This window comes from Melopsittacus undulatus, chromosome 5, assembly GCF_012275295.1.
Source record: "Melopsittacus undulatus isolate bMelUnd1 chromosome 5, bMelUnd1.mat.Z, whole genome shotgun sequence".
Lineage (NCBI taxonomy): Eukaryota > Metazoa > Chordata > Aves > Psittaciformes > Psittaculidae > Melopsittacus > Melopsittacus undulatus.
In genome coordinates, this window is record NC_047531.1 from 45,690,350 (window position 1) to 45,967,874 (window position 277,525).

At 48.6% G+C, this 277,525-nt stretch overlaps 14 protein-coding genes across 26 annotated transcripts; 10 read left to right on the forward strand and 4 right to left on the reverse strand.

The window, feature by feature from the left end:
- Nucleotides 1–24,524: 24,524 nt before the first annotated feature.
- PDGFB (platelet derived growth factor subunit B) lies at nucleotides 24,525–40,184 on the forward strand. Of its 2 annotated transcripts, none has more exons than XM_031050155.2 (7): nucleotides 24,525–25,461; nucleotides 31,668–31,764; nucleotides 34,899–34,982; nucleotides 35,440–35,645; nucleotides 37,337–37,478; nucleotides 37,879–38,046; nucleotides 39,283–40,184. In XM_031050155.2, exons 1-6 carry the CDS (start codon nucleotides 25,372–25,374, stop codon nucleotides 38,013–38,015), a joined length of 756 nt encoding a protein of 251 aa, XP_030906015.1. In that variant the 5' UTR covers nucleotides 24,525–25,371; the 3' UTR covers nucleotides 38,016–38,046; nucleotides 39,283–40,184. The 2 variants fall into 2 exon arrangements, with proteins under 2 accessions (XP_030906015.1, XP_005150400.1); XM_005150343.3 differs by having other exon boundaries at nucleotides 37,879–38,050; nucleotides 39,283–39,481.
- Nucleotides 40,185–63,507: 23,323 nt separating this feature from the next.
- CBX7 (chromobox 7) lies at nucleotides 63,508–74,392 on the forward strand. 2 transcript variants are annotated; one of them, XM_005150344.3, is made up of 6 exons: nucleotides 63,508–63,713; nucleotides 65,044–65,087; nucleotides 68,975–69,040; nucleotides 69,523–69,589; nucleotides 70,196–70,535; nucleotides 72,577–74,392. In XM_005150344.3, the coding sequence occupies exons 1-6, from the start codon at nucleotides 63,645–63,647 to the stop codon at nucleotides 72,723–72,725; spliced, it is 735 nt and encodes a 244-aa protein (XP_005150401.1). In that variant the 5' UTR covers nucleotides 63,508–63,644; the 3' UTR covers nucleotides 72,726–74,392. The 2 variants fall into 2 exon arrangements, with proteins under 2 accessions (XP_005150401.1, XP_030905922.1); XM_031050062.2 differs by having other exon boundaries at nucleotides 72,580–74,392.
- A 10,081-nt stretch (nucleotides 74,393–84,473) lies between these two features.
- On the forward strand, nucleotides 84,474–101,985 carry CBX6 (chromobox 6). Of its 2 annotated transcripts, none has more exons than XM_034062716.1 (5): nucleotides 84,474–84,584; nucleotides 84,766–84,809; nucleotides 85,001–85,066; nucleotides 85,267–85,333; nucleotides 93,307–101,985. In XM_034062716.1, exons 1-5 carry the CDS (start codon nucleotides 84,516–84,518, stop codon nucleotides 94,276–94,278), a joined length of 1,218 nt encoding a protein of 405 aa, XP_033918607.1. In that variant the 5' UTR covers nucleotides 84,474–84,515; the 3' UTR covers nucleotides 94,279–101,985. The 2 variants fall into 2 exon arrangements, with proteins under 2 accessions (XP_033918607.1, XP_033918608.1); XM_034062717.1 differs by having other exon boundaries at nucleotides 93,361–101,985.
- Nucleotides 101,986–106,921: 4,936 nt separating this feature from the next.
- On the forward strand, nucleotides 106,922–116,786 carry NPTXR (neuronal pentraxin receptor). Its single transcript, XM_034062718.1, has 5 exons — nucleotides 106,922–107,701; nucleotides 114,068–114,290; nucleotides 114,441–114,685; nucleotides 114,993–115,172; nucleotides 115,560–116,786. The coding sequence occupies exons 1-5, from the start codon at nucleotides 107,120–107,122 to the stop codon at nucleotides 115,782–115,784; spliced, it is 1,455 nt and encodes a 484-aa protein (XP_033918609.1). The 5' UTR covers nucleotides 106,922–107,119; the 3' UTR covers nucleotides 115,785–116,786.
- A 6,190-nt stretch (nucleotides 116,787–122,976) lies between these two features.
- Nucleotides 122,977–127,816, forward strand: DNAL4 (dynein axonemal light chain 4). Of its 2 annotated transcripts, none has more exons than XM_005150345.3 (4): nucleotides 122,977–123,031; nucleotides 124,399–124,619; nucleotides 125,440–125,523; nucleotides 126,661–127,816. In XM_005150345.3, exons 2-4 carry the CDS (start codon nucleotides 124,548–124,550, stop codon nucleotides 126,823–126,825), a joined length of 321 nt encoding a protein of 106 aa, XP_005150402.1. In that variant the 5' UTR covers nucleotides 122,977–123,031; nucleotides 124,399–124,547; the 3' UTR covers nucleotides 126,826–127,816. The 2 variants fall into 2 exon arrangements, with proteins under 2 accessions (XP_005150402.1, XP_030905913.1); XM_031050053.2 differs by having other exon boundaries at nucleotides 122,986–123,031; nucleotides 124,396–124,619.
- A 4,470-nt stretch (nucleotides 127,817–132,286) lies between these two features.
- Nucleotides 132,287–137,483, forward strand: LOC101871520 (extracellular serine/threonine protein kinase FAM20C-like). The gene is made up of 10 exons (XM_034063121.1): nucleotides 132,287–132,750; nucleotides 134,192–134,367; nucleotides 134,454–134,532; nucleotides 134,996–135,088; nucleotides 135,270–135,385; nucleotides 135,685–135,865; nucleotides 136,191–136,300; nucleotides 136,884–136,965; nucleotides 137,102–137,161; nucleotides 137,249–137,483. The coding sequence occupies exons 1-10, from the start codon at nucleotides 132,287–132,289 to the stop codon at nucleotides 137,481–137,483; spliced, it is 1,596 nt and encodes a 531-aa protein (XP_033919012.1).
- Nucleotides 137,484–138,791: 1,308 nt separating this feature from the next.
- Nucleotides 138,792–148,478, forward strand: SUN2 (Sad1 and UNC84 domain containing 2). Of its 3 annotated transcripts, none has more exons than XM_034063103.1 (18): nucleotides 138,792–138,884; nucleotides 140,313–140,474; nucleotides 140,985–141,157; nucleotides 141,311–141,445; nucleotides 141,645–141,740; nucleotides 141,914–142,007; nucleotides 142,219–142,289; nucleotides 142,487–142,611; nucleotides 142,923–143,144; nucleotides 143,225–143,302; nucleotides 143,390–143,433; nucleotides 143,897–144,062; nucleotides 144,145–144,366; nucleotides 145,393–145,477; nucleotides 145,571–145,686; nucleotides 145,845–146,012; nucleotides 146,431–146,523; nucleotides 146,638–148,478. In XM_034063103.1, exons 2-18 carry the CDS (start codon nucleotides 140,347–140,349, stop codon nucleotides 146,749–146,751), a joined length of 2,130 nt encoding a protein of 709 aa, XP_033918994.1. In that variant the 5' UTR covers nucleotides 138,792–138,884; nucleotides 140,313–140,346; the 3' UTR covers nucleotides 146,752–148,478. The 3 variants fall into 3 exon arrangements, with proteins under 3 accessions (XP_033918994.1, XP_033918993.1, XP_033918995.1); XM_034063102.1 differs by lacking the exon at nucleotides 138,792–138,884 and adding an exon at nucleotides 139,836–139,902; XM_034063104.1 differs by lacking the exon at nucleotides 138,792–138,884 and adding an exon at nucleotides 139,836–139,902 and having other exon boundaries at nucleotides 142,953–143,144.
- Nucleotides 148,479–151,269: 2,791 nt separating this feature from the next.
- GTPBP1 (GTP binding protein 1) lies at nucleotides 151,270–170,777 on the reverse strand. Of its 3 annotated transcripts, none has more exons than XM_031050052.2 (14): nucleotides 170,558–170,687; nucleotides 169,141–169,305; nucleotides 167,683–168,021; nucleotides 165,123–165,234; nucleotides 162,451–162,631; nucleotides 161,065–161,413; nucleotides 160,495–160,618; nucleotides 158,421–158,535; nucleotides 157,825–157,969; nucleotides 157,502–157,684; nucleotides 156,576–156,711; nucleotides 155,824–156,002; nucleotides 155,076–155,270; nucleotides 151,270–153,522 (listed from the first exon to the last, which is right to left on the reverse strand). In XM_031050052.2, exons 4-14 carry the CDS (start codon nucleotides 165,226–165,228, stop codon nucleotides 153,430–153,432), a joined length of 1,806 nt encoding a protein of 601 aa, XP_030905912.1. In that variant the 5' UTR covers nucleotides 165,229–165,234; nucleotides 167,683–168,021; nucleotides 169,141–169,305; nucleotides 170,558–170,687; the 3' UTR covers nucleotides 151,270–153,429. The 3 variants fall into 3 exon arrangements, with proteins under 3 accessions (XP_030905912.1, XP_030905911.1, XP_030905909.2); XM_031050051.2 differs by having other exon boundaries at nucleotides 167,592–168,021; XM_031050049.2 differs by lacking the exons at nucleotides 167,683–168,021; nucleotides 169,141–169,305 and having other exon boundaries at nucleotides 170,558–170,777.
- A 455-nt stretch (nucleotides 170,778–171,232) lies between these two features.
- JOSD1 (Josephin domain containing 1) lies at nucleotides 171,233–181,634 on the forward strand. Of its 3 annotated transcripts, XM_031050091.2 has the most exons (6): nucleotides 171,233–171,538; nucleotides 171,743–171,904; nucleotides 172,277–173,077; nucleotides 177,172–177,300; nucleotides 177,413–177,607; nucleotides 179,165–181,634. In XM_031050091.2, the coding sequence occupies exons 3-6, from the start codon at nucleotides 172,893–172,895 to the stop codon at nucleotides 179,262–179,264; spliced, it is 609 nt and encodes a 202-aa protein (XP_030905951.1). In that variant the 5' UTR covers nucleotides 171,233–171,538; nucleotides 171,743–171,904; nucleotides 172,277–172,892; the 3' UTR covers nucleotides 179,265–181,634. The 3 variants fall into 3 exon arrangements, with proteins under 3 accessions (XP_030905951.1, XP_005150403.1, XP_030905950.1); XM_005150346.3 differs by having other exon boundaries at nucleotides 171,233–171,904; XM_031050090.2 differs by lacking the exon at nucleotides 171,743–171,904.
- A 374-nt stretch (nucleotides 181,635–182,008) lies between these two features.
- TOMM22 (translocase of outer mitochondrial membrane 22) lies at nucleotides 182,009–183,921 on the reverse strand. The gene is made up of 4 exons (XM_034063395.1): nucleotides 183,767–183,921; nucleotides 183,545–183,663; nucleotides 183,198–183,315; nucleotides 182,009–182,759 (listed from the first exon to the last, which is right to left on the reverse strand). Exons 1-4 carry the CDS (start codon nucleotides 183,872–183,874, stop codon nucleotides 182,685–182,687), a joined length of 420 nt encoding a protein of 139 aa, XP_033919286.1. The 5' UTR covers nucleotides 183,875–183,921; the 3' UTR covers nucleotides 182,009–182,684.
- Nucleotides 183,922–184,013: 92 nt separating this feature from the next.
- CBY1 (chibby 1, beta catenin antagonist) lies at nucleotides 184,014–187,170 on the reverse strand. Of its 2 annotated transcripts, XM_031050106.2 has the most exons (5): nucleotides 187,062–187,170; nucleotides 186,548–186,770; nucleotides 185,946–186,051; nucleotides 185,294–185,409; nucleotides 184,014–184,466 (listed from the first exon to the last, which is right to left on the reverse strand). In XM_031050106.2, the coding sequence occupies exons 2-5, from the start codon at nucleotides 186,623–186,625 to the stop codon at nucleotides 184,386–184,388; spliced, it is 381 nt and encodes a 126-aa protein (XP_030905966.1). In that variant the 5' UTR covers nucleotides 186,626–186,770; nucleotides 187,062–187,170; the 3' UTR covers nucleotides 184,014–184,385. The 2 variants fall into 2 exon arrangements, with proteins under 2 accessions (XP_030905966.1, XP_005150404.1); XM_005150347.3 differs by lacking the exon at nucleotides 187,062–187,170 and having other exon boundaries at nucleotides 186,548–186,968.
- A 24,798-nt stretch (nucleotides 187,171–211,968) lies between these two features.
- On the forward strand, nucleotides 211,969–230,844 carry DMC1 (DNA meiotic recombinase 1). Of its 2 annotated transcripts, XM_005150348.2 has the most exons (13): nucleotides 211,969–212,052; nucleotides 212,675–212,719; nucleotides 215,586–215,732; nucleotides 216,022–216,104; nucleotides 216,683–216,735; nucleotides 225,013–225,054; nucleotides 226,317–226,389; nucleotides 227,012–227,103; nucleotides 228,240–228,313; nucleotides 228,411–228,525; nucleotides 229,370–229,430; nucleotides 229,951–230,067; nucleotides 230,775–230,844. In XM_005150348.2, the coding sequence occupies exons 1-13, from the start codon at nucleotides 211,993–211,995 to the stop codon at nucleotides 230,842–230,844; spliced, it is 1,032 nt and encodes a 343-aa protein (XP_005150405.1). In that variant the 5' UTR covers nucleotides 211,969–211,992. The 2 variants fall into 2 exon arrangements, with proteins under 2 accessions (XP_005150405.1, XP_005150406.1); XM_005150349.1 differs by lacking the exons at nucleotides 226,317–226,389; nucleotides 227,012–227,103 and having other exon boundaries at nucleotides 211,996–212,052.
- A 2,356-nt stretch (nucleotides 230,845–233,200) lies between these two features.
- Nucleotides 233,201–253,588, forward strand: DDX17 (DEAD-box helicase 17). The gene is made up of 13 exons (XM_005150350.3): nucleotides 233,201–233,727; nucleotides 237,779–237,929; nucleotides 239,982–240,081; nucleotides 240,208–240,341; nucleotides 241,045–241,110; nucleotides 241,755–241,896; nucleotides 243,128–243,288; nucleotides 243,384–243,556; nucleotides 244,083–244,193; nucleotides 244,683–244,744; nucleotides 245,136–245,195; nucleotides 249,315–249,551; nucleotides 250,400–253,588. The coding sequence occupies exons 1-13, from the start codon at nucleotides 233,684–233,686 to the stop codon at nucleotides 250,921–250,923; spliced, it is 1,965 nt and encodes a 654-aa protein (XP_005150407.2). The 5' UTR covers nucleotides 233,201–233,683; the 3' UTR covers nucleotides 250,924–253,588.
- KDELR3 (KDEL endoplasmic reticulum protein retention receptor 3) lies at nucleotides 253,589–267,369 on the reverse strand. The gene is made up of 5 exons (XM_034062832.1): nucleotides 266,871–267,369; nucleotides 258,989–259,089; nucleotides 258,030–258,188; nucleotides 257,450–257,702; nucleotides 253,589–254,427 (listed from the first exon to the last, which is right to left on the reverse strand). Exons 1-5 carry the CDS (start codon nucleotides 266,959–266,961, stop codon nucleotides 254,387–254,389), a joined length of 645 nt encoding a protein of 214 aa, XP_033918723.1. The 5' UTR covers nucleotides 266,962–267,369; the 3' UTR covers nucleotides 253,589–254,386.
- Nucleotides 267,370–277,525: the final 10,156 nt, after the last annotated feature.

Here is a 277,525-nt window from a genome sequence, read left to right on the forward strand (position 1 = left end):
ACGCCACTGAGGGGAACAAAGACAGAGATTCAGAAGGGTTTATACACGAGTTTGTGCTGGAGACTGCCCAGACAGATCGTCTCAACCCCAATCCACAGCACACCTACCTCCAGTCCCGCACGTCTCCCCCAGCCCAATCCCCCTGCACTGAGCTCTGGGCTGCAGGGAGACCTTTGTGCGGGGACACACAGGGGCAGCTGTGAGCCAACACTGATGGTTTTGGCATGGAGAAGCCCTGCAGAGGGTGCCCGGGGGGATGTCCTCTGTCTTGGCCCCAGATGCTGTGAGAACTTTGGCATGGTGGAGCGAGGGTGGCCGTGGGAACAGAGCAGTGCACGGTGGTGGCGTGGGCACCAGCCTCTCCGCTGTCTCAGAGCTGTCCCCACCACCACCCCAAGATGCCAGGGGGGCTGTCCCCATGCCCTACACACACAACGGGCCCTCTGTCCCACAGGCACAGATGGAAATTGTGAGTTAAAAGGCCAGAGGGCCTGGCCACCAGCCTTACCCAGGCTTGGAGGAGCTTGGAAGCCTCTGCCTTGCCGAGGTGTGAACTGCCCCTGTCCACATCGCCATCTGTGGCACATCCTGGGTCCCAAGGAAAGCCCTGCATGCTTCCTCTCCTGAGGGTGCAGATCATCAGTGCCACATCCTAAGTGCCAAGGGCTCTTCTGCATGGCTCTAGGGCAGGAGAAACACTCTTCCAGCATGGGGCAAAGCCCTTGGGTCTCTCAGCTCCTGGCCCTGCAGGATGCAGGTGTCACAGTCGGACTGGTCCAGGGAGCTTGCGAAGCCCTGGGCTCATGTACAGCAATAGAAAGCAGTGACAGCAGTTGTAGCCTTCTCCTTGACACAGTTGGGCGAAGGAAATTCCCCCCACCCAGTCTCTAATTCCAAGAAAAGGATGTGTACCACAGCTGCTTGCAATGAAGACACTCCTTTTCAGTGTTACAAGGGGCAGCATTCACACCTCAGGCCCTTCTATGACTGAGGAGCAAAATCTTGTTCCAGCCCAAACAGATGTAGGAACCCCCTGTCCATAACCCCATCCCCATGGCATGGTCATTGCCAGCTCCAGAGCCAGGGTAAGGATCTCCCATCAGGAACACCCTGTGACGGTCAGTGATGCTGTGGGGCACTGCTGATGCCTGGGACAGCAGCAAGGACCACAGAGCCACACAGGGTGGCACTTCTGTGGGGAAGCTCACAGCACTCCTGCCCTGCTGCCTGCAGCAAGGGCAGCACAGCCAGGATGCTACTGCTAGCAGGAGTGCTGCTATTCCCAGGGTCTGCCTTCGTGAGCAGTTTTTGTGGCTGGAACATTTGCACCAAAATGTCATCAGTCCCTTATCTGCAACATATCTGGGTCCTTTTGGTACCCACTCAGCCTCCAAAAATAGCCTCAGCAGAGGGAAAGAATACATCCCTAAAATAGCACTGGCCACTTGGGCTCACTGGCACTGGAGCTGACACCTGGTCAAGTGCCCATCGCGGATTTGCAGGGAGATTGCAGGTCTATTCTTCAGTGCTTTCCCAGCCTAAAATAGCAGCCGCAACCTCTCTGCACTGCGAGATCAGCAGGTGCTAGGCAACCTTTGCCCAAGGCTGTGCCCAGGCTGCTGCCTGGCCCCTCCGTGCCACCCCAGGGCACCACCAGCTATTGCCCTGCAGGGCCTGCAGTAGGGCAGGGAGGTTTGAAGCTGTGGAGCACAGTGAGGGCCAGGTGAGTGACCCTGAGGGATGCAGAGGAGTGGTCTGGCTGGCTGCCTCTCCTGAAAAGGAGAGCTGCTGAGGAGGAGGAAGCTGGGAGGAAGGAAAGCCTTGTTTGTCTGTTCCCAGAGTGGTGCAGGAACTGCTATATGAGGAGTCACCTGACCTCACATCTCCAGATGCTCTTCATCAGTTTCACCCCCCTTCTTTGTTTGAGCCTCTCCCCAGCTCCTTCATTTTACTCTTCACTGTGCTGATGTCTCTCCTCTGAGCTACCCCAGCACTGGCAGCTGGTTTCTGCCAGGTTGTGAGTCCTCTTCCACCTCCTTATGCTCCAAATCCATCCACACCTGCTCTTCCTCCTGGATGGACCATATTCATTCCCTGTACATGGATCCAGGAGTCTGGCTCTGCCTGGCAGGCAGGGCATGGCCATAGGTCTCTGCTGACCCAGGAAGGCAGGGAAAGCTGTGGCAGATGGGATGGGATGTGAGCTTTCAGTTACAGGGAACACACTGCAGGCTTGTGGGGTGCTCTATGGGACACAGCTGGGAAACTGGGGATCAGAAAGAAGGAAATTTGGGCTCAGCATCTATTACTAACACATGGTGGCATTTTGCATCACATTCAGACCCCACATATCTCAGTTTGCTCCCCTTCTGCAGCCCCCTGCCTCATGCAGTGTTGCACAGCCGGACTTCTCAGCATCCGTGAAGGACAAGTGGGTAAGACCATGACGCAAAGGTTTCATGCTCTTTGTAGACTATTGCTTCCTCTCTTGCCTGGCCCTTTAGAAGATCTGTGTAAAGATGTTTATGCAGAATACAAAAGGTTTAAGGATGTGTATTGGATACAGAGGGATGAAGCCCGGCATGGGATAAATGAGGATCTGGAAGCAGGATCCACTGCTGCTGCTCTTCGTATTGAACTGTGTTTCCTGGGGCAAGCAGAGGAGGGGGATGTGGCTGCCAAGGACAGGAGGTCTGGGAATCACAAAGCCAAGGTGCTCCCAGGGAGTAGGATACAGACAAAGGCTGAAGCCAGAGAGGGAGGCACATTTTGCTGCAGAACAGGGCTGGGCTGTCACATGTGGCCAGGAGCAGGACTTAGAAAGGAAATGGGGAAGGGCAGGCAGGAAAGGGGGAGACTGCGAATGGCCTGGGCTGAATGGAGGTTAGAGCAGTGATGGTTTTGGATCAGGGGAGGCTCTTTCAGGAGCGATGCTGGGAAGAGAGTAGGTGCTCAGGGTGTCTCCAGGGATTGAAGGCAATAGAAATGGATTGCTGAGGTATGCCAGGGAGAGCTGAAAAGGCAGGGAGTGACAAACCCTCCACACTCTGTGTAAAGCTTTGTTTTCCTCCAGGGAGGCCCTGTTCACCTGGAGACCCTCTAGTTCTTTTCAGTCTCATAGCATCCCATCAACCCATGGTTAAATTAGGGGCTGAGATCCTTCCAGGCTGGGGTGGGAGGAGGAAGGGGATATATGAGTAAAACAGTAAACATAGCAGTCTTGATGAGGCTAACTTCAAGATTGGGAAGGGTTTTCCGAAACAACAAGGTTATTTCTAGACTTAGGAAATGAACCAAGTAGCCCACTGGCCCAGAAGGGCCATGGGGAGGACTCCTATCTCTCAATTCAACAACCCATTGAACAAGCTGAGGTCATCACTCATTGCAGAGGACAGGAACTCAGGGAAAGGAAGAGGGGACCGGATGCTCGGCCAAAATACCTTAAGAAGTAATGTGAAGGATATCCCCTCTCCTCCAGAGCCAAGATGTGACGGTGCCTTCATGGGGCTCCATGGAGAGCAATGGTGAGGGGCTCACTTGCAGCTGGTGTTCCCAGGAAGAGCTGTCCCACACCTTTTCCCACCTCCACTGTTCCTCCTAACCTTCCTTTGACTACAGTGCTTGATCTTCCCCACCCCTGTGTTTCATTTTGACATGATGACCATTGATTGAAATTTTCCAAGCCCTGGCAAATAGGATACACATGGGTTAAGACTGAGCAGGAGTGGTGTAGAGGCAGAGGGACAAGACTTTTGACCCAGCAGACACCATGGGCTTTGGGAGGTTTGGAAGAGCAAACGGATTGGTGTTGTGGCAGCAGGAGAAGAAAGAGGCCAGCCTGAACACCTTTCTCCTCTTTGAGGGACCTTAGAAGAACATTACCCCATCCAATTCTACTGCCCACCTGAGCAGGTGTTTGACATTGCTCAAGTCAGCTGTGAACCCCAGTGGTGCTTTCCGAGGGAGGTGCAGGGAAGCCCTCCCAGCATGGAGATCGGAATTCCTGAGGGCCATGCCCATGCTTCTTGGCCCTGCCTTTGTCTGGCAGACAAGTGATGGCTGAAGGACTCAGGTCACATCATGCAGGGAAGGTGGTACAGCCCCTCACGGTCCCTCCGGTTCCCCAACAGACAAATGTGGCTGTCTGAGCTTTACAGTCCTCAGTACAGTCCTGTGCACTGCTGATGGTTATTCAGAGACTGGGGGATGTGGTCATGAGTGAGGACGTGGCAGAACACAAGGAGAGGTGCACAGCTTTGCTGGTTCCTGGGAAAGGAAGCCACCATCTGTTAACAGAAAGAGGAATACCAACGGAAGAGCAATTTAATTAGATAATATATCTAATTAAGACAGGTGACAGGCTGCAAATTTCCCTCCTGGAGAGACCTTTGGAAAGCTCTCAAGCAAGGATGCTCCATACCTTGTCCTTTCAGCCAAGGCCACGTGCCAGAGCAAGAAGAAGGGCTGCAGGTTCCCAGAACCCTCTTTGCTGCTTCCCAGTGCTTGACTCCACTGCCACCATCCCATCTACAGGGGCCAGATGAGACATGGTCGTGAGCATGGCTGTAGCTCTGCAGGAGCTGAGCACTTCTGGGTGCCGAAGGCCCTTGCTCCCTCCAAGTGCCCTCTCCTCCACATCACTCGGATTCCTCGCCTTTCCCTCTGCCAGGATGAAGCCATGGTATTTGCAGGCCAAGATGTGGATTGCAGCCCTCTGTGGCCAGGCAGAACACCTTTGCAGGATGGCCATCAGCACTCGGGGACTGAGGGGGACCAGGAGCCAGACCACATCCTTGAAGCAAAGCAGCCCATATTTAGGACTTGGGGATCCCACAGCAACAGGCTGGGCTATGTGCAAACCTGCTTTCCTTTGCAAGCCAGCATCTGCTGAAGGCCTGGCTTGCTGAGGCTGCACTGAATCCTGGTGCTGCGTCAGTCTTCCCCTCTCCCCACCCCCTCTTTCCCCTGAAGAGATTTCTAAGAGATTTTTTTTTGTCATTGGCATTGTCTGTTTGATCCCCAGGTCCTAACCAGGCAAAATAACACATGCATCTTACTGGAGACAGGATAGAGGGCTCTTGGAGTTAATCGTTTTCTCCATTGTCTTTCAAATGTGTGCTGAGATGTCCGAAGCTGGGGACCCATTGTGCTGCCTTCCTGCTTGTTTTTCCAACAGTCTCCAGTGAATAAAAGCAATGCAGGGCTTGTAATACACTTTCCATGACCTCTAATCTTGCTGTATGATCTATCTCAATTGCCAGGTCAAAGACAGTATTCCTTAGCAACAGTTACACTTCCATCTCACCTACCCCAAAACCCAGCCCAAGCTTTCCCTGGCTGGCTCCAGCTTTCCTTGTCTGCACCAACATCCCCACTGCCTTCATCCATACCTTCTTCCCCCTTCTCCCTTCTTGCTGCTCTCCCAAGAGGTCTGTCTTCACACTTTCCTCTGAGCTTTTTGTCTCTGGAGGTGTTGGCACTGAGGTGTGCTGTGGCACGAGGTGATTGATGCCATTGAAGGCATGCTTGCTGAAGACGATCCTACCTCCTCATCCCACCACAAGTGGGTCGGGCTGATGCCACACATCAACTCAGCTACCACCATCAGCAGCACAAGTAGCCAAAGCAAGGGCTGCAGGGGATTTCAGGGCGGACAAAGTCTGTGGATTTGCCTTCCCACCCTGGCTCTGAGCTCACTCTGCTGCACAGGCTTGATGAGATTCCCAGATGAGGAGGTACACAATGCAGGAGGGAAACCCTTGTGGAGTTATTCCACACAGCTTCTCTGGAAATGTTTGCCCTTCCTACTGCTTTCCTGCTATGATGGAAGCTCTCAGGTGTCCAGTGCTAGGACAGCCACCTGGGCTTTGAGGATGAGTCACCCCCTCTTCCTGTGGTCTCCTCAGCCTTCCCTTTGGCAAGGACTGGCAGCAAACAGCAAGAATGAATCAGAAGCAGGGATGACTGAAGGACCAGCAGCCCATTCCCAAGCACCCTGGCATGCATATGCCAGCTGCAGCACCACAGGGGACTGGGAATTGCCCATCACTGACTGACACGGACTGGTGACCGCAGGGAACAGAGAAATCTCCACATCATCTCACTGGAAGCTGTGGTCAAGAGTCCCTTCCTAAAAGGACTGAGTACCAGCTGTGATCTTTTCCAGCACCAATGGGACATTCCTGGAGGTTCCTCTGACAGAGCAAAGATCCCTCTCCTGCTCAAAGGGCTTGTGCCCAGGCCAAGGATAAAACACCAGCTTCATGCTTTGGCGTTCTTGTTCCATCATCCAGTCTTTTCTCCTTGTTTTTTCTTTCATTTTCCTCTTTACACCAATGGGTAGACCCTGACTTGGGTGTCTGTAGCCACCTTGAAAAGTCAACAGGTTACTCCTCTTGAACTGCCAATGCAAACGGCCCATCTCCCTGCTATTGGCAAGGGGATACATACAGGCAGGAAGGTGTGGAGCTGGGGCACCATCACAGCCCAAATCTCCAGCCAAGCCCTTCGTCAGTCGCATCTGCTGAGGAGGCAACCAGCAAGCCCAGTCATGCTCTGAGATTCCCGAGTGCTGTGCAGTTGAGCCTCTCTTGAGAAAAATGGCAATAGGCTGAGTGAGCCTCACTGGGTCACACCACTTGCAGTTTCTTCCCATTCCCCAGAGAGCCCATAACATGCTTCTTCCTCTCTGTGCCACATGGCCAGGGTAGGTCACTGGAGGCATCACAGCCACAGTGATGTGGGAAAAGGTTTGGCAAGCAAGGTCTTCTGGACTGTGTCATGCAGGGCAGGAGAAATAGAGATTGGAGTGTTCGTTCAGAGTGGTCATCTTCAGATCTAGAAAAGGCAGCGAGAAATCAGCCTCTCCTCCTGGAGATGGTTTAGGCAATTACAGAAGGGACACTTGGTTTGGTAGGACTGCTCCTCTGGGCCCTTCTTCACAGAGGTCTGATCATTTCAAACCCTCCACATCTGTGGATGCAGGAGATAGACTCAGGGCCTCTGAGAATTAAGAACGTGGCCTTGCTAGGCAGAGCCTGCAGAGGGCTGTGCTGGGGTTCTCCAGCTGGCCACTGTCAGAGGTACCAGTCCTTTCCTGCTCTCTTTAGCCTGTGCACACTGACAGGTTTGGGTACTCTGAGTTGCTCCAGGTACTCTGCAACCTGGCTTTGGTGCATGTTCATGGTCGGTACCATGAATGTGAAAACGGCCCATCACCATTAAAGGCAGCCATTAAAGCTTTGCAGTGACCCAGCAGCAGGCTGTGAGAGCTGGATGGGTCAGGAGAGGGAGGGCAGTGGTAATTAGAAATATGTTGAAGGGCTCAAAGACTTTGAGGGCCAAGAGGGACCGACCCTCCTGACAGTGTGCACAGCCCAGGCTGGAGGCAGTGTGCTGTTCAGATGCTCCCCACTCCCTCCCAGATAGGTAGTACTGCAATGAAATGCTATCCAAACATTCTGCCACCTTTATCGGCCTTGGCTTTACCGCCCATAATCTCACTCCCCTTTTCCGAGTTGCTCCTCAGGTTACAGCTCCTGGTGGTAATCGATGGGATGGCATGCAAGGGTACCCGAGGACACGGGTCAGATCGGGGGGAAGCAGAGGGGGCCATGGCCAGGCTGCTCCAGTGGCCCACCAGATGGAGGTGCATGCCCATGGGCACAGACACAAAGGTGGCTGTGGCCATTCCTTCTTGTGCTGGCAGCTCGGCATCCCGGTAAGCTGCCTGAGACTCATGTTATCTCTGATGAAAGGCAAACAGAAAGGGGAAAGTGAGAAGGAATTCCTCATCTGAGAGAGCTCTTATCACCTTTCCGCTTCCCTCGCCCTGGAGAGATATGACAGCTCAATGCTCTGTTGTTCCTCAGGGGGCCTCTCCTCCCCTACTGCCAGCAGCATGTGGGTGCCATGGGGGCTCCTGGCCACAGCGCTCCCTGCCCCACAGCTCAACAGGCACCTCTAAGACCACATTCCCCCCTCATCTGCCCCTCTGCCCTCATCTGAGCACCCACCACAGCGCCTTTGGGTTTTGCAGCCCTCACCAAACACACCAGAGATCTCCCAGGGACTAGAGAGCCATTTGCCTTGCATTGGGGCACCACGATCTTGTGCCAATCCCAGCACACACTGAGCTGGGTAGTCAGCACAGGCAGTGCATGGTGGCCCCAATCACGTGACGGTGATAGAACTCCCCACAACCTTGATCAGTCATGTAACTGAGGCCAAGAAATAAAGCTGAGGCTCTTATGAGCCCTGCAGTGAGTCGCAGCACACTTACACAGTGATCAAAGCCAATTACATCTCTGGCAGAAGCAGAACAGGTCAAGCTCACTGGCTGAGGACAGCCAGCCACTGGCTGTTAGATGCCCCTGTAGCAGCGAGGTCCTTAAGGGAGGCAAGAAAAGCTGAAATAGTCTATGACACTGCATATGAGAGAGGCAGAGATGGCGGAGACCCGTGTTCCATTCTTGTGGCAGCAGGAATAAACTCCTGGTCAAAATGTTTGTGAAATCTGAAGGCTCCTTTCACCCATCCATGTAAGCAAGCACTTGGGAAAGAGTCTGTGCAGTACACCAGCTGCCAGCAATGGTGAAGCTATTGATCATCAGGTTACAGAGCTACGGCATAAAATCACATGAATCCAAAGAGTGAACAGATGGCCAGCCTGAGCGGGGATGAAATTATTTTGTTGCAGAAGTGACAAGCAGCTCAATTCAGCTCTAGTGCAGGAACTGGATTGGATTTGGCAGAGAAGACAGGGTGCTTGTAGGGCTTGGTAGTGCCATGTTTACTCAGCTCTTGGATTTTTGTTCATCATGAGGTTGTCTCATTCAGGTTGGGGACCCACCTGCAACTCAGCCGTGGCTTGATGCAGTTGCCCAAATACTGGTATCCAGTTTCATTTTAGATGCACTAGTGTATCCTGCCTGGCCTCCAGATGCTGCTCCAGACGAGTCTTGGTCTCCAGTAAGTGCCGTGGCAGGTCTGCCAGTCCGCTTCCTGTGTCTCAGATGCCCTAAGACATCTCAGATGGCTATGGCTCTAAACAACTCCATTTTGGCAACAGGGTCCCAGGATTCTGGACATACTGAAGAAAATACTTCATGGTGCTTAATTTCTGTCCTTTTCTCATAGCACCTTGGGGATTTTAGGGACACAGACGAACCTCTGAGGGACTGGTCATTAAGCAGCCAAAATAAAAGTGTTTGCTCAGCACAGGGATGGGAAACAAAAGCTTTGTGGAGCCGAAGTCAAAGAAAGCACGAATATTCCTCACGTTGGAGGTTGCAAGGACCCTTCTCTGAGTAACAGAGGTCTCTTACAGAAGCCTGTCTCTGAGGGGATGGAGAAATCAGAAATGCCTGCAGCTGCTGTGCTGATCTGGAATTAAATTGACCAGGAATAATGACTGGAGTCTGAAGAAGCAATTGGACAAAGAGAGGAACTCCGACCCTAGTAACAGCCACCACAACTCCTTGCAGAGACAAGCCTGGTGAAGGCAGAGGGGTGTTTGGAGCTGTGAACAGTCCATTCTTGGAACCGCTTCATTTCAGTACCGCTAAAGGAGGATGCTTGGGAAAGTCCCCTTATTTTTTTGTTGCAGAGGAGCCTGTGCCAATGCACAGAAGCCTGGCAGAGCGCAAGGGCAGGTTCAAGCAGGCTCGGGAAGTTGGGCTCCGGAGGCTTTACCAGCTCTGTGCAAGCAGCACTGCACACCCTCCTTTCCTGGGGTCTCCTGCTGGCCATGTGCTTTGGTGGACCTCCTTTTGCAGGCAGGCTTTGGAACAGTAGCTTTGCCTTCCCCCCTCTTGGTCTCCTGACTTGCATAAGAAGGACAGGGAGAAGGCTGGGAGGTGAAAGTTTAGGAAGAATGATCCCAAAATGGAGGATCCTCCTGGAGATCTGCAGACATATCCAGGGGCACAGCGAAGTTCCACAGGGTCTGGGGCAAAACCCAGGTCTGTGATCTTTCCTAAATGAGGATGTCTCATGAAGTAATGAGCCAGGCCTCTCTCAACAGGTACCTGGGGGCAAACTGCTCCTGCTTTTCTTTCTCCCCTGCTGCCCTGCCCACCCTCCAGCTCATCCTGGGCATGTTAAATGAATTAAAGTTAAATGCATCTCTAATTTATCTCCATTCCGTTCTCCCTGGAGAATGATTGTCCCAGGGTGATCCCTCCGATAATGAGAACTGCTTTGGAAAATAAAGGACTACTTGTTATAGAAACCCCAAAACCAAATGCCTTGAGACTAAAGAGGAGGCTAAAAACCCCAGTGAATGTAAATCTGCAGAGATTAGCAGCTGTTCAAATGCAAGATGATCACCCAATGGCATATGCTTCCAGAGCATTGACTAAAGACCTGCAGAACTATGAATAGATTAGGAAAAAATGCTGGCAATTGCTTTGACTTTCTGAGTGGTTTCATGGATATCTTTGCAGGCAGGATTGGTGGAGGCAGACGCCCACCGTGGGATGGTAGAAGCTGTGCTAGAGAAACTGGGTTGGGACTCATGACCCAGACATCTGATCATGAAATTGGAGGAATATTTGTTACTAAAATTCCACTGTGTTTTCCAGAGAGAAGAGATGAGGGGAAAAGAAATGACTGCCAGAATGGCTCCAGCCCCACTTCTTTGCAGTGCTTCAGTAGAAGCACAAAAATGACCCAATGCTAATAGGCTGGGAGTCTCACTGAACAGGCACAAAACTCCTCAGCAATGCAAACATAGCACCTTGTCAGGACAATGAAGGAGATGGGATCCCGTGCAAAGGACATTCCTTCATTATGTTGCCCAGGGCTAGGCCAGACATACTAAATCACAGCACTTGTCTGGGGACCAAGACGTGTAAAGGGAGACTAGGTGATGTCGGCTGTAGGTGTGGTGCTAAAGCCATTAAAGCCCTGCAAGCGCTGCTTTCAAGACGGGAAGAAAAGTGCAGCCAGTTATGGGAAAAGCAGATTGCCTGGGAAAGCCTCGAGCTTTCTGGTGTCAGATGTTTCCCAACAAGGGTCCAGGTGCTGCCCACACAAATGCAAGTTGTTAAGACCTATGGAAATCAGCCTATTCCTCACTATGTACAGACCCTAAACCTTCTCCAAGAAGGCAACTCAAACCTCCTCCAACAGCCTTGCCCCTTCCATCCCCTTGGTCCCCTCTGCCCTCTGCCCCCACTTCCCTTCCTCGTACTCAGATGTTCCAGCAGCAGCCTCCATGCTCACTGATGTCTGCATGCCTGGCTTGAGTGACCTTTCCCTGGAACAATGGCTGCTATTGAATCCAGGCAGGCATAGCCAGCGACGACATGGAGCTGCAGACGCAACGTCCCATCACTGCAAAGAGGGTCCTGCTCAGCACAGCTGGGAGCGGGGGAGGCTGCCCTGGGAAAAAGGCTTCATCCATGAGCCTGCCTTTCATTGCACTCGGTGGCTCATGCGTCACACGGGTGGCTCCATGGTTAGATACGCTTCTTAGCTGATTTAGTCCCACTGTGAGGTGCCAGAGCCTCAGCACTGAACATTAAAGCCCGTAACAGGACTTTCAGGATCTTATGGTGGTGGTAAATACCTTCCCATGTGCCCACACACCATAACAGCTTTGCTGGGGAAAATATAATCTCAAATAGTTTCAGAGAGGTGGTTACTTTGATTCATGAGTCCTTTGTGGCTGGGGTACCATGACAGGGTAGTCATCTTTCAGTAGACACTTACCATGCAGAGTCTTGTGGGCATGGAAATAGAAGTCAGGGACCAATTTATTGACTAAAGCCCACTACTGCTCCTCTGTGCAGGGCTTAGGATGCCTGGTTCCCCACATCTGCCATGGGCTAACAATTCCTCCCTGTCTCACCAGGGAAAATAAATGAGTCACTGCACACACAGAAATTGCAAGATGGAAATTGATATCTGAATACTGTGGTGATGATGAATATTACTATTGTTGCTTTTATTGCTAGTGCCAGGCAGGACTAAAGGATCTGTTCTGTATAACTCACACTCCATCCCCCAGCCCTTTCCAGCTTGCCCACTGAAACACCAGTCTGGGTTTGCCATTTCTTCCCAGCACCACCTCCCAGCAAAAATTGCAGGTCTTTATGATTCAGAACCCATATCCCTGCCTGGAGCTACAGCAGGACCAGAGAACACCTTGCTGCCACTGGCTTCCAATGAGCCCAGCCTCTCAGCAGAAGGAGGTCAGCATCACTCCATACCTGGGATGCAGTAAAGGTGTAAATGAGGAGGAAGCCTGCTCCTTTAGTGTGCCAGTTTGAACATGATAGGCAGAGGGAAAGATTCTTCTAGTCCCACCATGAGCTAAGCTGAAACCCCTCAATCCAGAAGAGGCAGGAAAGCAAATGAATACACAGTATTAATAAACTTAAATCTTTAGACTGGTAATTTTTGGAAACATGTGGAGTCAGGCAGGAACCTCAGGGCAAACCTTGAATGAGGAAAGGCACTGCATTAGAAAAATACACTGATTAGTCCATCATCATCAGGTCTTAAAAGATGCTCACCACCCATGGCTAAGCCAGTAGTCTGAGTGACTCTGTTCCTAGGTGGAAAGGCACTCAAAGGAAGGGAGCAGCCTCTCTCCAAACCCAATAATTTCTCCTAAGCCACACAGCCAGGTCACACTCCAGCAGATCAGAGAACCAGCCTGGGACCAGCAAACACCTTGCTAAAGAAATGCCTGAGAGCTCTCACACCTTTACCAGCCACTGGCCTGGTGGTGCCCTGTGGGGTTGCTGTCTGTAGGGTGAGACAATTCCCAATTACACAACCCAGCTCTCCCTCCCACTGTTCCTACCATCCTCAGTGAGGGTGGGAAGTGTCCCTGCACAAACACATGCGGGGGGGTTTAAAGGTCTGTATCAACCAGCCCTCAATGCACAGGTCACTCCAGCTGGAGTTCCCACACATGTCCTTGGGAATGCGCGTCCCTCAGAGCAAAGAACAGATAGCCAGGATTTGCTTTGCCCACTGGGACTGTTTCCCTGGAGAGGGGGGAGGAAAGGCGGGTTAATTCAGGGTTTCATTAACCCAACAGTTGATTGCAACAGAAACTTGTCTTACATAGGAATTGTGTCAGGAAACAGCCTGAGAAGGAGGGGGGGAAGACAGCAACCCTGCTGCTTCTTCCAGCCTCACTTCTCTTAGCTGAGGCCCGAAGAACAGAGCAGCTCATGTGGGTTTGGCTCCCAGCTCCAGGTTCATCAAACTCCATGTGAGCAAGTTAAAAAACGCAAAGCTGTGCCATGGTGCATGGCTGCCTCACATAAGAAACATGGATGATCCCACAGGCACAGATAGGGACGCACACATGAGCCTATAGAGAATATCTGGATCATTTCCATCTAAGAAATTACATGGCAAAAATCTCCCTATGCACACTTCTGTGATCTGCTGGAGATGTGTGGAGCATCCCTTGCATAGAGGCAGGGCCATAGATACATACATCCTGCATAGCCATAGGGATACTCCCCAGCATAAAGAGAGAGGGATTCAGAACGGGTGTTTCAGGACTGGTTTCCACTGGTCTAAGCTTCCGATGCCAGCAAAAAGGGCTGGTGCCTCCATCATGGCCATGCCTTTTAAAGCTTCCATGAGCAAACAGGTGGCAGGGTGGCAAGCTGGAGCTGATCCGGCTGAAAATGATCCCAGCAAAATGCACAAACCGGGAAAAAAGGAAAGCAGGAATGCACAGCTGGAGGGAGAGGGGAGAAGGCAGGGGAGACACTTTCTCCAGAAACTTTTCCAAGCGGATCGCACCAGTTTTGAAACCACACCCTCAGTCACAGACAGAGATGTAAATATGTCTGTTCCCAAGCAGAGCTGCATCACAGGGATACCCCTCCCCTCCAAAAGCACCCGCCTGGCTGCCCTGCACAGTAAGGGCCAGCCAGGTTGGAGGAGGAGAGTGGGAGGGGGGCTCCTGCTCAGGACCTTCTGGAAAGCCCTGGGAGCAGATCTGGGAACGTGTGAGAGCTGCAGAGGTGGAAAGAGGAATGGAGGAAGGAAGGAAGGAGCTATTGTCACGGGAGAGGGCTTTGTGTGACCGGCATTGCTGAGATTCCCGCAGCCACAGCAGCTCCACAGAGGGTCCAACTGGGAGCAAGTGGCAGTGGACAGGGGTGGAAAGCAAAAGAGAGGCCAAACAGGTTGACAAGAGGGGACACACCATTCCCGGAGCTGTGTTTTCTCGAGATAAGTCTGACCTATTCGCAGTCACTCCGGAGCAGTGGCAGGGGCTGGCCTTTACGTCTGATTTGACCTTCTATTGTGGCTCAGACACTGCAGAAGATTAAGGCAATAATCAAACAACTCCCAAACCCTGAGGCATACCCGGCATGGGGTCCTGGCAATGCACAGAAGCCCAGGCTTGCCAACAACAGCCAGGTCCAAAACAGCCAGTCTGGCATATCGTGTCTTGGACCTCTACCAAGCAGATTGACTTGGTCTAGAGGGGTCTAACTCACAGCATATGCATCCAGTGACTGTTCGTTCCAAAATCCTGCAGGACATCTCTCAAAGAATGAGCCAACCACCTAGATTGATGGCTTGGAAACATGTCCAAGTTGTTGTGGCACACAAGCATGCCAGAAGCATCCACCATGCTATTATTTTCTGCTTAGTTAAGATAAGACAAGAGTCAGGCTATAAATAATTGGGAAGAGTGGGGGGAGAATGAGAAGGATGACAGAAAGATTGAGATGTGGCAAAGGTACCAAAATCCATGTTTCAAATATGGTTGGCCACTTCAGTGGAAAGGACAAGGTCTTGTTGCATCTCGGAGCACGTGCTTCTCCTCAAACCAGGGAGCAGTGGTTGTAGAGAGTGTGCATGTGATGAGCCCTGTCTCCTTCTGTGCACACAAACAGCTTGTCAGGTTGGCGAGGTGGGGATAAAAAAGGAGATGTGTTCTCCTTCATCACTCCTGGATCCTAGGCATCAAGGCAGTCAGCCCAGCACCCTTCCTCAAAAAAGGGGACAGAAGCAACATAATGCCTTTGGGGAATCCCTTCAGGGGCACTATGAAGCAAACTAAGTGTTTTATATGTTTTAAATAGAGGTGTCAACAGGAGACTGTGTCCCCTCATCATGCCTCAGGCTGATGAATGCACACACTGTGTTAGACAACCCCAATGTGGTGGTGATGGTCCTCTGCCAGCAATGGCAGTACGACCTGCAGTGCAGTGTGTTTGAGAGGTGCAGGCAGCCCTGTCCGGGCAGTGCAAGGCTGTGAGGAGCTCCCAGATCCTTCAAGAGGTCCCTGAGGTGCCTTATGGCCAATGCATGGGGAAGGGCCTGTGTCTGGGTGCAGGAGGTGCAGACCTGAAGGTGCTTGACTTCAAGAACCTGAGGCAACTGATATTTAGAAGAAAAATAGGGTTGGGGTTTTGCAACAGCAGGAAAGCATCCTTGGATCCCAGCTGGATCTAAGGGCCTGCGAGACGTGAGGGTATATCTGTACCATGCTCCCCTGCTTTATCGGGACTTTTCCGTCCTCTGAGGTATCTCAACCCTCCCTCTGCCCAAGATAATGGAGAGGCAGTCAAAATGGCATTTTAAACTCTTGGCTCCCTCTACCAACAATTGGACAAAGCAAAGAGGCAGGATGGGAGAAACTGGCTTTCTGGAAACTTCTGCTCGATGGAGAGGGGTCACACCCCCTTCAATAGAGATTGGAGTCGGGGGTCATTTTACATCTGCCTTTAATGAAGAATGGTGGGAAGGGAAATTTAGCGATGAGCTATTTAAATATATATATAATTTCCACTCTGTTAGCAAGGAAAAACAAAAAAACACTTGGAGCAGCTGCTAGGTCATTGTTTGTGAATTTAAAAATAAAAGTTTCTTGGCATGGATTTCAGAGATGGAGGCAGTATCTTGCACTGTCATTCCAGAGGGAAAGGGAGAGCGAGCAGAAGGAGGATGAGGCCAGAAAATGATAGTTCAGCTTGACGTGTTGCTCAGGTATGTCTTGGCTTTTGAGCCTCTTTTCCCTCTGGCTGGTTTAGGTAATCAACATCCTGCCTGGATGGTGAGCCTCAACAGGGACAGATTTACAGCTCCCGCTCCCTAAAATGCTGGGAATGCCCTACCATGGGGTTAGCTGAGGCTTGGCAGTGCCCTGAGTGCATCAGTGGGGCTTAATGTCCCCAGCCAGGCTTACCTGGGAACACAACCCTTCTGCCCATGGGCTCTAGTTCATCTCAGGTCCAGATACCTGCTTCTGGCCTGAGCTATGTTGTAGGTGTACCTGTGCCTGCCCTTGTGCCCAGCTGTCCCAATCTCCTGACTGGTTGTCCTAGATAGACTCCAGACCTTAGCTGGTGGTATCCTTGTCTCCAGGATGCAACTTGGACCTACTCCGCAGCTTTGTCTCCAGCCCTGTCTTGTGTTGCACCTAACCAGACACTGCCTTGTCTAGAGCTGTGACTAGAATATGTCCTATTGCCCCTTGCTGGTGCTGATCACCTGTGGGACTGTGTTGGATGCATGCTTGGCACTGGGCTGGTGCCCTGTGTGGGGTAGCACAGCTGCTGCTGCTTGCTGGCTAAGAACTGAGATCCCAAGCTGTGCACAAAGGAGCCAGGTCCTTGGGCTGTGCAGGACCTGGCTTCACACTTCCTCCTTGGGTGAAGGCCATGGGCCTTGCACCCCACTGCTTCCCCAGGGCACTTCTGCATCCCTTTTTCTGTTTCTGTGTCTCCTCAGTGCTGGCTTTCTCACACCATCTATCAAGATGTCTTCTCTTATGGAGTAAGCCCTGTTCTTGCTGTTCCCTCACACTGGTGACAATCCAGGCCATGGTATATGGCCTCATCTCCAGTGGCCTTGATGCTGGTTTTTCCCTTCCCACCCTGCTGTATGCTGTAGCCTGATGCTTTCTGGCAGGAACTGCACATGGAACAGGAGACCTGAACTTTTCCATTCCCCAGTCTTCAGCACTGCCAATCCCTCCAAGCTGGGAACGGGCATTGAACTCACTCTCCACCAACAAAAGGCTCCTGCTCTCCCTTTCGCTTCTTGAGCTTTATGTGACATGCATGCTGGCTAAGAGGGAAGAAAGGACTGGGGGCATTCCTCTCTGCCCCAGTGGGTCCAGCATTGCTCAGTTTCTCTGCCTGCTCACACAACTGTGGCACCTTTCCTTCTCACTGTGAGCACCTGGTGCTGCTCCATCCCTGTCCTGTCCCACCCGTGGCTCTGGCACACTTGGCATGCTGTCCTCGGCACACACGAGAGTAATTCCAAAGACCCTGCCCCCAAACTCCTGGAAAAATGGAGATTAATAGTAATAATAGTAATAAAAATGCTCATAGTCCCCCCCTCCCTGCCAAATCATGGAGCCAGGGAAAGAGAGTGCAGCGTGGGAGAGCCTGGCTAGCTGGAAAGCTCCACCTGCTCACCAGCTTGGCCACCAACATGGGGAAAGTCGGAGGAGGCTCTTAGGAGACGCTGTTCAAGGCTGAAGGAGGGCGGGAGGAGTTTTCCTTGCTTTTGAGGCACTCCCTCAGCCCATCTGCCTGGATTCCGCTGTTGGAAAGGACCTCTGCACCTCCAGACACCCCACAGACATGCTGGCAAGCTTGAGTCAGCTCCTGGTGTCTATCTTTGAGCAGAAAATACTACTGGTCCATACTCCCCTTTCCACTGACACTGAGCAGTGTGGTCAGTATCCACAGTCATGGCTCTTTTTCCTCTCCAGGAGCAAGAAACGCTTCCCACATGTGCACTTAAGACAAGCCTGTTCGTCAAGAGGTGTTGGCTCCCTCCTCAATGTGGTTATGGGAAGGCTTTTTTTGTTTAAAAAGGAAAACAAATGAATAGATTCCCTTGACACCCAGCCTTATCAGGCACGAACCCAAGGGAGTCCCTTGTTTAAACGTCAGGAGTACATTGCTGGATAACAGCCCTCTTCTCCCTCCCCTCTTGGACTTTTTTTTCAGTTGGGACAGGATTGTTTCTGCCTCTGTTTGCTCTTTCTGAGCTGCTTGCTTCTTGCCAGACGTGCTCCAGGAAAGTGGGAGGACACTGAGGGTCCTACAAGCCAGAGCTTCTGGGCTGGAACAGTGAGGATGCTACTAGCAGGTGGAAACATATGAATAGAATGTCTGGGACAGGTCAGGGCCAGGACATGAGGAGACAAAGAGTGAGAGAGAAGTTTCCTCCCTCTTGACCTTCGGTTTGCCTCTCATCGCTGCACATCTATGTGTGTGAGGCAAAAAGCGGTGTGTTCTCCTCCTCCCTGCCCCGCAAAAACAGAGACCAGAGTCAAACTTGGAATTCCCCTCTGTCTCATCACTGAGGAGACAGGGTCTCGGTGGTGATCTCACCCCATCAGAAATCTTTCTGTGGACAAGGCTAGCGAGCAATGAAAAGAGAGGCCGTGGAAGAGGAGGGGAGTCATGGCAGGAAACCAAGAACACATCAGACACTCTAAATTTAGATCTTTTTATTCAGCTCGGACAATATTCCTTGATTTCTCATTGTTTGGGAGAGGGCAGAGGGCAGGGGATCTATTGAATGGCTTTGTCCTGAGAGATGCCACTTTGTCTGGGTATATGGGGGGTGGAGGAGTCGCAGATTGGGTTGGTCTGGCATGGGTGAGAGGTGTGTGTCCCACTGCTCCAAATGGCCTTGGGGTGTGGTGGTCGGGTCTCTGACCAGCCCTGGTACCTGCTGCCCTCCACCGTCCATGGCCAAGGCAAGGATAAGGACTGGCATGAGGGCCCCATGGTGAGCACCCATGACCAGTGAGCTGTACCTTTGCTGTATGGGGCAGGTCCCCATGCCAGTGGGGTGTCAGATACAGGGTGTGTAGGATAAATACACACCCGCTCTATATGTCTCACTGCCTTTCCGGCAGCACAGCTCAAAGTCTATTTTTAAACTCCCTCCTTTATTACACAGCCCAGCAGATAGCAACGGCCTGCCTCCCTCCATGCTCCCCCTGGGGAGCAGGATGTCCTCCATACCACCCTCCTGGGGATGGGGACAGGACACAGTGTGGACTATGGGCATGAACCCACTCATCTCCCCCACTACAGGCTCAGGCCATGGATGGTGCAGGCAAACCAGGGTGCCCAGCTGCATTAGTGCTGCTGCAACCCAGCTGCTGGCTGCACAGGCGTATGGGTGGCACAGGGTGTTGTGTTCTTCTGTATCAGTGGGAGGCCAGTTTTGCTCAGGGCTCATGGCTTACAGGAGGTAAGTAAGCAGAGGGTTGGGCGCAGCGTCACCAAATCCACCTGCTGCTGGTGTCAGTGTGACCGAATGGGTGCAGGTGGGAGGACCAGCTCTTGCGGGAAACGCACACGGGGCTTTCCACCTCTGACCCTCGCTGAGCAGTATTTAGAGTGGGTTTTGTTCTGCGATGGGAGCAGCAATAGCAGGTGTGAGGGGAGGAGAGCTGCTTGCTTTTGGTTTTCGACCCTCATCTTCATTTCACATCATGAGTCATGTTACGTTCTGAGCTGAGTAACTGCTGGGGCTATTTTTACTCCAGCTCAGCAAGCTTCCTTCTCGCTGCTGCCACCGCCACCGCCGCTTGCTGCGGACCCAGGGGCAAAGGATGGGGAGACGGTGAGTGGCAGAGGCCGAGGGCAGGGGAAGTGGTGTTTGGGGTGGTGTCAGTGGAAAGGGGGACCGCTGCCCACCTGATCAATTTGGAAACAAAAATAGTATATGGCTCTTGAAAAACAACAGATGACCTGCAGCGTGTGGTGTGTTCACTCACACACACACACACACACACGTATATATTTGTTATACTGAGAGAGGGGAAGGGGGGAGGGAGAGAAATTCCTTTTGAGTGCTATTCACCAGTCTGGAAAAATAAAGAAGGAAAGCAGAACATTTTTTCCTTTCATCAAAACAGGAAAGAGAGGGGGAATGGGGTGGGGAGCAGATCCATAGACATAATGGATGGTTGCCAGAGTAAGGAAATTGTTCCCTTTCACCCTAAACTTGGGAATTGTGGGGGCAGAGCTATATGGTGGTGTGAGCAGGGAAGGCTGCATCCCCTTCTCCCCACCTGGCATAGGAAAATGCATGGACATGGGAAAGCACTAGGAAATCGGTCTCCTCAGCTTTATGCTCTTTCTGAATCCTGCACATCCACAGAGATGTGAAATGCTTCAACCCAAAGCATGGGGCAGTGAGCTGCGGAGGGCACAAGCCCTCCCCCTCTTTGCTGTTGTCAGGGGCTGTGCCCTGCCCTCTGCATGCATCTCATTCCTCTTCCCCATCCTCTCCTTTCTGCCAGGTTTCTGCCAGGAATGGGTGAGATGAAGGAGGTGGTGAGGGGCTGGGGGAATCCCTCCACCAGGGAAAGACAGGCAGAAGAGGGAGGAAGCCTGGCAAGTTGCCACTGAGCGCCTGCTCGCAGGGTGACACCTTCCCTTTCCCTGGAGCCAGTTGCTCTGTGAGGGCTTTACTAACCCTTGGAAAGCATTCTCCCTGTCAGTGCCAGGGGCAAGAAGGTGAATTATGCAAGCCCTGGGTACCCAGAGGCTCTGCCTTTCTTCAGCACCAAATATAAACACCAGGCTCCTTGACTGTCTCTGTCTCCTTCCTTTGGTCTCTCTTCTCTTTCCTCCTTTCTTCCTCTTTTAGACCGAACTCAGTTGTTAGGGCAGCTTCCGTGGCAGCCGCCTCTGCGGCAAATGGTGCAAACTGCCGCGTAAGCTGCATACGATGACTCTGTTCTGATCGCTCGAGTCAGGATAAACCTCATACAAACAGGAGATGTGGCATAAAAACGATGCGCCCACAGAACAGGCCTCCTGGTGTAAACTAAGCATACAACTTACTCTAGGTTCTTCATTCCGGTGTCGTGGCTGCTCCCCTCCATTGACGGCTGCGGCAGCCCCGCGGAGTAGGCGTTAGGGATTGCTCATTGTTCTCGTGAATGTAGAGACCGGAGCGGGAGCAACACCTAAGTTAGGTACCTTGAGTGGGCGGTCTGACTACACGCTGGCTGTCAACACCTCCTAATTTCTTTCCATTGATTGTTTTTCAAACTAGGACTCATCATGGAGAGGCTGAGATATCTCAGCTGGTTAGACTGAGTCTTGCTTTCCATTGCCAGCTCTGTTTGCTTCCTGCTGTTTCACAATTCCCTCCACTCGCTAAAATAGGTAAAAAGAGATATCACCCCTCACATCGTACCGCTGTGGATGGTGGCCCGTAGATCATTTTTTCCACTGACATGAGGTGAGGGGAGAGCAGACTTGCATCAAGAAACTGCCTATTGTCCTCGGACATGTGCTGCTCTCCTCCCTAGTGATAAGAAAATAACTGAGGAGATGAGTTCAGCTGTTTGCAGGTTAGAAAGCAGTAGCGGTGATGAAAGTGTTTTAATAAGAAACCCTGCTGCAGGCTCTTATGAAATATCTGCTTTTGTTGTGGTTTGTCTCTGGGGCCACTGCCAGCTAGCACAGTTGTGACTGGACCTCATCAAGTCTCAGTGCTGTAACGGGATATAGTTATGGTCCCGCCAATTCATGTAGCCTTGAAATACCTTCCCACCACATGCAGTGGTGGTTTCAGACTCTTGTCCTGTGACATCTGGGACACTGATAGCCCCCACTGGCCTCCACAGCCACCCCGCAGGCCAGTAAGGGGAAGGTAAGAGTTGGCCCATTGGATTTGGGAATTCATAGGATAAATGGCAAGATCGTTTCATGACAGCAAGATAATCCAAGGAGCACCCAACCAGCTCAAGGTACAGCAGTTTGAAGTGCACATGCCCCTGTTGAACTCAATGCCAATGAGATTGGCCCAGCCTTTAGTCAGCCTAAAGACCTCCCTAAAGAAAAAAATCTCTCCCTCTCTAAAAAGCAGAGAGAGTAATGAAAAGCGACTGAAGCCTGAGTGGCTTGAATATCACTTTGCTCTGTTTCCAGGCAGGATCATAGGTAGCTGATTTGTCAAATTCCAAACATCCTCTTCCTTGCTGTCTGGAGGGACTCGCTTTTTGTTTCTGATGTCAAGCTTCTAAAAACTTCCAAGCATCATCCACATGAAAATAAATAATTCTATTTCTGTCTCATTTTGCATGTAATGTATACGGATATTTAAAAAATATAAACCCACACATAGAATCCCCAAAACCAGGCCCTGCAGCAGCTCATGTTGCTACTGAGCAAGAAATCTGCAGCAGTCCTGCTAGCTTACTGCTGACTCCTTCTCTCTGGTGGTGATATCAATCCCTGCTGAAGAGTTTGATCAACCTCCCCACACACAGGTTGTTCTGTCCTGGCCAGGGAGCCACTGTGGTGTGGGGGACACAGCTTGAACAAGGTGGCATGGAAGTGGTAGATCCATGCCAGGTTATTCAAGGGCAGAGATCCTCAAAGGGCACATGAGCCTCCATCTAGCTGTTACGAACTTTGAACACGTAATGGTGTCATGGACATTCAGTACCTTGCTGCCCTCAACTCCATCTACTCAAACAGAAGACTTCCAGAAGCTGGTTTGGCCATTCCAAATCCTCAGCTTTCCCCCCACTGATTGCAGAGAGCCCAGGACTACGTCATTCCTTTGGTTGGTGCCATATGGAGCAAGCTGAGATGGACCCAGGCCCTTTTATAACTTTTTGGAACCTTCCACCGATTCAGAAGCAGTATTCAGCACCCAGGTAGACATAAGGGTAGTCAGGGTTTGGAGCCAGATTGTCATCATGTGAAATGGCTGGTACGCTGCTGGCGGGCCAGGATGGAGAATGAGGGGAATTCTAAACACCTTGAGGAATCTGGGGTGGGACAGGGCTAGTATGGCTGGAGCATCTAAGATAAAGTCCTGTTAAGGTCTCTGAAGGTGGAAAAGAGCAAAGGTATGTGTTGCATTTCCACTTCTTCTCACTTGAGCTCTAAAACTGGGACAGAGCCTGACTTCATACTCAGTGTGAGGGACTCCCAGGACATTCTTTATCTCTGCACTCATGCACCTCAGATGGCCCAGGCTTTGGAGCTAGCATAACTCTGGCAAACTTTCCACCTGTGGGGAAATCTGGGCTCTCTTATTCTTGGCCAGGGTGAACTATAGTGATCCCTTGCAGCCCAAGAGCACCTTGACATGCTTCCCTACCCTTCATTTTGTGTTTGAGTTACCTGTGTCTGTGATAGGAGGAGCAGAGGAGCAATGCTATTCTAAGAAAGCTGTGGAGGACACCCAGACCTCTTTGTGTCCCTGTGCCTTCTGACCAACATCCACATCCATGAGACTGAAGTCAGGCTCAGCTGTGTAGCTAGACTGGGAGGTGTTGTCAGATGCCTACTGCAGAAGAGCATTTGGTGCAATGCCTGCTGCTCAGTTCTTGTAGCTGGTCCTCATACCTGGACACTTTGGACAGTGCACACACGAGCACTGGTGCGAGACTGTGTGCTTTAGAGAGGGTTGGCTGCATGAGGCTCACAGGCACCTAGATAGTCTAAAGGGAGCATGTGTGATGCTGTGAGATGAGGCCACTGGTATGCCAGTGGGTGTATGTATGTGAGAAGGGAAGAGAGAGGGGGAGAGTGAAGGAGAACACATGGATGCCCAGGGACGTGTGAATGAGACAAAATTTGCACATAGCTGTGTATGCGAGCAGCTCGACTAGAAGCATGTGCGTAGCATAGAAAAAGCAGGGAAGATGCTTGGGATTCAGAGCAAACGCCTGCTGAGTGCCTGTGGTGCATGACAGTGCAGGAATGTATTGGTGGATACGAGCCTGCACAAAGATGGTGCAGAAACCCCTCCTGGTTGTGCCGAGAGTATGCTTTGCAAGCATGCAACTCCATGCCAAGAGGTCACCCATATGTATATGACAGGGTGTGTGCACAGGTGTTTTTTCCATCAGATATGACTCTTTCTTGAACTCACCTGTTAGCAGCCTTCCTCTCCCCATCTTTCTCCCCCCACTCTCCGGCAGATATCTGCTTGCTTAATTTCCCTTCAGACATTTATTATATCGTGGAGATAATCACGCTAAAAAATACCTCCCAGTGCCATGAGCAACACCAGATTGTCTTGGAGCAACATTTAAATTTCTCTGCCCTTTCTTTTCTTTCCCCCTGCACACAAACACATGTTAAGGTATTAAAGCCGTCTCTCTCCCTGGAGGTAGTGGTGCAGCAGGGCAGGGAAGAAAGCGAGTGGAGCTGAGAGAAATGCTCCACTCGCCTTGCAACAGTGAGAACCCAAGGCCAAAAAAAATAACAAACTACCATGCCGGGAACTCCTCTCTTCTTATCTCTTCCTAAGGAGGAAGGAATTTCTGTCCCCATTCCTCACGCGATGTTAAAGCCACATTACACGGGTTATTGCCACATTAGTCATTTTTAATTAATTTATCATTTAAATTAACACGCTTTTTATTTTGTCAGCAATGGGCTGCTACTCCCTCACTAGATTTTCGCCTTGATACCCAGCCAAGAGGAGGATGGCAAGTTATGCTCCACCCATCTCCTCTCCTTATAAAAGCAGCAGCCCCGAGTGCCAGCTTAGTCTCTCTTGCAGCTCGCAGACTAAAATAAAGACCCATAGGCTCGCTCGCCTCCCCGTCAATTTTACCTTTTCTGCTTCTTTTCCTTCTTTATTGTCTTTCCTTGTTGCAACAGAGCGCGGGAGGCAGCAGCAGCTCCGCTCTGAGGCTTGTCAAGGCTCAGCGCCTGCACATACACACACACGCAACCCAGGGAGAAAACATTTGCTCTCACCTGTCTCCAAGCCCATAGCAAACCTCACGTCCAAGTGAACGGCCAGCACTTCGAACGAGAAGGCACCCAAGACAGCATCTTAATATAAGGAGAAGAAATTCAATGTATGCTAGCAAGTGTGCACAAGGAAGAAAAGGAGCATTTTAAGAGAAGGACACCTTAAGGAAGACTTTTTTTTTTTTGGATTTCGCACTAAACTTTGGAAAGTTTTTATTTTTCTTTTTCTTAAATTATTATTTTGTGCATTTTTTTTCTAAGAACATTGAGCCATTGTTGTCTGCATGTAAAATCTTTTACCTACATACATTTTAAAAAGCAAGACAACCAAGAGGAAAACCAGCATGTGGACCACCTAGCAGAAGGCAATACCGAAGCATCCCTTGAGGGAAGGGGGACACGGACTCTGGATGCGGATCATTTCGAGGGACTCCATTTCTCTTCCTCCGGGCTTATGAGATAGCACCGAGGCAGGCGAGTCACCGAGAATCACTTCTGCCTCCCCCCTCCATCACAGCCACCTCCTCTTCCAAGGGCGCCCGCAACTCTTCCACCAGCAGCAGCCCGGCTCGGAGGGGAGATGGGAACACGCGGCGCCCTCGATGCCTGAGGCCGGGCGGCTCTGCGGGAAGCGCTTCCCTCCCGGAGCTCGCCGTCCATGTGCCCGCAGCCGGCGGGGCCTGAAGCCGGCATGAATCTCGGCGTGGTCTTCGCGTTCATCCTCTCCCTGCCCCTGGCCCGCCTGGAGGTGAGTTTGCACCGCGGGCAGCGGGCGGTGCTGCCGAGCTGCCAGCGCCGGAGCCGGCCGGGGGGAGACCGGCGGCGGCGGCGCCTCCCGCCCCGCAGGTGCGGCGGGTGAAGCCCCGGCGGGGAGCGGAGCTGCGCGGCCGGGGCTCGGAGGCCGGGCGGGCGGCGGCTGCCTGCCCCGCGCTGAGGGCAGGGCTGCTGAGGGGCGCGGGCGCGCTAATGGCGGGCAGAGCCGGGCCTGAGGGGAGCGACCGCTGGGCCGGCTTCCAGCCCCGCGGCGGGGCTGCCCCGTAGAGAGGAGAGGTGTCCCCTCAGGGGGAGCGGTGTCCCCTCGGGAGGAGCGGTGTCCCCTCGGGACGTGGAAATACGCCCATCCCCTGGGGCTCCCCCACAGTGGAGGGGAAGGGGAGGCCGGGTCCCCGGGTGCTGCCGGAGCCTCCTGCCCCTCAAGCGGCTTCCCCCAGGGCTGTCGCTCCGGGGCATGGTGCCCGCCGGTGGCTCCGCTGCCATCGCACCTCTCACCTCCTCCGGTTGTTTGGTGAGGCAGGAACCGAGTCCCAGTTATCACAATGTGAAACCCAACGTGGCATTGCCGAGGGGCTGATGGAGAAAGAGGCGAGGTAGGGACGGGGTGGCTATAGACAGCTGACTCGCGGGTGGCATGGTTACGCAGTAAGGTGTGTGTCAAGCTGGGGCCATGGGAAGAGGCAGGAGATGGGTGTCTCTGCTGCCTGTGCTTGCACAGTCACGCCAGCATCTTGTCCTGCAGTCCTCCTGCATGCTCTGCTCAGCAGGGAGCTGGGCACAGGGTGGGGACCAGGCAGTGGATTTGGCTGATGGATGTGCACCCCAACCCTCTTTGGTCTCCCAGTGTGGAAATCAAAGCCTCACCCTGAGCCACGGTTAAGGAAAAGCAGCCACAAGACCCCCAGTCCTGTGCTGCCACATTTCATTGCCTGATTGCATGCAGATTGAAGGGATCAGAAAGCCCCGATCATCCAGCTCTACCCAAGGTGGTGAAACCATGGGTTAGATCTGCGGCTTGGGGGTTGTCAAGGGCAGGAAAATACCTTTCCACTAAAACTTTCCTCCCTTTGCATCATTTCTTTCTCTTCCTTCCTCATTTTCAGGCAGGGTGGGTGGGTGCAGCCTTCTGTGAGGTGGCGGGGAAGGGGTTGGGTGTGAAGCATCACATCACCTCCTTATGGGCCCATTTTGCCCTTGCCCAAGCCGCAAAGGGAAGCAGTTAGAGCTGTGGGCTGCCCAGTTGTTGTTTGTTTTGGGCAGTGGATGGTATTTCCTCTGTGGGTGGCTCAGATCTCTTTCTCCCATGCAGCATGAAACATCAGCTGTGGTTGGTACTGGGGAAAGGTGAAGATGGAAGTGCCTGATCCTAGGGGGCTGCTTGGGTAGATGCTTCTGCCTGCAGTCAGTCCCCGTATCTACTCTGAGGGTAATGCATTACATCCTCCATACCAGATGCATACATGACTTCTACTGGCAGGCTGACCCATAGGCATCCTCTGCATAGGGCTTGCACCTACTCTGGTGCCGTGCTGGAGAAGGTGCATGGGGAACAGTAGCTCCCCCTAATCAGCAGCGGCCTGAGCCAAGAGATGAAGCCTCCTGAGTCCCTCTCCCTCTCCGATCACACCCATTGGAGTTGCAGGGCCCTGGAGCTCTTCCAGCCGGAGGGAGTACAAGCCTCAGCGGGAAGGTATTTGCCAGTTGGGAAGCGAGGATGCTAAACCAATTTACATTTTCCCCACGGGCTCTAATAGTTGCCTTGCAACATTTACAGAGCTGGGCTGAGCCCAGTGTGGTTGTGCTGGGGTGAAGCCCCACTGGCAGGGCTTTCTGGAATTCCCGAGGAATGGGGTGCGGCTGGGCGCTTGCTTATAACCTCAGCCCAGCTCCCCATCACGTCTTCCCGGTGCAACGCTCTGGGACACTTCCCAATTCTTCCTAGCATGAGGCTGTGACAAGGACAAAGCAGTGTAAGCCCGGGTGGATGACACGTGTGGGGTGAGCTCCTGGAAGGAGCCGGGCGAGTCCTCTCTGCCTCCCTCTCACTGTCAGCTGATGCGAAGCAGCAGGAGGGAATGACAGTGGTTTCTGCCCTGTCTCCAGTGCTGCTGGTAGACAACAGGGGCCCTGGGGGTGGAAATGCCTCCAGCCCTCACAGGGGAGGTGCTGGGGGTGTGTGGAGGAGCAGGGTAGAGCAGCGGAGCCCCCTTTGAAATGGGAAAAGGGTGGGTAGGCCTGGCTGTGTTTGAGCAACATGGGCAAGATCAAACAGTAAGTTTGATTCTTCTAAGGGAGGAAGACGTATGCCACCGTCCCATGTGGAAGGGGCTCATGCAAGGAGGGTTATGCCTCTATCAGGTAGATGTTGGAGTGCCCCTGTAGCTAGGAGTGATGATAGAAGGATGTAAGCCCTGTGCCAGGGGAGCAAGAGCCTCTGGGCTTCAGCAGGCTGATGGCAGGTACTGCCAGTCCTGCAATGGAATGCAGTGGAGTCTCTCCTCGGGGTCCTCACATCAGCTTCAGAGGGAATTAAAAAATGCTGTTTGTTTGGGTTGGGGTTTTTTGCCTGGCTGATCACCCTGCGGCCAAGATCCCTTACCACAGTCAGTGTGGAGGTGCTTGGGAAAGTCCTTCTCTGCTGGGCAGAGGAGACTGGTGCTGCTGCTACCCTTCTGTCCTTCCGAGTGCAGTCAGAGGTGGGTGTGTTAGACACATCACTTCCAAAAAGTGGCCAGAGGAGTCCACACCTTGGGAGTATCCTTGGCTGGTTTCTTTGAGCCCTGAGGGTCTACCTTCCCTGCCAGTTGCACAGTCTTTGCTCCCTCCTCCTTTGTGTCTGCTTGTGCAAGACTCTGCAACCCTTGCCTGTGAGTAGTTGGAGGGAGGACACAAGCACAGCCCTGCTTACTCCCTGTGCCACCTTCGCAGCAGCTCATTGCTGCTGCACCATCCCTGGTTCTCAACAGCTTGTGTTGGCAGAAAGCTTCAGAGGCACAGGGGTGGTGGGGTAAAGGAGGAGGCTGATTTGGGGAGAACGTGTGTGTGCCTCTGGTTTGCTGGGCATTGATTCACGTGCATTGCTTTACTGCTGATATCTGGGAGGAGGGAAGCAAAGCCAATGAACCGAGAGGCCCCGGTGTCCCAGCTATAATGCGGCACAGGGAGGGCCCCTGCAGCCTTGTGGCTATGGGTCTCACCCCCCAAGCACCAGCAGCTGGGAGAAGGGATGGGGACATCCCTGCCAGGGGACTGGCAGAATGCGGGGTGACCCCTGGTCTGGTGCAGAGCCAGGCATTGGGCAGAGGGAGGGAGGAAGGGAGAGAGGGAAGAACAAACTTACTTTCTTATAGGAATTCAGGGCCTCACGGGACTACGAGGCCAGGCCTTGGGGCACTTGACAGCCAGCCAGGAGTCCATTGAGACAAAAGTCTTCTTTGATGTGCCGGGCAGTAAAAAAAGAGAGATTGTTAACCTGTGTTAGACAAATAACTCCAGAGGAGCTGCTAAGCAGGAAAGGCACCAGCTGCTTGGGCTGGTCTGTTGGGGATCCCACCTCCTGCAATGCTCCTCCACCTTCTCACCCTGTGGGATCAGGTAGGGGTGGCTGAGGGACCTCTGCGTCCCTGTGTGCCATCCCCACAAAGAGCCCCAAGCTTGGGTGTGTGCAGTGCCCACAATCTCAGAGCCTGCCGGTCATAGGGCTAGGCTGGGGGGCCAGTGGCACTGCTGTTCCCATCACAGACCCCAAAGGGCACAAGGACAAGCCATGCAGCTCAGGTCTGTACAGCTCCTCTTAGGCCAGCCTTGGGCACGGTTCTGCGGCACAAGAGGAAAGGAAGGAGCCTCACAGACTTGTGGTTGTCACTGGCAGAGCTGCCTCGCAAAGCCTGGGGATGATGAGCTGTGTGGGCTGGTGATACACCACAGCCATGCTGGTAGTATCTGCAACAAGGAAAAATTGGCACCTAAAGCTGCTACTGTGAGCAGGGAGTGGAGCTTATTCCTACAGGCAGCTTCCAGCAATCCGGCTCTTGAGGGCCTGCATTTGCAATCCCTGATTCCTATCTGTTCCCCCTGTTCTGTGAGCAAGGTGACACCTCCCAGCTCGCCTCCAAAGTCACTGAGTCTCGTAGCACCTGCCCACAGTCTCCCCCAGCGAATGCCGGAGTTCAAAATAAAGTTCCATTTCCTACACGGATTGAGTGTCAGGAAGGACCAGGGGCATCCGTGCACAGCAGCATTCGCACACAAATGCATTTGGCTGACAGGTGCAAGCGTTAAAAACCCTGAGCTCTGGCTGCAAGTCCTGGGAATTGCAAATGATTCCTTTTCTAGTAAATGTGTGTGGCACAAGGCAGGGAAGTGCTGCAGAGCCTCGCTGGCACTGGGCTGTTGGTCCCACTCTTCCTCACGCAGCAGGAGTTGTCAGAAGGCATCTTCATTTCGCAGCTATTCAGTGATCCCTGAATTATACAAGTCTCTCTCTCACTGTGCATTCATCACTGATGCCGCTCCCTTCTCCCTCGGAGACTGAGGAAGTGATGCCTGGGGATGTAAAATCTGCTTTTTGCTGCAGGCGGACAGCCAGATCTGTGGCAAGATGTGACAGTGACAGGGACAGAGCAGGGCAGAGAAGCTTGCTCTGACTCGAGCTCTGGTGGATCTGGCTGCGGAGGTTTAAGATGCTAGTGCTGTCTGCTCTGTGGCTATCCCAGCAGGTGTCTGCCCCGTGACTGAGGCTACAGCAGCCTTCCAGGCACCATGTCCTAGTTTAAGTCATAGTATCAGTGGGTGGGCTACAGGACACTCCTATTGCCCTGTTAATAGAGGCGAAGGGCGGGTGGCCAAGAGACAGGCACGTGTGGGAGGGTGCCAGGCTCAAGCAACCATGCAAAAGTGGCTGCAGGTTTAGGCTAAAGCCCTCTGGGTTTTAAAGCCAGTGTTTAACCACCTGCCTGGGGGTTTTCCTCAGCTCTAAGTGAAGGGAAATGTTCTGCAGTGAACGCAGGCAGGGAGGGAGCAGTGATACACTAGAAGGACCACACACATGCCACCTACTGCCCATAAAAACCCACATGAAAATCCCTGCGTTTCACAAGCACACGAGCCAAGTTCTCCTCTCAGTTACAGGGGCATGTGTAGGGCTGCAGCTCAGACGGCATCCAGCACCCGGCTGAAAGAGCAGCTTTTCTGCATGAGTAGCCCTGAATGAAGAGAGCGAGGAGCTAAGCAAACACTTTGGCCAGTACTTTCCTCCATCTCTTTTTCTAGCCTTTCGGAAGTGTGTTTTAGTCAGTGCTTGCTTTCCCACACCACTCCTTTGTAGTCTTGAGAAGTGCTGTCACTAGGGCCCATTCAAGCCTGGTGCCAGAGTCAAATTCCCAAGAGATTGATGGCGTTGCACCTGCCTGCACAAACCCTGGATTTGTCCCATCGTCCGATGTCTGAAAACCTGCTTACTTCAGGGTTTTTTTGGCACTGGCATGCAATGACATCCTGACTCCCATGTGTTTCTTCATCCAAATGAGCTCCTCAGCTCACCACCTCAAAGAGCCTTTCATGTCCTCCCTGCAGCCTTGGTGGTTTCACACAGGCTCACGCCGGAGCAGCCTCAGCTGCTAAGGTCTGGCTTCTCCTCCAACCCCAATCTGGTTTTATTCTTTTCTGAAGAGTATGCAAATCGTGTATATTATTGGGCCACTGTGGTTTGAAAACACACGCGCACGCACACGCACATACACCCCATATCTGACAAAGCCTGTTAGGGAGTTTCATAACGGAGGGAAATATTGGGAAGCTTTTATCAGATAGCGTAAGGGAAGTCTGTTAAAACGCCTTTACTGCAGGCAGCAGGAATGAGAGGCCACCTGGAGAATTCATACAGCACCGAAGAAGGAAGCCTTGCTGGCTGCTTGCAGAGCATTTGGGGCTCTGCTGCACAACCTGGGCATTTCTGGGCTTTGTCAGTCTCCCAAACACTTTGTGGGAGTCAGTGAGAAGGGCTTTTGCTTTTGCTCAGGTTTCAGACTCATGCCTTCATGTGGGCATGTCTTTGGTTCTGTCATGCCTCCCCCATGCTCCTTCGGCTCCCCCAGCTCCTGCTCCATGATGCAGGCAGTATTTGCAGGTTGCCTGTCTAATGCTTGTTTCTCACCTTCTTTCCTCTTTGTCACCTGGCAGGGGGACCCTATACCCGAAGACATTTATGAGATTTTGGGTGACAGCTCATTGCGCTCCATCAGCGACCTCCAGCGCGCCCTGCGGATAGACTCCGTAGGTAAATCTCCTCTTCACCAAACACTCCTCTATTTTTTCTTAACTCTTTGGTGGGGAGGGAGGGGGTAGTCTATTTTCAACAGACATCACTATAAATATAGGAACCATTCAGGAGCCTGGCTGTTTACACACCCAAAACCCCCAACAACCTGTGGGAGTTAGGCAACTAGGAGCTGTTCCAGATCTCCTAACTGCTTGGCCCACTGAGGGACACTGGCTTCCAAAAGTGGTAGGAGATGGGCAAGGTGAGTGCCAAGAACTGAAGTCAGCACTTTTCACCCTGGGAGATGCACTAGCCTCAGAGCTCGAATAGGCCAAGCATCAGTTTAGGAGGTGGAGAAATGGGAGGTAGAAATAGGGTGATAGAGGAGTAAAGGGCTGAGTGGGTGTCCAGGTTTAGCATCCACAAAAGGCCATAGGCTCTTAGGAGGAGCGTGTCAGAGCACGTGTCCATGGGTGAGATATGGCACAAGGGGCTAAGTCAGGGTAGCATCACTCCCCTTCTGCCCATAGATAAGAGCTGTGGGGTCTGCAGTGCCTCTGGGTCACATGGGCAGGGCTGAGCACAGGAAGTGGCAGGAGCAGTGGAGCGCGGAGGGGTCGGCACGTGTGGGAATTGGAGCACACGCTGTGGCGGCTGGGCTGGCCCAGGAATTTATTTATAAACGGTCTCTTCAGAGCAAATTCCTTTCTATTCTAACCCTGCTCCCGCCCGTCGGCCCCCGGCCCCCCCCCCCAGCTCTCCTTCTCTCTCGTGTTTTGTCTGTTTGGAGCTTTGTAATCCTTGCCGAGACACTATCTACGGGGGAACAGAATTTCCTGCTTTTGTTTCCTATGCCAGTCCAACCACTGGCGCAGTCTCAAAAGCATTCCCGCTGCCTTTCAAAACGGCCCTGGAGGGGCAGGGGGGGAAAAGCGAGGGGGAGGGCACCAGCTGCATTCAGCTATTGTTTGCCTTAGAAAGAGGCGACGAGGCTCCCCACCACCGCCACGGCCGCTCCCTGCCCTCACCAGTTCCCTCCTCCTCATCCATGAGCCACACAATGGGGCAACTTCCAAAATTAGCTGTGCTGGATTGTCCCAGGCTGGTCCCCTCCACCCCAGCTATCTTCAGCGCTGACCTGGGGTGTAGTAGAAGGACAACCTGGGAGAGGGAGGGAGGGACTTGGTTTTCAATAGGAGATTTGTTTCAAGTCAACAGTTGTTGCTGTTTTCCCCCCTCTCCCTCCTCTCACCAACTCAACTTGTGCACAAAAGGCAGCCCCCACCCTCGTTTGATGAAATGCCAGGCAGGGTGGGGAAGGAGCGGCTGAGAAGATGCGTGCAGTCTGTCATGTCGCGGTGTCTAAGGAACAGATACATCTCTATTGCGGTTACCAACCACCCTCAGAATGAAGAAATAAAATGGGCTTCTCTTGGATTGGGAGAAGGCTGCAGAGCTTTGAGCCACTGGTTTCACTTCAGGTCCCAGATGGGAAAGGCTGGTCAGGGAAACAGAAAATAAATGATGCTGTGAAGCTGTCTCTTTGTTGCACCTTTTGGCTTTCATCCTCTCCCAGGTAGCGACCAAGGCACATCACCATTTGCTTGCCCTGTGTGCAGTTAGTGTCTTAGCAAAACAATCCCAAAGTGGCTGGTATTTTTCACTGTGCTGTCGATACACCCTGTGTGTGTCATAGCTGCTGTGTTCCACTGCCTGCACGGGGAGCCAGGATTAGGCAGCTCCAGAAGGCAGATGAGCTCTTCTGACCTTAGACACTACTGTAGACCTGTCAACAGAGGGATGTAGAGTGAGGCTCATCACCCTTAACTGTGGCTGCCCTAGAAGCACACATGTTCATCTAAGCCAGTTGTCCAGACAGCCTCTGTACCCCCTAGAGAACTATTGCCCTTCTAGTGTATGATCCATCAGATCTCATTTTGGGTGTCTGCCTCAGGGCAAGATGAATGGTGTCCTAGAACTCATTGTACCTCTCCAGCTGCTTTAAAGGGTGTGTGTCCACCTCATGTGTAGATGTGCTCATGCACATGATTTCTGCCTTGTGAATATAGCCTCACTGCACTCATCCCAAATCCTTCAGCAATTGCTTCAGTGCTGAGTGGAGAGCAAAGTCTCTGCTCCCCCTTAAAAGAAGCTGCACTAGGGCAGGGTTAAGGAAGAGGAATGGGACACGATAGGTATGGGAAATCTGCTCCAGCACATATCTGATAAACAGAGATCTTCTACTGGCCCCAAATTCCCTTTAAGAAAATTGCTCCCTTGATGCTGACGTCCATTCAGCTTCCTTCAGCTGCTAAAGCAGGTCAGAGAAGGAAAGAGCTGTGGCTGGGTGGGAGCTATCTCTGAGTGCAGCCATTGTCCGGAGCTCAGGAGGGGCTGGCGTGTTGGAGTGCTCCATGGGGATTATGGGCATTTCTCTATTCACCGCTTCCTATGGGAAAAAGCAGTGGGGTGGGAGGGAACTGCTCAGGACTGGCCTGAATGCTATCAGTCTTCCTCTCCCATCACTGACTGAACTACCTACAGATCGTGTAGCTTACCTTAGAGTGGTAGGGGGGGAAAGTAATGTTAACTTTATTTTTCAGTTCTTCTCTCCTAAAAGTGACTCTGACCTAGAGCAGCTGCGGTGGGTTGGGAGAGGACAATCAAGTGCCTCACCTCTCACCCGTCATCCCTTCACCTGCCCTTCTACCCCTCAACTCTCCCAGTCCCAAGCCATGCCTGCAAGGCACTTCAGTGTCACACACCACCCTTTCAGCTGGTCCCATCTAATCCTTGATCCTGGTCTCAGCCAGCTGATCTGAATCCCTCTGCTACTCCTCTCTGACACCAGAAGGCCCTGCCATAGACCTTGGCATACTTGGGCTGGAGTTTTCCTCTCCCAGACCAGACTGGGATCCCTCTTTCATGATAGGCTTCTTGCTTTGAGCTATACAGTCTGAGCCAAGTGCAAACCGAGAGTGTCCGTGCCCAGCGCAGCTGTGACCTTGCTGGTGGATTTACACCTAGCATGATGTCCTGGGGCTGTGGCTTATCTAACTTCTCTACATATTGTCTGATGAGCAGAGCACAAGTGCCTGCTCTCTTCTCCTGCCTCTATCCCGTGTTACTAAGTCGTGTTTTTCCCTTTGCAGAGCAAGATAGCTCAAGCCTGAACCTGAGTACAACTCAGCCTGGTCAAAACCCAATGGTCCTGTCTCGAGAGCGACGAAGCATAGGTGAGTTGGGGTGCACCTTGTGGTTTTTTGGGCATTCGCCTGAGCAGCTGTAGGTGGATGCAGATGCATGTCTTGAGATACACTGTGGTGTTTGATGTTACAGTGTGCTTGGATGTGTAGACAGACAAGAAGGAGGGTCTGGGCCTCATGCAGGCGCTCGGTGTCACACCCCAGGAGGGCAGGAGAGGGAGTCTGGAGCTCTGTAAGCTGTTCTGCTTTAAATCCTGCTGGTGCTGATTTTATCTACAGAAGAGTCATCTCCTGCCGAGCTACCGGGGCCTCCTTCACAAGGTGTGGCTCTGTCCAGGGAGGGAACTGGAGGAGTGGGAGAAAGAGAGAATATGTGTGCGTGTAAGAGCCATGTGTGGGTTTTCTCTTCTAGTAGAGGTGGCTGCAGCAGGCTGGTAACAGCCCAAAGCCTGTTTCATTCCCCCCTTCTTCTCCCGCCCCCCGGCAGATGCTCTGGCAGCAGCAGAACCGGCTGTCCTTGCAGAGTGCAAGACACGGACCGTGGTTTTCGAGATCTCCCGCAACATGGTGGACAGCACCAATGCCAACTTCGTGGTGTGGCCACCCTGCGTGGAGGTGCAGCGCTGCTCCGGGTGTTGCAACAACCGCAACGTGCAGTGTCGTCCCATGCAGATTCGTGTGCGGCATGTCCAGGTAAGGGAGACACTTCCTGCTGCTCCCTCCTCTTGCAGCTTACCTCCATCCTTATCCCCCCAAACCCAAACCAGTGCAGGTCTCAGGCTCACATATCTGTTCCCTTGCACCCACTCTGTGGTCACACCTCCTGCATTAGCCACAGAGTGCTGCAGCCTCTGGTGTGGGGTGACATCCCTCCATGCCAGCCACTGGGAGGGCTGGTGCTGTCCAGCAGCTGGGGACTGTCACCAGATGCAGCTCCACGCTGTGGCTATTTCTAGGGCTCGAGGCAGCCTTGTCTGCTGTGTTAGAGCAGAAGAAACAGGACACTTTCACTGCAGGAATTGGTTTTGATGCAGAAAGAGGAGGGCTTTGCAGTTCAGTTTCCATCCCCCTGCTGCTGCTGCAGCTTCTTCCCAAGACACACACTGGAGCAACTCCTCCTCTTTCTCAGCCCCACGACTGCCTCCTGACCCACTCCAGCACTAAGCAGACACCTGATAGTTAACCTCTTGCTCTGATCCTTCCCTCCTCACAGCTACCAGTGACCTTCTCACAGCTTCCTCCCAGACAGCTGGTTTAAAAATAATATTCATCCCATCCTAATCCTCTGCCTTAGCCGTAAGAGACTCCCCCAGGCAGGCAGGCAGCAGAGGTTGGCTGAGAGAGGTTGTATTCACACAGCCCTTTTCATCAGGAAATTCCTTTCTCAGAAAAGCCAGGCCGATTGAGGGAAAAATGTGTGGGGGAGCAGGAGTTGTTTTTGTGGAAAAAACAAGTGAGAGGTCAAAAGGCAGCTTGAAAAAGTGACCTGGAAATGGTTTCTTTGAGGACAGAGGTCTCTCTATTGTTTGGCTGGAAGTGTTTGTCTAGCGAGCAGCGTGTGGTCTGGAACGTGCAGAGTGGGCTTTCAAGGAAAGATAAACAGGCCTGGCTGCTTCTGCACTGGCTGAGGGATGCTGCTGGGGGCAATGGGTTTAGAGGAATTCCATCCTACAGTGAGTATTTATAGCTCATGGAGCACTTCAGGGACCACAGTCTCACCAGATAAGCTGAGTGGGGTCAGCTCCGGCTGCTGCTGCAGTGGGAGGGACCCCCGTAAAGCTTGTTCCCTGTGGTGGGATGTGGAGCAGTGAAGTCTGTCCTCTGAGTCAGCACTGGTGGAGAGTCCGAGGGAATTTCCAGAGCACCGCCTTTCCTGTGAAACACGGAGCTGAGGGCTTCAGCCCTGCGAGTTATTAAAGAGTGTGAGACAAATTCAGACAGGCCTCAGCAGAGCTGGTGAAGCGCTTGCTTGCATCGGACCTGAGTTTTTCTCCTTTTGCCCTTCCTGTAGGATCTGGTGGGAGTTAATTCTGGTTGCCCCCAGGCCCCCACCATCACATCTGTCAGAAACAGGCTGGTGTGTTCTGCACATCCCATGTCTGTCTGGTTACCCACCAGTCATCCAGCGTAGGCAGCAGCGATAGTTAGGAACAGGGGAAAACAACCAGTCACATCCGAACTTGTCTGGTCTAGGTCTGCTCTACGCTGGTGTGTGCAGAATTAGCTCCCATACACACCACCCCTGAATCTGAACCGTGCTCTGTAAACTGCCTTCTGACCCTCTCGGAAGAAAGCCAGTAGTGAAGTGCACTGACACTGATTATTTTACCAGAGTGGGAGCTGCAGCTCTATTAATCTCTTGCTTGCTTCTCTCTCCCACGTAGGTGAACAAGATTGAATTTGTCCAAAGGAAGCCAAATTTCAGGAAAGTCGTTGTGCCTTTGGAGGACCATGTGCAGTGTCGGTGTGAAGCTGTGTCCCGTCCGCCCCCAAGGAGCAGCCGGCCAGTGCCACGGGAACAGAGACGTAAGGATCCTGGCATGGGTAGAGTGGAGTGGAGGGAGGCATGAGAAGAGAGGCTGGGGGGAGAGGAAAGAGCCCTCCGCTGGTTTCAGTCTGCTAAGCTCCAGTGAGTCCCATGGGCTGGTTTATACCAGCTGAGGGACCTTTCCCAGGATGTGTGCCTGCCAGCAAGGGGCTGAAACTGAGGGAAATGAATGAGGGGAAGGTGAGGGGTGACGGGAAGGGCATCGTGGGAAAAGCAAGAAGAAGAGACTGTGGAGAACAGAGGACAAGGGGCAGAAGAACAGAAGGAGGCCTTGTGGCCCTCCTGTTGCAGAGCTCTTTGTTGATAGTGTGTGGAGAAAGATATTTCAACATGAGCCCAGCCCCTCTCTGTACAGACATTCTCCCCTTGTCTTGGCAGGCTTGTCACCGTCGTTCACCACAGCCACTGTCTCACAGAGGCAGCGAGTACGCCGGCCGCCAGCGCAGAAGAGGAAACATAAGAAGTACAAGCATGTCAATGCTAAGAAAGTGCTGAAAGAAATCCTCATAGCATAGAAGTGCTGGCAGGGGAGAGAGAGAGCACAAGGCAGGTAACAGCAAGCTGCTTTTCCAGTCAGGGGAGATGTTCTCCTGGGACACGGTTCTGCCCAGGCATCTTAAAGCCTTCCTGCAGCACTATCTGCTTTCAGTGTGGGGCTACTTCAGGGCCTGGGCATGATAAAACCCAGCTTGAAGGAGGGAGGAGGATTAGGCTGGGATCCAACATGTGCATCCTATTTATGGCTTTATGGCTCTTTGCAAAGAGGAGAGGTGGAAGCATCATGCTGCAATCACACTTGCTCTCAGGCCCTGCCCTCTCCTTCGCCTGCCTCCCTTACAGGCAACTTGTAAGGCTGACTTCTCTCTACACCTAAATGCCCTTGGGGGCTGTGTAATTCATCTCTTCTGTGGAGCAACTCCTGTTCTCCTTTCTCTATTGATTCTCTGTTGAAAGCAGACAATTAATGTTGCTCTGGGGATCCCTTTTCCTTTTATTTCATTAGTTGTGTTGGCAGAAAGACTGGAAAGCAGCAACACTTCTGGTTCCTCTCTCTCCTAGCGGGAAGGCTGTGTGCATAAGAAAGGTCATACCAGGGAAAGGAGAACTGGAATCTCTGGCAAGAGATCTGTACTTTGTCCATCCAGGGTCTGATTCTTCTCTCCATGACTTGTTTAAACAGGAGTAATTCCTTCGTCACTAGAAGAATGTCACTGGTACATGGGAAAGGAGAATAATCCCTGGTTCCCTATGAGAGAGGGAAAGGGGCAGAAAAGAGGAGTAGAGGAGCCAGACCACAGCCGTAGGGAGGAGGCTGAATTTAGAGTGAGGCAGCACAGCCTAACAGGGAATGCTCTAGCCCATGACTCAGCAGTTCCAGCTCTGCCACAGACCCTTGTATGAGCTTGGGCCACTTGTTTCGCATTCACTTCCCCTTGCCTCCTTGGGAGGGGAGATGAAGGGGCTTCCATGTGTGGCATTTCAGGAGCTGGCGATGAGAGGTGCCAGGCACTGCCTTAGGATTGGTATTCCCACACTTAGCACTACGAGGCTCTGATTATCCCAGAATCCTCCTGGCAGCCCAAAGTTCCCATGTTACAAATCCCTGCAAATCTCAGCTGTGGCTCAAGCTGTCAGGAGTTAAAATAGAGATGCTTAAAAGCACTCTTGGGCTTCTAATCTGATGCTTCGACAGAATCATATCCAGAGGAGAAAGCTGGAGAGAAGGGGAGATGGAGGGGAGAGGGTTCCATGTTCTAACACGTGTTTCTGTTTCATTTTCAGGTTTATTTAATATATTTGCTGTATTGCCCCCATGGGGTCCTTGGAGTGATTACTTTTCCTCTTTGTCCGTCTGCCTCGACGTCTGATTCAGACGGCAATTGGTGCTTCCCTTTCCAGCAGTGGACCTTCTCCCACCAAAGCCTCTCCCTTCTTTCATTTATTAGCATAATTTTAAAGTTTTACACACACACACAAACAAGGACAAACAAGATCTATCTATCTATCTATATATATATGAGAAAAGAACAAAGTACAGATAAACCCGTGAACCCCGACAGCCACAACATGCAATGAGGACAGCACAATGCCTTCCCCGCTCCAGAGGACAGGATAGAAAATGAGAAAAGGAAAGTGGGTCCAATTTCTTCAAAGGGAAGAAGAAAAACACATGGACAGAGGGCAGAAGGGGAATGTTCTCCTTTTCCCTCGTGTTTCTGGTAAGGCTGGGGGGCCTGGCTGAGATCAAAGCTTGCCCTGGACCTTCATTTTGGAAACAGACATATCTCAGATGGCGATGATGGAAAATGCACTAAGGACTTTATCGCCCTACGTGGACAGATCTATATATTTTTAACGTGCGTGTGTATATTTTATTTTAAGAAAAGGAAAACCAAAACCACTAAGATATACAACATCTCGGGGAACATAACACAAAAAGAACCACAAAGCAAAACAAAAGAAGCCAAAAGCATTCCCCCCCTTCCCTTTCCCCTCCGGCTCCTGGTGCTGACTGGAAGGTGTTTGGATCATGGGGAAGGAGCGGACAGCAGCAGGGCCCTTTCAAAAGGGGACCCATCTTTGCACATGCTGGTGGAGAATTCAAATTTCCAGGCTCGGACTTAAAAGTATTTTTTAAATTCACTCTGTATGTGTGCGTGCGTATATGTGTGTGTGTGTATATATATATATACGTGTGCGTGCGTGTGTGTGTGTATGTGTATTTATACATACATATATAAATATATATATATATATATGTTCTTAAGCGGATTTCATTCCCTGCAGCAGGAAGCTCAGAGGCACGTGCAGCGGCTTGGCTGGGCTGGCAGGGAAGCCCGCTGTTACTGCAGTGTGCCTGCGAGGGCTGGGAGGGGACAGGCAGAAGCATCATCTGATCTCCCTCTCATTGCCCTTTTCTCTCCCTCTGCACCAACCCCCCCTCTCCCCGACACAAGTTCCTTGCAGGAGGCAAAGTGGCATCACAACGAGACCAACAACAGCCAAACTTAGAAGCATGACTTAATCTCAGTGAGCTGTCCTTGCCTGCTCTGTGGTCCTGAGAGCAGCATCATGTCATTCCCCCAAGGTTTTTAACCCCTTCACGGGTGTCCTGCACACCATGCCTCCCCTGCTCTCCCCCTTACCAGTGTCCCTGTATCTCCCACCGTTTTCCTCCCATCTTCCTCTCAAATTCCTTCTGGATTTTTGCCTGTTCGATGTTCCCACCTAGCTTGGAAGTTTGTCCAAGATGTGGGCAGCTCTGTGCAGGTATTGAGAAACAAATGAGGATGGTCTTTGCAGTTGGCACAGCCATCTGAGAGAGAAATGAGCTCTTCTAAGTGAGGAGGACTCTGGAGAACAGCAGGAGGGTCAGTTGTAGAGTCCCTCCTGTGCCACTGCCTGCTCCAGAGGAGGGAGGAGGACACTGGGGACAAGGGCTATTTCTGCACACCTGATAGTCACTGTTAGCAGATACGTTACGTGGGATGGGCATTTCCAGCACTACCGCACAAACCTGGTCTCAGATTGTGCTGTGCTGGGCGCTGCAGTTAGACATGAAGAATTGCCTGCCCACAGCTCCAGCGGCAGGCCCTGCCCCTCCTGCCCCAGCCACTTCTCCCGTGCACACAGGCAAAGCCCCGGGCAAGGAGGAGAAGCCACAACCTGGGAGCTGTTACAGGTCATGGAGGGACCCAGCCCTTGCCTCCTGCAAGGCCAGAGCACTTCTTGTACCATTGCCGATGCGGCACGTTGCTCTCTTCCTCCATCCGCAAGCCCTGAAGTCTTAAGACACTTTGTTTTCCTGTTCCAAAATCTGTTTCTTTTGGTTTATAAAGATGTTGAGGTTTTATTTTATTTCGATTTTCCCCCTTTTTTTAATGTAAGATTAATTTATACTCAGTGCTGTATTTAAAGTTGTAAAAAAAAGAAAAAAAAAGGAAGAAAAAAAAAGGAAACCACCTCTCAGATGACATTCTCTCTTTCTTTTGTGTGCTGAATGAAATGCAGAGGCCAAACCAGCTCCCCATGGCACAGAGGGGGTTTGCTAGGGCCTCCAGTTTCATTTTCAGGATGCTTTTTGCAGAGATGGCATAGAGAAGCAGCCAAAGCTGGGAAAGCCCTGGAGCCCACAGCCAGCGGTGTTGTGCTCCTCCTTCCTGCCCATCACCCAGCTCTCAGGCTGGTTTGAAACAACTCAGGCGCTGGGGGCTTTGTCTTGAATTGGACCCCTTCTCCTTCGCTGCTCTGTTCAGACACCGGGACAGAATCTCCCTGTGCTTTCATCCCATCTCCAGATTCCTCTGCTTTGAAGGGCTTGAGACAGTCGGCAGTGTTTACACTCCCCAAAGCTGTACAAACAGTCAGCCCCTTCCCTCCTTAGTCACATAGTCTAGACAATGGCGCTCCTTCCCTCGCTCGGAAAGGCTGTTGTTTCCCTTTCCTCCCAGCACTTAGGGTACCGCACATCTGGCATTGGGCATGGGCTGTGGGGAGTGAAGGCAGCTGTTTCCCTGTGCCTCAATTCTGGGGTTGCCTCAGCACGCACACATTATCCCCATTACATGGCTCAACTCTGAGGAGTGTAGACCCAGGTGGGGACTTGTGCTGGAATGGTGAACCCGGGGAGCTCAGGGTCTGGATGTGCTCCAGGCTGTCCTCACAGGACAAGCCTGGCACTCCCAGGTGTGTGCTTTGCTCCAGATGGCCCATTTTAGGGTAAGCACATGTTTTCCTTGATCCTCCAAAGGAAGCTGGTGCAGGGGTGAGCTCTATCCACCCCCAAGAACGGAACACACAGGCAAAATCACAGTGAGGATAATAATCACATCCCTGCTCTGATTTTCTTAGGATAATCTAGCGAAAAGCAAGATTTGTTTGACTTGAGACTTCTTTGGCTTGATGGCCTGTCAGCAGGGAGTCTGTGAAGCAACGTGTGCAAAGAGGGATACAAGCCACGGGAAGCATCAGCTTGGACCAAGGGCGGGAGGAAGGGCTTGGCATCCCAGGGGACCAGCACACCGCCCAGCCGTGGCGGTCCCAGGGGAAGCATGCAACCCCATCCACAGGATTTCAACAGCTTGAAATGAAGAGGTGCTGAAAGGGAGTTCACACCTCCAGAGCGCCTGGCGTCCGGGGCGTGCTTGAACGCCGCTTGCTTGCAGCCCCAGCGCGCGCTCAGCACAGGTCAGTGCGGGGAGCAGGGAGGCGGGAGCAGGTGGTTTTGACATCAACCCCACAAAGCCAAGCATGGGAAATAAACCCCCACTTAAGCCCCGGGAGGGCTGCAGCATCTCCTCCATGCAGGTGTGCCAGCTTGGCTCAGCCAGGGCTACAGGTGATCTTGGAGGCACCAGGGAGCTTTGGCAACTGTCCCTGGTTTAATTGCGTGGCTGCAGCTTTACCTGCAGGCCCAGCCTCGGGATGTGTCATTCAACAGGAGGTTCATCTTCCGATGGAGGAAACGCATCCAGCCTCCCAGACAGTGGAGACAGGATTCGGAGAGGGGTCCTACTGCTTCCGAAAGTGGCAGGCAGATGGGAGAGTGGATTCATGAGCTATCCAGGTGCAAAAAGAAAATCCTTGGTTGTTCAAACCAGGCCTTGGGCTGTTCAGCATTGTCGGTTTGCAGTGCTGAAGCTCTTGCATTGCTAAATGAAGTGAAAAATCATTTTGTAAGAGTTCCCTTGCAGGCCAGGGAAAACCCTTGACTGTTGGCTTATTTTATTGGCACTCAGGAATACAAAGGGCTTAAGCTCACCCCACACTTGGCCGTGTGGAAGGAAGAGCCTTCTTCAGCCTAGCCATGTGGCTTGAAGGCTGTGAAGGCATTCTTCTCTGGGTGCTCAGCTTGTGCCTCCCTGCCGTAAGCCATGCCCTGTCCTGCTGCCCAACCTGCCTCTGCTCCAGACACAGCTGGAGAGGGCTCAGTGGAAGCATCACCATCCTGCTGGATCCCAGTCCCGGTGGCCCCATCTCACTGTCCATGCACCAGTGCCTGGGGATGGAAAAGCCGGCTCTGCCAAGGGAAAATCAGGGTACAAAGAAGGAGGAAAATAGGAAGAATTAAAAGCTACTTAGGAAGAAACCCAACAAATGTCCCTTGCCTGTGCATGCAGCTGTTCCCCCCTCGCCTTCACACAGCCTGTGACCAAATGGTGTGGCCCCCCCCAAGGGCCTTGATCCGCCCGTGACCAAATGAACTTGTTGCAGGCTTGGGAATTTCCCATCTTAAAAGACGTTATGAAGAAGCCAGGCAGCCTTGGTTAGTTCTGGCTTTCATTGCAGGGTTAAAGGAACAACAGAGCCCCCCTAGAATGAGCAGAGAGAGGGTGAGAACTGGAGGGAGCCCCAGATGTGAGGGCCTCCCTGCAGGTAGCACAGGCAATGGGAGAGCCCCAGTCACAGCAGTGAGCCTGTGGAGCTTTTGGCAGAGGAACCAGGAGGGAGAAGAGACCAAGCTACAGCATTCTGGCAGGGCTCACCTACCATTATTCCTCCCTAAGCCAGGCACATACCAAAGGGGACTCTGGCAGGATGGACTGCCTTGGTTCCACAGCTGGGAGGAGAGCAGACCCTAGGGGAACAACCCTAACTCAATAAAAGGAGCTGTTTGCAAATGATTAAGCAGCAACCCAAACACTGCGGGGAATGGCAGTGGAGAACTTCATGGCTTCACAGCCAAGGCTCATTTCGAAATGTTTGTTGGCTTGATTTTCTTTTTGCAGGCACTGCAAAAGCAAAGGAGAGATGGTGCAGAGATGCTGGGCAAAGCTCTGCTGCAGGTCTTCCCCCAGCAGCTCTGGAAACTCCCAAGTCCCAAATACCCTGACCTTCTGCCCTGGCCACCACTGGTTGGTGCAGTCAGCAGGGCAAGATCTACTCTGCCATGGTGTTTTCTGCATGAAGAGCAACTGTTGCTCAGCATAAATCTCAGCACAGACAGAGGGAAGAACAGAGGAGATGGTGTTAGCTGTTGCTGCTCCCTGCAGCACAGAGCCGACTGTGGGCAGGGACAGCAGACACAGAAGTAAATGAGATCAGCACAGGAAAAGGGTGATTGAGGTGCTGGAGCAGATCCAGAGAAGTGCAATGAAGCTGGTAAAGGGTCTGGAGCACAAATGTGATGGGGAACAGATGAAGGAACTGGGGGGGGGGTGGGGGGGTGGTAGTCTGGAGAGGAGGGGACCTTATCTCTCTCTACAGTTACCTGAAAGGAGGATGGAGTGAGGTGGGGTCGGTCTCTTCTCCCAAGTAACAAGTGATAGGACAAGAGACAATGGGCTCAAGCTGCGCCAGGGGAGGTTTAGATTGGATATTAGGAACGATTTCTTCCCCAAGAGGGTGTTCAGGCACTGGAACAGGCTGCCCAGGGCAGTGGTGTAATAACTGTCCCTGGAAGTGTTAGAAAACCCTGTAGATGAGACATGGTTTAGTGGTGGACTTGGCAGTTCTGGAGCAACAGTTGGACACTTAAAGGTCTTTTCCAACCTATTTGATTCTATGATTCTATGATTAATGAAGCAGGATGAGCTCCCAGAAAAATATACCCTATTCAGACATGCATGGAATCATGGAATGAGGGCTCTGGATGCCCTCGAGATGATCCTTTCCCGCAGTGATTTTGGATGTTGCCACATGCGCGTCCCAGCACATTGTCAGCCCCACGTACTCGCAAGAGGTCACACACAAGCCACACCATGCACCTGCATGAGGGCTCTGGCTGCACAAATGAGGCTGTTAGAAGGCACTCTGCAGTGTGCATGCCTGGCGGGTGTGCAGGAGGTCCTGGGGATGGCTGCCTCCATGGAGGGCATTGCATGGCTGCCGGCAGGTTGGTAGATCACTCACAGAGCTGACATTTGGGCATGCCGTAGTGTTAATGCTCCTGGAGGAGAGGGCAGGGACGTTTGTCATGAGCCTGCACACGCTGGAATGTCGTCTGCAAGGAAAAGCCCTGCGAAGTGCCTGCGATGCCCCAAGCCTTGTGCTGGCTGCATGTGTCTGGGTAAAGGAGGATGGAGAACAGACACCTGCTTCCTGCTCTGATGCGGCCCCGGGAGGGCATCTGTCATGCTGGGGGGCTATGCAAAGGGCCCTGTGCCTTTAAAGCCTGCAGAGGTGCTATTTAGGTGGAAAAAGTGTTTCACCATGACAATGGAAATTGTTTGTATTTCTCTAATTGAGCGAGGAGAGAGAAAGGGAGAGAGAGGGAAAAACCTTCCTTCCCTCTGACAGGTTCAGGAATTTTTTCCGCTAATCAAGAAGAAAAACAACATGCATGTGCTGGGGGGGGGGGGGGGGGATGGGAGGAAGAGGGGGTCTCCCTGGTGTCCCATAAACCTGGTGGCTGTGGACAAAACACCAGCATCACAGCACAGCCTTGCCCTGGAAAGTCTGAGGCAGTGCTGGCTGACAGAGCAAAGGGGAGCACAGCTCTTGCTCACAGGAGACCCCGCTTTGGAGCATCCCAGCATCTCCCTCCCAGAAAGATGCACAGCTCCAGGTGAGGCTCTCAGTTTGGGAAGGGCAGGACTGATGCCTGCTGTGGTGATGTGGATGGGCAGTGGTGCAGGTTTGTCCCCAGGGAGGGATGGGGATGTTCTACTCATCAGAGCTGGTTGTAAAAGGACTGAAATGGGTGACCTTTGCGTGCAGATTTGGCTGGGATGAGGCTCTACTGGCCCTGCTGAACAGCCCAGTAATCAAATAAAGCATTTTCCCAGGGCAGCTGCCTTCAAGTGCATTAAATGAAACAGAAAGGAGCAGGATTTGCAGTTTTTCCCTGTTATATGTATTTTCCCTTTTCCATGCGTCGTCCCACCGGGTACACTGTGACCTATTGTTGTACTTATTTATTTACTCAGGTTTTGTAAATGGTTTCAAAGCTCACGGCCAGGAAGGAGCAACCAGATGCTGCCACCAAGCAAGACAGAAAACCTATCCCCGTTTCCCACTAGACACACAGTTGTGGAGCCAGGTGCAACCCCCAAACCCAGTGCTGAACCCCATTCCCTTCCCTCCTGCTTTAACCCAGCCATCAGAAAATGGGATATGTTACAGCTAATTCATCATGTGTGTTTTATTCTAAGCAGGAGGTTAGCTGGTTGGAGTGGTTTGGGTTAAGGAGCTTTTCCTTCTGGAGAGAGAGATACATTGGGTGGATAAAAGCCCTGCAGAAAAGCCCTGGGATCTTGGAGGCTCCCCAGTGCATGGGGATGAAGAGCAGGGGCTGATAAACCACCAGTCCCTGAGAAAGGCCAGCCAGCAACAGAGGATATTTATTCTAGCTGGAATACAGGAATATTTATGAACCTGGATTAAAAGAATCCTCTAGGGAATCTGGGCACATGTGAACACCCATCTGAGAAGTGGGGGCCCTCAGGCAGCAAACTGTGGGAGGAGGCACAGTGCTGCATGGTGCAGATGGGAAAGTACATCATTGCTCGTGGCAGCATCCCATGGCCACAAAGCCAAAGTGTCACAAGCTTAACAGGCAGCCACCTTACACTGGGTCTCCTTCTTGGGCCACAACAATTGAGTGTGGCAGAAACAGCCATTTTCACAGAGTCATAGAATCATGGAATGGTTTGGGTTGGAAGGGACCTTAAAGCTTATCCAGTTCCAACCCCTTGCCATGGGCAGGGACACCTTCCACTAGGGCAGGTTGCTGAAGGCCCTATCCAGCCTGGCCTGCAGTGCTCCAATCTGGGAGAGCAGCAAGGTCCGCTGCTCCCCAGGCCCCCTGTGGTATGTGTCACTGGATGGGAGAGGTCACAAGGCCAGGGTTTGGCAGTATCAGAGGTGCTACAGGTATGGGCATCTGCATCTCAGGTCTCCACCTCTACTATGGGGTGCCAGTGTTTCCCAGACACAGATCTGAAAAAGGACAAGAGAGTCTGTGAGGAGCTGCAAGAAGCAGCTCCTGAGACACAGAGTGAACTTGTACAGGAGTAGGAGGGTGAATCTAAGCCCAGTAAAGGAAAGGCTAACTTTTGTGGATCTTTTTCTTCCACTCCTTTCTACCCCTCACCCAAAGCCCCTTCCTACATGCCAGGAAGCTTGGTTGGGGCAAGCACTTTGCCACCTGGCTTATACACGCACCAGCCAAGGAAACAATTCTGCAATTGAAAGAGGAAATCTCAGTCCCAGCTATTTCCAACCTCTATTGTTTGTTACTCAGCTCATGCATTACACAGGCCAGTAAGCAGGGCAGCAAGATTGCAACATTCTGCATGTGCTTTCAGACATTTAATTTTAGCATTGCAAGAAGGATTTGTGGTATCAAGAAAGCCCAGTTCCAAGGAAAGAGGAAACCTGTGATTCTGACACTTGATGTTGACCATAAAAGGAAGCAGATCATTTGAGTGACCTAACAGGTTTAGTCATCTAGGCTGTAATCGTCCGGGAGTCCAGCGGATCCCTGCTGGGGTTTTCCCATTCCCAAGGAGCTGGGTTGTTTGGGAGCCCTTGGGCAGGGCTGAAGTCCATGAACGACCGTAGCTTTGTGTCTCAGATTAAGCTCCTGATCTTTGGACAGCACGGGACTCACATATATATATATTCCCAAGTGCTCCCGGGCTGGGCTGGACTGGACTTTGCCAGCACAAGTCAGATCTGGACACTGTTTCTGCTACAGACCCAGGTGTGTTTATAAAGCACTTGTCAATGTGTTGTCCAAAATCTTCCCACATTTCCCCAATTCTAGGGCTCTCCTCAGTTGCAGGTGTAAAAGGCGGTTCGAAAAGAAGTTGAATTTAAGGAGTTTAGGAATAAATGGAGCTCCAGATGAAGCACCTGCATAGCAGTGGGGGCTGAGTTCAAAGTGCAGAAGCCAGCCCCCTTTGCCTTGTCCTGTACTGAGCGTTCTTCTGCAGTGTGGCTTAGTCCCTTTCCAGTGGGGGTAAAAGTGACCTCCACACTGTGAAGAGAACTGGGACTCGTGTGCAGCAGCTCCTTCTTGCAGAGACAAGCCCTGAGGCAGCGAGGACCTGCCTCCCTCCACACTGAGCAAAGGCAGTTTATGTGGTGTCCACTGTAATCCCACACATACCTTCTGTTGCAGGGATGCCCCCAGCAGAAGTACAGCACAGAAATACACAAATCTACCAAAATCACAGTGGGTTGGTGGTAAGTTCTGTCACCCCCCACCAACAGACAAGCACCAAGCAAACCTCAAACCTCTCCAGCTCCTCAGCCCACTGATACCAGGCACTGGGATGAGGCTGAGGTCCCTGTTGCACACTAAGTCACATGTGGAACCTACACCCAGCATGTCCCGGTATTCTCCCTGGTGTCTGCAGGTAGGGCTCTTACTGGGACTCCCTTGAGAGCCTCCACAAGCCAGCCAGGCCTCAAGCATACCTTGGGGCTATGGCTGCACTGGCCGCTTCCTAAAATTCAGAAGCACCCTTGGGTTTTTTGAGATCTTGCAGATATAATACACTTTCAATTCCCTAAAACCAGGGTTCTGCATGTGACCAGAGACACTGTCCTCTTTCCTGCTGGTCCCTTCCCCTTCCACCAACACATGTGTGCACAGCTGGTGATGGGAGCCAGGGAGTCTCCTTCTCCTTTTCAGCGGTCGGTGGGGTTACGACGTGTGCCTGTTTCATTGAGAAAGTTACCCAACCCCAGCAGGTTGTGAAAGGGGGAAGCAGGAAGCTCAGGAGGTGGAACAGTGTGTGAAGAAAGAAGGAAAGAAAGAAAGAAAGAAAGAAAGAAAGAAAGAAAGAAAGAAAGAAAGAAAGAAAGAAAGAAAGAAAGAAAGAAAGAAAGAAAGAAAGAAAGAAAGAAAGAAAGAAAGAAAGAAAGAAAGAAAGAAAGAAAGAAAGAAAGAAAGAAAGAAAGAAAGAAAGAAAGAAAGAAAGAAAGAAAGAAAGAAAGAAAGAAAGAAAGAAAGAAAGAAAGAAAGAAAGAAAGAAAGAAAAGAAAGAAAAAAGAAAGAAAAGAAAGAAAGAAAGAAAGAAAGAAAGAAAGAAAGAAAGAAAGAAAGAAAGAAAGAAAGAAAGAAAGAAAGAAAGAAAGAAAGAAAGAAAGAAAGAAAGAAAGAAAGAAAGATAGATTTCTTCTTTCCAAGTACCTGCTTGTGCAAGACATTGATTTCATGGTGAGACAAAACCATCGTGATGCAGCTCTGCGTGGGCTCGTTTGATTGGCTCTGCTTGGTTTGTGATGCCAAGGGAAAATAAAGAAAGAAAAGAGCTATTCTTGCTGCAGCTCTTGAAATACCTGGATTGCAGATCCTGGCTCACCTCTGCAAGGATGGAGGGACTGGGAGCAGGTCCAGGGGCACTCTTGAGCTCTGTGCTTTGGGAGTGAAGCAGGGCTGTGGATGCTTTCCTGCACCACCGAAAGCTGAAGCAGTGCCAGCAGAAGTAGGGTGTCCCATGGGCTCTTCCATCATTGTGCTGGTTCCTGATGGCAGCTTGGGAGCAGAGGCAGTGCCAAGCATCCTTCACTTGTCTGGACCAGGTGAGCAACCCAGACTATCTGATGGGTCAGGGAATACAACAGAAGGAGGAGGAGAAGAATCATGCTTATTGAGAGCTAAATTCAACTGTGCAGACCAGGGCACCTTCCATGCACAACATCCCAGTGGTGGAGAGAGCAGGCTTTTTCATCCAGTGAAACCGCAAACTGAGAGACCTAAATGTGAAGTACTTGCAGTATGTCTTTGCTGGTGGCTAGGGTGGCCAAGTGCAGGACATCCCTGGCAGTGTTCAAGGCCAGGTTGGACAGAGCCTTGGGTGATATGGTTTAGTGTGAGGTGTCCCTGCCCATGGCAGGGGGAGTGAAACTTGATGATCTTAAGGTCCTTTCCAACCCTGACTATTCTATGATTTTATGGGGACTCAATAAGGCCCCAGAACCTTTATCCTGCAGCTGGTGTACTGAACCCCTGGAGCAGTGGCCAGATTCGCTGGGAAGGCAGTGATGGAGGCAAAGCATGGGTGCACCGGTGGTGAGGGTGGCCACCCGTGGGTGCCCTGTCCTCCCTGCTGGGCTGTTTTGCAGTCACTGGACAAGGCAGGAATGCCAGGAATGTAAAATCCTGGCGCGCTGTCCCGCTGTCATTTCCCCCCCCCCCCCCCCCCCCCATTCCCCTCGGCTGTCCCCTGCTTCTCCAGCCGGTCGCAAGAACAGGATATTCACCCGAGCGATGTACACTCACACACGTCTTGTTATCAGGAAAAAACACTCAGTCAGCGTCTGGAATGGGCTCTGATTAACTCTGTGGCCCCCAGGGCTTCCTTGCGGAGCTGCAGGGAAAGCGCCCGCTTATGATGGGGTATGAGCAAGCAGGCAGCAGTGGGTCAGAGCTGCTGATGCCACCAGCGTGGTGAGGGCTGGAGGTGAGCATCAAGCCCCAGCCATTGCTCAGTGGTCCCTCACCCCCTGTCCTCCCTCTGCGCAGAGCTGCAGGGCGAGCCTCTACACAGGGAAGCACCCAGCTCCATGGTGGGAGTTGGACCCCTCCATGCTATGATGAATCCAGGACCCTCAGGCTGAGTGATGCCCCCAGCCCCATCTCCCCGTGCCAGCCGCCCTGAGTCATGTCAACACTGAATCCCCGCTTCCAGGACGGGCTCTGCAAAGACGTCCTGTCTCAGGTAAACAGGATCTAGCCGCGCTGCGTGACCTTGTTTACCTCCCCAAAAGAATTCAGCTGTAATTTTTTTTTATGACATTTTTTTTCTTCCTAAGGGCTGGTGAGTCACCCCGCAGCAATGTGCGCTGCCTTTCCACACTGACTCACCCACTGCCCCTGCTCCCGCCTCCCCCTCCTGCCCCCAACCACAGGTCATGCAAGAAGACCCCGCTCGCCCAAGGATGCAGCCCATGCACCCGCCGGTGCTGGTGCTGGCAGTGGTGGTGGTGGTGATGGTGGTAGTGTCTCTGCCACAGGAAGCGTGGCTGAGTGCTCAGGCAGCCCCTGTGCCAAAACACAGGAAGAGCGCTGAGAAATTACCCCGTGCATTGTCAACTCCAAAAACACCAAAGAAAACAAAACAAAGCAAAAAAACAACCAAAAAACTTGGCCTCACTAGAACAATTGCCCAGAAGAAAAGTAAAGAGAAAAAAAAGAGGCCAATGGATCTGGCCCAGTGCCAGGACCCTTGTTTTCCTTTCCCAACACAATGCATGTTAAATAATACTTCCTTCTCGCAACAAGGCCCTCCCGGGCTGGTTTATGTTTTTCTCCCCTGTGGTGTGGGGGTCAGTCAGCATGGATGGCTCCCGTCACAGTAGCACCAGTACCTGAGGGCTTCTGCTCATCCCTGCTGCCGTGGATCTCCTGCATTCCCAGCATCACCAAGGAGCAAGGCCCCTGCAGTTGGGCTACCTGTCACTCACTGGCTTCTTTCCTGCAGGGAGCTTCTTCCAACCTCTGCCACTCACAATCATGATCCAGGTTTAGCCACTTCACAGGATGGGATCTCTTCAAAGTAAGAAGGTATGCATTCCAAGCTACCCCCATGTAGCCATACCCAAGCTACAAAGACGTCCATGCAAGCTAATCACAGTGGTCATATCATATACGTTGCCACATTGCCAGGTTAAATAAAACAGAAAACCAAAACAATATACCTCATGCGTGGGATGAACGGTTTCATGTTATTCCTGGCCAGGCTTCCAAGCTGGGATGAGGGGAACCCCTGTTACATATACCTTGGCTTCTCAGTTCCCATTTGGCTTGCACTCAGCTTTCTTTTCTTCAGGATTTCTCTTCCCAGTGACACTGGCACCCAACCGGCTCTATTTAAATGTCTGTGTTGGGGGGGAATACAAGTAAAACTGTTTTTGTTTAATCCAACTTCTTTCCTGAGAAATTTAGTATCTGAAACACCATGCCTCTCAGTTTTTGGCGGTGTCAATCAACAGTCTTCAGGGGGCTGTTGATCAGATCCATATCGTTCTGAGGATTATTGGGATTTCTGATTAAATAGCAGGTGCAAGAAAGAAAGGAGTTATCCTTTTTTTAAATCAAAATGGGGGTCTTAGTACACAAAATGGCATTACTTCCACTGTATAATGGGTCTCCCCAGATTGCTATTTTCTCACATGAGGATACAGGCTTCTGGACAGGATAGACCCAGTTATTGGGTGCTCACAGACATGGCACATCTCTGTTACCACCATCTCTGTTACTGACAAGGCTCCATGCTTGCTTCACAGCATGCACAAGTGGCTAGCCTTATCCTGCCACAAGAAGAAATGACCTACAGATGGCAGGTCTAAGTAGGCATTTGACATACATGTCCGTGGACGCCCTAAGTTGAACAAAGTTATTTGCTCAAATCCTCAATTGTTCAAATCCTCATTTGTTTCAAGGATTGACTTTGCGTGCTGACATTCCTGAGGAAATCCAGAAAAGCCAGATCCAAAGTCCCACCTATCTGCATTGTCTGGGCTCAGACGTCAGGTCCTGCCTCTGGGTGATGCATTCGTATTCATATAAATGCCTTGTGAAGGTGACATCTTCTTGGCACTCTTTTGGTCTGTTCTCCTACCCAGAAGATAAACCTGCTCCCTGCACAGGGTGTATGTGGTCAGTCATGTCAGCAGCCAGGGGAACCTCTTGCTTAGTGAAAGCCAGGTTCTGAGCAAATGTTAGCCATGTCAAAGAGGTTTTGGAGATGGATCAGTGGGAGGTCATTAGGAAGGAAACTGGAGCAGAGCTGGGATGCAGCACACAGCCCCACAGAAGTCTACATGTTTGTCCTTCCCCTGTGCTTGCTGGGCTCTTCTTGCATACCCAGATTCATCTGTGTATTGTGGTAACTGACCACTCACTGAAGCAGGAGGTTCACCTTCCTGGCCAACAGTGAGATTCACCTTGCAGCAGATATTTCAGCATTTTCTCTGCAGTCTCGGCCAGCTGTTTCAGCTCCTTTGATAGTCAATAGGGTGAGATGGGCATATACAGAAAGCAACACAATTCCCTAGCTTAATTTGTTTAAGGTTGGGATGATTCCTGCTGTGGCAGTGCTCAACACTCTGCTTTGTCTAGAGAAGGAGACAAGGGCTGCTAGTGTTTGACTGCTTCATTTTCAGTCAGCTCAATTTAACGTGTTTAATTTTTAGCTGGCAAACACCAAGCACAGTGGATCCCACCTCAGGAGAACAATGTGCCAGTGTATGACAAGCAGCAGCAAGTCCAGAAACACAGCTCCTGTCTTGATTTATTTAACGTCTACAGTTGTGCTAAAATATGATCATGGGAACCACTGCCTCAGCAAAATCCAGCTTGCTCAACATGCAGAGCATGTGTCATCCTCCAACAGCGTTGTCAAAGAATATGTCCCTTGGGAACCTTAAAACATGTAGGAAAGAGTTGCTGGGGCTAGCAACTTGCTCCTGAGCATGAGGTTTCCCCTGGATCTGGCATAGCAATTGTTTTTATCAGCTGCCAAACTTTTGGCAATTCACCAGCTCCTGATAACGCAAGTCAAAACTTGGAATAGCCAAAACCAAACACTACGCCTGAATTACTGTGTACACATGTCCCCATGCCTGCTGGAAGCAGCCAGGTTGACCATATTTGCCTTTATGCCTGGGTGAGCCCTGTGAACAGGTCTCAGTGATGGAGAGCAGCACTGCTGGCAGATCTCCCTCCTGCTGGTGAGGACTTGGTGGAAACTTTTTACCCACAACACAGTGTTTGTTGCTGGGCCTCCTCTGCTAAGGGAGAAAGTACTGGAGGTTGTTTGGCTAGCTGATTAAACAAATCCCAGGGTTTCCTTCCAGGTCAGCTGAAGTCAAGCCTTCTCAGCTGCCTCATCCCTACGAGATCATTCAGCAGCACTCAGCAGCTCATTTACTGCTGAATATTCAGCTTTGAGGCAGCTTTGAGTGTCCTTCTGGCCCTAATGACATCCACAGCTTCAGCTTTGAAACAGCTCTTGGAAATGCTGCACAACTAGCATTTTCAATGGTCTTCAGGACTCAAGCTTGGAGGCTTGTGTAGATAAGTGGTGGGCTTGGCTTACTGTGGGACACCTCATGTGTGAGCCTGTTGAAAGCCATATCAGTGCCAACTCATCAGACTGAGGTATTTTAAGGTGACTATCAGAACAACCACTTCCCACAGCAACCTGGCACAAGACATAAGTGCTGTTTTGACTGGGAAAGTCCACCTCTAGCTCTATTAACCCCCCCCCCCCCCTTGCACCCCATTTGTGGCTGCTCTGCTAACTATAATGGCAAAGTCCAGCAAGATCCCATTGTGGTTATGGAGGCAGGTGCACATGTGGGATGTGTGAAGGAAACCCTCAGAACTGATCTGTAAGACAGAAAGTGGGAAGCAATGGTGGTGACATCAGCTATGGCTGACTGGTAAAAAGTCATGTGAACATTTTTAGAAGGAGATATAAGACACTGCCCTGTTTATTTGGTATCTCCCAGCTCTCGCCACTGAGGTATAAACGTCCTGCAGATGATCTAACCCTACATTGAAGGAAAGATTGCTAGTCCAATGATCTACCAATGTACGACACATTACTGCTCTCACCTTCTGTGAAAAGAGGTGCTACTGGAGGTACATTTTTATATTCCTCATGCAATATGTGGCCTTGCTTAGTGTTTCCATTACCATTTCTTCTGTATATCTTCCTTTAACAAACTACCCACTCCAGAACCACTGGCTGTGGTCATGCAGAGCTGCAGCAGGCTGCTTTGGCACAAAGCACATCCATAGTGACAACTTTACAGTGACACCTATCACACTGATTATCTATTTTTCCTCATGTTTAAATTTACATGGGTAGCCTACAAAACAGTTACACTGATTGGCCACTTTGTTTGCATGAGCTGCTAGGTGTTACGATGACTAGTGACTCTGCAGAGTCCTACATCTTCAGGGGGGTTCAATTACCCAAACTGTATCAAGAACCACCTCTCTGTTGGGTTTTGCAAGTAGACAATGCTGTATCTGTCAATAAGGCTGAATGAACAGATTTCCTCAGCAACAAATCTAACTACACTGCAATTTCAGTCTCTTCCTAAGAAAACTTTCTGAAATGCAGTATGAGCTTGCATATTTTCAGATGGGAAGCATAACTGCCTACCAAGAAAAACGGGAACATGCACTCCATTTTAAGCCCATTACAGAAAAGAATTACTTAGAGAGTCATGCGACGCAGAGCTAATGTCATCCTCTAGATAATAACTGCTGCATCTTGTACTGCTCAGCAATGTGCAGAAATAAAAGCAGACAGAAATCCACCCAGACAAAAGCCAAGACTTTTTTCCTGATGTCATTCGGGCCCCCAGACATGACTCCTGAGCTGTGAACACCCCCTTGGCCTGACCGTGTCCTGGTGGTCCCTCGTTGCCCCTGTTCTCTCAGACACCTGCAGTTTTCTTTGAAGCAGGGACAGAGTGAGTGTTTCCCAGAGACATGTCAGGACACAGAGGGAAAAAAAGAGAGATGGATTCTATCTGTCAACTCACAATGAAATACAGTGACACCACCCCACGCCCCCCAGCCCCAAAAGAAAGCTTAATTTTGTCTAGTTAAAAAAAAGTGTTTGGCTCAATCCCCAGACCAGCTGCTTCCTACATAAATAAGAAGCATGCGCGGTGTACAGAAAAGAATATTTGACATTCCTAATCAATTAGATAAGGGGAAAAAACAGTCCATTTTCCTGTTCAAAATAAAATTATCATGGTTACTTCAGATTTCAAGGGCATTTATCTTTCAGCTTCAGACAGAGGGGCACTGAGTAGGCTGCAGGTTACTGACCTGGTGCTGCCAGCTGGGATGGAGGAGCCCAGGCTCGGCTCTGGCAGAGCACTGGAACAGGAATAGCCTTGGCAATTGCCAGTCAAGTCAGGTGTGCCTTGGTAGAGCCAGGCTTTTGCCAGGACTGCGTCAGGCCAGGAATAACTGGCAGCATGGGGAAGGATTTAAAACACCTCAAACCAAATTGTTCAAGGGAAGCACTCCTGCATCTTTCCTGCACACTCCCTGTCTTTGAAAACTTGTATAAACATTTATCCGAGGAAATGCCAAGGAAATCAAGGTGAGGAAGAAGGTGGCTCGTAGGGCTGTAAGAGAACACAGGCACCTTCCCTACCCCAGTTCAGTTCAGCTCATTTCAGTGGAACAGGCACAACCTGAGATGTCTCATGCATGTTCTACTCAGAAGCACAGGAGACTCCACACCCTGGGGCAGTAGGCAGGCATTGTAGGAGGCACAGGCTCTGTGTCATGGTGCCCTTTTCTCAAAGACCACATGCCCCTGGAACCTCAGCAGCCTTTGAGGCCTCTCTGCTGGCAGTTAGAATCATAGAATCATATAACAGTTTGGGTTGGAGGGACCTTAAGATTATCTGGTTCCAAGCCCCCTGCCATAGGCAGGGACTCCTCACACTAGAGCATGTCACCCAAGGCTTTGTCCAACCTGGCCTTGAACACTGCCAGGGAACAGAACACAGTTAGAGGAAGGGATGAGGTTTTTGAGAGGACCGGCTCTGCTGTCTCCCAGTTGAGGGCAAAGCAGCAACCCCACAGCACTGCCCTTTGCATGGCCTTGGTGCAGCCATGGCAGGCAGGTGGACTGCAGGTCCTTTGAACTGATTTTACCCCAACCAAGCAGCTCCAGGCCATCCCGTGCAGTTCCTGGAGACTTCAGGCCCAGGCGTCTGTATCGGAAGTCTTGATTGCAGCTGCCTTGCTTTTGCAATACCAATTCTGTGTTCTTCCAGGGTTTGTCAGGACAGCGTGTTTCACCAGGAAAAATATATGCAAATAGGGCAAAGAAGCTCTGAGCCTACAAACCAGACCCAAAGGAGCCCTCTGGAGACGGCTCTCGCCAGTGAAATCCTGGGCCTGTAGTGCCACCTAATGAACAGCCGAACACCTAATGAGCAAGTTCGATGTCAGCACGCCTGCTGTTATGTGCGGGGAAATCAGGCAAAGGTGGGTTGCAAAGGCTTCCTCTCCAATGCCTTTCATCCCTCCCCCAGTGCTTCAAAAATTACTTATTTGATCCTTGCAAGCCAGCCATTAGGCAGCAGATAATACTAATCTTGCTCCGCGGAGAAGTCGCAGAGCTGCTTTCTGCCAAGCCCACATATACAAGACAAGTCAACAGTAGTTGAGTAACAAATTAGAGTAACTGCTTTCTCTGTGTCACTTCTAAGGTACAGGGCAGAGAAATGACAGGGCGCAACCTGCACTTTCCTCCTGGGACTCACCAGCTTTTTCCCTGTGTAGCCTCAGGACCCTCCTGTGTGACAAGCCACAAACTCCCACTTGTTTCAGGAGACAGAAGCTGAGCTCCATTTGGTTGGTGAGGACAGTGGTCAGGTGTGAGGATGAGGAATGGCTCTAAAGAGCCTAAAGAACATTCCTTTAGGAAGAAAACAGCTGATGTTTGGGTTTTACATAGGAAGTCATCAAAGAGAAGGAGAATGAATGCTCCACACAAAGTGCAAGCTTCGTGCTGGTCACAGTTGCCTTCTCAGTCCCAGAGAGCAAGACGCTGAGATGTTTCCCAGGACTGCATTTGAGTTCCTGGCCTCTGCTGATCTAAGGAGGCATAGAATCATATAAGGTGCTGTCACAGAGCGTGCCATAAGGGTAAATAGCACCTATACGGGCAGAGCCCTGTCCCAGAAAGTGGGGGGTCTGAGCTAAGTGCTCTCCTCAGCTGGGAGGAACTGTAAATGCATTCTTCCCACCAGCTTTGTCTGCTCTACCCCACATGGCGTGAGGTGGCAGGACACGGTTTAATATGGCATGCCTGTGATATGGATGAAGACCACCTCCAAGCTTCTGCATCCCAAGAGCATAATCCAGACATGTCCTGCTGTGAAAACTGGGTGCCTGCTTATGGCACCAGAGTATGAGATCTGAACTGAAAAGCCAATCACATCATGGACTGTGCAGGTGCTGAACCCTCAGCTTAAGTATGAAACAGATTCAGGCCCCATACCTGATTTTTAAACCTTTCAAAAATTTCAGAGTTTTGGGTGTGAAGAAAGTGAGCACTGCAACTCTGGCCCCTTCTTATTGGAAGGAACAGGGACTTGCATTGTCTCACGTGCAAATAGTCCTCTAAATAAACTGGATGGATGCTCTACAGACACGGGATGCCATAAGAGGATCATACATGAGAGTGGGAGTCTTTGGGAGTTTTAAGCAGTGAACAGCTGAAGAAGTTTCTCTAGAGAATGTGGAAGCCAAGGCTTTTCAAAGACATATCATATGTCCACAGGTGGGCAGACTTTCACTAAAACAACAAAACCCAAATTAACTGAAACAACAGAACTCAATTTTATTGAAACCACAGAAATGTTTTTTAAAAAAACAAAAAAAAAAACAAACCACAAAAGCACTTATTTTCTCTTGCCCACCCACACTTCAAGCCTAGGCTTCAGAGCACTGAAAATGCTGCTACAGCTCCCTGTAGGGGAATATATCTCAATTGTGTGCTTTGTATACCAAACCAGCACACTTCACTCTTGCTGTGACACAGAACTACTCACTAGTTAAAGTGGCCCAGAGAGAAGGAAAACTGTTCTCCAGATAAGTGTTTATCTTGGAAAGCAGAGATCAGTGTTTCAGCAATTTCAGTAGCACCCATCTAGATATTTCACATAAATTGGGCACTGGATAATATATAAACACAGTCAGGGACTGGGATCAAGAGAGAGATCTCCTATTCAGGAAAATTACCATGAGGGTGAGACATGTCACACACATTCCCTAGCCCAGTGAACCCTGAATTCATGTTACACCAAGTGAGACAAATTCAGTGGGTGAATGTGTAATCCCCTTGCTCTTGAGGTAGGTACTAAACAGCTGTCTGGGGCAGTCTCCCATAAGATAGGATTTCATAGCTCTGAAGACAAAGGAGGGACCTTACTTTGATAACCAGCACTGCTATAACTGTTGAACTGTGTGCTATAACTGTTGAACTATTGCTTAACAGGTAAGAAAACAAGTCCTCTTTCAGCGGCATTTTCAAAGGAAAATAGAAGCTGCTACTTTCTGCACTAAGCCTGCTCTTGGAAGTAGCTAAGCTCTTCAAGAAAGACTGGGAAGAAACATCTACCTCATGGTTCCCAGTTGCAGCTGGGTGTGAGCCAAGGTGCAGAGGTGCTGCCCACCAAATGGAGGTGATGTTAAGGGACAAGTGCTAGCTGTGCCATGTTCAGAGTATCACAGCCTGGGATTCAGCGCCTACCACGCCACCTAGATGATGCCTCAGATGTGTGCCCAAGACATATTCACAATGAAAGAGAAATGCTGCGTGCTCCGATCTAAAGAGGATGAAAGGCTGAAGCAGACAACTGTCAGGTATGCCTTCTAACAGGTAGGGAAACCCCACACTGGGCAAAAAGAAGTTAAGTATCAAGCGAAATTATATTGAACCCACAGAAGATATTCTTCATGACAGACCCTAACCAGAGCTCTCAAGGAACATAAGCTTGGACCAGATGATCTTTCCTCTAATCTCCAGGACTTTTAAGGCAATGGAGCTTCCATATTTGTTCTCCTTGTGTGTGTTGTATAACCCCACACAACAGACTTACCAAAGCACTACTTTGCACTGGAGCTGTGGCTCACTGACCATGCACTGTTGTGAAATCCCTGTGCCAAAAGCGGATCAATGCCAGGTGAGAGGCACACAGCAGAAGTGCAGCTTTAAACTGATCTTTCACTGGCTACTGTTTCAAGGGCTGCTGTTTCAAAACCTCCAGAGGAGTTGCCAACTGGCAGCAGCGGGTTGCTGCATTCTTTCCGTGGATTTTAACAAACTAACATTAAAAGCACTAACTGATGTGGGCATACCAGCAGGGCAGTTTTTCTGGTGCCCTTGGGCTTAACTGAGCTGATACCCCCTGTATCCCACATGCGCTTCCACGCTTCCAGCCAGCTCACGGGGCTGAGTGGGCTCCTCCCTGGGCCTGGGCAGCAATGACCATGCTTGTTTGCTGCCCTTTATTTCTGTGACATGTTATGAGAATGCCTGCCAAAACCATGATCTGTGTATAAAATGGACCTGCACTTGAAGAGCAGCATGATGAGTGCCATCTACTGAGGATTAAACATACAGCACTGCAGAGAGGCCAGTTCAACCACCAAGTCAGTGGTACATCGCAAACAGCATCGACAAAACTGCTCTTTGTGGCTGCCAGCCCTTGGAACATTACAGAGTCATGGCAGCACTGTTCTCGCAGGCTGCAGAGGCTTGCTCCTGCTGCAAGGTCATTTCTTGGAGCTTCATCAAGCAACATTTCTTCACGGATGTGGGGGGCTGTTCAGAAGCTGTGCTGAGCTTTGCTGCAGTCTTCTGGAGAGAGAAAAAAATATACAAAGAAAAAAACCTGTGGCAGGATTGGGCTTTGTAGAATACAAATGAATGTTAATAAATTTTTAGTGTTAATGTAACTGCTTGCATCAAGTGGAAGCTGAATCATTTAATCAGGCTAGTAGCAATTAAAATGGTAATTTTTTCTGTACAGATTCTGCTTGCAATTTTTACTCAAGTAAAACTCTTTGAAGTTAATTGGAATTTTGATTAAAGGCTCCTGGATCTGGGTCTCTGAATTTGTACCAAGGAAGGTTCAATATTTGCTTTGGTTTTCTGCACATTGAGTTCACTGTGTGAACAGTGTGACTGTACAATTACTTGTAACAACTCCAATAAAGATTTCTGTAATCTAGTTCTTGATATACTTTAGAAAAGGTCTTTTATCACAGAATGGCTTTTAAAGTACTGCTAAAACAGGCTGCAAAATCTGAAAAAAAGCTTGATTGCTTAAATTGTCTTAATTATTTCTAGTCCCTATGAATGGCTTAGTAACATTCACTTAACGGTAATTCAGAATTTGGGATTGAGTAGGAGGAAGGGAGATGTTCTCACTGTTCAACCTTAGGGTTCAGGTTTTGACTCTCAATGCAAAAAACCACCAGCCTACTCAGATTACATTAGAACCATTAGTAGAATGAACAGCAACAGTGGTGTAACAGCTTTAAAAAGTAACTTTTGTCAAAAATGTTAAAAAAAAAAAACAAATCCAAACCCAAACCAAAAAAACACAGACAAACAAACACTCTGAAAACAACCCTGACCAGACTGTGGTGAGACAGTAGCATTTTCTGAAAAGTAAAATGCAACACAAGCAGCCTGCTGTGGTGCTGAGGGCACTGGGGGAAGCAGTGGAGTTATGGGTCAGAGCAATTCTGACTCACATGGGTCACTATGGCTGGGACAACCACACCCGAGAATAAACCCCCTGTGATGAACGTGGACTTGCATGGAAACACCCCTCCTGCAAAGAAAGAATACGGTTTTTTTGTTATCTTGTGGGATTTGCCTGGAACTTTGCTGTGTGCTGGTATCATCTTGTGGGCAGATTTCATCACTCATCCTGCCAGGCAAAGGAGTGCTTCTTGGAAAGCTGCTACATAACTGATGCAAATATTGCTTAGACTTCACCTGGGTCAGTTGCTGACACGATAAAACAGAGAAGCAGGAAGAAATAAAGGACTAATTGTGCAGAAACTGTACTGATGATATTGAGCACACACGTTCTTGTTGTATTCCTCTGTTTGTAAAAAGAGAACTGCACTTGTGATCAAAACGCAGGTTGATTCATTTTGAGAACTTCAGTATTCATTAACAAAGTTTCTTTAATTTTAAAATATGTATATTCTTGACCTTAAAAAGACACATATTAAATAACATGTTGCAAAAATCCCCTGCTAAGAAGTGCAACAATTTATCACTAACAAATTCATCTGCAAGTTTGCTGGGACTCCGGGTTTTCTTTCTTTTATTTTATCCTAGGTGGTCATTGATACACAGTTTCTTCCATTTTCTGGTTCAGCACCACAGTAATTGGATTGAAGCGCAAGGAAAGGGATTACAAACAGGTTGTTGCGATTCGGAGAAATGTTCTGATCTTCTTCTGTCTCGGCTTTTTTATTCTGAAGGTCTTGATTTTGAGAAACAAAGTAAATCTTATTTTTCTCTATCCCCTCTACAACATAGAGGCATAATATAAAAAAGGATTAAAAATATAAAAGCTTTGTTTTCATTATTATTATTCTGCAACACAGCACAAAGAAAACCAACCAACCACCTTGGAACAGTCAATGTTATGCTGGTACAGAACCAAACCCATGTTATAAACCAGTAGCTCTGCTTAATGGTTAGCCCAGCAGCCATAATTCCCCAACAGTGAACTTTGAGTTCTTCAAAGGCTGCAGCACGAATAAGCACCCTGCCGGCTACTGCATCCGCAGGTACAGAGTGGGTATGTATGTTGTGTGGAAATGAACACTTTCAAACTAACATTAACTCGGTCTTACTGTAGGCTTCCCTTTGTTTAATGTTTGCCAGTTGTGATGTTCATCCCGTCCCATACTTTGCATACAAACAGCATCCCATGACAGCGGAGGAACAAACGAGCAGACTTGTGAGAGAAAAGGTAGTTACATATACAAGGAGTAAGTCCCTGCTCTGGTGAAAAAATGTCGTAGGGGACTTAATAACAATCGGTTGTTTAATGCAGTGGCTGGGAAGCACAAGCACGTTTCTGTGCGGCAGGCTAGTGCTCAGTGCAGACTGAACACGACATTCGGATTTTCTCGTACCTTACCCAGGAACACCTCGGCCACCCTGCAGAGGCGGCCTCAGCTCCTGCCCGTTTCGAGGTGTCACAGCGCTACGTGTGTGCCTTGTCCACAGAGCCCCTCAGCGCTTCGCAATGGGGCGCTTGAAGCGGGCCGGCGAGCTTCAGCGTGCCGCCCGCCTCTGCCGCCCCGACACTCGCTGTCACCCCACCCGCTGCCCAGGGCCGTTCCTGCGGGAAACGCTCATAAACACGACGGGAAGGAGACGGGATGGGGGACGGGATGGGGCTGAGACGGGGCGGCAGGAGCGTCCCCTCAGCCGCTTCCCGCCCAAGCTTCGCCCCGCCTCCTCCCCCCCCCGCCGATCCTCCCCCCTCGCGCGCGCGCCGGGGAAAACGTTGCGCAGGTTCTAAAGCGGGGCGGGGGGAGGGGAGGGGGCGCGGCCGCGCGCGAGGGGGCGTGTGAGGGGGAGCGGCGGGTAACGGCCGACAGCGGGCGAGGGCTGCCGCCACCGCCGCCGTGCGCCAGGGGCGTCCCGCAGCGCCGCATGGAGCTGTCGGCCATCGGGGAGCAGGTGTTTGCGGTGGAGAGCATCCGCAAGAAGCGCGTGCGGAAGGTGGGCTGCTGCCGCGGCGGGGCGGGCCCCGGCGGCAGGGAGGGGGGACGGGACGCTCACCGGGACACCTCCCCCGTGCCTCGCAGAAGCGCCCTGCCTTCCTTCCCCCCGCCGCCAGCGCGGAGTGACGGGGTTGCGGTGGCACCGGCCCCAGCCCCTGCACCCGGCCGGGGTCGGCGGGCGATGGGCGCGCGTGTGGTGGCGGTGGGAGGTGCCGGTGAGGTGGGTGGGTGCTCCGGGGCGCCTGTGGTGGGGCGCTGTGGGCATTAACCTGCAAGTACGCAGCGTGCTGTGGCCTCGGGTGGATAGTTCCTTGCAAGGCAGCGTCTCCAAACGTGGGGAAGGGGCTTTGAGCACTGGACAGGGCTTGAAGCAAGCTGCTCTAGTGGAAGGTGTCCCTGGCCGTGGCAGGCGGTTGGAACTGGATGAGCTTTAAGGTCCATTCCAACCCAAACCAGTCTGGGACTATGAAGCTGATGAACCCCCCACGAGGAAAGCAAAATCAGTTCTCTGGCTCAAGTACTGGGCTGGTGCTTCGCTTGCTATGCAGTCGTGTAGAGGTGTGTGCAGCTGCAATAGTGGCTCGGCAAGGTATGGTCGTCCTGCATGCATGGAGGCCTCTGCCGTGCTTTGGGAAGTGCTTGACAAGCCCCTCAGGATAATGTTAAAGGTTCTAATACTTGTATGCATTGCTCATGAAGGCCTTGAACATAGTTTCCAATCACTACACTTTTTTCCTTTTTAAATCTTGTACTTAGAGTGAACAAATAAATGGGTAGCTGAACTTCAGCTTTGAGCTGCTGTCTACTTGGGTCGAAAGGCTGAGTGGCTGTGATGGATGGAACAGTGTGTAAAGCGTTTAGCAACTGGAAGGGAACATGTCAAAGAGATGCTTCTTAGGGTCTGAAATACTGTATTTCTGCTCTCTGCTTAAAAAAGTAAATTCCTCTGACACTTGCTCCTGGCATACATCTCCCCCTCATCTTTCTGCATGCTGACTTCTTGTAGAGTTGCCTGTAAAAGTGGGAATGGTCATAATCTTGCTCTCTGGTTGGTTCTGGGGGTTCTGTCTGCAAGGCTTCTGCAAAGGTATGATCCTGAGCTGATTGTAATTCAAGCTTGCTCAAATCCCCCCGTGTGCCCATTTTCTGGGGAGAAAGGTATAGCAAGTGTAGGTAAATGAGGAAGTGGCTTTGTTTTGAAAACAGAGCAATGGGAAATGAGCTTTTCAGTCGCAGAGTTGAATCCTGGTGATCGATTGCATCTCTTGCTGTAGCCCATATCTGGTTGTGGAGTTCACCTGTTTTCTTCTTCCTTTTTCCACCCTTAGGGTAAAGTAGAATACCTGGTGAAATGGAAAGGATGGCCCCCCAAGTAAGTCCTGTTTTGCTTGTCTTTCACTCTTGTTTCTTTAATGCTCAATAATAGCTTACACCATACATTTGCAACTGAGCATCTTGGTCTTGTCCCTCATTACAGTGACAATAAACAAAACCAAAGGGCCACAAACCAAAACCAAATCTGTTTCCAGATGGGCAGCTGAGGAATACAAACTGTGTGCCTGTCTATTCTGACTGGGTTTTGCCACTACTGAAATGTTCCATTGAGATGCTTTCTAGATACAAATCCATTATGAGTTTGATAGAGAACCCTGGTTCTTCTGAATGTGGAATGGCTTCTGCTTTTCTGAGTCAGCACCAAGAGGACCCCACTTTATTTTTAGAGCTATATGTAGTCTTTTGAAATTGAAAACAAGTTGATGGTCTTGTCTTGTCTTACCATTTCCCCTCTGCAATTCACAGACAGAAAGGGGTAATGTTTCAGATTTACTGACTGTAGCCAAATGCAGGTGATATTTGTCCTTTGAAAATTACTGCCATGCCGCCTTGTCCAGACCCTTCTGTTATTTTGAGTGCCTCTTCTGCTTTTGCTTTGGTTGCTATGTTGCAAAAAGGAAACAAAAAAAAGTCTTTCTAAAGCATTGCTATGTACTGTTTACAGATACTTATTAAAATGCAGCTGCCTCTGAAGAAGAGTGATTGCTCTGTGCCTAAATAGTCTATAAAATGCTTTGAGATTAAAAGGATTAGGTGACTGGAGAATATTACTATGTTAGCTAGTAGAACAGCCTCCTGGCCAACCCATATGGGGCCCTGTCTTTGCTTTTCTATTTGTGACTCTGTGTGTGTACATACACAGTGTGTGTGGGTACTACTACATTACACACACAGTTGCACTGCAGAGAGGGCTGCTCTTATGGATTCATCCTCACAGCTGCAAAGTGGGGCCCACTAGGATAGTCCTTGCTGATTGTACCTGGTGTCCAGGAAGTTGAAATGCATTCCTGTGTGCCTAATCCTTGTGCCTAATCCTTAGGGTTTATAGCGCATGTGTGAATATAAGCAGCTTCCCCTCTCTGGTGATGGTGGGAAAGGGTAAATTTGTTCTTGACTGTTAAATTCTGCTGTCAAAGTGTAACATTGTGCACTCATTGACTGCCAGCTGCCATATAGAGTTCATCAGTTCTTGGACTGCTTCAGCCTTCTGAGTAGCCTTATTTAATCACTGGCAGAGGTTGGGAAATGTATTTATAGCCTGTCAGGCACCATCCTCTTTTGTGGTTTGTCCCATTCTCCTTTCAACAAATGCATTGAGGTCCTTCTCTTGTAAGGCCACTTGCCAAGAAGGTGGGCTGAGACATGGCATAATTTTTCCTTAGATAGAGCAGCCCTTATTTTTACTGCTGCCTTTCCCTGTGCTGTACCTTAGAACTCTGGGGTGCTTCCCTCTCCCCCCAGACTCTGAGGAGCACTGACTTTCTTTTTTTTTCCTCTTCTCTATCCCGCAGCTCCATTTTAACTGTTCACTCAGTGGTTTGAGTTGCTTTAAGCCAAGAGGCTTTGAGCACTGAAGTAACTTTCATCCTGCTAGCAGTCTCTGTTCCTTGTTGCTAAACATACACATGCCTGTGCTAGCATGCAGCACCACACGCTGCTTTGTATATTTGTCTTCCGACATATTCTGTTTCCTCATCCCATGTTGTGTTTCTCTTCATTCCCCTCCCCAACCTTGTTGCATTGCCTTTTCTAATCTCTGTACCAGTTATCCTACCATTCCCATTGAAGGCTTTATGGAAGGGAATGAGGATAGGTCTGTAGTTTGCTGCTTTCCCATGTAATTGATAGTTCACTTTTTTTTTCTTTTCTTTTTAATAAAAAATTCGTGTCAGTACCCTGCACCTCAGATTTCTGGATTGTGTTGCTGGAATCAGGGAATGGAGGAGTTACAATCTGATTCTAGCTACAAGCTTGTTTACAACTTGTGTTGGAGTTAAGAGGGGAGGGGGAAGAGGAGGAGTAGAAGGAGGGGGAAGGAAGATCATATGATCTGTTTTCCAGAGTGCATGTTCTCTGCAGTTCTGCTGCAGCCTCGGCTGTGTGTACCCGTATATACGGCTCTGAGTGCGCGCGCGCACGTGGCAGACTGAACCATGGGTTGGTTTTTTTTTTTTTTTATATGCAGTGTTTTGCCACTGCAGCGAAGCCAGAAACTGAACTGCAGAGAAAAAGGCAACACCCACCAGTTTGGCTGTTTTTCTAAAGCAGATACTTTTTTTTTTTTTGTTCTCCCATGAAAAGCAATCCAATGGCTTTTTCTTCCCCCTTCCTTGTGTTATTATTTTTCTTAAATTTGTAGAATGAGTGCCAGAATCCCTGCAGCTGGGAGGAAACCTTTCTCTGTTCAACAGCATCTTGGTGTTGACAGCTTACTGCCAGGTTGCTGCAGGAGGCTTCAGCAAAGGAGGGAGGGAAGGATCAGGTGATTATGAAGACATGTCTGTTCTTAACTCTCTGATATACAGTACACCTAGGGATACCTGAATTTCATAATTTTGTTTTTTCCTTTTACAAAAGAACTGTACTTTCATTTCTAGATCCATTCTCCAGGAATGCTCCTCTGATTCATACCTGTCTTCTACCTAGTGGAGAGATGAAAGGGAAAAGCATTCCTGAACCACCTCCCCTGTGTACATATGTGCATATGTTACATGTCCTCATGCACAGTCCGCACTTCATCCAGAAACATAAAAATCCTGAAGTGCTTCCTCCCATTTAAAGGCACTGATACAAATGCACCCTTACATACCTGAGTGTGGCTGCTTTCTGGTCCTCCTCCCCAGGGGCTGGGAGGGTCTTTGCTTCCAGGCCCTGGACCTCACATTCCAGGAAAATTAATGTTCTGAGGCATTCAGGGTTTCAGACTTGCTTTCTTGCCTGAAGAGTTTTTATGATAGGGACATGTCACCTTTCCTTTAGAAGCAAACATGCTACAAGGACCACCTTGTGATCCATTACACCTTCCACAGTGGGAGGTTTTGGCTGCGTCTCCCTGGTATTAAGTGCAGCTGCTTTTCTGGGGAACAGTTTTTGGTGTTGTCTTCTTGGTGCGTTCACTCCTTTCCTGAGCATCTGACTCCTGTCACAGCTCTCTGACAACTGAGGAGGGAGATGGGGCAGTGAGTGACACTATGCACAGGCTACTTCTAAAGCATCAAGCTTATTTTGAGTAGTTTTGGTAGCCCTGACTACAGGGCGGATGGGTTCCTCCTGTGCTGGTACAGAAACACCGATGACCTCTGCTAAATAGAAATAACCTGCAGGGGGAGTCGAGTAAGAGGAATAGTTGGAAAGGTGCCATCAACTTGCCTCAGGGCCCTGGTCTAAACATGTTTAGTTGAATGCCAACGGTGGAGAAAAATTAAACTCTTCTTAAATTAATACTTTCAGTTCCAGCGATTAGAGGTAATTAATAATGCAGGTGAGGAAGCGTACTTGCTCCTTGAGCACTCTAAATTAAGAGAGACCTATTTTTCAGAAAGCTGTATCAGATCATGTCTCATTGTTCCATGGGGGTTGAGGGAGTGCTTCAGATGAGACCTGTTTAGGATTGACTTAAAATCAGTTTAAGTGTCCGTACAGGCTTTGCAAACAGCGTGGAGGGGGCCCTGAGAAGGAAAGTCTTCCTTGTTCTCCTACAAAGATCTGCTTGAAGCTTGGCCCTTCATGTTCTGGGAAAGGGAGGTGGTGTCTGTGGGAAGTTGGGGAGGGAATGGCTGAGATTCCTCAGAGCTCTCACAATGTCGTGGCAGGCCCCCCAACCCTTGTGAAGACAGTATCCAGGGCCATAATGCACTGCAGGCCTGCAGAGAGAATACTTCATTAAAGTACTGTTTACTTTATATGTCTTGTGTTTATCTTCAGATACAGCACATGGGAGCCAGAGGATCATATCTTGGACCCTCGCCTGGTAGTGGCTTATGAAGAAAAGTAAGGGCGCATGTTCTTTCTCTCCCTGCACACAAGAAAAGGAAATAGTGTGTTTTTCACAGTGTGCATAAAGTGCTGTCCCTACTTCAAAGATGAGATCCTGCATGACCTCTGTACCCTGGTGTTGGCTTAGGTGGACAAAAAAGGGTTAAAGCAGCTTTGACTAGCACTGTTTAAGAAACAACGCCAAGAACAAGCAGCACTAAGCCAAACAGCAATCAGTTTTAGGTTTTAATCAGGTCCAGGGCTGGACTGGAGTGATGAGAGGTGATAAGTTTCTCTAAACACACCCTTGATCAGCTAAGCTAGAGAAATTCCCTTCTTGCAAGGCTTTCACTCCTACCAGAAGTGATTCTGGAATGTTTTCAAAGCCCAGTGGTCACCATTGTGTTTTAATGAAAGAAATGAAGGAGCTGTGCTGCAAAAGGTAGATGTCCTTGTGGTATTAAGTATTTGATGTGATTTGTATTCCTCTTTCGCAGGGAAGAGAGAGACCGTGCATCAGGGTACAGGAAAAGAGGCCCCAAACCAAAGCGTCTCCTACTGCAGGTAGCCTCTTGCTCTTCTGTGTATTTCTAACTCATTAGCTGCTCGCAGGGAGGTGGAAACTGTCCATTTGCTGTTGGATGGACAAAATGGGTGGTAACAAGCCAACACAACAACATGAAATCAGTTGGTAGGCAGGTAGATCTAACCTGTTAGCTGAAGAGCCAGCTAACTTGTCTTTAAAAACCAAAGCAACTCCTCCCCTCAAAAACCCCAACAAACTAACAACAGCTCTTTCCGTCTGTACTAGGGTTTTAGAAACTTTGGGCCTGGCTGGTTGCAGGTTACCTGGTTTTTGTGCTCTTTTACTTTCATGTTGGGCTTGGACTTCCCATCATGTTAAAGGTAGCCACTGGTTGAAAGCAGAGTTCCAGCATGCTTTTACTGTTGTCGAGCAAAACATCCAATCCTAGGAAGTCCCTATTAGGAAGAGCTTATGACAGCAATTGAAGAGGTGAGAAAAGCAGTGTGCTAGAAGCAGCACAACTTACCCTACTCATCTGTATGTTCAGGGACTGAACGAAAAATAGCTTCCTAGCTCCCAGGTGGGAGCCTTGACTGTATTATCAGATTTCTGCTCTCACCCTTGCTGCCCTGATGTCTTGGCAGCGGCTGTATGGCATGGACTTGAGGAGTGCCCACAAGGGAAAGGAGAAGCTCTGCTTCTCTCTTGCACGGAGGTTTGGAGGAGGAGACAGCAGCCTGCCAGGGGCCAAGCCAGGGCAGGCAGAGTTCTCAGAGAAGACTGGGGGAGTGGTCCTGCCATTCTCTCTCCGAAAGCAGCGCAAAAACCAGAAGTACCTGCGACTGTCAAGGAAGAAGTTCCCCCGCATCTCGAGCCTGGAGAGCCGAAACTGCAGGCGTGAGTTCTTCCTGAATGATGCAGTGGGCCTAGAGGCCAGGCAGGGCCCGGAGGACTGGGAGGCTATGCAGCACACCAGCAAAGAAGGTAAGGCTAGACACGCCTTGGCTGTGAAGTCTGGGGCCTAAGAAGGATGCTCTGCATGCTTCCTCCTTGCTTGCCTCATTGTGGGATTATGGTTTAGGTCAGATCAGAGCAGCTTTCACTAGCTCACACTGTGGCACTCTTGTCTGCAAGTTCCTTTCTTGTTTGGATAAATAGCACAGGTTAATCTGTTTTTTGGTGCTGCCTCTCCGTAGTGCCTCTCTGCCTCACTGACTTCTATCAGTGATGCCCCTCACAGGGTTGGAAAACGTGGAAGATACTGCAAGTTATTCCTCTGTGACAGTTTCCTTACAGCAGAGGTGACATGCAGGTGTGGTAGTATTGAACTCTGCCTCTGTCCATACATCCACATGTTTTCAGCTTGCTGCCCTCCTAAAAGGAGCTTGGCTGGCAGTGGACAAGCTTGGGCACCAGCACTCTTCTTACAGTGCTGCTCTCAGGAACATACAGGAATGTCGCTAGGAAGCTGTAGTGCATTCCTCTGACCCCTCCTTTCTTTCCCCTCCACACCCCATGTCCTCTAAAATTCCTTGCTGTAGAGCTACATGAGAGGGGATGAGAGAGATGAAGTGAGGATGGTAAATCTTGCTTGATCCCACTGAGTACACAGCACGAATGTCAGCATGGGAGATGTCCAAGCACATTTGGCATTTTGGGGAGGGATACCAGCATCTTGTTCAGGAGGGCTGTGGGATGCATGCGTAGTTCTGAGTTACCAGGGAAACTCTATCCCTGCATTATTAGAGCTTCTGAAGGCGTAGCTTTCCTGAGGAGTGGAAAACCAGGCTTGTGCTGGTTGTAGTAGCTAAAGGAATCCTGCTACACCTTGCTAGGAGTTGCTGGATTATGGAGGATTTTGGGAAGAAGGCATTGTTCTGGGAATCAGAACTATGGCCTCCCTTCTGAGAGGGACTTGACCAGTGTGCAAAATCCAGGAAGGCAGCAGTGAGGGTAGCACAGAGGAGCCCAGTGTTGCATCATCGCAATAAGCAAATGTGTGGGTCTGCTTCACCCTTAGAAGCACTGCGCTCTAAAGCACTTGGGGAATAGAAGAGTGGATGTCAGTACAGAAATGTTTTTGCTCTCCCCTTGACACACAGCCTGCATGGAAATCAGTTATTGTTAGGGGGGACTGGGCTCTTTCTGAAGTGAAAGTAGGCACCCCAGGTATTTGAGACAGAAACCAGGAAATACACCCTTAAGGGGCCCTCATTCCTTGCTCAGCTTGGGACAGCAAGGTATATAGTACAGGTATAGTGACAGGGAGAGGGGATGTTTTCCTTTCTCTATATTTTTGTGACTGCCTTTGGGGGTTGGGGAGAAGTGAGCCTTTGGGTGGGAGAGACTGATAATTATTCTTAGAGTGAGAAGGTGCAAGGATGCCTGGGTTTTTATGTGGAGATATCTGGGAGCAAAGGAGGGATGCAAGAAAGGGAGAGAGACCTCTCTGTGAAGCAGTATTGATGGAGTTTTGGGAGAATGGCATAGGCTGCATTGCAGGTGCAGTACAAGGAAGACCCTCCGTTTTGGATCCCTTTGACTCTGCATAGGAATATCTGAAGAGCATGTGTAAGAGTGTGTGATTTTTTTACTTTTCAGCAGGGAAGGGCATTTACAAGCAGGTGAGCTCACACCTGGATGAGTGTGCTTTGCTGACACAGAGCCAAATTATCTGGGAACTGTGCATGGTTAGATGAGCTGTGTGGTGTTACAGGGTCTTTTGACCTTTGTGTAGGTTGCTCCAATGCTCCTGTGTGTCTGGAAACCTTTGCTTCTCTTTCCTTTCCCATTATATCCTGCAGTGATCCTCCATTTTCCCTTAGCCTCTGAGTGGAGGGCTTGCCCATGTTCATTCTTGCCTTGTACATGCAGACCCAGTACTGGCTGATTTCACCAACTGTTTGTCAGAAAGGAGACCCCTTTTCAATCCTTCCCTTCTCTCTCTTCTTCCTCCTTCCTTTTCCATCACCCTCTCTCTCTCTCTCGCCCACTAACATGCTTTTATCTGCCTCTCCTTCTGCAGCAGATGTGGATGGCAGTCTCCCTTGGATTCCCACTGTGCCCCCCAGCGAAGTGACAGTGACAGACATCACAGCAAACTCCATTACCGTCACTTTCAGAGAAGCACAAGTGGCTGAGGGCTTCTTCCGAGACCGGAGCGCGCAGTTCTGAATCTCCATTTTCAGTGCTCCCCAAAACCAATGCTTTGAGGGTGGGGCTATAGGGAAGGGTTATTTTATCCCTTAAGAAAAAAACAAATCCAAAATATCTCCTCTTAAAATGTTTACACAGACCTTTTTTTTTCCCTCCCTTTTCCTTTTCTCCCTTTCAGATACGCAAAAAAAGGCAGTGTAGGGGGTGTGTTTGTCATTGGTTTGTCCAGCTGAAAACCTGACAGCCCTTTCCCTGGCAAAGACTACCCTCCTAGATGTAAAAGGAGCAAGCTGAGCAATTTGCCTTTTATCCTGTCAAGTGGCGGCAGCTGCATTTGTGGGGAGAGGGCATGTGGAGGTGGAAAGAGAGATCGGTCTCTGTCCTGTCATCTTGCTCTGCAATTGATAGCCCTTGGATAAAGATTCTTCTCTGTGCATTGCTCTTCCCACCTTCCTCCTCCCTCTCTTCCTGCAGCAGTGAGAGGCGATGGATCCTACCTGAGTAGATAACTCCAGCCTGTTAAGAGTTTCTCTCCTGTGGCCTGCTGTTAGGACTTCAGAACCATATTTACCTGCCTGTGGTAAGTCAGTCCTTGCAGCATGGGTCCATACAGACTGCAGAGGTGTCTCCCTTTGATTGTTGATCATGTGGAAAGACTGAAGTGCATCTCTGCAATCTAGATTGGTGATGTACGTTCAATTTGATCTCATTAAAGGCTCAGAAGCCCAGCGCAGTTGAGACGTACTGTTCTGGATATGCTAAACAGGATTTCCAGGCTCAGCTCTGCAGTGTGAGGAATGCGTTATGGAAAGTGGGGTGTTCTTACCTTCTGCCAAATCCAGTATTAATAACAAATGCTGCCCTGAATGTGTGGCAATAAGCTGGCTGAAAACTGACTCCTCTCCCCTGGGAGGAGGGGCTAATAGGACAACCAAAGCATTGCCTGGCACTGCAAAGATATATGAGATACTGGCACAGGCCCAGGACACAGGAGTTGGACAGGATTGAGCTAGAAATGGACCTTGATTAGAAGAAAATTCAGTTCTTGGGTCCCATTGAGAGATCCAAGGTAAACAACATGTGGGGAAGGCATGTATTAGATTTGAGGAGGAGAAAAAATTCTTAGCAATGAGAATTCTTGGATTGTACTGCCTGAGTAATATTCTTCCATGGTTCCTGTCTCCTCACAGTATCTGTAATCCTGTACTGCTTTACTGATAGGAACTTCTCCTTGGAAGGCTTAAAAATCTTTGCCAAGGAAAGTGGTCTGCATTTCAATAGGCCCTGCCTGATCTTGCACTTAAAAATGTCTTGTGCTGGACTGCCTGTGACACTTGGAGGTGTGTGAAGAATTGCTGTATTTTGAGTTGGTAGTTTAGCATAGCATCTGTTCTTGCACATGCATGTTCTCTTCAATTTTTTTGAAAGCAAATTTTATTTAAATAACTTAGATTTTTAAATATAGACCTTTTCCTATGGAAAGATAGAAAAGTAGGCTAGAATGTAAGATGGGAACTGCAGGACAGAGTGCTGAAAGGTAACATTGGCTGCCTTCATGATTAGTGTCCTTTAAATTCTTTGTTTTCTCTCCCTGCCCTTCCTGAAGCATCTCTTACCTGCTGTATTTATTCTAAATGAAGCTATGAGCCTTCTGAGCTCTGAAGTAAAGACACCCATGGAAATCCTCACTGTGTTCCTCTGAAGGGCTTGGCTATTGGCCTGCAGAATTTGGGAGCTCCAGGGCTTCCGGACCTCGAAACACCTGCTGTTTGCAAAGTGCTTGGACTGCCTCTGTGGTTTTTATTAAAAGTAGGTTTTACTTCAGACAGGGTATAGCGGCTCAGTGTAGACTCAGGATCTCCCCTTCCATCTCAAAGCTCTTTTGAGCAGGCCTGTCTTTCACTGTGTCACAGCAGTTTCAGGACCACTGGAAAGACCTTGACTTTCTGGATGAACCTTCTGTCTCTCAGAAGTGACACAGGAGTTTTATTATGGAGAAATCTGGAAGGGTGAGAAGTGGAAGCTGGCAGGGGGAGGAGTTATGTAGTGGGAGGAAGAGTGAGTGGGAAGGAAGCCTGCAAGAACTAGCAAGGGCAAATAGATGAGGTAAGCATATATAGGCTGTGGATGTTTGTTGAATGTGGGTGTCCAGCACGAGGCTTCTGTATCTGGTGTTGCACCCACTTTTGCAGGTTGTGGGGTCAGACAGTGTTGTCATCACTTCCCACAGCCCCCCTCTGCCCAGCACCTGCCAAATGCTCTGAATACCTGCATCTCATCCAGTGGGGACACCACACAGCTGAGCCCTATCTTGAGGGTTGTAGCAGGTCAGGCAGTTACTGCTGCAGAAGCAAAATATTTTAGCTTATTTTTAAAAAAAGTCTTGAACTCCAGCTCATCCTGCTAAATATTCATGGCTTTTATAGGATCTGGTTTTTTTTACTGTAATGCAGCTACTGCTGGTTTTGTCCTATCTTCATCTCAGTGTACAAATACAACAAAAAAGCTTCCTATTTACTAAGGTTCCTGGCTTCAGCTGATATGCGATCTCAATCCTGTGGTAAGGAAGAGCTTGTTCTAATAAGCTGGATATCACAGAGTCGTAGACTTATGTGGGTTGGAAGGGATCTTAAAGATTCCAGCCCCTTGCCACAGGCAGGGACCCCTTCCACTAGACCAGGTTGCTGCAAGCCCTGTCCAACCTGGCCTTGAACACTGCCAGGGATGGGGCAGCCACAGCTTCTCTGAGCAACCTGTGCCAGGGCCTCAGCACCCTCACAGGGAAGAATTTCTTCCTTTAATCTGAATCTCCCTTCTTTCAGTTTAAAGAATTTTTTCATCCTCTGCTTTTCTCTCTGCTCACCATCTGAGACTTCTCAACCTTTTGTTTTGGCATTTCTCTTTAAGCATCTTTTCATCCTCTTGCAGTGGAGTTTTCAAAGACCTGTGGTGGTCTTTCAAAGAGAATCCACCCACAGCTTCATATCTCCATCATTTTTTGGATCAGTTTAGCTTGTGTTCTGCTGGTGACTATCATCTCGCCACATGAAGTGTTGTACAAAGTACCTGGCTGCCACACTACTTTGTGTACAGGTCAGTGAGGAGTTAACCCTCATCAGATTAAGATGCAACAAGTTGCATGTGCGTGGGTTTGGTTTTTGAGTGTGAGGAGGAGTTTGTGGTAGGAAACTAAGCAGTTACTGTGTTGGGTTGGACTTTTTGTTTTTGCATTCTTGAATTCTTGCTTATCTTAAAGATCTGAGATTTTTCTCTTGATAGGTTTAAAATGTGGCTCTGTTCCATACTGTCTGGTGACATACTATCATAAACTTCCTTACTAGAGCTGGTCTTCAGGGACTTAAAAAAATACCTTTATTCCACTTCTGCAGGTGTAGAGATGTATGGGGGTTCTACTTGTGACAGCAAGAGAGGTTCTCTGGGTTTACTTGTTTCTTCTCTCCAATGCCATCCATCTGCCATTTCAACCCAATATCTGAAAATTGAGCTGGGAGCTCTTAGGCTAAGATGAAAATCAGATGCTGTGCTCAGAGCTTTGTTAAGCATTCTGTTTGATTAGAAGAGCCAGAATAGCATCCAGCTGAAGCTCAGTTTAATAATTCTATTTGAAGCACAAGCCAAGAATAGAAATGGGTTAACTCTCCCACACCTCGTGTGGCTCCATGGCTGTAAACCAGAAAATCAAACTTCAGCCAGTGGAAATGGCTGAACTGCATTCAAGAAACAAACTTCTTGATGAAGAACTGTCCTAATAGTCATACTTTGAACTATTTCCATGTGAGAATTTATCATCCATGTTTGGGGGACAGAAGATCTTCTTTCATAGATCTTCTCACAGTGAACTTGCTGTATATATATATGACAGAACTGAGGAGCTTGTGAGGCAGGAAAATCTTTATTGTTAAAACTGTGTTTAAAAACCAAAAATAGTGGAAAGGACTGCCTCTGTTCCTGGATGGTTGTAAACTAGATGCTAGTGCTTTGATATATGTGATGCTTTGGAACAGCAAGTTTTAACACATAGTGGCATTAAGTAGCCTTTAAGCTCCTGCATGCTTCTTACTGTCTTGCACTTGCTTGGGGGCCCTTCTGCTTGTGAAGTCAGACCAAGGTGGGGTTTTTTGGTTTGGTTTGGGGATTTTTGGTTTTTATTTTTTGGTTAGTGGGGTTTTTTTGGTTTTTTTGTTTTTTTTTTTCCTTTTTCAAGCAATGTCAGGATGTTACTGTGAGAACACCCAAAAGCAGTTCCATTTGCCAAAATAAGCTCAAATTTGTTAGTGAATTGACCCTTGTTTATGTCAGACCCTCAGACAGAAAGAAGCTTATTGATAAATGAATGGCTCTTTTTTTGTTATTAGTGTTGTGAAAGTGTCCAGAATTGTTCTTCTGGTGTTTTGTGACTGAATGTATAAAATTGTTTGTTCACCTCATGGGGGGCCCTTGGCCCCGGTACTGTTTCCTGCTGCATGCCAGTGCTATTTGATGGTTTCACTGGAACAGAGATGGGAAGCCTCACACAGGACAGAAAATAGGCAGGATAGCTCATGCAAAGACCCTTGGCGATAGCCACAACAGAGGCTGGGGTGTGGACGACAGCAGTGAGCACTGTCAGCCACATCCATGTATTTGAGCAAAGCTAAATCTACCACCACCTCCTCACCCCTTCCTCTTCTCTCAAGCTTTAAGTTTGTGCTTTCTGAAGTAGGGGAAGTGCAAACCCCTCCTTTTAAAAAAGCTAATAAGTATCTACCTGTCTTCTGTTCCCCCTTGCTTACCTCCAACCTCAGAAAAAGAGGGTAGTGGGCCTTTCTAGGAAAACAATAGGGGCAGCTGCTTGTCAAGGAAGGGAGGGAAGAAAGGAGTTGCCTCAGAGTTGCTCTTGCTGGGTGGTTGAGGACCAGCCTGTGGGTGGGCTGGCATGAGAGGGAAGGCATGTTAAAAGTGCAAAGACTTTATAGTGAAGCTGATCCCTTGCATCAGTAGGTGGATGCCTCTCGGAGTTCTGAGTTGGTCCTGTAGAGAGGAGGTGGTCAGTGCTGCATTTATATATCCATCTTTTACCATCTGGGAAAGCAAGGGAGATGTGTACATCTGCCTGTTAACAGCTCTCACAGGGAATGTACAGTGTTGGCACATACAGGTAAAGGGAACACGTTGTTTTTGCCATGCTTGTTGTAGAACAGTTTTCCCACAGGTGTGGTAAACTTGTTTTGAGACAATAGCTTTTAATCAAGAGACCATGCTGTCCTCTGCCTGCTGAGCTTATGGTCATTGCAGAGAAAGGTGAACCTTCTAGGTGTGGAACCACATGGTCAGACTCTTCAGATCCTCTCCTGTAACAGGCACTTCCTGGAGTGGTGACCCCTTTTTCTCTTCCATCTCTCATTCCCTTGCACCCTTAATTCCTTACAGTGCAGTGGCTTAGCAGGGAGGAGGTGGGTGATGATCCCCATCTGACTGGGAGCTGGAGGGAGAAGCACCATGGGAGCACATAATGGCTGGCAGGAGGAGATGGGTTGCCACTGAGCTGGGATGGGATACAAGTTTTGGTCCTGAGGTTGATTTAATTTGCTCTGCAAAGACACCAGGGGCTCTTGTCTGAGAGTACAGGTCAGATTTGGAATAGGAAAGCTCCCAAGACCGGTCAGAACCTCTACCAGTTTATCTCGTTACTGGGGCACTGGGAGGGGGATTTTGGAGGAGGAGGAAGAAGTGGAAAGCCTTTATTATTATTTTTTAACCAGAAATTGTAGTGTCAGCACGAAGAAGCTTTTTGCAAAGCTGTCAAATATTAAGCAGCTTTTTTAATTTTTGCTCTTGTTGCTTTTAAATCTGAAGTATGTTTTGAAGCACTTTGGAAATGTGCACTAGGAGTGCTAAGTACTCCTTATTGTCTGCCTAAAAGTGGCATTTGAAAAGCAGAAGATGTATTCGCTTCAGGCCGGTGCCTGCTCCTTATCATTCTTCCAGAGCTGCCACCCAGACCTTTGCCTCCCTCCTATGGCTGAAGGGGGAGCATGCTCCACTGGACCAAGGAAAGGCAGGCTTCCCAGCTGGGGAGAGAAGAGTGACCAAGTTCACCTTTGGGGTCCAGGTTGGCTTCTTCCCTCATGGCCTCCTTTGTCTGAAGAAGGGAAAAATGAAGTTGAGTTTCAGTTTGAGTGGTCCTAGTCTGGAACTATGACCATTTATGCCAGCTCTGGAGACATCTTTATAGAGTTTACTGTCTGAAAAATTGCACCTTATTAGCTTTGTTGTGGAACAGGGAGAGGAAGGGCGGGTGAAGCAGGAGCTGTCTTCAGTAGCTGCTGGATTTTTCTAGAGGCCATTTCCTCACCTTATCCCCAGCATAACAGCAACAAAAGAACTAAAATCATTTAGATGAAGCTTTTTGTTCTGTGTATCTTGAGAACCTTTTGAGCAGGCTAAGATGAGATAATCTGTTTTTCCTCACCTAGCCAGCTCTGCAGCCGTGGGAACCCCAGCTCTCCCCCGGGTTTCAGCACCAGCCTTTCCCCTCAGCATATGCACAACACCTGGACCCTTTTGCACACTGACTCATCCAATTTGGTACACTCCTTTTCAGCTGGGAGAAGGAGGAGTAGATGGGGGCTTGGGTTGGATAGAGGGGAGGGTCCTTGGTTATTTTTGTTCTTGTCCCTTCAGTTGTTGCTGTTGTTACACGCTAGAGTATCTGAGTCTTTGCACACGGAAAGCTTCCTTTTGCACAGAATGAGCTTCTAGCTTTTGTACAGACTAATTGAATGTATTTGGGGAGGGGGGAAAATAGGGAGTAAACCAATTCCAAGCAAACCAATCGGAGTATAATGCCTTTTCTGAGCGAGTATGTGCTGTAAAAGGAGATTGTAATAGCAAAGGGAGGGCAGGCTCAAGTATAATTTGACACAAAGCGTGGTTTTATTTTTGTACTGATACGGATAAGAGACTGTACAGCATCTATTTATTTAGATGATTTATGTGGTAAATGTTGCAAACAAAATTATGAAAATATTAAATATGAGAACTGACATTTACCTAATGGTCTGTGTGGTCATTTACTTCCTCTTGCTTTAATTCCACAGCCAAATTATTTTCCGCCAGTTGCTTCTGTTGGTATAAACATGCAGTGTGGCTGGAAAAAGAATGGAAAATATACGTGTGTGCGTGAGAAAGCCCAGTGAAAAGCGGATGAAGACCGGAGCCTGCAAAAGGCCATTTCTGACATTACTCAGTACTTTGATTTGAAGAGGTCAGGATCTTATTAATTTTTAACCCACAGGATAAGTCGGAGCTCTACCGAGGTGACCTGGGATGGGTGGTCCTTGATGGATGAGAACTCGAAGAGGAGCACGCTGATGGGAGGGAGGGTGGCTGCTCCTCTGGGCTTAGGGAGCTGTTGATGTCCTCACGCAAAGCTGTGGTGCCAGGACAGCTCTGCTGACAGCAGAGCTATGGTGTGCGCTGTATCCTGCATCTCCTGCAGGAATGGAGAAAATCCAAGATGAGGACTGGGTTGCCACATGGGTTGCCAGCAGGGAAGCATCTCTCCTCCTGCAGGGCTTCAAGAAGCTCCCCAGGAGCACCACAGCTCCTGGGTGGAGTGTGGGCCCCTGATTCACTGCAGGTGAGGAGCCTGAATCCTAGAAGTTCTGATACTCCACAGATACTGATACCCCATGGAGAGAATCTTAAATGTCCACTTTGGTTTCTGACTTGTTCCCTCAAGGCGTGCGCCTCTGCATCCGCAATGGGGCTTGAAGGCTAGCTGTTAATGGAGGCACCTCAGCAGGCAAATGGGGCTGTCTGAGACATCTCTGGTAGCTATAATGTGGAGCTAAGCATCCCAACCCAGCTATGATGTCAGTCACAAAGCACAAGCCACACAAGTGGTGGGGGGTGGGGTGTGTTTCCTGAGTTGCATGTGGCAGCATAGCTAGGTCTTGCCGGTGCTACCAAAGCACCCTTCGTGAGCATATCCTCAGCCAGGGATTGGAGTGATGGTATCAGAGCAGGACTCCAGCCAGCCACTTAGTTTCTGGCACCAGTGAGTGAGTCAGGTGAAGTTGTAAGGAACTGCAGTGCAGAGTTACGGGAAAGCCTGCTCTGGAAATTGTTTCTTCCTGCCTCTGCCAATGCTGCAGAGGCTGGCTGGCACCAGAAATTCATAACAGCTTGCATGTGTTGGTTGGATTGAAGGTTAATCTGGATAGTACTTCTTTTTTTCTTTAATAATCTGTTGCTATGCTGTGCCACTAATGCACACAGGACAGCCATCTTGCCTTGCACAGCTTTCCCCACAGGATCCCTTGAAACAAGGGCACCAGGCTGCGCCGCGGGAAGTGTCCCAGGCCCCTGCTATGGTAAGACAGCACCCAAAAAGGGAAACAGCATGGTCTGAGCTCCTCAGTGTTCCCCAAGAAGCAGTGTGGAACAGAATGTGCAGCCCCTGCGATGGCAAGCACTGTCAGGAAGCTGGCAGTCACCTCCTATCTGCTCAGTGCCACTCATCTCTCCTGCTCTTGATCCTTCTCTTCCCAGTATTTTGCTTGCAAAGCAACTGTTTTTTGATGCAAGGATGCAGGAAACAACGGAAATTTGTGCAATCATTGCGTAATGATCCTGATCCACTGGGAGCTGGGGCAGCTTGGGAATCTGTAGGCAGGGCCTGGGGATATTGTAGTACCCCAGCAGCATCGGCACTGCATGAACCCCGCTGGCCTTCTCCTCTCTCTGCTACATCAAAAAGTTAGCAGCTGAAGGGAAGGCTGTTCAGCTGCTGTTTGGGCCATGCTGAGCCACCCCGTACCTGCTGAACAGGGAGGTACATGGGCAGCTCTGTCTTTGCTTTTGCATGTTTCAGGTTTCAGCTGGGAAATCTCACATTTTGACATGGATTGACCACAGAATCACAGAATGATTTGGGTTGGAAGGGACCTTAAAGATCATTTTGCTCCAGTCTTCCTGCCATGGGCAGAGATGCCTCACACTAGATCAGGTTTCTCCAATTGTTTGCTTAGAAACGGATGCAGTGTTTGCTTGAGGGGCTGAGGTGTGAGCAGCTACACCAGCTCCCGCTGTAAGCAAGGGAGTAACAGCTTTTTTACAGCAGCCTGCCACTCCCGACAGCACCTCCCTGGAGCAAACAGCAACAGGGTCGGCTCATCAGCCTTTGGAGTTGTTCTAACAGAGAAAAGCGCTGATACTCCTGCCAGGTCTGCAAAAAACCGAGCCTGGAGGCAGCTCTTGGCTTTGAGCAGGTGAGTTTCCCGTTACCCAGTGCCATGTAAAATGTAAATGAAAATGCTGTTGCACCTGCTGCTCTTCCCCTGTGCTCCTATACCACTTGCTAGGTGGGAAAGGTCCTGTTTTCCCCCAAAGCTCATTGCTTCTGGGTATTAGCAACAAGTGCTGCAGGGTGTTCTATGGCACCAGGGTTGTGCAGGCAGCAAGGTGCCTCAAAAGTACTTTATTTCAGTGTCTGTAGTAAACAATAGATGTTCCGGGAGAGCCATCTTCCCAAGTTGATGTTGGTATTTTTAAGTGTTTTACTGGAAATGTGAATGAAACAAAGAAAAAGCCCAACAATGCTCTGAACAGCTGGATATTCTGCTGCTATTTAGCTTTGTCAAAGTGAAAGATGAAAGAGCCCAGGGCTGGGTAATGCCTGTACAATGACTGCTCACAGTAACTGGAGCAGTGGCTATGGCTGGAAAGAAGGTCCTGCTGATAGGTGAAAGGAGAAAGCACATGGAGCTTTCCAAAATGCCACTGCCCCTTCTGGTCCCTGGATTCAGGGTGCCTCATGCTTCTGCCCTGAGGTGAGGTGTAGTACTTGTTCCTGGGGACAAGGCCATCTGTCAGTCACAGCACGTGTGTTTGCATAGCTGTGCAAGGGTTTCTCCCTGCTTTATTTAGGACTGCGTGCTTTTTAGGGTGGCTGGTATTGGCAGTTGGTAGCTCAATTATTTGATGCTCAGCTACAAGTGCAAAAGCAGTTGTTCAAACAGAGTGAACACTAACAAATATGCTAATTTAATTGTGGATGGTGCTAATGAACACTTAATGTGCAAAGTTAAAAGCAGTTTAAAAAAGTGAAAAGCAAAATGCAATGGGTGTGATCGACTTGTTCTTTTGAAGTCGCCTTCAAGCCTATAAAGAATTGAGATCATTGTAAAAAGTGGTGTCTGGACAAACAGGTGGTTCAGAAGTATTTGTCTGTTCCAGGTGAGAGTCCCAAGTGATCTGTCTGAGGTTTGATCTTGGCTGGCCTGTGATGGTAAATACCTAAGGAAAGGACCTCTTGCAGCCTGTTCTCAAAGCCAGTGCTATGACCTAAAAGCAGATTATCAGTGCAGTACATTGTGGTTCAGTCCCTGACCACAGGAACACCTTCTTCTCTGAATTGTTCCCATCTCCTGAGCCAGCATCTGTGTGATTGTCTGTCTGCTGTCTCTGGCAACCTTCAAAGGAGGATGAGGCAGTGGGGAGCATGTCTCATCTTAGAGTCAGTCTTCCTCTGGTCAGAGAGCTGGTGGTGGCTGCAACATTTCAACTGCCAAGGTGAATAAGAACAAACCACTATGACAGAACTTGCCAGAACCACAAGCAGTGAGGAAACCCATTGTTTTCCTCCCTGCCTGGATCTTGGGACACCATCCCTGCTCCTACTGATAAAATACAGGGTATTTTCCAGAATACCATCCTTCTGGGTGGCACTTCGGAGCCAGAGGCGGAAAGAGAAGAGGGAGGTGGATGAAGAAAGGGTTAGCAAAGTCTGAGGAGGCGCAGCAATAGCAAACCGCCCTCACCACAGCTCCCCCTTTCTCCAGGGGATACCTTTCTGAAACACACACTCTCCTCACCCCCAAAACAGAGCTAAAGTAGAACATGCTGTTGTGCTGGGGCAGCTGGTACTTCCAGGTAGCCAGAGGACCATAAGCTCCATGTGAAGACAGTGACGAGACTGAGAGCTTCCATTTTGAATCACACAGCTTAGACTGAGGTTTGTTTCTTCCTGCCCTTTTAGCACCTGCAAGGGAGTGTAAAGCACACTGCAAATTAAACAGGGTTTTGCAGTGACACTTGGGGCAGGGAACTCCTCTAAGTGACTTAACGTTTTTCTATTTATCCTTTAAGGTTTATGTTGCATGCTTGGCCCATTTACTTCGCAGTACCTTATACTGGCTCAAAAATGAGAATACACACAAATGCCAGCCAAAAGGGAAACCAAAAAGGATCTAAATGCATTTACTGCTATTTTTGCCCTGGTACATTGCTTAGCTCTGTATCAGGCACTTTTAAGGTGGGTGACGGTGAATCTGCCTGTGGAGGAGGAGGCAGCCGCCATTGTTTTAAGTGAAAAAAAAAAAAAAGGACGTGTTTAGGCGGGAAGGGGCTGAGGCACCACAACCACCATGGCGAGGGTCTCCCCCCGCGGACTGCGCTGGGCTTCCCTTCCCCTCGCTTCCCTTCCCGGGGCCGGGGTACCGGTTAGCCCGTCACAGGGGTAATGGCGAACCCCCCTCCCTCACACCGCCCGCCGCCGCGCGGGCTCTTTAACGGCCGGCGCCTGCGCGCGACCCCCTTCCCTTCGCAACCGCCCCGCGGAGCGGGAGGGGAGGGGAGGGAGGAGGGTCACGCGCGGCCGCGGCGGGAGGGGGCGCGCGGGCGTGCGCGAGCCGGCGGCGGCACGAGGAGGGCGGGGCGGCAGGCAGGGGGCGGGGCGGCGCGGGCGGGCAGGCGGGATTATTATGGGCTGTGGGCGCCGCCGCCGCCGCTGAGAGGAGGAAGATGGAGCTGTCTGCAGTGGGGGAGCGCGTCTTCGCCGCCGAGTCCATCATCAAGCGGCGCATCCGAAAGGTGAGGGGCTCACCGGCCTCGGAGTGGGACGGGAGCGGCTGCGGGCCGTCCCCTGCTCCTCGCTGTAGGGCCTCGGCCGCGCCGCTCGCCCGCCTGCCGAGCCCCCTCCTCACCCCACACACACACCCCCCCAACCCCACACCCCCTTCCCTCATCTTCTCTGTGTGTGTGTGTGTTGCAGGGGCGGATCGAGTACCTGGTGAAATGGAAAGGATGGGCCATCAAGTGAGTGCATCCCGATGGGGGGGGGCCTCCCGCCCGCGCCGCCCTGTGGGGGCCGACCCCTGGGCGGCGGGGCCGGCTCGGGGAGGGATGAGGCATGGTGGGATGGGGATGGTGGGGGGCTGTGTGTGAAGGTTGGTGCACTAACCCCTTCACTTGTGTGTGTCCCTGCCCTGTCACCCGTGCCCCGGCAGGTACAGCACCTGGGAACCCGAGGAGAACATCCTGGATTCCCGGCTCATTGCTGCCTTCGAACAGAAGTGAGTGCTCATTCCCCCACCCCAGCTTGGGATTGCAGCAGCTTTGGTTTGGGTGGGAGTGGGAGAGGCTGTTCAGCCTCCTCTTTTTTTTTCCCTTTTTTTCTTTATTTTTGCTTTACTTTTTTTTGCCTTTTTAACTTGTCTGCGGTTTCTCCTTTTGAGAAAAGTTTTAACTTCTTGACAAATTTGACTCCCTCAAGGGAACGAGAGCGTGAGCTGTACGGGCCCAAGAAAAGAGGACCTAAGCCTAAAACTTTTCTGCTGAAGGTAACTCTTATTTAAGTAACTTAGGCCTAACTAAATGCCTCTCAAACCTCGCTAGTGCGTGCCCTTGGAAGAGCTAGACTTCCAAGTGCCTTGTGCCCACTGCCTGGCTCAGGGGACATGGGGACAACACGATGGGAAAGCGGGTGGAGGGGAAAGTGTGTGTGTGTGCGGTGAGTGCCCCAGCAGGAGGGTCTGCACATGCGGATGTGTATGGTGAGGCTGCGATCTCTTTTTCCAATATCCTCTCTCTCTTTATGGCCTTCTGCTGCCGCAGTGGAGAGCTAGCCAGCCTTGCTCCCTCTTCCCTTCAGCAGCCTCTTCCAGCCAGCTCATGCCCTGCAACTTAGCAGCATGCTGAGCAATTGGGCAGCTGTGGCGGGAATCCCGCTGCCACTTGTGCTCCTCTGGTTGTGTTTCAGGATGTAGATGCTCTGTGGGAGTTTCATGAGGGGTTCATGTTTTGATCTGTAAACTACAGGCTTGTTTTGTCTTTTTTCTGGGGGGTGGGAGGGTAGGGGTGTTGTGGGGGGAGGAGCGCATAGGAAAGTGGCTGAACTTTCCAGTTCCCCTCTGATAGACCCAGCACCTCTGCTTGCTGACAGTGAGGAATGAGGAAGATGGGCCTTAGTGTAGCCTCCCCCCCCGATTTTTTACTCGTTTTTTTTTTAATTAAGAAATGCGGTAGCTGCATGACTGCTGTGAGAGCTCTGTGAATTTATTAGCTTACAAACTCCTTTCTTTGCTCTCCTTGTCCTCTTTCGTTTCCAACTGCGTCAATATCAGATTTCAAATGAATGTAGAAACAACACACCTTTATATGATTAAGATGGATGAGCAAGTTCATAGCTCCGCTGATTCTGATCTGGTGTAAAGCCCTGGAATAGCTAGGGTGGACCCTGTGATAAGGCATCACTATCACTAATTCATCCTATGGCTTTGGGCAAGTCGTTTAGCCTTTGTGCATGTTTCCCCATCTGAGAAACAGGTTAATACTTTCTTTGCCTGGCAGTGATAGGAGCTTTACTCAAGTCAGTGCAGCACTTTAACTGTATGAGCACTGGAAAGAGTGGCAAGGGGTAGGGTGTCACCTCTCCTCTGCTTTAAGAGGACATAATGAAGCACGCAGAAGAAATGCAGGAACAGGGATATTCCCCTGATGGCCCAGGGGACTCTGATTATTCTCAGAGAGTCTTTCTGATGGAACTGTCCTTCTCCCTTATTGCCTGTTTTTCTGGTAACAGTTTTCTCTATGTGCAGACTGAGAGCTAGAAACATGACTGATACATGCTACCTCTTGCGTTTTATTCAGAGAAGCTAGACTAGTTTGGTTTTTGCTTTCTGGCAGTCATGCATTAAATGAAACCCTTGTGTTTAGGTTTCCAACAATGCAGAGGAATGCTTAAAGGGGAACCACCAGCTTAAAATGGTTCTCTGCTTGAATTAAAAAATACTGGTATTTGTAACACTTTACATGGTTCAGAGTGGTAGAGAAGTATTTATGCTGTACTTTTAACTTTACTGTGTGTAATCTGTTTCTTTTTTATTCTGAATGTGATATGGCAAAATCCATTGCCAGTTTTTCAGTCATTTAGAAACCCCAAACCAACCTCCAAACTCAAAAATAAAACCCACTCATTCCTCCTCTTCTCCTCTTGCCCTTTAAAAAAACACCCTAAACTTGGAACACGAATGATTCAACAGCATCCTTTGAATCACACCCCTGACATGTTTCTGTGGCACATCTTCCTTCTACCAGCTTCTCAAACACTGTTGAAAACCTGTAGGTTTGCAGTGCTGGCTTGGTACTTTATAGAAGATGGATCGCGACAGCGAGTGAGATGAGCTCTCCTGAAGGTTGGTGCCACATTGTGGGAAAGGCTGGCAGGGCAGCTCTGGGAGATGGAGCTGGTGAACCCATTTTTACTCTCTGACTTGCTGATTTTCTGTGACTTTGCATCCTACCCTAAAAATAACACCCCAGGCCAGCCAGCAAGAAGTAACTCTGTCTCAAGCTAGCCAGCGCTATCTGAACTTGTCCGAGCTCTGTTCAGGCAGGCCACTGGCAATGCAACTAGGGCCAGAAACAAGACGGAGACCAGCAGGATAGTTTGCATCATGTGCATCTCCCTGTCAGTTCTTCTGAGGTGCCAAAGATGCATGTTGGACCTCTGGTACCCTGCAGCACCAGTGCTGCTGAGAGAGAGTAGTGGGGTTTGATTCTGCCTCGCACATTGCTAATGATGCTTTCGGTTATTTTAACTGCAGATTCTCTTGCCAGTGAGAATTTCAGAAGCAGGGGATGAAATCTGATTCTTGCATCCCAGAGGGAGTCTTTGGAGTTGGCAGTTAGAACAATATTCTTTTTGATCTGTTAACTGAAGAGATTAGGCCTTGGTGCAGTGATGTTTAAGCAGGAGTCTGGCCTAGGACTGTTTTGGTAAACTAGTCTGCCCTCGACTCGGTGGCTTGCTAGGATTTTTCAGGTGTATCAGTGCTTAAACTTGGGCTTCTGAGCCACTAGTAAGGCATTGAAAGAAGTGCTCTGATACACTGCTCTGTCGCCTGGCTTGCGAGGGTGATTTAGTTTGCAGTGGGGGCTAGGTTTAGCCTAGGATTAGTTCTCAAAAGCTGTGGATAGGCACCCAGGGGAATTTTCAGAAAGCATTCCAGCAGGTTAGTGGCCCATGCCTTTGGAGAAGCTTTGAAAGGCTGCATCTTTGGCCACCTGCTGCCTTTGTAAGCCAGGCTCCTGTTGCTGAGAGCTGTCTAACATTTGCCCTTTCCATCAGACTGCAAAGGGAGATTACAGCCCAGGCTTTATAGTGTTGCTATCAAGATGGCCAGTGTTGAAAGTGACCCCTGCAAAGTTTTGGGCAAGAAATGGGTCTTTATCCTCTGCATACTGGGGCAGACTTTCCCACAGCTGAGATCAAGCTTGGCAGGATGTTGTAATTCTTGGGAAGTTGCTCGTATGTCATAAGCTTTGTGCTGAGCATATGGGAAGCAGAGTCCTTAGTCTGAAATGGGCAGCTCTGACTTAAGGCTCTTACCTTACGACTTAGGTGTCTGGCCGAAGTTGTCCTTGAGGACAGGCTCTTCAGCTGCAGGTCAGAGTGGAAGCTGGTGTGAGGTTAGGAAGAATCACAGCACATGCTCTAGTGATCTTCCTCTTTTCCCCAGCTCAGTTTGCTCTTTTTATGTTGCTTTTCCCTTGGCACTCTGCTGTGCAGAATGCAAAACTTGCCAACTAATCTAATAAAGTCTAGCGCTGTTAAGAGACAGACCGCTGCAAGCCCTGCGGGTGGCTAGCAAAGACCCCTGCTTGGGATGGGTGTAAATACTAAAGTGAAAAGACTGGAGAAGGTTAATGAGCAGGGAGAAGTAAGGGAGAGCCCTAGTGGGAGGAGGGGAAGAAGGGGCCAAGCATCATGGTGTTCTGTCACTTTGCCCTTCCCTGAACTCTAAAGTTGGAGTTGGGTTTCTTTTGATCTCCTCCTTGTTCGTAAATTATCCCCAAGCGGTTTGAAAACAGACCATTCCCCTTTATAGCATTTTGTTCCACATCCAGTAGGGAAACTTTAGTTTATGGCGGTGTTGCTTGGGAGAACCATGATATGAACTGGCTTGCTGTTGCCTTCTCACTTGGAAGACTGCAGAAGAAAGGGGGTGATAAAAAGGACGAATGGCAGCCAAAGAGGGGAAAGAAGAGCTTTTGCGAATGCTGTTTGGAACAAGGATTGTGGGAATGTAGGTAGAGAATAAAGGACAAAGCAGAACCAGTAATTTATGAGAGAGTAGTGCTACTGTGGTGCAGCAGCACTACTGGAAATGGCTTGATTTTGAAATAATTAATTAGAAGCCCATTGCCTTACAAGGATTTTTTTTGTCTTGTTTATTTCTCCTTCCAAACTGCAGAGATTTTGATACAATTCAGGTAGCAGAGGATTTTCTAAGCATGTGTTCATGTACGTGCTTGTGTGCCTCAGTGTGGTAAGGGAATGAATGAATGAACAAATATGCTTGCTTGGGCCTCAAGGGACACTTATTCAGAAATAGTATGGAACGGGGGAGATATACTAGTTCCCAGGGGCAATGAGGGAGAGCTGTACAGGCTAAATAAAGGTGATATGTATCCCAAAAGGGAAGAGGGGGAAGGGCAGCAATCCTAGCAATTGGCATGCTCATATAATGGAGCACTGCAGCAAGCCTCCAAAAGCTGCATCCTGATGTAGCCTGAGCCGTAAGCAGAGTGAATTACTTCGTATACATGCTGAGTACTTCTCCAGCAGTGAGCAAATCCTGCAGGTGAAAGCTGCAAACCACAGAGAGCTAGTTTCCATTTGGAAAACTTCTGAGTTAAGTAGCAAACTGTAGTGAAACAGCTGAAAGGATTAAACGGGTTTGTTTTTCAAAGGCCTTATGCACATATGTCTCATGAGTGTGACAATATAATGGATCTGTAGCAGGGAAAAGTGCGTTTCCAACAGATAAAACTGAATGCTGAGTCTCCTCCAAACCAGAGGTAGCAAGTTATTTAATGTGAAGTTGAAACTGGGAGAAGGAGAGCCCAGAAAATGTGCTGTCTTCATCAGGGAAAAGACCCGAGTTTGTATAGTTGATGCCTGAATAAACCTGATCCTGTGGTAGAAATACTGAGCTTCACAACTGAGAGGGCTCTGGGGGCTGGCTTTAGATAAGGCAACTGATAGTATTTTTCTTGAAACCTTACCTGGAAAAACAAGCTCAAGGTAAGCTGAATATTTGCATATTGCTCTTTGGAGCTTGCCCTAAAGCTGGTCACTGAGGGATAGCAGTGTTGCTCCAGGGGAGAGCTGTTGAGTGCCAGCTTACCCTCTCTCAGTAATCTGCACGTAGTCTATGTGGAGATTACTGAAACTGGAATTTAATAAACGCAGAGAGCTGAAATACGAGTTAGAAACAGCTTCAGCTTGAGAGAGTAACTGGAAGCACAGGCACATAGCAAGTAAGGGAGACCTAGTCATTCTGGCACTCTGGAAGAGCCTTAGCAGGGCTCCGTGCTAGCTGCTGTGTAAGCACAACACCCAAGACAGGTTTCTCTGTCAAAACAGGACAGGAGCTGATAAATGCGTGCAGGCTGGGGAAGGAAAAATCAGCAGGACTATGGAAGTGGCTGGGCAGTGACCATCCCAGCATTATCTGTTTTCATTTAATGTGGCTGATGGGAAGCTATGCTGAGGAATTTTGGGGTGTATAAGGCAACTGTGGGTGTCTGTTACTGCTTCCCCCAGTCTTGGGGGAGGCTGCCTCCTTTCTCACATAGGTGATGGAAGGCAGTGCTGTGGGCAAGGCAGCAATTAGACTCAACTTGGAGCAAAGTGGCACAGAGGGGGCAGAACTCCTCACTCCAGTGTGTCATTTGGGGAAGGGAGTTCATCAAGATGTGTGGTGTTGGTGGCAGGAAGGGCCCTGGAAGATGCCTGTGTCTACCTGCTGAGGCTGTGGACAAGGGGTTTTTTTACTGCCATATCTGTCCTTCAGTACCCTCTGCCTGAATTCTCTGTCTTGCATTTTGGGCTGGGACATTATGTTGCACTTCCTCTCAGCTGAGCAGTGGTGAACTGGCAAGAAGCCCAAAGCACAGGAGCAGCAATGCTAGGACTGGCTGTGATGGGCAAGGAGTGGAAAGGAAGAATGAAGTTGTTAGTCCAGGCTGTGCTGGTATGTAATGTCAGAAAGCAAACTGTAGCTTAGCCTGGTGTCTGCCATCTGCTTCAGAGGGACCTGTGAAGAGAGGAGCAAACACAGCCCTAGATGTGCACCTCTCTCTGCTGTGATTTCCTCATGTGATCTCTGGGGTCTCTTAAGTTGTGGAACATTGGGATAGGGATAGTTGATATGTGGTGCGGGGATTTTGTCTGGTGCTGCTGCTATGCTCCAGCATGTAGGACATCTGGGACAAGAACTGTGTCTAACTTTTCATTTTCTGAGCAGTTTTGGGTATGGAATAATGTACAAGGCTGAGCAAAGATACTATCTGAAAACTGGGATACTTCCTGCTATAGCAGGGCATGCTGGGTTTGTCTGCCCTGGGGACACTTCCCTCCAACTAGGTGAAACAGCACGCTGTACAACCTAGGGTTAATATGGAGGGCATCTGTGCCTGCCTTGGCGTTGTGTTACTCATCCCCGTTTCTTTGTCAGTCAGCTAATAAAAAGTCTAGAGCACCTGGTTCAAATGAGCCTTTAGCCTGCGTTTTCACGTACAGCTGGGGAAGGAAGCCTCATCTTTGCAGTCCTTTAAAGACAGGATACAAATAGTACTGAAGGGCATGACTGTCCAGCATTAGCCGGCGGGGGGGGGGGGGGGACGACGACACGACAACGACCAAAAGGTCTTCACTTTTGTTTTCTGCTTGCTCAGGGTCTTCTGTGGTTCCCATGGGGATTTCGGTGGGAGAAGAGGGACACTGGGTGACAGCAAAGCTGTGGGGGTGTCTGAGGCTTTGAGCTTATTGTGCAAGAGCTGGCCTGGGCCCCTCGCTTAGATGTGTTAGATCCCTGCTTTTACACGCACATTTTTTTCCCCAGGCGTTTCTCTGGTTTGAGGCACAGGCTGCAGGGTGACAAAGGAGATGGTGTTGGAGTGCTTAAGCTCTTAGCTGGCAAGAAGCCATCCCGATCTTGGCGTGTGCTAGGGGGCAACAGCATGGAAAAGTTGGGGAAGAAAAGCAGCTGTTGTCTATAGCATTGCAGTTCTTGTCGTGCCCACGAGGTGGGGGAAGCTGCTCACTACATGGGCGATTGGAGGGGCTTGCCTGTCCCCTCCAGGCCCGAATGGCTTCTCAGCAGTGGTCACACGCAGGAATTAAGGAAGGGGATGGTTTGGGCAAGGAGCAGGGTGCAGATGGGAGGCTAAGCAACTGTGCTCTGACAAGGTGTGATGTAAGGACATGCTCTGGGTTTCCATGCCCACAGGGTCTTCAGGTCATATTGCCTCAGCTTACCAATGAAACTGTTGTTTCTGCTGCCAGAAAACGTTCCCATCTGGTGCATGAATCAGGGCAGGTTTTGGCACTATCTCCAAGCACCAGAATTGCTTAAAAGTCTTGTTCCCTTGCCCTGGCTCTTTGGAAGGACAGGCACTGAGCAGTTGAACTGGTGCTGTTCCTGCTCTGTTTTATTAGTATGTTTTAAGTGAGTGTGGTGGTCAAAAGGACAAGGCAGTCTCTTTGGAGATGCAGTTAAACTTGACTGGAATTCTAGCTGCTTGGTTTTAAATACTGTCTGTACCTTGCTTCCACAGCAGAGTGAAGATAAATGCCTGCGTGTGGTCTCCAGTTGAAATTAAGCTCTGGATCTCTGCTTTTTATGTGTTTAGCTAAGACAGCTCTGTTGAACCACCCTCACCTGCCTCCATCTGTGCTTCTCAAGGCCCCTGTCTGCCATGCTTTGGAGAATAAATGAGTCTGGTTGTGGAAGGGAAAAAGCAAACTGGATGCATTACTCTTCCTCTTCCCCTTCTACTTATTTTGTAGAGGACTTGATACAGTCCCCTGTCTTGGGACTAGTATGTGATTTTGGATGTTAACACTAACAGTCCCAATGCTTAGGAGGGCACTTGGTTATTTGGCTGACAGTGGAGGGTTGTGCACATTGCCTGATGATGGTTGAGGAGGACCTTGGAAACCATTAACTGTAACCCTGAAATGCAGCTGGAGGGTGGCAGTTCCCTCTTGTGGAAAACACATGTCAAAGGGGGCACAGCCTAGGGAGAAATTAGCTACTCAGAAACGATATAGACAGTACTTCCTGCTTATATGGGACAGTGCCATAGCCATCAAGAGTCCAGAGGTGTGTACGTGGTTTTGTCATTAATGTGGGTATAAATGTGCCACGGCATTGCTGAGGTGAGAAATGCCTGATTTGAAACTTGGCTGCTCCTAGGCTGCCTCTCTGACCCTGTTTTGTTTTCTCTCTCCCCACCACCGCAGGCTCGGGCCCAAGCGGAGGCCCTCCACATTGGGGATGTACACTTTTCTGTCAAGCCTGGTTCTAGCACCTCCTCTCCCAAGCTCCACTCCAGCGCTGCGGTGCACCGGCTCAAGAAAGACATCCGGCGATGCCACCGCATGTCCCGGCGTCCCCTGCCACGTCCGGACCCCCAGAACAGCGGGAGCATGGCAGGGGGTGCTGGCATCCGTCCTCCTGTCTCGCCCTTCTCTGAGACCGTCCGCATCATCAACCGCAAGGTGAAACCTCGTGAGCCCAAGCGCAGCCGCATCATCCTCAACCTCAAAGTCATTGACAAAGGTGGGAAACCAGCCAACGGTGCCGGGGGCCTGGCTCGGCCCAAGATCCCCTCCCGAAACCGTGTCATTGGCAAGAGCAAAAAGTTCAGCGAGAGCGTTCTCCGCACTCAGATCCGCCACATGAAGTTTGGCTCCTTTTCACTCTACAATAAACCTTCCACTGCACCTGCCCCCTCTCTGGAGGGCAAAGGGGAGGCTGAAAGCTCCCAGGCAGCCTCCTGTGGGCTCATTATGGGTTCCACTCCCTATGATGCCCCCAGCTCCAGCTCCTCCGGCTGCCCATCGCCAGCCCCCCACTCCTCCTCTGACCCAGATGATTCCCCTCCGAAGCTGCTTCCTGAGACCCTCAGCCCAGCCATTCCTGACTGGCGTGAGTCAGAGGTCCTTGACCTCTCGATCCCACCCGAGTCAGCTGCCACCAGCAAGCGTTCTCCCCCAGGAGGCTGTGGTGGGGGGCAGACGCCCTCTTTATCCCTCTCTTCTTCCGACCCGGAGCAGGAAGCCGGCGACTGGCGTCCTGAGATGTCCCCTTGCTCTAACGTGGTGGTCACAGATGTCACCAGCAACCTCCTCACCGTCACCATCAAGGAATTCTGCAACGCAGAGGATTTTGAGAAGGTGGCGGCAGGTGGTGGTGGAGGAGGCAGCAAGTGAGCAGCCAGGTCCCCCCACTCCAGCCGCGTGGGGGGAGCTCTACTGCGAGAAGTCGTGGTGCAAATGGCTGTCCTCAGTTCTCTCCTTCTCCCCTTGGCTGTCTCTCTGCCCTCACTGCCGCCCTTTCTCCTCCTCTCCCCCTGCCCACTCCCTCTTGCTGGAGGCTGGAGCATGTCAGTGGCGAGGAGCTGGGGGCATCCACTGTTCTGGGGTGTCACTGCTGCTGGGAGGAAGCAGGGAGGGTCATGGTGGGGCTGTGGAGTGGTTGTTTGTCCTTGAATGTGGTGTTGTCCAACGGGTGGTGGAGCCTTTGGGGGTGCGGCATGGGTGAGCATGTGTCTTTGTGCCTGTGGGGGTGATGGGGAAAGTGCTCTACCTCCTCCTTCCCCTTCCATCACTGACAAAAACTGAAGAGGAGCTCCAGACCCTTGAGGAGGAGGATATAAGAGGATTGGAGCCTTTGCCCATGCCCCCCAAGCCTTCTCCCATAATGTGCATGCAGTCTCTTCCATTCCTATGTGTCCCCTTGCTATGACACCGGTCCTGCCATCTTTCCCCGCTTCTTGGTCTGCATCTGCCCTCTCCTCTGCTGTCTTCATGGCAGTTCCTGACCCAGATGCCCCTAGAGTGAGGGGAAGAGGGGCAGGTGAAGCATCATGCCTGAAAGGTGCTTGAGATGAAGCTGTGGTGATGGGGGTGCCCCATACAGCATAAACCCCATATCGGCTTCCCCTTTCCTGTGACTATTGGTGCTACCTTGGCAGTTGTATGGGCACTTTCAGATGCCCTGGTCCCTCCTCTTCTAACTTGCTCAGCTTTGCAGGGGGAAGGAAAGGAAAAGGGAGTATGATTCTGGCCCAGATCTTCCTCCTGGTGTTCATCACTTGCACTTACTTGGGGGAGAGAGCATGAAATGTCCTTCCCTAGCCTTTCCATGGTGGAAATGGGAGTGGGCCATGCATCCAACCTTCAGTTTGGGGGAAGATACACCAACAGTGTGATGCTGCCCCAGCTGAGAGAGACTGGTTTCCTTCCTTGCACATAAGCTTCCCCCCAGCTCCTTCGGAAGGAGGGAGGGATGGATGCTAAGATAGATTGCTTGCTTTTCCTGCTTCCTTTCCTCTCCTCTGCTCTCCCTTCCCTGTGGTGGATGGCCTGGAAGAGGGTTCCCCTCTGTTTCCAAGTATCTGAAACAGCCCTTACAACTGTCAACCAAAGGTGCTAATAAGAAATAACTCTCTCACAGTGTATGCATGTGCAATGGATCTCTTCCCCTGGAGCTGTAAACTGATCTAGAAATTCCTTCTCTTCCCCCCAGCAAGTAGGAGTGAGCAAGTTCATAGCTCACTCTCCCCCTGACTACCTTTGTTCACATCCAGAATAAGCTCTCTTTGCCTCCCATTTCTGACTTGTCCTGTTTCTGTGTGGGTCCTAAACTTCATGGCAAGATACCGTTTCCTTGCTCTCCCTTCTCCCCCTATTTGCACAGGACTCAGCCTGTAGGGGCAAGGGAAAGAGGTGCTGATCCATCGGTGGGAGAGCCTCACCCTCTCAGCCCTGTCCCTGGTATTCAGGAAGGGGCAGAGGGGTGTCACTTCTATATAACATGCTGCAGAGGTGAAAAGGGTGGAAAAACTTCCCCATGCCAGGGCTCACCTACTTAGACATCTGCCCTGGGTGGGTGAACATGAGTGGAATTAGCCCCTCTGGTGCTTCTACACAAGGATGTGCTTGTGGGCTGCTGGCTCTGAGGAGTGCTCTTGTGTGGAGTAGTGATTTTGTGGTTCCAGCGGTCTGAGGATAGAAGGGAGGCAGTCTGTGGGAGAGAGGTAATATATGTTTGCCCAAGAGGCAGTGTTGGGGTGGTAGAGGGACAGACCAGCTTCTGACCTTAATATAGGGCTTCTGTGCCCAGAGTTTGTCTTTCCCTGCCTCTGGTGCCTGTGTTGGTCTAATGCTGCCCTCCCCACAGGCTCCTCCTGCCTTGCTGCCAGTGGCATTCAAAGCCATGGGGCAGGGTGAATTTGCACCACTTGCAGTTTGGTGTCTGAGCAGAGAGTCTGAGGGGGATTCCAGGTGCTGTTAGCACCACCCTTTACATGCCTCTTTCTTTTTCTTTCCTTGGTTAAAGAGCTCAGTGGACTCTTGGGATGCAGTTGCATTCACAGTTGAAGCTAGGGGCAGGGAGAAAGACTTCTCTGATCCATTCATCAACCTAAGGCTTCCTATAACTTGTTGGACTTGTGTGTGTGTCTGTATTAATACCTGCCTGTATTTTTTGTGTCTTGATTTTGGGGGTTTTGCATCTTGTTCCTGGCACACCCGGGGATCCCTTATTTTAGCATAGCCTATCCATTTGACTGCAGCCTCAAAGATGAGCAGTTTGTAGGCATGGGAAAAGCTAGGAAAATAAAGCTAGGGAAATAGCAAGGAGATTCTTCTCTCTTTCCCCCCTTCCCCTTTCAACTAGAACTATTCTGCGGCTGTGAGATAAGAGGAGCTTCTTTGTGGGGTGGATGCAAACTGGCCAGTCACTTTAGGTTGTTGAGTTACTCTTTGGTGTGTATGTGGTGATGTGCTTTGTTTTGTGGTATTGAGGTTCTGGAAAAAAAAAAAGCATTTAAGTGGGAGATAAAAGGGAACTTTAATAGGAAACTCTTGATGTGTTTTGGCCAAGATGTGTTTGCTTGGCAGAATTCTTTTCCCCAGTGTCTCTTGTATGGTGTTCTTTGGGGGCAGGGGACAGGAATTGCTTAATCGAAGGGGTTTTGCCTTTCTTCAGAGTGATAAGCAAAGGGACTGTCTGAAGAACAAAACAGTGGGTCACTGTAGGGATACCCTGTGAGGACCCTCTTCCTGTGGTGAGGAGATGAGGGGACTTGTAGCAAAGGAACCTGTGCAGTAGATCCTCTTTGTGAAGGAAGAAAGGAGTATGATCCGGCTTGCAGATACAGCTCAACTGCTTGTGTGACAAATATCTCCCTGGGTGAGTCACCAGGTAGGGACCAAACCCTGAACCTTTGGATCCAAAATGAGGATCCCATGCTGGTTTGAGTTAGTTTGCTAACTTGAACACACAGCAGCCTTGAGTCCTCAGGTGGATCAGCCACTTGAGGCTGGCTAACCTACCTTCGTATTCACATGGGTTGCATTCCTCCTTCTGAATTTTTGCCATTGCTCCTTAATGGAGATGGGAAAGATCTATCCATGCATTTTCAAAAGGGCATGGCACTGAAGGTGGAGTTTATTTGAAAGTATCCCCTTCCCTTCCCCGTAACCCCTAGGAAAACAAAAAACAGGGAATTATTCTCTGTGTCTGTGCCATGTTTGTTCTCTTGTTGTCGTGTTTTTAGAGGAGATTTTATGATGGAGTGGGAAAAGTGAAATGATTAGTTTTGCATAAAAAACAAAAAAGAAAAGTTTAAAAAAAATTTCTACAGGGAGAGAGCGAGAGAGAGTTTAAAAATGATTAATAAATGCAGTGATTGCACAAACTGTAGTGGTAATAGAGATGGTCCTTAGAGAAAAGAGTATTTTGTAGTATCGAAGCATGTGTGTCTGGGATGGTGTTTGGCTTGCTTGAACTGGAGGGAAAGGCATTCTGGGACTAAGCAGCGATCTCTGAGCTGAAAAGGCAAGTTGCATGTTGGAGGAACCCTGTCTACCAACCCTTCCCGTCCTTGCCTCCCAAGTGTTGGAGTGAGTTCCCTTCCCTCCCATACCTCTCCTGTGAGCTAAGGTAAAGTCTCCAAGTGGTTTTCCGGCCGAGCGGCCCTCAGAAATGGCCGGTTGCGTTCTGGCAGAACGTGGATCGGGCCACCAACATGGAAACAGTTGACTTAACTTCGCATGCACAGCAAGCTGCTAAGATTTGGGGTTGTCATGTACCTTTCCTGCCAAGTCACTGTCTCTTTTCCCTTCCCCATATCCAAGCAAGATTAACCATGGTGGGCTTATCTCCTGGGAACCAGATGTGCCTCCCCTTCATAGGGTCTCTTAGCTTCTTCCAGCATCGGGTGGGGAGTGGCATTTTTCCATATAGGATTCACCACATTAGGACAGAGAACCAAGTCCCATCTGTTTGTAGTCCAGCATCCCATCTCTGAGAATGTTCACATCTTCAGAGGTAGATGAGAGAGCTGCCTTGTGTGCTCCGAAGGTGCTTCTGAGTGAGGCATGCCCTATTCTTCAGGCCAGCAACTGCTGGAGGCTTTGGGATGGGGAGAGGAGCACCTTGACAGGACTGTGTTTGAGTAAGGGCTGTTGTCTTCTACTCTGACTTCCTGCAGAGTGGCAGGGAAGAGTTGCCTGCACATTCATTTAGAGCTTCCCCATTCATGATATCTCTGCTGGGTGTTCATCTTGTGCATGGGAATGACTGCAGGGAGGAGGGAAGCTACCGGATGTTGCTGTCTGAACAGAGCATAGCAGGCAGGGGATGCTAGGACAGCTTTCCTTGTCTGAACTTCTCTGGTGCCCTCAGCTTTGCAGTGGCAGGTGATGGATATATTGATGCTTCCCACAGCCTGGGCTGCTCTTGGGAGCTTCCTCTCTGCCCATCGAGCTCTGTCAGTGCTTCCACAGCCTTCAGCTTAGAGCAGCAGCCTTCTGTCTGATGCTTTCTTCTCGTTGAGCAGAGTGGGACCGGAGAGTTGTGAAGCTAATGAGGTGCAAGCTCCTTTTGGGACGGAAAACAGAGAAATAGTGTGGTGAGCATACCCAGCTGTGGTGAGCCGCTACTTGATTTCTGTTTTCAAAAGAGAGAGGGAGCTTTTCTCTCCATCTCCTCTTACTGAAGTTCCCAGGGTAGTTTTATGATATAAAGAAAAAAACAACAAAAAAAAGAACCTCTTACAATCCTGCTTTTTATCAGGTAGGAGCTGTCTCTGAGCTGAGTCTTCCTAGGGATTTCACTCCCTTTCCCAGACCCTCTTTGTAGAAGAGGTTTTGGCAGCTCCCAGTGTTTGGAGATTGCTTTCCTAGGGACCTCCTGGCAGGAGGAGGTTGCCATGCTGAAGGATGGTGTCCTGAGACCTCACACTTATGCCCACCACAGGTTGTGGCATTAGCGGAGCTGTTCAGGAGCAGGTCCTTCTTGCCAGGGAGGTGTAACAAACCTGGAGTGCGTGTCTGGCTAAGTGCTTATTTCCCTCCTTGCCTCCTTCCCCACTTTCCAAGACCTCCTTGCCTGGTGCATCTTTTTACTCCAATGTCGCTTGCTTTTGCTGCATTTTTCAATTGCCCATAATCGTGCGAGAGCTGGGATCTTATTTACTTTTTATATAGAAATATAAAAGAAACCCTGCCCTCTTCCCTCCCCATCTCACCCACCACCCTGTGTGCAGCCTTCCCAATCTCTGCTCTGAAGAGGGTTAATTTGGGGCTGGGGATTTGGTGCCTCCTGGGTTCTGTTCCTTTGGTTGCCATGGCCTTTCTGCCAGCTGTGTCACTGCCCTGTGTCTCCATTTCCCTGGTGCAAAGGGGTGGAGGGGACCATCCTACTGAGGGTGCTGGCAGCCCGACTCCCATGGCATTGGCATGGAACTGGAGCAGTGCCGAGTATTGCTTCAGAAATCCCCCTCTCCCAGTCTGTGCTTCCTTCCCCATGTAACTCCAGGAAGTATCTTCACTTCATTGATGCTTTGGGGTTGAGCAAAAATGCGGCTTTATTTTCTTTTCTTTCTTGTATTTTCTAGGTCCCTCTCCAGAGTGCAGTGTGTATGGTTTCCTTTTGCAGGTGTAGATGGGAGGAGGTGTTGGAGTCTATCTCCGTCCCCACCTCTTCCTTTGCATCCTCTACTTCTCTCCCCTTTTGATGCTGCCCTGTGTCAGGCTGGTGGGGTTTGCACCCTTGTCTGTGTGGGGTCAGCAGCATTGGCACCAGCAGCTTCGTGTGTGGTGCATCTGAGGTGCCTTGTGTTGCACCGTGTTTGTAAGGATGTCACAGGGCCCCGAGTTCTTTCTCCCTTTAAATATCTCTGTCTGGGAGTGAAGGGAGGTGTAATTATTTTGCTCTCCCCATGGTGGTGGGCTGCCTCTGGCAGCTCTTCTTTCTCTTCCAGTTTCTCTGTGGTAGGAAACAATGTCTCCAGGACTGTCCAGAAGTGCAGTTCTTGGGGTGAGAATCCCCCTGCCTCAGGTTAGTGCTGTGCTTTGAGCCCTCTCCCTCCAAGCACCCACCTAAGCGTGCTGGCAGAGGCTGCACTGGGTGTGCGAGAGTGGGGATGCCCCCTGTGCTCCCAGGCTGAGTGGAGCAGGGAAATGGACAGAAAGCACCATGCTGCAGCATAGGGAATAAGTAAGGTGATGGAAGAGCTGCTGGATGATGCCAGCTTCAGCAGCAGTTCAGAAAACGTATCTGGCACGAGGGAAGGGGCATGGTGGGGCCAAGCAGCTGAAGTGTTAATTTCCATCGCAGGGCTCTGGTCCTTGACTTCCTTTCTTGTTCAGTTGAGCACTTTGAGCTCAGACTAAACTGCAGGAGCATGGCTGGGTGCATCAAAGCACTTTGTGGGGCTTCGGGGCCTTGTAGGGCTGCCAGGGTTCTAGCATGGTCCTGAGTAGCCCCCTGGCTGCACCCTGCATTCCAGGGGTGCTGAGGGTTTCCTTCTGGGCAGAGCAGCAGGTAGGTGCTCTTTAGCTGTCCTGAAGGGACGCTGCTGCTTCCAGCCCCCTAGCTGCAAAGGGGGACATCATCTTAGGTCAAGTTCTCAAACAGAGCAACCGCAAAAAAATAATACTCCTTAAGATGACTTTTTTCCCCTAGAAAAAGTCGTCGTGCCTGCGCCTCCCCTAAGCTAATCAACTTGGTGTGCTGTCCTCCCCTCTTCTCCTCTCCCTGCTGGTAAGCCTCGTGTGCTCCTTAAGAATAGAGGACTCTCTATTTTGGGATTATGTTTTTGTTCCCCTGTTTGTTTTCTTTTTGCATAGAAAGTTGTCCGCTGGTGGGGGAGGACAAGGGTCTGCCTAGTCTGTTCCTTCCTTTCACCTTCCCCAGTGCCAAGCTTAGGCTTAAATCCTGCAGGTTCCTGCAAATTCTGAACTTGAAGCAGGTGAGTTACCCCACTGAACTCTGTGGTACTTGGGTGCTTCAGGTTCTGCCTGCGCTTGAGTTTTGGTAGCATCACAGCCTTACCCTTTCTCTTAGAGAAGGTCAGACCTAACTCCTAGAGTTCATATGGTTCTGGTGCAACCCATTTGTCTGTATTTCCTCTCACTTTGGCATACAGAGTGAAGGTGGTAATTTCTTCTATTTTAATTTAAAATAAACCGAAATATGTATCTTGTAATTTTTTTTTTAATTTTAAAAAATGCATTTAAGGATTGTGCACGGATGAATTGTATATCTATATATATTTTTTTTGTCTTGAAATTTTCATTTTAAATATAGTGTTTGTTCAGGTTTCCGGTTTTGTTTTTTGTTGTTGTTTTTAATCCAGTTCCCAGCTGGCTAAACTCTGTCTAGAGCGGATGGGTGGGAGGCAAAGCCACTGTGGAGGGGTGATCGGATCACCCCTTCTCCTGGCGCTTCCCACAAGAAAATGGTTTGCTCCAGGTTTGGGGGTGGGGATTGTGCTAATTACTCTTGTATTCTTGTACATTTTGTTCTATCTGCTGCTCTTGAATATTGTATCAATGCCAGAAATGGAGAGATAAAAATTAAAAACAAAAAAAAAAATAACCCCCAATAAATTGTTACATTCCAAACCCTATGGTCTCCGCTTCCTTTGTAGGGCTGTGACCTGCTCTGCATGTAAGAAGTGGCCAGTGGAGCTGGTAGCTGAGATACTGAAACGCTTAATACCTTCTTGAGTGGTTTCACATCTAGCTGGAGACCGGTCACTAGCAGTGTCCCTCAGGGCTCGCTGTTAGGGCCAGTGAGGATCATTAATCTTAATCATTAGCGATGTGGATGAGGGGATTGGTGTCATCTGCAAATTTACCGAGGGTATGCTCAAGTAAGGTGGGAGTGTTGATCTGCTGAAGAGTAGGAAGGCTCTGCAGAGGGATCTGGACAGGCTGGGTTGATAGGCCAAGGCCTTCTGTGTATGAGGTTCAAATAGGGCCAAGAGGCATGTCCTGCACTTGAATCACAGCAACCCCATGCAGTGCTGAAGGCCTGGGGAAGAGTGGCTGGAAAGCAGCTTATGCAAAAGGACCTGGAGGTGCTGATTGATGGAGCTGAACATGAGCAGCTTGTGCCCAGGCAGCCGAGAAGGGCAACAGCATCCTGGCCTGTACCAGCAATAGTGTGGCAGCAGGGCCAGGGCAGTGATCATCCCCTGTACTGGGCACTGGTGAGGCTGCATCACGAATAAAGTGTTCAGTTCTGGGCCCTTCTCTGCAAGAGAGACATTGAGGTGCTGGAGCAGGTCCAGAGAAGGGTAACAGAGCTGGTGAAGGGTCTGGAGCACAAGTGTGATGGGGAATGGCTGCGGGAACTGGAGAAGAGAAGGCTCAGGGAAGACCTTATCGCTCTCTACAACAGCCTGAAAGGAGGATGGAGAGTGGTGGGTGTTGGTGTCTTCTCCCAAGTAACAAGCAATGAGACAAGAGCTAACAGCCTCAAGCTGCACCAGGGCACGTTTAGACTGGATATTAGGAACAATTTCTTCACTGAGAGGGTGCTCAGGCATTAGAACAGGCTGCCCAGGGCAGTGGTGGAATCACCATCCCTGGAAGTGTTCAAGAACCATATACAGTGACATGGTTTAGTGGGGGCCTTGGCAGTGCTGGGCTAAGGGTTTGTGATCCTAAAGGTCTTTTCCAACCTGGTTGATTTTGTCATTCTCAAGCACTGTGGGTCTGTTCTGATTTGGAATTTCAGGCCTTATTGCACACAGAGGAGGTCTGACAAAGCATGAGGGAGATTCCTGCAATGCTGGGGGAAGAAGGAGCTCTTTGGGAAGGCCAAGCTGTGGCAAGCAGAACCCAAACCAGCTCTTCCAAAGTGCTTTGGAGAACCTCCCATGTGTCTCATGCATCCTTTTCTTGTAAAAATGGATCTGAGCACAACCTAGCACTTGGTGGCTGAAAAATAGCCATAGGCTATTCCCAACTCCAAAATATGTGCCGAAGTGCACTTTATGGTGTACTAACCTAAGAAATATTAATGTGTGTAATTAAAGCCCCAGATTTGTTCTGTTAGTCTCCAGTCCATAGAAATTCCATAAAAAGTTTATAGCAAGATTTGTGGTGGGGGAGGGCTGTTGGTGTGAGATCTGATAGGGAAAGCAGAAGGGTTTGGGCTGAAGAGGTGCTCCTTGGGTGGGGGGAAGAGCACAAAGTCAGTACTCTGGGAGCTGGGACAGGGTAGTGCCTGGGCACAGCTGTGGGGTGTCACCAGCGAGCTGGCTGTGATCTGGGTCTCACCCGGAGGGGAGAGATTGGGCTGAAGTGGGGATGCTCAGGGGAGAGTTTCTGCTCTGTCAGGTGCCTGGAGCTGCCTCTGGTGTCTGAGGCTTGGAAAGCCACAGGAGAGCCCTCTCCCGTGGTGACATATCTTGGCTGGCTGGGAGAGCTGCACAGACACAGGGCTGAGCACAGCCACGGTGATGTGCTATTGATGTTGTGCCGTGAGGTTCACCTTGCCTTCGCTACATGCCAAAGCACTCTCTCGCTTGCCCCTGCACCCTGGTTTTGCTCAAGAGGCAAGTGGGCTTTTGGCTGGATCCAAGTACAGCAAAGGAAGCCTCAAAATGTTCCTGGAGCTGGAGGCAGGCTGGAGAGGCAGATACCAGCCATGACCGGACACATCCAGCAAGGTCCTGCACAAGCATACTGGTGGAGGCAGTGCCTAGTGCTGGAAGCTGCATCTGTAGGGCTGGGAGACCTGGAATGAAAGCAGCCTGTATTTCTGTGCTATGTGGAATCTGCAGATCCCCAAGTGAAATGGACTGGAATCTCCTCTTTAAGGAGAAAGTAAATTTGGGTCCATGGGGTGGCAGCTGCAGTGGAGCCCTTTTCCCTTTTTAGGGTGGCCCTGGGTGCACCCCAGAGCTGGGCAATAGCCCTGGGGTGTAAACCCCAACCCCAGAGGCTCCAGGTTACCCTCCCCTAGGAAAGTCTCTCCTCTTTCCTCAGCCCCACCACTCTACTGGCCTGAGCATCATGAATGGGCCAGGGTTTCCCTCTGGCTGGCAAGGGACTGCCCTACTCCCACAGAGAAGGCTGGACGGGAGGCAGCATGTCCACCTGGCTCAGAGGAGGGCTGTCCTTCCCCTCATGCCAGCAGCCATGCAAAATGTCCTTCTCGCCTGGTGGCTGCAGCAGGACAGCCCTTTGGCCTGCCTTGCCCTGGCTGCAGCCCCCCCCCTTGGAGATAGCTGCCAGCCCAAGATGCCATTTGTCTGTTAATTAGTTGGAAGAAAATTCCTTACTTGCTCCCTCATCTCTCTGGGATGAATCTGTGAGCGCTTGTTAAAACCAGCTTCTGTTGCCAAATCATGATCAAAACCAGGCTCCCCAGATTCCCCCTGCCACCTATTACCTCCCCTCATCCTGTTGCATACAGGAGGGCAGAGTTTCAGCATCACTGGCTGTCTACTGAGCATCTTTGGATGGTTATTGGCAGGACAGGGAGGCAGCTCTGGCTGCTGACCAGTCTGAGTCATCACCCCCTGTGAAAATCTATTTTTGCCACCTCTTTGTCTCCAGGAAGAAGTTGGGGTTCCTGCTGAGGGAGAGGGAGATGTTGGGATCCCGGGAGTTGTGAGCCCTGCCCTGCTGCAGCAATCAACTCTTCCACATCAGTACGGGCAAGTGGGCTGGAGCTGGTGTGGAGGGGTCACCAGTCCCACTCACTGCCACAGCAACATCAACCGGAGGCATGAACCTGTCCACCATGACCCTGCAGCCTCCTTTGGCAGGAGAATCTGTATGGCTGAGCCAGTGCAAAGCTGCCAGCTTCCGCCAGCCGGGGGCCTGGAAAGCCTTATAGAGCTGTATGGCATATTTTGGCAGACTTGCAGGTAAAGGACACCCCTGCCTCCCTGACCTGCCTGCTGTGGGGTCGGGTGGGCTAGTCCAGTGCCCACATGGGTTCATTTTGAACCTGCTTCTGCCTGACTGCTGACAGGAATGGGCACATTGCAGGCAGCAGTCACACAGGAGGCCAGTGTTCTCCCCTCATGCCACCAGGGCACTGGCTTCCATTCTCATAGAATCACTGAAACAGCCAGGTTGGAAAATACCTTTAAGATCACTGAGTCCAACCTTTACCCCAGGACTGTCAAGTCCACCACTAAACCATGCCTCATCTATACAGTTTTCGAACCTGCACCATCCGTGAACTCATCCCAGTGCACCAAGCACTCACGTACCCTGAGCACTCGCTGCCAGGGACAGATGCCCATCCCTGGGCTTTCTCCACATCCACCAGCTTGCTCAACTTCACTTTCCCTCCTCAAGATTTCCCTTCTTCCTTAAACGTATTCTTTTCATCTTTCCCTCTTCCATCCCATATGACTTCCTTCTATCCTCTCCTTCTCCCCACAGCCTTCCAGCACCTTGACCTGGTCAGGCCTCTTGCTGGCTCCAGCTTGAGGATTTTGGGAGACCGGGGTGCAACGCACTTGTGCAGAGAGGGTGACTGTGCTCCACTGGCAGCATCCCTCTGTCTGCTCACATGAAGCCAAATCTGAGGAGCCTCTGTAGCTGCAGCTCCCTTTCTATCCATTCAAATGTGCCTGTGGGGGAGAAGATGGAATCCTTACCAGTGTTTCATACCCAGCTCTGGAGCTGTTTTAAACACACATGCTGCTGCTTCCCTGATGGCTAGGAAGGATTTCCTGCCATTACTGAGCACAGTTTAAAATCGATTTTGTTTGCTTTCCCTCCACTGCTCCTCTTTGCTTGGCTGGGCTGTGTGTCCAAGGCCCTGGCATGCCCAGGAAAGGGAAGAGCAGACAACACAGCTTGTGGATGCGTGAGCACGCTGCCAGAGCAAGGAGAAGTGGGTGTCTGAAGTGTCTTCTTTAGGAGTGGTTTAGGATAGAGTGATGGTAGGGGAAGATGAGGTGTAGGTGGTTATTTCCTGAATGGATGGCAGGGTGTGCAGGGCAGCGGGTGTGAGGCATCCTGCTGCTTCTCCATGCAACAGTTGTGCGTGGGGTGGAAGAACAAGACAGCTGTCCCGCTGACCTCCCAGAGGAGGCATTCCCAAGAGCTGGAAGGTTGCTGGCTTAATGTGTAGGAGAAACACAAGGAAGGAAAGGCCCAATAGCAGCTTTAAAGACCTTCCTGGGGACACCTAACTGCGAGGTGTTTACCTTCAGGGTGAGAAGGGGACCTTTACTTCCAGCCCAAGCATCTCACAGGGGAAAACCCCTCCCTTGGGCTGTCCTGGAGGTGCATCCTCTCCCTGGATGCTCCCACCGGGCTGATTTCAGCGAGCCCCAGCCTCGGCTATCCGCGTCCCCGGGTGCCCCTGCGTGCCCCCCATCCGCACCCTCTCCTTCCGGCCGCCCCTAACCCGCTCCTCTCCCGCAGACCGTGCGTCTCGCATCTGCAGCCCGGTGAGGGATGCTCGGGACAGGGAGTCCCTAAATCGGGGCAGGACCGCCCGGGACCGCCCGGCCGAGCGGGATCGGGAGGAGGAGGGGCGGGGCGGGGCGGGCGGTGCCGCCCGGCAGATATAAGGGCAGCGCGGCGGGGCTCCGGCACTGGTGTTGTTACTGCCGGTACCGTCCCTCTCTCCGGCTCCCTCGGGCTGTCTGTCCGCCCGCTCCTCCATCCATCCTTCTATCCATCCCCGCCAGCTCCGTTTTCTCGCTGTCCGCGGGCTCGGGCCCCCCACGCCGCTGCCACCCTGAAGTTTCTGGCGGTGCTGCTGGCGGCGGGCATGCTGGCTTTCCTGGGGGCCATCATCTGCATCATCGCCAGCGTCCACCCGGCCGGCACCGCCGCGCCCGCAGCCGCCACTGCCGCCGACAATGACTCGGCCGCCGCCGCTCTCCTGCCCGCTGCCGACAAGGGGCTGGGAGCGCTGCACGGCCCCGCCGAGGCTCTGGCCAGCGCCGGGCCGCGCCTACCGGGGGGGCCGCCGCCGCCGCCGCTCTTCAGCCGCTTTGTCTGCACGCCGCTGAGCGCCGAGTGCCCAGCCACGGGCCCCGGCACCGGCCCCGGCCCCGAGGAGCTGCTGGCGCTGCGGAGCGCGGCGGCCCAGCTGCGCCGCACGGCGCTGGAGCAGAAGGAGCGGATCCGCATGGACCAGGAGACCATCCGGGAGCTCACCGGGAAGCTCAGCCGCTGCGAGGGAGGCCTGCGAGCACCCCCCGCAGGCGCCGCCGCCGTTCCCCCCGCCGCCGGGCTCCGCGCCGCCCCGCGCCCTGGCACCATGGGCCACCCCCCCGCTGAGCCACCCGCCGTACGGGAGCTGGAGGAGGCCGTCCGAGCCCTCCAGGACCGCATCGACCGGATAGAGGTGCGAGGGGTGCTCTCGGGGGGATACGCTAGGGGGAAGATGCTCCCGTGGGTCGGGAGTGGGGGGATGCTCCCACACAGGCTATTCCCCGTGCCTGCAGCCACACACCTCCTAAACCAGCTTGTCCCCCTCCTGAGGCTTCAGGAAGGTTGTCCTTGCTCCACTCATATCCAAGGTCTCTGTCCAACCCCTCGCCCTTAGCCCCACTCTCTACCCTCCATGCAGGGTGGTCCTAGGGCTGCCCCACTTCCCCCCTACTCTGTACTCATGTAGGGCACCTCTCTGGTCCTGTAACACCTGCCGAGGCCTCCACTGGAGCAGGTTGTCAGCTTGGGAACAGATCCTGTTCTTTAGCAGAAAGGTGAATCCCATCTGATGCCATAGCAGTTACAAATGGGACTTCTCCCAAAGTAAAGGGTGATGCCATGCACTGTGAGCCTGGCACCCCTTCCTCGCATGGCTCATAGGAGCTGCAGAGAGAAGGGGGCAGCTGGAGCACATTGTCGGGCTGTTGGAATTGGGATGCGCTCCTGGTCCCTATTCTGTAGCAGTATGTGTCCAGCAGGCTCATCTGTGACCCAGAAGCATCAAAGCTGATGGGGCCCATCACAGACTGCACGTGTGTCAACTTATTTGGGTTGATGTGGGCTCAGCAGCCACATGGACCTTGGCAGACTGTGCAGGATATGGCCAAGGGCAGTAGTTTGGGCATGGGAGAGCTGCTGGGGAGACTTGTCTGGTTTCCCGGGGGGGGTTCACTCCAAATGTCCCATCTTTTCTGGGGGCTGTGTTGTCCCCTGAGGTCTGCCAGGAACTGGAGCCACCTATGAAGGGCTTCCTGCAAGTCGTCAACCTCCTTATCTGCCCATTTGTCTCCCTGTTGCTGTCTCCACACTTCCCTGGAGCACAGAGCTGGGAGGGGGGGGTCAGGCAGCACCCCATGGGGTCCCTCTTTGCCCTTCTGCTCCCCTTCACCACACCACATGGGCACAGTAGCAATGGGCCATGGGTGGAAAATTCAAACCCGCTGAGGTTACAGGCTGAGAAATGAGACTGGGAGAGAAGGTGTTGCAATGGATGGGGATATGAATGGGGATAGAAAGACAGTGAAAAACAAGTAAACACATGCACAAGGGAGGGAAAAGAACTGGAGACTGAAGGAAGCACCTGTTGGTAATGCTCACACATGCATGAAGACAAACACAGAGGCATGCCAGGCACATGTGGGGAGATGGGGGCATGCAGCCTGGCTTATCATAATGCTAAGTAGCCAAAGGGAGAGACAGAACCACCCAAAAGAACCCTGCAGCCCCAAACAAACAGATTCCCACAAGCAGGGTAACAGACCCAGGCTAAGAAATGCATGTGCAGACGGCAGGCATGCCAATTCCGAAATAAAAGGGGGAAACCATGGCCCTGCACACACATACCTGCTGCCCTGGGCCCTCTCCTGGGGTTTCTGGTGGTGGTGGGAGGTTTGGGGTGATGAAGGGTGAAGCTCACAAGGGCTGGAGCAGACTCTCATGCACGCAGGGAGCAGGAAGTGATGCCGGGTCAAGTCTCACACACCCTCACTGATGAGGAAGCCAAGCAGCTGCTGAAAACATCCCTTCTACAGTGCTGGGGACCCGAGGATCCCCAGGGTGCTCTGCAGGGATACGCAGTGCCTTGTGGCCAGGCCAGGCCTGCCGGCTCAGGAAATAGGGCAGCGTGTCACAGGTGGGATGGACTTTGCCCTGGCTCTATCCTGCCGTGACACTGGAGCTGCTCAGGCTGGCCCGGTGACAGCTGAGCCCTGGGGTCACACCTCAGCCATGCAGGGATGGTTGCTTGTGGCCTCCCACCCCTGGATTGCCCTTGTCCCTCCCCGCATATGAGCAGACACCTAAAACTTGGTGGTAGGGTACCTGAGCCTCTCCATCCTGCATAGCTCCCTCTGTCAGCCCCAGGAGCCTTCCTGAGGTATTCTGTGTCATGTGGGGTACCCCCAGCAGCTCCCCTGAAGGGCAGTGGTGATCACCCCATAAGGTGACCTGGATGGGGATGGTCCCAGGGTGGCTGCCAGCATGCCAGAGGCTCTGTGAGACCCAGTGGAAGGGGAGAAGAGTAAACACTGTTGAAGCCGGGGGTGGCTTAGTCTCAAGAGAAGGATGACCCAAAATGTCACAGACCCCCTGGGAATACTGCATCCCTGGGCATCTTGCAGCAGGTTTGCCAGCAGGGATTACTCCTGGAGGTTCTGGAGCTGGGGTAGCAGGGAGTGGCCTGGATCTGGATTAGATCTGGATTAGATCGCTGGTCTAATCCAAGCACTCCCGGCCATGGCTGTAAGGCATAACAAGATTTATTGATGTGCTGAAAAACCTATTAAGTCATTTGATTCTTAATTCTGGCGGCACAGCAGCAGATCTTCCCAGGACAGATGCAGGGAGAGCCCTCACGGGCTCGCTCTTTGCCCCCTGCCACTTCGGTGAGGACAGGCGAGTGCTGGTGCAGCGTTCACATGGGGACATCTTCCTTCACCTCCTCCCAACCCTTCCCGAGGCATCACTCCTCTTTTCCTTGTGTGCAAGAGCCTGGCTGAGCTTTTTCCTCTTGCTTTTAAGGGGTCTCCTGCTGCTCTCTGCACATGCTTATGTTCACTCACTCGGGTGCATCCTGGCACAGAGAGCGGTGGCCCCAGATGATTCTTTCCCATGTTTTTAATTACCGTTGCCAGTGGAAACAGAGCAGTTTTGGAGTGGAGAGGGAATTGCCTTGGCTGCCTGGGCTGTGCAGGGGTCCAGATGCCCCCTTCCTCCCTGTCATCCCATTACTTGTAAGGGAGCAGAGTGGGAGCTGGGACAGCCTGATGGTGTCTGTAGGAAGCCTGGCCCTGGCAGAACTGTAACAGCCTCTTTACTCCTCAGCTGGTATGCAGTTGTGCCATTGTGGCTGGTGAGCTTGGTGTGTCCATCTCCGGCAGAGCAAGGATGGGAAACCCCAAACTCAGGGTCCCGAATGAGATTTGAAGAGGATGGGATCAGCGGTGAGCTCTCCTCTTATGAGGAGAAGGAGAGAAAGGCCCATGCAGCATCTCTGCTCATTCCCTACTGTGGGTGGTCCCTCCTAGAGTTTTATGACCCTCAAGCTCCTGCCTTGGTCTGAAAGGGTCCAGAAAGGTGGCAGGGTCTGAAAGCTCCCTGTGCAGCAAGTGTGTCATCCTGCAGCCGTGGCCATGGAGGACCTGTGAGCAGGCAGGGAGGATTTGTGAGCCTGGGGAGGGGACCAGGGCTGCTATGTGTGTGTGCCCAGCTCAGCATCCTGATTCCTGGGATGTGCTGGGACACCATCCCGCCGGCATCATCCTGGGGTCCTGCCTTGTCTTGGAGGCTAAGGTGGGATCTTGCATGCCATGGCCGAGGAGGAGCGGTGGGTCCCAGATTTGCCGGTGCATTAGTAAATGAGGCTCTGATCTCCTTACATAAATCAAAGTTGCATTTGCTGACCGAGGGCTACAGCCTGAGCGAGCGAGCCCCCTGCCCCCACCTCCTCCTTGGCACCCCCTGCCAGCCGCTGACATTTAATGTGATTAATGTTACCTGGCATCTTTCAATCTCCTTTGCCATCTCCAGTGGCCAAAAACCGTCCCCCGCACCCGCTGCCCACTCCCCTGCTGCCTGCGCCGTGGCAGATGGGAGCCGGGCGCCTGCCGAACAGCCGGGGAGAAGGCACTTCCCCCCATTCCCCTCCACAAAGGTCACTGCGAGATAATAGCTGCACATCGAGCATTAGTAATGCTGCAAATGATTTGATCTGGGAGAAGGATGCTTGAGCAGCAGCTTGGAGATGTGGAGAGTGGGTAGGGGATGCAGCCCAGCCCGGCACCGGGACAGTTCACTCAGCACATCCCAGCTGTGGGGAGAGCTGGTCTCCTGTCTGGAGGGATGAGGATGGCATCTGTTGGGATGATGGGGTGGCTCCCAAACTCTGCCAGATGAGGGTACCAGCTGTATCCCTTGCCAAGAGGAACATGAGGTCAGCAATGGTTTAGCCAACCACTTGTGTCTGGTTGTTGGTGCCCTGGCTGCCAGGCTGGAGAGGCCAGGAATAGCTGGAGAAGAGGGATGGAGAGAAAAACTCAGAAAGGGGGAGAGTATTGAATAAAAGGGGAAAGACAGCATGTGTGTGCGTGGAGGGGAGCATCAGGATGCCATGCTCCAAAGGCAGAGAACTGAAAAAGCCATAGGGAGAAAAGTTATCGAGGGAGGAAAATAGCAGCGGAGAGAAAAGAAGGAGGAAGGGAAGGAGAAAAAAAGCACTCCGTCATTACTGAATAATGTAGGGCAGGCTACTGGGGGCTAGCGAGCGCGACAAAAGCTCCCAGCTTTTTCTTTTTTCGTCATTAACAGATGGAGCCGTGCAGGAAAGCAGAGACGTAGGCTCCAAACCCGCAGCTCGAGCAATCAAAGCGTGCGGCAGACGGGAGCGTGCCAGCCCCCGCCGCAGCCGGGTGGCCCAAAGGGATGAGAGATGCTCCTGGAGCCTGTGGGATGGGGATATAGAAGCAAAGGCAAACCTCATCCCTACCAACACCACCAGCTCTGCTTGGTTATGAGCATACACAGCTCTGGGTGGGAATTGTCCCTGTTGGGAGGATGGGAATTAATCTTTCCACTCACCTTTCCATCCCTCGCCTGCCTTTCAGCCGGCTGCAACAGTGGGTATCCAAGAACACCTGTGCCCCCCCACGCCCCCCCCCCCAAAAAAGGGCTAAAGCCCCTTCCCTGTCAGCTAATCCCTCTCTGTCTTACAGAGACTGAAGGTAGGAAGCCCTTTGCTGGGTGTTTTTCCCTCCCATTTGCAAGAGCATCCCCAGTGCTGCTGGAGCAAGCTGGCACGAGGACTAGCATTTGGTCAGGGCTGGCTGATGTCCCCTGCACAGCCTCTCTTTTCTTGCTGAGCTTTGGTTCTCCACATTGGTTTTCCTCACAAAACCTTTGGATTTGCCATGGCTGGCAACTCTTCCAGCCCCAGGGCATTGCAGCCTCCCTCTTATTTGTATATTGTTGCCCGGCATGAGGCTATTTGTGCTCACATCAACACCATCTCCTCACTTCCTCTCTCCCTGCTACTTTCTCCCTGCTGTTTCCATCCTCCAAGGTTGCTCAGCCAAACCCGGCTTTCCTCTGCCCTTCCCCTTCCCTCTGTTGTTCATGATGGATAGCAAAGACTGGGGGTGACATCAGTAGGCATCCCCCCATTCATCTTGGTGTGCATGATCACCAAGTCCTGTCCATCCTGGTAAAGCAGGATAAAGGGAAGAAAAAGCTGGAAGCCACAACCAATGATGAGTTGTTGACCTCCTCCACGCCTGGGGCCAGCAGGGTCTGTCCAGATCAGCAGAGATGGCATCATCCCATGTCCCACCAGCCATGCTGAAGCAGCCATTCAGACCCCTCTTGGTGCTAGAGTGGTTGTGGTAACAACTCCAACACTTGAGGAGAGATCTGACAGCATGGAAAAGATGGTCACCATCTTTCCAAGCCCATGGCAAAGAGACTAACACCCAGAGGACATGGGGAAGGAAGAGGGTTCCTATTTACGGAGAAACCCCAGAGGCATGGCAAAGGGCCATCTTCTCCCTTCCAGCCTGGTTTTCTTCCAGCTGGGATGGGGCCTCCCAGTGGAGTGGGATCTTTGCAGGGTGCAGCAGCAGCTGGGGACATCTTTGCCAGATGAAGGGGTTTGGATCATCCAAGGGAAGAGATTTGTTCTGGGTTTTAACTTGGGGACAAGATGCTCTTGATGTCCCCAGGTCATGTCTTGAGGACCAGAGACATGATAGCCTGGCCACTGGCTCCACTTCTCTGTGGCATCTCGATGGTCTAGGAGTGGCTGGCTTGTAGAGAGCTATCAGCCCAATGTGGCACGGCTGAGCTGGGATAAAAGGATTACAGTCCTGTCATGTGAGATTAACACACTGTCCTCGGTGAAGCAGCCTCACAAGCAGCAGAAGGGAAGGTCTGAGCTCTTTCCTGCATTGTTCCCTCCTCATGGGAGGCTGCCTGCAGGAGCAGAGCCAAGGGATGACCCAAGTGCCCATGTAGCCCATCCTTACTCTGGCTCTGAAGTCATTAAAGCCTGGCACAAAGTCATTAAGAGCAGCCAAACTTCATTTTGCAGTACTTAACTTAAATGGTAGGTCTGAGAGGGGAGGTGCAACATCAGCTGGAGAAGACCCTGGTACAGATGTGGGGTTGTAATCCCAGCGCTCCCTGCAGTGGTGCAGGCTGGGCACATCCTTATTTAACCCCCTACAGTGACACCATTCTGAGTTTTCTCTCTTCTCCCTTTCCTCCTGGTTGTGGTGGCTGCCAAGTGCAGCAGGAGCTGCCAGCCCGCACCAATGGCTCAGCACCCACTGCCCCGGCGCTCGCCCGCGATGCCCTCCACACCAAGATGGAGCAGCTGGAGGAGCAGCTCCTCTCCAAGATCCTGACCCTGCAGAAGGAGCGCCAGGCCGCCAACACCGACCGCAACCAGCACCAGCACGACATTGAGAAGGAGCTGAGCTCCCTCCAGAACAGGGTGACAGAGCTGGAGCATGGTGAGTCCTGCCTGGCAGGGATGCAGGTAGTGCAGGGAGGTCCCTACCCCAATGTGCATCCCCACAACAGCCTCAGGATGGGGCCACCCTCATTCCATGATGAGTGCTGCTGACCCTCCTCTCTCCCTCCTCCCCATCCTTGAAACATAGGACCACAGGGCTACAGCCCTCCTGATGCCTTCAAGGTGACCATACCGGTGCAGAACAACTACATGTATGCCCGCATGAAGAAGAGCCTGCCGGAGCTTTATGCCTTCACCATCTGCATGTGGCTGAAGTCCAAAGCCCTGGGAGGGCTTGGCACCCCATTCTCCTACTCCGTCCCAAGCCAGCCCAATGAGATTGTGCTGCTAGAGTGGGGCAGCAACCCCCTGGAGCTGCTCATCAATGACAAGGTCAGCCCAGCCACAGGAGGGGTGGGAGGAAAGCCCCTGCCCTCATTTCCCCTGCTTCACCTCCTCTGGGAAATGATGCTCCTGGGGGTACTGGTATGAGGGAGCTGGGAGGAAGGGGCCTGGAACGGAGGGGAGGCAGAACAATGAGGAGGATGGCTCACTGGGGTGCGTTCTGAGAGGGTGAAGCAGTACATTGGAGTGTCTGTAGAATTTGGGGTATTGTCACCATGGGGGTGCACCACCTGCTCTGCATGGACATCAGTGTCCCTCGGCAGTCCCACTGAGGGCTCCTGCTCTTCTCTCAAAGGTTGCCCAGCTGCCCCTGAGCCTGAAGGACAAGGCCTGGCACCACGTCTGTGTGGCGTGGACCACCCGGGACGGCAAGTGGTCAGCATACCAGGACGGTGAGCAGCGGGGTGCCGGTGAGAACCTGGCCTCCTGGCATGCCATCAAGCCTCAGGGCGTCATCATCTTGGGCCAGGAGCAGGTATGTGCCACCCCAACACCGAGACCTGCCCGCTCACATTGCTTTGGTGTGGAGCTGTCTGGGGGCAGCCCCCAAATGGGGAGAGGGCAGGGGTTGGTATGGGCAGGAGCACTGAGGATGGCATGTTGGCAGCTTGGGCAGGAGCTCTCCTGCCTGCTCAGCTGATCTCTGAGCTGCCTGCATGAGCGCACTGTCTTCTCTCTTCCCTCTGTCCTCCATGTGCCCCTCACCTTGTCTTCTTCCATCTCCGTGCATCCATCCACTTCCCTCATTGCCATTGGGCATCTCACTGTTTCTCCCCGAACTTCTCCCTCTCCCCCTTGCACTCTCTACCCATTGGATGCGTTTCCCTTCTCCTGTCCCACAACCTCTCCTGCTCTTTCCCAGGACACGCTGGGTGGACGCTTCGATGCCACACAGGCCTTCGTGGGGGAGCTGGCACAGTTCAGCGTGTGGGACCACATGCTGGCACCGGCGGAGATCCTGGCCTTGGCCAACTGCACCTCCCGTCTCCAGGGCAACGTGATCCAGTGGGATGACCAGGCGGTGGAGGTCTTCGGGGGTGCCAGCAAGGGCAGCTTTGCTGCCTGTGAGGAAGGGAGGAAGGCATGAGCTGTCCCTCGCCCCCTCCCCAGTGCCAAGGAGCCCTGTGGCAGCCCCAGTGCAGGGGACCTCTTTCTCCCCTCCCAGACCACCAAGCCCCCTGTGCTGGCATCCTGGGAGGGAGAGGGGCTCCTGGCGGCCTCCCTCTTGACCCACACTTGATGATGTGGCTTGTTCCCCCTCCTAGCACGCCTGCCCCTGGGTCTCACCTTGCCCCGCTTCTGTTTTGGGAGGCCCTTGCCATACCCACAGGTATCTCAGGTATGGCAAGGGTCCCTGCCTTGTCAGCCCCCCCAGAAGGGAGTAGGAAGGAGACTTCCATCCACCCAGAGCATCCCCTTTCCTTATGTATTTATAGTGCCGCACTTTCTTGTTACTGTGAGCCTGTACTCTGAATGAGCCCAAAGGTTTGGCTGTGAGGATCTTCCCCTCTGGCCTCATCCCTCTTCTCCTGCTGCCCTGGTTTGTCAAGCGTGGCCCTGGAGAGGGTGAGGGAGGATGGTGGAGGATTGGCAGGGCAACCTTCCCCCCAGTACGTGAGGAGTACTCCTGCCTCTATTGCCTGTTCAAGCAGGGTTGTCTGAGGGGCATCAGGCTTTTGAGGCAGGAAGAAGCAGAATGGCCAACCCCCCCAAGACTGGGGGTCAGTTGGACACCAAGGGAATGGGGGAAAGGGGCAAAGCATCTTCCCCAGCCCTGCCCAAGGGGGAAGGAGTGCAGCAGCTGCCACTGAAGGGAGCAGAAGCAAGAAGAAAAGGAGATGGAGGATGGTGGTGGCTGGGGGAACCCTGCTGTCTGTCCCACAGGCTTTTGGGCACTGGACTGGGTCGCTGCCCTTGCCTTCTTGGTCCCCCGCTTTGAGCTGCTCCTGGCCAGGGACAGAGCTGCCACCAGCCTTGGGACTGGGAGGGTGATGGGGCAGGCTGGTATTTTCCCTGTGGAGTGCCTGAGAATACACTTTTTCCACGCCGTGCGGTGACCAACGTGTAGATGTGTGAGTGCGTGTGAGTGTCTGGGGAGGGTGGGAGGGTTTCTTCGGGGGTCTCATGGTTGCTCAGTGCTGTGTCCAGCTTCCAGTGCTTCCCATTATCCCAAGCCCCACTTTGCGCTTTTGGTGACAGCTTCCTCTGTCAGAAGAGGTGAAGCAGGGAGAGGGGACAGCCCAGCCACCCAGCATCGCCTCCCATAGTATCCCCACCACCAGTGGGGTGACTCAGCCTGCCGGGGGGCACACGGCGGGGATGGGGCACGGCCCTCGTGCCAAGTGGGAAACACTGTGATCTTCACTGGGCTGCCCCCTCTTCCTCACCCGCTTGCGCGCTTTCTCATGCACGCTTGTGACGGGACCCTGACGTGCGCCAGTGTTGGGATGGTTCTTTTGTAAAGCTGATCGTGAACAATAAACGTGATGTTTTCTGTTGGAGCCTCCCGAGGGATGCGAGGTTGCTGTGGGGATGCAGGGGACCAGGCGGCTCAAGCCGAGGCGTCCTTCCCTGGGATGCTTAGGGTGGCATCCCTCGAGGGAGAGGGGCAGACCAGCAGCTGTGTGGCTGCTGTTACAGAGATACCATCACAAGGGTCTGGGTATTGCTGCCCAGGGTGGGGGTGTCACTGTTTGGGCAGCTCTCATCTACCCTGTTGTGGAGCAGCATGGGTAAAAGCTGCTGCTGGCGAGGTGAGGGAAGCACCTCTCCACAGAGGAGGAATGCTCATCCCAACAGCAGGAGAGCAAAAACCATCTACAGATCAGTTTGGGATGGCAAGGAACTTGTGACAGGTATAAACATAATTAAGCACTAGTAATGAGTTTCTGACCTAGCTAGGCACAGCTCTTGAAGCCACCTATCCTAGGGTAACCTGCGGCCAGGTCTGCACGATGCTTTTGCCCCTCAAGGGGCCCTGTCCCTCCTAGCAAAGGAACAACCTCACTAATGTTTGGGTTAACATCATGCCAGAGGACACAGTCTTCCCGAGGGCTCTGCCATCACTGAGATAGAACCATCAGCCCAACTCCCACTTCTTCTTCCGGAGGGTATTTAATGCACTAAAACAAAGCCCGGAGCTCTTGCCTTCAGCCCTTCAGCACATCTCGAATTTGAGGTTTTCTGGAAGGAAAAAGATACCTCTGAGTACACACTCCAGCTGAAGCACAGGCTCAAGGGCTTTGCTGAGCTGGATGCTCAACCCCATCACTAACAGAAGGGGGTTCAAGAGGTGACCCCTTCTCTCATGCACCCAAGTAACAGGAACATAATTAGAAGGTCAGCATTTTTTAGAGAAGGAAACTCCCAAAACCATTGCTTGGGTCACAGACTTAAGAGGAGGTGAAATGGGGAGAGGAAGGGACTGGTCCAGAAGACTCTCCTGTGAAAACTGCAGGAACCCTGCAAGGAGGCTTCTGGGGCTGCCAGCCAAGGCAGGAGACATGCGGGAGGATGAACAAGGATGGAAACAGCCTGTCCACTTCTGTAGGCTACTGGCATAAACCCCATCTCCTCCGGCACCCGGAAACCCAGCCCACGCTGAGATCTGTGCAAACCTCCACCAGAAAAGCAGAAACAAAGGCGATGCCAGGAGACACTGGGGCAGGGACTTGGGTGCTGCCCTCCGCCTCCCTGCCAGAAGGTGCTGGAGTGATCCCAACCCCAGCAGCATTCCCAGGATATGTGGATCTGTCACTTCTGGGAAGGGAGAAAGGGGGGAGCCTGGTGTCACAGCTTCTGTAGGGGGACCTCCTGCCCCCCCAGAGGTTCACAGCCAGTTGGGCAGACCAGGGGACACATAGGAAAAGTTGATCTAATTTATCCAGGCATTTTAAGAGCTTACAGGAAATGCCTCTGTATAAGGCTCATCAGGAACCGAAGGCATTATGGAGAGATTAGAAACTGGCCGGGAGCGGAAAATTAAGAGTAGGAATAAATATTTGATTTCCATCCTTCTCTGCAGGATGCAGAGGCTGCTTCTCACCCATCTGGGGAAGAAGAGAGCAAGACAGGACCATTTATTTTTGGTAAGCCAAGCCTTACAAGAGCTGCAAACCTTCGAGAGGGCTTAAAAGGTGGAGGAAACAACAACTTAATGGTGTTGCTGGCTGGAAGGAGTAATTACAATGACTTCCACATATTGTTTGCTTCTAAATTAACCAGGAGCACTCAGGAGAAGCCTTGTGTCTCTCTAAGGGCAGCAGTTGGAAAACAACATTATCATGTGCAGCAACACAACAAAATCACCTTTGGTGGGAGGTAAAGAAGGAAATTTTTAACAATGCCATGGAGAAGGTCCTGTGGTTGGGGTAGATGCACTCAGCTGGGACACTGTATTGTGTCTGCATACCTAAGATGGGGAGGAAAGAGAGAGAGGAAACCCAATGATGGGCAGAGCAGAGACAAGGGCACTGTCAGGCTGGGGTGGCTCAGTGAGGGCTGGCTCAGGAGGAGCTGGTGGGGCAGACAGGCAGACGTAATAGATACCACCTGCATGGTCTCCTCTATCTCCCCACCGAGGGGCTGTTAACATGCTTCAAGGGGAGGAAAGGGACTGCCCTTTTCCATCCTAATCTGCATGACTTGCTGCTGCAGGGCTTTCTTGCAGGCCACGGGCTTAACCAGACTCGAGCTCTCCAGCCCCAAAAGGGCTTTGTGCTGCAGCAAAGAAGACCAGGTCTAACATAGCAACAGGAAACCTTCAGGCCCAGTGGCTGTTAATTATCAGGTTCGAAAAGGAAATGCAATTCCTGAACCCCTCCAGCCCCTGCCCAGCTTTCCAGAGGGCACCATCAGCCGTGCAGGCTCTGCCTGCCCAGGGACATGGGCAACACTGGGATCCCTGCTTTGGGGTGGGCTTTTGGGAGCTCCTGTGCTCTCTAACATGTACAGCCTCTGCTCTGGGCTCACAGGCTGTGGCTCCCTGTGGCAGGTCTCCTCAAACAAGGTCAAGGCAGTCCATGCTTTGTCCCCAAGAGGTGACAATTCCAAGGTCCCCACTACCCGCATTGACCTAGCAATGGGGGGTGCCTTAATTGCCTCCTTGTACCTCTCCATCCTGGGGGGGCCTCCTCCACTCCCTCCCAGAGCCAGGAAGGCTCATTAAGACTCATGTGGTGCTTGCACGAGGAACGCACCGTGCTTCCAGAGCATCTGGCACAGCAACAGCCCCCACATGGCTCCTAGTGCTGCAGCAGAAGGCCTTACTAGAGGTAGCAGCTGTTACTAGAGGTAGCAACTATGGAATCACGTGTGGGGCACTGCTTTCCCAGCAGAACAATGAATCTGTCCCAAAGCAGGTTGCTCTCTCCAGAGTAGAGGGTGGGCTGCTTTTTGTTTCCATCCATTCCTGCACATCAGCATCCTCACCTGCCTTCCCTCAGCTCAGTGCAACATGGTGGGGCTCTGATCCCATGGGGCCTCCTGAGCGCTCCTCCTTCCTCTGGAGAGCTGCAACCATCCTACCCACCCTAGAGTAGCTGCAAGCAGGACCTCAGTGTATCCCAAGACCTCACCAGGGACTTCTGGTTATACCCAAGGTAGTGCAGAGCAGTGCTCAGCACTTGGTCTGTGGCTGACAGGCAGGAGAGTGATCCCTACCCCTCTGCATTATCACACAGAGAAGATGGGACACAGCAAGGCCTGTGCCCACAGGGTGATGGGGAGGTTCCAAAACCTGGGCAGAAGAAGCCAAGGAGAGCCTGGGTGCCCTCTGCCTGATGAAGAGTCAGCCTGATACGTGGTCTTCTCCTGCTGTCAATGATGGGGATGGGTAAGAGAAAGTGTGAGACAGTATATATGTTACATATACATATATTTTACAGTTGGTGGTTACATTTCTGTTTCTCAGCTGAGGAGTACAACGCAGTCTAATGTCAGGCAGCAAACAGCAGTTCTCTGTTTTAAAGCATTTCACTGTGTCTGCTGAAGGCAAAGGGCTGAAGGAGTCTCCATCTGTGGTAAGCGGTGAATAAGAAAGGACCAGCCAAAGCAGAGCATCAATTACAGCTCCTCACAGATGCAGAAGGACAACTCAGACACTTGCTCCAGACCCACCTTCACCTACAGATGGGCACTTGGTGTCTTTGTGTGGAAACTAAAGACAGGGTGACATGAAGCTAATCGTGTATCTGCCTTTTCCACTAGCACCTAAGGGACCAGCACATGTTGTCTGTGTTGGCCCAACAAGGCTTTGACTGGCTTGCAGGGTTTTAGAAATGCAGACTGCAGAAACCCTGCACTTGGGAGTCCAGAAATGAAGTGCTCAGGTCTTGCTAAACTGTAGCAGATGGAGACAGGCCAGCAGATGCTCTCCTTCCTCAGGAGGCATCTACCTTGCAGTCCTGCTGTATCACTCACCACCATCATGAAAGACACAGTGTTCCTATCCTTCAGCCCTCTGCAGCATTGGGTTTGGCCATTTCCCCTTAGCTTTTCACCTAGGAGCTGCTGATGAATAATCCTTACAACCAGTCCCAGCATTTCCCGAGGGAAGCACTCCCTGGGGACACATTGATCAAAACCAAAGCCCATTTAATTGAACCCAGAATCACATACACATGCAAGCTCCCCCTCCCCACACACACAGACATATGCACACACCGGCTCACACTGACTCACTGCTTAGGAGCAAAAGTGGGTGAACTACACAGGGATTAAAGCATTAAAAAAGCCACAGCAAGAATACGATGCTTGAAAGTGCTGTGTCCCTGGAGAGACTAGAGTAGTTGCCTGGAGATAAAGTAACGATGACGGAAAGATCTTCTCCCTCACAGAGATTCTATTCCTAATTATCTCCTCTGAAAAAAAAAAAAAAGAGAAAAGATCTCCCAGCTTTTATCTGTCTCTTGATAATTTCAGCTCTGCACCTGCCTCGTTGCAAGGGGCTGGTGCTTGCTGAAAAGGAGAAGGAATCGGTGCAGGACGTAGGAGCAGTAAGAGAAGAAGGGAGACAGGAGGCAGTGCTTTCATTTCTGTCACCACCAGCGGCGAAGGCAAAGGGGAAGATGAACGATCACTGCAGTGTTGTCTTTGCGAGCCCAAAGGCAGCTTCGCTGCCTCCACCACATGCTTTATCAGGCAAACGACAACCAGGAGATCTGATCCACTGCTACTCTAGTAAAAGAGACAAGATGTCCTCCCTATGGCTGTAGGGCAGTGCTTGGAGGTGAGGGAAGAGGAGTTCTTCATGAGCTGGCAGGGGCATGAGTGTGCATAGTCTGTTCCTCCCCCAGTCTTTTCCTTCACACACAGCTAGGAAGCCATTATTCAGCCAGCACCGAGGACGTTTCAAACAGACACCAGCCAGAAGACTGCACGAAACATCAGCCCATGGCAGGGGGTGGAACTGGATGAGTTTTTAGGTCCCTTCCAACCCAAACCACTCGGTGATTCTATGATCAAGCCACAAGCCACCCTACAAGACAAAGGTGTACCCCAGTGGTGACCCAGCCATCATGCCCAGCACAGCAGAAACCTTTCCCTCAGTGTTACGCTGGAGCTTGCTGCTTCTCCACCTGTATGCATTTAAAACAAATACAGTCCTAGACCTCCAGGAAACTGCTTAAGCCCTGGTTTAGAGGCTGTCAGTGTTAGGCTAGCAGGTGCACAGACTGCACAGGTTTCCTAGAGAGCCGAGGTCAGGAAAACCTCAAAGCAAACACATATAAAGGCCATGGAGGGTGGGAAGGCAGTGATGATGGGATTAGCATAGTAAGAGCTGTCTGCAAACTCATGACCATACAGTGGCTGCCTCTCCCATACAATGAAAACATTAAAAACCACTGAACTGCCCCAAACTGCTCCCATATTTACCCTTCTTTAGAACAAAAAGCAGAACTATGCCCCCAGAGGGGTTTAACTTAGCAAACGCTCAAGCCACCAGGCAGTGCGGCTGTGGGTGCTGCTCAGAGCCCATCCCTGGTACCAGCCCAGCCAACACCCACCCAGAAACCCTGGAAGAGGCGGGAACGCCGGGAGCCTCCGGGAGCCTCCGGGAAGCCCCTATTCCAGCCGCAGGCCAGGGGAGGGCGCCGGGCCGAGACCGCGGGAAGGGCCGGTTAACAACAGGCACCCCTCAGCCAACCCCGCCGCACCGCCCAAAGCCCCGCGCGATACCCGACACTGCAGCCCACCAATCACATGTGGAGAGAGGGGCACTCGCATCCAATGGACGGTGAGGTGGGTGGGACTTCCTGCGCCGGTTGCTATGACAAGCACGGCTCTTCCTTAGCAACCGGCAGTGGGGTGGTGGCGCTGGTCGCGGTGGCGCAGGTGAGGCCGCGCCCGGAGTCCGCTCGTTTTCTCCCCCGTGCTCTGCTGAGGGCCGCCTGCCGAGCCCCTCTTTCCTCTCTTCCCGTGGGGCTCACGTCGGCGGGCCGGCGTGAGGGAGCCGTTTCGGGTGTGCGGCCCTCTCAGACCGTGTGCCTACCCTTTGGTGGTGCCGCTCTGGGGGGTCTTCCTTGACGTGCCCCCTCGGTGTCCAGTGGCTCCGGCCGCTGCTGGGGCTGTGGTGTGGCTTTCCCGACCCACGGCCTGCCTCCCTGTCCTTTCTTTTAAATGGCTTCTCCCCGTGGAAACCGCCGCCGGCCCATGGGGCAGTCCTCGGTCCTCCTCGGTCTATGGCCCCGGGGTTGTCCTAGGGAGAAGCTGCGTATTGAAGTGGCTCCCGGTGTCTGCCTTGCTAAGAGAGGCAGGTGCCGGCCAGGCGGATGTTCTGACCTGTGGAGGTTGTGGTGGGGATGTCTATGGGTCTTAGAGTCCCCCATGTGAGAGCTGCTAGGTTAAGAGTTGGTGCTTTACCTGGCATCTCTACATGCTTGGCATAAATGCTTGGTCTGTGTAGTGTTGCCTGACACCATATTTGTTTTGTTTTCTTTTTAGTGTTGGATCACCCTTGTTTCTTCTGAGTAGGAAAATGCTTTGAGAGAACCAGAGGGAAGACAATAGAATTATAGAATGGTTAGGAATGGAAAGGACCTTATGATCATCTAGTTCCAGCCCCCCTGCCATGGGCAGGATGACAGTGAAGTGTTCAGAATCTGCCAGTCAGAAAGTGCTGTGCCTCTGCATTGCCCAAGTAGAGGCAAGTTGGTTAATTGGGCCCAGAGGCATGGTCAGGTTTTCCCATCTGGTCCTCCCGAGCTGACAGATGCTTGGGGATGTGAGGAGCGAGTACTCAAACCAGACCAAGATGTTCCTGTTATTTCTGTCCAGACATGTACCCCAATCCTGTTCCTAAAATACTCTTATCCTTCACTTGTCATGCGCAGGCTGAAACCCTTGCAGATAATAGTGTCCTGGGAAAATCTTTTTGGAATTAATCAATAGGCTGATGTATTGTTCTCCCTTCCCTTGTCGGAAGCTGTACCCTGACTCGGCTCTTCCCTCAAGTTCAGTTGGTGCTTCTGGGAAATGCTGTGCTCTTGGAGCCTTGTTTATGGAAAATGATATGATTTTAAAATTTGTTTGCATTAATGGTCTGTAAGATAACACTCTTAAGTGTGTGGGGGGTGAAGATGGTAGTAAGCAGCAGCAAGTAACCAAGATGGGTTTAAAAATATCTTCGTAATAGTTTATTGGCCTTCCATTTTAATTCAGAGCTTTCTTACTCTTTTCTGTGTTTGTTTTTGTTCAAGCAGTGTCCTCTGGGCTGAGAAGTTTCCCCTCCTGCTGAAGCTGCTCTGCCTGTGCTCACAGAGCCACGTTCCTGTCTGCTGTCTGTGCTGCAGCACCTTGCTGAGCTCCAGGCAGCCCCTCCACCCCTTCCTGGGGTCACTGTGGAAGGACCATGGCAGACACTGGGGAGGGGAAAAAGGAGGAGGCTGAATATAAAAGACTTCACACCTTTCCACTGATTAGGGTAAGAAGAGGGATGGATTATGCATTTACTACTATTACAGATGTAAAATTCTATCTTCCTTCTCCCAACTTTCCAAACTAGAATTTCCCCCAGTGAGTAGCTGCTGTGAGAATGTATATGCTGATGTGGTGGGATCCTGGTCATTACCACTGCTTTCTCCTTATCCTTGCCTGCTGTCAAGGAAATTCACTAGCCATTGTTCCCTGCCCTCAGACAGGGGAAGCCCGGGGCAAAGTGATCCATCTGATAGACTGAACCTGCTGCCTTTGGAGCCCTCTTCTGTGTTCTGGATGCAGCTTGCTATTTTTTTTTTCACTAGAGGAGCTGGTGTAAAATTTCTCACTAGCCAGACAGACAGCAAAAGAGGAAGAAAAGGCTGTGTAACTTAGCAATAATTAAGGACTGTGGTTGGAGCTGAATTAACAGGCTTTCACTTTACCTTGTAAGAGTAAAACTCACAAATGTATTTACTTCCTCCTTTAAGCTGTGCTTACTTAGTGCTAGTCTTAATGTTAGAGAAGAATTCTGCATTGGCTGGGACAAAGGAACAAATGGGTCACTTGTAATGCAATAAGGCATTTTCATATTTACTGTTCTCTGAAACAGTGGAAATGCTTGGTGTACAGACAAGCCTGTGTTGCTGGTGATGCCCCCCACCTTGAAGCAGGCATTAAAAGTCACAGGACTAGCTGCCTCTTGCCCATCCCCAGCAGTCTATGCCCCTGCTATACTCTGTGCAAAAGTGAGGGCTACTTACTGTTGTCTTGTGTCTAGCTCTTATTTGTCTGCTTAGTTCCTTTTGTTGGTTTTCTCTTTCCAGCATACAGACATGCCGGAGGAGATGCGTGTAGAGGCCATGGAGCTGTGTGTCACAGCATGTGAGAAATATGCTACCAACAACGAGGTACTAGCCACATTCCAAAGTAGTTGCTGTGGCTCAGGGAACCTGCAGAAGCAGGGCTAAGGGTGCAGGGTAGAGTGGAGTCACATCCTGATATCCTATTACTCTCTTTCTGCACTGAGCAAGGGTAGAGGAAGGCAAAGATATTGTCTAGAACTTAGATGCGGTTCCCTTTGTCAGCAATGTCCACAATAGCACTTTGTTTTCCTGCAGGAAGCAGAGATCGGTAGCAATGCTGCCTGCCAAACCATACCCCTTTCCTGATCCTGTCTTTCCTGTAACATGCTTCCACTCTGATCATAAAATGCTCTGTGTCCCAGGGCTTGGTTCAGAACTGTGTGGAGATTCCTGTTTTAGGGATGAGTACATGAAAGTCTTTGAACCTTTAGGTACAGTCTGTTAAGTCTTCTCTCTCAGCTTTTAGCTTCCTGAAGGAAATTACGGAGACCAGATAAATAGGGGGTGATGCAGAAGTTATGGCTTTTGGAAAGGTTGCCCTTAACTTTGATAACCAGTGATAAAGGAGGGCACATCATGCTCCATGGGCATGGCACAGGCTGCTTGTTGCTGGAGCAGTTTTATGTTGGAGCAAGAAGACAAAGCTATGAAGCCAGATATTCCTTGTGTCCCATCATGCCTGAAACACCTCATGTCACTGCAAAATCATCTTCTCCTTTTTTTAGATCAAGCAGGTTGTGATCTGGGAGAAGCAACAGCCTTTTAAAAGTCAGCCTAGTTTCAGGGGTTTGGTAATTAGCTGCAGGAAGAAAAAAAATGGACTCCTATAAAAATAGCCGCAGCTTAGTGACCTGAATCTCCTCTCATGCTCACTGCACCCCATGTAACTCTGTCAGCATCTAAGCCAGAACTCTTGCTTCTGACTGTGTGAATGAGGGAAATGATTGCTAGATGCAGTTCTTTAATTTCTCCTCGCTGCTGTGTGAGAGGCTGCTGTATACCCAGAGACCTGGTTTACCCTTGGGCATAGCTCTGGGAAGCTCCCAGTTCCTGCAGGACAGTGGATGTACCTGTTGCCTATGGCTAGTAGTCTATTGAAGGGAGAAGACAACTAGGGAGATGCTTGCATAAAATCTCACTGTTTGCTGTGTCTCACCCTATGCTCTCTTTACCATTCTCCAGAGCGCTGCCAAGATGATCAAAGAGACAATGGACAAGAAATTTGGGTCCTCCTGGCACGTGGTGATTGGGGAAGGTTTTGGCTTTGAGATCACACACGAGGTGAAGAATCTGCTGTACATGTTCTTTGGTGGCAGCCTGGCCGTGTGCGTCTGGAAGTGCTCCTGACATCTGGCTGGGTCCCAGACTTGCTGCATACAAGAGATTTCTTCCTTGACAGGTTTTGTATAATCTGGAGGTGGGGCTTTATTTTTAATAGTTAAATGTCAAGATTATTTCTTTCTATGCTGATGTGACAGTTCCATGGGATACATATAGTTGCTGCGTGTGTGTATGTGTGTATAAACTTCCAAAGTTGTCCTGTCCTTGCTCATGGGATTTCTCATCTGTCTGTGGCTCTTTCCTTGGTGTCTGAGCCAAAGCTGGAAGGAGGTGGAGAACAGGTAATCTCACAACATGCTGCAAAGCTGTACAGCAGCACTAGGAGGCGGAAGCAAAAGAGGAGAGGTGCTATCTAGCCCTACGGGTTTTTTTCCCTCCCACTTGCTCCACGTCGTGTCCTCTCTTCTCTGCCTTCCCCAGTACCGTATGGTATAGCTCTGACCAGCACCTGTCTCTCCTCTCTCTGAATGCCATCTTCCCTGCTTCTAAGACATGAAGTACAGAACTGGCAGTGCCAAGGCTGCCCGTGGAGGTGTGAGCCACAGGGAAGCAGACCCGGCTTGCCCTTCCCCACTTCTTTTGGGAGGGTACAACAGCTGAGCTGTCTGGGTGTAGGAGGTTGCTATGCAAACTGCCCCCTCCTTTCTCACCCACTGCTTACTGAGATAGCATGAAAACACAGGCGGCTGACTACGCCTGGAGAGTGGGTGAGAACTATTCGTAAGGCTCAAATGCCTCCCTGTCAGTTCTCGGGGGTGTTGCAAGTGCTGTGTACTTTCAGCATGTTGTTTGGAGGCTGAGAGAAGAAGGAGGCTCCATGTGAGATATCACATCAGAAGCCTCACATCTTTTTGGACTTGCGTTCTTTTAGCCTGTTCATTTTTTAAAGCTGTCAGTGCTGGAGGATGGAGTGAACGTCAGTGTATGTTACGTACATGGCTTATTTATATAAATCTGGGGAACTGTGTTTTTACAATAAAAATTTAGGAAAATGTCCTTTTTTGTGTCTGTTCTAAAATGAAAATCCCAAAGTGGAGGATGAGAAAGAAAAGTAGTTCAGGAAGCGTGGAAGTGAGCAAGTAATGGTGTAGCTCAGGCAGAGGACAGTCTCTATCCTGTATGTTTCCGGGGGGACTTGTAGGTACCATCTCATCCTTCCTATTGAGTACCTTTCACCAGTGCAAGTATTGAAGATGAGGAGGGTTGCCAGGCCCACAGTGCCGCTGGCCAAAGTCCACTCAGCTGTCTAAGCAGTAGCAGCAAGGCAGCATGCGGGTGTCCTCTGCCCAGCCAGTGTGCCTCTGCTTTGACCTTTGTGTTTGTGGCTTCCTTGATTTTCAGAGTTTTTCTCCCAGAATGTCACCAGCAGTGCTGCTGGCACTTTGTGTTTTGTGAGAAGCCACGCTTGAATCCATAGTTCAAGTCCGAAGGACATTGCTGCATTAGTGCCTGTATTGGGTCAAAGTGGTGGAGGCTCTTGCAGTTCCTTTTGCTCCTGTTCTGAAGCTCAGTGTGATGCTAGAGATGTCCTTCCTCCATTTCGTCATGTCAGGAATTCTTCTATAAGCCAGGAATCAGAGTAATTTGAAGACAACTAGAAATTATTTCAGATGTGGACCATCTGTGCTGGCTGGGCCCAGCACCTTCTCACATAATTCCCTATGGATCAGGTGGAAGGGAATTGCAAGGTGGACGGGGGGCACATAACTGGTACCGTGACACCAGTCATGTGTGGTGGGCCACACTGGCAAGATGGCTGTGCAGTGTAGAAGAGTCCAAATCCCTTGAGCTGTCTCTTGGTGCGGTGACTGCCTTGCTCCAGCTGGCTGCCTTTACATGAAGATAGCACTGTTGCCTGGCACTTTCTGCAGATGGCACATGGAAAAGATTTTCTCTTCCACAGCATTCTACCTCTTCTAGGTATTGAGGGAAAGGTAAAGCCAGCATCTTTGCAATGCCCTGCATTGGAGCATGGTGATACCTTCAGCCATGCCACAGTCTCTTTAATCATGCCTCCTTCACACTAATGAATAATTAACTGCTGTGTGCAAATGCAGACACGCTGGTCATGAGCATCTCTGCAGGGTCATGGTGACCTGCAGGTGACCACAGGGAGCTGCTTACCTTAGCACACAATCTTTTGGCCTTGCTGCCAGTTTATCTCTTTAGCCACCAGCTGACCAAAGCTAATGTCTCCATGACCTGCATCAGCAGTAAGCAAATGTTGACTGCTCCCCAGCCTTCTCCAAGCATGAGCATGCAACCGGATTGAGGGGAGCTAGGTGTGAATTCTACAAGTGACTCCAGCTCTGTCTCTCCCCCAAGGTAAGTGCAAGGTGGCTCACAGGAGAGCAGCAGCCTATTTTGTTTCCGAGGGTAACAGCTTTCCCACAAGATATTACCATGAAGAAGCCAACCCATCTTACCCAGTTTGCATACACGAAAGCATGAACCTCAGCTTCCCAAAACTGTGTCAAGGGCTGTCAAAGCCCTGCTCTGAGGCAAATGTTCAGCAAGACAGATTGATTTTCCTGCCCATTGCAAGTTGAGCCATGCTGTGCTTGCCCCTATATGTTAAAAGACTTTTGCCTTCCTTTTGCTGTAGAACTGGCACATTTTGGGGCATGTCTGCATCCTAGAATCATAGAATAGTTTGGGTTGGAAGACACCCTAAAGCTCATCCACTTCCAAGCCCCCTGCCATGACACCTTTCACCAGAGCAGGTTGCTCAAACTGGTTCATGGATCAGAGGTTGTCTCCTGAGTTTTCCTGCAAGAGACACCCCTGCCACTGATGCTCTGGAACCTCTAGGACCTACCTGCTTTTGCTATAAAGCTGCAGCCTCTTTTGCTGATGAATTTTACCTTACAAATTTTCAGCAGAAAATTGGGAAGTTGGCAACAGGTGCCTTGCTATTGTGTTCTCCTCTCCCTCTCATTTCCTGCCCCCTGCATGCTGCTGCCGTTACCCATCAAAGCATTGGGCTGAGTCAGATGTAGAAAATGAGATGAAAAATGCACAGTGATACATCAGTGCCAGCCGAAATGATCCTTTCTATCTGCCCATCCTGGAAAGCTGTGATAGCAGCTCGGGGGGCTGTGCTTCGTGACTTCATCCTTCCCCACTGAGGGGAGATGGGAAACATCATTATCAGCTGCTGGGGAGTCCTGACTCGGTGCCAGTGGTGGAAATGTCCTTGGATGTAGAGCTCTTCCTCCACCCCAGAGGTGGCTTGAACCTGCTGAGAAGCAGGGAAGGTGCTGGGAAGATGGAAGGAGAGATGGTGGGGAGGGGAAGATGGGAAGAAAGAGGTGTGAATTCAACTGCTTCTCTGTTATGATGTCATGGCAACAAGGTACGTCTGCACGCTGTCAGGCTTTGAAGCTCTCCAGCTCTTCCCTGGTGCTGCAGGCTCCTGTCTGACTTGCTGAAAAATCCTGTGGTTAATATTTAATGCCAGTATTGAAGTGCTAAGGGTGGCAAGTGCCCCCAACTAATCCCTCTGCTTCCACTTTCTGATGGGATGCTAAAGCAAGGTGAAGGGTAGGATTGCAAGCTTCCTTTGCCCAGGGATGGGACTCCTGCTCAGTAGGATGGCTTTGGCCCGTAGGGTCTCTATCATCTTCTGGCTCCAGGATGTGGGAGGGAGGTTTCAGTTTGGAGCTGGTCTGAGACACCGGAAAGGGGGGGTGTGTGTCTCCCTCGTCCATCCATCTCCCAGGGCCGGCTATGGAGTAAAGGAATCCATGGCCCTGCTCTGGGAGCTCAGCCCAGCTCCTTTGATGCGAGCTGTTAGCACATAGTGTTTGTTGGTGGGGGGTTTTTTTTCTGCTAAGCAATGACCTAACGATCCCATGTTCCAGCTACAGCCCCTCCTAGGCGCCTTCTTTCCAAACCCTATGTCCAGACTGGATCCAGCAAACCTTCCGGAGGAAGACACAATGTTCCCTTCCTTGGTGGTGGGGGGAAGCCATCTGCTCCCCTTCCCAGCTCCTTCCACAGGGCTCCAAGCTCACCAGCCAGGCAGGAAAACTCTCCTCCTCCCGGATCGCTCCGGCTCCCATCGGCCATCTTGTCAGTGCAAGGCTTGGGAGGGGAATGCGGAGCTGGCTGAATCTGGGGCGGCTGATGGTGTCAGCCACCGATGGTTTCCAGGCAACTGTCACACTGTGGGACATGGAGAGCCAAGAACACTGGGAACACCGTGTTCCCTCCGCACCGCCTGGGAGGAGGATGAGCCTGGCATGGATGGAGCCCGCACGAGATGGTGCAGAGAGGGCAGCGTGAGAGAAAAGATAGTGCAGGGATGGCACTGGAAAAGCTCCTCCTGTGTACAGCCTCCTGCCCGCTGCTCACTGTACTCTCACTGGGTTGGAGCGAGGATGTCCAAGCTGGCTGCTGGTACATCACGCAACAAGGAAGGACCACTTGGTGCCTGAGATTCCACCTGCCCTCTGCATCATGTGGAAAATCAGAAAGAGGAAAAACATCGCTCTGGATTTCCAATTCCCCAGGCTTGTTGCAGGTGTTCCCATACTTCTCTGTCCCTTCACAAATCCAAAGTTCCCTCTCTACAAGTCACCAGCCCTTTTTGCCCACGCAGCCAAGCTCTGTGTCCCTGGATATCACTGGAAAAGTGAATTCCTGATAAAAAATGGGCTGCCTTCCCCCTCCACAAGCTGCCAGTCCTCCACAGTGCTCAGTGGGTCCTGCTGCCCTTCTGTGCTGATGCCTGACGGAGCAAGCAGCATCCCCACTCCTGCCTGCCCATCTCCGCTGCCTGCTTCAGAGGCCCTGCTAGCATCCCTGCCCATGAACCTTGCCTGCCTGGCAGCTCTTCCTTACACTGCCAAGCCCAGCTTTTCCCCTCCCAGCAATGCTGATGCTCAGATCCTCTTCATTTTACCTAATCTGAATGGTTTTGAAAGGGGGCTGAGATCAAGTGGTTTTAATCACATAGATATTTAAGGGTGATAAAGTTGTTCTGTCTGAGCAGCAGGAGCAAAACTCCCCTGGATTACACGTGTGTGGATATGATGGACATGGGGAATGGGTCTATGTATTGTTGGGCAGGGTGGGTGCTGCAGAGAGGCAGAACTGCTTTAATGCTCTGTACAGAAAGGAAGGTTCTGAAGCCCTGTGTGGGTGACAGCAGAGAGGGATGGGATGGTGCAGGGGTTATCTGCAGCCATCGCTGTCTCAGAGCCAGCTTGGTGGCTATTGATTTGGAATTTGCCCTGTTCACACTGACCGTGGTGGTGCCAGTTTACCCCTTATCAGCATTGATAATAAACCCCTCTCAACCTCCCGCCCTATCCCACTGCCATCCCAGCATTGTCACCCCATGAGGTGCCGAGGTGACAGATCATTCCTGAGACTCTTCTATCGCATTGGTTGTTTTTCCCCAACAGTTCACTTAGCCCCAGGTGGGTGCCCACATCTTGCAGAGCATCTCAGCTGAGGGAAGATGCGACGCCGGCTGCAAACACTTTTCCAAAGGAAATTTAGAGTCAGCCTGCTCTTTCTCCTGTTCCTAGCCCTCCTGGTGCACCTGGTGATGGATTTGGCTCTCCCTGCAGCCTGCAGGCACTGTGGCTGCAACATGAAAGCACTGAAAGCCTTCGGTGTCCCATCAGGCAGCCCTGTGCTGGCCGGCCCCAAAAAGCTGAGCCTGAGAATCCTTCAGGATTTTAGCGGCAGCAACAGCTCCTTGGAGAAGAGCTCTCAACTGCAGGGAAGGGCTGGAGAGCTGGGGCAACAGCACCAGCACAGAGAGGGGAATACAGGGCACACTGAGAGATCAAAGCTGGAGGCACTCTTCAAGCATCCTCTTTACAACATCCCAATCCCAGCGGTGACAGAGAAAGACAAGCTGTTTGTCGTCAACCCCATGGAGAAGTTCAGCCTGCACAGCAGCGGGAGTGACGAATGGTGAGGAGTGAGCTCAGCCCTGGCTTGCTTTGGGGGGATAGGTGAGGTTGAGGGACCAAACACACTGTTTCTCTGCCTAGACCAGCATCTTAACCCCAGAGGGCTCTCACTGCTGAGCGCACTCTTCTCGTGCCTCAAGACTTGTCTCAGCCCTGAGTTTCTGGGTTGCTACCCAGAAGCCTTTAGCACACAGCAAAGCCAAAGGAGGCTCTTGAATTATTCATAGGATTATGTAAGGTATCTTTCAGGTGATCTCCTTGTCTCCTTTCCTTCCCCAGTGCAGACTGGCCTTTGCTCTCTCTCTTTACATATGAGGAAGTCCCCAGTCCAGATTTTTAACTAGTTTTATCCCCTTTCCCAGCACGTTGGAGATGCAAAGCCTGCAATGTAGGTTACCTCTAACCGTGAGACTGTTCCTGTCCTGTATTCCACAGGGCATCGCCTGACCTCTTTAGGCTCGGCCGTGTGGTGATTCACCACTGCCGACTGCCTATTTTTATCACTGGACTACTAACCTCTAATTAGGAGGGAAGATACTAAAAGCTTTAGTGTTGATAATACATAGCAGCTTCCTTATAGAAAGCACACTTTCCAGTTGGAGTGGCTGCTAAAATTGGGAGAGAACACAAGCTGGTTTAAGAGGTGATTTCTACAGATGGTATTTGCCTTTTCTCTGAGGGCTGCCTCTCCTATGGATAACCATGGGAGATGGGTGTGGTTTGATGGAATTTGGGCACAGTCTGCATTTTCCTAGAGAGAGAGACATGGATTTGGGTTATAGATGCCCTTGGTCAGACTGTCCCATTGCAGTGCTGGTGCAAAGCAGGGCCAGATACCCTCAGGAGCCCCCCTTGAATGCCAGGAAACTGCAGCTTTGCTGGAGGCACAGAGATAGGGATAGTGGCAAACTCATCCCCCCAGGGAAACCAGGGTGTGTGATAAACCCATACAAGGGGAACCAGACATTGAGGGTGGAAGCTGAGGTCAGTGCTGGGGATGGCTGGGAAGCCCCTGCTCCTCCACTCCTGTTTTATGGATGCGTGTGTGTCCCCAGTGAGCACATGGGGGTGTCGCTGGTTGCATACCCAGAAACTAGTCACCTGGGGAAAAACTACGAGACTAGCTCCCCCAGCAGGGAAATAAAGGCATGGACGAGAGGAGCAGGATTAGCCCAGGGGCTTTCTGCAGGGGATGTGAGGGAAGACACCGAGCCCTTCCAGCCATCCCAGCACATCTTCCTGGCCACCTGTGTTGAGTGGGATCTGCCCAGGAGACCCATGGAGGGCACATGGGGCAAGGGGTTTTACCAACATCCAGGGTTTTCCCCCTGACTCACCCTCCATGCACCGGCTCCCAGGAAGGGCCTGGGGATGTGGGACCTGCCCCATCCCAACTAAACACTGTTGTTGTTGTTGGGGTGGTGATGGCTGTCGGGCTGCAGGGTCAGCAGCAGTAAAGCCGAGACGCTCCTCCCGACAGGGAAGACGGCCTACGACACCTACCCTGCCTGGCTCAAATTCCACGTTGGCATCAACCGCTATGAGCTGTACCCCCGCCGGGACCCCCTGATGCCCACCCTCCTCCGGGACTTGGCCACACAGAGGATCGTCAGCTCGGGTACCACCTCCCTGCCTGCACCCCTGCCCACACCCCTGCCCACTGCCTGCTGCCCTCCTCCCTCATCCCTGTGTGCTCCCTTTCAGTCCAGAAGTCCGGTGGGACCCAGCTCAAACTCATCATGACCTTCCCAAATTACGGACAGGCCCTCTTCAAGCCCATGAAGTGAGTAGAGCCAGGGACAAACCCTTCCACCCCCTCCCCCCCCCATTGGAGGGAGAAAGGGAGAAATGCTTCGTGTTCCGCCTCGCTTCAGCCCCCCCGACCCCGCCGCAATTGAGGCGACCGGGGTGATCCCCTCCCCGTTGCCTTCCCTGCTGCTGCTTGCGGCAGCCTGGGCGCAGCTTGTGATGGGGTAGTGACCTCCAGTGGTGGAAAGAAGATGGTCCATGAGGACCACCCCGGACCCTCCAGTCCTTGAGGGCTTCCCAGCCCTTGGATTGGGAGCAGGGGGTGCGTGGGGGGGTTGGGGCTGCACCACCCCTCAGGGAGCAACTGGAGGAGTCTGGGCCTGGCTGTATCTCCAGTGGCACCAGGCACACAGGGTGAGGGCTGACTTGGAGCCAAGGCCATGCTTGGAGTGACCCTGTCCAATGGCTGCCTCCTCCACCCTCCCTTCTCCTCCCAGGCAGACCCGGGACCAGGAGACCCCCATCGACTTCTTCTACTTCTCGGACTTTGAGCGGCACAATGCAGAGATTGCAGCCTTCCACCTGGACAGGTGCGTGCGAGCTTTGCATCCAACTCTGCTCTCCCACAACAGCAAAGCGACACAGAAATTGCTCCTTCATCCACCTCTTCCTCCCTGTGCGAGGGATACCTGCATCTCATGATGGGTTTAATAACTTGCTGTGAAACCAGCGGGGGGTCAGCAAGGAATGGTCCCAAGTTCTGTGTTGCAGGATCCTGGATTTCCGGCGAATCCCCCCAGTTTCTGGCCGTTTGGTCAATATAACGAAAGAGATTCGTGACATCACCACAGACAAGAAACTGGCCAAGACTTTCTTCATTTCTCCAGGTCAGTTTTTATGCTGTCCCTCCTCTCCTGCTCCTCATGGAACAAACCTGGAGCCGGCTGCTCCTGCCTGGCTCCTGTGCACTGGGGCAAACAGTCCCTTTGGGGACTGCTGCAGTTCCTGCTGGGTCCCCTGCCGTGGGGTAGTGCTCCTCAAGGCCTTCCCTTTCCGTTGCTGGTGGCACATGGCCATGGTGCACAGAGCATCCTCACCTGGCTGTCAGCTGGACTGCCATACATGGGGGTAGCAGGCTCACTGCCTTCCTGCTCTTTGTCAACCTTTGCTTTGTCCCCTTGGCCAGCGGGCAACGTCTGCTTCTACGGGGAGTGCTCCTACTACTGCTCCACCGAGCATGCCCTCTGTGGCAAGCCGGACCAGCTGGAGGGCTCCATGGCCGCCCTGCTGCCCGACAAGACCCTGGCCAAGCGCCGCTCCTGGCGCAGCCCCTGGTGCCGCTCCTACCACAAGAGCAAGAAAGCTGAGTGAGTTGGGTCACAGGGAGGGATGGGGGCATGGAATCATAGAACCACAGAATGGTTTGGGTTGGAAGGGACCTTAAAGTTCATCCAGTTCCAACCCCCTGCCATGGACAGGGACACCTTCCACCAGACCAGGTTGCTCCAAGACCCGTCCAACCTGGCCTTGAGCACTGCCCAGGGATGGGGCAGCCACAGCTCCTCTGGGCACCCTGTGCCAGGGCCTCAGCACCCTCATAGTGAAGAATGGAGCAGCAGAACAGTGGGACAGGAGGGGGCTGCCCCATGAATGCTGTCATAGCCCTGTCCCACACTCATCCTCTGCCCACAGGTGGGAGCTGAACCCCAAGTACTGCGCTCAGGTGCGGGAGACACCACCCTATGACAGGGGCCATCGCCTCCTTGACCTCATCGACATGACGGTCCTTGATTTCCTTATGGGTGAGCCCTGCTGTGCTGGCGCTGGGGACCAAGAGGCCCTAACAGTTCCATGTCCTGCAGTGCCGTGCCCTGTGAGGTTTGCTGGCCAAACCATTGCTCAGGCTGCAGAGAGCTGGGCTCTTACCCAAACCGAGAGCAAAGGCTGTGCCATTAGGACATGTGCCAGGCAGAAACCAAAGGACAAGTTGAACACCCTGGGCACAGGAAGCACCTCCAAGCAAGCTCCCGTGTGCAGCCCCTTTGGAGCTGGCAAGCAGCAATGCTCCCCAGGGCTTGCACTGCCTCTCCTGTTCCTAGGGATGGTCCTTCCTCCCTATGCTGTCCCCCAACATCATCTGACCTGGAGAGCTTCCCATCTTCACATTTCTGGCTCCCTCCATGGGGCTGCTGGGATGAGAAGGGGATGGGGCTTTGCTTGGGTCCCCCCACTCCGTGTCTATAACCACCAGACAGGCCCCTTAGAGGTGCCCACAGCCTGTTTCCCCAGCCTCTGGGTTTTGGTCTCACAGCAGGAGGGTGCTCCATGTCCCTGCTCCCACATTCTGGCCCACCACCCTATGGCACATTTGTTGCCCCACTGCAGGCAATATGGATCGACACCACTACGAGACCTTCGAGAAGTTTGGGAATGACACTTTCCTACTCCACCTGGACAATGGCCGCGGGTAAAGCTGGGGAGGGGGAAGCAATCCTAGCAAAGGGGTGGTGGGAAACAGCAGGTTGTGCCAAAATGCTCCCCACACTGGGCTCTGAGCTGTGGGGCAATGCTGCCCTGATGCCCACTGATGGGATTTTCTCCAGCTTCGGCACTCACTCACGTGATGAACTGTCCATCCTGGCCCCACTCCAGCAATGCTGCAGGTAAGGGACTCCCACAGTGCGCCCCGGAGCTGCCACTGGGAAGGGATTCCCTGGACTGAGACCCTTCTCCCTCCTCATCTTCGATAGCATCAAGAAGTCGACCTACCTGCGGCTGCAGCTGCTGGCCACCCCGTCCTACCGCCTGAGTGACCTGCTGCGGGAGGCGCTGGCCACCGATCCCCTGGCCCCCATCCTGACCGAGCCCCACTTGCACGCACTGGACCGGCGCCTGGGGAAGGTGCTGGCGGCAGTGGGACACTGCCTGGCCGGGGCAGCCCACCCGGACAAGGTGCTGGTGGATGATATGGGGTCACGGGTGTGATGGGGGGGGTCGTACCCCACGGGGTTGGGGTGTTTTGGTGAGGGTGATATGGAGAGCGGTGTGCACAGCACTGGCTTTTGGCAGTGCTGGAGCTGGTGGTGTGATGCACCAGGAAAGTGGGTGTAGGGGTAGCTGGGACAGGGAGGGTATTCAAATAAAAAGGTTGGCCTAGTGGAGATGAGCTGAGATCTCCCCAAGCAGGGCTGCTTTCCCAGCCCTGGCCTGTCCTTGCTTGCCTGGACATGTCTCTGCAGCCCTCCAAAGCCTTTTAGGAAAAGGCTGGAATATTTTCTGTCTTTCTTTCCTGCATTTCCCCAGAAAAATGCTGCCAAACTCAAGCAGCTGGCAAGCTCCTTCTGCCTCCCCCACAGCCCCTTCCAGCACAGCGATGCCCTGGTGAGCCCCAGAATGTAACCTAAGGCTCTCCACTGAGGCATGAGCTCCCAGCTACTGCTTACCCCTGTGCTGCTCTTCCCATACCTATCCAGAAAAACCCCACACCTTCAGCATCGCCACCTTTGCTGCAGCACTGTGGGTGCAACAAGGGGGAGAAAAGCCCCATTCCCCCTCCCCCCCCCAGCATTCCCTCAGATTCTCCAGGAACTGCTACCAGCTCCCTCCCCACCCAAAACTGTGGCTCTCAGGAGGGGATGGATTGACCTGTGGCCATGAGCCCTATTTAGTGCCTGGTGGCTCTGCACCCAGCTTATCCCCTGAGCCTCCCACGGGGGTTAATCCGCAGCAGGGTTATGTCAGCTGGGGCAGGTGGCTCACTGCCACCACCAGTGTCCCCAGGTAAAGGTGCCAACAGGGAGATGTCCTCTGGCCTGGCTGGTCACCCATGCAGTGATGGAAAACCATTAGGGTGGGAAAGGGTGGCTGGTGCAGCGGGAGGCAGAGCTGCCCTGGAAAAGCCAGGCAGAGATTTAGGCTGCAACAGAAAATGGACTCGAAAGGGAGAAAAGAAAGAAAGAAAAGGGAAACAAAGAGGGTCTGTCTGTGTTACACAACGGGGCCGGGGACTGTGAATTGGGGTTTGTTGCAGTCTGCCCCCCCCAACACTGGCAGCAGGCCCCCAGCCTGCGCACCAGACCCGGCATGGGGAGGAAAAGGTTTTGAGGTTTCAGGGCTGTTTCTCAACAGGGCTGGCTTCACATTTTTAACCCTTTCTATAAACGCCCTTTTGCCGCCTTACCGAAGCCAACGGGGCCGTTCCCACGCTGTGGCCCTCCCACAGCCGTGTCCGGGCACTGCAGCCGGCTTCCGCCCTCGCCGAGCTCCCACAGGAGCTGTCGGATTTAGATCGCGGGGCGTAGGAGGCGGCTGCTGTCTGAGCCCGGCGCCTTGGCACAAGGTCCCGGCTGTGCCGCTCCGCGCTCAAGGTCCCACGGGAGCAGCCAGGTTTGGCTCGTACCCCGCTGCCCATGGGGCAGAGGGATGGTAACGGGGTGTCTGGGGCCATGGGGATGGGGAGCAGCAGAACCTGCCCACCCGGTCGAGGCGGCGTGGGCACATGGGTGTTGAGTAGGGCTGCCTGTGCAGCAGGGAGGGGTTTGGCTGTGCCGTGGGGTGGTGTTTGGGGCTGCTGGGTGTTTGCCATCTCACTGGGGCTGGCAAACTGTCTGCCCCAGCAAAACCCAAACAAGGCTGGGGAGCAAGTAGGAGCCCCCATTTTGGGTTGCCATCACCCATGGTTTGTACACAAGGGCCTGCCCTTGCCTTGTAGCATGGGTTGCTGCAGCCCTCGGTGGGCATGGGGGGTGTGGGCTGGAAGTCTCCCAGGGCTGAGGCTTTTGGTGACCTGTGGACAGCGAGGGGGTAGGGATGTGCCCTCCCCATCAGCCCCAAATGATAAGCACAGACTCACAGAATGGTTTGGGTTGGAAAGGACCTTAAAGCTCATCCAGTCCCAACCCCCTGCCATGGGCAGGGACATCTTCCACCAGACCAGGTTGCTCCAAGCCCCATCCAACCTGGCCTTGAACACTGCCAGGGATGGGGCAGCCACAGCTTCTCTGGGCAACCTGTGCCAGGGCCTCAGCACCTTCACAGGGAAGAACCTCTTCCTAACGTCTGATCTAAAGCTCCCCCCCCCGCCCCCCGCCCCCCCGTCAGGTTAAAGCCATTCCCATCACAACAATGAAGCTATGCTAATATAGCGATTGCAGTAACAACAGCGATAACGATAACAACGGCGATAACAATAAAGTCTACTTAATAGCCCCTACAAGGCGGGGGGGGGGGGGGGGGGGGGGAAGCGGCGGCGGCGGGCGCGCGCGCGGTGGAGAGGGGCGGGGCAGCGGCGGGAGGGGGGGGGGGGAGCGGGGTAGGGCGGGGAACCGGGGAGGGCGGGTCCCGGGGGCGCGTTCCACTGACAAAACAAAAGGGAGCGGAGCGGCGGCAGCGAGGAGGGATAGCGGTGAGTGGGGTGCGGGGGGGGGGGAAATGGGCCGGGGCTGAGATGAGACGAAACGAGACGAGAGTGGTGTGGAGGGTATGGGGGTGCCCGCTTGGGTGGCCCCTGGGAGGGGAGGAGAAGGGAAGGGAGTATGTGTATATATATATAAATGTATATTTTTGTACACATTTTAATATATTATAAATTGTATAATATATATTCCTCTGTAACCTTGTAAGGCGGCCGCGGTGGCGGTGGAGCGGGCGGGCTGCTCCATCCCGGTGCCGGCAGTGGCGGCCCGCGGCAGCAGGTGCCCCTCGGCGGGCTCTCAGCACCCACAGCACCGCCCCGGGCACCCCCCGCGAGTGCGCTCCCTCCTCCCAGTGCGTCCCCCCCCGCTGATGCTTCCTTGTTTCCCCTCGCCGTCCCAGGTGAGCCGTGACCCCCCCGTCCCGAGCCGCCGCCATGTCCCGCCGTAGCCAGCGCCTCATCACCACCCGCTATTACCCCGGGGATGACGATGCCACGACTAGCAGCAGCAGCAGCTCCCTGCTGGGGGGGCAGCAGCTCCCCTTCAAGGAGGGCACCGGCAGGTTAGAGGGGTGTGGGGGATCCCATCTCCCAGACGTGGGCAGGGTGCTCCATCCCACAGCATGGACCGGCACCTTCCCTGGCAGCTTGCAGAAGGGAGCATGACGGCGAGCTCGCTGCGTTCCGGCATGGCCGCTGGCTGCCTGGGCCTGGCTGTGCCCGCCGGGTGCTCCCAGCCGCGGCTCCTCTGCGTTCCGCCCTGCCCCGCTGCCATGGGGGGGCTGGTGCCGCCTGCAGCCCGATGGCGGCAGGGAGGTGAGCTGCGAGCTGCCAGGGCCGGGCCGGGAAACCGCAGCGGTGCGAGCGGAAGCAGTGCCCGCCGATGAGCGGCAGCGCCTTTCGCAAAGCAGTGGTTGCACCCTCCAAATCCTGCCCCCATCCGCTCTAGGGCAGGGGGAAGCGATGCGGGCCAGGGCGTGGGGTGAATCCCCCGTTTCTGCCCCGTGGGTGCGCTGTGACCTCCCCCTCCCGTATCCATGCATGGCTGATGAGCCTGTTCTCGCACACGGCAGGACAGTCAGGAGGAAATCGAGCAGCACCAAACGTCTCTCTCCTGCCCCCACCACCCAAACCTCCTACTACAGCGAGTCCCTGGTGAGCGAGTCTTACCTGGGGGGCAGCAGGGGCCTTGCTGCCCTGGGCAGCTCCATGCTGGACGATGCCCTGGACAGCAGCGCATATTGGGGTGAGCTCTCCCTTATGTTTCTCCCTCCCACAGTAGCTGGGGATGTCCCTTGCACACCAGCAGGGTGTTTGGGCAGCCCCACTGGCCCAGCTGCCCCCTTTGGGAATAGGGATGGTGGGTGGTTTCTGAGGAGGACTCTGTGTTTTGGGGAAGGTGGCGAGTTCTCTACCAGGAGGAGAAGAGGCACTGGGGACACAGAGTCCAGCAAGATCAACGGGCTGCTGGAGAGTAAGACGTACGACACCTACGCCTCTTCGTCTGGGTACTCCTCAGAAGATGACTATGCCGGTAGGGATGCTCTGGCCTCTCTGCGGTGGCAGGGATGCTGGGGGAAATGTCCCCAGGGGGATCAGCCCAGCACCTGCCTGTGCTCAGGGTGCTGTTAGCCCCACCTGCATGCCACCCCTATGTAAAGCCTTCACCCTGGCTGACAGACAGGGATGCAGGCGCTGTTTGGTGACTTACTGCCTTGTTTCTTCCTTCCCAGGTCACTTCTACTCAGGCCAGAGTAGCTCCGGGTCGGGGCTGAGGTCTGCAGCCTCCCGGGTGGGCTCCTTCCTGTGGCTGGTGTTCACTGCACCACGTGAGTGGAGGGGTGTTTGCAGCAGCACCTTTTCTTCCCTGCTGGTGTCTCCACTCTGCATGTGCTGTTCTGTCATTGGGTGGAGGGGTTTTACCTCCCTGCAGAGCATCCTTGGGGATGGAGGGCACATCTTTGCCAGGTTGATGCCTGAGGCTTGGTTTGTTTCCCTGCAGTTCGGTTCCTGGGGTGGCTGTTCTCGGGAGTGGCAGCAGCCTGGCACCGCCTCACCGGCACGTCTCCATATGTGGACAGTGTCCCCTTTTCCAGGTGAGCATAATGGTGGGACACCAGCATGGGAGAGATGTGGGGAAATCCCACAGGACCCTAGAGAGGTGCCCCATAGACCACACAACATGTGGGGTGGATGTCTTGTGTCAAAGCCTGGGTAAGCTTTGCTTTCCCTCTGGCCCCCATCCAGAGAAGTGTGGTGGGAGAAGGTGGCTGCAGTCCTACGCACACCTCTTTCTTTGTGCTCCAGGCGCTACCCATGGCTGAAGAGGTCCCTGCTTCTGCTGCTGCTCCTACTGCTCCTCGCTGCTGCTGCCTACGGTGAGTTGGCGAGTTGGCCTGGCTCAATCGGTTGCCCTGAGATCAGGGGCAGTGCAGAGCATACCACTGGGGTGGTATGCTGGGGTGGTCCTGAGCTCTGTGCTCCTGGTACCCTGGTGCATCTGTTGATGGCTGAGCTTGTGCACATCCACCCTGTCCCCTGCTGTTTTAACCATCTCATCCTCCTGCCTGCCTAGGAGCTTGGTACTTCTACCCCTACGGGCTGTCGACACACAGCCTCCCAGCCTTCCCATGGTGGGGAGCAGGAAAGCTTTCCTCCTCTGATGTGCCTGGGACAGGGGACCTGACCACGCTGGACCAGGTAAGCCTTGGCAAAGGCATGGCAGTGACCGAGGTGGTGTGGGAGCCTGCCCAGAGCTGGGACAGTGTGTTCGTGGCTGAAAGAGCCCTGCCATGCTGGTGGGAATGGTTCCCTCAGCTTGTGGCCATCTTGCTCTTGGGTGTCCCAGGGATGGACTAGGGGGAACATCTTGCCCTCTCCTGGGAAGCAGCAGGTGAATAAGACGCCATTGACTTTGGGGACTGGGTGGCCTGGGTCCCCTGTCACAGGGGTCCCTGTGGAGCAGGCAGCCCCCTGAGGGGCTGCAGCACACCCTGCCTTTGCTGCTGCAGGGGCACCACCAGCTCCTGGCTCGCTTCCAGGCCCTGGAGAAGCGCTTTGAGGTGCTGGAGGCCGAGATGTCGCGGTGGGAGCTGCAGCGCAGAGCAGCAGCTGTGGCAGCAGGTGGGGAGCCACCATCAGCGGATGTCCTGGCACTGCTGGAGGGGCTGTTGAGCCGCCGGGACGCAGGGCTGAAGGAGCATCTCCGCACTGACATGAACAGCCACCTCCAGGTGAGGTTTGGGGGGCATGCAGGAAGGTGGGGGCATGTGTGGCCGGGCTCTGATGTTCCCCCTTGTTCCTCACCCTGCAGGGTGAGCTGGATGCTCTCCGAGCTGAGGTGCGGAGGGATCTAGATGGACACATAGGGAAGATGGCACAAGCCTCTCGGGTAAGGGAATGAGCGTGTGGGGGTACCCAGGCAGGACATCCCTGCTACTGGCATCAGAGGTCTCACCCCTTCCCCTTCTCCTGGCAGGAGATGGAGACACGCCTGCAGCAGCTGAACTCGGAATGGAAGAGGTAATGCTGCTGTCCAAGCAGAGCTGCTGCTCTGTTAGGGGCAGGCAGGTAGCAGGGTGAAATACCCACAGGGAGGCATAGGAGGGGTTTACAAGTCTGGTTTGCTTGGCACAACGGAGAGGCTGAGAGACACAGTCTTGTGTGGAACAAGGGATGGATATATGGGTATGTTGGCAAGAAAGTGTCCCGGCTGCCAACAGGGTGCAAAGGGTCATTGCAGCAAGTAACCTTTGTGGCCATTGTTTTGCATCACTGTGGGGAGCATGGCCCTTCAACTGAGGAGTGAGCTGGGGATGCTTTCCCACAGGATGCAATAGAAGAGGTCATTGCTACAGGAATTAAACCCATTTGGTGCTGAAGATGGACGCAGGCCATGGGGGGATGAACCTGCTCCCCCTGTTTGCAGAGGGGAGCTGGGACTGCTGCTGGTGTGAGGTTGTGTTGCCCCTTTTTCTCGGCACAGCTCAGCACAGGAGAGCCTGCAAGGGAGCTTCCAACGGGAGGTGGGCAAGCTGGAACAGGAGGTGGCAGCGCTGAGGAGGGAGCTGGTGAGCCTCAAGTCAGACCAGGAGGTGATGGGGAAGCACATGGAGGTGATGCTGGAGCAGCTGAAGGCAGCACGGGCTGACGTGAGTCCCTAGTCCCACTATGTTCGGCAGAGGGGGGCACAAGGGTGCCTGCCATGGGGCTGAGCTCTGTGCCCTGTTTCAGGTGGAAGCTCAGTTCCCAGCGTGGGTCCGTCAGTTCCTGTCACAGTCCCGGCAGGATGGCACTGCTGGGCTTGTCCTCCAGCAGGAAGACTTGCAAGCGGAGCTCCAGGCCCTGGAGCGTAAAATCCTGGACAAAGTCTTGGAGGACAGGAGGCTGTCAGCACAGGATGCTGGGATCGGAGTGGCCCTGCAGCAAGGGGGGGGCATGGGGGTGACGGAGGAGGTGAGTGCTGGTGGCTGCAGGTGTGGGATCAGGGGCTGTGTCCCATTGTGTGTGTGTGAAGGAGGGATGGCACATGTGCCTAGTAAATAGCAGAGCCGTGGGGACTGCCCTTATAGCTGGGACATCGACCATGGGCTCACATCCCACCTGGCAAGAGCATCCCTGAAACTCCTCCATCCCTTCTCTGCTGCTCACTTCCACTGAGGTGTGCCTGCACCCTGCTCTGGAAGGGGTCACTGGCTATATCTGCATGCCTGTGGGGCTCTCTCTGTCTTAAAATGCAGTCTTCTGCTCACATATCTTTCACCCAAAAGGCAGGGCAGATGCCATCAAGGTTTGAGCATCTTGTTTACCCCTATCTTCAGCAGCACTGCTGAGTCACGTGGGGCAAAGCAGTTCAGCAGAATGACACCAAAGGAAAAAATGAGCCTGCTTGCTTTGGAAATTGTTGGCAATTCCCTGTGGAGGTAGTGAAGGGGAGGGATCAAAGCTGGGATTCGCAGTCCCTGCAGTCTGTACGAGCTTTGTGCACACACGAAGTTTAGGTCCACAGTGGTGCTGCAAGGTCCCAGCTCCTGGGGCTGGGTTTTAGCTCCAGAGGGATGCTCTGGCCAGCTCCTCCTTTTCTGGATGTGGCGAGTTCCCATCAATCCTGCAGGATGGTGCAGGAGGGGCCAGCTGATGACACTGGAGAGGACTCTGTAGGCTGTCAGGTTGTGTCTGGTACCTGCTGGGGAGCACTCCTCCTCCTCTAGGCCTGCCCCTTCTTTTGGGACAGGGACGGGCAAGCCCAGTGTGCCTGGGCACTGCCCCTTCGTGCACAGCTCCTCTCTGGGCTATTTTTAGCAGCCTCTAACGAGGCTTCCTAGCCAAATGTGTGTCCTCTCATTCCTGCCACAGTGATTCATCCCCTGGCTGCTTGCAGGAAGGTCCTTGGGCCCTCTCCATCCCCATGGGGTGGAGGCGGGTGGGGGGCAGGATGCCCACCCTGGCCCTTTCCCCCTTTCACTCTCTGCTCTCCCACAGCAAGTGCAACTCATCGTGGACCAGGCCCTGAAGCGCTACAGCGAGGACCGTGTGGGGATGGTTGACTATGCCCTGGAGTCAGCGGGTAAGCAGTGCGGGATGAGCCAGCCATCCTGAGGAGGGGACCACAGAATTGCTGGTATGCAGCTTACCTGGAGCTCTTCCCTCTCTATGTCAGGGGCCAGTGTCATCAACACCCGCTGCTCAGAGACCTACGAGACACGGACGGCACTGCTGAGCTTGTTTGGCATCCCCCTGTGGTACCACTCGCAGTCCCCCCGTGTTATCTTGCAGGTGGGCACCCTCAGGGTGAGAAGGGAAGGGCTGGCTGGGCTGGTTCTCTTGGTGGGTTTTATTTGGCTCCTGCTCTAAGCAAGTGACCAGGCTGATGTCGGGGAGAAAATGGCACTGATGGTGGTAACGTTGCTGGTGTCTTGCTCTTGCGCTTGTAGCCAGATGTCAACCCTGGCAACTGCTGGGCGTTTCGTGGGTCCCAGGGCTTTGCCGTCATCCGTCTCTCCAGCATCATCCGCCCCATGGCTGTGACACTGGAGCACATCCCAAAAGCTCTCTCACCCAAGGGGATCATCCCCAGTGCCCCGAAGGATTTTGCTGTCTATGTGAGTGACCTGAGGGAGGAGCAAGGGGGGCACAGTGGGAGGGTGCCGTGAGAGAGGGTGCAGGAGGAGAGAGCTAGTGAGCCTTATACCTGGCTGTGGGGTGCTCTGGTGTGGTTGGTCTTACACTGAAGAGGGGGAAGAAGCAGTACTGAGTGGGAGAGGGAGAGCACCAGGCTTCAGGAGAGGGTTTGGGAAGCACTGGAAGAGGGGATTGATCAGGTATAACTCTTGGTCTCTTCCTCCTCATCCTTCCCCCCTGGCCCCTGTCCCCATTTGTCTGTTTTGGCTTGGAAGAGCAGGAGTGGAGACCAAGTGTGCTTGTGCCTCCATCTCCCTCTTCTGCCCTGGGTGCACCTCCGGATCACCACCTCTCTGATCACCACCCATTCTCCCTTTCTGCCTCCCTGCCCCTCCATAGGGTTTAAAGGAGGAGGGAGAGGAGGAAGGCCTTCTCCTTGGGCAGTTCACGTACAACCACAATGGCAGTCCCATCCAAACGTTTTACTTCGAGGTAAGTGCTTTGCTCTTGGAGCACCTGACCCCAAGAAGACAACGGGACCCCTGGGCTATCCAAGCCCCAGAGAGCTCTCAAGGGCTCAAGTTTTTCGTTCCCCCTCTCCCCCAGGATGACACCATTGGTACGTACCAGCTGGTGGAGCTGCGGGTGCTGAGCAATTGGGGTCACCTCGAATACACCTGCATCTACCGCTTTCGTGTGCACGGGGAGCCGGCGCACTGACCCCAGTGCGGGATGAGGATGCTGCCGGGCTGACAGCAGGAGGGGTTCATCTGGGACACCGCTTCGCACGTAGAAACCCTGGGATGTGCCAGCAGCTGCTTCCCACAAGAGCTGGGGTGTAAGGGGTGAGGCTTTCACTCTTCCAAGGACTGGGGTGGCAAAGCAAGAGCATCCCACATGGGTCTTGGCGCAGCCTGGCTTGTTTTAAGTGTGTATCGGACACTTTAACTTTTTAAAGCTCCTTTTTTATCGGGTCTGCGCAGCTCTTCATTCCCACTGCCTGCTCCTTTCCAATGATGTGCCTAGCGGTGCCAGGGCTTGGGAAAGGGGTATGGAATTTTGCCATGTGCTTCACGCAGGCTTTGGTGCGATACGGTGTATGGGACCGTGGTGACCGGCTCGCTGCTGCTGGAGTAGGTAGGAGCCAGGAGTCACAGCCACTGACTCTCTCTGCTCCACACAGGGTCATTTCTCCTGCCCTGGTGTTGGCTTTGGTAGAGATCTCAGTGTCTCTGATGCTGGGCTGGCAGAGGGGAAACAAGACAGTATTAGTGAAGTATTAACATAAACTAACAGTTCAGGGTGCCAGGAGGGGAGGAATTTGGCATGTGGTGGTGGCAGAGCCTGCCCTGGTGCTGCTGTTTGTCTGCTCAAGTCCTCCTGCTGCCAGCGGCTGGGTACTGGCAATGCCGTTGGCCTCCCTGGCTGGCTGCTCCCCAGTGTTAAGCTTGATGATGCTATTGAAAACTGTTACCTGCTTTCCTTTTGGGCTTGTTCTGGGTTGGTTTTTTTTGGGGGGAGGTGTTTTCCAGGTGGGGTGTTTGGGGTTTTGTTTTTTGTAGTAACCAAGGTTAAAAACCTTTTTCATGTGATTTCTACTCAACCAGAGAATGTTACGTGGCGCCGCTTGGGCAAGTGGCTTAGATGCAGAGAGGGCTAGAGCTTTGTTTAGTAGGGGAATAGCGCACACAGTAGGATAAGCTAGAATAAGATGAGCAGAGCTATTTAAAATACAGGCCTTGAGTTGCTGGTGGCTTGGTAGCTGAACCTGGGAGCCAAGGTCCTCTGTGGCCTGCTGCCTGGCAGAGGGCTGGAGATCCTGCCCTCCTTGCTCCGGAGACATCCTCCGAGACTGCAATGTGTGGCTGTGGCCTCTTGTCCATGGCTGCGTCTGTGTATAGGTGACTGTCTGCAGTGAACTGGAGCTCTGCCCTACTCTCTCCATGGGTGGGAAATGGGGCAATCCCCAGGGCTTGCAGGTGCAAGCATGCTCCTGCACCTTGGGGAGCAATGGGGCTCCCCCCACCTGCAGTGCTCAGGGCTGCCTCTGTCACCTCCTTGTCCCCAGTGGCAGATGGCTGGCACAGGGTGATCTGCTTTCTCTTGGAAGGGCTCCCTTTCCCTGCTGTTTCTTCCTGGCCAGCATGGCTTGGTTCCCTGACCATGCTGGGACAGGATGGGGAGTTCTGCCTGCAGTGGGCATGTAAATCCTGCATCTATCCATAGGGGTGTGACAGGGGGCAGGGGACTGCAGGAAGTCCTCCCCTGTGGCAGGGGACTGGAGGAAGGATGCATGGGGACCTTCCCTGAGCTGGAGTGCCAGGGCCATCTGGCCACTCTGCTTCCTGGCTGCCTGCATCGCCCCTAGTTTGGCTTACGTTATTGGATGGCATTTAAAGCCTCCACCTTTGTCTTGTATTTTGTTGAAATAAAAGCTAAAGGGCTCATGTTTAGTGTTTTGGCCCTATCTGATGCTGGCATCATCCTTCCCCTGGCACCACCAGCAGTTAGGGGTGCACAGTGAATTGATTCTCATACGGTCTTTTTTGCTTAAAGCACTGTAGGGCAAGGGATAAAGAGGAGGGGAATGGGCTGAAGAAGTGTGTCTCCTTTCAGCATGCTCAGATGTATGGTGGGCAGAGGGGCTGAGTCCTGACCTGCTCCATGCCAGATGGAGGGGATGAGGATGATGTTACCACATCCCTTCTGGAGGAGTCTTTGCTCTGAGCTAGGGATGTGAGCCTGAAGCGTGCAGCCCCATCTCCAGCAGCTTAAAATGACCCCATGGAGCTCCCTGCAGTGCTGGGAGGCCCTGCTGCTGGGAGAAAGCAGATCCGCAGCCAGATCCAGCGAGGATAAATTCTCTCCTATATTGAGCATAGTCTTAATTCTTGGCAGCCACAGCCAGAGTTATTTTAAACTTATACCCAGCTGCCTGCTTGCCTGGGAGTCTTGTCCGTGAGTGCCCTGCGCACATGGCGTTGTGCTTTTATAAATGCCTAGACCTGGCCTGAGTTGGGCAGAGCAGCCCCTGTATTTGAGTGCTAGAGAGCAGAAATGAAGCTCTCCCCCTTCCCCACGGGTTCTTTGGCTGCTGGCGCAAATTCCATAACCACAAAGCTGGAAATCCCCTTTTCTTACTTCCCTTCTAGCTCCCTGGCCTCTGGGTTGGGCTGCCAGGATGGACAGAGTCTTGCTTTTGTAGTAAATCAGGCATGGTGGCAAGAGAGGGGAAAGGGGGAACCTCTTTCCCCAAGAATGGAGCTGGAGCTGGGTCTCTACTTTTTCCAAGGGGCTGTTAACCACTGGCTATGGGGTAGGAAGCATTTGGCTTTACAGGGCAAGCTTGCTCTGTCCTTTGGAGATTAAAGTGTGCTGTTCCGAGGTAAAAACCCCTGGAGCTATCAGTGAGCAGTGACCTTAGGGTTTATGCCCTTCTCCTGGGGTTAGTGCAGGTTTTGGAGGTCTCCTCATGCCAACTGCATGAGTCCCAGGAAGGCATGGTGAGACTACCCAGTTTGTCAGCACTCAAGCTCTGCTCACAGGTGCCAGGCTGCAGTCTGAGCATTCAGGCAGCTGCTCTCCATTGCTGCAACACCTTCCTGAGCTGCAGAGGGAAAGAAGGCCCATCAGACTGCTGCTTCAGCATGTGCATCTCTGCCCAGAGGTATTTCATCCTTGTGCTGCTGCTGCAGATGAGCCTGGTGAGGCAGGAGAAATGGGAAACAGCTGTCAGAGCAACTTTCCCTTATTTTACTCCATTTTTCTCCTCTGTTCTCCCTCCTCTGTTTGCCCTACACAGGAGATGAGTTTGTATTTGATACTGTAGCCTGTTGCAAATGCTGCACTGTTTTGTTCATTGTATTTTTTAATCAACAGATTGTAATATATGCCTATGCAAGAAAAAAAAAAGACCAAGACAAATAAATTATATAAAAAAACTGCTGTGTTTTGGGTGTGATGTAGGTGAATTTGCTGATGGGAATGATGCACAAGCTATTCCTGTAGCTTTTCTATGTATTCTTATGGCAAATCCTTATTTTCTAGCCTGACATTCTAGGGGCAGAAGTTTTTACACCTTGTCATCAGACTCTGGGCTGCGAAATCTGCATGGAGTACTGATGAAAACAAGACCTAAATTCAAGTGGTTAGTGACTTCCAGTAAGTAGTCTGTGGTGGTCCATGGTTGCATGCTCCCTCCATCCTGCCATGACCACCAACTGCTCCTCCATATTGTGCCTTGTCATGGGTAGGAGCAGAACCAGGCTGGGCTCTGAGGAGTGGCAGATGATGAGGCGGCAGGGAAGGCAAGGACAAAGCCTGACCTATCTCACAAGGGTAGCTGCAGGTTGCTCTCTTTTCCTTAAACATGGGCTGTAAATTACTCAGCAGGCAGCTAAAGAGCAAGTAGAAAGGAAGTACTGAATTGTTCTCACTATGAGGAAGTTAACCTGAGTATAAAGAAAACTGGCTGCAGAAAGGGAAATTGGACTGGCTTGAGCTTGAGGAGAGTCACACCAGTATCTGGTAAACCAAGATGGAGGCGAGCTTGTGTTGAGGTGTGTCCATGCAGTTCTTCACTGGCCCCATAGGGAAGGGTGTTGTTGTCTGCTGACCCTGGACTAGTCCTTTCGAGGAGTAGAAGGGATGCTTGGGCCTTTCCTCCATCTACCACCAGCTCCCAGTCCAACACTTACTTTTGAAAGAGCTGTGCAGGGCAGGAACAGCCTTCATGAACCTCTGCGATCAACTGAGGTGGCAGGAAAAGGCCCATTCCAAGCCCTGGAGACTCCTGCTGTATTTACACAAACAGGTGAGGTGCAAGTCCTAGCAAGGGCACATGGAGCATAAGCTTACACAGGCAATGGAAGTGCTGTGCTGTAACTGCATCCTCTGGCAAAGTGTTTCTGACATAGCTGGCCTCAAGTGATTTGCTGTAGCAGCTCTTCATACACACATGTACGTGTCTCACACAACATAGCTCAAACCATGCAAGTGTTCTCATTTCATCTCTCTGCCACCAAGACACACTTAAGAGTAAAAGCTGTCAGGGCTATACACACACAGGCTCAGCAGCACTCTCCTGTAGTGTGGTATGGCATGCCCTCCCCTGCCTTCACTATAGATGGAGCCAGCAAAAGAGCCTGGTGCCAGGCCAACCCTCTTGGTCTAGCTTTCAGCATTGCAGCAGCAAGCGCTGGTTTTCCAGAAGGACAAACTGCAACAAGACATACTTCAACTTGGAACAAACTTCTTTAAAATTTATTTTATAGATCACACCAGCCTGAGTGATCTTTAAATGCTGGTCACAAAAGAGAGATCACACCACCTCCTTTGCACAAACTGAAGTAAATCCTCTTCCTGTCTTGGCAGTCTCTTTCATTTGGAGCACAAGGAATGGAGAAAGAGAAAACCGCCTTGCGATCCCTGCTCCACTCAGACGCAGAGGGCAGTGAAATCAGATGCAGTTCGATGCTGCTACAGGGCCAGAACACAACCCAACCAGGCCCTCGTGCTTTGCTTGGCAACACTTCACACCCCCTCTCAATGCGGGTGCTGTTAGTGTTGTAGCTGCCTATAGTTCCTCCCTCGCCAGGAGAGTGCTGGTATTTAGGCACATAGCTCAGAAAGGACTGACTGACCTCCCCTTCCAGCACGCTCAAGCCACTGCAGTCCCTAAGGCAAAGTACCCTCATCTCCAAACCACGATCTTCACCTCTCCCATGCCACTTAATGCTCTTGGAGTGCTGGTGCTGGCATTGGGAGATGTGATCTCCCTTCCTGTTGCGCAGTCAGCTTGAAAGCCTACCTCAAATCACAAGGTGAACTGGAATGAACTCCACGCAGGTGCCACAGAATGAGAAACAGGAACAATCCACTAAGGAGGAACAGACACCTTGCAGTCACCCTCTAATTAGAACAGAATCCTTCACTGGAGGAGGAAGCCCTCAAACAAACCGAGGCTGATCGCACTGGCTGGGGAGAGCAAGGGTTTGCTGAGGATGCCACCTCCTCCCTCAAAATGCTCCCACACTTCCACAGCTCACCACAAGCTGGCAGAGGAGAACTGTCCTTGCAGGAGCCAAGTGAAGAGGCAGGGTTAGAAGAGAGATCTAAATAAACAGGGAATGGATCACGTGCACAACCCAGGGTTAACGAACATCGTAACAATGAAGTCAATTCAAAGACCGTCCTTGCAGGGCCTTCCTAGAAAAGCCAGAATTTGTCATTTAAAAAAAACGAACATACAATCTTTTCTTTTTGTTTTGTAAAAAAAAAAAAAGAAAAAAGAAAAATTACCATGTACCTCCAAACCTGAAAGCACTTCAGTAAGTTTGGTACCAATCCACCATTGCCCTCTTCAGCCAAGAGGGGAGAAGACAAATCCTACCGCTGTCATGGCAAAGTTTAGCCAGTGAGTTCCAGACAAGATTTAGGAAATATTGGAGTAAACAAAATCAAGGGGAGGTCACGTTTGCCTGGTGTCTCTGTTCTAAAGGTGTGTAACCACCTGTGATCTCTGTCCATCGAGGTGAGGTGGCTTTCTCTGGCTCTAGAGACAGAGCACATGTTCCTACAATATATTCTTAATACTATCAGCTGCTGCAGCCTTGAGAGGCAGCTTTGATTTAATCCAATGTGCACTGAGCAAACAATGAGAAAAAGCAGCATGATGGGAAGGGGAACAGGATGGGCAAATGCCTGCCCATCTAATTCTGTCTCTAAATAAAATCTTAAGTGCTATTAATGTATTTGAGAAGGTTTTTCAGTACAGGATTCCTCGACATCAAGAACTGCTTTCCAATTTGTTTCCCTGTCAGATTCTTACTATCTCCTTCAAACTTCAGTTACTACATTATATTAAACTCACTTAGAAACAGAATGCAGAAATTTGGCACGGGGCCTCAATGGTGAGGAAACAATGCCCTGTGGAGCCATCCTAAGCAACAAGTTCTAACCTTCGCAAGTCTGAAATTTCCAGCCTCTGATAACCCCTGGATCTGAGACAGCAAAGAGGAGGAGAGCAGCAAGTCCTGTGGACAGAATGGGGTGAGGGAGGAGAGAGGCAGCTAACTGGCTCTTCGCAGTTCTATCCAGACTCTCCTCTCATCTTCATGCACACAAAATATAATAAAAACTAAGAATAAAAACTAAGCCCATGATGTACAAAAATGTGTCAATAGGGGGAGGAGGAAGGTGTCAGTTACTCAGTTCTGTGTGTCTCATCACCTTCATTAGCTTATAAATTATTCTCCTCTCCATTGCTTCCTTCAAAGAGGAGGGACGATTCTTCTGCAGCCAATCAGCTGGATGGGTTTTGGTTTAAGCTGCTCTCGATCTTTTGGATAAGAGATGAAGGGAAGGGGAGGAATTCCTCAGAGGGAGGAGTAAGAAATTTCAGCAGCCACTGGCAGGAGTCACACAGGCTCCCTGAGACTTCACTTTATGGCGCTGACCTCCACGTCGCCGTCCTCCTCCTCCGACTTTTGACTGAAAAACAAGAAGATGCACTTTAATGCACAGCAACCTCTGAATCAGAATTCAGATGGATTACACACACATCCGGACAAGCAGGAGGGCACTTGTGAGTGATCAGCTTCCTACCACTGCAGGAAGGAGATAAGGCATGCAGACACACCATGAAGAAAGGAGAAGAGACAGATACCCTGTGAAATTCAGTCCTTCAAGCTGAAGAGGATCTGATTTCCTAATTTTCTGAATGCTTCACTCCCATGAGAGTCATCAGGTACCATGGGGCTGAGCACCTGGGAAATCGAGACCTCAGGCCCCCTTGGCTTTATGCAGAATGGAAGGAGAGACCCTGCCCCCCTTCCCCTTTTTAACCTGATCCTGTTCCTAGCCTCAGGCCAGCAAACCCACCGTTCTCTTTTAAAGCAGCCAAATACCTTATTGCCCTCACGGACGTGGGGCTCTTCATCCAGTGCAGGCTGAGCGGAAGCAGCAAAGAGAGAGAGGCAGAGGTAAGCAAGAACAAAAGCAACAGAGACTCTCAGGGGGAGGGGGGAAACAAGAAGCTGGGAGCACTACTTACAGCCACAGTGATGCTACATCAGGACAAGAAGGAGATGGGGGATCAGTTAAGAAGCCACAGACAAATGAGAGAACCCCTGCCAGAGGGCCCTCTTGCAGCAGCCAGTCTGCCTCAAGAGGGCTTGATTTGACCAATGGCAACTAAGATAGCTAAAATTAAGGGGGGTAACACTGACCAAATCTCAGAGTCAGTTCCGGAACTTTTTACTTACTAGAAAAGCATGCTAAAAGGAAAAGACCTTTCTTCTACCAGTAATAAAGTTGATAAATAGCTGCCAAAGCCTGCAGTTAGAATTGAGTTCCTTTCAGACCAGAAAGGCCAGGTATCCTTCTTGGACAAGCTGAGCTGAGAAATACTAACCAACAAAACAGCCTAGATGAATTTCTTTAGAAAGAGATATGTCTTTCCTTCTTAGACTTCTTCATCCTCCCTTCTTGACGATGCAAGTGACCTGTGACTGACAGTAGTACTTAGCTCGTAATTTCTCTAGCATAGGGATGTTCTACCTCCCATATAGAAAGCAGAAATGTATTCTGTGACTGGTTGTTAGATGCTCCACTAGTTCAGCTACTGGGTGTACGGACACGCTGCTTCATTGTGAGCACAGTCAAGTAGTAAAACAGGTTGCCAAGGGAAGCCGTGCAGTCTTACTTCTTGGAAATTTTCAAGACATGACTGGATAAAACCCTGAGCAACCCTGCTCTGACCTCACAGCTAATCCTTCTTAGAGCAGGAGGTTAAAGCAGACACTTCCCGAGGTCCAACCTGAACTGAGGTCCAACCTAAGCTGCTAGCTGCTGAAAGGTCAACCAGGAGCAGTCATCCAGCCATCAGAATTTTTTTTTCTGCTCTGAGACTACTTATATTTCTCTGTTTCTGTGGCACATTGATTCCCAAGGTGAGGGGACAATGCCTGTGCTTTAGAGAGTACCCTTCCTCCAATAGAAGAAACCAGGATGTGAACAGCTAGGACAAACAGTATTTTCCTCACCAATGGCTGAAGGGTAGGTGTCAGTGGTGCTGCGGCTGTTGTGGGGGCCTCATCCCCAGCTGGTGGGCCCCCAGACGCTGTCCCAGCTGGGGGAACACCATCCTCTCGTTTTGTAACGGCTCCTTTCTTGGTTGACTGCATCTTGATCTGCTGTGGCTTGGAGTTCATTGGGGAGTTATTGGTGGTTTGGAGTAACTGCAATTCGCAAAGGGAGAGGCCAAGATCAGCATTAAAATACCTGGGCCAATCTGCTAAAGTTCAATGCTGCTTTTTAACAAAAAACCTCAAGAGAATTCATACCAATAGCCATCAGGAGAAGAATGCAGCAGCAGCTGTTCAAAGAAACCTAGGCCTCTGAGCTGCCCTCAAGAACCCTTACAGGATGGAAAGGGCCACTCAGCTGAGGTGACACTCAACCCTTCACAACAATGACTCAAAGGCACCAGCTACCAGGAAGAGACTGAGCTACCACAAAGGGGTTAGCTACTGTCAGAAAGAGACCGAGCCTTAAGAACCACAGGCATCTGGATCACCTTCCACCTTCACATCCCTTCATTCACATCAGCTAAAGACCCACCACACAACAAAGCACACTGCTCATACGTAACCCATGGGCTGATGTTTGTGATCGAAGGACAGCCTCTTCCCTCAATATTCCAGAGCTATCTAGATTATCCTGCTGGCTTCTCAGTGCCAAAAATAGCTAATTGGGAAAAAAAAAAAAAAAGTTGGACTCTTCAGGCTTTACCTTAGTGATGGTACCCACAGCTTTGGTGCGGCCTTCACGGAAGACCAGCCGCTGGTCTATGTGTAGGTATTCCGGGGTTTTGATGAAGCGGAAGTGCACCGTGGCTTTGTCCCCTGTCCTCAGGCAGTCCTTGTCCATGCTGAGAATCGTGGCTGTCTGACGGATGCTGCCACAATGTACTGTGAATGGAACGTATGAAGGCTTTCAGCAGCCAGCACCATTAGGAAAATAAACTCCAGAGACATATTTAAGGCAGCTCTCACTACCCTACAGCTAACAGGCTGAGTGTGGAACGTAAAAATCTACATGTAGCAAAAACTACAGGTGTCACACAGCTGCCTTTGTTCAGTCCTCAAAAAGAAAACACACATAAGCTAGAACAGTCATCTCCAAATGGAGACTTTCCTGAAAAACCCTCAGCAGAATCCTATACACCAAGCAGCTGGAACTAAAGGACTCAAAATGAGTCCTTCCATCAGCATTTGAAGCTGAACAATCTTTGCAGTGTAGAGATACATCTCAGGCAGGCTCTAAGTACACTTGGAGTCACACATTCTCTTTTTACCTACAGTGTCCCCCATTCTCTGTCAGATTCCTCCCCCCTCTCTAACACATTGCTGGCAAAGGTAAAAACATGAACTATGGCGTATATTCAGGTACACAGACCCACACGAGCAAAATTACCTTGGGCTAGAACTGATACAAACTGTTACCACTGGGAAACAAAGGTGAGGCAACACTGAGACACATACCCATGGCTTGATACCGTGGGCTGATGGTGGTGGGATGATGGAGCACCAGAATCTCTGCTTCAAACTCCCATGATGCTTGTGGATTCAGGCGGGGTGACACCATTACCATGCCTTTCCGGATGGAAGAACGCTTGATCTGAAAAGCAGAGACACATAAAAACTTGGCTTATTCTCCAGGGAAGAAATTTGCTTCTCTGGCTGACTGCATCCAGAAGGATCCTAAGGGATTTCACAGATGCTCACCAACACACGCTCAGCACAAGGCAAAGCAAGAACTATGTAGCGCTGTGTAATGATGCTATGCAAAGGCTGCAAAAATCAAGTTCAGCTGAATTTTCTAAGGAAGCGTTAGAGTGCTGGGAATGCTTGACACTGACACAGAAGTTTTAACTCACCGATCCTTGAAAAGCAAAACACACAGCCTGCTTGTGTATTATCCAAGCAGACGATCTCTCTGAAAGTGTGATGTCTGTTAATGCAACATGATAAGCCTGAACACATGAAGTTTGGTATAACCTAAATTATACCGCCTTAAAATCAGTGCAGCATTTATTGACAGAAACCTTCTGCAAGAGGAATCACATCAAATGTTGCTAATTGTTAAACCCCAACTCATACAGTTGGTCCTACAAGCTGAGAGGAATAGTGCAAATACAGTGTCCAGGACACTAATGCAGTTCTAGCACAAAGGGAAACTTTTCTTCCAATGCCTCCACTTTGTTAGCCATCTCCAACACTAACCCTCATTACCTTGGGTCTCACTGCTACCACCCAGCAGCTGTCAGGTGGAAAAATGGGGATGTGGGACCCAAAAAAGTTCTTACGGATTTTATTCAGTTGTGAAATGAGGCAGCTGAGGTTTGCAGAAGCAGTCTTACTGCAGCAAGCCCAAGAGCACTCTGAGGGTTTAGAACCGACCATCTCACCTTTTTCAAAGCAAAGGAGGCAGTCTGGCCTCCCCGCACTTCTTTGACGGGCATTCTCTTGCGGTGGATGGACTTGACAGCAATAGGTAGGAAGTTGCCAAGGGGATCTGGCCCCAGCAGCAGGGTGTCATTTAGCTTGATGAGGCCTCTCAGTGTTGTCCCAGACACCACTGTTCCTACACCCTACACCAAAAAAAGGGAAAACAGTAACTGGGGTTACTTGACCATGCTAGCAGAAGAGCTCCAGAACTCCCCTCTCTAGGGAAGATACCTTCTTCAACCTAGAAGAGGCAGAAAATTCTTCCAAATAGCAAGCCCCTTACCGGGACAGAGTAAGTATCATCTATCTGGAATTCTGCTGGCTCTTCTTCCCTGTAACTAGTCCGTGGAGACAAAAGATTCAGAAACATCTTCAGTAAATCTAGGTTCTCCCCGGTGACATTGGAAATCTGGAAAATGGGGCACATCCTGTAAAGGAAAATTGACGAAAACGGAGTTAGCTCACCTCCCTGTCTGGGATTCCACATGTAGGAGACATCCAAAATCTTGGGACTGAATACACAGTGGTAGGAAGGGAGAGCCTGGCAAGCAGTCAGATGCACAACACCCCACTTTTGTAAACCTGTAACACTGCCTCTGCCTTCTAATGGCATTCAGGAAAAGGTGTAAGGTTCCAAGACTGAAGGAAACCAAATACCCTGCCATCTTCTGCAGACTGCCCAGAAGCAGCTTCTCACTTGTCTCAGAGAGGGGAACACAAGCAGGTCAACCTCAGAATCAACACATTCTTATGGAATCAACACACCACATGGCAGATGCAACCTTCACACATCTAAACAATGAGACTCTCTTTCTGAATCTTCTCACCCAGTCTCCAAATAGGATCAAAAGAGAAACAACTCTCCTCAACTCCCATTACCTCTCTGAGCTGAAGTTGGAGGCTGTTACAATGACATCATCCTTGCTCTGAACCAGCACGGGAATCTTCCTGCACCCTGGGGACTTCAGCAGTCGCTGTAACAGCTTCAGGGTTTCTTAAAGGGTGAAATGAATATTGTTAGGGAAGCATCTCCCGTCTTCGCAGATCTCTTCTGTGGGGTCTCTCCCCAAAGGGACACTGGTGCTTTTGCCACAAATAGACAGCAGAAGATGACTAAAGGTGTGTGAGCGAGACTATGAGTTTGCTACAGCCCAGGTGGGACTTAGGAGCCATTCCATCTTCCATTTCATGCCAGCTAGCCTGCTGCCAAACAACACCATACATGAACAGGCACACATGTTTGCATCTGTAAGTGCAACACTGTGAAGTAGACTTTTTATAGCTGTCTATTAAATATCTTTAAGCAGTTAAAAGATATTTCCTCTTCCTAGAAAGGGTTTTTCAGATTGAAATCAATGAAACCCAGCAGCACTCAGGAACTGGAATATCTGAGAACATGTGAATTAGAAATCAGTGTTGACCAAACAAAACTTGGCACACTTTCTCTGACAATCAACCTGCCCTAGAAGGTTAGAGAAGCATGAAACGGGCAAAGATCACCCTCACAGACTGGGACAATGTAGGTGGACCAGATCCAGAAATAAATATTTTGGGAAAAATCTCAGGGCTCCCAACTTTGATCTTTTGCCTCTTTTAAATGTATTTTCTAAGCCTCGTATTTATCAGCCAGCAGGGGCATTAACCTGATGCACTGGCATCAGCCTCCTGCAAAGTGCCTTACAACAAATGAGGTGGGGGGAAAAGGCGAGTAGGGGCTTAAAAGAGCAAATCATTTATATTCTACAATTGTCATCCAATTAGATGGGTTTTGTGAACAAATAATTGCCTATGGGAAAGTAATGTTTTGGATACAGAAACACACACATCTAATCATGCCATCTGCTCTTCACAGATACATTTGAGTCAAATCTTGTGTCTATTTAATTTAAACAGAACATGACATGGGAGTGGCTTCTCCCAAAAGGAGCTCTTCTAACCCTGAGCCAAATGTTCTCCTTTCCCAGTTATTATCTTACTGTTAGGCCTTACATTTATCTGCCAAACATATGTTATAGAGACATTTAAATTACATTCTGATCACATGCATCTGTTCACCTGAAACATAGTTAGGATTTTTACAATAATGAACTAACCACAGACAGTACCAGGAGCATTCACTTTCCTGATTCTTAGGACTGATTATAAAAAACCACCCCCACCATCGCTGTAATTAACCACAGCATGTTCCTGGAGCTGTGGGAAACACATCAAGAGAATTTTAAAGGTGAGAGTTGGCCACAGCCTGAAAAAAGCGTAGGTTAGAGGGACACTGCTGGGGTTAAAGGTGCTGCTCTAACTGCTGCTGAGCAAAAAAGTCACTAGCCCCCTAGCTCCTGCTGCTCACTGCCTTCCCTGTTTGTCTCGTCCAGTCCAGTCCTGCTAACATAGCCCATATATGCAGCTGCTTTGAACCATGTATTAAGTGCTGATTGGTTGTTCAGACTAAGAGGAAGGAGCTGCTGTAGTTATGCCAGCTTATCTGAGAAGTACCCAGGTGAGCAGGATGTAACGAGCAGCTGCTCCTTCAGTTAAGGGCTGCTGGTAAACAAGTTTGGCTGCAGCTCAAGATCACATTCAAACGGTGGGCAAGAAGGAACGCAGCTTTCAAGAGAAGTTCCAGACATTCCCTGCAGACTTAAATATCCAGAGAGAAAGCAAAGCCACAACTCTAATTGTATACTTCTTCCCTTAGAGCTCAATTGAGAAAAACCATGTAGAAACATTTTAAGGTTGCTCAGCTGAGTCCCCCAACTTGGCTAATTTTGAAACAGTGACTATGAGTGAATTGCCTGCAAAATGGGCCAGGGAAAAGGATAGATCTCTGGGAAGTGTTTAAGGTGCAGTCAAAACAGATAAAGCAGCTTTCCTCCAGCAGTAATTCCTCAACCAAAGCAGAGGACAACAGCACGTTCAGAGGCAAGAAACAGTCCTAGAGAGAGCATGTAGGACTCACCTTGCAGAATGTTGGCAGGGCACATGTCAATCTTGGTCACTACAACAAAGACGGGAACATTAAGTGCAAGTGCCAGGCCCAAGTGCTCCTTGGTCATTCCAACAATTCCAGCATTACTGCCAACCTACAACACCAGGGATACAAGATACAGGGATGTAAATGTTCATCTTGCTGTAAGATGGATTACAGAGAAAGCCTTGTGTCAGACATGCAGTAGGCTGTGATTGGGTTGTAGATGTGCCATTGTGACTGTATGAGCAGACCCATCTAATTTCAAGTGTTGTTGGACACTGGCTAAGGACTAATTTCTCCTCAGTTTTAATAAGGTTTTCTGGAATTTAGAAATCTTTCAGTTTTCAAGAATCACATGTCTGCCTGGGACTGACAGTCCTGGGGCACACGACTCAGAGTCCTGGTGAGAGACACACAGTGGCTTCTGCTCTCCACTTCTGCAAGATGCTGCCTCCCTCCAAGCCCCACAGGCACTTTGCAGGAGATTAGAAATTGAGGCTGTCAAAGCTGTGAACAGCCCCACTCCTGCTGGTACAATACATCCTTTTTGCTACCTACCATAAGCATGCAGAAGTCAGGTAAATGGCCAGTCATGCCAAACACGGTGGTTTTCAGGTACTTTTCGTGACCAGCCAGGTCAATGAAAGTAATGACCTTGGTGGATTTCTCACAGATCTTTGTCCATTCCAAGCTGCCACCATGGCTGTCAGGCTTGTTCACCACGTTGCCCTCACTGTCGAAGCCCAGAATGTCGTTGCCCACACTGCTGGTGCGTCCTGATTCAATCTCATGCTTATGGCGGAACAGTTTTTGCCGAGCAAAGCCTCGGCCATTGTCTAGTTCACCGTGCGTCAAGACACCTAGCAATGTGCTTTTTCCTGCATCCACATTGCCAACCACTGCTACCCTGGAGAAGAAAGCAAAAAGGAACCTGGTAAAATGTAATACGTGAAGAAACAATCAATCAAAAAAAAAAAAACAACCCCAAACATCACTGCTCCTGTAAATAATTAGTTTGTTCTCCCTAAATTTCAAACACAGATTCAAAAATGTTACACCTTCACAAGCACAGATTCTTTCACAGTTATTAGCTAAGAGATCCCAGACTCTGAGGAGTGGGATGTGAAAGACCGTGGAAACAAATCACTGGTGTCCAGAAGACAGTTAGACACTGCTTGATGCCATACAACATATCTCTTCCAATACCTAGTGTCTTCTATCCAGCATACACACTGCAGCAAATCAAAAGAAAGACTAAATCCCCACTTGGTCTGGAATATCTCTGCCTTTCTCATATTCTTCACATTGCAATAGCACCAGGTGCTAGGGAGAGCACAGATATTTAAATTGCTGTTCCCAGGAAAGGAAAAGCTCAAACAACAATGAAACATTTGTGGGGAAAAGCCTCTCCTACAACAATCTCCTTCCTTGTCTCTGATAAAGGTGGTTATTATGGCTGTTGATAAATGTTGGAAATCCATTCCATCCATCTCAAGTCATATTACACAAGCTATTATATGTTCATTAAAAGGTGACTTGGATCATCATAATCTTGGAATGGAATAGAATTGAACCCTTAGTCAAAAGCACTGTGTTCCAGCAGTGTGCATATATGTACATACATACTGACACACATGCACATGCGACTCCCTACTGGGATTCCAGCACACAAAAGATCCCCAAACTGTGAAGCCATCAGGCAGACAGCAACAGCCCTTAGCTAAACACAGGCAAACCTCCACAAACAGTTTGTTCACAAAACCAACAGCGACAACAACAAAATGGCAATTTCATTAGCAAGGAGTGGTCAAGCTCAATTCCCTTTGTTGGGTAGCTACAACACCCAGACTCAAATCAGCGTTGCTGGCTCAGCATCACACACTGCTCACAGGGTAGAAATGCAGCCAGGCTGCTGACTAACCCTGCCTCCACCCGGCTCCTCACCTGACCTCCAGGAAGTCGTTGTCACCCACACGTTTCCGAACCAGGTAGTCGCGCACCTTTCCCCCTGCTTCCTGGTGCTCCCGCAGGAGGATCACGTCTGCCTCGATCTGCTCTGCCATGCTCTTCAATGTGGCATAGGATGCTTCCATGTCTGCCTCGCTCAGACCATATTCAGTCCCATCTAGTGCAATGTTGGGGAGACAAAGGACAATCAGCGAGCACCAGTGTCACTCTGCCTGGGCCTTCACACTGATTGGGATTTATATGTGGGCTGGAAATGTCAGCCATGTAAACAGAATAAGCATCCTTTGCACCAAATAAATAAGGACTGGCTTCATGCTAAGTCTTCAAAGTACTAGAAAAGCAGCATCTTTCATCTAGATGAGTTTTCTTCACAATTTCTACAAGCAAATACTTAGGGGTTGGCAAGAAAGAAGCATTTCTGTCTGATTCCATTACTTCACATGCTGAAGGTAGTTTGTGTGCAATCACATGCTGAAGGTACTTTGCATGCCATTTCCTTCAGTCAGATAAAACATCTTCTCTCATATTGTAATTGAGGGAAAAGCATTAAAATGAAAGCTCTGACTGAAACATCCTCACACTTAACCAGTGAATGTGGGACCAATTTAAACAATCAGCTTATTTTATGAAACCACATCCCAAATACATATTTTCTGCAAGTCTTCCCTGCACAGCAATTTCTTTAGAATTCTACATTCTCCAGTTAAAACAATGTTTTTTGGCATGTCTCATTGCTTTCACCCTGGCACTTGAAAGAATTGCTGACAGAGAAAAACAAAGAGGCACTGCTGCCTCTGAACAGCTCGCCCAGGCAAAGAATTGACAGTGAGAGCAAGCCTGTGGCAGCTATCGAGACCATTTCAAGACCACCATAGCTCCTGGCTCCTCTCCTAACCCAGGTTTTGACAAGCTGCATGGATTTCAGACCAGAATCTCCTCTGTAGTAAAAAAAAAAAAAAAACAAACACAAACAAAGGTGGAAAGCTACACTGCACCTGGATGACCAAAGCTATTGCTGTATGCACATTCATATGCATGGCTGACTCATCAGCTGATGAGCAGCAACTGCAGTTTGCATGAACTAATCAGCATTTTAACTACTGCACAGCTTTCCAACAAGTAGAGTTGCTGGGTGTTTTCTAACCTAGCTCATGAGCTGGCTGAGAAGCAGTTGAGATGGTGGAGAAAACAAAAAGCACCATGGCTGGGGTCTTGGGTTGTAGAAAGGGAATGAGTAGAGAATACAAGAAGGCAAGAGCCACGGTATAAATGGAAAGAGAGGGTAAGAGCCAAGGGATAAATGGAAGAGGTACTACTGATGAAGCAGCAAGCTTCCTGGCAGTCTTCACTTGCTTCTCAGTCATCTGAGTTGGGTACACATGATTATCAAAATCATAAACACTCAAAGTGAATGAGAAGGAGTGACAGTGGCAGGGATATCAAGATTTTTTTTTTCTGTTGGCTATTGTTTCCAATTTACAGAAAAGATCCCCATCTTCCTTGACTACACAGCAACCCAAAATGAAGTTACACATTTTAGCTCGTATTTTAAGGTACCGCCTACTTCTAAGTACATCAGTGCAACAACCACCAGTTAACATCCTCACAAAGTATCCTAAAAGAGAAAGCTGTTACTAGCCTGACTAGCTAGATCTCTGCTGCAAATGCGGTTATCCCAAACACCAAGAATGAGGAAAATTCACTTGGTGACAAGAACATTATGTCTGTGATACTGGCTGTATGACCACTGGCCTTTTCTAGGCTTCTCTTCTATGCTGGCTTTTTCACAGGACATCAAGAAATCACCAAAAGCACACAGTTCTGAAGTAACACACCTTTCTCCCTCCATTATCTCAGCCAACCCTGGCAGTGATGACCAGGTTTTGTACTCTTCCTCAAACTTTGTAACTAGCAGAATGTCTTATCATAACAACTTGATGTCCAGCAGATATCTAAGCTATCTGAAATGTGCCTTTAGCTTTATGACAGCCATAGACAAGCTTTTTGCATTCAGAGAAACAAATTTCAATTTCTAGCAAGGCCACATTCAATACCATCATCAGATGTAAATATTCAGATTGTGGAGAAGACCAAAAGGCAATGTGTGCCAACTGATAAAATCCCAAAAGGCAAATGATGCAGTCACACCCAAGTTAATGTGACAATAAAGGCTTCATGCTGAGAAAAGGGAAACCTTTCTTTCCATAGTACAGACATACACTAACAAAGTAAGTCAGTAGCATATGTTTTGGTTATCCGAAGTATCTCAAATACATTCCTATGGATTAAAAATATTGTTATTTAAAACGGAGAAGTGAACAAAACCAGACAGAACAAGACCTCTATCAGGCACTGAGGATGCCTCTACTAAAACTGTTACTGTAATTTCAGATTCTTCATCTTTTCCTGGTGTGCCCAGACAACTTATGCCTTATTTCAAAAAAAAGCACTTGCATGATTTTATATAAAAAATATGTTCAGCTCCACTACATAAGTCAGTTGCTAGCAGGAATAAAATAATCTGTCCCACATGTTCTCCTGTACTTTGTGGAGGTTTCCAAGTTCCAAGCAGCAGTCCAGTTAGATGAAGTAGGTGCTTCTCATAATTGCAATGGGTTTTGTTGTTTTCCTGAGGAAGATACACTCACCTGATCCTTGACCGATGACATAGATGGTCTCCCCACATCCCTCATCAATTCTCTCTGACATCTGTCGGAGCAAACTGTCATATTGCTCTGAAGTTGGACTCACCATCACCAGCTGGAAAGAAGATTAAATATCCATTTTCAGAGGTCAAGCAAACAATTTCAAAACCAGCTTCAGTGATAAGGACAATCGATCCATGTACTTTACTGAAAGAGAAGAGCTCTTTCTCATGGACCGCTTTCTGGTGGTTTTCTTTTGGTTGTTTTTTATTAAACCAGCTTCACTGACAGATATTTCCTTGTGACACTGCACAAGGTTATTTGCCTGAGCTCAGAGTTCATTTATGTTGCAAGATATACTTCAAAGCAGGAAAGAATACCAAGCATCTCTTTTTGAAGTAACCAATGTTTAGAAACCACATTTAAGTGAATATCCTACTTCTGTGTAATACATGTATCCATGCAAGGAAAACAAAGGGGAGGAGACATTTCCTCCAAACAAATTCCTTAGCTGGGTATTCCAGAATCCACTACAGCCAATGCTGCTGCTCCCCCAGAGCCCAACAGGACAGACAGAGGAAATCAGCCAGACCTCGCTGCAGAACACACCTAGGCACCAAAACCTAGAGCATCTCATGAGTGTTTCACATACTTGATCCCCCCTTTTGTTTTCTGAGGGGGCAGAGGGGAAGGAGAGAACACAAATCAGCATTATTTTCAAACTCCTAACAAAATTCCAAGTACTTCACGCTACAGTGCTGAGAGGCAGACGTAACAAAGCACTTTGTATGAGCATTTTTGGGCATTTCACCAGTGGAGAGCTGCAGTTTTGCAAGCCAGCGGCTGTGTTACCAACAAGCTTTGACTGCAGTTATTGCAACAACCACAACTTCCTTTGATCTCCCCTACAGAGGCAGCAAGAGGAGGAAAAAGTAGACAGAAACAAAGTGGAAAATGAGGACAAGACAACACTTCAGGATTTTTCTTAGAACAGCTGAGGACAGTTGCACAGAGTGGCCACAGTGGTGGCATGGCAGTGGCAGGCCAAGGAGACTTCCATTACCCATTCAGGGCCAACTGGCCACCTGCTCCCTGACTGCCTATAAACCGTTGGTGGCTGAGCATCCTGGTACAGTGGCTCTCTAGCTGTTGCAATTGAAATATGCATTTCTGCTGAAAAAAAAGCACTTTTGGTACAAGGTGTAAAGTCTACCATCTACTGAGAGCCCTGTGGGAAGGTACACTTGTGCCATGCTACAACACTCAATGAAATCTGTTTCCACTAGCTGTTCTTACATACACGGTCTGAAATGCTCAGAACAATGTACTTTCCTTCTCTACATGTGAAGGCAAGTCTAAAATCTGTGCTAGATTTGCCTAAAACATATAGTTTGCAGCAGCTCATAATGATTACATCTTCAAGCCTGCCCAACATTCTCTACTAACACGGCCTGACTTGCTAGCACAGCTAACCAATGTGTATTCAAAGAAGAACTACCCCTACCACCTACATAGTTGACAAACACCTTTATTAGGAATTTAGAATGTAAGGGAATCCAAACCCCCACAAATAACACTTAAGCAGCTTTCAAAACTATAGCAATGCATGCATCTGGAAAACTGAAGCACAGACAGCAAGCAGTTAAGCATGGCTGGAAGCTTTAAGGCAGACAAAGCAACGCTCTCCTCAAGTGTTAAAGGTCTCTCAAAGCATTATGTATGTGTTTGCAAGGGCCAGGCAGCTACAACAGAGACCTTCACGTGCCTCTGAGACACATGCCCTAAGTCTTTTAACTACTTGGCATGGTCTGCAAAGGGTAGCAAAGCACTCCGATGTGGAAGGCCACATAATCTTTTTACTTTATGCCACAAATGACTGAGTTTTGCCTTTATTATTTGTTCTTTTGGGTTCGTTTTCTTCTTAAAGGAGATCACTGGATGTAAATGTATTTAGATGGAAACCAGCAACTGTTCAGAGGCTTGATCAGGACATAAATGTAAGGCTGTGTGTCGATATGTAGAGCTTGTTTGGCCCAGCAAGTACTTTCAGGAATTCCTGGAAGCATAGCAGACAGGCTCACTGTTTAGGCTAGTGCACCAGCACAGACCAGGGACTTGGGAAGATCTGTTAAATAGGCTGTCATATGCATAAAGATCAACCAAATAATGGGCCACCATTATAGAGCCACACTAACTTCGGTTTCTTCAAGTCTCATCACCAGCTTTATTTTCCTATGAGCTCAAATGCTTCAGCAGTGTGCCTGGGCAGGGTGTTGTGTAAAATATGAGGGATATTTCAGACGAGCAGCTGTCACCTTTCTTCATGGTGCCAGGTAGAAGGGCCCAGGGCTCAAACAGCATGGTACCCACACACATCAGCTCAAAACACCATTCCCCCTACCCTGCTGCTTTCACTACCAGACAAGGTGCTCCTGAAGGGTGTTCCACTGGTAGACTGCCTCCAAAACCCACCCTAGGACCGATGAAGCTTACAGATGATGCAGTGTAGTGGGATGTCAAGAGAAGGATGTGTGGAAAAAATAGCAGCTTTCATGGATCACACCTTCAAGTGCTGTTCAGTGTTTCTAATGGCTTCTGCACCCACAGCCAGTTCTGCCGTTTCCTAGGTCACTGCAAGACTTTATTGTTTTGAAGATCTCTTCAGCTAGCTTCCTGGACACAGGGAGCCTGTTCTTTGCCATCTCTTTGGTCAAAGAGAGGCCCTCCATCTTGGCCTCTCTGCTTTTTAGCTTTGAGCAATCCCCTCCACGTTTGCACTACATAGCTGTGTTTTTCAGAGGTTTTCACAAAGTCAAATATTTCCATTTTTGTTCCTTCCACTTTGCCAGGCATTGAGCAGTTAACAGTAGGAGCCATGTGGGGTCTAGAAACCTCAGATTTCCTATAGGGCAAAGAAAGCAACAACCAGTTATTGTTTTATTCTTATGACAGCAGAAGGAAATATATCTCACAAGTTTGAGATGGCATCTCTAAAGTCCCTTCCCAGTCTCTGGGGAGAGGTGGCTTTTCCCACCTTTCCTCTGATCAGCTTTGGGATTTATGTACACTAGAGATAGGTAACAGCTACAGCTGTCTGAGCTTACTCCAGGGGACAAGTTGGACCATGCATTTTCAAGAAACCAGTGAGATTGAGTTCAGGGTACTGCAGGAAGTCCTTGCAAAAGGAGCATCCCATATCCATGAGGTGGGAAAACAATAAAGATTAAGGGCAAACTAAATACTATGTGGTATGTAGTGCTGCTCTTTTCTGGACTAATGGTTTGCATGGCTGGAAGGCAACCCCTAGCCATTGGGAAGTCAGGGAAAAGGTACCTTCTGTAATATCTTATTTTGCTTCCTGTTTCTGTGGACATATACAGTTCAACTGCTAATAACGTTCTGTTGTCAATGTAGATCTAATATAACCAGCAGCTCTTCACTAACAATCTTGTGTGATATGGTTTTATCCTGAAAGATAATTACTACTGCAGTGTGTTAGTACTGGAGGGAAAATAAACACCCACTAAGATCAACATGATAATGAATTTGTGCTGATGAATCGAAGTGCTTGCTTGACCAGCTGACAAGATGCATTTGATAACTGAATCCCAAAGTGCTCCTCTCTAAAAAAAGCAGACCCTATAATGAACACCCTGGGGGAGAACAATGAGAAACATATGCAACACAGCTAAGGGGTGGGTCAGACAGGACAGAGGTAGCAACTAGCAAACAGATTGCAGTGGGAATCACCAGTTTAAGCAGGAATTGAAGGGAGGCAATTCAACTGGGAAGACAGGAAAGATGGGGGATCAGGAGGGAGGGGCACATTAGCTTCTGCATTCTCACCATATGGGATTGCCGTTTTGAGCACATAGCAGGAGACTAACTTGAAGAGATGGGGCAGAGCTCATAGTCTTAGCTCTCATATAAGAAAGGGGTGAATTAAAGGTCTAGGGAAGAGACAGCAGCTGTACATTGCTATATGGAAAAGTAACTCTAATAAAGGTCAAAAAATGCTTACCTATAGCTTCCATAGTGCCTGCAGATTTCTAGGAATGGGAGACAGGCTGACAACACAAATGGAGACTGTGGGAGAAACACATTCCTCTCTCTTCGTCAAGAGTTTTGGTCAGGTTCCTGGCTGTCAAGAATCAGTGACACAGCCCTTGGCGTCCTCCTGTGCCCTCTTCCACATCAGCCACATCCAAGACAAAGCACAGATCAATATTGGCATCCTGTATCAAAATCTTGTCCAGCTCATTAAGGCAAAAACAGGTGGCTCAATAGATACTGCAGCCTTGATTTCTGTTCTTGACTATCTTATAAGACATTTTCATAATGCTTGTTTTGATACAGCACCACATTGTAATACATCCGGTCATCCCCTCAAACAAAAGCTTTTGCACACCCACACATCACAATTCCTCTTTCTCAATTTTTTTCATGAAGGCAAGAAAATCCAGGACTTTGGAACAACTCCAGATAAAAGCATGAAGAGGAAAATCAGGAGAATACACCAGCTACACTGACTTCTGGATTGCATACTTACAAGCCGACCAAACCAAGTTTTCAGGACACTTTGGAGTGGGAGATAGCACCACGATACATCAAACCCTTGGCAGCAGCAGGTAAAAGTTAAAGAAACCAGCCAATTGGGGGAAATAGAAGATAGGGTGGAAGATGCAGTCTGTGGCAAGGTCCGGCATACATGTATTACAACAATGCAAGATGGAAATGAGAACAGATTCTGACAGAAATAAGATCACCACACAGTTTCACCATTCAATTCCTAGAAAGAAACTGCTCAAGAACAATTCTTTTTGTGCTGACTTAACCCGGTATGGTAGAGTGAGACAGCCTTGTCTCTGAGCCCTCATGCTCAACGAATTACAAACTCTGACCTGCTTCTAAGATTGTAAAGAAAGCCCCAGGAACAAGTACGACTGGCAGCAGAGATAACTACAGAGAACCAGCGCAGAGGGAAAACGTTAGACGTTAAAGCAGCAGTCAGCTTCAAACCCTGCACTCGCTAAGAGAACGCAACACCCGCCGTAGGCACTTCCCCAGGGAGGAGAAGGAAGGAGCAGGGCAGACAAGCCTAGCTCCCTCCTTCCCCGGCCAGGGCACGGCTCGCTCTCAGTCCTACCCCAACTTTATAGCGCTTCTCTCGGCAGTCTCCACATGGCCCGGCGGGCTCTGCCGCCCGGCCGGATGATGTTGAGACCGAGGGAGCCATGGGACGATATCCCCCCTCCTGCAGACGGGTCCCCTGCCCCTCGTTCTCCTAAGGTGAAGGGTAGCGAGGAAAGGGGCTGGCACCGGCTGTCGGGCCGGCCCGCTCCAGCCGGGCCGACCAGGGGGCAGCCCCACAGGAAAGGTGGGTGCCAGGACTAGGGCAGCGAGGGGCCCGGCAGGGTGATGGCGGTCGCCGGGCCTACCTTACTGGTGAGGTCGATCTCAGGCTCGCCGTTAAGTGCCTCGCCATCCTCGGCATCGAAGGCGGCGCGGAGGGGACAGGCAGCCGCTGCTACGAGAGGCCCCCCGCCCGGGGAGCCGGGCTCCGGGGCGAACATACAGGCCGGCACCGGGGAACCCCCCACCGGGGACCGGCCCCGCTCCGCAGCCGCCATCTTCCCTACCCCGGCCCTCCTGCCCCGCCTCTCCGCCCTGGGAGGTGAGCTCTGCCCGCCCCCGGCCCGCCGAGGTGGTGCCAGCCAATCAGCGACGGAGGAGCTGGGTCATTAGCTTGTAGCCATGACGGCGGTGGGCGGGGCAATCGTTGTTCGTGAGGGAGGACCACGCCCCTGCGAAGCGCGCGAAGCCAATGGAAGAGCCACTGCCAGCTCGTCTTGTTTTCTATATATACACACACGAGAGCCCGCTCGACGTGTCCTGGCAGTTCTAGCCAATAGGAGAGCTGGCCCTTGTGATAAAGAACACTAAGCACCAATCAGATAAGAAGACTCGAGCAACTGGGTGGGACTAAGAAAAACGAGGAAGGCCCGCCCTGGTGGGTGGGCTTTCTCTGAGGAGAAACCAATGAGAAAGAGGGCATTTTTGACAGACAGTCGTGCCAGCCAATGGAGCGGGAAGGGGGCGCGCCGGGGATCCCCTCAACCAGCGGGCTCTCCGCTGAGGTGACGGATGTCGCCGAGCAGCCGGGGTTTCGGCCGGTGGTGGGGTCGGTAAAGGCCCCCCACAGCCCCAGGCTCCGCGTTTAGGCAGTGAGGGGACAACCGGGAAGAAGGCCCGCCGATGAGGGGCTTTGCGGGCAGGCCAGCGGGGAGGCGGCGTGTCTTGTGCCTCCACCGGGACACCCGCCCGTTCCCCCGCCGCCGGCTCCAGCTCGGCCGGAAGGATTGATGTTTATTCACTAGGCGGTAAAACCGTTCCAGCCACCTCGGCTTCTTTATCGCCGCGTGAGTCTCCGCACTATCATTAACCCCGCGGCCGAGAGGGGAATTGGAGCTCAGGAGGGAAATTAACCCGCCTGAGGTTAAAGCAACCACGGGGCCGGGAACGAGCTGCGCGACGGGGCATTCCCAGTCCCGGGCAGCAAACGCTGCAGCTCTCTGCGGCTCCTGGACGACCGGAGGAGCACACACCGGTTCTCTCTTCCGCAGGGAAACCAGGCCCACCCCGCTCCTCTCCCCTCGGGCCGCCCGTTAACGTCAGGGGGCGGGGGAAGGGGGTCACGGAGGGTGTGTGTAAGAGCGGAGAGAACGGCGGCCCTCACGCATGCGTTAACGGCTGTTGGTGTAGGGCGGCTGGGGGCTGAGGAGCGGGTAAAGTGGTGGAGCCTGGGCTAAGACGGCTGCCCTCGGGTGCCTCCTGAGGGGAAGGGCGGGAGGCTCGGGCCGCCTGAGGGGTGGGAAGGCGGCTGAGGCTGTGGAGGAGGGAGGAAGGGAGCATTAGGCGGGGGCTGTGGGGCTGGGCCTGGGCTGTGGGGAGCGGCTGCCGCCCGCGGGGGTGGTGTGGTGGTTGTTGTGGTGGTTATGGTGATTGCTGTGGTGTGGTGGTGATGGTTGTGGTGGTGTGAGTGCGGGGTGGGAAGGTGCGAGGTAGGCCTCGGGGCTGGTCCCGTCTGCTACCTGCCTCGCTCCCCACGGGCTTTGTGCTGTCTCTTCTCATTGCTAACGGAGACTTCCCTTTGTCAGAGTGACTTGTGAGGAATTGCCTTCCCCGGAGCCTGGACCTGGGTGTTGTTATTTTGTTTTGTGGCCTAGCAAGAAACGGTTTCATTTCCCGAGCTGTTGGCATCTTCTTGCTTGGATTTAGTCGTAGAGGAATGCAGCTGATAAGTCCTTAACCAGCCTGTGCTCCCATAGGCAGCACCAGAAGCTGGCTTCATCTTCACTTTGCCACTTTGGGGTTGGGCCTCTCTTTGTTACCTACTTGGGTACCTTTTTAGTGGCAATGTAGACTAAAGGAGATGGAAGAAAAGGAGCGATGTGATAAATTCCATCTGGTACCTTGAGACTAAGGGGATTAATATCTTTTGACTTCTTTTTCAGTGGGGGGGAGGGAAGTATTACATTTTATGGGGTATGAGTGGAAGGAGGAAAACTATGTTGCTGATCTCGATGTGGTTTTTAAAACCAGCCATCAGAGGCAATTATTAAATAAACTGAAACACAAGAGGAGGGTTTGGGAGCTGGAAGCAGTGCTAGCCTACAAAAGAAAGGGGCAGTGGGCTGCTGTTGTGACTGTGGAGGAAGAAACTTCAGCCTCCTTCGTTTCTCATCACCTGCTCTCCACACACCCTGTGAGAAAATGAGTTGTGTGCCATGGAAAGGTGACAAAACCAAATCGGAATCACCAGAGCCACCTCAGCCACCACCACTGCCCATTTACCATGAGAAGCAGCGTAAGGAGCTGTGTGCCCTCCATGCTCTCAACAACGTCTTCCAGGACAGCAACGCCTTCACTAGGGAAACCCTGCAGGAGATTTTTCAGAGGTAGGATACTCTCTGTACTGGTTTTAGCTTCCCCTTGTCCTCTGTTGCTCAGAGGAATTTTGAGGGCTTATTTGGGGGGGGGGGGGGAATAGAGCAAAGCTGGGACTCAAAGGTATGTTACTGCCTTGAACTGAATGTAGGTTCTTTTTTAAATACCTCCCCCTCTTTTATTAATTTCTTTCTTCCCTCTATTCAGAAATTCTGACTCTTTTTACTTGATTCTTAAACTCTTCTGGCTGCCAAATTTGGGTCCAAGGGCTTTATTGCAGGTGCTGTCATGCGTCTTCTGCTGTCTTCTCCCCTACTCACCTTAATGCATTCTACCCATCTTCTGTATTTTTACCCCTGCCTCATGTAATATGTTATCGTGAGGTTAATATCAGATTTGGGATTCCCTTGGGAGAGTGAAGGCAGCAGGAATGACAAATATGTCGTCATAAAATCTTTTTGATCTGGTACTGCAGCACTTCTGAGTTTTTGGGGAAGTAGGAGCTTTGCCTAATGAGTGACTCCTTATTCAAGTGGTTAAGTGGAGTTCTTCGAATATTCTGGTTGAGACCCTGCATACTCTTGTCAAACTGGATTTAATTTCAGTAGCTAGAGCCATTTTTCTGTGGCATTGCTGAATGTTTCCCAGAAGCTTAAGATAACTAATAAAAGCATTTTTGGAGTTTTACTGGGATAAATTAAGTTGTTCTTGTGGCTTCTACAGTAGCTCATATGCTCAGTATTTATGCTGTTTCAATGTTTTGTGGAATTTCTCTGTGGCTTTGGAAGCTGTGGTGACTTTTCATTCATGAAGTAACTAAATAGGAAAAGGGGGTCTTCTCTTGATATTCTATTCACAGATGTTGTAAACATGTAAGTTACGCCTGAATATCTGTTACTAGCAGTTGACAGCATCTTGTGTTTGTGACAGGTAGGAAATGGTGCTTTGTAGCAGCATTTGCGCAGGTACTCCTAGAGGAGGCAGTGGCAGTCCCCTGTGCTGCTGATGGGCAGGGAGCTATGTGCCTCTTGCTGCTCTCCTGAAAACCAGGTACATGGACTCATCAAATGCATGCCTGTCTTTGGCAATAGAAATGTGGTGATAGGCAACAGCAAATATCAGCTTGAAGTGCTGTTTGTGATAGCCTTATAAATAAACTTCTTGTTGGTGAAGTGGAGCTGGTTCATGGCAGGCTCAAGGCACTCTTTGTCTCATGTAAGCACTCTGTGGTTTTGTTCCAGAGTGGTGATTGTCAGAATCTCAATCACAGATGGATTGCTATCGGCCTGAAGCAAACAAAGGCAGTTGATGTGGTAGAAGGAGCATGATGATCTAATTATTTGGCTTTCACTGGGTTTGGTGAGACAGAACTAGTGTGTGGCATAGGGCCTCTCAGAAAGAGCTGGGGTGTTTTATCTTGTAAGACCTTTTGCTGTAGAAGGGAAAATTTATCTCTGATTCCAACATGGTATTATTCTATCCTAATACTTGGATCAGGATAAACAGATTGATTCAGCCTTATGGTAGTATGGAAATATACATGGCAATTCCTCTCAGAAATGGATGAGCTATAAACTATGCATGAAAACTGCCACTACCTTTGCATCTCTGTTGGGTAACTCTGTTGGGTGTCTAGCTTTGACTTGTCTTTAAGAAGAGTGGATTCAGTTGCCCTTTATACATCCCTGTTCCATATGTCTTTCCTGTGTCTAGTCATATTCAGTGTGTTGCAAAAGGACTGATGAATATTTTTAATAAGCTACAGAAATGTTGTGATTTTTTTTTTAAACCCAGCGTTGACAAGGTAGCAAAATCACAAAATAAGCTTAAGCTTTCTGTAGCTGTTGCTGCATCCCTTCAACAGCAATTAAACCACATTCATTAATCATTAGTTTCCCTTATGCTGCATCCCGTCGTGTAAGGACAGGGTAGCCTGGTGGTTGCCCTCACAAGTGTACCCCAAAACTATGTCCAAGGTCCCCTCTGATTGTCTTATTTCCCTGAAGACAATAAATAGCTTTTTGATGCTTTTCTGGGTTTTGTTGTAGGAAGTAAGACTGCATGTTCCAAATACTGTGGGGAGATACAAACACTTTCACTTCTCTGAAGTCTGTGTATTGAGACCTGATTAGGAAAGACAACTGCAGACAGGAATCTTGGATCCTGTTGTGTTGAGACAACACATAGATGACAGTTTCTGACTTGGAAAGCTCAGGAGGATTATTACCCAGCTTTCTGTCCAACTTTATCTGTTTTCCTTGTCTTATGCTATCTTTGGGGAGACAATTTAATTCCTTGTCTAATCAAAATCCTTCAGCTGATGATTGTGGACCCAATTTAGGTGTATGTGAGTAGAAACATTAAGGCAATTCTTAGTGAATGCTAGCTCACAAGTACCAGTTTTTGAGAGTGTCACCTCTGCTGGTCTCTTCATCTCGTTTCTGTGGCTCTGAAAGTTACAGGAAGGAACAAAGATGAATGTGTTCTTTCTGCTCTCAAATAAGCTTGTCTCTGGAAAGCAGGGCCATGAGAGGGTGCTTGTGCAACCTGGAGGGGTCTGGTGATTGAAAGCTTTTCCTAGCTCGCTGCACTCAGGAGAATTAATAGGTTGAAGCAATGATCTTGAGGAATTGTTGTAGCCAAGTGATCTTGCTTTATGGAGATGCTGGAAGAGCTATGACAACCTGCAGTCATGTCTCTTCTGTGATTGGTAAAATACAGCAGAGCTTTGGAGACTGGAAACCATCATTCTCTGGAAATGTTGTAGCTTTTCCAATCATCATGTTGTTTCTCCATTCTGTAGCTAACTCACTTTCAGGCTGCTCTGCTGTACTCTGCTCCACTGCAAGAAAACACAGCTGATGTGGAAACCTACCTGTCTGTAACCTCTCTAATCTTGGTTGATCTGAAACCCCTTACTCAGTCCACTGCTTGCTGCTTCTTTTCAAATGGCTTATGTTGTCAGGGGAGGAATGCTGAAGGATTTTCACTGGATGAAATACACCTGAAAAACTTGCACTGTGCTAAAGGGTGAGCAAAAACTGCGCAGGAACATCAGGAGTTCTGGGGGACAGAGTTAACATGAGTAGCAGGCAAAATGTGGCTATTAGGACAATGTGAAACATCTGAACCTTGTGCTGGCAGAACTAATGGAGTCCTTACCAATCAAAAGAGCAATTCACCACAACAGAGCTTTGCATAGGTTTTGCATGACCTTGCTGTTCTCTGCTCCCAGTTTCCCCCTGTGCTCTTCCAGCTGTTGAAGCCAATCTCTCACCTATGTAATAATTCACTTTCTTGTCGTTTCCCCAAACCAACAGAAGTCACTAACTGTTGGTTTGTTGTTTGGGGTTCTTTTTGCCATGTGTCTCCATGTTTTGTCATGCATCCATTATATGGATTTGTATAAAGGATGTCATAATTTTGCATGTAATGTGGTGGACTATGATTCTGGATTTCTAGATGCTGTAGTAATGCAAATGATGTCTAGGCAAGCTTATGGATTAAAATTGAAGAGATTTATATGTAAACAGAGCTATCTGCGTAGTTGCCTACAGCAACAGATCTATTTTTTTTATCATATAGCAATGGCAATGCTTCAGAAAGCTCCTAAACCCAAATATCTTCAGAGCTTTGTGTCCAAGTGCTTCTTTTATTTACCAGTGGGGATTTGGAGGAGAACAACCCCTTTTCTGCAGCCAACCCACCCTGCCTTTTGTCATCTCATTCAGTCTTCAAGACTGGTGTTGACTGTTGAACTCCTGAAACTGTAGTAGCCATTGTCCTAAATTACAAACTGGCATTTACTCTGACCATGAATTGAGGTAAAAATGATTGAAGCATCCTTCAGAAGTACCAGCTCAAGGGAGCGGGGGAGGGAAAGAGGTCTCTTTCACATCAAAGGTAGGACCTTTGTAAGTTTAGTACATCAAAATTATTCTTAATACACTGTTTAGCCCTCTCAGCCCCTTTGTTGAATGAGAAGGGTGAATGGAATAGTTTGGTTTTAAACAAACCCCCTGAAAATGGGCTTCAGGTTACACAGCAAGGAGCCCCTTCTGACTGGAATGCAGGTCTGGCGAGCAGCCTCCTGTTGTGTTTGCAGGCTGTCTCCCAACACCATGGTGACGCCCCACAAGAAGAGCATGCTGGGGAACGGAAACTATGATGTGAACGTGATCATGGCAGCACTTCAGACCAAAGGCTACGAGGCAGTTTGGTGGGACAAGCGCAGGTACCGAGATGTCATATAACTCTGGGAAGTGGCTGCTGTTTGTAGAAACAAGGAAGAGACTAAGTTAAAGTACCAGAATACAGTGTTAGCACTGTTTTCTGCACTTTTTCAGGGATGTGAACGTCATTGCCCTGTCTAACGTGATGGGTTTCATCATGAACCTGCCCTCCAGCCTTTGCTGGGGCCCCTTGAAGCTCCCCCTTAAGCGACAGCACTGGATCTGTGTCCGTGAGGTGGGAGGCACCTACTACAACCTTGACTCCAAACTCAAGGTGCCCGAGTGGATTGGAGGTGAAAGCGAGCTCAGGTAAGAGTTTTTGTATCCTGTTCCTCAAAACCTCCCCTGTTGGAGGTGGACAGTCTGCCTTTAAACAGTTGGCAACTGAAACATTTATAGTTGACGTTCCATAGCAAAGATTTGAGAGCAGTAAGGTTCCTGTGCCTCTGCTCGGATTGATACTCCATTTGCATGATATTTCTGTTTACTGTGAGGGTGGTGAGGCACTGGAACAGGCTGCACAAAAAAGTGGTAAATGCTCCATCCCTGGCAGTGTTCAAGGCCAGGCTGGACAGAGTCTTGGGCAACACGGTACAGTGTGAGGTGTCCCTGCCTGTGGCAGGAGGTTGGAACTAGGTGACCTTAAGGTCCTTTACAACCCTAACCATTCTGTGAAGCTAGGAAAATGCTCTGGGCAAGGGCGATCTCTGTGCGCTGGGGAGAGCCCGACTTTGTGTCTTGCATGACTGGCTCCATCACCTGTAATGAAAGTAGAAGCCAAGTCTGGTATTAGTGGGTGACACTTGTGATGAGATGTACTGTGCTTGGCTCTCTCCTCAAACATGAGAGTATCAGCATCCCTTTGCCTCCTTAGTAGCAATCTGTGCATATGTTTCCAATAAAAGGCTTTCTAGACTCGAAGTGCAGCTTTGTCCCCACTAACAAGGGAAAACTGCTGTTAGGTGTCATTTCCCTACATAAGCCTATGCTGCACTTCTGGGTTGACTCCCCTCTCCCATCCTAACACAAGATGGTTGGTGTGAATGGTTAGACTGTAAGGTCTCACCTGCTCTTAGTTGCTGTTTAACTTCCTTCCTATTCTAAAGCCTACTAGCAGCTTTGCTGTCTTGACGAGACTTGTTCTGAGGTAGGGATTGCACATGAGCAGTATTTGCAGAGCCCACCCTGCCAGTAAAGTCTTGGTAAAGTGAAGCTTGGTCTTTTGTGAACTTTTGGGGTAAGTAACACAATTCTGGAACTACAGGATAGAGCTGCTGGTGGATTTTATCCTGGGTGTGCTCTTCTGCAGCAATAAATAAGGGCTTTCTCTTTAGAGAATGTTAGAAACATGGGTTAAAAGATACCAGAGAGAACCTTGATTTGACTTTCGTAGTTACTGCAGGTAATCCAAGCTTTTGGGCAAAAAGGGGCAGCAGATCCATGTGAAATGAGCAGGTGGTGCGCTGCTGCTATGACGACATTGAAGTGATTGTTGTTTTGTTGGGGTTTTTCTGTTCCTCACCAGTATTCTGGATTTGTTGGAATTATTTGTTGGAATTCTTAATCTTGGAGACTGAAGAAACTGAATTTCTTTTTTTTTGCCACCTTAGAAAATTGGGAAGTGACATTTATATAGACTTAACCTCTGCTGAAGTTAAGATCTCTCTGATTCTGTGATAATTTTCTGGATAGAACCTAGTGGGGCAAGTTTAATATTTGTTTTATCTTTAATAAGAAAATAACTAAACTGTGTGGGGTTTACCTCCCATTTCTTGTCATATTTGCACAGTTAGGTGCAGCAAGTTGTTATAGAAGGTGATGAATTCTACATTCAATAGTCCTTGTTTCTGTTTCTCTTGATGACAGGAAATTTTTGAAACACCAGCTGAGAGGCAAGAACTGTGAACTCCTGCTGGTGGTGCCGGAGGAGGTGGAAGCACATCAGACCTGGAGAGCTGATGTGTGACCAGGACTGACTCTGTCTTCCCACTACAGCTCTTCCCTTTGCTGAACTCCTGATATCCTCAAAACCTGGATCATGGGTGCCCCAACTCCTCTCATCTGGAATTTCCTTTGTTAAGATCTTCTCTTTCTTCCTTGGTGCAATAGGGCAATGGCGCTGGACACTGGAGGTGCTGGGTGAGGGAGAACTGAGGGCAGAGTGGAGGAAACTGGAAGTCAGTCTCTTCAGTCACAAAGGCGGGTGAGCTGCTATAGCAGGCACTGCGCTCACTCCTGAAAACTGGGCTTCAGGGCTCTGGGAGCCTTTGGACATCCTTTCCCCACACAGTTTGAGGCCACTTGTGGTGGGGCTTGCTGGGGAGGAGCAAGGACTGAGCAAACCAGCACCTCTTCACAAGCTTCTCCCTCCAAAACAAGTTGTCATGGAGGCCGTTGCAATTCCTACAGGTCTCTCAGGACACGCTCAAACACTAGGAATGGTACGGTGCTCGGCACCACCCTCTGCTTCCGAGGGGTCGTTTGTGCCAGGAATTAGGAAACAATAATAAGAGCAGCATCATCTTTCAATAAACTTTGGGGAACTTGAGGATCCTTCCCCAGTGTCTCAAGGGACTGACATTTGTGGCGAGAAGCTGTTCCACAGCATGTGGCTGCTGGCAAAGGTGACGTGGAAATAGCAAGTGCAGGATCATTGAGGAGCATCATGTTTCTTGGCTGCAGAGAGGCTGTAGTCTGCTTGGGTTTTCTTTGTGCTGTGGTTGAGTGGTTTGGGGTTTGTTTTTACTTTTTTTAACATCCGTTTTGGTTTTCTGCGTGGTCACCCAGTAGTTTAGGGGCTGCTCGGAGAGAGGAAGAAAACTGAAAGGGTTTTGAGAGGAACTGTGATTCCCTTTTATTTTCCTCTTTTCAGAAGTCTAACCTGCAGTCATGGAGACGTTCTGAGAATGTCCTAGAAAGAGGTAAAGTTAAAGAAAAAGCTCAGCCAAGGAGGGGACCCTTCACAGCAGTCAGGTTGTGTCCCTATTATAGTTACTAGCCAAGAATGTGGGGGATGCAGAGGGCCCACCAGAACCTGTGGACAGTTGAGAGACCCTGACCCTATGTTGAATCAACTTCTTCAGTGTTGGCTAACAAGCATTCTGTTCATGGACAAATAGCTTTTTCCTTTCCTCCTTTCCACGGGGAAGAGTGACCAGGCATGGAAACAGCAAGAGGGCTTGGAAACCCCACAGGCTGTTTCCCAGTGTTCTGGGTGAGCTGCAGCTCAGTCATGCCTTCCACATCAGGAGGAAACACCAAATTTGGAACAGACTCTTGCATTCAGTGCTTCCTGGTTCAGCTGTTGTTCACTTCCCTCCTTGACACGTGGGATAACAGCAAATGCTGGGGGACAACACAGCTCCAAGGAAACCATTCCATCCTGCAGGAAAGTCTGATTTATCCTGTTGGAGTTTGCGGGAGGGGTTGTAACTACCTTGTCTAAGTTCTTTTTCTCTCAAGAGCTCTGCAAACACACGAGCAGGTGCTCAAAGCTGAGAGACCACCAAAACCTGCACCTTCCTAATGGAGATCAGAGGCCACATAAGTGAGGGGATGCCACTGTTCGGGACATCTGGAAGCAGTGTTTTGCAGTCAAGGCCTCCCACAGCTGAGAGCAAAACAGCTCTTGCGCGTTTTAAAGACCCAATGTTTGTATGAGAAGTCCTATTTCGTAACACATTCCAATGACCAATACCAGCTGGCAGAGGTTTTTAAACACTTTCCTACTGGCAGGATGTGCAGCCTGCGGCATTCTGCTCATGACTTGAAGCCATTTCTTCAAGAGGGGGGAAAACATAAACTAAATAAATCTAGACAGCAATGTTTTCTACGCTGAATAGTCGCACTTTGGAGAAACCCTATTTGCATGGAAGCTGCGAGCCAAGGGCTCAGTGCACAATATGCAAAGATGTTTTCAACTATTTTGGGGCTAATTTCCTTTCCTTGTTTAGTCCCCTCCTTTCCCATGAAGGGGAACTGGTTAGATCCAGCTGCTCAGGTAAAGGGAAAGTGGGATCACACCCCACAGGAGGGGAGGGAGCTCTGCAGGCCCGAGGGGGATGGGTGAGGCAGCCCAGTGCTCACCTGGGATTGGAGAAGCCCCAGGTTATTTTCTTGCTTGTTTGGTTTCATTAGAGCCTCTTTGTCTTGGGTTTGTTTACAGAGATGTATTTTGTTTAACCAAATATTAAAAATGGGGAAAAAAAATCCATATAAATGTCCTATCACTTCTGTATGTTCAACTGAATTGTTCTGTAAAGGATGTAAAGGCAAAATAAATTTTTTTTGTTCTTTGGTTATAAAACTGCTACCTTTCTACACAAACCTGAGAGTAGAATTATAGCATGGCTTGAGTTGGAAAGAACCTTAAGATCATCCAGTTCCAATCCCCTGCCAGGGGCAGGGACACCTCACACTAGACCATGTCACCCAAGGCTCTGTCCAAGCTGGCCTTGAACACTGCCAGGGATGGAGCATTTACCACTTTGTGCAGCCTGTTCCAGTGCCTCACCACCCTCACAGTAAAGAACTTCTTCCTTATATCTAACCTGAACTTCCCCTGTTTAAACCCATTCCCTCTTGTCCTATTGCTCCCCTCTGAGAACTCCCTTAAATGGCGCAAAGCTTGTTGCTCTGTTATCTTCAGGTGCCAATGCAGCGTCCATCCCTTCCTGCAGCTCCATAGGAACTGAATCTCTCTAAAGGTCATTTATTAAAACCACACTGCTCAGGTTGGATTTATTTAATATTCAATACAAAAAAATACGCAGCTGATTGCTGAAGTTCTACTTGATGAGGCAGAGGATCAGCATGATCGTCTTGAATCTGCTGCTCCCTCAGTTCTCACATACATATATGAAGCTGTCGTGACAGTATTTCTGCAGATGCATCTTCCTGGAGAGAGTTTTCCATGGGGTGCATCCACCTGCACCCCACATTCCTTTGTTTTGCCTGCTGGGGAAGTTGTTTCTCTTCCTCCTCCTCTCACCAGTGTCCTTCCACTCCATGTCAGCCAGCAAAAGATTCAGGACTCATTCTGCTTGACTTCCAAAGCCCAACCTGAGCCCTGGGGTGGTTTTATGGGAGTATGAGGGGCCTGGAAGAGGAACTAAATTCCCCCAGTTCAAGTCTGTGACTGGTTATGGTGCACTGATTGAATAAAAGGAAAAACGACTTCTATACAGGGGAAGGATGCAGCCAGGAGCTGTCAGCAGGTCCAGAGGGGGACAGGCTTCCCCCCCTCTTTATGAACAGGTCAATGTCCCAGAGGAGAACCAAAAATAAAAACAAACGGGAAAAACAAAAAAATGCCCTGACCCAACAACTCAACAGTTCAATAGATCATAATCTCAAGGTGATACAAATCCAACGCAGCTTCCACAGATTATATCTTCCCAGACAATGGTGGCAGGGCCCCCGGCATCCCTCCTGAGAGCCCCGTGTTGGGTCCCAGGAGGATCTGGAAGGAAAAGGGTCAGTTGAGGGGCTGCAGGACACAGGACAGGGGCTTTGTGCTGCCCTCCCTCCCACAGCCTCCCAGACAGACACTGAGACTGTGGCACCAGTTCCTCCCCTGCCGTGAGAGCCCAGCGCAAAGCTCAGCCACAACAAATGTGACTGAGGTGGATTTGGACATCACTGCCCATTTGCAGCCCTCACTGCCTATTTTGGCCTGGTGAAAGCTAGGTTGTGTTTGCTGGAGTTTGCCATCAACTTGTTACTGGGAATTGGACGGATCATCCCATTGGGAGCATCCAACCAGGGCACCCAGTGGGATGAACACTGTATCACAAACCGCTTCCTAAGCTCCTTCAACAGGAGGTACCCAGGAGGAGGTGCAATGCCCTGAGCCAAACCTGCAGGGCCAGGGGAGAGAGCTGGGGTGCTCCTGCCTCACCTGTCGCTGCTGCAGCTGCTGCTGCTGCTCCATCTGCAGCTTTTCAGTTTCAAACACGACAGGAAGAACCAGAATCATGAAGGAGGTGGTCCCAATCCACAGAGCTGCCCTGGAGAATCTGCGGACGAGAAAGCACATTAGGAATAAGAACAGGCTGTTTCCCTGCTTCCCACAGGTCCCAGGCTTCCCCCTTGTGCCCCCTTTCCGCCTCCTGTGCCTCACACAAAAGCCACCCGGTAGTTCTACCCCGAAGTGTCCCCTTTCCCCCACCCGGCTTTGCCCAACGCCGCCGAAAAACAACAGCCGCGGCCCCGCCGCTTCCCGCACCGCAGGACCCGCTCTCTCACCTGTACATCTTCTGTGCTACCGACAGCGACAGGTCGAATGTGGCTCCTGCCGCCGAGCGGACGCACTCAGGGAACATCTCCGTGAGCCCCCACAGCCGCTCCGCCAGCGTCTCGTCCAGCTGCGGGCGGCAACAACCGCGTCAGGCCCGACCCGGCCCTGTGCGACCGACGGGGTCACAGCTGCCCCGGCCCGCCCCGCCGCGCCTCCCGCTGCCCCGCTACCTCCTCGTCGTCGTCGTCCTCCTCCAGCTCGTCCTCCAGCTCCTCGGCCCTGCCCGAGCCGCCCTTGGGCAGCAGCTCCTCCGGAGACAGGGACGCCGCGGCCGCCATCACCACCAGGCACGGACGGAGTGGGCGGCGAGACAGCGGAAGCGGAAGGGAGGCCCTCCCGCCGCCCTGCCTTCGGGGGAGGCAGCGGCACCTGGCGGCCGGGAGGAGCCCACCCCGGTTCCCCCCCCTCCCCGGTTCTCCCCATCTCGCAGCCCATAGCAAACACCCGCAGAGTTTGGGTTTAAATGTGTTTATGTCAGACTCCCAGAGGGGGCAGGTTTTGGGGAGGTCAGGGGGTGTCCTGTGTTTTTTAAAGTGCCCAGGGATGGTTCTTCTTGAGGAAACGTAGTGAGGTAAAGTGCTCCAAGAAAATCCGTATTAGTTGCCAGCATCATGGTGTGATTTGTTCGGGTGTCACCCAGCCGTTACATGGCACCTACGGCACAGAGGCACCTCGTTACTTGCAGTCCCATGGAATGAAGCACCTACATGCAGTACCAAGGTGCTGAGGAGGCACTGAGGGTCAGAGCTGGCCTGTTTGCTCCCCTGTCCTATGGCTATCTCCTCTTCTTCACTTCCTCCTCCGGCTGTGGCTCTTTAGTTCCTCCAGCTCCTTCTCCATCAGGTGGGACTCGGCTGTGGTCTCAGAGAGCTGTAATGACAAGGGTGAGCTACTCCTCTGCCCCCCACCCTGCACTACAGCCAGAAGCTTTTCCCCATTCCATGGCACAACCTTCCCCTGAGACATCACCAAGACGTAAAAACTGCGAGGCAGCACCCAAGTGAGGGAGTTTACTCCCATTTGGGCAAGAGGGAAGCAAAAGGAAATTTCACACTTCACTGCCATTGCTGGGGAAAGCTGTAGAGCAGCTTAGGCTTCTTCTCAGCACCCCAGCCACAGAAGCTGCTTGCCAGTTTTAAAACACAGGAAGAGTGCAAGAGAGGAATGGGATGAGGAGGTATATGCTCAGAGTGGCATAAAGGGTAAATCATTTAGTGGTCTAAGCACAGGCATTCCATTTCACTGAAAGTGTCTCCAGATTTTGAGCATCATTGCTGGGTAAGGCCGTATTTCAGTTTATTTAGGGCCCCATGGTTTGCACACAGAAATGATGTCATGCCACTTGTCACAGCAGCTGCAAGCTTTAACCTTAACCACCAGAGAAGGTGGCTATTGCTTTGTTTCACTGTTAGGGCACAGGCAAGAGTAACAAGAAAAATGCCATAACACCGTGCAGGAAGGGACAACAGAGCCATGGTACTTGTAGGGGCTCCTCTAATATCAGCCATGGTGTTCACCAAAGCCAAACTCTACTGCAGAGGAACTCCCACCTCCTCACAGCAGAGGCCAGACTTTGTTCCTGACTTCACCATCAAAGCTGTCTTGTGTAGCAGGGAAGAGCTGAAAGAGCAGGGCACAGACCCCAGCGCCCTTTGCTTGGGCACCTGTGCTGCAGCGGCAGCCGGGTGCAGACTCACCATGTCCAGCAGAATGTCCACTTTCAGCCGAAGGAGGTTGTTTTCTTCCTCCAGCTGCTGATTTCGCTTGCGCAAGCGCTGCATTTCTCTGCGATCCCCCGTGAAGCTTCCTGATTCTGGAAGGAAGGAAGGAGGTTAAAATGCAGATTACAATCAAAAGAATCCCAGACTGGTTTGGGTTGGAAGGAACCTTAACGCTCACCCAGTTCCACCCCCCTGCCACGGGCAGGGACACCTTTCACCAGACCAGGTTGCTCCAAGCCCCGTCCAACCTGGCCTTGAACACTGCCAGGGATGGGGCAGCAACAGCTTCTCTGGGCAACCTGTGCCAGGGCCTCAGCATCCTCACAGGGAAGAGTTTCTTCCTTATATCTATTCTAAATCTACCCTCTTTCAGTTTAAAGCTGCTTCCCCTTGTCCTGTCACTACAGGCACTTGTAAAAAGTCCCTCTCCAGATTTCCTGTAGGCCCCTTCAGGTGCTGGAAGGCCACTATGAGGTCTCTCTGGAGCCTTCTGTTCTCCAGGCTGAACAAGCCCAACTCTCTCAGCCTGTCTCCACAGGAGACGTGCTCCAGCCCTCTGAGCATCAACATGCAGACTGTCAGCCAGCCATGGCTACTCCAGATCAGAACCAGAAGAGCCGCACTCTACCTGCCACCCATTGGCCATTCTCAAACTTTAGGCTCTGGCCAGCGAGGTTCATGGTGGGCATGCCGTACTCCAGCCCCAGCTCGATCTCACGGGTCGATCTGTCCAGCTGCAGGGAGAAGATCACACTCAGCATTTTACAGAATTCCAAACCCACCCCCGGCTCCGCTCCCCCGTTTCTCAGTGGCCAGCATTCCAACAGAACCTGATGGTGCTGAAGCATGAAATCCTACTTTGTTCACATTCTGCCGCCGCACAGGACCAAGCCAGTCCTCTCACTGCACATCTGCATGTTCTCCCACTCAAACACACACACCTCCCTGCGCTTAGAGACCATTGGTGAGAAGTTTTAGGTGAAACAGTTCTGCGCTAGGATGATGATGATCCTTCCCTTCTCTATTCATAGAACCACAGAATTGTTTGGGTTGGAAGGGACCTTAAAACTCATCCAGTTCCAACCCCCTGCCATGACAGGCACACTGCTCCATTTCTGCCTTCGCATACTGTCACCAGTGACCAGAAGTGGTGCCAGGAAAGAGGCATAGCCGGGAGCTCATGTGTGTGTTATGGTGGTGTATCGGTTATGGTGGCAGGGGGGGACTCACCAGATTCAGGTTGGAGAGAGAGGCACATTTCCTTGGGGGGGACTTCTTTGGGCTGAAGGTGTTCCCGAAGAGAGGCATCCCAGCGTGGCTCCCTGCGCAGGATGGACGTCAACAGCGCTCTGAGGACGGAGGCTGTAAGCGTCGATGTGACGAGACGGCGGTGTTGGGGTTTCCTCCGGTGGCCCCTTTCCCAGCACTTCCAACAACGTTGCCTGGTGCCCACCTACAATCAGACCCCGCACCCGTGGTCCTCACGCTGTGTGCCAGCCCTCCAAGGGGGTTAAATGGAGAAGGGGGGGGACCGCAGAGTGTTGGGTACGGTCCCGCTGTTCCCCCTCCCGGGCATCTCACTGTTGAAACCAGCGGGGTGGGCGAGCGCAGATGAGGAACATCCCAACACCCCCCCGCCCCGCAGTGGTAGGGTCAGCCCCGCGGTGCAAGGGCGGCCGGGCCGGGCTGTTCCATCAACCTTCGCCCGGGGGGGAGGGGGGGGAGAAGAGGGAAAGCACCTCACCGCCGCGTGCTCCCGGCGCCCCGCGTCCGTGCCGCCGCGCTCAGCCGCCGTTGCTGCCGCGTGCCTCGGGAGCGGTTTGCGGCCGTTCCGTTGCCATGGCGACAGCAGGGCGCCCCGCCGCTCCTCCCCACCGTGCGGAGCCCGCGGGAGAAGGAAAATGGCGGCCGCGGGGGGCTCGGCTCCCGGGGTTTCGAGACCCGCCTCGCCCCCGCCGGGTTGCTGCTGTGGGGATGGGGCCCTCAGTGCCACGGGTTAGTGGTGGACGTGGCAGCGCTGGGGTAACGGTTGGAGTTGATGATTTACAGGGCTTTTCCAGCCTGGTTGGTTCTGTGATTCTGTATGACCAACATTGTTTATATTGCAGAGGCAAAATACCACTTCTTGTCTAAATTTTGATGTCATTCCCTGTTAGAATTCAGCGAACTCAAATTACTTGCTTCGTTGTTAGAAAAGCTTCTTTTAAGAAGCTTCATTTTAATGACATATTAATGTGGTGGCTTTAGTTAAAGGGGAGCAATAAAGAAAAAGAGGGGAAAAAAGGATGGGGGGAGAGCAAGAAGTGTCAGGAAAGAAAGGAGGAAAAAAGGGGAATTGCCACCTTTTTCATTGCCCTTCTACATGTACTAATAGTCCACCAAAAAAGTTACTTAACAGTTTTTCATTTGCAGAAGGGTGCTTAACTAGCACCCTTCCTGAAGTGAGCCAGAGAACTGCTCCCTTGGAACGAGAACTGGAAAGATACCCGAGTGCCAACCTGGTGACTACTGACAAGAGAATGATCTGGTGCTGCAGTATCTTCTGATAGTTCAGTTAAGCAATATCTGATTCTGGTAGGGTGCATGCTACAAGAACAGTGGCCTTCGGACACCTAATCACTGGAAATTAGGTGTTTTTTCTTTTTCAAAAGGGATTACAGGTCAGATGGGGAGAACCAACACCCTTAAAAGTAGCACAAAAACTTGCAGTTCTGATAAAGGGGCTCATGAAGTAGTTGTGCCTTCTGTCAGTATTTAACGCCCATGTGTGTGTGTGCACATCTCTTGGGCCAGCGCAAACCTCGTGGAGCTCAACTAGGCCAAGTACAAGGTCCTGTACTTGGGTCAGGACAATCCCAAGCACAAACATAGGCTGGGCAGAAAATTAATTAAGAGCAACTCTGAGGAGAAGGACTTGTTGGTTGACGAGAAGCTCAACGTGACCTGGCAGTGTGTGTTTGCAGCCCAGAAAGCCAGCCATATGCTGGGCTGCATCAAAATGAGCTTGGCCAGCAGATTGAGGGAGAATGTCTCCCATGAGACTCCACCTGGAGAAGGGCATCCATCTCTGGGGCCACCAACACAAGAGGGACATGGACTCACTTGAGTGAGTCCAGAGAAGGCCAAGAAGGTGCTCAGAGGGCTGGAGCACCTGTCCTGTGGAGACAGGCTGAGAGAGTTGAGCTTGTTCAGCCTGGAGAAGAGAAGGCTCCAGAGAGACCTCACAGTGGCCTTCCAGCACCTGAAGGGGCCTACAGGAAATCTGGAGAGGGACTTTTTACAAGTGCCTGTAGTGACAGGACAAGGGGAAGCAGCTTTAAACTGAAAGAGGGTAGATTTAGAATAGATATAAGGAAGAAATTCTTCCCTGTGAGGGTGCTGAGACACTGGCACAGGCTGCTCAGAGAAGCTGTTGCTGCCCCATCCCTAGCAGTGTTCAAGGCCAGGTTGGACGGGGCTTGGAGCAACCTGGTCTGGTGGAAGGTGTCCCTGCCCATGGCAGGGGGGTGGAACTGGGTGAGCGTTAAGGTTCCTTCCAACCCAAACCAGTCTGGGATTCTATGCAAAGGCAAAGGGCTGGAAATGAAGTGAGAGCAAGAACAAGAAAAGCTGGGAGAAGGCAGAATTACAATTCTGAACTGAAAAAGCCTGTAGCTAAGTCAAAGACCATACTGCCCAATCAGGATAGTGAGGGACTGAACTCTTAACACTCACTTTTTTATTGTTGAATGCACTGGAAAATTTCCAAACAGGTACTCAGACCTGCAGAGCTCCAGGTGAGAAAAGCATCTCCCTGAGATGCTCAAAGACAAAGTCACATCCCATTCTTTTATAAACCTGGAGTTTGTTGTTGAGTGGGGAAAAACTAGATATTAAGAAGCACTGATCAGGATGTGCTTCACTAGTAACACATGGGTAGTAATGTTCACCTTTCTAGAAGAAACCTACCTGTTTCGGCATAGTTGTGTGCTTGAGTTCTCCTCGCTCCAAGTGGATGAGTATTTTTGTAATGCATTATAATTATTGTAAAACTAACTGTCTGCTTTTCCCAGGCTCTCACAGTGATTCTCTGACAGCCTCTTTCTCCAAGGTAGAGGCTCAGAAAATCCAGGCAGCCTGTCCCCACCACCCTGGCATGTGAGGTGAATGCTCACTTCTGTCTGCCTGGTTGCTTGTGCATGGATGCGTGTGTGAATAGTTTCAGAGTTGGTAAGGCTTGTGAATGAGAGTTCAGAAAGCTTCCCCTGAAGTTGTGAGAGCAAGAGGAAGAGGGTTCAGTATCTGATTTCTGGTGTGATTTGCTTGAGGAATTTCTCTTCTTTTGCATAGTTTTACTGAATTTCATTTCTTGCCAGACTCAATTTCCTAAAAAAAAGGTGTGGAATTTCTTTGCTGCACCAACCTCTATTTCTCCACTTAAATCAGGTAGATACTGAGAAAAAAGCATCATCATTTCTAGCTTTGCCTCTCAATATATTGCATTGTTCCCCTGCCAGCAGGTAGTTTGACATATGATTTTAAGCAATTGGCCTGGTTTTCACTGTGCCTGTCACTTGGTGGGGAGATGAATACCTAGCACACTCTCTCTCTCCCAGTGCAATAAACTAGAAACATCACTTAAGATCTGCAAAAGCTTATTAAACAGTGAAGAACCTTCCTATTGCAGTCATTGTGTAAGGAGGCCATGTAGCTTTTTATAACAAAGTCTTTGGGAGCGCTGGTGGAAGGCTGAGAGCGTGACAGGATGAAGATAGGGCTGTAGCACATGACAATGTGGAAATTTTGGAATAGACCCAGGCTGGTTTTGGTAGCCTAATTTGGAGCTGCTTCTTCAGCTTTTTTGATTTGCAAGCAATACAGAATCTATAGCTTAGACTGTGTCAGAGCTGCTTTTAACTCAGTAGTGTTTCTCTTGCCTTGGGTTGGTTGTTTTTTTTTCATACACAGTGCAGGATTATTATTTTTTCCTGTTATATCAATAATTACAGGGAAACCCCTGTTGAATTCAAACTGACTGTTGAATTCAATAGACTTACTCTAGGCTTACTCCAATGGCAAGGAGAGTGTTTATTGTAATTATTGCTGCTTGAAAGTTGCTACATTGACTGGTGGGCTAAGGAAGCCTGAGTTAAAAACCTGTAAAATCAACATTTTTTGGTATATTGAAATTAATTCCACGCCCAATTAATTTCTTCAGGAGTGAGAAAATTCCTGTTGTCTCAGTGCTCCACAGTTAATGATGTTCCTTCTTTTAGTATCCTAGATAGTAAATACCTCGCCTATATTTTATCGACAAAGCAGACACTTTTTTTTTCTCACTGTTTCTTTTTTTCATTACAGCCAACTCAAGAGATGAAAGAGCAGCTTCACCTCTTTGTAAAGAGTTACGCTCTCCTCCTGCTTGACTGTCGCGGGTTCCACCACCAGGAGGCCCTCATTAAAGTGCCTGTAGCTAGGCGAAGAAAACACAAGGATGGAGAAATGAGATGGAGAAAGCCATCCCCATAGAAGTAATCTGAAACTAATACTTATCTTATAAATAGAGATTTTTTTTTTTTTTGAGAGTTGTGCAGGCATCAATTCTTGCAGGAATCCTAATATCCAAACCAGTTGTACTGTAAATTTTTAGGATAAGGGGGTGTCACAGGTGGTATTCCTGCATTGTATCACCAAGTTATAGCCAGGGAAGTTCATGCCTTTGTCTTCTGGAGAGTAAAGCTTTTAATAATGTAATCATAATAATAAAATAGGATAAAGCACGGTTTGGATTTCTAGTCACTCACGACTGCCCTCTATCTTTCACCCACCCAGTATGCCCTTATCTTACCTCTGCATTCTCTCTCCTAGCTGTTTCCTTATTCCCAAGTTTTTAATTTCCTTTCAGTTTTCACTGCAGGTTTTTATTATCTCCTTAAAATTCTAAATCTCTGTACTGACAGTCTGGTTGTTCTCTTTTGCTAACATCACCTGCTTTAAAGAAAGGGGGAAAGAGAAATTATTCCATTCATTTTATTGCCAAATTGTCCACTTATTTCCTCAGTTACTGTCTCATCGAAGCTGCTGTCATTGCTTTGTGTGAAATGTATTCAAAAGAGCAGTGCGTCTATGATTTCTCAACTAAAAAGTATAAAGGTGTCATTTTTCTCTCCTTAAACCCTATTTTTTTCACTACTGAGTCAAGCCTCCTGTGTACACTTCTGATTTCCCAAGATCACATTTCAGTACTGATGAGTCCAAGACACAGCTTTGCAATGTAATTTCAGAATGGATGATAGGTGAGAGTAATACTGTGCCTGTCAGGAAATGCAGCTCATGCAAACTGTCAGCTGCAAATTGAGTTATTCTTTGTCTTTCAAACTCAGTTTCTGCCCTTCTTCCCTAAATTCACATATATACATTCTACATGTTTACATTAGTTTATCTGGGGCTTTCTTAAGTGTACTAATGTGCAAAACATGTATCCTCTGCTCTAAGAAGCAGGAAAGGTGTGTATGAATCCATGATGTTGTATCCAAAGTTCCCAGGCCTCTGAAGAGGTTTTCCAGTCACTGTTCACCTTAGAGTTTAAACAAATATGCAGGTAATTCAGCTGCTCCCATGCTCTGGATAGCATCCGTCACTTCCTGACAGAGTTTGCGATGAAGCTGTCCTTGGTGGCCAGGAGACCAAGGGTTCAGAGGACACATATAGCCCATGCAACAGTAAAAGTTTGTGTTAAGCTCTATTGCATCCTAAGGTTCCTATTGTCTGGGATCTACTTGGCTGGGGAATAGCTCTGTGGAAAGGGACCTGGGGGTCCTGGTGGACAGCAAGCTCAATAGGAGTAAACAGGGTGCAGCTACGGCAAAGAAAGCCAGCAGGATGCTGGGTTACATCAACAAGGACATCACCATTATCCCACTCCTTGCTTGTGAGACCACACCTGGAATATTGTGTTTAGTTTTGGTCTCTGCTATGCAAAAAAGACGTGCTCAGGCTGAAGAGGGTCCAGAGAAGGGCCATAATCAAAGGACTAGGAAGCAGTGTGAGAAAAGGCTGAGAGCTGGGATTGTTCACCCTTGGAAAAAGAAGGCTCAGGGGAGACCTTATCACCATGTTCTGGTATTTAAAGGATGGCTACAAGGAAGATGAAGACTCCCTTTTTACAAGGAGTCACATAGAAAAGATGTGGGGTAATGGATAAAGGTTACTCCTGGGGAGATTCCAGCTGGATGCAAGAGGAAAATTTTTCACAGTAAGAGTAATCAGCCATTGGAAAAATCTCTCCAGGGAAGTGGTGGACTCCCGAACACTGAACACTTCTAAGGTTCAGCTGGGCCATCTAGTCCTGATCATGCTTGCCTAGAAAGGTTGGACCAGATGATTCTTGAGGTCTGTTCCAATCTAGTATTCTATGATACCTGGCTACTTGTTGCTTGCTTCCATGCCTGTCTTCTCTTTGTCTCTTACTTTTACATTCATCTGTTTCTGTGGATCACTTAAGATGTCCTTTTCAGGAAATGATGAAATATTAAACCCCAGTCTGTAGATTCCTGATTAGCAGATGGAGGGAAAGGGAATACCAAGGACAGAATCTCTCAGTATGGATCAGTTTCTTATACTCTATTCTAACCCTCCACAGCTGGCAGCTGCTGGAAACAAGATTTTAGGCCTTTGGCCCAAGCTGCTGTATTGTTTATAAGGGAAAGCAAGCAGGGTCTGCTTTCTAAATCCCTTGAAGGTTATTATATCTCATGCTTTAGATAAACGTAAGCTGCGCTTTGTTCATACAAACAAGTGAACCACATCATGAGGTACTGAGAAGCTCAGTGTGTATAGCACACTATAAAGATGGGAGAAAAGTGCTAAGTGTTCTTTTCTCTTCCTTTCCCTGTCCCTTCTTTCTCTCCACTTAGGCATGCTACCAACACAAAGAAGCTACCCTAACTGGGACTATTGTCAGTTGGAACCAGAAAAATTCAAGATTAACAATCTGCTGACCCCAAAGGGTGAGGAGAGTTGTAAGAACAATGATGCAAGTAGTTCTCCCTACTTCCCGCTCATCTAAATAGGAGTCTCCTATCCAAACCAGGTGGCAATTTTTCTCCCCCAGATGCCTTGAGTTATAGCTCTCTTACTCTGTACTGATTCTTTGTGCTCAAAAGATATGCCTATGGGTGGCTTTTATCAAAGGCCAAAACTGGAAGTAACATGGGCTTTAGATGATGTGGTGTCTGCAGTCACATGAGAATGGGATGTATGGCCCAGAAAGTCCTCTCAAATCTTGGTCGTCTGCTGCAAGCTCATACACAGATGAGGTGGCTTGTCAGGCTTTCATGGAATGCAGGTGACTGCTTACCTTATCCTGAACTAGCCTGCGGTAAAAGTTACTCAGGGGCACCAGGATATTTATAAACCATTCCTATGAGACCTGCAAAGGCCAGGTGTAGTACTTAATACTTACAGCAGTTTTGGGGTTTTTTATTTTTTTGGGTTCCTGACTTAATTCTGTGTATTTCCCTGGGGTAGCAAGGAAGGTAAATAGGAGACATACTAGGGCCAGGTGGAAGGTGGTCTTGATAGCACAACAGTTGTCATATATAATTAGCTAGATAGTTAGTGTCAATGTGTTCAGCAGCAGTAAAGCAGTATCTTAATTGATTCATAAAGGAAAGAAAGCCCTGAAAATAAAAAATTCAAGGTTTCATTGAAAGCCCAAGTAAAGCGAGCCTTGTGGAAGGTGCTCTTTATGCATAAACTTGGTTATAAGTCTTGGATTCTAAATTTGGAAGCAATGTTTTTCTTTCTGCCTCCCTTCCCCAGATTCCTTTGAGATGACAAGCAGTCCAAAGAAGACTGGTAAGCACCCTGTACAAGAACGTAGGATAAAACTATGTTCACTAGGATGTGTGGCCAGCTAGTGGATGTGTCACAGAACCTAAGGCTTTCATTAAAAGTATCCATTGTTGACCTCTCCATCATGTTGCTGGTACTGACAAGTTTGTCAGTTTGCATTTGGTTCTTTTGATCAGTTTGTCAGATGACATGAATGGGAGATGTTCCTTAACCGTTCAGAAAGTCCTCAGCAGTCCTCATATTTTCTAAGTTTGGTCTTACACAATCACCTTTTGCACTTCCCTTGCTGTTTAGGGATGCTTGCTCATCACAGGTCATCATTCCACAGGCAGCGCTCACTTTCTATGTTGTACTCCCCAGACAAGACACACCAGACATTTCATTTACAAAAGAAGCAGTAAAGAATGCGTCACAGAGAGAATGGTACTTAACTCTGACTTATGCACCAAGTGCTTAAATATTGGGAAGAATGTTTTTAATGTTACCAGGAAAGAAGGTGTGTCATATTTAGAAACTGGTTCCCAGCTCACACATCTATGTAATCCGATTCGTTTTGGAAGTAGAGGCAGATGAAAATCTGAGTCTCTGAAGATTTAAATCTTGTCAGTCTGAAAGAAAGCTAAATTGTTTTCACGGGTCAGCAGACAGGCTGTGCTCACAATTCATTCATTCATTTACTGCTGAAGTAATGTGCTGCTTCAGTTCCAAGATTAAACAACTGGTAGTGATAGCTTGTTGTCAAAGATAATGTCAGTATGTTGAGCCTTGTGTAGAACACGGGAAAGCTTGTAATTGAAATTGAGAAGGGTGAGTGGTGTCCAACAGGCTGCAAATAATGATAATCAAGCCAGTAAAAAAATGGGGATTGTGGTTTCCAAAACAAATGTCCTAATTTTGTATTCAGTCACTGAGACAAATACACTTTCCAAAATGCTCCCGAATAAGCATTTATTTTGCAGTAGATAGGAACTGCAGGTGCCTGGCACTTAAGCATTTGCTGTTTAATTATGAGTCTCTGTTTTAATTCCTATTTGAAACCTTGGGACATGAATGACCTGGATGATGGATGTAGGCAAGAGCATTACTACTGTACTTGGATGCAAAGTAGCAAATTACTTTGAAATGTCTAATAGAAATTGTTTTTTTTCTATATATGTTTTTCAATAGTAGTTTAGGAGAAAGGAAAATACGGTTATTTGTCATGCAAAAAAGGGAAAAGTTCTTAGCACAGACAGCAAAGAAAATAAGATAGAAGAAAAAACGGTATTTGGGCAAAGTAGCATGGAAAAAAGTAAGAATGTTGGAAGGAATGGTAATGGTAAATGTACACAGAGGCTGCATTGAATTGGAGGCTGGCAATGCTGAACCTGATGAAGAAACCAGTGAGAACATTCAAAGTCAACACTGATAGAGTCAGTCATAGCAGCCTTCCAGTATCTGAAGGGGACCTATAAGGATGCTGGGGAGGAATTCTTCATTAGGGACTGTAGTGACAGGACAAGGGGTAACGGGTTAAAACTTAAACAGGGGAAGTTCAGATTGGATATAAGGAGGAAGCTCTTTACTATAAGGGTGGTGAGGCACTGGAATGGGTTGCCCAAGGAAGTTGTGAATGCTCCATCCCTGACAGTGTTCAAGGCCAGGCTAGACAGAGCCTTGAGTGACATGGTTTAGTGTGAGGTGTCCCTACCCATGGCAGGGGGGTTGGAACTGGATGATCTTAAGGTCCTTTCCAACCAAAACCATTCTATGATTTTATGATTCTATGATTTCCCTGCAAATGGTTTGGGAGTAAATTGAATCATATTGCTCTTAAATTGAAGAACAATGTCTGTATCATTATGCACTTTGTGATTTTTCTTGTATCACACATCGAAGAGGGGAAAAGAAATTGGTGATCAGTCATAAGGTCTGCCCGTTCCACTAAAACTTAGACCCTGGAAGACAAGCTAGCAGGAGAGCAAGTTATTCTCCTTAAATCTGAAATTAGGTATATCAAGCATTTTATTTCATATTTACTCACATTGCAAAGGACTTCTCTCAGCATAACACACAATTTACTCAGCTTGCATCTTGCTGATTTCTACATATTTTTGTAATGAAAGTTTGTGCTGTAATATGTCTGTCAACAAGTGAAAGCAACAACTTCTGTTTCTCTTGACTGAGCTAAATCGAGTTTGGTGTATTTTTTTTTTCTTTTAATATATGCTATTAGAGCAATCCTGCCAGGCTCCAGATCACTCTTACACTTTGGAATTACTGTCACTGCTGGCTTGTATTGGTATGGTATTTAAATACCATCAAAGTGATACTGCCATGCTGCCAGCCTATCAATTTCTCTCACCGCAGCCAGCGTCCTTCCATTACAGTGTTAGGAAAATCCCCCTTACCAGTGCTTTGTCACTGCAGAGCAGCAAAGGGGAAATGTATTTCACTGAGTTGAAACTGCACATTGAAACACACAAGTACGTTGTGCTTTATTAATTTTTGTTAAAGCAATTTATCAAGTCAATAAATCTTTAGGGAAAAAATCTTCCAGACTTGCTTCTGTTGGAGACAGCTGACTTGGCTGGGCAGTTTATGGAACAGTTCCCTCCGTTACTTTTTGCTAGATAAGGACATTACCCTGCAGTCACAGCTATTTTGCAAGCCCATAATTGCCTTCTATGACCTCAAAATTTCTGCTGCCATTTCAGTAGGAAAGGATGGTTTTTTTTTCCTTTTCCCACGACTGCAATGTGGTGCTGCTGGCACTAGTGGCTGCTGCTGTATTTTGCCCTAGAAACAGTTATGTCTTATTTGTGGATGGGCTAGACTTTTGAAAAAGAAAACATGAGAATTAAGGCATTCATCCTACCAACACTGTACATCGCTTAAAGTTGTTCTGCCTTTCATTTTTCTTGTAGGAACTGAGTCATGGACAAGCTTGTAGCAAGTACCGACCTCATCAAAAAAGTAAAGTCTTCCAAGTCCAAACAGGTAAAATATACAACAGTGATTTTTCCAGGTATAGAATGGGGAAGAAAAGGTAAAATATTATTTTACTAAGACTTCGCAGGCTTGTCATTCTGAAGGCCTTTGATATGATATAATATGTGCACCCCATTGTCATGGTTTAAACCCAGACAGGAACTAAGTACCATCCAGCTGCTCTCTCTTTCTCCCTCCAGGGCAGGATGAGGAGGAGAACTGGAAGAAGGTAAAACCTGTGGGTTGAGATAAGAATAGTTTAGTAATTGAAATAAAGTAAAATAGAATTATAGTAAAAATAATATCAACAATAACAGGGAACAACAAAAACGGAGAAATGAAAGCTCAGAAAACACAAATGATGCACAATACAACTGCTCACCACCCACTGACACAGGCCAGTCCTGAGCAGTGACAGGTCCCTCCTGGACAACTCCCCCATTTTCTATGCTGAGCATGATGCTCTATGGTGTAGAATACCCCTTTGACTAGCTCAGGTCAGCTGTCCTGTCCGTACTCCTTCCCAGCTTCTTATGCACCTCCTCACTGGCAGAGCATGAGAGTCCTTGAAGAGTCCTTGACCAGGGTAAGCACTACTTAGCAACAACTAAAACACTGGTGTATAATCAACATTGTTCTCAGACTAAAGCAAAAACACAGCATTGTACAGCCATGAGGAAGAAAAATAACTCTATCCCAGTTGAAACCAGGACACCCATGTAAGAACCAGGAGAGTATGTGTATATATTTGCCAATCCTAGGCAGCTGCAACCCATCAAAGCTGTTTATGTGTGTCTTCTCTTGTGCGTGCCTAATTAGTGCAAATACTTTCTTAGGTATTGGGTTCACTGACATGTGCTGGGTGAAGGGAATCCAGACTATTAATAGTTAACATTTCAGACCTCCACACCCAAGATGTAAAGCTTGAAAATGAGAAGAAGGGAAGTGTTTGGACATATGCGGTCTTAGCATATGCTTAAAACTAGAAGACTAAAAATAGCACCTCATCCTGGAGAGGTGATGTGCTGTTTGGAGAAGGATGGGAGATGATTTGATAGCTTGAGTGATTTTTTCTCTCTCCTGCTGACAGAACTGATCTTGTTGGCATCCACATACGCCCTGCAAGACAGGAAAGATTCTTAAGGGCAGTTGCTCGTGTAAAGGGAGCATGGAAAGGGGATTGCATTGCATGTCTTAGTGTTGCTATTTTGTCAGTTTTTCTGTACAGATTCTGTCCCTAAGCTAGTAAGGTCCCTTCCTTGTGCCCCATTAAAACTTTCTGTCTTCCCATGAAGAATGAGTGAGAAGACTTTACTCCTTTCTCTGGAAGCAGGTCATCTAAGAGAGTTGAAGCTTCTGTTGTGTTAAGCTATTGACAAGTACAGCCTCCAAACCATAGTGCTTTGGATATATTTTTAGTCTAGTAATGATGACAGTTCTGAAATCTGTAGCATTGTGTGCTTCTCAACAGGCTTCCTTCAGCAGTTGCTTTTAGGAACATTAATATAGTGCTTGAGATAACCCATCCCCTGCATACCTGTTCTAGCTCTGTCTAGAATTTCCTTCCCTGCCTTTTTTTCCCTATCAAATATATTTGAATTCCTCCTGAAGCAACACCCAGATGAGTCCTCCACCCAGGTAGTTTAGACTCCTGAGCTAACTGGCAGATGATAGACAGAGTTCCTTCAAGGCCACTCAGTTGTTTCTTACAAATGCCTGGGATGAAAGATTGTTGTTATTCTTGTCAGTTTCTTATCTCTAGTTTGCTTTTGCTGCATTAGCACTGTGATAGCTGAGGCTGAGGAAGAATGGCTGGATAGTTAGGGACATCTCATGGCTGAAGTTCAATACTGAAAACTATTTGGAAATCAAAGATTTGTGCTACTCATTGCCCTAAGAACAGAGGTCATGTGTGAAATTTGGTCTCAGAAACTCTCACCTACTCCTCTGTCATGGCTTGCCTGGACATTAAAGCAGGAAGAGCTGCCTCAATAGTCCAGCTGGAAAATAACAGTGGAGACAAATGAAACAGAGAGACTGCAGTAGGAAGTACTAAGGTATATTGAACTCAATGTGAGCTGTGCACCTGCACTGAGTCTCAGAGACACCTACATGTCATTTATAATCACCAATTAAGCAAAAACATGAGGAGGAGAGATTAAAAGCTTTCTTCAGATAGGGACAGAGGAAATGTTTAACAAATGGACATGCTTCCAGGAAGGCTGGTAAAGAAACCATGATAATCCAAGGAAAGGGCAACAATGGATAAACCAAGAATAATCAGGCTACTGAAGCTCTGAAGTTTAAAGGTGCAAGGCTGAAAAAAAATATATATTAGCTGGACCATTACTGTAAATTTCTCCCATGTGTTGCAAAATGAAGGAAATACAGTATTTTAAAGCTAACTGCAACTCCTGAGAGCTCTAAATATTATTCTGAACTATAAATAACTGTGTGACCATGCACTCAATGCCTATCCAAGTTTCAGGGTTTGAAAAACAAACTGCTTATGGTCTCTTCTGGCCACTAGCCTGGCAAACATATGGACTAGAAATGGAGCAAGACTGGGTTTTTTTTCTGTGGTTTACATACAAACTCACTTGCAGAAGCAGCAGACAAAGCCAAGAGCAGAAAACTGGCCAAAAGAAGAACATGTTTAATTTTGCAGCATGGCTGGTTTAAAAGAAAAGCTACTACCAACCAAGAGCCTGAGCACTGGCAAATAGATTTTTCTGAATTATCAAGAAAAGGGGGTGATCCATATTTGTTGGGGTTAACAGATACTTTTTCTGGCTAGCCAGAAGCATTCCCTTGTAGGGTAAATAATGCAAGACAACTGATTAAAACATTATTTAATGAGATAATACCTTGCTTTGGAGTACCAGCGGCAATTTCTTCCAACCGAGGTTTGCAGTTCAGTGCAAAATTGTTACAAGAAATTAGCAAAAATTGGAAATTGATTGGCAAGTACATGTTCCATACAGGCCTCGGGCCAGTGGGCACGTAGAAAAGATAAACCATCTGATCAAACAACAAATTAGTAAAATATTTCAGGAAATGAAATTATATTGGTACCAAAGTTTACCACTGGCTCTATTAAGAATTCGAACTAAACCTCGGTCGAAAGAAGAGGTTAGCCCATTTGAAATTTTATATGGAAGACCATAACAGTCCCAGTTTAAAGGAGAAAGTCTTCAGGAAGTGGGGGAAGGCTATCTCTGACAGTTTTTGATAAATCTGGGAAAAGAATTGGAGGAGATAAATAAGAGAGTAGCAGGGACAAGAGCAAGAGGTTTGGATTATCCGATTCACCCTTTCAGATCTGGAGACTGGGTTTATGTTAAGAATTTTTCAGGAGATCCTCTACAGGAGAACTGGAGTGGACTGTACCAGATAATACTGACCACCTTTACAGCAGTGAAGATAAAGGAACAACCTGCTTGGATACATTATTCAAGAATAAAGAAAGCACCAGAACCAGAGAAGACATGGCAGATCGAACCTTCAGGACCCTTACGTATGAAATTGCGTCGGTCATAATTTGGACTCATATGATAACTGGTGCACAAGCTTGAGACCAGAATTTATACCTGAAATTAATGCAAAGTATTACTGAAGTTTTTAATCGTAGTGACTGTTGGGTGTGTGCACAGTTGCCTAAATCAGGAGAAAGCCTGGAACTCCCATTAATTGGAGTTCCAATTCCTAACACTGTTTCATGGACAACTCTGTGGGTGAACACTAGCAATTTGTATTCAAACTAAAGGTTCAAATTTGGAATAGCTAATCCTAATCCAGGCAATAAATATTACACCTGTGCACAAAGATGTATTACACCAGGAACCAGGGTAGGAGACTATACTTGCTTAAATGCCACAGATGTAGGTCACCATTCAAATTGCAATCACACTATTAATATAGATGGTATCGTAGTTCAGTGGTGGCCCATTCCTAAAGAGAAAGGATGGTATTGGTTATGTGGAGAAAATGCTTATAAGACTTTACCCCCCAGCTGGAAAGGGGCAGGCACCTTAGGTGCTATAATACCCAATTTTACTATTATCGACAAGTATCCTTCCGGAACCTGGATTAGAAGTTTTGTTAAACGGATTAAGCAAAGGTTTAACCCTATTATTGAATGGCACACTGCATTTCATAGTTTTGTGAGAGGGCTAATTCCATGTTTGAGAGTAAGTGAATTAGAGAAAGCAATTGTAAATATCTCAGCAACCATAGAGGAAATGGAAAGTAAAGACATTGATATGATGCAGGCAGAACAACAAGACATAATGTGCTTATCTAAAGTGGTATAAAACCGAATGGCTCCAGACATGTTATTGGCATCACAAAGAGGAGTTTGTTCCATAATCAATGAAAGTTGTTGTTCCTACATATACCAAAGTGGCAGAATTGAAACATATCTGGAGGAAATTTGGAAACAAACTAAGATATCTCATGAGATGGCTGTGGATGACACCTCCTGTGGTTTCGAAGAAATATGGAAAAAGTTAACTTCATGGTTACCTAATCTCTCCTGGTTGAGGCAACTGGTTGCAAGAATATTGATGTTAATTATTTTAATATTGATTACTTGTGGTATGATACAATGTTTCCTCTGGTGTTGTAAACTATCTATGATAAATTATGAAGATTAGAAAAGGAATGAAATTAAGCACCGAGTAGAAATGGGAAATTATTTCAAAGGACTTTTGATGGTAATGGTAATATATAAAATGTTGCAAAAGAATTTGCAAAAGGGCAGAAAAAGGGGGGAACTGAAACAAGGGGAACACAAACTCACAAAATGGAATATATAAACCTTTAGAATTAGTTTTAAGCAATGTTAAGTTCAATGGCTTTGTAACAGTAGCAGTGGAAAATTACTGAGGTGCATAATACATAGAAAAAATAGAGTACAGATAGAGAACATACTGGCACAAGATAAATCATTATAGTTGATGTAGTCTTAAGAAAAACAGTCTAGAAAAACAGGACGCAGGGGTAAGGAGTATCTGGGAATAGCAGGTGTTCAGGATAGGCTACGGGTAAACTAATTGGTAAGTAGGAGGATAGGAGGGTTATTATGTCTCTGGTGCTAACGAATCAATTAAACTGGTACAAGCATATACTGTGCGTGCTTCAAAGGCTGCCAGAAGTGATGAAGATTGTTGGAAGAAGTAAACAACCCTCAGAGACCACCACCACAATTCTGTATGCATGCGGGAAGATTTCTGGAAAGTGATGTAATCCATACGTAGCCTCATGAATATGTATGGATGCCCAGGGACTATATGAGGATGGCTTGTGTAGCAATAGAGAGACACACGTTAGGAGGAGTTATCCCCCATGTCTCCCAGCACCACAATAAAGAATACCTGCTTGTCAGCTTGAAAACTTTGTTGGCAAGTTTGTTCCTGGAGTTTTCTCCAAATCAAGTGTGAGTAAATTAGAGAAGCATTGGCTCTTTTGGCCATAACAGTTAAGAAAATATTTGCAGTACTTCCAGCTTGTTTGTATTAGGAGTCAGAATTTCTTTGGTGTGAAGAATACACACACAGTCCTGTGCTCTGCAGCATGGTAAATGCATCCATGAGCAATTTTCTTGTTCAAACTCCCTTTCTGATGAGTTATAGTGGTTAAATTAAATTTTCTGCCTCAGCTTCATCCTAAAGCAATTATCCCTTTGTTGCTTCTCTCTTTTCCTGTCTCGTGCACCAACGTGTAGATCTGCTGCCCAGCAAATTCTACCTCCTATATTTGCATTCAGTCCTATAGGAGTCTTTTTGTCTACAGAAATGTTCAGGTTCTACCAAATGGCAAAACTGATCTACCACTTTGCTGAGACAATCTTTGTCTCTCTTCCCCATCCCACAGCTGTCTGATCCCATCTTTTCTTTTTTACGCTTAGGATGAGCACCGTAGTGAATACAAATAAGAGGAAATACAAAGCCACTTAGAAAAGGGAGAACATAATGCCCTGCTGGCTCAAACCAAAGCTCTGGCTACCTCTGAAAGCTGCAATAGGAGACACTAGTTAGAGGGAGCATGGGAGCCTGGCAGTGCTCTGGAGCCGGCTCAGCCCTAGTAACGTAGTGTCTGGCTGTATGAAGCACTTCATCCCCTTGGGTGATGGTTTCCTATTTCATCTGTTATCGGAGGAATATTTAGTCAGTTCTTCTGGTTTGCTTAGTGAAATGAAGGTAATTCACCCATGGACTTTAACCAGGCCTATGACTGAGCTTTAATTCAAATACAAGCTTGGCAGTGCTACTGTCAAGGACTTTGAAGACTGATAACAGTTTCATAGCAAATAAATTTTACTATTGCTTTCTTTATCTTATTTTTGTCTGACCTTGGAGGTCAATTCAAATGGATAAAGATATATGTAACTGCAGTTACTACCCCCACTTTGCCACATGTGTGGACAGTCTTATTTCATCAGTAGTCTGTTATTCCTGTTTATGATAAAGTTGATGAAGCTAAAGTAGAACAAGGTGCACGTATTCCAGAACAAAAATCTATATATATGGAGTTAGTAGAGAGCACTTATTTTCAAATTTGCAACAGCTGTTTAGAAAGCTCTCCCAATTTAAAAAGCCCTGTCTCTCCCCAAGTATATATTTCATGATTCAGAGTAATGTATTTATCCAACTGCACTTCATTTCTTGCAATAGAGACTTTTGTGCGGAGATTTATAAATTGTGGAATGTCACAGCACCAGCCTCCCAAGTAGGAAGAATTATTTTGTTAAAAATTGAAAAGCGGCTTTAAAACTTATTTTATTTATTTATTTATTTATTTATTTATTTTAATATCAGTTAGCATAAGTTAGAAATGTGCTCGGTGATAGGTTTTCAAAGGACTGAATTTTAGCTACAACCAGGATATGCACTTAATCCATGTCTGTCCATTTTGCTACTGATCTGCATGTTAGCAAAGGCAATCCTTGGGTTTATTCTAATTTATCAGCTGCCAATAAATTTAAGACGGTAAGTCAGCCACTAGTTAGTGAATGCTGCTACACTCAAAAACTTGTTTATGAACAGAGGAAGTGCAGCTTGTATATAATTAAAGCCAAGAATGTACTGATGATATAATTGAAATCTTCAGAGTCTAATGATTGTTGATCCAGATGTATCAGAAATTAATCTTTCTTTCCAGAAAGAGAAAGATTAATAATGCAGTTAGAGGACTTCTGTAGAATGGTAACACAAACGCTTCTTGACTTCTGCCCCTTTTCCTTGTATTTCACTCACCCTTCCACTGCTCCTGTGGGTCATAATGTTGGTGGTTTCATTCTGGCACATGTGTGTGTGATATGGAGAGTTGTCAGCATTTGGAGTCCTCTGGTGGGAGAATATGATATCCGTGTTGATGGCTTCTCCTCCCTTGCTCTAGGATCCATTTGGGGTCATGTTTATATGTTTGCTATTGGTCTGCAGTGCCACGCTACATCTGATTTTACAGTATATGGTGCCTATTACATATATTAGTTACTATGGTTCTGTTCTCTTTGTTACCCCTAAAACTGTTTTTCATTCAGCTGCAGGTCAGCATTTCTTTGTCTGATCACCAGTGAATTGTTAATAGCCATTAGGTCTCCAGTGCCAAGCCTGTGCCTTGCCTTTTATCTTCACGTGTCTGTACTCTGCACATCTTGTGTCCCCACTTCTCAAGGCCTCTGCTATTGCACCAGGCTCGTACATCTCCACACTGTATCCTTGTGCTAGTTGTAAATCTCTCATTCTATGTAGAATAACTGTTGGTTATTGCTATTTATACAGAATGATGGCTGTACCACACACAGATAAACTGAGGTAAAACAAGTTAGCCATAAACCTGGTCAATCATGGAAACGGCTGCCACAACTAACAAAAGGTACAGAAGGGTTGAGAGAAGTTCAAACAAAGTAAGCCTGACAAGTCTCAGTCCTGAGGCTTTGCAAATTTGGTACAAAGTTTACAGCAAATTACCATGAATGGCAATACTGTGTTGCAGGGCTATATGGTTATGGTGTTTTAGCCTCAAAAGCCATCAGCAGATAAGAGCAAGCTGTACACACTATGAGATAACCCATCAGGTTTGAGCAATTTTTTTAGAATCGGAATTTTTTATCTTTTGAAGTAGAAAGTACAAAAGTGCAAGAATTAGTCTCAGTTATCTGACCTTTTAAAACTAGAAGTTAGCTCAAAGCATATTGCCTCTTTTTATAAACAAAATTGCATTATCTAGTGAATGGTGGAAAAAGATTATAATGGCAAGGATAGTTGAACACTGAAATTGGTTGGTTCTTTCTCAGAAACTTTTGATAAAAAACAATCCACAGCCTCCGCAGGCAAACAAACATCTACCAGTTCAGCTGATTCCGCTTTGTGCTAGATAATCTCTTCATGTCCCTTTCCATCCTATTGTTCTCTATCAGTAGTTTGCTTTTTTACCTTAAATATTCCTTGTGCATTCTCAAACAGGACCACTTTTTTAATTTCCTTTGTCTTTTTTATAGTCTCCTCATATGATATGCTGATGTGTATCTCCAAAAAGCCTCTGACTGGATTTGGGTTTTGCAAAGCTTAAAAGTGGCCTTGTTTATTGCAGTCTGTGGGGTTTTCTTGGTTTGTTTGTTTGGGGTTTTTTGCTTGGTTGGTTGGTTGGTTTTTGTTTGGTTGGGTTTTTTTCAACCATGCCATCCTTTATTATATCTAAAGAATTACTTATTTCACAATCACCTATTAAAATGATCACAAAGAAAGTGAAGCTCATGTTGCTGGGACTGCTATCACTTACAGCATTTGTATAGTTGATGTTACAGATTCTTTGTTTTTCAATTAGAAAAAATACCCATGCCTGAATTCTCTAGGCAGTCAGTGTTTTGGTATTAATAAGGTATCTTTGTCATCTTCTCCACTCACATCCAAACTGTTGCAGATGTGACTGGAGACCTGTGACCTGGCACCTCTTTAATACCAATGATTACAGCGCTCTTATACAGTTTCCTCTAGAGCTGCAGTGCTGAACCATGGTCTGGCCAGGACATCTTGATACCCAGAAGGGAAATCTCCAATCCTGTAACGTATTCTTAAAGATTAACTCAAGGTAAAAAACCTCAAATCCATCTTTTTAATGCAGGATCATTCACAAAAGTGTAGTATTGAGTATTTTGTCAAGGCTTTGCCTAAGGATCTCAGGACTGGGTCAGAGATATCACTCAGTCTCATAATAGTATTTCTATTCCTTCCAGTAATTCCATTTTAACAATAGAGCCCTCTTGTTACTCTAGTCTGAACAATGTTATTTTGTCAGTTCTATCTTGAGGCCTACTGTAATCATACAGCTTTTGTGGTTCATCTTAGTTCTGAGCAAAGAGAAGAAAAACATAGGCAAGGTTGTTTCCTTTACATAAAACTTAAGAATCTACCCCAACATACGCAGACAGAGTTCATGCCTATTCACAACATGGACACGGCATTCAAGGAAGTGTACCAGAGACACAGCAGATAAATAAGGGATTTGGACCAGAAGCAGCAGAAAGATAAGCAAGAATTCCTTAAGTACAAAGAAATTTGTGTAGACTCATCCTACTGAGTTCTGATAACCTGAATTAGGTTCTGATATTTTCTTTTGCTAGAGGTATAACCCATTAGCTATCAGGGATTTTCAGAAGAGCTTCAGAGAAAGCATGGAGAAAGAGGAGTGAGCTGTGATGTATGTAGCAAGTTAGAATAAATTCCATGAGGTGCATTAAAGCAACATGATCTTCTCCTGAGACTGACTGAGGTGAAATCTGTTTGCCTGGCACTTCCTCGCAGAAAGGTTTTTGGCAGATTTTGTTTTGGAAGCACTGATTGTTAATTCTGATGTGAGTAGCTAAATTCCGAGTAGCTAAATTCTGGGGGAGTAACTAATTCTGAGGGAGTAGCTAAGCCGAGGCTATCACGATGCGTGGATCTTGGTAATTTTGGGGATATAATAGCTAACATTCAAAGTGGTGCTGGACTTTTACTCTGTATATTGCTTTGCCGTAGGAGAGATATGAAAGGTTTTACCACGTTAATACTTGGATTGCCTTGGAAATATTCAGTATTCTTTCTCTCTCTCTCCCCATGCCTCCCCGTTCTCCCCCAAACATATTTTTAACTCCACAGGGAAACCAAACAAACAATTGCTGCTGGAGAAGGGAGAGCTGAAGAATATGAAGAAACTGATGCATCTTTGCGCAGAAGCATTCTGCAGTTCTGGGGAGACTTCAGGTGTGTCACAGTTTAAGTGTGGGACCAACTAAGTGAAATACATTCCTGTGGACACCAATAGGCACAGCTCTTCTAAAACAATTCAGACATCCATGTACACTCATGTCCCAGGTGGAATCTTCACTGGTTGTATTCTGGAAGGTCAAATATCAGATTATTCTGTCTTGATTATGAACAGGCAAACTGCCAACTTGAAAGTTCAGAGAAGGCATGTATATTTTACTCTAGCCCATTTAAGTCACATAAATCTGAATTAAAACCAGCCAACCCAAAAAACTCCATATGATTTCCCTACTGCAGCCATAGATTAAAATGATTTGTGAGGAATAAAAAATCAGTTGTATACTTTGTGTTTTTATGGCAATGGTTTGGCTTGGGTCTTGTCCGAACTGGTATAACATTTCAAGCAGGAGGAAGATCACAGCAGTGCATCTCATTGCCTTCAGCTGGAGTTCTTTCAGCAGAACTTGTAAGAGGGAAGGAGCAGTCTTGGGGATGCCTTGAATCACTTGGCTGGTGTGTGATGTGATATGGGTATACGGGGTGATGGTGCAACACCATCTGGAAGCCAAATAAAGAATTAATGATCACAGAAAATTTTGAAGATATAGAATGTAATTTATGGCCCAAAGCAGCATTTTGGAATGGGTAATGATCTTCAGCTGCTCTGCATTCACTGACCCTGCTGAGAGCTATTTTATGAACTTGAAGGATGATGAAGGGTAGGTTGTTTACAGAGGCATTAGCTGGTGCAGAACCGTTCACCAGCACCAGGAGGATCACTCTCTGTAGGTGCATTCTGTTCTGGAACGAAAGCATACTTTGTGAAGGCATTCATCTTTAAAAGGCTGTCTGCCTAAATGCTCCTCTGGAATAACTCTTGTGGAATAATGCAGTTTGCAAAAGCAGTGCCAGCCAGTTCCTCTGGGAACAAAGACAAAAGTTTGGGCATCCAGGATGAGACTTTAGGTACTTTGATAAATGACTTGATATCTCAAATGCAGACCCTGAGAGCACTCCTGTGGTGTGCTGATGGTGGCTAGGGGCCATGGGGTTTTGCTGGTTGGTTTCCCCACTTGGCCAGCACTGATGACACCCGTGAATGCTCTTAACCTCTCACAGGCAGAGGAGGGGAAGGTTTTCACATGCACTTTGAAAGAGGCTGGGATGCTGTTCCCACCCGTTCTGCCATGTGAAACCCTCTCACCTACCCAGGCAGTGACCCTGAGGGGCTGTCAGCAGCTCCTCCTGCTCACTGGAGTCCTCTGGCACCTCCTTCACATGCAGTCCTGTACCCACTGAGGAGTGCTAAAAAGGATGCTTCCCAAATGCTGCCTCCAAGAAGCCTGCAGAAGTCTTGCAGAAAAAGCAAGGAGTCTTGCTAAAAAGCACCTTTCCCATCCATCTAAAATGGCAGATTAAGTCATGGGTATGACTCAGCCTCATTTTCTTGTCCTGTGACTTCAGGCAAGTAACTTCTCTTCCAGCTCTCTGACAGGTTTTGGCCATCTCATAAAAAAAACCAAAAAACAAAAAACCAAAAAAAACCCAACTCGTGCCTTGTTTAGGAAAATGTGTGTGTGGCACCCTGAAAAAAAAATCAGGCTGAGCTGCGTTGAGCTGAATGCCCTCCAAAGTAACGCCACTCCCGTGTTTTTCATCACGCCTGTCTTTGCCAGCTGTAAAACGAGGGTGGTACAATATTCCTTAAAGATTACAAATATGCTAGCTGATAAATTTTAGGAGATAAAGTGATTGAAGGCAATAATTAAACTGTATTTCGGGAGGTGGGGGTGAGTAAGGACAGAGGCAAGCCCCATTCCAGTCAGAAGCCTGCCCTCCTCCCTCATGGCTGTCCCTGAGGCAGGCGGCTCCTGTTGGCGGGCGGGCGGCCCCTCAGCCCCCATGGCCCCGCCCCTCTGCCCCGGCGGGAAGGGCGCCGGGTCTGTCCCCTCAGGAGGAAGAAGGGGGACGGGAGCTGCAGCCTGCGCGGGTGGGGAGCTCCGGTCCCCGGTACCGTAACCACTCGCAGCCCCACGCTCTCCGAGGTTCCCGGGGATGAGCTGCGTGTTAGCGGTCGTTGTGATTCTGGTGCCTCACCGTTTGGGAAGGGACATTTATATCTCTTGAAGGGGCAACTGGCAAGGAAAAGCCAAATAAATCTGCGTGTTGATATATGATTAATCATTTATTTTCCTCTGAGTCAATAGATGTGAAAGTCTGCCGTGGTGTGACTCGGTGCAGGTCGGATCACCTCCTGTCCCCACCGCAGGGGCCAGGACCCTGCACCTGTCACATCAGCTGCCAGGTTCTGTCAGTTCAAAAGCAGCTCTCCAGGCCCAGTGCTACATGCTGCGGCCAGGCCCCTGTCATGACAGTCTGAGTCTGCTGGAAGGAGGGCAGGTCTCACATATCACAGAGTCCCGGACTGGTTTGGGTTGGAAGGGACCCTAAAGCTCATCCAGTTCCAACCCCCTGCCATAGGCAGGGACACCTTCCAACAGACCAGGTTGCTCCAAGCCCCATCCAACCCGGCCTTGAGCACTGCCAGGGATGGGGCAGCCACAGCTTCTCTGGGCAACCTGTGCCAGGGCCTCAGCACCTTCACAGGGAAGAATTTCTGCCTAATGACTAAACTAAATCTTCCCTAACGAACATTCATAATGTATCCTAACAAACAGCTCCCAAGGTGGTAACAGGAGGGATGGGGCATCCGAGGTGGCACAGAAGTGTTTGCGTTTCCTCACCAAAGTGGATGGATTCTCTGTGTTGTCTCAGACTTTGACCCTTTTATCTGCTTCATTGCAGGCGCTGGTGACGGAATCCTCTGGGTCTTTGGTGCACTAACACACCATCAACAGGAGGACCCTCTCCTTGACAAGTGGATTTTGTTCATACCTAAAGATTTTAGTAGGGTGCGGTATAATTCTTCCATTTTCCTTTGTAGCCTGCAGGAAAGCACAGGTCTGGGTCTGCCTCGTTTTTCTGCTGTGAGATGTCAGTTGCCTGAGGATGGGCAGCAGGAAAGTGATCTCATCAACTGCTCAGCTGTGTTTGTAGTGCAGGATTATGTGCATTTCAGGAGGATATTTTTAACCGAGAAGGGGATTGTAATATAGATGTAATGCCTTTTGCATTACTTCTTCTTCCTTCAGTAGTTGAAGCTAAGAGGTTTTCAAAATCTCTTCAAGTACTTTTTAATGTTTTACTGTAATAATTTTTTTCTGAATGATATTAGGCATAATGTAAATGCATGATCTCATTCCATAATTGTCAGGGTTCTGAAATAGAAATTAAATATATCCTGACACTAACAGAAACACTGATTTTATAGGAATATTTCCATTAAATACTAACAGAAGTGACTCTATCATATTTTCACTTGAAACTCAAATAAGATCATTCTAAAATTACATTTCTTTTTCACTTCTCCCAGCATCTGAATGCACAAGATTCTTGCAAGCAAATTAGTCAGAACCTAGGTATCCATTTTGAAGCTGAAAAAAAGCTATTTGCAGATATTTAGTATAAATTACCCTATCCTCTGTTAGATGTAGTCCATCATGTAGTTTCATAATAAACCTGTCTTACCTTTCATGGATTTTATTAACAAAGATGAGCAAGCAAACATACACACACATCTGATGGTGTAGTTTACAAAGCTTTTGATCAGCCGTAGTGAAAACAAGCTCATAAGTAAGACAGAAGCAACCTATCCATTTACAAAGCCACAAAAATTATAAGGCGGGTTATAAAATCACATTTATAAGGAACTACTTTATATTCATTTTTCTTACATTCATAAAATTAAAGGAAGTAATATTTTGCATTATATCAGTAACTCCTTTTTCTGGTTCTTGGCCTTGCTTATAGAAGTCACATGAAGAGGCCAATGACATAGCAAGTTAACCATGAAAGAACATGAAATAAGCTCTCTGTACATGTTTTTGCACAATAAAAGCCTCATCTTTTTATATCCCTGTTTTATTCTCTTCATGCCAGCATACCTTCATACAGGTGTTACTTCTATGTCTTCAATATTTATTAAGTATTCTGAACCCCAGCAAGAACTCAAAAACAAATACAGCTTTATAGTCTATTCTGAAGATACATGGCTAAGGAGTTGTAACCTTCTCAACAGCACTGTTTTGTGGGCTTTCTGTCACATAAAGATGGAGGAGCAGAGAAGTTGCACAGCCTTTCCATTATGCATTCTGTCTGCAACTAGGCTGACTTCTGTCACAAAAATACAAGCTAAACTTTCTTACCAGAATAAATTCCACTAACGTTAAATCATTTAAAATGTTCCCATGTCCAAACTCATCTCTGACCCAAGATGGGAGTAAGATTCCTTTTTCCTAACACCAGTTAAGCCCTTTCTAGTCAAACTGCTTCATCTGAGAGTAATGCAGTGTATTTTATCCTTTTGGTGTGGTTGGTCAGATAACAAAGAGTTGGAAGCGGATTCTGAGTTTAAATCCATATATGATGAAGTGAGAATTTTCTGTAGCTCAAGGACTTCTTTAAAATCCTTTTATTGTTATTTATTCACTTATTGCCACCTCAGTACTATATTTGTTTGCATTTCCCAGTAGTGATTGATACTTTACAGCCTGTTCTTCCATGATGAAGGCCTTGGAGGATCAAGTAGTCCAAGAAGAACCAGGATACCAGGATGATGAGGTAAATTTATGGTTGATTGACAAATATTAGCAGCAAATGTTGTTTGAAGATATTTTGATAATGTTATGAAACTCACAGAGAGACAGGAGGTCCCCAAAGACCATCAGGGAGCTCAGTGCATTTGAAATCTTCAAGTCTAATACCAAGAAAATCTCATTCTCCTGGTCCCAGTACAGCCTTGCTCTTCAAGTACCTTTAACCTTTCAAAAGCTATGGAGAGTTTTTAATAGGATTATCATTATTTCTTTATATTTTACACTTCTATATCAAATACAAGGGGACTATCAATTAATTTTATGCTTCCAATGAATGGTCATCAGCCTGCAAATACTGAGCAACTGTGGCAGAAAAAGATCAAGATGATGATCATAACACAAGTTCTATTAGCACAGTAGATGACTGTGTGCCTGTGAAGATCCACTTTATGAAGAAGGTGATAGGAAATGTGTAGGCCTTCTTGGCTCACTATGGCTTTGCTTACTTGGGTACTCCAACAAGCTCTGTACAATTAGGGAAAATCATTGAAATGTTTACAAATTTGAAACAGTCACATAGTGAGATAGATGTAATTACAATAAAGAGCAAAATCTGGTTTTATTTTTTTCTGCTATTTTCTTTTTAGGAATCCTTTTTCCAGGATATTGACCTGCTACAGAAGCATGGAATTGTAAGTATTAGCAATGAATTTACATTGCCCATGCAAAGTTATTTTAAGGTTGTTTCTGACAGTGCAAACACATCGATGCAGATGACTGAAATTCCTCCTTGCAATAAATTCTAAATCAGTCATATGAAGACAATTTTTGCCTTTGGTGATAAGACAGGTTTTCATAAACTCTCATTCCCATCAGATTCTTAAATAAAGTGGCAAGATATTCAAAGTATTTAGCACCCAGCACTCTTGAAAAACCAACTACTTGCTAATTTATTTGAAAACTGTGTGATAGATTACTTCCTGTTCCTGCCAATCTTTGTAATTACTCCTGCATTTTTGGTGCCTGTGAAATTACACTGTGACAATTGTTGCTATACTATTTTCAGCATGCTGGTGAAGGGGGTAGAGTGGGAGTGAGGAAAATATTAGTAGCTAGAGAAAGAAATGGTTCGTTTTCTTCATTAAATATTAATCCCTAATGCTGTTATCACATAATTATTAATATCCCATAAATGTCACCTATTTATTTGAATTACTATTATTAGATGCTTAGCCAGGAGACTGGCTCACAGATGGGAACCCTGTTACATTCAGTGTTATAGAAACAGAATAAAAAGTTGGGTTTGCCCAAAGAAATGTAAGATTAAATTTTAACATAAACAACTACAGACAGATACAAATGGGGAGGCCACAGGCACTATGAGACAGCAGTAGTCAGCACTGTAATTCTGGGCTTGGCATGTCAGCAGTGTAATTGTTGTCAATTTTTTTTTTTATTGGTAAATCGTTGACAATTTTAAAGAGAGTTCTGAATGAGGATCATGAGGGTGACAGCTCAAACTATAGGGGGAGATAGGAAAAACACACAAATTCTTGTGTTAAAAATGTAACAAGTCGACCAAAGAGGCTGCCCTCAAGAGCTGGAAGGGAGCTGTACTAGCCTGTCAGTATTAAATGAGGCATGCTATGCAGAGAACAATACCAAGGTATGGAAGATCTTGAAAACAAAGAACAATGACTTAGGCTGTTCATCTGCCTTAAGAAGGGTTTCCTGCTCCTTTTAATTTTCATTTTTCTTCTTTCCAAATGGTTATTCCCACACCCCAGGGGAAGCTTTTGTTCTCAGCTCTGCCAGTTAAAATCTTTGTGTGAACATATGACCCACATAGCTTAAATTCATTTGCTTAAAGAAATAGTTCTTGTGAGTTTGATTTTTTTTCCCTAGGAGTAGAGAGAGAAATATTCACTAGATCTGAGAGTATGGCCACAAAGACAGCTGGATTAGCACCACCAAGGCTGTGGTTTGATGTTCCAAAGCATTTGGTAAGGGGTTCAGGTTATGTGAGCCTTTGCTAAGCCTTTCTGCCCCTAGAAAATACTAGTCCTTCTGGCGACTCTGCTTTTGTAGCCACACTGTGAACTGGATTTGTGAATCAAAAAAATAAAACTATCGCAACAAATAATGCCGTTTAGGTTTTGTTATTTGTAAATCCTTCGTCTGCCCTTTTCCACCTCAGAGGCCAGGACTGGCACAGGGCTGCAACATAAGACAGAGAATCAGGACAAGCAGCTGGTGCAAGGCATGTCAGTGTGTTAAAATGACTGGCCAATGCTTTGCAGCACTGAACTCTCGCCTAAGGATGTGTAGATCTTGGCTGAACCCTGGCTGGTGCACAAGCTGTTGGTGAAAAGGGTACCTGTGCAGGACTAAACAGGAACTTCTACAACCAGGTCTACCACATAGAGACCTGCAATGCAGAACAGCCTTGAGTCTGACATGACCAGAAAGACAGACACTGAGGAAATGCAGATGCAGGATAGTGTCTTTTAAGTTTTGGCCTAGAAAAATTATCTTTGCAGCAGTGGTCTGCTTGTCTTAATAGAAAAACACAATCCTGATTATACTGCTGATTGTCATATTCTTTTGGATGGAAGAGTCATTTTTATTCATGGCTTATTTTAACTCACCCATCCCTATGAATGTAATAATCAAAAACATATCACAGCATGAGAAATAAGCTTCCAAATGAACATGACTAATTTCTTGCATAACCCCCCTCTCTTCTTATGTCCTATGCACCCACACTCTCTAGATAAATAGATGATACATCCAGTTCAAAGGGTTTTTTTTTTCCAAAGAAAAATCGTGGCTGAAAATGGTAAATTGAAGTGTTATCCAACACCTTTTACATAATTTGTTTTCTTGTGAGTAATCTGTTGTTTGCGTTTATGTTTTCAGTGATGTCAAAATCATCAAATGAGGTGAGAGGAGGCAAAATGTGTCAGTAGGGCACTGACTGAAGTGATGCTGTACTCAATTTACAAGGAACTCTATTAGTCCATTGCAGCCCAGAGTGTCAGTCAGATGTTGAGGATATGTGTGCTTTAAACTGGATGTACTGGGAATGTGCCAGAAACATCACATCTGTTAGTGTCAGCTTCCATGATCCTTGTGACTCCACTCCAAATTACCCATGATCAGATTATCTGGTTTACAGATTATCTGTGCTAAGGGACCAAGGACAGATTGAGTGTTACTGAGTTTACTAGGTTGGGTTCCATGCCACCTGAAATAATCTGTACTGGTTCTTTACTATCAGCTTGGATCTAAAAAGACTGAAACTGAACAGGGGTAAGTAAATACAACTTGACCCAGACACCTTTCTCACCATGATCCCTCACACCAGTGTTATTCAAAATTTTCTGTTGCTGGTGTCACAAACTACATAATGAAGAGTTTACTGTAAATCTGTTTCTTCCTTGGTGAAAATACACATGCATATCAATGTATCATAAAATATGTTTCCAAGGTTTACTCTGCCTGCCGTTAACCATGTTAACCACCCTGAGCACTCACAGAAGGGAACTTTCTTCACAGAACGTAGCAGATATTAAGAAACTGAAGTCAGTTGGGATCTGCACGATCAAAGGAATCCAGATGACCACAAGACGGGCACTGTGCAATGTAAAAGGGCTTTCGGAGGCCAAAGTGGACAAGATTAAAGAAGCTGCAAACAAGCTTATTGTAAGCCATTAATTTTGCTGATGGTTTAAACTTATGCTGGACTCTCCAAAATGCTGGGCAACATTTCTCTGAACAGACTTTTCCACCACATTGTCAAGATAAATTGTGAAAATTATTCTGCTTGTTACTCTAAGGGATAATACAATCAGACAAATGCTGTTGTGCTTTTCATACTCATCCTATGTAAATGAGGCTAGGGTGAAGAGAAGATATTTATGTGGGATTATTGCACTTTACCTTTGGGTTAAAGCTAAAATAAGCCTTTCATGTTCTCGTTGGTCTTCCTTAGGAACCAGGCTTCCTGACTGCCTCTGAGTACAGTGAAAAACGGAAGATGGTATTTCATATTACTACTGGCAGCCAGGAGTTTGAGTAAGCTTATCTGTACTTAAATCCTTCCTTAATCCAAATTGTTCCAATAATCCTACTTGCCGTCTTTAATGAGACACAAGAATATAAATGAATAAATATTCAGCTAGGACATGTAGGTTACCTTGCATTTGGCGCTGTGGCTGGCTCAAAGGTGCCTGCACAAGTAAGCAACAAAACCACCTCCTTTTCTGAAGGGAAACTGGACTTTGTACAACCACTGTAAATAAACAGGCTCTGCATCCCGAATGTATCATCATTTTTCACCTAGTCAAAACAGTCTGCAGGTCCAGGGTCAAAATTAATTCAAGACCTCCCTTGAGATACTTTTTATGGAATGTTATCTTTTCAATGGCATTTTCTCTCTTCTTTCTTTCCAGTAATAATTTCTATAGATCTTTCTCTTGCACACATAAAGGGAGGCTAATACAGAGTTAATTCATTATGAATCAGTGATCATTTAGTGCCCTGCAGAAATGAGAGCAGAAACAAATTTCTTAAAGTAGCAAAACTTTCTGGTTTTGACTTTCCTCTTGTGATTTGTGGGTTTAACTATATTGTAATCTTCTCCCTTCCTCCAGTAAACTCCTGGGTGGTGGGATTGAAAGTATGGCAATCACCGAAGCCTTTGGAGGTGAGAAATAAGTATTATGGGACAACAAACTGCAACTTAGTTTAGATTTTAAATTAAGATGGATTACTTTTATCAAACTTACCCCATTGTAGTCATAAAGATGAGCACCCGCATGAGTGTAAGAAGAAAGAAACTGCTTCTCTTTTCCCATTATTCCTCTTCATTTGCTTGCAGGCTTTGAGCTGAGTAATCATTAGACTTGGGGCGTACTGATTCAGTAAACCACAACATTATTAGTGCTATTAGTAATGTGTCATATAGAAAAGATTTTCCTGATGCAATCTCTGTTCCTTTTGTTATAAATTGAGACCACAACGGATCATAATCCAATTAGAATTTTATTAATTATAGCAAGTAGAATATGAGCAAAGACAGCGCTGGACGGCAGGGGAGTCTGCGCTCCGCCTACTGCCGTCCTGAGCAGTTCAAAAAGCCCTCCCTTATACATCTTTTACTTCCGTGTTCATGACGTAGTTGAGGTACTCTGCGCATGCTTCAGCTGTTGCTAGGGGGTCGACCTCTGCCTCCCGGTGGTCGGTGAGGCCGAAGTAAGAAGTCTTCCTCCTTTGTTCCATAGTTGACCCTTCATTTATGTCCTTATATGGAGTGGTTTGTCTTATTTCTGCCAGTTCCTGGAACATCTTGCAAGCCAGTTTCTGTAACACCTTGTGGTCATCTTATGTTTGCATAAACGGTTTCTGGTTTAATTGGTGTAAGCGATTGCGGTTATCTTATCTTGCATAAACTGTGTCCGTTAACTGTGTGCATAAGCAATTTCATATCTTTTGTTGTCTAACCTTTATATTGGGCTTAACATATATATACCTAACATATATCTTAATAAACAATACCTTATTCTTTAGTTTTTCACAATCCCCCCTTTTTCTTTTTATCCTATTATTGTTTATTAGATGCTGCTTTCATTCTCAGCACTGCAAATAAACCTTTTTTCACAATCCCAACATTTATCAGAACACTCACAGGGTAATACCTCACAATTACAATCAGTGTAGTCCCTACGTGACATAATATATTCACAACAATCTTCATCCTCATCAATAGATACACTTTTATAATTTGCCCCAGACCTCATAGTTAAAATAAGCAGTTTAGCTATGTCAAATCGTTCCCTAATAAAGTGTAAAATATAGCATAATATACAAGGCCCAAATATAAGTCCCAAAATCAACATGATAAGCGGTCCTGCTAAAGTGGACAACAAAGTGGTTAGTCAAGGTGAAACATTAAACCAGTTTTCATACCATGACCTGCCCACCTCACGATCTTTTTTACGTTGATCTAACCTTTTCCGGAGTTCAGACATGGTGTCCTGTACTACTCCAGTATGGTCAGCAAAAGAACAACATTCTTCATTGAGAGCTACACATAACCCTCCTTCTTTTAAGAACAATAGATCTAATCCTAAACAGCAATCACTAAGATTAAATTTTCCACAGACCACTCCTTCTTGAGCCAACAGGTAATCTAAAACCACATGATTCTGATATATTGCAGTTTTCATTTTAGTATTTTGCTTTGCAATTAATCCTAATGCATTTTCTGTTTTATTTACTACTATTTCTACCACAGCTTGTGACCTTATAATTCTATTCAACATCCATATAGGAGTTCTGTATCCCCAGGATGCATCTTCGGCCCAAGTTGCCAAATCATAATAGATTATTCATTCAGGTGGCCACTCATTGTCTTTCCATTTTGTAACTCTCTTTTATATTGTTTTCTCCTTAATAAGAAGAAATTAGGTCTGATCATTCCTAATATACATGAACCTGTCCAATTTTGGGGTAAAAATGCAAAAGTTATTTTACCACAGATTCAATAATATCCATCTGGAGTAGGCCAACTGTTTGGTATGTTAGTTCCATTAGTCCAGTTACTGAATTGGTGATTTATTTCTATGGGATTTCCCCATCTTCCCCAGTCTTTCTTTGCTCTCTTCCACATAAAACCCCCTTCACAAAGTAAATTTCCTATTGGTTTTACACCATTTTCTAAATTTTGCCAACAACTTTTTCAGATTATACCCGTTTGCAAGATCCATTGTTGTCTCCTTTTGTTTCCTTTTCGATTTTTCCAGATTGTAGGGTCGCTTGTATTACTCTCCATTGCCTCCCAGGCCCATCTCTTTCCCTGGTTAGTTCCCCTACAAACATAGCAGTTAGTTACATTTAATGCTTTAGATATATTTTCAGCAAGATTTACAAGGAGATTTTTAGCAACTGTGAGAATTTCATATTGGACTCCAGTTTTTTTTTTTTTTTCTTAATACTAATAATCACAGCTGGGTCTTCCCCAGTTCCATATATTTTAAGTCCAATTTTAGTTACTTGCTTCTGTTTCCAATTTTTTTCAAATCTATGAGAGTTAAATTTATTGGATTGCAGGCACGGGTTGTACAGTTATTGTTTGTTTGCATTCTTGCTATTGAAGCTTGTAAAGTCTTACATTGATAATCACATCCCTAGCCTGCAGTATCCCAGCATACACAAGACCATCCTTTTCTTCCACAGAGGTGTGATGACTGATACCTAGCTGTTTGATTAGGTACATAATCAGGATTTATATGACATTGGTATCCACCTGGGCAAATATATTTTGGTTGGCTACTGTAGTACTGCCTCCACTCTGAACTTCCACTATTAGTATCTAAATCATCATCTATAATATCACATGCATCAAAAATTGACAGTGATGTACTCAAATTGGTTATAACTTCATTATAACTTATTCCAATTAATCTTCCTTCTGAATTTGTTCTCACTGAGTTTGATTGTATATGCAACTGCCTGTCTTTGTTCCTTTGCATTCATAAAAGGTGTGGTAGACCAGCATTTGAGTGGTTACTCTCCCTTGTCTAGTTGTGGTAATGCATTCACTACAGTTGTTGTGAATGATTTTAGAAGCCACGGCATCTTCCCATATGGTTCCTATCGGAACCGACACCAAAAGAGGTCCGGTCAGGATCATAGTGCTCAGCGGTCACAGCCCCAGGGGTTGCAGCCCTCGGCAGACCTTTTCAGCTGCAGCACCGATTCCCTCCGGTCTTGCCCTCTCTGGTAGGTTAAAGGTATATTCCCCGTCGGCTACTATGGCAGTAGTATTTGACCCACAACAACTGTTCCAACGAACTGGTAATTTCACACTGAATGCAAAAAGAACTGTAATTGATTTCTCAAAAATTGTTCATGGTCTCTCCTATGAGTAATAATATGCTTCAAATAATTGGGACACTTGGCTCTAATATACAAATTGCAGTGTTTGCATATAGGAGGACATGGACTAATACTGGCCCTTATCCTATGGTTTCTTAAAATAATTTCCAAATCTATATCTTCATTTCCCATATCAGATTTACAGGAGTCAATATGAATTCTCTCAGTTACTTATCCAAGTCCTCTAGAGGGTCAGCTTGGCGTCTCTGGGTTCAGTCACAACTTTCCATTCCTTTATGGGTCCTTTTACTCGAGACGCGTGTGTCCACCTTTTTCCAGCAGCTCTTATCGCCGTTTCTGTAGTTAAAAGAACAAGAAATGGTCCCTCCCAACGAGGGGATAAACTCTCTTCTTTTCAGCTTTTATGTCATTCTAGTTCTAATTCATTCACTGCAGCCGCCCCATGGCACTCCCCTCCAGGGCAGTCTCACTTCCAGGGTCCAGATTCCCCATAGCACACACACAGATCCGGTTCCACAGAAAAGCCTACTCCCCCACCTCTGTTCAACATTCCTTCTCCACCAGTTTTAAAGCAACCGCTTTCTTTTTATCCACTTTCCATGTTTCCTCCTTTACTCCCAGTCCACATTTATCCAACAACCCTTCAGTCCCATCTATCAACATGTCTGTTTCCATTTGTTTGCCTATCCCGGCACCCATCCCATGCTCAAACACAGGAGCTGCTCGAGCTTCCTCCTTTTAACATCTTAACTTCTTAACATCTTTCCCCAGTATCACAATCTGAACAACATTTCTTTAGCTTTTAGTTTTTCCTGTCCTTTTCCAAAGCCAAAATTAAGGGATCAGGAAGAGGTATATTAATTTTGCACTCTGTCATATTTGCATACATTACTTCATTCCATTTTCCTTATCACCTCAAAAACAACATTAATTATAACAATGTATAATAATTCAAAGTTCCATTTTAGGTCATTTTTCCTGATCTTCTAAAGTGTATGAAGGTCAGCATTGGTTATAATATTTTACCAACGTTTTCTTGTTTACAGAGGCCCCAGAAGACCCTCTCAGTTCTTTCCAATGTGCCAAAATGTAACCCAATGGGCTTTTCTTCAGAATTTCCTTGTCTTGACCGGCTCCCATTTCAGCCAATCTTTTACAAATCTCTATAGCTTCTCTTTCCCAGTACTCTGCAAATGCACTTATGAAAATGAGAGCACCTACACACAAGTTGTATGATATTTTTAAGGGGGTCAGTACAATAATATCTCTGGGTTCTGAAGATCGGCTCCCCTGTTGTTAGATCATAGTTTCGGTTACAGCAAAATTTCCTTTACAATCATGCCTCTTCAAATTTTCTTTGATACTTTTTTTTTTTTTTTTTTTTTTTTTTACAAACCCTTTCCCAATTTTTTCTTTTTAACCTCCCAGAACTTTTGTGGCTTTTTCCACAAAATAATCATTTTATTTCTGTTCTCAGAGAATTACCGATTGGGTATCTATAATTTAATGGCTGTACACACACAAGAAGATGCACAGGACAGAAAAAAAAGAGCAGCGAGAGGGGCAGCCGGACACTCCCCCTCCGCCCTTTTCTAAGCTGCTCACAGACAGGACACACACAGGGTTACACAGAAAGGACAGCGGGAGGGCAGCCAGGCCCCCGCTCACAGACAGGATACACAGGTCCAAAAAAAATATAGACGCTTCGTCCGTCTCCGGCCGCTCTCCTCGCGGAGACACGGAACCGCGGATTGGGACTCCACACTCGCTTTGTAGCTATGCTACGTCTCAGTCACACAGAAACACAAAGTTACACATGGGATCCCTCACTCACACTATGGTTCCGCTTACTCTCCTCACGGTTCTCAGAATCTGAGATACAACAGAAACCTGGTGGGTTCGCTTACCCTTCACCTGCCCCCCTAGCAGGTCCGTCCTGGCTCCCAAAACTTGGGATACAGCGAAAACCTGGGCTCACCCGATCCGCCTATACATATGTATTATCTATCCCCGCTTCGTATTATAATGAGCCAGAAGGTCCTTTGCACTTGCGCAGTGCCCCCTCTGATCATGGGCAGGGGTTTCAGGATGAAGTAAATGAGTCTCCCTCTTTTTAACCTTTACACCTTTTAATCTCCAGACATGGACTTAGGGTTAGTCGGCGCCCAGTCTGCTTCTCCTGCCGCTTATTAATAGGACCAAACACCTGTGTTTTTGTCATGGTCTTAAGGCTTGATCGCCCAGTCTGCCTCTCCCGGCTTATCAGCAGGACCTTTCATCTGCTTTTGTCAATAGAATTAGCATCTGCTTCTTCCCCTCCAGCAGTAATCAATGCCTTGGCAAGATGGCAATGGCAGGTATTTAGGACAGACAATACTTTTGTTTAAGCATAGGAATTCCTTTAACTCCCTTATACAATTTCTCTGTATTACCTCCCTGTACATTGGTTACCCGTGTATCAGTTTCCCCTTTTTCTATAAAGTGAGTAAATTCTTTTACTCTATTATTTATGACAGACCTATCCATGTTACCTGGAGAAGGCCTTGGTTAAGTATATCTCTGAACCATCCAGTAACTCCTTATCCAATCCACTTCCAACAATTTTAAGCTTTTGCATATTCTCCTGCAGTTTTCCCAGCTTAGTATGGATTGATTCAGAATGGTCAGATTACTTTCATGCAGCACATACCTTTGAAATCCTCAAAACCTTTTCTGCAAGACACCCACTATACCTTGCAGGATTCAGACCATCAGATGTCTGCTGCCTAAAAAACAAAACTTTTTCTACGAGACACCCACTGTGTCTTGCAGGATCCTAACTACAAGATGCCCACTGCCTCCTGTGATTGTAAACCATAGGACGCCCGCTGCCTCTTGTGCATAAAACCTTTTTGTACAAGACACCCACTGTGTCTTGCGGACCCAAATATCGGGTCGATTTTTTTTTTTTTTTTTTTTTTTTTTTTTTTTTTTTTTTTTTTGCCCATACTTTCATACAGTAATGGACCATTTTTCCCTTACTCTTTTTTCCTTCCTGGGACGGCTGAATGTCCCAGTACTTTATCATTAACCCCAGGGGACCGTCCGGTGGTGCATCCGGTGGGCTGCTCCCTGCTTTATTCTTAGGATCTCTCCTTGGATCCTTTCCTGGGTTATAATTACGACTCTTACTCTGACCCATTGTCTTACTCCGGGGACCTCTACCTGGGCCCCGTCTTCCCTCCCCATATCTTAGTACAATATTCTATCATTTTTTTGCTTATCTTTCCCTAGGGTTTCAGGGAAATCTCTCCAATTATCTAAGGGGTATTCATGTGAGTCGAAGGCTTGCTGCCCTTCGCCCCCCATCTTCTGGAATATCCACAAATATACACTCACTCGCTCCCCCTTGTTCCTGGCCCAGTCCCTCGCGGGAGATGGAAAACGCAGTACTTAAGGGTCCACACTCGCTTGGTTCAGTATATCGAACCTCTCATTCGTTATATTCCAGGAAACCCAATCCCGCCCGAACGGCAAACCTGCGAACAGTTTCGCCGCGGACAATTCCGCTCTGCGAATTTCGCAATATACTTACGCGTCCTGTGTCTTCGTCCGGACTCCCGTGCACAGAATTTTTATGGGATTTTACCGGTTTTTTCCTTTGCTCATTATTCTAGAATTTAGGTTCGTCGGTAAGGTTGAGGTAAGCTGTTGGTCGCGGGGCCGCGAAATGTCGCGGGGCGCCTCCCCGGAGGACCAAAGCTCACCGTTCCTTATCCGAGTCACGGCACCAGAAATTGTTATAAATTGAGACCACAACGGATCATAATCCAATTAGAATTTTATTAATTATAGCAAGTAGAATATGAGCAAAGACAGCGCTGGACGGCAGGGGAGTCTGCGCTCCGCCTACTGCCGTCCTGAGCAGTTCAAAAAGCCCTCCCTTATACATCTTTTACTTCCGTGTTCATGACGTAGTTGAGGTACTCTGCGCATGCTTCAGCTGTTGCTAGGGGGTCGACCTCTGCCTCCCGGTGGTCGGTGAGGCCGAAGTAAGAAGTCTTCCTCCTTTGTTCCATAGTTGACCCTTCATTTATGTCCTTATATGGAGTGGTTTGTCTTATTTCTGCCAGTTCCTGGAACATCTTGCAAGCCAGTTTCTGTAACACCTTGTGGTCATCTTATGTTTGCATAAACGGTTTCTGGTTTAATTGGTGTAAGCGATTGCGGTTATCTTATCTTGCATAAACTGTGTCCGTTAACTGTGTGCATAAGCAATTTCATATCTTTTGTTGTCTAACCTTTATATTGGGCTTAACATATATATACCTAACATATATCTTAATAAACAATACCTTATTCTTTAGTTTTTCACACTTTCCAGTAACAAAACTGCCACAGAAGGTATTTTATTTAGGCACACTTAAGATACATTGCATTTCAAGTGAGATTTTGAAATTACAGTTAAACTACTATTACAGTAAATTTGATCAGCTAGTGGCAAACGTTTCAAAACCAATAAGAGTTTATAAAACACAGTACTCTTCCCCTTAGAAAAGATAAATTGGAGACTTAACATGATTGGATATAATGAGATTAAACGCTCCATCCCTAGCAATGTTCAAGGCCAGGCTGTACACAGCCTTGGGTGACATGATCTAGGGTAAGGTGTCCCTGCCTGTGGGAGGGGTTTGCAACTAGATGATCTCAAGGTCCTTTCCAACCCAAACCATTCTATAATTCTATGATCATTTTACCAAAAATGAAACTAGGCCAGGTCAGTGGAATCAGCTATTCCTTCACCCCTCCCTCAGTTAATGATTTTCCATAGGTGCCATGCGGTTTTAACTTCTACACAGAAAAGAATAAATGACGTTAGCAGTCAAGCATGATCAAATTAATTTAGTAGTTCAGATTTTGCTTTTCATGTTACATACTTCTACTGCACAGAATATGATTTATAAATGGGGGTTAAATGATTGTAAAAGGGACAGAGGTGAATTTTGTAAATAAGAGTGTTTCTAACTGCAGTAACTCCTGAAAAAGAAACCCTGACATTTTTTATTTCCTTTTCCTTTTTTTTTTCCTTCTTCTGTTTCAACAGAGTTCCGGACAGGCAAAACCCAACTATCTCACACCCTTTGTGGTAGGTATAATCCCTTAAAAAAGACCACTGTTTCTGTTCAGTGAATCCATTCTTTACAACTACGTCAGAATTAAACACATACAAACAAGTTGGAACCCTTTATCTCTAGAAATACTGTGAAACAGACCCTGACTCTGACAACTATTAATTGTGTCTGCGTAGAGAACTCATAGAAATTATTACTTTTTAATACTGCTCACATCAACATGAGTTTTGCTATAAGGAGAGAGAATCTAACAGAATGTCCTATAGGAGCCAGTGAAACAGGCCATCTGGGAAAAATGCGCAAATAAAGGTTATAGGGTGGACAGGGCCATTGCTCAGAAAAGGGCAAAGGCAAGACTCTCTCTCAGAAACTCTTCATTTTCTGGTTTCAAGTGGTTTTGCTGAATGTGACATTCTGAAAGGGCACTGAAGGGATACTTCTGGTGACAGGAGCTGGATAATCAAAATCTCTGGTAGTCACCATATTCAGGCAGTGCCAGATACAGCAGGACTCTGATTTCCAGCAATAGCTCCCAAGCTGTAAATAGTAGTAAATACTAACTAATATAACTATTAATGCCTCTAGAATACAGTTACCAGACATTGGGTAGGCAAACATTCCTTTAAATGAACCTTATATTATATAAGAAATTATGGCACCTTCTGGAAAAATAAGGCCTCTTCTGTTGAGTGCAGTCTAATGGTCAGTAGAATCATACCCTTTTGATTGATTACAACAATCATACCTATTGTTGTACCTTAACACAAACATACTACCAATCAATGAGTGATTACAACCAAATCAAGTATTTTAGCTTATTCGCTCCAAAGAGACTAAACCCACAACTGGGAACTATTCACATACCAGGAAAAGTTCAAATCCAAATAATTTTTGATCATACGAGTTACAGCTGGGGAAAAAAATCCTACTAAATCAATACCATTAATTTGGGCAGAGCACTAAGAGGATTCTTTGAGTGTAAGAACTTCCTAATAATATCCTTACCTATTTTCAATATAAAATACACAGATTTAGTGATGGTACTGAGTAAAACACATTTTTTACACCATTATGTCTTATCTGATCTTCATTTGAGAAAAGGGGCTTGAGTTTCTACTCAAGATTGCAGTTAAGACTTGAGGTACTCCTGATTTCCAGGCTGATTAAAACTGGTGATACGGATAAGCAGTTGTATTTTATTATAAAATAATAATAGAGGGAGTAAGAAAATATTTTTCCTGCTTTTTCCTTTTTATCTTGTATGAATTCACTGTAGTGACAGCTCAGCTTCCAGGACCAAATGGCTACACAGGTGGAAAGATTATCTTCATTGATACAGAAAACACTTTGTATCTTTTGGACTATTAAAACTAGAGGTAGGATGAACTGGAAAAATAATTTGTTTTGTTATATGCAAGTAGGAGGCTCCAGATAGCTTCATACTTGTAAAACATGGCTGACAGGAGAGAGCCTGGAGAGCACGGTGTGTAGAGACCCACAAGACAGTGACTTTTGTCTCAATGGAATCTGATCTGAAAAACTTGGTTAGGATACAGATTTTATTTTAACTGGGAGGTTTTTTTGAGATCTAATATGCCTTCTACAGGTGATAGAAGCTTTTTTATATACTTCAAGAGAAATTCATCTAAGTACTAAACGCTATTTTTAACACTTCATATCTGTGGCAGACTGCATATAAATAGGTTTTGCTCACAGCTAAATTCCTAGAGCACAGATACCCATATGTCACACCCCCCCCCTCAAACCCTGAACACAAACAATTATCATCATGAGACCTAAGCTATCTTTAGGGTATCTGGAACAGTGTGAAGAGAAAAAGTCAGTCTTCTCATGGATCAAAATAAATACTCTTTTTTTCTTTTCCCCCATAGTTCTATTTTGGAATGGAGTTTTATTATTTTCAGAGCGTGGTTTGTACAAAGAGAAATCCTTAACTTTGACTAACACCAGCAGACCAGATCGTCTCCGTGACATTGCTGATCGCTTCAGTCTTGACCACGATGCAGTACTGGACAACGTGCTGTACGCACGTGCATACACTAGTAAGACTGTTCCTGTAACTGGCATCAGCACTGTTTTTTCTTTAAGACTCCTGTTTTAATATTTCTCAGTTTATTAACTAAAGTTCCCCACTGAGGGTCATAAAGAGTGTTTTTCTGCCAACAAAAGTTGCAAGCTTGCTTCCATTTTCTGTTTCTGGTGTTGTAAACTGGGGCCTACAAGGATGCCAGAGAGGGACTCTTCATCAGGGACTGTAGCAATAGGACAAGAGGGAATGGGTTTAAACTTAAACAGGGGAAGTTCAGGTTAGATATAAGGAAGAAGTTCTTTACTGTGAGGGTGGTGAGGCACTGGAACAGGCTGCCCAAAGAAGTGGTAAATGCTCTGTTCCTGGCAGTGTTCAAGGCCAGGTTGGACGGAGCCTTTGAGTAACATGGTCAAGTGGAAGGTGTCTGCCTATTTGCAGGGGGGTTGGAACTAGATGACCCTAAGGTTCTTTCCAACCCAAACCATTTTATGATTCTATTCCAGCTCAGCAGCACTACATAATGTTTTGCAGTTTGCCACAACAAGGAGTGAACTCTGCTGGTTGCATGACAAGTGGCAATGTAAGATCTTAGTAAGAGAAGCACCAACCAATGTAACCATAATTGCCTGGATGCAAGCTAATTCTGTAAATGCTGTTGAGAAATTCTCTATGGTCTTGTGAATGGGACTTTACAGGAACAGATCAGCAAACTCTGTCACAAGATACTGCCTTAAAACTTCAAGGAAGTTCCTCTTCAAGGAAGTTTTAAATGGGACTTTCACTTTGAGAGTATAATATTAATATGAATAATATGATTAATACTATTTCTGTGTGTCATTGAACTCAACATTAGATTCAAATATTTATACTGCTTTTCAATTCTTAACACAACACAAATATGATGTCTTCATGTAGAGTTTTCTCGTGAAGCTTTTCACAAGGATGTTTTGTTAGAAACTGGAACCTGCGGAAGCACAGGCATTGTTGGATATTGTAAAGGCAGCTTGGTTTTGGGCGCTGGATTTAAAACTGTTGGCAGTGAAAAAACAAACAGTGCAGACATTTAAAGTGGAATTTTAAAATTCAGGCTTTTGTGTCTTCAGAGCTCTTTTGGCCCTAATTTCACTTAGCAACTGTACTTCCCACCAGGTGAACACCAGATGGAATTGCTTGACTATGTAGCAGCCAAGTTCCATGAGGAAGCTGATATTTTCAAGCTATTGGTACAAGAATAATTTTATTATCATTATTACTGCTTTTAGCATAGGTTCTTTTACTTTCTTTCACTGTATTTACTTACTGAGTACAATTACAATGCAGATCATTGACTCCATAATGGCACTTTTCCGTGTGGATTTCAGTGGTCGTGGGGAGTTGGCTGAACGACAACAGAAACTCGCTCAGATGCTGTCAAGGCTCCAAAAAATATCAGAAGGTGAGAGAAACATGGCAAAATTCAGAAAACATAGACTGGAGTTACTGCAGCTGTAGTTGTTAGTAGCACAACCACTTCATAGTCTAAGTGTATTATTGACCAGGCATTGGCATTGCTTCACTTTACGCCTCTGTCAATTACTGAAAGAACAAACTGATAGTGTAGTATTTCAAGACGACAGATTAAGGAATCTTTAGAACCATTCAACATTTAGCGTTTTCCTATAAATACTGGTAAGACAAGTCTTAAATGAGAGAACAGGTTGTAGAACTGGAGAAATACCTGCCATGAGAAACCGTGCTCCCCAAATCTCGACAGTCTAAGTACACAAGCAACATGAGGAATACATAAAAGGATGAAGGCTCAGAGCCATAAAAAACTGTACTAATTGCCACCTTCCAAGTACTTTGAAATGCTCTGAGGGATGAAAACAGGATGAATAGTGTTCCTCCTCTTTAGAATGTCTCAGGAATGTTGAAGAGGAATGAGTAAATGACTTTTTTCATGCAGTAAATTAAAAAAAACCCCAGCAAACCAACAAAGGGAGCGAGAGGGGGCTGTGGGCAGGGAGCCAGCAGAGAAGATGGGAACTGAGAAAGACTTGTTCAGTGCAAGTCTGAAAAGCGTTCATTTTTGGCATAAGTATTACAGCTGACATCACACAGCAGCAAATTAAGGCTGTCTCCTGATTAACTCCAACCATCAGACATAAAGAATATTTGCTTCTCTTGCATTTGGAATCTGAAGTGCTTCAGCAGCAGCCTGGCTTTTCCCATGGGTGGAAGAATATTTTGGAATTAGAATTGAATTTGGTCTACTCTCTTTGCATTATTTTCTATTGCAGAATATAATGTGGCCGTATTTGTGACCAACCAGATGACTGCTGATCCAGGAGCAACGATGACGTAAGATGCTTCTCTCTCTTTACCAAATCTTCCTGTCGTCTGTATTACATATTTAACAGAAACAAGAGCTGAGATTGTATGGAGCAAGAGGCACCAAAATGAAGGTGCAGATTGGTCACTGGTCCCTTTAATATGATGAATCATTCATGGATGACACCTATAGGCTTATCTCAGTCTTTGTTATGAGATTTTTAATGTTTACCTGCTGCCTGGCATGATGGCTTCTTTCATTGTGAGTTGAACAAAAACAAGCCATATAAAGTACTGAAAAGGCATCCCATTTTTTTTTTTGAGCAATTACATATGGAGTTTAAGATGTGTATTTCTAGAGGCTCTTGAGTTTAATGAGAGAAAAATGATGCCAGCATTGAATATTTGAACATCCTATCTTGAGGCAAGTGTGTTAAAGTCCTTTTTTGATATATTTATCTGATTATTTACTACTTAGTTAAATATGCCTTGTCTGTCAGTTAATCACAGTATTATCCTATGGAGTTTGAACAATTTTCTTGCTAATTAGCTTTCAGGCAGACCCAAAAAAGCCCATTGGGGGCCATATCCTTGCTCATGCTTCGACCACCAGGATTAGCTTGAGAAAAGGGAGAGGGGAGCTGCGTATTGCAAAGATATATGACAGGTAAATCACCCTTCCTTCACAGGAAGGAAGCTGTGTTATGAGCAACTGCAAGGTGACAAAGTTCATGGGACTGAAACTTAATGGTTTGACAGAGATTTAGGGTTTCAAACTAACCATGTTTCTGGATGGTAAATTGAGAGAAAATCTGACAGGACAAAGTAACTAACAGGCTTACAGTTGTCTTGTGTATTGCATGCATTAAACTATATAATTTTTCATCATAAATCCTACTAGAAGCTTATCTCTTAAAGAAGACCATCAAATAGTTTGGCAACTCTAGTGGTCCCTTGGCAGGAAAATTTCAGAGATGTTGAATTACTAAGTTTTACTGACTCCATTATTATCACTTTATGTGGTAAACTGTGGCAGGCATAAGTCACTAAAAGTCACACCAGAACTACACAGACAGATCAGTGTTTCTGGTCAGGAACTAAGTAACTGAAATGAGAGTTTGCACAGAAATAAATCTTTCCTTGTCCTGCACCTTCTCCATTTCATAGAATCACAGAATCATAGAATTTCCCTCCATTGTGTTGGATTTCACATTTGCTGATCTTGGTAATATTCACCACATTCTACACCTTACATACAGGCATAAAGACAACATATATGTAGCCAACCTGGAATACTTCAACATTTTGGGGACCATTTCACAACTGCATTTAGCATGGGGAAACCCACATCTTTGTTGCTTCATTTTTTCCCAGCCCTGAGATGCCTGAAAACGAAGCCACGTTTGCAATAACTGCTGGAGGGATTGGGGATGCCAAAGAATAGGCAGAAAAAATGATGTCAATGTAGAGCTGAAAACAACATGGGTAACTGGGATGAAGATCTGTGTGAGGTCACTAACTGCCTGACTGCATTTTGTGAACCAACTGAGGTCTTTTGGGAGAACACCTGGATGAATTTTGTACAGTTCAGTTTTATTGATCCTAATAAAATTTGGTTCGGTTTGGGTCTTTGTTTTACAACTGAATTCAGCAGACAAAGATTTAAGAAATAAGCTTGTGAATTGTTCTAAGAAGCCTTTTCTTATATTTTGTGAAAATCAAAGCTGTCCTTTCACATTAAATTAAAATACACTTTTTTAGTTTCTTTCAAAGAAAGTGGTTATGTGGTAAAATTTAATAGTGTGAAATGGAACAGAATTGGAATAAACTCAGTTATAAAATGGATATAAATAGATGAAAAAAGCAGTGGCAGGATCTACAGCCCAAGAACTTGGTGGACCCTCACATACCATACAAGAACATGTTGTTTCAAAAATATGTTTTCAAGCATTTTTATCTTGACTAGATAATTTTGTATTTTTATTTAGCATTCTCTACTTTTCAGAAAGAATGTTTTCAAACTGTTCATCTCAAATTTAAAAATAAAGATTACGAACCACACTCTGCTTCTGTTTGGGTGCTTTAAATCAAACCCTGCTCTCAATAATCTTCCTGATCTTTCACAATGCAATCCCACATTTTAACACCTTTTGTCTGGTTCTCTAAGGAAACAACCTTTATAGAATTTGCTTTGTCAGTCTCCTAATATAGGTAAGAATATTAACATTATTAAATAATATTATTATTAAAAAGCAGATGAAAGCAAAACCAGTGGCTAGATAGGGCAGATAAACCGACACCAATACTTACACTACTAATGCATGTAAGAGGACATGAAGTAAAAAGGCAGTGATGACCAGAAATTCATGCAAGAAAAACTGGACACTGTGACAGACCTAGAATTTGCCTTCCTCAAGTGGCTTCCTAACAGATCTCTGTTATTTTTCCTGAGGTAAAGCACTATGTTTGACAGTGGAGTCTAGAAAGAGAGGCAGGGAGGTCAGCTGATCTCTGAAGCTGGATGGAGGGGATCAGCTATTGTCAGTCCAGTTCTCTGTGCCAGTCCTTCCCACACCGGGCATTTGTATGTAAGGGCCACATACTGAGAGTTGGTGAGAGCATATGGTGTCACTTGACTCCCTCCCACCCACTTAAAAGGCCCGAGTTTCTTCCAACATTTTATTTCAAGCACCAAAACTGTTTTTTGCTTTCCTACATATGCCATACGTACATGCACACAGTATATACAACCAGAACAGTAAACAGCTTGTGTTCTCATTCCAGGCCAAGTTATTTGTTTCAAGCGTGTGAAAGTGAAGAGGACACACTTCCCCTTCTGCCAGCCTGCCTGACTTGTGATCATGTGACCGCCCAGAAAGCTCTGCCGATGGTGCAGTGGCAGTTTGAGCCTAGGTTTGGTTAGGCTGGTGAACATGGACTCCCCACCAGACATGGCTTCCTGTGCAGGGACAGACCGGTTGGCTACTTGTCGGTGGGTACCAAAGCCTGAGCACAGCACAAAAGACCTTGCAACCTATGCTATGCAATTGCCTCATTGCTTATTTTATCTTCTAGATAGGAGTGTCTAGTTGATCTAGGCAGTCAGATGCCAGCAGCCCATAAACACAGCGTCAATGCCATGCCTGGTGTCCTTCGAGTACTTAGATAATCTCTTTGACCGCCTGCAATTAACACCACAGTGGCCAAAGAGGGGAATTCGTTTACATTCCGGAGAGGCTGCTGTGACCCGCCTGCAGCTCCGGAGGGGGTCCATGACCGAAGGCTGCTGGCATGCCACTTCCTCCCGGTCTCTTAGCACTTGGGTGAAAGCAAACATCACGGCTGCTGTCTCCCCTGCTCCTGCTCCAGATGCCCTTCGTACTCTGCCACGGATAAAAACAGAGGGAAACAACCCAGGGCACCGGCCGCATCCGGCCCCGCCGGAGCGGCGCTCGCAGCCCTCCCGTTATTGTCTCCTCAGCCCCGCTGCCATCTTCCGGGGAACCAACGACTGCCTAGGCAAAAAGCTGTATTCTCCAAACCCGACTACGCTGCAGAATTAACGTAATAGGCCGACCCCCTGCCAACCCTTCCTGCACAATCCGAGGGAGAATTTTACGCAAAACGCGCAGCCTCTTCCTGCCCTACGCCGGTCTAAGTTACGCAACTCGCGTACGCCCGGTACTTACGTAACGTACACCTCAGCCTAGCTTTTCCTTACCGTCCAGAAGGGGTTACGGTATTGACTCTTTACGTAACAGACTTTGAGGAATAGGGAGAGCGTTACTCACCGCCCTGCCTTCATCACGCGGGGACCAGACTCAAGTCAAGAACGCTGCGCACCTTCCGTAGCCTGCCTGCCGAGCGGACCAGTGTTTCTCCAAGCGAGCTTAGGGTGTAGTTGGTTTCTGGGAATAGGCGTAGGTATTTGCGAGGGCCGCAGTTTGCGCAGCGCCGGGCCGCCCGTAACGTAACCGAAGCGGGCTGGGGCGGCGGCAGCCATTTTGTGCCGGGAACCCGGAGGAAGAAGACGCTGGTGTCTCCACACTTCACGGGCCCTGGAGCCGACCGAGAGCCCCGGCGTTCCTTCCGCCGACGTCCAGCGGGTCTCTGACCCACTGACCACCTCTTCTCCTTTTGTATCCCACCAAAGAGGCGAGGTGGCGCAAAGCGATTCCTCCGAGACACAGCCGCCTCTGGCTGGCCCGTCTCCTCGAACCCCCAGTCCCTCGCCGTCCCCACGGCCGGCATTCCGCTGCCTCTCTCCCACCCCTCCGGGTGCGATGAGAGGCTTCGGGGACCGGGGCCGCGACCGTGACCGCGGCGGGTAAGGGGCAGGCCGAGCCGGGGGGGAGGTGGCGGGGCGGTGGAGCGACCCGTTTCCCTCGCGTTGAGGGCCTGGTGGGGGGGAAGGCTGGGAGTCGCCGTGGGGATAAGGGGGGTGCATTCTGCTGGCGGTATTGGGGGGCGTTTTGCTCCAGAAATCCTCGGGGGGGGGGGGGGTTGGAGACTTTATTAGTAGTGTTCTGGCAGCAGGGCGGGGGGGGTGGGTTGAGGGGGGTTTATTTGGCTTTTCTATCGTTACTGTGTAACCGTGTGTCCCTGTTTGCAGTTTTAAGGCCTGCATTTCCCCCCTTCCCGTCCGTCCGTCCGTCCCCCCATTTATTTTCTGCCACCCTTCGTTATCCTGCTTCCTTCCCCCCAAGTCACCAAGGTTTTGGTGGCCCGGGCTAGGGTGTTTGGACGGTCTGCCTTTCCGATTGTCATTGCTCCTTCTGGACTGACTAGAAAGATGGCATTTGGTGAAGGATCTTTCTCAGTTTCGCTCCCAAGCTTTATCGTGAGAGGAAATGAGATCGAAAGGTGCTGCCATGCGGGGGACTTGGATCCTCGGGAGGGTGATCTCGGTAAACCTGGCTCTGGATCAGACTTCAGGAGCATGACCAAGCTTAGGTAGCAGTCAGACAGGACTTGTGTGTGTGGCACTGCAGAGGCCTAGTCCTTGATACTCTTGAATCTGCTGTTTACAGGAAGTGTGGCTTGCAGAAGGGTTCTGCAGGTTTGATTATTAGTTTTTTCCTCTTCCGAGGGTGGCAGCAATAAATACAAGGACATTATAGTGTATTACTAGTTTAGGACTTGATTTTTTTTAAGTGTTGAAAGTACTTAGACCTTGATTCCAGGCCTTTTTAAAGAGAGAGCATAATTTAGGAGAGCAGCATTTTCCGTCCTTCAGATCAGTAGTTAGGCCTTCATTCTCAAGGATTGACAGTAAACATTTCATGTGGGTACTGTTGTTACTACCATGAAGGCTAGATCTCAGTTAGTAAGTCTCCCCCACCCGCTTCTGTATTGTTTTCCCTTCCCACTGGGAGATTTGCGTATATTTTGTTATATATTGCAATGCATTTCAACATGTAGTTTCCTGTTGCCTGTGGTGAGATATTACTTGTATTCTTGCGTTATCTCACACCCACATTTCGCACTCTGAAATTAAGATACTTTTTTTTTTTCTCAGGGGAGAGTTCTGGTGTTTTCCCACTAGATTTCCAGCTTAGTTTTTAACACAATAACACTGGAGTAAATGCATTGGCAAGTGTGAGATAGTTCAAATCCCAGCTGGTTTTGGAGTTTAGTGACTGAGTTTGAGTATGCAGCTTTATATACAGTTGCTTAACACTGGCCAAAGCATTGTCACAACGCTTGGCGTGCCTTAACACTTTTGTAATCTCATCTTGCGTAAAGACTTTGATTATAGGTGAGTGTTTCACTCTTAGATGAGGGGTTTTGCATATGTGAAATGAGTATTTGCAAAGTTTGTGGACATTTGCATGGAAAACCTTTTGGCATGTTATCCTGGAAGCTTTAATGCACGGAGATTCAGTTTGTTAGTTATGTTTAATGGTTACAAATATTTTCATACCTTAACAACCGCATGTCATAAATAACCTATCAAATTCTGGGCCATTTTAAAGTTTATCATCTTTTCATTGCTGATTCTTTCATAGGCCAACCAAATTAAATGCATGCTTTCTGGTTTCCTCCTGTCAGGGTGAGTTGTAGGTGACATTTTAGAATTGAAAGTTGGACTGTTTTGCTTTGGAATATAACAAATTTAATTAGTTCTACCCCAGAAATTATGGCACCACTAGCATTAGAGAATATTTTGAGTTGGTCTGAATGTAACACTTGAAAACTTTTGGCAAATCAGCAGAATAATCTTAGATTCAAATCATTTAACTGGAATTTGAATCTTGTTTGACTTGTAATCAGAATGTAAAGTGTCAGTTACTGCCAGTTTAGCTGATAAATTTCAGTCCAGGCAGTGTTTAAGGAGTGCTGCAGGGCTCAGTTCTGTCAGGTCAGTACATAGGCAAAAATGGAGACCTGAAACTATTTGGCTTCTCTATAAAATACATCAGTTCTTCCTTCTGGGTAGTTATGGAGCAAGTATTTGTAGTACCCAGCTGTTTTCAGTGTCCAGTTTTGCAATCAATTCTTCATGTGTTTCATAATGAAACTTCACTGAAACTTTGAACCTCCAGCTGATTTCAGTGAGACTATGGGTTTTGTTAGCACTACTTGGATATAGGAATAGTTGTCATTTTGACCTCAAGTGAGCATGAACAACAGCAAACGCCTCCAGTATAGGTGAATGTGCCTGTAAATTAAAATCTATACTTTCTTTTTTTCTTTTTTTTTCCACTTTGATATGAAAGAAAATGTAGTGCTTAAATGGATTTTTGACATTGCCTTTCACAGGCTTTTTGTGTTACAAAAGTTGCTGATTATGCAGTTTTTTGGGGGGATCCCATAGGCATACCAAGGAAAAAATAAGGTACATTCATAGGAGTGGGAAGAGACTGAATGCACAGTTGCAACAAAGAAAACATTTAAAAAATTGCTTAGCAGGTTTTAAGTTAAATTATCCACCATACTTAGCTTTTCCAACAGTGCAACCCCTTATTTTTTGTTAATGTGTTGATTTAAGTTCTTTTTTCATGGTCTCTTCATCACTATAATTTGTAGTTTGCACTGGAAGCAATTTGAAGACTAAATGTAGGTAATGGCTGAACAGAGTCTTGGGCTTAAGATAATTAAGAAATTTATTTCAGCTCTTCCTTTTTCAGCACCCCTCTCCTTCCAGGTCACTTGTGTCAGAAGATTGCTTTAGGATTTTTGTTGCTTTTGGGTTGTTTCATTAATAGTTGATTTTTATTTTTTTTACTAGCTGGCTGCCTGGGTTAGGTGCAGCCACTTTGGATTTGCTGTCTAAATAAAAGTCTTGTTTTACATGGGCATTTCTCATTAATCCGTATTTTGGAGAAGGCTGTAGCTTTCTTAAGCAAAATCTGAATTAGAACAAAATTTGATAGCATTGGAAAAATACCTTCTGCTGTTTGTACAATACTAATGAGAGCAATGTGACTTTTTTGGTTTTAAAATACATATTTTATAATATTCACAGTAAATAATCATTCTGTGCCACTCAGTTTTCAGTTATTCTTCCAGCTTATTGGCAGAAGCCCATGCTGTGTCTAATGCCTTAACAAGTGATTACAGTCAGTTCTTAATCTTCTGAAGTGTATTACATTAACTGGGTGAAAGCATAATGTGAGTATGAAGACTTACATGAGTAAAAGCAGTAGCTCCTGAGTTGTTCTGCTATTTAGTATTTTTTAGTAAACATTAACTTTTTACTTTCTTGAGTCTTTCTCCAAAGCATTTGAGAGGGGGTATGATTTTTCCCACATACTTTTTCCATTTTGGGCTTGTTGGGTTGTTTTTTTTTCCCCTGTTAGGCACTGGTTTAAAGAAAAAATATGCAATTTTTTTAATTGCTTTGGTACCACATCCACTGATGGACTTCAGGCTTGGCTGGACTTACGTACTTTCTGTTCTTCAGTCTTGGTTTGCTTGATAAGAAAGTAGAGAAGACATAGAGGGGGAGATGCTGAAGTAGCTATTTTTTGTGCAGGACTAACCTTGGGAGAGGTACAAGGAATTTACAGTTAGAGATTTTTGTCATTCCTTTCATCTGACCATTTTGTAAGTGTACTGTCAGTTTCAAGAAGAGGTGAGTGCTGTACAGAGCTGTACCCACAGAGTTGTTTTGAGGGAGGACAGAAACCAAGAGATAGGAGCTTTAAGGCAATGATTTACACATGGCTGTACTGGATGTTTATTTGGGACTGATGAAAGCAGAGTTATGTTATTTCAGGAAGTTGCTTGCCATTGTAGTGATAGGCAGGGGATGACTTATGCTGGATTACTGAGCTCATGTGTCAGCTTGGGGAAAAGAGAGTGAAAAATGCTTAAGAAACTGTAAATTCTAGAGTAATCAAGTACTGTCTTACAACTAATATTGACATTCCCAGGTTTGGAGCAAGTCGTGGAGGTCCTCTTCCTCCAAAGAAATTTGGTAATCCGGGGGAACGTTTACGGAAGAAAAAATGGGATTTAAGTGAGCTGCCCAAGTTTGAGAAGAATTTTTACGTGGAGCATCCGGAAGTGGCCAGGCTTACTCCGGTAGGTTTTCACAGCCTGTTTCATTTTGCCTACAACAGAAAATGTCATGAGTGGAAAAACTTGGAAGCCTGGAGAAGTGTGTAATAGAACTGTTTCTTCCTTAAGCTATTTTGGTACATGTATACTCCACAGGATGCTGTTTCTAGTTGTCTTCAGTAACTTTGCATTCAGGTAAGGTGGCATTTCTGCTGTTAGCTGTTTTTATATGAGAGTATTTTATATTTGGTCTTTTGTAATTTACCATCATAATGCTTGTCTGGTCTAGCTATTTGTCAGCGTAGATAAGACTTGGAGAATTTCAGAGTTGTAGTACTGGGAAGGCCCTGAAGGAGCCTAAACTGGTGAATTAAGAGTTGCAGAAATACATGAGAAAGGTTCAAAAGTAATATTTTATCATAATAATTGAGGCTAAAAGAGACCGTGGGAGATCTCTGTTTTAACTCTCTGCTCAGAGCAGGGCTAATTACAAAACCAGAGCAGGTTGCTTAGCACCTTGTCCTTTTGAGTTTGAATATCCCCAAGGATGGGGAATTTCTTATATCCTCTCTGGGTGGTTGTCCCATGGCTTAATGTTTTTCATGGTATTTCACTCCCCCAAAAAAAAGATTTGCAGCTTTTTCTCTATAGTGACCCATTGGGTAGTTGAAAGTTGGAGTTAAATTGCCTTGGTAGTTCTCTTTTTCACAAGCTAAACAAACCCAGCACTCTGTTTTACATCATGTAGTATATACTCCAGCCTCTGGCTTTCTCCCTGTAATTGGACATGCCCTGGTAGAACAATGTTTTTCTTCTATTGGGGGCTCAAAACTAGATACAGTACCTTGTGTTTACTCCGCAGATATAGTAATCCCCCCCTTCCTACTCAACTTGAGTCTAGTCCTTTTTTTCCCCTCTTTAATGTCTTTGGTATTTAGAAATTAAGAAATTTCATCCTTAACATGAGGACACAAACAAATGTTCTTGCCCAGTTCCATAGTCTTAGAAATCTTTACATGAAGTATTCATAAGATACAAATGTGACATGAAGGAATTGAAGGAGACACTGGCTTTTTAAAGATAAAACAGCTGGAACTACTGAGCCACAGTCAGCATTTGCTGCTGTAGCTGTCTTTGCTGTGTCAAATTCAAAGGATTTTCATGTTTTTCCCAAAAGTTTTTTTCTTTTTTACCATTGCATTCAAGCTCAAGAGATTCTGACACGTAATTTATTACTTTGGCTAAAGTGCTTATTTGGTGTTTGATGTGTATCTTTCTGTTGATACTTAATGAGCATTAGAATAAGGTCATGAATTGTGGAAGCATGTTGCAAAATCCAGTTTGACTTGCAAGGTAGGCTAGGCAAAGATGAAACACTGCTTCTAAGCCTAAAATTATACTTATGTGGATACACATTTCAGAAATATTTTAAGAAGTTCCATTATTATAAAAACTGGGGAGGTCTTAGGGTATCATTGTTATGTTGCCTGGGCTCTTTTTAATTCAGGAAAGAAATGCTGGTTCTGAAAAGATTCCAAGCAACATTGCTGAGTTGCAGGTCGACCAGCAAGAGCTCTGTGTTTAACCACCTCTGCAATGTCTTAATTGAAGGAGAGAACTGCCCTGCCTTGAGCTTGGGCAGAGTATATTAGGGCCGATTTATTTTGTGTAGTTACTAGCACTGTCACATGAAACATGTTTCTTACTAGAAATGGAGGATCAGATAACTTTTGAAGCTTTTTGTCATTTCTGGCCTTTGGAAAAAAAGTCTTAATTCCTACAAATACTATATTAATGCACTTTTCATTAGAAAGGGCTGGTTGGAAGGAGAGACATTAGTCCTCCTAGGCTACATAGAGCCTTTCTCCTCTGAATATTGGAGAAGCTGTGTGATAGCTCAGTCCTAAAACCAAAATCTTTAGGAAGGCTGTCATGTTAGATCTCTGTTTCAACTCAGTTCTCTAACAAAACTGTTACCCAGAGGTGTGAAGTCTGTTAGTAGTTAGAAATATGCATTTTAAGTCTCTGCTGACATTCAGCATTTATCTTTGTGTTTTTTGTTTCCCACTTAAATAGTATGAAGTTGAAGAATTGCGCAGAAAGAAAGAGATAACAATCCGAGGGATGGAAGGCTGCCCTAAGCCCGTGTTTGCCTTCCACCAGTGTAGCTTTCCACGTAAGTATTTTGCCATTCTTTAAGATCATGAGGATTGCTGGGAAACAGTAGCAGGCCTGTTCTGTGTTCTAAAAGGTCTTCTGAAGCTTCAGTTATCCTTTTAATTTTCTTTTCTTAAATTCTTAGAGTATGTGATGGATGCTTTGATGGACCAGAATTTCACTGAACCCACTCCAATTCAGTGCCAAGGCTTTCCACTAGCCCTCAGTGGCCGTGATATGGTGGGCATTGCGCAGACTGGCTCTGGGAAGACGCTGGCAGTATGTATTCTTCCCTTTTATTTATTTAGCTTCCTTGTTGCTTTACAGAACCTACCCTTTGCTACTTGTTAGTAGTAGCGCTTTTCAGTATTACAGGTATCAAGCGGGATCATGACATGCTTTTAAAGCTTGTTTTACACCATCATGGTTGAGACTTTAGTTTCAACTCAACAAGTCTATCTTATTCACAGGCAAATATTTTGTCTCTCTTTTGGGATGCTTAGTCACTTCCCTTTGGTCTAGACTTACGCTGGGGTTTAAAAACCAGTACATGCTGTTATGCAAGTTAAAAGAAGTGTTTGAGTCTTCGAAGTATATGTTAATTTTATTTGCAGTGATTAGGAAGGAATTTTATTTTTCATGAAAAGCTAGGGTTCAGTTCTGCTAACTTAGACTCCAAATTTAAATGAGCTTTCCTTTTAGAGGTACTGAGCAGCTATATTTTGTGCTCATACCAAAGCAGATACAGTTGGTCAGCAGCTCTTGAAAGTCTTCGGTTCTGTCAGATAAATGCAAGTGTTTTGTTTTTTGCAGAAACATTTTTATATAGGCAAGGATTCTTGCTGTGTCTCACATCAGGTGTTAGTTTCTTGAAAGAATGTTAGGCTAAAGGGGCTCTGCTGTGATCCACTTGTCATGGCAGGAGGTTGTTGGCATTGAATATTGAAGTCCTGTGTCTTGACTTAAAATTCTTTTGTTTTAGTACTTGTTGCCTGCAATTGTTCACATCAACCACCAGCCATATTTGGAGAGAGGGGATGGCCCAATTGTAAGTGCTTGTTGATTCTCTTCTTTCTTGTATGTATGTCATGGTGTTGTTAATGTGTACTTTAGTTGGTACATCAGAACAGGAAGTAGAGAAATGTTTACTATCACAATGTGAACATCCCACTCAGTTGAGATTCTGTGCATTTGGTGACATAGTCTAAAGATATTTAAATGTTTTAGATAATAAGACCATATGGTCCAACTTTGCTTATGGTATCTATGCGGAGCACTTAAGTTAGGGATATGTATGCAGCTTGGTTATCCTGAATTGATTCTGGGGCTGTTCAGCCTGGAGAAGACAAGCTGCGTGGAGACCTCAGAGCAGCCTTCCAGGTATCTGAAGGGAGCCTACAAAGATGCTGGAGAGGGACTGTAACAGTAGAACAAGGGGCAATAGGTTCAAACTCAAATGGGTGGGATTTAGGTTAGAAACGAGGAAGAAATTCTTTATAGGGAGAGTGGTGAAGGCTGCCAGGGAAGCTGTGGCTGCCCCATCCCTGGCAGTGTTCAAGGCCAGGTTGGACACAGACTTGAACAACCAGGTCTAGTGTGAGGTGTCCCTGCCCATGGCAGGGATGTTGGAACTAGGTGATCTTAAGGACCATTCCAATCCTAAACATTCTATGGTTCTCATTCCTTTTGCAGTGTCTGGTTCTAGCACCTACTAGAGAGTTGGCCCAGCAAGTACAGCAGGTGGCTGATGATTATGGCAAATGTTCAAGGCTGAAGAGTACCTGCATATATGGAGGAGCACCCAAAGGTCCCCAGATCAGGGATCTAGAAAGAGGTAATGTTAAAATGGGTGTTTGCAGTTTCTGGAGGAGGGGGTATTGTAAAATTTCTGTAAAATCACCTTCTTAAAACCTTTTTGGAAGGGGTGTTTGTGAATGAATCTCTAGTTGCAATGATACTTCATGAGGTAGTTCTCTTTGTTGTATATTGACTTACTTGAATATTAGATTTCATTTGTATTTTCTGTTTGAACTTGTGAAGATCATCAAGACATCAGAAGGGGAAAAAGAAAATTTAGCAGAAAGATAACATGTTTGTTATTTTGAGGAAATGCAGTAGCAGCAGGGCTATGTTCAGATCAATGTGGGAAACACCCCCAGCTGTGATCTTTGGGGTATTTAGTGAATTTACTTTAGAGGAGTACATCATTGACAGCAGAGATTGCAGTTCATTCAGTCTCCCTGCAGACCACTGCCTCCATTAGAAATCTAATTCTTGTATGAGCTTTATAGAAACTGGAAATACACCCAGCTTTGTCAGCTCTGAGGGGTCCAGGTTGACACAAAGATCTGCAAAAATACTCTGCATCTCTAAGTGCAGTATCTAGAAAGCTTCTGGGGTTTTCCTCTGCCCCATCTCCTTGCTTCCCTAAATTTACCTTGTGTGGACATTTCAGTGACACTGAAGGACTTACCTATAAGGTTTGGGAATCAGTGGAAACCAGTCCCTGTTAAGGAATGTATAAATTGTAAATTGCCATACCCAATATTGGTTTATGAGTATTTGAATTCTGTTTTTATGCTAACATATGCAGGCAGGATGGTTATCTGTCACTATTGGTTCATAATTGCTCAGTATTAAAGCCAAAAGGTGGAAGTAACTTGACCTGCATAGCAACAGAAGCACCTCATGTTTGATTAACATGAGGAGTTTAGCTGGAATTCGCTCTTTATTTTTAGAGAGCTGTCTAGACTGAATAGTTCTGGATGAAGGTGGGTCAGGCTTAAGGAGCAGCTTATTGTACTCTGATTTTTGGACAGCTCTTCAGTGGTGGTTTCTGACAGTAAGCTTTTAGTTTCTGTACTGTATTATTCTAATGGCACCGTAACAGTAATTTCAGAATGAAAAAAAATGAGGCCTTCTACTGAAATGACTCAGTCTTTGGTAGGAATGAGGGTGGTGCTTTTTTTTTTCTTAAACAATTTTGCTCTGGAAGGTGATTCATTCTGACTAAAAATACCGATTGACATTCAAAGGAAGAGCCTTACTCTTATTCTTTTTTGAAGGTGTGGAGATCTGCATTGCTACACCAGGTCGCTTGATTGACTTCCTTGAAGCAGGAAAGACCAACCTTCGTCGGTGTACATACCTGGTGCTGGATGAAGCAGACAGGATGTTGGACATGGGTTTTGAACCCCAAATTCGTAAAATTGTAGACCAGATAAGGGTGTGTGAACCTTGTAAAAGGACAGATCCTCTGATTTCCCATTCAAGGTTCAGTACCTTAAATCCTTAAATGAATCTGTATTCCCTTTATCTTAGCCTGACAGACAGACCCTGATGTGGAGCGCGACCTGGCCAAAAGAAGTGCGCCAGCTTGCCGAGGACTTCCTGCAGGATTATGTTCAGATCAATGTGGGAAACTTGGAGCTGAGTGCCAACCACAATATCCTGCAGATAGTGGATGTATGCATGGAAAGCGAGAAAGACCATAAGTAAGCTGATTTTCCTACCGTTTCACTTGGGTTTTTTGGCTGCACTTGAAGAACTGACATTATTTTGTGAGCCAAATACAAATTCTGAATAGTGAAGTTATTTGTAGTATTATTTAACCTTGGACTGTTAAAAAAAAAAGCCAATCCTGTAACTAACTTATCTTTTGGGTATGTTCTAACCATACTGTTGTACAACAAACCTACATAAAATCATAGAGTGGTTAGGGTTGGAAAGGACCTTAAGATCACCTAGTTCCAACCCCCCTGCCATGGGCAGGGGCACCTCACCCTAGACCATGTTGCTTAAGGCTCTGTCCAGTCTGGCCTTGAACACTGCCAGGGATGGAGCATTTACTGCTTCTTTTTGGCAACCTGTTCCAGTGGCTCACTACCCTCACAGTAAAGAGCATTAGGTATAAGTGATACCTACATATTTTGGGGGATGTGTGTTTTGTATGTATCCAAGAGAGTGCTCCTATATTCTTGTATATGTGGATACACATTTTGGCTTTCATGTCTATTTTAGACTGATACAACTGATGGAAGAAATCATGGCAGAGAAAGAAAACAAGACTATCATCTTTGTGGAGACAAAGAGGCGTTGTGATGATCTCACTCGAAGGATGCGCAGAGATGGGTGATTAGCTTTTCCTCTCCTTCCCCTTTTTAGTGGGAAATAGAAACTGTGATCAAAAGCTGTAAGGTTTAAATGTTCATGATGCTGTTTTGGGGCACAACTTGTCCATTCTTTTCTTGTCTGAGTTCAAATTTGATTTCTCAGAAGTTTCCAGTCCATCAAAGCATTAGTGCAAGATTAGTGCAAGAGAGCATTTGTAAGCTGTGCAGCTTCTAGTGTATCAGAATACTGATACACTGATTGGGACTATATCAGTACAGCAAATGTAGTTTGGCTTAGATGGTTGTGTATGTAGGTAAGGGGATTAATATGCAAGAGACAAACCACTATATGTGCTGGGTAGATACAGGCCAGAATAGGAGGACAGGGATTACATATTTCTCAAGTCTCTTTTGTTTTTTGCCTTTTTACCAAAATACCAGTAAAGCTTCCTGTTGTCTTTAATGTATGTTCTTTCTGTCTATAATAATGTGGATCTTTGTTTGGCAGTTGGCCAGCTATGTGTATCCATGGAGACAAGAGTCAGCCAGAAAGAGATTGGGTGCTAAATGGTGAGTCCATCACTGAGGGGAGAATAGCTTGGGCCACTGTACTTAATTAACTGAGGCATGATTTCTCTGGTCATCTGTTGATGTTTTGTCTCTATACCAAATAGATACATTTCAAATGAACTTGCTTTACCTTTGTACTGTTTATTTCAGTACTTGTATTTGCTGGTGTTTTTTTTTTCCTTGACAAAAACACAGTGGAAGAATTACTTAACCCACAGAGCTGGATTTTGAGGAGTAGTTGACACCTGACACCTTATATTCTGACTCGCTGGGGTTTCTGACATTGAACTGTCTTACCTAGAGTCTGCAAAATGAGCATTTAATGTAAATCAAGTGCAGGTAACTTGGTCGTTTTGAAAAAGCTTACTTCATAGCATACTTTGTTTTACAGAGTTTCGTTCTGGAAAGGCTCCTATCCTCATTGCTACTGACGTTGCATCTCGTGGGCTAGGTTTGTACACATAGACCACTCTTGCCTACTGCTGAGTATTTTTCTTCTTTGGACTGAAATATGCTTTCTTAAAAAAAAAATCAAAGCGTGATTTTCCCCCACATGTGAAATACGTTTTTTAACATTAATCTTTTTTTTGTCTTTCATATTCAAAGTCTCTTCCTGCTCCTAATGAACAGGCTTTGGTCTGCAGCAAGGCCTAGGCATGACCAATCGATCGCCAAGAGGGAGAAGAGACGTCCAATTATGCAACCCAACCCTTCCACTACACTCCTTTCCCAAATCCAGCTTTTGTTGCTGGATGATAGGGATGGATTGCTCTCAGTTCAGACCGTGTCAGATAATGTCCCAAGTAGGAAGCTGTGGGAGAGCATTACAAGAGCCAATAGCTAATATTCTCCCCATATGACACACCACAGATTTGAGCATACCAGCCCCAGTGTACATGCATGTTTACCCCATAGATGCATCCACATCTGAGAAAGCACTGCTCCAGATCCTTGACACGTAACCTTCCCTCCTCTGTGTTCCTTCTAGGCAGGACCACTGAGATTATACATGGCCTTTAAACACATTACCCAGATGTGTAACTGAATCAAAATTGCACAGCTCTGTTCTGGTGGTACGAAAATGATCTGTCTGGATGCATCACTTGTGCCCCCATTTTTAATAAGCATATTTGTATTGTGAAATGCTGTGTGCTAAACACAGTCCTTGTGCATCTGCCCACTCTAGGAGGATGGTGTCTCAAATGCTCAGAGTTTAATAACAGACATTGAATACCCTCCCTGAGTTTGGTAGCACATAAACAACTTGTGGGTCAGTGTCTCACTGTAAGAAGTTTTAGACAAAATTCCTGCAAATCGGTGCAGATAAGCTCAGAGAAATCTCTTTGTTAAAAAAATCTCAGCTATCTGCACTCTTTATTTGTCATGTGCTGAAAGGGTGGCTGTGTTGTGCATCGTATGGTCACTTTAATACAGGCAGACCATTGCTAGACTTGGCAGCCTTTGTTCACACAACCTTCACCCCTTCTTCCCCTCCCCTTCAAAAATTGTCCAACACTTCCTCAGAGAAGTGATTCTATGGACTTCAGTCTCTGCCCTCTAGGGTCATGTCTGGACCTGTGCAGTTAGAACTTGGGCCTGTTGGGAGAAGGGACTGAGGCCTGAAACCACTTTATATGAAAGAGAGCTGCTTTCTCTAGCAGCATTTTTTAAACAGGCTTGCTATGTGCTGGTAGCTTCTTTGTGCATCTTGCCTAGACATTTAAAACAGCCTCCTCCCCCTCAAAAAAAAACCAACAAACCACTCCCCCCAAAACTACTCAATTGGATAACACTTCGGAAAACAGTCTCCCCACTTCCCATCCTCCACTTCACTTGAGCTGAGGGGGAAAGGTACCAGAGTCTGTTTCTTGTTACTGAACAACATCTCAGCTTGTTTTGGGGCCCTGAGTTTGCTGCTTCTTAAAATTAAGTCCCTTAACTGGCAAACTTCTGGACGACTTCCTCCAAGATCCTGGAAAGTGAAGGCTTCTACCTAAATAACATAAAACAGGGGCGCGCGCCTTTTGGCTGAGTCACCAGGGCTTTCCCTCTTCCTAATGGAACATTGGTTTCAAAAAAGCTTCTTCCAGGTAAGTTTGGAGTCCCATAATGACTGCTTTGTGATAATTCCCTGGAGTGAGGTCCTCTCTCTGCACTGATTTATTTTTTACTTTATTTTTTGTTCAGTTTATTAAACTAAAAACATTGAATTTGTTTTGTTTTGTTTTCTTTAACAGAAGCTTTGATATCAGCTGCAGGTCATTCTCAGTGCAGGGGTGGGGGCACATCTACATTGATGGTCTGAACAGCTCTCTAGACTAGCATATTTGCTAGTTTATGTCTGTCCTGATTACTAATTGGAGACTGCCTGTGCCACAGGGTACTCTGATGGTCTGACAAAGGGAATGTTTCTCAGGTAGCTGTCAGAAATGGTTGAGAGTTGCAGTTCTTGATCCTGCTACATTATCTTCTAAAGGCGCAGGAAGATTGCAAGTGTGCGCAGACACTTTGGAGCATGCTAGACTGGAGAAGCCAAGTCTTGTACTTGCTCTGGTATTTTCTTCAGTGAGCTGTGTGCTCTACCAGGACCACTTTCTAATCTGGAAAACACCCTTGCGTTTTCCTGCTTTCCCATTCTTCCCACTCCTCCCCAGTCAGGTCAGTTCATCTTCCTTGATAGCTGCAATTACCTGTGCTTTCTGCTGGGAAAGCATGTCCTTGTGGTAATCTATACCTCTGTGGTAATTCAAGTCACTTGGCTACTAGTGGATGTGCAAAATGGGACTGACTGAGAATCATGTAGCCTGCAGCTTGTCAGACTAGTTCCACCCTGGCTGTGAAGATGAAATCTGTCATATGTACTCCTCTCTTTACTTCACTATTCCTTATAAAAAAACCCTGTTGCAACAAGGACCCTAGCTGGAGACTCGCGCAGCCCCCTGTGAAACCTGCCTTCTCACTCCCTTTTTTTGGTGTGATTCAGGACTTTGGAGTCAGCAAAGACTGAGGAGCCCCCTCTTTGCTGTAATAAGAAACAGACGTCAAGTCCCCCTCTTTGTCACTACAACCCTCTTGTTTTTATTTTTCCTACAACCCCTTTGAAATTGATGCAGTCTGGGCAATAGATGCAGTCTGACCCTTTGGATGTCATTTTTGTATCTTCATTTTTTTGACAATTGCCCCCAAGAACCCCAAATAGGGGACAAAAAGCGTTGGAGGACCTGAAACTTTTACCTGAAGCCAGGTTCTCCGGCGCTTCACAACCAAATGGGGCTACAGAGAAGCGTCTAAGCCAGTTCACAGAGCGAGCGTGTGTGGGGACTTCTCGCTGCCATGGACCCTTGATGCATGCTCCCCGCGCTCCAGTGGTCCCGTGTCAGAGGGCGGAGTTTTCGAAAGGAGGCCGCCAAAAATAAAAGGCAAAGAGACGGGATCGGCTGCAGCGGTTTCCCACAGGAGGAGGGAGTGTGCATCGGTCTGGTAACAAACAGAGAATGTTTTTCTCTTTAAAACAAAGCACAAAACCAAAAAAGAAAGGAAATCACAAAAATCTGTGTTTTATCTTGGATATTTTCAGAATATTCTTCTTAAAATGCAGATTTTAAATTTTTTTTTAATGAGCTGTTAGGGTGCTTACTGTAATACCATGCTTTTAAAAGATACTGTAAGAGTAAATATGTGCTTTTGGTACTTTAGGTGCTTGCACTGAAGCATTGCACTAACATTTACTCTGTTCCTGTTCCATAAGTTTACAAAGTCTCTTCCCGTAAGGTACAAAGTTCTCGTCTCCTAAATTTTAATAATACTTTGCAGACAGAGCAATCTGGATGATTTAATTTCGTGCTTCCCTCTGATACTGGAAGAAGAGAATTGCTAACAAAATTCACAATTGTCCAAATTACAGAATCTTGCCAGAAGTAGATGGAACAGCACGGTAAAATGTTAGTGCAACGCGTTCTGGTGATAATTACAAAGCTGAATTAAGATACTGTAGGTCTGAATAATTTGTAATGAGTTGGCTGAATAATACTAATGTAATTGGAGTATCTTAAGCTTTAGGCAAGGGAAAGTAGTCACCGTATTTTATTAGGACTGTAAAATATTTTTAAGATTGCCTTTTATTTCATGTTACTGAGTGGAAGGTAAGTGATCTTACTACTGTTATTGCTAGACTTCTCCCAACAGAGTAAAAGCTTTACCATGGCATTTCTGCCCTTCCTTCACCCCAGTTTGCTCTGTCTGATGGTGGCATTTTCACTTTCCAGATTGCATTTTTAAAAATAATAATAAAAAATAGTACAGAATTCATTTGGCTTATTCACAGACACTGTTGTCTTGGACACAGAAAGACAGAGAAATGCATTCCGGGGAGGATAAATATAAGTCTTCTACTCTTTTGGGATGAGTCTGTCTTGTGTTTATTCCATGCAATTACTAACTTTGTATTTTTTTTTCTTATTACTGTCACCTGCATTCGTGCTCCCCACCTTTCGTTGGCACGTCCTCTCTTCTTCTCCCCTTTCCTCAACCCTCCCCCTTCACTGTGCTTCGCACATGGGCGCTTCACAAGATGTGGAAGATGTTAAATTTGTGATAAACTACGACTATCCGAACAGCTCTGAAGATTATGTGCACCGTATTGGCCGTACCGCACGTAGTACCAACAAAGGTACTGCCTACACCTTCTTCACACCAGGAAACCTGAAACAAGCCAGGGAGCTTATCAAAGTTTTGGAAGAAGCCAATCAAGCCATCAATCCAAAGCTGATGCAGCTTGTGGACCACCGAGGAGGAGGAGGTGGTGGAGGTAAAGGCACATGGTAAAAGGGCTACACAGGGAATAGGTTCCCTATTTTGAGGGAGGGAAGATTAAAAGAGGGAAGTAGGAAGTGCAGTTGTAAGGTAACAAACAGTAATAGAATCATAGAATTGTAAAATCAACTAGGTTGGAAAAGACCTTTAAGATCATCAAGTCCAACCTTCACCCCAGGACTGCCAAGTCCATCACTAAGCCATGTCACTAAGGGCCTCATCTGCACAGCTGCTGAACACTTCCAGAGATGGTGATTCCATTATTTCCCTGGGAAGCCTAATAAAGCTGATTTGTACCCAAGTTTTTAGCATGTTTTGTAGGTGTAGTTTTTACCTGTTCAACAGAGGGGTACTCCACTGTTTTACTCTAGCTGTCGAAATTCTTTTTTCTCTGGGTAAGATCATCACAGGGCTAATTTTGCTTGAATGAATGAATTCCTGCAGCTCCTGCCTAAGCACAGGCAGCAAGATGTGTGCACACACGTGCAATATTGAAATGAGTAAAGGGATACACTGACTTTGCCTTCAGGAACTGAGGCTGTTTTTCTTTCCATTCCCTGAAGGAATAATAAGTTTCCTTATATTTCCAAATTGTTAATTTCTTCTGTTTCCCTGTCTCCAAGCACATGCATTAAGAACCCTTTTTGAACTTTCATATTTACACCTTGAACAAAGTGGTGTATTATGCACAGCTGTGCAGGGAAATTATAGTCAGTCAAAAGAACTTGCTCCTTGGTGGCTAAATTGTGGCTGCAGAAGGGGGAGAAAGGGTGGAATAATTGTACCAGAGTTCATTGTTTAAGCCTTGTTCACGGTACTAAATCTTAATGTATCCATCGCCAGGAGGTCGTTCTCGTTACCGAACGAGCAGTTCAGTAAACAACCCTAACCTGATGTACCAGGAAGAGTGTGACAGGAGGCTCCGGGGAGTGAAAGAGGGCCGGAGAGACTCGGGTGGCTTCAGAGATCGTGAGCGTGGTGAGAGTTATGCCAACGGAGCCAACAAGACCTATGGCAGTGCCTACGGGAGCCCAAATTCTGCTTTTGGGGCAGCACAGAGCCAGTATGGTTACACTCAAGGGAGCTATGGAGCAGCTGCCTATGGCACGAGTGGCTATGGCACTGCAGAGTACAGTGCTAGTGGCTATGGTGCCAGCACCACAGCTGCCACTGCTGGGAGAACCTCACAGAGCACTACCCAACAGCAGTATGCAGGGATGGTGGGGCGCTCGGGCCAGCAGCCACAGCCGCTCATGTCACAACAGTTTCCGCAGCCCCCTGCCACTAACGTGATGGGCTATATGGGACAGACTGCCACCTACCAGTACCCCCCCCCTCCACCTCCTCCACCCCCCTCCCGCAAATGAGACCATTCACCACTGGGGACCAGTGTAGACCTTTTGCATTTAAAGGAACCTTTTCTTTCTCTTCTTTCCCATTGTGATGTCTCTCTCATGCAGGTTAGACTTTAGAATTCACCATTCACATCCCTTGAGCCCATCAGAAATGGCCCCTAGTCCACATTACTGACCCTGTCCTCCTTTTTTTTTTTTTTCCTTTTTTTTTTATTAAGAGATATATATAGCTGACTGGGAAATGTATTATTTTTTGTCTTGCATGTTGAGGAAATTGGAAGTTTTATTTTCTCTAAAAGAAATGGGTATAAAGCAGATAGGTGCCAGCTTGATCATCTTGGTGTCTTAAGGTTTGTGTGAAAACTTTCTTTTGAGGGGGAGAAGTTGCTATCCTGTAACACATTCACTTAAATTCAGGAAATACCAGAGAGAGAGAGGAAATTTTGGAAAGCCAAAAAGCACTTGATTTAAAATTATAAATGCAAGGGAGCAATGCTCACTTCTCCTAATCATTTTTTGGGTTTTTTTAATAGCTCACTATTACTGCTTGTAATCCATTGTAGGTGACTTTCTATAGGAAAACTCTGCTCATTTGTCTGAGCTGGGCGGCGTTCGGAGTAGTGCCCCAGGTATGTTGCTGGAGTTTTCTACAGCTCTGGAAGCAGTGGCCCCATCTTCTGGTACCTGTAGCAGCCTGCAGTAGGGAAGCTGGGATTAAAACCCCCATGATAAAAACCAAACCTCTCTTGGATTCAGTACTTGAAAGCCACAGAGTTGTTGTAGGTACCACAGGGTATGTTAGCCAAAGAAGTTCTTTCCCTATAATTGTTAAATTGCAGCATGGAAAATGCGTGGAGCTTGGTTATCCTCAAGTTGGTTTCTGCTCTCAGATTCTTGTTAATGTGTTTATGGAGAGAAGTCTTATTTGAGAGCCCAGAAACTAAACAGAACTGAGATGATAAACAACATTTCTTGTTTGTCCATCCTTCACAGACAAACATACCTCGGGGAATGTTCCGAATGCCGCTATGCCAGATAAAATGTGACAGAGTTTTCCACACTTAGATTTTAGAGGTTTGAATAGGGTGGGCTGGGAGTGGGAGGGCAAGGGGAGGAAGGGAGGAGGTTGCCTGGGAATCTCCTTTTCATGAGGTAAGCAGTGAGCTGGTTAGTGCATCTTGATTCCAAAGCTTGATTTCTTTTGTACCTTGCTCTGACTATTGCTTTTTCTGGCTTTTGAGTGCATTTCCCTGCTCCATTGGTCCCTTTGGGCTGAGCTCTCGCAGGTAGGTAGCATTTTAGAAAATGTTAGAGAAGAGTGAAATTTTAGTAAATACGTACATAAAACTTGTTTATTTTACAGGCTAAGGTGGGTGTGAGGGGGCTTCCCCTTTAGTAAAGCATGTTGTTGACTTGTTATTTCTAATACCAGACAGTTCAGAGACAGTAGATGGTAACAGGAGTTGGCTGCTCTTGATCTGATAATATGACAAAAGAATGGATACATCTCCTGCTTTGTGAGGCATAATCTTTGCATTATGAGATTGCAGAGGTTTGGGTTTTTTTCTGTTGGCATTCTTGCATATATGTATGAACAAGGCAGCCTGCTCCTGTAGTAGAGTGGAACTTCTTATAGCCCAGGAAGAGACCTTGCTTATACAGAACTGATTTCTTTTTTAATTTAATTTCTTCCCAGAGTAAAATTTTGGGGGGGTGAATGCGCTTTTTTTTTAATTTGCTTTGTTTTGTGCAGTACACAGGTAGGTTGTTGACACAGAAGGAAAAGAGAGAGATCTTCCAGACCTTTGTTTCCCATCTTCTAATTCCAGTGTTTGGGCAGGAAGTTTCTTTGCTTGTGTTAAGTGAAAGCCAGAAACATTTAGTTTATGCAGGCCTGACTGATTTGTCTTTGGCCTCCCTCACAAGCAAATGCATAGGCTGGGGGGGGGGGTTGGTTTTGGGGTTTTTTTCTTTATTTTTTAAATCTGTGAGTTCAGTGCAGAAATGTGTTCAAGGGTTGGAGGAGTAGGACATCTCACTCACTGGCTTTAAAAAGGGTTCTCTGGACCACCAGAGCTGCCTTATAGTCTGCTTTCACTTCTTTTGGGCGGACTTGTGCAGATGTAAACATCTATGCCAAGTCTTGCAGTGCTTCATTGCCATCGAAGGTCAGCTGCCGTCCAGGGTCTCAGGTCAATTCAGAGTGTTAACCAGACTATTGAATGCTTAAATGCACCGTGGCATGTGCTGCCCCTGTCCCACCTGGTGCTCTCTGCTCTGTTCCATATACCAGCTGGAGGGCCCTTGCTGATAAAGGCATTAGCATCTAGTATTGTTTCAGTCTGTTTGTTTTCAATCTGTAAAAGTTTGTGGGAGTGTCAGATTGGGTGTCTCCTCCCCTCCCACTTCCTGAAGCAATTTACTGTTTGGACTTCTCTAAACAGTTGGAAGGGTTAGTGGCTTTGTGTGGGATCAGCATCTTGTTTCACACACCTGCTGGTCTCTGAACACATTCCTGTTGTATTAACGAAGACTTGAATTGAGAGATTCATAGATCTGTGGTGTTCAAGACACAGGATACTAAGAGCTATGTTACTATTCTTAGTTTGTAAATTGTCCTTTTGATACCATCTTGTTTTCTTTTGTAGGTATAAATAAAAACACTGTTGACAATAAATTGTGAACTTTGTCTTTATTTTTGGAGTGTAAAGCCATCTTTGCCCCTGTTCTTCCCAGTTCTTAAAAGTCAAATTGAAGCAGTTGGAAACACCTCTTGGTAACCCACTGGATTTTAATCATTGTGGTCCCTGTTTGTAGAACACAAGGAACTGTCACTGAGAGTGAGTGAGTGGGGACGATGTTTGAATACTTGGGGAATTGGAAGATTCATGTCATTCAAAGTGGATGTGTTTAGCATGAATGTTACAAGACCTGAGCAGAATGAGGGTCAGGCAGAGTTAGCTTTCAGGAGGATGTTAGTCCTCACAGAGTTAAAGTAACAGCTTGTGGCCACATCTGACACAGCAGATACTACATGTGACATGCACCAGTGGCCTTTATATACATTATCAGACTTAATAAGTACCATGTTCCTTTTTCCATAGGGGCTTGGTAAAGGACTGAAGTACTAAAGGTAGCAATAACTCCCTTCTACTCCATGTGCTGCCTCAGGGTGAAGATAGGGGTGTGGTTTTTGGAGGTAGATGCTGGGAAGAGCTGGGAGAGAATAATTTGCATTACTTCAGTATTGGCCAGCACAAATTATTAGCACCAAATTCAAGTAAGAAGAAATGAAAAGTAGAGGGGAAAAGTCTTGTATGGAGGAAAAGCGCCTCAGCTTTTCAGGCTTTGTTGTCTTCCTGGCCCTGGGTTGAAACTCAGCTGATCTCCATTGGTCAAAAAGAGCCAGGGAAGGAAAACTGTGATCTTGACAGCTTCATCTCCAGGTTTTCTTGTGTTGTCTATGGAAGTGTTTTCAAACAGGCATGGGAAGACTTAGCTTCTTTCCTTTTAGGACTGTGCAAAGAGAAAGAGAAGGTAATGGAGGAACTCAGGAAATTCAACTGATTGTTTCGGTTATATGTTGTTTTACTTGCTATTTAAAGTGTTAGGTAGTGGGTTGACAGGTTTGCAAACAGCGATGAGATTGTGGCTCTTGAATTAACCTTGGGTACCCTCCATGTGCTGCTGTAGGCCAGGAGGATTTGAGTAGCACAACTGTCCTCAGTCGTGACTCTGCTAACAGCTCCAGGGAATCCTGTTCATTGTGGAAGGAGCATCTTGGAGAGTTTAATGAGAAGGGTAAAAATAGGGAATCCTTAGAATGGGAGAATTTGCAATCTGTGGTAGGAGATGCACACTGCAAATTTGTTTCTAAGGCGGGAAATTCACAACCTATTTATGTTAAAGGAAAAGCTTTCCTCTTCCATGGTTCCTCCTTCTCATGCCTCTTTATTTCCTGGTATTTTTCTTGATGAATATGGAATCTACTGTTCTATCCCCAGTGTTTCTTCACCCATTTAATGGAGAATAGGTCTGAATAAAAGGTCTGTGGCTGGACACCTCCCTGAGCTTGCCCCATCTATCTGAGCTGGAAATTGGGATGGGAGGGAGACCTTTTGGAAATACCAGGGCTTGTAGGCCTGGGTGAGGTGGATGCAGAAGTAGTGCTGTGGGCTGCATGGTGGTCAGCCTCACACTCAGGTTGGTGGTGTCCTGGTGGTGTACCCCAGAGGTGGGCACTGGAGCCAGTACTGCTCAAGGGCTTCTTTGCGTGCCAGAGGGAAGGCCAGAGTACACCCTCACTGATCTGCTGATTGTGCACAGCAGAGGGGAGTGGCTGAGGCACCAGGTGGGGTAACAAGAACCCTGCCAGGCTGGAGAAGTGGGTTGGTGGGAATTGCATGAAGGTCAGCAAAGGGAAATGAATGCCACATCCTGCCCCTGGAGTGCAATAACCCCTGTGCTTCAGTAGCACATGATAGAGCTGTCCCACTGGGAAGCTGCTCAGGCAGAAAAGGCCATTGGTGTGCTGATGGACACCAAGTAGAACATGGGCCAGCAGTGGAGCAAAGAATGCAGACAGTCTCCTGAGCTGCATCCCTGGCAGGTCAGGGGAGGTGATCATTCCTCTGTCCTCAGCCATGGTAAGGCCACACCTGGAGTGATGGGTCCAGCTCTGGGTTCCCAGAACAAGAGACATGGATGTACTGGAACAAGTCCAGAAAGACTGAGGCTAGAGCATCTGACACAAGAGCACAGGCAGAGATTGCTCAGCCTGAAGAAGGCTGAGGGGGATCTTACCTGTGTGAATAAATGCCTTGATGGGAGGAGTAAAGGAGGTCCAGACTTTGCTTAGTGGTACCCACTGACAGGGCAAAGGGCAATGGGACCTTGAACGACCTGCTGTGAGCAGTAGGGTGGATGAGATGATCCCCCCCATAGCTCCCAACCTCAGCCGTTGTGTGAAATACAGGCTTTTGGAAGCTGAAAGCTTTCTTGGAATATCTTTCAGATCTTTGTGTTAAACAGAAAGGAGCTCGTTCAGTTTTGAAAACAAGATAAAGACAAGTCACATTCTATAAAAATCCCTTTGCAATGCTTTGGTATAGGCTGTGAAGCCTTTTTAACCACATTTATATAACACACCTTTGCTTTTTTTGTTGCAGCAACGCTGCCCTTTTGTCTGAGCTCTTCAGTGCTAGAAATGTTTTGAAAAGATGGGGTTTTTTTTACAAGAGTGTAAGAGAGATGCAACCTGCTATAATATTGCTGGTTTTCACAAATGACTGCAAAGCATTTGCGTGTCTTCAGACACCTTTTCTCTCTCCTGAGCCAGAACATTTGTGTAAAAGACAAAAAATCAGTTCTCTTCCTGCTGTGATATCCCAACGACAAATGTTTCTTTTTCTGCCTCCTGTATCATCTAAATTTTGCAGCTCTATCACTAGCAATGTGAGACTGAAAGGCAGCAGTTGTTTTTCCCCCCTTTTTGTTCCACCACCCTCAGCTACAAAGGATATGGATTTCTCACAAAATATAGAAGCGCGCAGGATACATGAATTGAATGAAACTAAAATGGGAATTAGTTTAAGGACAAAGAAAAACAACTGACATGAAGCACCTTGATGACGGTTTTACAAAGTAGTTTTCTGGCTACAAAAATGTTTTAATGATAGAAGGAAGTCCTAATGTACCAAGGCTGGCCACCTGCTCAGTGCTTCTGTCACCTTTCTATCAGTAGGTATATTGCATGAGCTACCAAAGATCCATCCCTCCATGGCTGTCACTACTGCTTTGAGCGGACCAGTTTGGGAATGTGAAGAAGGAAGAAAATGTTTGTTCTTTCAGCTAGATTTCATTGTATTCCATCATCCTCAGCAGAAAAGTGGTTTAAAGCATGCTTAAGCCTCAGCAAACTATAGCACGTTCCACCAGGCTGATAGATGCCCTGGATGGCCTTTTAGCTCTGGTACGTAGCCATTCACCAAAGTGCAGTGCTGAAGTGGAAGGGGCATGTGATTTTGGGAAACAGAATGGGAGGTCTTCTCCGTGCAGATGCCTGTCTTCCTACAGAATCAGTTCTAGAGAATGTTATGTCTTTTCCATCAAAAGAAAAGCAGGCTTAATAATATCTCCATATGTCTGCAGTTGCTTTCTCAGGTACATTGTCTGCCTACAGCTATTTTTTGTTCGCCCTCAAAGTTCTTCTTGCCTGATTCATAATCTCAAAATGAATGTAGAATTCAATATACCTCAATGGTGAATTTCCCAAGGTTGGGTTAAACCAGGCTTAGCTCTGTTTCGATTTCTGCTTTGTTTCACAGGCACGTCTAGAGCCTTGTGAGCAGAACTGCCCATTTGCATTCAACAGATAATTTATTTCTTTCTTAACTGGATTTTAGGTGGAAAAAATGCATTACAAATACAGCAAAGAACAAAGTCACGTAAGGATTAATGCAAAGCAAGTGGCAGCTCCACTGTGTGTTGCAAGAGTGCTGAGTGAACGTTTCAGCTTTATATCAACCTATTTACCTACCTTTGGTAACGTAGAGATAGAAGAAGTCACAGTAGAAGATGGTTTGTACCACCCCGGAAACTACAGCGATCTGGTCGTAGAAACTCTCCGTGTAGTAGCGCCAGACCCAGTTGGCAATGTAGAGAGCCCGGTAGAGGCCCAGGAAGAAAAGGTAGTGTGTTGTGATGGTCTCTGCTTCCCCTGTCTTGCTGATCATGAAGAGCTGAGGAAGGATAGCCACAGACTCCAAGTAGATGGAGAAGGTCCAGAGTATCTGTGAGGTGCATAATGAAGGCAGTGGAGAGGCTTGGTACTGATTAATATGCATTAAGACCCTAAGCTTTTCGTTTGGCAGAGCCACGATGTGTGAGCAGGATGAGTAGCGCTGCTGGAGTTGGGGGAAAACGAGCTTGCTGTGCTGAGACTGAGAGGAGACAGCGCTGAGCTGTGCTGTAGACGGTGCAGTCCTCGAGGCATGCCAACTTTGCCTTCCTGCCTGCTTTGCTGTTAAAACTCTCACCCATTCAGCATGCTGCTCACTCTGCTGTCTGGCATCAGGCTGCTGCTTCCCCTCCCCTTTCCTGCCTCAGGTTTTCCTTACCTCCAAGGCTGTGAAGCTGTGGTTCTCCAGAAATGACAAGCCAGTGACTGGGACCAGCAGAAACTCCAGGCGAAAGGAATCATTCTCGCTGTCAAATGTTTTCCGGAATTTCACGTAGATCATGTACACGGTGACGTAGGCACATATCAAAAAAATGACCTGGGAAGTCAAAATGAAGGGAGATGGCAAAACCTCACCTGTGCTCAAAACCTCTGTGCTTGAAGAGGGGGTGGTTTTGCCCAAGTCAAGATCTGTTAACCTGGTTCTGCTGGGGCCGTGCCTGGGTGAGATAGTGGTGAATGCTTTTCCTTGCACTGGCCTGTGGATGGACATCTGCTGAAGATACCCCAGTGGTCAACTAAACATTGCTCCACCATGAGGATCATAGGATCATAGAATAGTTAGGATTGGAAAGGACCTCAAGATCATCTAGTTCCAACCCCCCTGCCATGGGCAGGGACACCTCACACTAAACCTTGTCACCCAAGGCTTCATCCAAACTGGCCTTGAACACTGCCAGGGATGGAGCATTCACAACCTCCCTGGGCAACCCACTCCAGCACCTCACCACCCTAACAGTAAAGAATTTCTTCCTTATATCCAATCTAAACCTCTGCTGTTTAAGTTTCAACCCGTTACCCCTTGTCCTATCACTACAATCCCTAAAACTTGTTTGAGCCCTCTAGGACTCTGTGTGAGGAGGTTTTGCTGGGTGGTAGCCGTCTGTTAATGCACCGGGCTCGATTCGTGGTGTCTTGTCCTGGTTTTGGTGGTACTAAGTGTGGTGGGCTCAGCTCGCTCACTGACTGTAGTGGGGGGTTTCTTGGTCACTGACACAGAAGGATGTATCTTTACCCTTCCTGACTGAAAAACTGACTTAGTGACTGTGCAGCCTCACCTCTCTGAGCAACTTTGGTGAGCTGGAGGGAACCTCTGCTTCTGCACTGCCCTTTCCTTACCTTCATCACAGTGTTGTAGACAGAGATGAAGGTCGTGAACAGATCCAGATAGCGGGTCGTGAAGACGAGTGCAAAAAGAATCTGACTCTTCCCAGAGATACCTGCATGGCAGGGAGAAGAAGGGAAAGTAAAGCAGATGAGAGGAAGGACGCTTTGGGGTAGGCCTTCTTTGGAGGCAGATGTATACACACATGTTGCTTTGTGAGCTAGGTCTGGCATGCTTGTGCTGCGGTAGCTGTAGACTCAACCCAGGACTGGCTGGATTCTCCCAGGTGTAAGAAACTATAGACTAGAATATTGTTTATTAAGATTTATGTTAAGCCCAATTTAAAAAGTAGCCAACAGACACTGATAAGATCACCGCCAGGTGCCCAGGAAATCGCATATGTGAATAGCCAAGATGACCACCAGGTGCCCAGGAAATCGCTTATGCAAACAGCCAACAGACACTGATAAGATCACCGCCAGAGACCCAGGAACCGACATGAACTCAGAAGTAAAGATGTATAAAAAGGGGCTGTTTGAACTGCTCAGGACGGCAGTTGGTGGAGCGCAGACTCCCCTGTCGTCCAGCGCTGTATTTGCTCATATTCTACTTGCTATAATTAATAAAATTTTAATTGGATTATGATCCGTTGTGGTCTTAATTTATAACAATTTCTGGTGCCGTGACTCGGATAAGGAACGGTGGGCTTTGGTCCTCCGGGGAGGCGCCCCGCGACATTTCGTGGCCCCGCGACCAACAGCCTACCTCAACCTTACCGACGAACCTAAATTCTAGAATAGTGAGCAAAGGAAAAACCGGTAAAATCCCATAAAAATTCTGTGCACGGGAGTCCGGACGAAGACGCAGGATGCGTAAGTATATTGCGAAATTCGCAGAGCGAAATTGTTCGCGGCGAAATTGTTCGCGGGTTTACCGTTCGGGCGGGATTGGGTTTCCTGGAATATAATGAATGAGAGGTTCGATATACTGAACCAAGCGAGTGTGGACCCTTAAGTACTGCGTTTTCCATCTCCCGCGAGGGACTGGGCCAGGAACAAGGGGGAGCGAGTGAGTGTATATTTGTGGATATTCCAGAAGATGGGGGGCGAAGGGAAGCAAGCCTTCGACTCACATGAATACCCCTCTGGCATATATCTTAGATAATTGGAGAGATTTCCCTGGAACCCTAGGGAAAGATAAGCAAAAAAGGATAGAATATTGTACTAAGATATGGGGAGGGAAGACGGGTCCCAGGTAGAGGTCCCAGTCCCGGGGGCCCAGGCAGAGGTCCCCGGAGTAAGACAATGGGTCAGAATAAGAGTCGTAATTATAACCCAGGAAAGGATCCAAGGAGAGATCCTAAGAATAAAGCAGGGAGCAACCTACCAGATATACCACCGGACAGTCCCCTGGGGTTAATGATAAAGTACTGGGACATTCAGCCGTCCCAGGAAGGAAAAAAAAAAAAAAAAAAAAAAGTAAGGAAAAAATGGTCCATTACTGTATGGAAGTATGGACAAAAGAAAAAAATTCGACCCGATATTTGGGTCCGCAAGACACAGTGGGTGTCTTGTAGAACAGGTTTTGAGGATTTCAAAGGTATGTGCTGCGTGAACGTAATCTGACCATTCTGAATCAATCCATGCTAAACTGGGAAAACTGCAGGAGAATATGCAAAAGCTTAAAATTGTTGGAAGTGGATTGGATGAGGAGTTACTGGATGGTTCAGAGATATACTTAACCAAGGCCTTCTCCAGGTAACATGGATAGGTCTGTCAAATAATAGAGTAAAAGAATTTACTCACTTTATAGAAAAAGGGGGAACTTATACACGGGTAACCAATGTACAGGGGGGTAATACAGAGAAATTGTACAAGGGAGTTAAAGGAATTCCTTTGCTTAAACAAAAGTACTGTCTGTCCTAAGTACCTGCCATTGCCACCTTGCCAAGGCATTGATTACTGCTGGAGGGGAAGAAGCAGATGCTAATTCTACTGACAAAAGCAGATGAAAGGTTCTGCTGATAAGCCGGGGAGAGGCAGACTGGGCGATCAAGCCTTAAGACCATGACAAAAACACAGGTGTTTGGTCCTATTAATAAGCGGCAGGAGAAGCAGACTGGGCGCCGACTAACCCTAAGTCCATGTCTGGAGATTAAAAGGTGTAAAGGTTAAGAAGAGGGAGACTCATTTACTTCATCCTGAAACCCTTGCCCATGATCAGAAGGGGCACTGCGCAAGTGCAAAGGACCTTCTGGCTCATTATAATACGAAGCAGGGATAGATAATACATATGTATAGGCGGATCGGGTGAGCCCGGGTTTTCGCTATATCCCAAGTTTTGGGAGCCAGGACGGACCTGCTAGGGGGGGCAGGTGAAGGGTAAGCGAACCCACCAGGTTTCTGCTGTATCTCAAATTCTGAGAACCGTGAGGAGAGTAAGCGGAACCATAGTGTGAGTGGGGGATCCCATGTGTAACTTTGTGTTTCTGTGTGACTGAGACGTAGCATAGCTACGAAGCGAGTGTGGAGTCCCAATCCGCGGTTCCGTGTCTCCGCGAGGAGAGCGGCCGGAGACGGACGAAGCGTCTATATTTTTTTTGGACCTGTGTGTCCTGTCTATGAGCGGGGGCCTGGCTGCCCTCCCACTGTCCTTTCCGTGTAACCCTGTGTGTGTCCTGTCTGTGAGCAGCTTAGAAAAGGGCGGAGGGGGAGTGTCCGGCTGCCCCTCTCGCTGCTTTTTTTCTGTCCTGTGTATCCTCTTGTGTGTGTACAGCCATTAAATTATAGATACCCAATCGGTAATTCTCTGAGAACAGAAATAAAATGATTATTTTGTGGAAAAAGCCACAAAAGTTCTGGAGGATCCTCTGGGAGGTTAAAAAAAAAAAACTGGGAAAGGGTTTGTAAAAAAAAAAAAGTATCAAAGAAAATTTGAAGAGGCATGATTGTAAAGGAAATTTTGCTGTAACCGAAACTATGATCTAACAACAGGGGAGCTGATCTTCAGAACCCAGAGATATTATTGTACTGACCCCCTTAAGAATATCATACAACTTGTGTGTAGGTGCTCTCATTTTCATAAGTGCATTTGCAGAGCACTGGGAAAGAGAAGCTATAGAGATCTGTAAAAGATTGGCTGAAATGGGAGCCGGTCAAGACAAGAAAATCCTGAAAAAAAAAAAAAAAAGCCCATTGGGTTACATTTTGGCACATTGGAAAGAACTGAGAGGGTCTTCTGGGACCTCTGTAAACAAGAAAACGTTGGTAAAATATTGTAACCAATGCTGACCTTCATATACTTTGGAAGATCAAGGAAAAATGACCTAAAATGGAACTTTGAATTATTATACATTGTTATAATTAATGTTGTTTTTGAGGTGATAAGGAAAATGGAATGAAGTAATGTATGCAGATATGACAAAATTAATATACCTCTTCCTGATCCCTTAATTTTGGCTTTGGAAAAGGACAGGAAAAACTAAAAAGCTAAAGAGCTGTTCAGATTGTGATACTGGGGAAAGATGTTAAGAAGTTAAGATGTTAAAAGGAGGGAGCTCGAGCAGCTCCTGTGTTTGAGCATGGGATGGGTGCCGGGATAGGCAAACAAATGGAAACAGACATGTTGATAGATAGGACTGAAGAGTTGTTGGATAAATGTGGACTGGGAGTAAAGGAGGAAACATGGAAAGTGGATAAAAAGAAAGCGGTTGCTTTAAAACTGGTGGAGAAGGAATGTTGAGCAGAGGTGGGGGAGTAGGCTCTTCTGTGGAACCAGATTGGTGTGTGTGCTATGGGGAGTCTGGACCCTGGAAGTGAGACTGCCCTGGAGGGGAGTGCAATGGGGCGGCTGCAGTGAATGAATTAGAACTAGAATGACATAAAAGCTGAAAAGAAGAGAGTTTATCCCCTCGTTGGGAGGGACCATTTCTTGTTCTTTTAACTACAGAAACGGCGATAAGAGCTGCTGAAAAGAGGCGGACATACCCGTCTCGAGTAAAAGGACCCATAAAAGAATGGAAAGTTGTGACTGAACCCAGAGACGCCAAGCTGACCCTCTAGAGGACTTGGATAAGTAACTGAGAGAATTCATATTGACTCCTGTAAATCTGATATGGGAAATGAAGATATAGTTGAAATTATTTTAAGAAACCATAGGATAAGGGCCAGTATTAGTCCATGTCCTCCTATATGCAACCACTGCAATTTGTATATTAGAGCCAAGTGTCCCAATTGTTTGAAGCATATTATTACTCATAGGAGAGACCATGAACAATTTTTGAGAAATCAATTACAGTTCTTTTTGCATTCAGTGTGAAATTACCACTTCGTTGGAACAGTTGTTGTGGGTCAAATACTACTGCCATAGTAGCCGACGGGGAATATACCTTTAACCTACCAGAGAGGGCAAGACCGGTGGGAATCGGTGCTGCAGCTGAAAAGGTCTGCCGAGGGCTGCAACCCCTGGGGCTGTGACCGCTGAGCACTATGATCCTGACCGGACCTCTTTTGGTGTCGGTTCTGATAGGAACCATATGGGAAAGTGCCGTGGCTTTTAAAAACATTCACAACAACTGTAGTTGAATGTATTACCACAACTAGATGAGGAAGAATAATCTCTAAAATCTTGGTATATCACACTGTTTATGAATGCAAAGGAACAAAGATAGGCAGTTGCATATATAATCAAACCCAGTATGAATTGTGTCAGGAAAAACAAGCAAAACTGTGTGTTATGATCCAAAGGAACTTCCAACCTTGTATTGGGTAGAAATGAGAACAAATTCAGAAGAAGGGAAATTAACTGGAATAAGTGAAGTTATAACCAATTTGAGTACCTCACTGCCAATGATTTTTGATGCATGTGATATTATAGGTGAGGATTTAGATACTAATTGTGGAAGTTTAGAATGGAGGCAGTACTACAGTAGCCAACCAAAATATATTTATCCAGGTGGATACCAATGTCATATAAATCCTGATTATGTACCTAATCAAACAACTAGGTATCAGTCATCACACCTCTGTGAAAGAAAAGGATGGTCTTGTGTATGCTGGAATACTGCAGGCTGGGGATATGACTGTCAATGTAAGACTCTATGAGGTTTAATAGCAGGAATAGCTGTACAACCTGTGCCTGCAAGCCAGTACATTTAACTGAAATTTAACTGAAAAATTGGAAAAAAAAAAACAAACAAAAAAAAAAACCAAAAAAAAAACCTAAAATTGGACTTAAAATATATGGAACTGGAAAAAGACCCAAATGTAATTATTAGTATTAAGATCAAAGAAAATATAGAGAGTCAATACAACTTTATTTATTATTCAATTCTTTTTATAATGAAATGGAAACTGGAGTCAAATATGAAATTCTCACAGTTGCTAAAAATCTCTTTATAAATCTTGCTGAAAATATATCTAAAGCATTGAATGTAACTAACTGCTATGTTTGTAGGGGAACTAACCAGGGAAAGAGATGGGCCTAGGAGGCAATGGAGAGTGATATAAGAGACCCTACAATCTGGAAAAATCGAAAAGGAAACAAAAGGAGACAACAATGGATCTTGCAAACGGGTATAATCTGAAAAAGTTGTTGGCAAAATTTAGAAAATGGTGTAAAACCAATAGGAAATTTACTTTGTGAAGGGGGTTATATGTGGAAGAGAGCAAAGAAAGACTGGGGAAAATGGGGAAATCCCATAGAAATAAATCACCAATTCAGTAACTGGACTAATGGAACTAACATACCAAACAGTTGGCCTACTCCAAATGGATATTATTGAATCTGTGGTAAAATAACCTTTGCATTTTTACCCCAAAATTGGACAGGTTCATGTATATTAGGAATGATCAGACCTAGTTTCTTCTTATTAAGGAGAAAACAATATAAAAGAGAGCTACAAAATGGAAAGACAATGAGTGGCCACCTGAATGAATAATCTTATGATCTGACAACTTGGACTGAAGATGCATCCTGGGGATACAGAACTCCTATATGTATGTTAAATAGAATTATAAGGTCACAAACTGTGGTAGAAATAGTAATAAATAAAACAGAAAATGCACTAAAATTAATTGCAAAGCAAAATACTAAAATGAAAACCGAAATATATCAGAATCGTGTGGTTTTAGATTACCTGTTGGCTCAAAAAGGAGTGGTCTGTGGAAAATTTAATCTCAGTGATTGCTGTTTAGGATTAGATCTATTCTTTTTAAAAGAAGGAGGGTTATGTGTAGCTCAATGAAGAATGTTGTTCTTTTGCTGACCATACGGGAGTAGTCCAGAACACCATGTCTGAACTCCGGAAAAGGTTAGATCAACGTAAGAAAGATCGTGAGATGGGCAGGTCATGGTATGAAAACTGGTTTAATGTTTCACCTTGGCTAACCACTTTGTTGTCTGCTTTAGCAGGACCACTTATTATGTTGATTTTGGAACTTATATTTGGGCCTTGTATATTACGCTATGTTTTACACTTTATTAGAGAACGGTTTGACATAGCTAAACTGCTTATTTTAACTACGAGGTCTGGGGCAAAATATAAGAGTGTATCTATTAATGAGGATGAAGATTGTTGTGAATGCGTTATGCCACGTGAAAGCTATGCCTATTGTAATTGTGAAGTATTACCTCGTGAGTGTTATGACAAATATTGGGATTGTGGAAAAAGGTTTGCTCGCAGTACCGAGAATGAAAGTAGCATCTAATAAACAATAATAGGATAAAAAGAAAAAGGGGGGATTGTAAGAAACTATAGACTAGAATATTGTTTATTAAGATTTATGTTAAGCCCAATTTAAAAAGTAGCCAACAGACACTGATAAGATCACCGCCAGGTGCCCAGGAAATCGCATATGTGAATAGCCAAGATGACCACCAGGTGCCCAGGAAATCGCTTATGCAAACAGCCAACAGACACTGATAAGATCACCGCCAGAGACCCAGGAACCGACATGAACTCAGAAGTAAAGATGTATAAAAAGGGGCTGTTTGAACTGCTCAGGACGGCAGTTGGTGGAGCGCAGACTCCCCTGTCGTCCAGCGCTGTATTTGCTCATATTCTACTTGCTATAATTAATAAAATTTTAATTGGATTATGATCCGTTGTGGTCTTAATTTATAACACAGGTAACAGTGCAGGCTCCTGTTGATGCCTCTGAGCCCTGCCTTGGGTTGTAGGCAGAGGCACTTGGTGGGCACATTCGCTGCTTTGGCCAATTCGGTCATTGCCATCATCAAAACACCTTTCTCTTTCCTCCTTTGCCTTCTTCACCTCACCAGGGGTTGTGTGATGTGACATCTGCCACACAAGGGAAGAGCTGTGGGATCAGGGACCAGTACAGGGATGCTGATGGAGTTTAGTCACCACTGGCAGGGACATGCAGCCAAACCCACCCATTTCCCTACCTGTGATAGCAGCGGCAGTGCTGCAGACCAGCTCCTGAGTGTCTTGGGGAGGAAAAAATGAACTCTGAGCAAAATCTTCCTGTGGAAAGCTGCTGCCCTGGGACAGGGCAGCCTCTGCCCACCCACTGCCAGGTCCTCCAGCCTAAAGCAGCTTTCTCTCCAGGTTGTTGGGTTTGGTGCTACCACAAATCCTTGTGCTCATTTTCCACCTTTGGCCCCGCTGCCCTCTCCTTCCCTTCACCAACCCAGGGCCAACACCTGCTTGAGGCTTCATGCCTTGCCACATCACATCCTTCCAACACCGCCACGGCAAGGAGACCTCCCAGAGGGAGAGGAGAAGGATTACTTCCCTTAAAGAGCCCACCAGGGAGGGCTGCCGGTTTGTGTGGACTGTCACTGGCCTTTCTGACACCCATTTCACTTGCACTCCTCAAAAAGCCACCCTCCAAGAAGAGCCCCCCTCCTTCCCTGGGGTGTGGGAGCACTCACCAGCACAGGACTTGGACTTCAGGATCTTCATCAGGAGGATGATGATAGCCAACAAGTGGGAGACATCCCCCAGGATGCGGAAGACGTTCATAGTGCAGGGAGGACGAAGGGAGCAGGGCCCTTTCTGCAGGCAGGGAAGGTGAGGGCAGGGACTTTTTCGTCCCAAGCCTCAACGGAGTGAACGCTTCCCTGCAGCTCAACTTTCCTTCCCCCCGAGTCAGGAGCTCTCTCTTCTGGCAGAGGGAAGTTCAGGCTCCCCTGAGCCCCGGCTGCATCCGCCCTCCCCGTGCCAGGCCCTCAAGCTGGATGCCTCCCTTGCTTCTTGCTTACTTTTCCCCCCAAGGTGGATTTTCTCTCTCCCCCTTCCAGAGCTTCCTCGCCCTGCTCCAGGCCGAAAGCTGAGCTCTGTGCCCTGGAGAGCCCCGGGCTGTGCTGGCCCAGCAGCCCCGAACCCAGGCTGGGTGACGGTGACGTGGCTCCTGGCTGGCCAGGGAGGAGAGGGAGGAGGCGGCGGAGGCGGGAATAACTGCGCTAGTTTTCCTCTTTTCCTTTTTTTTCCCTTCCTCTTTTTTCCTTCCCCAACTTGTCTCAAGTTACACGTGGAAGTCTCGTTAAAAGGGAACAGGCAGAGGGAGGTGGATCCCCATCTCTGTCTTTGGGGATGCACCCTCACATAAGAGCCAGCTTTCCAGGGACATTCCTTGTGGGTACGTTAACCTCTGTCCTGCTCCCTGCCAGCAGCCTCCTGCCCTTTGCTTTTCCCAGCCCCGTCCCACCTCCAGCATCTTCTCCCCAGCGCTCCCCCTTGTCTCCTGGAGCAAATGAAGCAATAGTGAATTATTACAGCTGCAGCTGTATGTCACACCCCACTTCCATAGAGCATCACGGACAGCCATTCCCTGATGCCGCCCCCCCAAACCCCCCCCCCCCAAGGTAAACTTGCCTTTGGGTATCCTGCCTCGAGCAGTGCAGATCCCAGAGCCCAGCCCTGGAGGAAAGAAAAGAACCCCCTAAGGGCTGGTTTGAAACAAACTTTGCTGTAAATATGAATCCTGGATTCCTGCAAGTGGATTGCAAATGGCACAATGCGCATGTGGAGTGCAGGAAGTGCATGGGTGCTGCTGGGTCTGTAGGTTTAGCAGGAGAGGAGCCTAATAGTGATGGTCATCAAGTTTCGGTGTATTTGGGAACAGCCCTGGGTGACCAGCCTGGCTGGGATAAACCTTGTCCTTGCAGCAGTGGTCACACAGGGAGGGCTCATGGCAGCAGCAAGGGAGTCTCCGTGTCGAGACAGGGCCATTGGATCATCATTACCTAATTGCTCATGTAAATGTGCTTTGGTACAACCAAATGGAGGGTTTAATTTATCACCTCATTCCCAAACAACTCCCATCTGGCTATGGGTCTAATTTGGTTGTGTGACCCTGCCTGCTTCTGCCCCTGCTGCCCTCCTTGTCCCCAGCCTCACTCGTGACTATCTCCTCCACATCTCCCTCCATCCTTATGGGGTCTCTTGGAGTAAGGTCCCTAATGATTAAAGTGTAAAAATATTATTCCTGGTGCTCACTGAGAGGACTAACAAGTCTATTAGCATCATCGGATTCCTTTCTGAATTCATTTGCATATATTTCCTCCCTGCCCATTAGGCTGGCTGCTGTGTTTTCCCTCTCTGCTGTTCCAGCACCTGCCACACTGGGCTTTTCCAGACATGTTCCAGGCTGGGCTGGAAAACACCCGCTCAGCCCTGGGAAACGGGGGAGGGCCTGGTCGGGGCACCAAGTTAGAGGTTGGTGTGGTAGGAGAGGAGCAGGTTAGAGGAAAGGAGAGCATCAGCAAAGGGGCAATGGGGTAGGGACTGGCTGAAATCACATCTCCAGCCATGTGGGCCACCTGGGGTTCCAGCAAGCTTCTCCAAAGCTGTGCGGGTGCTGGTGAAAGCCAAGCCCCATCCCTGGTGGCACAGCAGGTCCCTGGTGGTGCAGGTTCTTTTTGAGGTGGGCAGAGATCGGTTTGAGCGGTGGAACAGGCACGGGGGGCTTCATGGGAAGGAAGACATGTGGAGTTCACTCTCCTGATGGCTCCTCTGCCAAGCTCCTTGACTGCAACATCTGAGAGCCCTCAGCATCCTCTGGACCCTCCGCTGCTCTTCACAGCTTCTGTTCCCAGCCAGGGGATGAAGCTTCCTGCAGACGGATAGAGCTGCTGTGGGTGCCAAAGGTTCATCCTCTTCATCTTGCGCCATCCCAAGGGTTGCTGACAGGCCCCGAGGCAGGTTGTTATACACTGCTGTGGCACCGGGAACCACAGTTGAGGTGACTACCAGAGGGACTCCATGGGAGCAGCCGAACCGAGCTCACCCAGCTGGGACAGGGCGGTGGGTTAGCATCTCCCATGGGACATCCTTCTGCGGCACTCGGGAGGGCAGTGGGAAAGCTGCTGGGAGGGCGAGGGGCACCAGGGGGCTTGAAGCTGGCACATGATGTGGGAGCAAGTAAAAATAATCCTCCCCTCCTCGCTCCCTGCCACAACACGAAGCGCCTTGCACCGGGTGTCTCCCTGCCTCCCGAAATAATGCCGGGTGCTGCCACCGCTCCGCACGGTGATGCTCTCTCCATGCCTCCTGTTTCCATGGCGACCACAAGGAATATCGCTAGGGTGACAGGGAGGCGAGGGAGCTGGGATTTGGCATTAAAAACGAGAATTTGGGGTTCTTTGGTTTCTTTTTTTCCCTTTAGTTCTATTTTTGGGTTTTCCTCTCTGCCTTTGCTGATCTGGGAGGCGCCTTCTGCTGCAGAGCCCTGGGGCCAGGCGGCAGCAGATCCATTGAGCACATTCCTTCTCCACCTCTGCCTATCCTGCAAGGCAAAAAGAGGGGCAGAGGAGGTTTCCTTCTCCCTAAAGCATTTGTTTCCTGCCACCAGGAAGGGCTCTGTACTTTTGCTCTGGAGGTGCTTGGCCAGGTCCATTTCTGCTGCAGGCTGTGGCTCAGGCTGTATCCAGAACCCACAGGAGAGTGGGCAGCCTGTGGGATTCATCCCAGAGAGAGATACAATTTGGCATTCCTGGAGGGGCTGGGAAACATGGTGGGGTTGAGCACCATGGGCCACCTATGTCTCCCAGCACCTCTGCTCCTGTGACCAGGGTAGGGCAATCCTGGACTGGGGAAAGAGATGGGAAGATTGGAGGATGATGACAAAGGCAACCTGGCAGGTGCCCAAGTACGGGCTGCTGGCATGGGTTGCTCTTGTCTTCATCCCCAGGCAGGAGAGGGGTCAGGCTGTGCTCACTCACCTTCCCAGAAGCTCCTTCTCCTCTCTATCCAGACCTCCTTCCCATTCATCCATCCATCCACCCCCATCCATCCATCCATCCACCCATCCATCCATCCCTTTCCATTCACCCTCTACCTCTCCATCCCTCCATCCCTTCTTCTCCACCCAGTCCTCCATCCACCCCTCAGTCTCTCTGTCCCTTCTTTCCTCCATCCTTCCACCTTTCCATCCCTCCATTCTTCTGCCTCCCTCTTCCCCACAGCAGCATCAGGAAAGGTTGGCGGAGTGGGGCTATTTTTGGGAGCGTCTCCCTGGCAACGGCTGCCACCACCGTCTGTGGTGGCTTTTCCATAGGTGCTAAAATATTCCACGCTTCTTATTAAAGACGGTGCCGGTGGAGACGGGCGGGGGTGGTGAGTGTGAGCCACCCCGCTGCTGGGGCCGGCGGGCCTGGGGTGACCAGGGCACTGCATCCCAGCGGCACTAGGACCACAACGGGCTCACAGCATCCTTGATGCAACGTCCCCATGTCCCTCCTTGATGGTCCTGGCTATGACGGCTGCCTATTGGCACAAGGTGCAACTATTCATCCCCTTGATGCTCAGGGAGAGGGAAACGTGGTGAAGTCTTGGGGGAAGATGGAGATGAAGAGCAAAAGACAGACATGGGCGAAGCACAGCCTGAAGGTGAGGTGGGCGCAGGGGTACATGGTGGCTTTGCCCACCCTGGGAAGGAGCACGATGTCTCAGCAGCATATTCATCCCTTTCCACACAAAGGCAAAAGACCTGTCCAGGTGCCAGAGAGTTGGTATGCTTTTCCATGGGGCGCCTTTACAGCTCCCAGCCTCGTGGGAAGCAGCCCCACAGATCCTGGAGATGGGGCATTTAGGAAAGCAAGGCCTCCCCATGAACCTGGACAAAGTCCCCAGAGGGAAGGCTACGGAGGGGATAAAGGGAGTGGGCTGGCCCTGCTCCATCCTGGCGCTGCAGCTCCCCAGGATCCCCCATTTGAGCAATGGGGAGCTACCATGGGTGGGCTGAGGCAAGCTGGGCAGTGCAGGAGGCTGATGTGCTCTCCATTTGCAGCTGCTTCTCTGCATGGGCAGCTACTAAAAATGCCCTCTGCTTGCCCTGGGGTGGCTTTGTCAGGTGGGAGTGGGCTGCTCATCAGTTGTGTGAGGAGGCATCCCATGTGCAGTGACCTTGGGCTGATTTGGCAGGATTGGAACCCAGGAGAGAGTCAAAAGGTGAGGTTTTTTTATTTCTTTTGACTTTCCAGCCCAGGCCTTAATGCTGGGGACAGCAGCTGAGACACCGAGATGGAAACCATGCCCACAGACCCTGCTGGCCTGGTGCAGGGCAGTCCCAGGGAGCTGCTACCTACAGCCACTGCCTGCAGGGACAGGGTGCACTTCAGCATCTGGCTTTGCTGCCACAGAGTACCCTGGCCTCTTGCCTTGTCACCAAGAAGTGGCCTTTTTGAAGCCCCTGAGATTCTGCTGGCTATGGAGACCCAGGGGAGGAGGTTTCTGGGACCGGTTTCCCATCCGAGTGGCCATGCATCATTCTGGTGCATCCCAAGGGCTGTCCCTTCTCGCCTGCATTACCCATCCTGGCAGGACATCCACAGCACTGCAGGGTGTGGAGGCCAGGCTGTGGATGCAGGGAGATGATGCCCTGCACGAGCCGGGAGAGTCTGATCCTTCCTTAGGGTGAGGTGTCAGCCCAGCATCCCAATCCCAGGTGGGAAAACCCCTCTGCCAGTGGATATTTCATCCTGGCAGGAGGATTCACCTCCCTGGGGGCATCCTGTGGCCGTGCTGTCCCCTTCCTGCTGCCGATGGTTGCGCTCTGGTCTCCCCCGTGGTGGCTCCGCAGCTCTGAGCTCACACGCGAGGATGGGCTAAAGTAGCGGAAAGCTGTTGGATCCTACCACAGAGTTACTGACTTCTCAGCTACAGACTGCATAGCAATCAGCGAGGGGGAGAGGCAGCTAGGGAAAGGGAGCGGAGCGCACAGGGAAGAAGAGTGGAAGGGAGAGGGGCGATTTGGGGACCAGAGAGGGGGGGAAGCGGGGAGCACAAGCGGATAACGCCAGGGAAGGAGGGAGTCAGGCAGGAGGGGGACACCCGAACCCATCACGGAGCCAGGAAGGCACATCAGCGCTCCGTGGGATGGATGCTCCGGGGAGTGAAACATTCTGAGGAGAGGCAGAGGCAGGAGGAGAGCGCTGGCGTGGGCAGGGCAGAGTTAGGAGAGGAGAAGGTCGCGGCAGAGAAGTAGCTCTTCGGGGCGGGGGGGGGGGGGGGGGGGCGTGTAAAGCCCAAGCCAGCGGCAAGTGCAGGCTGCAGAGAGACCTCCCTGATTCCTCCCGTCCGGCTGAGATGCTTCATGGTGAGATGGAGAAACCGGACGCTCTCCCCTTCCTCTGATGTTGGCTCTGCACCACGGCTGGAGCCGGCGGCAGCCCTCGGCAGGACCCTGGTAAGAGGCGGTGCTGGAAAGCGCTGCTCCCCTTACCGGCACGAGACTGGGAAGGGCTTTTTTTCCCTTAGGAAAACAATGTATTGTTTGCTCTGCGCTCGCTCCGAGGAACGGCGATAAATATAACTTAGGGGAGATGCCTGGCTTCGTGTGAGCGTGCCAGCGAACAGTAAAGTTGCCTGTGGTGCACAGCACAGGCACATACGGCTACCGGGGCAGCCGTGGGCCATGGGGCAGGGGTGGGCACCTGCCTGTGGACCTTCCCAACTTCCCTCCCCATCCCTCACCGCCCTGGCTTCAGTTGCTTTGCAGGTAACTTCCTCACTGCTGTTGGCTCCCCCGGGTTCCTCCACACCTGGGGCTGGGTCTCGTTCACCTTTTGTTTCTCCTGCCCCGTGCAGGTGATGATAGTGTCTGGCTGTGAGAGGAAAACGGAGCTGGAGACCAGTTCTCTACACACTTGGGTGCCCCCGGAGCTGAACCAGCTGTGTTGTCTCTCCCGCTGCCCATGGAGCTTTTTGGGCTCCAGACCTGCTCCCCTTTTCCTTTGCTTTCCAGCTCTTCTAGTCCCAGTGTTGCTGATCCTATTGGTGCTGATCCTATGTCTCACAGATAGGCACAGTGCAAAGGGTGTTCTGGATACGGGGTTTGGGTGAAGGAGCTCAGGAGGAAGCCGTGAGCAAAATGCCAGAAACACTCTGCCTTTGCTCCCTGTTGGCAGGGCCAGCATCCTCACTGTTTGCATGGTGCAGGCAGGTCATCTCAGACATCCCTGGGCCACCTCCAGCCCCCTGTGTCCCCACTCCTGGGCAGATCAGCCAGAGACGCCCAAATCTCTCTGCCGAGAGCCTGGTCTCCCATCCCCACTGCTGATCCCCGGCTCCATCCATGGCAAAGTAAATGGCTCCAGGGTCTCTCCCTTCTCCCCTTCCTCCCTTTTGGGGCTGTGCTGCAAAGGGCAGACAGTGACAGCACACACAGGGGACGTGTGGTGGAAGTGACACGACTCCAAGACTCCCCCCAACCCCTGCTCTCTGCCCTCCTTGCCTTCTCAGGAGGAGGTGGCCATGGGAAGTGGGAGGTGTGGAGAGGGATCTGGGGCTTCGGGTGACCCAGAGCTCGGGAGGGGACAACAGGGTGTGTGGGGAGCATGTTCTTCTGAAGGAGTAGGTATGTGTCCCTTCTCCATTCACCATTGGAAGTGGCACCCACAGATGCCTGAGTCACCCCGGCATGTGGCCACCACTGTTTGTAGCCACTGACAGTAGTAAGTACAGGAGAATATTTGCTTTAGGAGGGAAATGTGAGCCTGGTGGGGACAAGAGGTAGTAGGGAAGAGGAAGGATGGTGAGGATGGATCAACTGGAGAGGACTGATCCAGAGGGAAGGAGGGGTCCCTCTCCTTCACCTTTCCCCTTTTCCATCTCTCTGCTTCCTCGGGTGCCAAGGCTGAGCACCACAAGGTATGACCCTGGCAGGGGGCTGGCAGCATTCCTTGACTCTTGAGGCCACCCTCCATGGTTTGCAAGGAAAGCCAGGAAGTGAGGAGGTGGCTGGGGAAGGATGGAGTTTCCTGGCAGGATGGATCCCTCTGGCCTCTCTGGACACCCCGACCTTGGCCACAGGCCACTGCCCCGTGTTCCTGTGGTGCTGTCACCAGGGGGAGGGTGCCAGCAAGCGGGAGGAGGACCCGGTGCTGGGTACCTGCTCCCGCCGCGTGCTGACATCAGTGCGGACGCAGAGCGGAGCAATTAACGGCAATCTGCCCTCAGCAAGTTCCCGCTGTCCTGCCTCGTTACCGCGCTGGGCTGGCTCAACCCGGCAGCGCGGCCGGGATCAACGCATGGATGCTCGCGTCCCCGCGATCGATCCCTCCCTCACCCGCGCGGCTCCCCAGCCTCCCGCTGCCGTTTCTGTGAATGGCGAGCACGGAGCGCAGCGCTTGCGCCCCCCTCGCAGCGCTGTGAAACCGCGACGGGCTGAGCCCGTGTTCCTCGACAGTGCTGCTCCTGCGGCCCTCACCAGGGGAGCCCATGGGGCACCCGCAGTGCTTTTCCTCACAGACAAGGTGGCTTTAGCGGGGATGGTCGGTCTTGAAGCCCCTCCTCGGGAGAGATGCTGATCCTCTGGCAGTGGAGGCTCGGGATTGGACAGAGGCCACCTTTGAGTTGGTTCTCACCCTCAGGTCCCTCAGGCTTGTTCTCCATCGCTGAGGGCGGTGCTGTGGCGCAGGAAGGTGAGGGATAATAGCTGGTTCCAGGCGACCCTGTCCTTACTGCCCCAGAGAGCCTCCATTCCTGTTCTCTTGGGAGCCTGGTGGCAGGGAACTTACCTGCAAGGACAGTGTCAGCATTCACCCACCGGTGCATTTGGGAAGATGATGCCTCTTGGGGCTGGCACCGGCCACACAGGCAGGGCAGCAGCGCGGCTGCTCTCACTGGAGATGGGGGAGCAGGGGATGGAGGACATGGTACCCTCCAGCCCCACGCTGCTGGCCAGGGGTTCCTGTCACGGCTGTGCCCATGTCTGTGCCAGCCCTTGCCACCACGGTGGGCCTGCCCCTCACAATCTGGACAGCTGGTTTATTTCTATGGCAACATTTCTCCTGAAACACTTGAAAGGAAGCCTGGTGCCATGTGAAAATGCATGAGGCAGCGTCTCCCACTCTGTCCCCTGCAATGGGCTCGGAGAAAAGACCTTGGCACCTCTCCTGCCTCCTTCTTCACTTTCTCTCTCCCTCCTTGATGAGCGGTGCCAGCACTGGTGCAATGAGCTGCCGTCCTCATCCCTTCTGCCTCTCCACTGTTTGTTCTCCCTTCCCCTACCTTCATCTTTGCTCTCCCCTCTCCTCTTGCCCTCTCCTTTTCTATCCTGGGTCATGGTATTTGCTGGCAGCCTGCTTAGGCACCAGCGCAGAGGGTCCAGCCAGAAAGAGGCTTATAGGAAGAGGATGTCAAATGCAACTCCTCTATAGGAGAAGCTAAAGCAGCCCAGTATCCTCATAAGAGCCATATAGATTGGCCCCACCAGCAACACAGTGAGCACAGGGGCTGAAGGGCACCGGGGTCTCAGAGGCAGGAGACGCAGGCACTTCATCTCTCCAAAAGCTTGATGGCATTACAGAGAGTTGGTGCCTGCCATGGGACTAGACACAGTGGCCCCAGAAGTCATCACATCTCCTGTCCCCATTGTTCCCATCACCAAGAAAAAGCCTCATGTCTGAGTGCAGGGGACCAGGCAGAAGTTGCAGGCAACACCAGCAGGTGAGAGGCAAGTGAGAGTGCAGGACACCAACAAGAGTTGAGCAGGGGTATGACAGCAACCCACAACGATGGCAGGAGGGAAATTGAAGGTGTATTAGTGTGCAGGCACAGTTGCCATGTCCTGCTTCACACTATTTTCCTCTGTACCCAAGCACATCTGTGTTGGCAGCCCCTGCCATGCCGTGGAGCTGAGGAGCAGGGGAAGGACGGGAGAGACAGTCGCCCATGCCATGGGCATTGGGCGGCATGTAGGGTTTGTGTCCTTTGGGTGAGTTTGTTTAACCTGAGTGAGAAAGCTGCAGGAATACAGGCCAACAGCCCTGTAGTGAAATAGTCTATTTGCTCCCTGTGGGAGTGTGGTTCTGCAGCTTACCTGGGACACTCCCTCAGCCATGTTCCTGGTGCCCCTTAGGCATGACTGAGCAGGGGGGAAGCTGGGACCCCTCAGAGGCTGGTGCCTCCACTGGGCTCCATGTTAGAGCAGTGACAAGGGTTTTGGGGGTGCATTACTTTTTCCCTAAGGCTGATGGGTTAGCGCTGGAGCAGCCAGGCCAGGCTGGGCACTCAGCCTTCACGCAGCAGCCATGTACAGAGCAGTGGCTGTACCCTCTCTCAGTTTGGGGCTTGGTGCAGAGAAGGCTTTGCCCTGGGTAGCAGCTCACCCTTTACTGCTGTCACTGTTGTTGCCATCATTTACAACCCATTTGCAGGTGCCTGCCTTGCTGGGTGCTTTGCAGAGGCACTGGCAGGCTGCCCCTGCCCTGTCAGGAGTGCAGACACAGTGGGCAGGCAGATGATATCCCTGATAAGCCGAAAGCCATGGAAATGCCCCACTTGGGCAGTCCTCCAGGCCAGGCCAGCACAGGGTCAGCAGGGACTCTGTGCTGGAGAGACCCTGAGGTGCAGGGACACTGCTGGGGGCAGCCTTTTGACAAGGCTCCTGCAGGGCAGGATGCTCAGAGAAGGGAGCTCTTGGTGTGGGGGTTATGGGAAATGCCCTTTTTGCTGGTGCAGTCATGCTGGGAAGCTGCAGGAGGTGACCTGAGTGTGCTGCAACCGCCCAAGACATAGGGACCTCAGGGACACCCCAGCACCTTCAGTTTTACAGCTCTTGTAGATTTTGCACCAGCCCTTTGGGGTCAGGTCCATGGGTTTGGTAGCATGGCTGCTGGGGTGTATGTCAGCCCCAGGGCTTCCTCGGGAGCTGCCAGGACATGGTCTGCACCCTGGCTGCCACAAAAGGCAGGCTCCTTTTTGTCCCAGAACAGCTCCCAGGGAAGGCCAGGGGCCTTCTGAGTGTTTTGATTTCCCTGTGGTGCCAGCCCACCCACCTCACTCGACAAGACAAAGTGGGGACTCCTCCCCAGCCATGGCCCCAGCAGCATCCTCTCCCTACCTTCCTGCTCAGCTGCTCCCCTGCCCCTGCCTCTTGTCCCCCCAGCCTGGTGTCAGCCAGAGGAGAGTGGATGAGTGCCCCTGCAGTCCCATCAGCCCTCCTGTGGGGTACCCCTCTCTGCCAGGATCCCCGGGAGCCCAGACAGTGTGGCCGGAGCAGGGATCGCCAGGGTGGTGTGCGAGCAGGCAGGAGCTGGTGCTGTGCCTCTTCCTGACTTTGTCATCCCGGGGACCTTTGTGT

Coding starts and splice junctions, on each gene's coding strand:
- PDGFB (XM_031050155.2), top strand. CDS start 25,372: ATGTGCCCGCAGCCGGCGGGGCCTGAAGCCGGCATGAATCTCGGCGTG. Junction 25,462..31,667: donor TGCCCCTGGCCCGCCTGGAG/GTGAGTTTGCAC, acceptor GTCACCTGGCAG/GGGGACCCTATACCCGAAGA. Junction 35,646..37,336: donor TTCGTGTGCGGCATGTCCAG/GTAAGGGAGACA, acceptor TCTCCCACGTAG/GTGAACAAGATTGAATTTGT.
- CBX7 (XM_005150344.3), top strand. CDS start 63,645: ATGGAGCTGTCGGCCATCGGGGAGCAGGTGTTTGCGGTGGAGAGCATC. Junction 63,714..65,043: donor GCAAGAAGCGCGTGCGGAAG/GTGGGCTGCTGC, acceptor TTCCACCCTTAG/GGTAAAGTAGAATACCTGGT. Junction 69,041..69,522: donor GTAGTGGCTTATGAAGAAAA/GTAAGGGCGCAT, acceptor CCTCTTTCGCAG/GGAAGAGAGAGACCGTGCAT.
- CBX6 (XM_034062716.1), top strand. CDS start 84,516: ATGGAGCTGTCTGCAGTGGGGGAGCGCGTCTTCGCCGCCGAGTCCATC. Junction 84,585..84,765: donor TCAAGCGGCGCATCCGAAAG/GTGAGGGGCTCA, acceptor TGTGTGTTGCAG/GGGCGGATCGAGTACCTGGT. Junction 84,810..85,000: donor TGGAAAGGATGGGCCATCAA/GTGAGTGCATCC, acceptor GTGCCCCGGCAG/GTACAGCACCTGGGAACCCG.
- NPTXR (XM_034062718.1), top strand. CDS start 107,120: ATGCTGGCTTTCCTGGGGGCCATCATCTGCATCATCGCCAGCGTCCAC. Junction 107,702..114,067: donor ACCGCATCGACCGGATAGAG/GTGCGAGGGGTG, acceptor TGCCAAGTGCAG/CAGGAGCTGCCAGCCCGCAC. Junction 115,173..115,559: donor TCATCTTGGGCCAGGAGCAG/GTATGTGCCACC, acceptor GCTCTTTCCCAG/GACACGCTGGGTGGACGCTT.
- DNAL4 (XM_005150345.3), top strand. CDS start 124,548: ATGGCAGACACTGGGGAGGGGAAAAAGGAGGAGGCTGAATATAAAAGA. Junction 124,620..125,439: donor ACACCTTTCCACTGATTAGG/GTAAGAAGAGGG, acceptor TTCTCTTTCCAG/CATACAGACATGCCGGAGGA. Junction 125,524..126,660: donor AATATGCTACCAACAACGAG/GTACTAGCCACA, acceptor ACCATTCTCCAG/AGCGCTGCCAAGATGATCAA.
- LOC101871520 (XM_034063121.1), top strand. CDS start 132,287: ATGCGACGCCGGCTGCAAACACTTTTCCAAAGGAAATTTAGAGTCAGC. Junction 135,386..135,684: donor GACTTTCTTCATTTCTCCAG/GTCAGTTTTTAT, acceptor CCCCTTGGCCAG/CGGGCAACGTCTGCTTCTAC. Junction 136,966..137,101: donor CACCTGGACAATGGCCGCGG/GTAAAGCTGGGG, acceptor GATTTTCTCCAG/CTTCGGCACTCACTCACGTG.
- SUN2 (XM_034063103.1), top strand. CDS start 140,347: ATGTCCCGCCGTAGCCAGCGCCTCATCACCACCCGCTATTACCCCGGG. Junction 144,367..145,392: donor GCATGGGGGTGACGGAGGAG/GTGAGTGCTGGT, acceptor GCTCTCCCACAG/CAAGTGCAACTCATCGTGGA. Junction 145,478..145,570: donor CTATGCCCTGGAGTCAGCGG/GTAAGCAGTGCG, acceptor TCTCTATGTCAG/GGGCCAGTGTCATCAACACC.
- GTPBP1 (XM_031050049.2), bottom strand. CDS start 170,749: ATGGCGGCTGCGGAGCGGGGCCGGTCCCCGGTGGGGGGTTCCCCGGTG. Junction 160,619..161,064: donor CTGACTTCTGCATGCTTATG/GTAGGTAGCAAA, acceptor CTGGTGTTGTAG/GTTGGCAGTAATGCTGGAAT. Junction 156,712..157,501: donor CCTCCTTTGCTTTGAAAAAG/GTGAGATGGTCG, acceptor TCTGCTTTTCAG/ATCAAGCGTTCTTCCATCCG.
- JOSD1 (XM_005150346.3), top strand. CDS start 172,893: ATGAGTTGTGTGCCATGGAAAGGTGACAAAACCAAATCGGAATCACCA. Junction 177,301..177,412: donor GTTTGGTGGGACAAGCGCAG/GTACCGAGATGT, acceptor GCACTTTTTCAG/GGATGTGAACGTCATTGCCC. Junction 177,608..179,164: donor GGAGGTGAAAGCGAGCTCAG/GTAAGAGTTTTT, acceptor TCTTGATGACAG/GAAATTTTTGAAACACCAGC.
- TOMM22 (XM_034063395.1), bottom strand. CDS start 183,874: ATGGCGGCCGCGGCGTCCCTGTCTCCGGAGGAGCTGCTGCCCAAGGGC. Junction 183,664..183,766: donor AGGACGACGACGACGAGGAG/GTAGCGGGGCAG, acceptor TGCCGCCCGCAG/CTGGACGAGACGCTGGCGGA. Junction 183,316..183,544: donor GTAGCACAGAAGATGTACAG/GTGAGAGAGCGG, acceptor TCTCGTCCGCAG/ATTCTCCAGGGCAGCTCTGT.
- CBY1 (XM_031050106.2), bottom strand. CDS start 186,625: ATGCCTCTCTTCGGGAACACCTTCAGCCCAAAGAAGTCCCCCCCAAGG. Junction 186,052..186,547: donor CTCTCTCCAACCTGAATCTG/GTGAGTCCCCCC, acceptor TTCTCCCTGCAG/CTGGACAGATCGACCCGTGA. Junction 185,410..185,945: donor GAATGGCCAATGGGTGGCAG/GTAGAGTGCGGC, acceptor CCTTCCTTCCAG/AATCAGGAAGCTTCACGGGG.
- DMC1 (XM_005150348.2), top strand. CDS start 211,993: ATGATGAAGGCCTTGGAGGATCAAGTAGTCCAAGAAGAACCAGGATAC. Junction 216,105..216,682: donor ACTGGCAGCCAGGAGTTTGA/GTAAGCTTATCT, acceptor CCCTTCCTCCAG/TAAACTCCTGGGTGGTGGGA. Junction 229,431..229,950: donor GATCCAGGAGCAACGATGAC/GTAAGATGCTTC, acceptor CTTGCTAATTAG/CTTTCAGGCAGACCCAAAAA.
- DDX17 (XM_005150350.3), top strand. CDS start 233,684: ATGAGAGGCTTCGGGGACCGGGGCCGCGACCGTGACCGCGGCGG. Junction 233,728..237,778: donor CGCGACCGTGACCGCGGCGG/GTAAGGGGCAGG, acceptor TGACATTCCCAG/GTTTGGAGCAAGTCGTGGAG. Junction 240,082..240,207: donor CCACCAGTGTAGCTTTCCAC/GTAAGTATTTTG, acceptor TTAAATTCTTAG/AGTATGTGATGGATGCTTTG.
- KDELR3 (XM_034062832.1), bottom strand. CDS start 266,961: ATGAACGTCTTCCGCATCCTGGGGGATGTCTCCCACTTGTTGGCTATC. Junction 257,703..258,029: donor ACAGCTTCACAGCCTTGGAG/GTAAGGAAAACC, acceptor TGCACCTCACAG/ATACTCTGGACCTTCTCCAT. Junction 254,428..257,449: donor CTATCTCTACGTTACCAAAG/GTAGGTAAATAG, acceptor CTCTTTGCACAG/TCCTAAAAGGAAAGAAGCTA.